Source organism: Anomaloglossus baeobatrachus, chromosome 2 (assembly GCF_048569485.1).
Source record: "Anomaloglossus baeobatrachus isolate aAnoBae1 chromosome 2, aAnoBae1.hap1, whole genome shotgun sequence".
NCBI lineage: Eukaryota > Metazoa > Chordata > Amphibia > Anura > Aromobatidae > Anomaloglossus > Anomaloglossus baeobatrachus.
In genome coordinates, this window is record NC_134354.1 from 301,557,969 (window position 1) to 301,846,326 (window position 288,358).

Below are 288,358 nucleotides of genomic sequence, written 5' to 3' on the forward strand. Positions count from 1 at the left end.
TCGGAGGTAATGTCGGGTTGTGTGCAGGGATGTCGGAGGTAATGTCGGGATGTGTGCGGGGATGTCGGGATGTGTGCGGGGACGTTGGCAGTAATGTCGGGATGTGTGCTGGGATGGCGGTAATGTTGGGATGTGTGCGGGGATGTCGGGATGTGTGCGGGGACGTCGGCGGTAATGTCGGGATGTGTGCGGGGACGTCTCTCAGGTTACCCGGGCCACAGGTCTTGGGTGGAGGACTCGAGCTGGCCGTGGGTAACCTGAGTGACGGCAACGGTGATCGCGTGGCTCACTGCAGTCACTCAGTTTTGCGGTCACAGGTGAGTCCTTCACCTGTGACCGCAAATCAAGCCGCGGCACACGCACAGAGCCGCGCGATCACAATGAAGTCGGGTGAAGTTCACCCGAGTTCATTCTGATCGCGTGGCTGTCTTCCGCAGCCAGCCATGTGCTCTTTTTGACATTCCAGTCCCAGTCGGCTCTGCTACATCCCCATAGACTTGCAGTGGGACCGCACTGTCAAAAATGTGCGCTCTGGATGCTTTTCCCATGGCAGAGCAAGCATCCAGAACGCATGAATTCTGCAGGAATGTGCGCATGTTGCGTTCTGCCGAATGCATCTCAGAACGTAGCTTTTTGGCTGCGTTCTGAGACGCACATGTGGCACTCCAGGGTTCAGTTGCCACAAATATACCTGTACCTGGGCAGGGAAGGATCTCCACATTAGGTAATCCCACATACAACATTTCCACTCCAAGCCTGGAGGGGGAGCTCTGCAAGTCGAGTTCAGGTGAGGTCCCCTTTAAATCCAGGTTTGGAGGCGGAGTCAGAGAGACAGTTGACAGTTGGAAAAAAGGAGACTGTGTGAGCAGAGAGTGAGGGAAGACATCAAAATGGAGAGGGCAGTGCTTAGCCCGCACAAGTAACTGTGTGACCGCCTGAGGGATCAAGAGTGAGGCAAAAGAGGAGTGACCGGGGAGGTGGAGCCTGACCGGTTCATCCCCAAGGAACAGCGCTGATTATCGGACACCGGCGTCCGAGATTGTGAGGGATCTAATCTGCCCAGCAATAAAGAATGGGGGCCAGGGAGACTGCAGATCTCCTGGCCGCAGTAGCACCTGAAGGCAAAGTCGCTACACAGAGCTTAGGTGCCGCAGTGAGTACAGCAGTGCCCCTTAGAGAAGCTCCCGCCGCCTGCCATACAGGTGAAGACAGTGAGAGAGGGACAAGGTATAGCTACAGGCAGCCTAGTACGAAGGAGAGACACAGCGCAGCAGGGAGGCCACACAACTAACCTGGTGCAGAGATCCTGAACTGTTCCCAGATTACCCAAAAAAACTGTAACATCAGAAACTGAACCCCTTTTTAACACCTGCAAGTAAAATCTGGTCAGAGTTAATGAATTGGTGTGACGCACTTTATTTCTTCATCTGAGGAGCTATAGGCTGCTAAAGTGACAGTTGAAAAGGCTGTGAGGAAAAACGGCCGCCATATCTGTGTACTACTAAAACTGCCCTGGGGACCCCGCTTCACCTACGGGAAGCGTAAACAACTGGCTGCCTAACCATCACCCCAGAGGTCTGACCTGCAGCCCCAGTAACCATACTGGAACCGTAGGTGGCGTCACGAGATACTTTTATTTATTTATTTATTTTTTTTTTTTCTTTATTATTTTTTATTTTATTTTATTTTTTTAATTTTTATTATTTATTGACTTTCAGCGACCACCAGGGCCACGGAACCGGGCACAGGCCCCCGTGACATAATCCCATTAACCAACACCCGGAACCGAGTACCCCACGGCCCTGGGGCGGGTCAGCTTTTGGCGTCACGAACAGGATCTGGATAAGGCCCAGTAACCCTGGGTAACGTGTGCCTTGAAAACTGTTTAATAATAACTGAACTTTGCCGCCATTTTGAGCATTTGAAAAACTAACTGCGCTACAGTGAGGATGGAGATGCAAGGTGATACTGATGCCGCTGGAGCAGCTGCAGCACCTGAAGCTGTAGCCCCGATCATGCCGCTTGCTCTGCCGTATGTCCCAGGGACGGCATGGTTACCGCAATATGCTGGGGAGCCCAATACCCTAGCTGAATTTAGAGAAAAGATGTGCAATTTCCTGGATATATACTCTATGACTGACAAGCAAAAAGTGTCTGTTTTGCTGGGGCAACTGACAGATGCAGCAGAGCGAGAGGTTAAATCCTGGCTGAATACAGATAAAAGAACAATAACCCAGATATTTGCTAATTTAAAAGCTGCTTTTGAAACTTGTACTGTAGCTGAGCTAAAGCTGGGTTCACACTAAGCGACAGCGACAACAACGTCGCTGTTACGTCACCATTTTCTGTGACGTAACAGCGACCTTGTAAGTCGCTGTTATGATCGCTGCTTAGCTGTCAAACACAGCAGAAGCAGCGATCATAACGTCGCTGTGCTACATGTGCAGAGAGCAGGGAGCCGCGCTTAGCGCTGGCTCCTTGCTCTCCTAGGTACAGTACACATCGGGTTAATTAACCCGATGTGTACTGCAGCTACATGTCACAGTGCAGAGAGCAGGGAGCCGCGCACACTGCTTAGCGCTGGCTCCTTGCTCTCCTTGCTACAGTATACATCGGGTTAATTACCCGATGTGTACTGCAGCCACATGTGCACAGAGCAGGAGCCGGCACTAGCAGCAAGGGTGGAGGCTGGTAACGAAGGTAAATATCGGGTAACCAGGGAAAGGCCTTCCCTTGGTTACCCGATGTTTACGCTGGTTACAGCTTACCGCAGCTGCCAGACGCCGGCTCCTGCTCCCTGCTCGCTTCATTTCGTCGCTCTCTCGCTGTCACACACAGCAATGTGTGTGTCACAGCGGGAGAGTGACGACCAAAAATGAAGCTGGACATTCAGCAACGACCGGCGACCTCACAGCAGGGGCCAGGTCGTTGCTGGATGTCACACACAGCGACAGCGACGGGACGTAGCTGCAACGTCACAGAAAATGGTGACGTAGCAGCGACGTCGTTGTCGTTGTCACTGTGTGTGACACCAGCTTAAGAATGAGGTTTTACAACTGCAAACAAAGGCCGCAGGATAGCATACGGGATTATGCATTGAACCTTCAGGAGGCGCTGAGGGCTGTAAAGCAGGTAGACCCTGAAAGTGCACGAGAGGAAGATAAAATGTTAATTGAACAGTTTCTTGAGGGGCTACATTCACCAATTCATCAAACACAGCTGCGTCTATGGGTCATGGAGCATCCGAGTCTAGACTTTGTAACTCTGAAGAACCGGGCCATTAGAGCACTGCGAGTCCCTGTGACTACAGACCCCGCACCTCAGCCGCGGCAAGCCATCTCCTCTCCCTCAGACGTGGCGTCCCTTTCCTTAACTCCAGCAGAAATCAATGGACAGACTGTAATACTTGGTGCCTCTGATGACTTGCGTTCCCAGGTACAGCAGCTGACAAAAGATGTGGCCATACTCCTAAAGGCCATGCAACTCCAGCAGAAACCACAGTCGTCGGAGAGGATCCAGTTGGCTGACAGGCCTGAGGACATCCCGTGGATGCGAGGAAGGAGGAACCCACCGCCCAGAGGAAGACCCAACGACCACTACGACTCGTCAGGACAACCTATCTGCCGCCGTTGTAACGAGGCGGGCCACTTTGCCATGTCATGTCCTTTAAACCAGCGACTCCTGGGGCAGCAGGCCGGCCACCAGGAATAAAACAACCAGGCCCATCGAACTGGCGCGATAGATATGTGGGAGCACGACCATTCCTATCTATCATGCTAGATGGCATTCCCACACTTGCTCTATTGGACACTGGCTCACAGGTGACGACAATCCCGCATATCCTTTACAAAAGATTTTGGGCCGATTCTGAGCTCACCAGACCCAGACCTTACTATATATGCTGCTAATGGACAGCCGGTATCACAAGTAGGGTACCAGGAGGTGACGATAATGGTGGGGAGGGGGGAGCTAAAGGGCCAAGGACTTATTGTGGTGGATACTGATTGTCGTGAAAGAAATCCAACAATGATATTAGGTACTAATGTTGTTGAAAATTGTCTAGGAGAAGTTCTTTTCTTGCTCCAGCAGGTTGCAGAAACTGCCAGCATCGGGCAGCAGAGGGTCCTACAGAAAGAAATCAAAGCCCTTCTGCAGAGACAACAGGTAGAGTTGTCTGGTGGAGAAATCGGCAGTGTACGGGTAAGCGACCAATTCCCCATTGTGTTACCCCCAAAAAGTGAAGTGATGATTTGGTGTCGGGCAGCTATAGGCCTCAGAGGGCAGGATTACCAGGCAATGGTAGAGCCCATGTACTCAGATAGTAGGCCCACAGTCCTGACAGCCAGGGGGATAGTTGATGTACGCAAAGCGAGGGTACCTGTACGAGTTTTAAACTGTGGAGAGGAAGAGGTCAAGCTACCCAGATATGCTACTGTTGCCAAGTTGTTCACTGTCAACAACAACTCAATTCATTCAGTGGAACCCTTGACCCCGTCCGAACAGGCGGAGGACAACAGCTCCAAGGGACAGCTGGAGGACTGGTGTCAGAAGCTGCATGTCGGCACTGATTCCACCCCTTCTTACCAAAGGCACGGAGTTTATCGGGTGGTGAAGGAATATGAACGGGTCTTTAGTAAGCATCCATTAGACTTTGGGCGGATATAAGGGGTACACCATCGCATACCCACGGGAGACCATCCAACTATAAAAGAGAGATACAGGCCTATACCACCAGCTCACTATCAGTGTGCTAAAGATATGTTACGGGAAATGAAGGAAGCTGGGGATATTAGAGATAGTTGTAGCCCCTGGTCAGCCCCACCTGTCCTGGTAAGAAAGAAAGATGGCACAATGAGGATATGCGTTGACTATAGGCAGATAAACCGCATAACACACAAGGATGCTTACCCATTGCCCTGCATTGAGGAATCACTTGGTGCACTGAAAGCTGCTAATTTCTTTTCCACCTTAGATCTTACCAGTGGGTATTGGCAGGTTTCCATGGCAGAAGAAGATCGAGAGAAGACCGCATTCACGACGCCGATGGGTCTGTGTGAGTTCAACAGCATGCCGTTTGGACTCTGCAATGCACCCGGCACGTTCCAAAAGCTGATGGAGTGTTGCCTGGGGCACCGAAACTTCGAGACTGTACTGATATATCTTGATGACGTCATCGTGTATTCCAAGACGTATGAGGAACATCTGGAGCACCTGGCCGAGGTGTTTGAAGCATTGTCAAAGTTTGGTATGAAACTAAAGCCTTCAAAATGCCATTTGCTGAAGCCGAAGGTTCAGTATCTTGGGCATATGGTCAGTGCGGATGGTGTGGCACCAGACCCTGAAAAGGTCACTGCTAGGAGGTTCATAAAGAACTTCACAAAAATAGTGGCGCCTTTGCAAGATCTCCTGGTAGGCCAGACTAAAAAGGGCAAGACTTCCGGCCCTCAGTTTGAATGGAGTGAAAAAGAAGAAGACTCCTTCAAGCACATGAAGTGGGCCCTGACCGGTGAGGAAATCCTGGCCTACCCTGATTATAATCTGCCATTCGTGCTGTACACAGATGCCAGTAATGTGGGATTGGGAGCTGTGCTGTCGCAGGTGCAGAATGGCAAAGAACGTGTAATTGCCTTTGCAAGCAGGAAGCTCCGTCCTACTGAGAGAAACCCGGAAAACTACAGTTCGTTCAAGCTGGAATTCCTGGCCTTAGTCTGGGCCGTCACTGAACGGTTCAAGCACTACCTGGCGGCTGCGAAGTTTACCATATTTACGGATAACAACCCGCTTACTCACTTGGACTCCGCAAAGCTAGGTGCACTAGAGCAGCGATGGATGGCCCGGTTGTCAAACTATGACTTCACCATCAAATATCGGGCAGGCCGCAAAAACGCTAACGCTGATGCATTGTCGAGAATGCCCCATTTATCAGATGCAGGAGAAGACTCGGATGAGCTAGAAGAGATAGAGCTGCCGGCTTTTCACCGCAACAGTGCATCCCAGTGTAACCAAGGTGTTAAAGGTAAACGTCAAGAGGCCACGCTGAACCCGTTACCTTACCACGGGTGGCAGGAAACGCAAGACAACGATTCGGCTGTTCGCCTAGTTAAAGAGCTAATAATCCAACCAGACTCAAGTCTTAGCCCAGATGCCCCACCGGAAGCGCAGCACCTGTGGAAGGAAAAGAGCAGATTGTTCATCTACAAGGGTAGGCTATGCAGACATTATATCAACCCCCGAACCTATGAGAGGGTGTGGCAAATAGTGGTACCGAAGAGAGATGTTCAGATGGTGCTGGAGGTGTACCATGACGGAGCAGGACACTTCGGGTGGAAGAAGTTTGAGGTACTGTTACGCAACAGATTCTATTGGGTTGGCATGAGAACTACCATTGAGAACTGGTGCCAAAACTGTGGCCCATGCAACCTGAGAAGAAAGGATCGTGACAGTCAAAGAGCTCCACTACAACCAATTGTCACCAAGCAGCCGCTGGAACTTGTAGCCTTGGACCATGTGAAATTGACACCCAGTAGATCCGGTTATACGTATGCCCTCACTATGGTGGACCACTATTCCCGGATTCTGGTGGTAGTACCTGTAAAGGACTTGACAGCAAGAACCGCAGCGAGAACCTTTCAAGCCTACTTCTGCAGACCACATGGCTACCCGGAACAGGTGTTGACGGATCAAGGTTCTGCGTTCGAAGCTGAAGTGTTCCAGGAGTTTTGCAACCTGTATGGATGTAAGAAAATCCCAACCACACCGAATCACCCACAGACAAACGGCATGTGTGAGAAAATGAACCAGGTGGTTATAGACCTGTTGAAAACCTTGCCCTTGGAAGAAAGAAGCATGTGGCCAGAGAAGTTGCCTGATTTAGTGGACATGTACAACAACATCCCTGTGAGTTCCACCAATTGCACGCCAGCATACTTGATGAGAGCAAGACCCGGGAAGTTACCAGTTGACTTAGCAATGGGAATTGTTGTTCCTGAAAAAAGTTCACCTCAAGCTGATTAGGACACTAAGCGCCAAGAGCAGTACAAAAAGGTACAGGAGTGCGTAGAAAGAAGCCTAGACCAAATTAGAGAAAGGCAAGAGAAAGATTATAACAAGAATGCACCAGCTGCTCCTTTAATACCTGGAGAGATGGTTCTAAAAAGAAAAAGAAAGACCCATAAGCTTGATGACCAGTGGGAAGCAGAACCATACACAGTATTGCCCTCTAAATTTGACAACAAGAAAATCTGCTTAATCAGCAAGGATAAGGGAAAAACGTCAGTGGCAGTTTCTAGAGACCACCTTAAAAAATGTCCTGAACAGTTGAAGCAAAAAGAAGTAATCCCCTGTATACCTCAACCTAAAGAGGGAAAGAAAAAGAAGATGATAAGAACAGTACTTGGTGATTTTCCTGAAAGTTGGCCTCAGTACAATGGAGCCATAATTATACCATTATTGACTGGCGCTCAACCAGTAGAAGTCCCAGAAAGACTGGAAGAACCGGTCAACGTTTCAGAAGAACTACCTGTCGCAGTAGAACCAGAGAGCCCTGCTATTGGGGATCCTGCCAGTCCTATGGTAAGACTAAGACAACCTTCACGCATACCAATATTGCGTAGATCCTCATGCAGACTAGTAGATAGTGCACGCATAGCACCAGCACTAGGTACCAGTACACTGCACCGACCAGTTGTGACACAGGCATTACGTAGGTCTAGCCGTAGCAACTTTGGTCAGCCCCCGTCTCGTTATATAGAAGAATTTTAAATAGAAAGTGTAGTAGTTAGTAAAATGTAAAAATATTTTATTTATTTGTTTATTGCAACTAAGTAAATCCGTCACCGTCAAGCGTGTTGAGCCTGCAGGACTTTTTGCATGAACTTTTGCATCTTCTTGAACTTTTATGGACCAATGGACCACAGAACTGGTAGTGGTCAAAAACTTTCTTATATATACCATACTCACATCTTGCAGCGGAAGGACTGCATTTTTCTGTTTTATTGGTTTTTGTAATTTTTATTTTTTTTAAGACTGTACTACTCTTTATTGTTGCTAATGTTTTATAAGTTTGTGTTTCCAGTCCAGGAGTACTGAATTTAACTAAGGGGGAATGTGGCACCCCAGGGTTCAGTTGCCACAAATATACCTGTACCTGGGCAGGGAATGATCTCCACATTAGGTAATCCCACATACAACATTTCCACTCCAAGCCTGGAGGGGGAGCTCTACAAGTCGAGTTCAGGTGAGGTCCCCTTTAAATCCAGGTTTGGAGGCGGAGTCAGAGAGACAGTTGACAGTTGGAAAAAGGAGACTGTGCGAGCAGAGAGTGAGGGAAGACATCAAAATGGAGAGGGCAGTGCTTAGCCCACACAAGTAACTGTGTGATCGCCTGAGGGATCAAGAGTGAGACAAAAGAGGAGTGACCGGGAAGGTGGAGCCTGACTGGTTCATCCCCAAAGAACAGCGCTGATTATCGGACACCGGCGTCCGAGATTGTGAGGGATCTAATCTGCCCAGCAATAAAGACCGGGGGCCAGGGAGACTGCAGATCTCCTGGCCGCAGCAGCACCTGAAGGCAAAGCCGCTACACAGAGCTTAAGGACCGCAGTGAGTACAGCAGTGCCCCTTAGAGAAGCTCCCGCCGCCTGCCATACAGGTGAAGACAGTGAGAGAGGGACAAGGTATAGCTACAGGCAGCCTAGTACAAAGGAGAGACACAGCGCAGCAGGGAGGCCACACAACTAACCTGGTGCAGAGATCCTGAACTGTTCCTAGATTACCCAAAAAAACTGTAACATCAGAAACTGAACCCCTTTTTAACACCTGCAAGTAAAATCTGGTCAGAGTTAATGAATTGGTGTGACGCACTTTATTTCTTCATCTGAGGAGCCATAGGCTGCTGCACTAAAGTGACAGTTGAAAAGGCTGTGAGGAAAAACGGCCGCCATATCTGTGTACTACTAAAACTGCCCTGGGGACCCCGCTTCACCTACGGGAAGCGTAAACAATTGGCTGCCTAACCATCACCCCAGAGGTCTGACCTGCAGCCCCAGTAACCATACTGGAACCGTAGGTGGCGTCACGAAATACTTTTCTTTATTTATTTATTTTTTTTCTTTATTATTTTTTTTTTTATCATTTTATTTTTTTTATTTTTATTATTTATTGACTTTCAGCGACCACCAGGGCCACGGAACCAGGCACAGGCCCCCGTGACATAATTCCATTAACCAACACCAGGAACCGAGTACCCCACGGACCTGGGGCGGGTCACACATGCAGGGACTATTTTACGCTGCTTAATAGAACGCAACGTGCGCACATAGCCTTATTAAGTCACATAATTTGAAAGTTTACATTTACTGAAATTATGGTTTTGTTAAAATTTTTAAGCCAAATTGCTTTCCTCATACAAATCTAATAATTTGATGTATCTCCAACTCTAATACATCTCCAAAAATACGCCCACACTAATGTCTACAGTCTACAACATATAAATGTTTCATGCATATTGCCTTGGCAGTATATTTATTTTCTTAGTTTTGTTTTTTTTTTTATGAAATTGTTTTTGTTCTTTAAATTTTCAAATTTTTACTAAATATTAAACCAACACAAAACTAAGTCAAAAAATGTTTTAGGAATTTTAATAATTTTGTAAAGCAAAAAACAAATTCGCAAAAAAACGCATATGTGTCACATAACAGTATTTGGTATACAATGTGCGCCGTGACGATAATACGCAAGGACTCATGGCCTTGTTTGCCATGGGCAGACTAGATTAGTTGATTTCCGAAATAATCAAACTGAACATGGCAGCTAACCTGCGTGCAGCTGTTTGGGGTGCGGCTGAGATCATTTACCTCATCAAGCACATTGATGCACTTGATTATATGTGCAGCAGGAGCTATGATTGCCCTATGGCGCATAAAAGGGCGGTGCCGCATCGAATACGCAGGGGCCTGGCAAGAAATTTTGCAATTGTATGGACCATCAAACAGATACGTAAAAAATGGGCTGATCTACAATACAGGTCTGCTGGACGTGCCACAGCCATACGTTCTGTGATTCGCAGAATGCGTGGTAAGTTTGCCTTTTATTTACTTTAGAAGAGTGAGAGTAGAAGAATGTACAATATGTAAAATTGTAAACCTTTTTTTTGCAAACTAAGCTATAAACACGTTGAACAGAAAAATGCAAGGGACCTATTTTTATGAAATTTGAAGAAACCAATAAAACTCTCACTACCCTCAGAGAAGAGGCTCTGAAATTTAACACGGACTCTGACTTCCAGATCAAAGAATTGGCACTACAAGGTGCAGTAGAAAAATATCAACAAAATCTTAAAAATCGCAAACATAAACATTTTGTCAGAGATCTGGAAGACTTCAAACAGAGAAGGACCTATAATCTTACGGAAGGAGGAGGTGATATATCATCCTCAGACTTCTCAGACTCTGAGAGTAGATCTAGAGAGAGAAATCAGAACAGATTTAGGGGGAATACCCAGTCTGCTGGAGGTGGTGGAAACAGAGGATGTGGAACCCTGGGGGAAAACAAAACCCACCACGGAAATCAGGACCAACGAGGGGCACAAGCCTCGGGTTCAGATTCCTCCTCTTCTTTTGGGTCCTCAGCCTCATTTGTACATCAGAACAATTTTTTAGGGATGAGGGACCCGTATCCCGTACGAAAGAGATACAGCAGAAGGGCCAAAAAATGGTAAATGAAGGCCAAACAGACGGGCAACAGATTGTCAATCTGTCTAACTATAGACTATCTGCAATAGAAGAGAAGGTTCTTGGGTATGGCTTATCATTCGTTCCCACTACACGTTTTGATTCCTTCATCTGGGTAAAAGACCTTGAGTTATTTTTAAGAAAGCTCAGATGGAGGAAACACTTTAGGCATAATGACGTGAATGAGTGCCAGAGACTAGGGATTTCTCCCAGCATGCTCTCAGATGTTAGACTTCTGGCGAGTTTGTCAGAGACTGACAGAACAAATGAGGGTTTTGGCCCATTCACGGATCTTAAGCCTAAGAATAGGAAGATGCCTCCCCCTACTGACTGTACAAGTATCGACATATTTTCGACACTAGTAACAAAGGAGATACGTAAGATAAAACCTGGTCTAACGAGTAGTAAAAATAACCTTACACAAGGAGAAAGAGAGGCTCTATTGACCCTTGATCGAAATAAAACCATAACAATAAAGCCCTCCGACAAGGGGGGTAATATTGTAATCATGAATACGGACCAATATTGCTCCATGTGCCTCCAACTACTTTCGGATAAAACTACATATGCCATTCTACCTGCTGACCCCACCTCTGAGTTTAAAATGGCCCTCAATGAAATTATACAGGAAGGCTTTAGTCTAAGACTCATCTCGAAAGAGGAAATGGACTTCCTGCTTCCGAAGGATGTGACAATTGCAACCTTCTACTCTACACCCAAGATCCACAAGGGGTTAAATCCCCTGAGGGGACGACCTATAGTATCAGGTATTGATGCGATGGGCCAAAACCCCAGTATTTATCTGGACAAAGTCTTGATAGAATTTGTGAACATACAGCCCTCCTATATTAGAGACACATCAGATCTGCTGAGCAAACTAGATGGTATACAGATTGAAGAGGATACCATCCTTACATCAATTGATGTTGAACAATTGTACAGTTGTATACCACATGACAATGGCATTCGAGCAGTTAAACACGTTTTGGAAACAAGAGGAGTACAATATAGAGAACACAACTGGTTTATAATCAGACTTCTCACCTTTGTACTTACCCACAATTATTTCACTTTCCATAATAAGTTCTACCACCAGCTCAGGGGTACTGCAATGGGGAGCCCCTGTGCTCCCACTTTTGCAAACATATACCTGGGCTGGTGGGAGGACGTTGTGGTTTTCGGGGACGAGGATGTCACATGGAACCCCCAGATTATCTTCTGGGGTCGTTACATAGATGACATCCTCGTCCTCTGGAGAGGGGGAGCAGCATCTTTCTTGGATTTTGTGGCACATCTAAATGTAAATACCTTTGGGTTAAAATTTACATGTGAAGTGGGAGGTGATAGATTGCCGTTCCTGGATATCCTCTTAACCAAAAACACTGATGGTACCCTAGGGACGACAGTCTACCGCAAACCAACGGCAACAAATAGTTTGCTTAGATGGCAGAGCCATCATCCTGAAACTTTACGTAAGGGGATACCGAAGGGGCAGTTTCTTCGTTTTAGGAGAAACTGCTCCTCCCTATATGATTTTCAACAGAAGGCAAACTGCCTGAGTGACAACTTTAGAAAAAGGGGATACCCGGAACATGTAATAAAGACAGCCTTTGAGTCCGCTTGGGGCCAAAAGAGGGCTACATTATTGACTCCCAAACCTAAACCCAAACCTGAACAAGAACAGATTACTAGACTCATTGGGTCATATGATGATGAAAATACCAAGATCATGCATATACTGAGACGACATTGGGGGATATTAAGATCAGACCCCGATTTATGTGAATACATCACGCCATATCCGAGTGTTACATATAGAAGAGGCAAGACCATCAAAGATCATGTAGTACACAGCCACTATGTGGCAGAGAAAGCACCAGGGACATGGCTGGAAAGAAAGCCGCATGGGACCTTTAAATGTGGGTCCTGCAAGTTTTGTCCCTTTATTGATCAAAGTAAAACCTTCAACAATCATCAATCAGGCAGAGCCTTCTATATCAGAGACTTTGTAAACTGTCGGACGGAAGGCGTAGTATATAGATGTACATGTACATGCCCGCTCAGCTATATTGGCAAGACAAGACGCCAATTACGTGTGTGCATAGGAGAACATATAGGTGATATCACCCACAAACGTGATACACCTATAGCGAGACACGTGAATATGTGCCACCAGGGAAATCCAAGGAGCATACGGTTCCAAGGGATCGAAGTCGTCCCTATACCAGCCAGGAAAGGCAATTGGGATATTAAAATTCTTCAGAGAGAGGCACGGTGGACATTTTTACTTGATACAGTCAGTCCAAAAGGACTCAATGAGGTTCTTAGTTACACCAGTTTCATCTAGATGTGTCAGATGGCCTTCCTCCCCCCTTTCCCCCCCCCCCTCTATATGTTGCTATACCTGAGAGGAATTTTAATAAATATAGCTAGCTTTTTTTGATGATTTGATCATATTTTGTTGACTGGCAAGAAATATCTCTTGTCAGGGCTCTAACTGTTTTGCTGTGCATTTAGGATTTAGGTTCTCATTTAGATTTAGGTCCCCCATCTCCAAAATGAATACACTATCCTGGTCCTACATAAAATTAAAATTTATAGGGTAAACATTATCTGTAAGGCCCTGGGAGAGATATATATATCGTGTATGTACAGGAGATACTAGGAGACTTGTGTTTCATAGTGGATATAGGTAGGAAGATATACTATTTAATCATTTTCTAGTTTCCACTGTGGAACATTTAGGTGGGGGAAAAAATAGAATAGAATAGACGTACTCCGGAAATGACGTCATCAGACGCATCCGGCTAGATACTATGGAACGCAGTATAATGGGGAGGAATATAACGGAAGTAACGTTACTTGGCGACTTCCGGTTTAGCATGGTGGAACGCACCATGGCGTGCATGAGTGGAGGTGACCGCTGGATCATTTCCGGCTGGTCGCCATGGTGCGCCGCGATGCAGGCCCAGGGAACGGATATGGAAGTGACGTTACCTGGCGACTTCCGGTTCAGCATTGTGAAACGCACCATGGCACGCATGAGCGGAAGTGACCGCTGGATTATTTCCGGCTGGTCGCCATGGTGCGCCGCGATGCAGGCCCAGGGAACGGATGCGGAAGTGACGTGTTTGGCACTTCCGGAATGACACGTGGAAGCCGGGAACGCTCAAAATTTCATTTAAGATGCGGCGATAGGTAAGAGAAGCTGCATTACATGACAGCTGGTATCCTGTAACCTACGGAACCTTGAATACAGCCATCCGCCGCATCTGGGATGGTTGACCCTATTATGGGTTACTGATGTCATACTAATTCTTTCCGGCATTTAAAAGATATAAGGTATGTCCCCATTATAAAACTATTACTATAGGTTCCACCTCTGCATTTGAGAACCTTTCAATGATTTGGCACAAAATAAGATATTATATCATGGATATGTTGTGTTTTCTCTAGAAATAATCCTCGGATCATTTATTCCCCTGATGAACCCCTAAAGAAAAAATAGGGGGGAAACGCGTCGGGATTACGGGATGTTTTTGCTGGATGACCTCAGCAGATAAGTTTCCCTGCTGGGAGTTTTTTACATCCAGATATATGTATATAAATATTTTTCTCTATGATCTGAGATTTATATAATATCTATGAGGGGCTGTAACATACTTATATACGCCTGAATTATTATCTGTAACTATTTGCACTAACTATTAATCTTTTGGTGGTGGGTCTCCCGGTTGCAACTGACGAGCTGCAGGGAGATATTAGGGAGAGACGACGTGGAGCGGGGGGCACCCAATAACTTATGGTGCACCTCCGCTGGTAGGTAGGTGAAAGGGAGGGATAGATATCTCACCCCCAATCTCCGTTAAAAAACTATTGGAGTACGAAATGCAGCAATTATAGTTGCCCCTATCTTGAGAATAGTAAGCAAGCAGCACTGTCCTCACCAATCGGATCTATCACCCCTCCTTCACCCACTTTAAATGTACTATTTGACTCTAATGAACATGTATAAGCATTGTTTTTATACTGACGGATTTTAATGAGTAATTAGAATTAAAATATACCTTTTAGGAGTTTTTCTTTTTGGTTTTCTGCATATCTAACTCCTACTATATACTAGCTTTGGTTATAAAATAATTTTATGATATAAAGATTATTTAAATGTAAAAAAATATATATATTTTTTTTTTAATTTTAAAATTAAAAAAAAAAATAAAAAGAAAAAAAGAAAAAAAAATATTGATTCATTAAAGAATTCATTAAATTGACAAAAATGTGCCCAATGTTATATTTAATAAAAATTAAAAAGCATAAATAGAGTGACAGATTAGATAGAAATTGTTTTTTAATTTCATAAATATAAAAATATTAAAAAAATGTTTTTTCAATTTAGATGATAATCTAAATGAAAGTCAACGTGCTGCAGCCACCCCATCACTGGTACCATCAGTAGACCCTGTAGAAAGTGCTTCCTCAAATGTGGATGCTTCAACACCATCTACTCCACCTATATCACCCACACCAACTTCCACAAGCATCCCATCTCCAAAAATGACACCACCACCAGCAGTGTCACCTCCATTGTCATTAACTTACTCGGTGGAACACAATGATCTTGTACATCCAGGGGAGATGTCACCAACAGGATCAGATGGGTCTATTGCGGATATAGGAGCGGGATCCCCACATGGTAAGGATATGAGATTATGGGTTTTTTTTTGTTTTTTTTATTTTTAAATTGGTGTTTGATTGTTTTCACATGTTAGGTTTGACATATTTTTATATCAATTTTAATTTATTTCACTAGCTTTTGGAGCACAGGCTGCTGGGTGGGAAATAAGCTCTTCGTCCAATGATGAGGATGAACTGGCCCCACAAAATCATGGTGAGTGTGTAATGGGGTTTAATGATGTACAGAATACAGTTTAAATTTGTTGAATCATTTTTGGCTTAATAATATTCCAATCTTTTATTCATACAGAATACCCCACCATGAGAAATTTAAGGGCCTCAGGAAGGAGGGTAAGGTCGGCTGCAATGGCACATGAAGCATTGGTCCAAAAATATCTGGAGGGTGTCATTGCAGGCCGCCAGATGGTTTCGATTTAAATTTTTATTATATTTGTTATTAGAAATGCCTTTATTTTATTTTTCATTTAAGTTAAAATGAAAAAACAGTTATTTTCTTCAAATTTTAAAATTGTGTTTGAATACTGATTGTTTTATTATATATATATGTTAACAAACAACATATTAAAACTAAGTTAGTAAATTTTAAATATTATTCTTGTGTGCAACATTATTTTCATATTATATAAGATGTTTTTTTTTAAAAAAATATGTATGCTTGAAAAATGTTTTTTTAATACACATAAAAACACTAAAGAAACATGTTAGTTATGTGCTATAATACCATCTCGGTTAGAATGTTAACAACAAAAACTAGGCTATTTTTATATTTTGAAAACAATCAATCAGAGTGATTAGTAAATTATTGTCACAAGTTTATATGATTATGTTTTTTCTAAGAGAATTAAAGTAAATTTGCGTCAAAATATTTATTCCATTTTTAACATCCAAAAAATGAACATGAAAATTTTGTAATTTTTAAACCAAAAATTAAAAAAAAAAAAATTAGTAACATATCACCAAAAAACATACTTACATCCTCCAATAATGTCTCAGTAGGAGTGGCTCCTAGGTTCGTCTCCTGTGGCGGCATCATGCTGGTAGAGGCATGGGGTAGTTATTGGTCTCTTGTGAACATTAGGAGATCTTAGTGCCAGAGCTTTGGCACATAAACATCCCCCGTGCCAGCCCCAGACCTCTTTGACAGCTCAACTTTGTTCAACTCCTTTTTGAACACCGTGCGCAAGGCCTGCAGCTCTTTAGCATTAATAATTTGGTGCCTTTTTCAGATGGGTGATGTCGGTCATATACAGCAATAAGCTTCTTATAGGCCTCTTTTTTGAGTAGCTTGTTACTTTATTCCATTGATTTTACCACCCACAAACAGAGACTTTCCTGATATTCTTCAAAAAGTTCCCTTACAAAGCCTTCACTTTGATTTGTCATCTGTATTTAAAAAGGTAAGAAAAAAAAAAAGAAAAAAAGAAAATATTAAAAAAAAATGTTTTTTGTTCAAATATATCCCCAAATTAACATAAAAATATGAGACAGATTTCATGCACAGTATGTGTGACTGTTAAGTAAATTAATAAACATGGCTTAAGAACATTCCACCCTATAAGCCCATGATTGTACAGGCACAATGAATATATATACACTATGAAAAAGGTGTTATGCCTTGATGTGATTCAGTACTTACTGCATCAAAAACATAGGCATTTTTTTACACAAAAGAGTGACCCAGATCTAGACAAAACATTATAACATATGTGATGCAATAAATACACAAAGCATGCCTAGCACAATTCCTATCTTGTGATGCAAAAATCCAAACCGAACGCTCGTGCGCAGGAGTCATGATGGGTTTTATCACATCAGCAGTACTACACGCATCTGCACCTTTTCAATTCAGTGATGACCAATCACGTTTGTGGATTGTGCTGCTGTGTACAATAATAAGGAAGTAGAGGCGGTAGGAGGGCGAGGCTCAAAGACGCCAGGGTGTTTGCTTTAGCCGCAGACAACGCCTCTGTCGTTGCCAATCTCATTTATGACTGTCTGGTGTGATGGCGTACAAATGACCGGCTAAGGCACACATCATTTCGCTGCACGATGATGCGTTGCTTGTGCGGTCGTTACAGTCGCTTGTGCTGTAGTTTCGTGTGACAGCTAATGAACGTTCAAGGAGCGATCCTGGATAATCGCTCCTGCGACGTGGGCGTGTCTGATTGCTTCTGCTAGCTAACGAGATTGCTAGCAGCATGTAAAGCACTCTTTAGATTGAGGGGGACATTTGAATCTAGGAGTGAAGATTTCACTGGGTTTTTGTTCTACCAGTTACATGACAACCCCCTATATTTCCAGTGACAGATGACAGACCTGAGTAGGGGCTGGTTTTGTGCAGGATACGTTTTATTGGTTAAATTTTCGGGTTCATAACATTTTTTGATTGCTTTCAGTATAAATTTGGGATCACATTCTTGTGTTATACACTGATCACTTCTGTTGCAGTTTCCATGTGAAACCCCAAAAAATGCAATTCAGAAAAGAAAAACCTATGGAACCACTTATTCTAATGTGGCAGATGGAGACACTATGGACTTCATTTTGCATCTGTTCTGCTGGTATTCATCTTTGTAGGTGTGCACAAGACTGGTCATCCACAATTGTGCACAAAAAGATGCCGAAAATAATGGAAAATTGTTGGAACAGAGAGCAGATGCAGTCCAAAGTGTCTCCATCTGCCCCATTATAGTGAGTGATTCTGTCAGGGTCTTTGTCTGATTTATGATTTTTGGGATTTACAGCAATACCCCAACATAAGTGCTCAGAGGGAAGGAACAGAACAAATATTAACATAACCTTATTTTGTTTTTTGTAGGTAGAATGAACAAATAGACAGCAATACAAGAATAGTTCTTATTTTTATTTTTGTGCAGTTCACAATACAGTATTAGTGATAAGACGGTTTTATTTTTTGGGTCATTACGATTACAGTGATAACACATTTTTACAGTTTTTTTCTGTTTTGCTACTATCACATGCTAAAAATGTTTGTTTTTTAAATATTTTTTTTGTCAAACTTTTTGATAGCTTTTTATTACATTTTTATATTCGTATATTCGTTCTGAATAGCGAGTACAATGCAAGAAGTCAATGAGAAATAAGAGTAATTTTCTGCTGGACCTAACAAAGAGGTCTAGGGTCTTGAGGAAAAGGCTGTAATGGATGGGAAAGTGATGAAACTGAATGGGGAGAGTCTGAAGAATAGGCCTGCATGCATTTCTGATTCACATATGGTTATTGGAAATGAGAGTGTCACAGTATTACGCCACTTTTACAGATGCACAAGAACACCTACCAAATCTAACCTAAAAAGCATTTTACAAGCCAAAAAAGGTAACAAACAGTTTTTCCTGCATAATAACTTGTATATAAGTCTAAATAAACCGGAGAAAATATCCTTTTTAGTTTTGGTCACACGTAGTGTTTTGGCTTTTTTTTTACTTTTACAATTGGGAGGGCCCTGACATATATTTTGTAGGTCTCTCTGTCATACATAATTTCTAGTTAGCTATTCCCTAGGACTTTACAAGACCAGTTAAAACGTGCCCGTTGGTATGTTTATCTTTGACCTGAGGGTCCTCAAGTGGTCCTGTAACATATGTTTTGGAGGAACTGCTGTTATTTATACATTTGGGTGGTCCCTCCCTCATTGAGACTCAGATAGTGGAATACATATTTCATAGCAGTTTACAATGGCCTTTACCCTCCTCCTCTTCCTCCACCACTATGGGTAGCTGAAAACTGTGGAAAAGAAGCGCACATAGGGTTTTAGCCGATATAGGGTTAACGCAGGGAATTGGACAGGTACTCACTTGCTGCAGTTGTGACAGGCACAACTCCTTAAAGGCACAATGTAAATAGAATGGTGGTAAGCAGCAGCCCCGATGCAAGCGATAAATTTATAAAAAATGGTTTAGGGAAAACGGGTTAAATGCTGCGGTAAAAACCACAGATCCAGGACATATGACAGTCTTCTATTATGCTCAGACAGAGCACACCTTCATGTGTTGAACCCATTGTGGCTTTAGGACAGAGAAGACGGAGATGTCTTTGAAATGCGTTGACCTGTAAAAATTAAGAAAAAGGAATTCATCATATGTCCTGGATCTGTGGTTTTTAGCGCAGCATTTAACCCGTTTTCTCTACACCATTTTTTATAATCCTCCACCACTATGTCATTCTGTGGCCCTCAATTCAATTTTTCAGAGGGCCATTAGGTGTTCATCAACAATCATTGTAAATTGCTATTAAATATGTATCCCCTATCTCAGTCAGAGTGTTAGACAACCCTTGACAAGGGTCTCCAATGACAAATATTAGTTTGGTAGGACTACTGTCCTGGTTTGTCCAGTGCACAATGTGCCTAGTGTTTAAAAAAAATTTTGCCCTAGGGCCTGATTCATGGTTGACATAGGGAGTCATCATCACAAGGGCCTCCAATAACAAATAGTATTTAGGGTAGATTAGGAGTACTGTCCTGGCTTGTACACAATTGCACAATGTGACCAGTGTTTATGAAAATTAGCCCAATGGCCTGAGTCATGGTTCATACAGGGAGTCACCATCACAAGGGCCTGCAATGACAAATAGTAGTTAGGCTGGAGTAGGAGTACTGTCCTGGTTTGTCTGTCACTGCGCAGTGTGCATAGTGTTTACAAAAATGGCTGATGCAGGAAAGATACAGCTTTATATGGAAAGGTGTGGACAAACCAGGACAGTACTCCTACTCCAGCCTAACTACTGTTTGTAGTATTAACATTTTGGGTGAATTTACTTTGGATTGCTCTCATCTGGCGGGATTACAAACTGTGGAGAAATCCAATCCATGTTGAATTTAATCAGAGTAAGTCTGTCTGCATTTTCTGTGGAGAGGTGTGTGCACCTATCAGTGATAATCGCCAGAGCAAAACTGAAAACACACTCTGATATCACACTAGCAGCCGGGCAGGCCAGCACCTACAAGGCGTAGAAGGAGAGGTCAGGCCAAGTGTTCAGCTTGGTCACCCAATAATTAAAGGGAACTGAAGCATAGTTAGATAAAGTTAGATAAAATGCGCATCACGCAAGGGTCTTTCTACAGACACTTACACATGTAGTGACTCGCCTCCTCCTCGTTTCCAGCCCATCCATGCTGAATAGACATGAAGCTGAAGTTGAGAGTCCCCTGTGTAGCATTTGGAGTCCCCGCGGTAGCACAGAAAAACAAGTCCTCTCCCTCTTCATCCTCGCCATCATCACCCAATGTTGCCTCAGAATATTGGCTGGGTTGGGTAGTATCATCACCCATTGGGAAATCTGGGTCCATATCCACATGCTGGGCATTCAAAGCTTCCTCTTTGAGATTATGTAGTGATTGTTTCAACGGACACAGCAGTGGGATAGTTAAGCTGGTAACAGCCTGATGACTGCTCTCGAGCTTGGTGCAGTACTTAAAGTTCTCAAGAACCTCACAAATGTCAGTGATCCCCACCCACTCAACAGTTGTTATGTGTGGTGGCTGACTCTCAGTCTGAAGGGCATGTTGAAGCTGGTCTTCAGCTATTGCCCTCTGCTGCTCACTAATCCTCACCAGCATATGATATGTAGAGTTTCTCCATGTGGAAAGGTTGCACATGAGTGGGTGTCTTGGCAAATTCTAGTGCTTTTGCAGTGCTGTAAGACAAACAAAAGTGGTAGAGGAATTGCAGAAATGGGCGCTAATACGGCGCACCTTCTCAATTGGTACGGCAAGTTAGGGTATGTTTTCAGAAATTTCTGTAACGCCTGCCTGGATCAACAGACTCAGGTGGGATGTAATGGACAGACTAGAGGGAAGCCACTCACTAAGCATGACCCCCAGAACCCTGAAACCCTTTAACCCCTATACAGGGTTTTGGAATTACACAGGGCCCTGGAGATCACTACCTGTGGAAGGCTGCAGTTCGATGAGAGTAGTCACCAGGCAGGGTCAAACCAGGAATAGTAGAACAGGGACAGAATCGGCAGACAATGATGTAATCAGAAAACGTAGCAGAGGTCAAATCCGGATGAGGCCGTATGGCACATTTTATAAAAATATTTTAGTGTAGGACTGCCTCAAATGAGATTTGCCGTGACGTGGCGAGGTAGCTCAAGAAATTGCAATTTTTTTGCCAAAAATCTCAAAATTTTTATAATAAGTACAGTTTGGAATTTTTAGTGCTGAAGTGCACATTTAGTGCTGGCTTTTTGTTTTTTCTTCATTGAATTGGTCGGTGGCTGACCCCCACCCTGCTATGCACCCCAATTTGGGATGTATTCCACCTGTCTAGATTTTGGCGGTTGGTGACTGTTCACATTCAGTCATCAGGTCTTGTCCACAGGCTATTTACTTCATGCAGCATTTGCTCGGACCAGTCCCGCCCACAGCCATGACTCAGTCATGGGTACGGGATTGAAATAGACCAGGTGAGTGCTGCTAAGAGCAGTTCTACTATTCATATGTGAGGCCGTATGGCACATTTTATAAAAATATTTTAGTGTAGGACTGCCTCAAATGAGATTTGCCGTGATGTGGCGAGGTAGCTTAAGAAATTGCAATTTTTTGCCAAAAATCTCAAAATTTTTATAATAAGTACAGTTTGGATTTTTTAGTGCTGAAGTGCACATTTAGTGCTGGCTTTTTGTTTTTTCTTCATTGAATTGGTCGGTGGCTGACCCCCACCCTGCTATGCACCCCAATTTAGGATGTATTCTACCTGTCTAGATTTTGGCGGTTGGTGACTGTTCACATTCAGTCATCAGGCCTTGTCCACAGGCTATTTACTTCATACAGCATTTGCTCGGACCTGTCCCGCCCACAGCCATGACTCAGTCATGGGTACAGGATTGAAATAGACCAGGTGAGTGCTGCTAAGAGCAGTTCTACTATTCATATGTGAGGCCGTATGGCACATTTTATAAAAATATTTTAGTGTAGGACTGCCTCAAATGAGATTTGCCGTGACATGGCGAGGTAGCTCAAGAAATTGCAATTTTTTGCCAAAAATCTCAAAATTTTTATAATAAGTACAGTTTGGAATTTTTAGTGCTGAAGTGCACATTTAGTGCTGGCTTTTTGTTTTTTCTTCATATTCTAAAAGCTGTAGCTTTAAATTTTTTGGCAAACAGAGTATGAGAGCTTAATTTCTGATCGACGAGTTGATTTAGATTGCTTTTTATTCAGAGCTTTCAGATGCAAAATGAACAAAAAGAAGCAATTCACTTAATATTTTGATATATATATATATATATATATATATATATATATATATATATATATATATACATATATATATATATTTGCACCGTGCAGTAAAAGTGGCAAGACCGATTTGTTTGGGTCGCATGATTACAGCAATACCACATTTTTATATTTTTTTACAAAACAAATTGGTTTTGCATTGCTAATTTATAAGGGCTGTTTCCTTTTCATTTTATTTTTCAAATGAGCCATATTAGGGGTTGTTTTTATTGCAGTATAGTTTGGCATTTTCATTTATACAATTTCTTTTTACATTTGACTTTTTGATAGCTTTTTATTACATTTTTATATTCGTATATTCGTTCTGAATAGTGAGTACAATGCAAGAAGTCAATGAGAAATAAGAGTAATTTTCTGCTGGACCTAACAAAGAGGTCTAGGGGCCTGAGGAAAAGGCTGTAATGGATGGGAAAGTGATGAAACTGAATGGGGAGAGTCTGAAGAATAGGCCTGCATGCATTTCTGATTCACATATGGTTATTGGAAATGAGAGTGTCACAGTATTACACCACTTTTACAGATGCACAAGAACACCTACCAAATCTAACCTAAATAGCATTTTACAAGCCAAAAAAGTTAACAAACAGTTTTTCCTGCATAATAACTTGTATATAAGTCTAAATAAACCGGCGAAAATATCCTTTTTAGTTTTGGTCACACGTAGTGTTTTGGCTTTTTTTTTACTTTTACAATTGGGAGGGCCCTGACATACATTTTGTAGGTCTCTCTGTCATACATAATTTCTAGTTAGCTATTCCCTAGCACTTTACAAGACCAGTTAGAACGTGCCTGTTAGTATGTTTATCTTTGACCTGAGGGTCCTCAACTGGTCCTGTAACATATGTTTTGGAGGGACTGCTGTTATTTATACATTTGGGTGGTCCCTCCCTCATTGAGACTCAGATAGTGGAATACATATTTCATAGCAGTTTACAATGGCCTTTACCCTCCTCCTCTTCCTCCACCACTATGGGTAGCTGAAAACTGTGGAAAGAAGCGCACATAGGGTTTTACCCGATATAGGGTTAACGCAGGGAATTGGACAGGTACTCACCTGCTGCAGTTGTGACAGGCACAACTCCTTAAAGGCACAATGTAAATAGAATGGTGGTAAGCAGCAGCCCCGATGCAAGCGATAAATTTATAAAAAATGGTTTAGAGAAAACGGGTTAAATGCTGCAGTAAAACCCACAGATCCAGGATATATGACAGTCTTCTATTATGCTCAGACAGAGCACACTTTCATGTGTTGAACCCATTGTGGCTTTAGGACAGAGAAGACGGAGATGTCTTTGAAATGCGTTGACCTGTGAAAATTAAGAAAAAGGAATTCATCATATGTCCTGGATCTGTGGTTTTTAGCGCAGCATTTAACAAGTTTTCTCTACACCATTTTTTATAATCCTCCACCACTATGTCATTCTGCGGCCCTCAATTCAATTTTTCAGAGGGCCATTAGGTGTTCATCAACAATCATTGTAAATTGCTATTGAATATGTATCCCCTATCTCAGTCAGAATGTTAGACAACCCTTGACAAGGGTCTCCAATGACAAATATTAGTTTGGTAGGACTACTGTCCTGGTTTGTCCAGTGCACAATATGCCTAGCGTTTAAAAAAAATTAGCCTTAGGGCCTGATTCATGGTTGACATAGGAAGTCATCATCACAAGGGCCTCCAATAACAAATAGTATTTAGGCTAGATTAGGAGTACTGTCCTGGCTTGTACACGATTGCACAATGTGACCAGTGTTTATGAAAATTAGCCCAATGGCCTGAGTCATGGTTGACACAGGGAGTCACCATCACAAGGGCCTGCAATGACAAATAGTAGTTAGGCTGGAGTAGGAGTACTGTCCTGGTTTGTCTGTCACTGCGCAGTGTGCATAGTGTTTACAAAAATGGCTGATGCAGGAAAGATACGGCTTTATATGGAAAGGGGTGGACAAACCAGCACAGTACTCCTACTCCAGCCTAACTACTGTTTATAGTATTAACATTTTGGGTGAATTTACTTTGGATTGCTCTCATCTGGAGGGATTACAAACTGTGGAGAAATCCATTCCATGTTGAATTTAATTAGAGTAAGTCTGTCTGCATTTTCTGTGGAGAGGTGTGTGCACCTATCAGTGATAATCGCCAGAGCAGAACTGAAAACACACTCTGATATCACACTAGCAGCCGGGCAGGCCAGCACTTACAAGGCGTAGAAGGAGAGGTCAGGCCAAGTGTTCAACTTGGTCACCCAATAATTAAAGGGAACTGAAGCATAGTTAGATAAAGTTAGATAAAATGCGCATCACATGAGGGTATTTCTACAGACACTTACACATGTAGTGATTCGCCTCCTCCTCGTCTCCAGCCCATCCATGCTGGATAGACATGAAGCTGAAGTTGAGAGTCCCCTGTGTAGCATTGGGAGTCCCCTCGGTAGCACAGAAAAACAAGTCCTCTTCCTCTTTATCCTCGCCATCATCACCCAATGTTGCCTCAGAATATTGGCTGGGTTGGGTAGTATCATCACCCATTGGGAAATCTGGGTCCATATCCACATGCTGGGCATTCAAGGCTTCCTCTTTGAGATTATGTAGTGATTGTTTCAATGGACACAGCAGTGGGATAGTTAAGCTGGTAACAGCCTGATGACTGCTCTCGAGCTTGGTGCAGTACTCAAAGTTCTCAAGAACCTCACAAATGTCAGTGATCCCCACCCACTCAACAGTTGTTATGTGTGGTGGCTGACTCTCAGTCTGAAGGGTATATTGAAGCTGGTCTTCAGCTATTGCCCTCTGCTGCTCACTAATCCTCACCAGCATATGATATGTAGAGTTTCTCCATGTGGAAAGGTTGCACATGAGTGGGTGTCTTGGCAAATTCTAGTGCTTTTGCAGCGCTGTAAGATGAACAAAAGTAGTAGAGGAATTGCAGAAATGGGCGCTAATACGGCGCACCTTCTCAATTGGTACGGCAAGTTAAGGTATGTTTTCAGAAATTTCTGTAACGCCTGCCTGGATCAACAGACTCAGGTGGGATGTAATGGACAGACTAGAGGGAAGCCACTCACCAAGCAGGACCCCCAGAACCCTGAAACCCTTTAACCCCTATACAGGGTTTTGGAATTACACAGGGCCCTGGAGATCACTATCTGTGGAAGGCTGCAGTCCGATGAGAGTAGTCACCAGGCAGGGTCAAACCAGGAATAGCAGAACAGGGACAGAATCGGCAGACAATGATGTAATCAGAAAACGTAGCAGAGGTCAAATCCGGATAGGGCAGCGAGGTACAAAAACAGCAGGCAGAAGGGTAGTCAGAAAACACGCAGAAGTCAGCACACAGGAATCACAAAACAGAATAGGGCAGACCAGGAGCCAGGAAATCAGAACTATCTCTGGCAGATGTGAGCAGACAGGAGGGGAGCTAAGAAGGGTGTGGTGTCTTCCCATTGGCTGTAGCTGAACGCTGGCAACTTCAGCTGAAAGACGCACGCCACGCACAGTCAGCCAGTGGTACTGCAGATCCCAAGATAACCCAGCCCAGTGGATGATCGGAGCCTGCACCCACTGGTGCCGCTGGAATCGACTCCTCTCCCATCACCAGCACCATCCACGGCAGGAACACGGCGTCGCCTGGCGATTGGAGCAGAAGTCGCTGGAGTAGACTCCGATGGTGACGTAAGAATTTCTTAACAACTAGGTTCAGCACGTAAGCCATGAATGGCACGTATAACACCTTGCTGACCTTTAAAGCCACCACCAGGTTACACCTATTGTCGAAAATGACCAGACTAGATTGGAGGTGCAGCGGTGTGAGCCACTCATTGGTTTGCTTCTTTATATATTGCCACAGCTCTGCTGCAGTGTGTGGTTTGTGACCTAAACAGATCAGCTCCAAGCTAGGCAGTAATGGGAAGGGTAAATCAGCATTGGATGAGGAGCAGGAGGAGGAAGGGAGACAGGAAGTGGCATATGATGATGTGGAAACACTGGTAGACGTTGGGATTGCTATTCTTGGCTTGGGTAAGATGTGTGTTGTTACAATTTGCGACTTTGTCCCAGCCTCCACCAGTGTGCCATGACAGATATATGTATCGTCCCTGTCCACAACAACTTGACCACGTGTCTATTGTTAGCGGGACCTTCCCAGTTACGGCGTTGGTCAGAACATGGTTGAAATTGTTTAACACGTGCTTATGTAACATGGGTACAGCATAACGGGCAAAATAGTGGTGGCTGGGAACACTGTATCGTGAGGCAGCCACAGTCAAGAGATCAAGGAAACAATGTGTTCCCACAAGCCTAAACAGTAACATCTCCACAACTAGTAATTTTGCAATGTGCAAGTTTAGGGTTTGTGCCTGTGGATTTGTGGCTGGGTATTTACGCTTCCTTTGCAAGATTTCAGGGACGGAGAGCTGGACGCTTCACTGGAACAAGGAAGTGGATATGGTTGATGTTTACTGTATCTCTGCAATCACACCTTGTGGACAGGATGTATGAGCGCCTGTTTCCTGGACAGCATACTGAGAAGGACATAGCACAGGTGACATGTCATTGGTTTGAACAGCACACACATTTGGTACCCTGGTATTTGGCCCAAAAAAAGGAGTGCTTCACTGCCATGTGGCTCCGCATACTGGTGGTGCTCAGGTTCCTTTTTCCCTTGCCTCTATTCAACTTAGTATGACAGATGCTAAAGATTACAATGTTTTTCTCTGAAGGACTTTCAGAAAAAAAAAATTCCAGACAGTGGCTGAATGCCCCCTTGCCCTGACTTAGGCCACAGTGGGGGCGCTCTTGGGAACAGTTGACCCAGTTCTCACGATGGACAAACCACTACCCCTTGGTGTCTGTGTTGGTGCTATATATCCATCTTCCTCTGTGATGCTGTCCTGCTATGCATATCAACGGTTCAGGTCGGATCAGTGGACTCATCATCGACCACCTCGTCTTACATCTCATCCTCCTTCCCAGTTGAGATTGTATGCTGACCTGATGGCAACTGTGACTCATCATCATCAGCCTTCACCTCTGGAGACAGTAAATCAGGTTCCTGAAACTGGCTTTCTTCTGGCCTTAGGTCCTCAAATACTTGTGCATCAACACACGGCACCTCCTCACATCCCTCTTCAATGCTGCACGGTGAGAGGCCAGAGCCAACCAAGGGATACGTACAAAAAACATCCTCAGAGTGGCCAAGCTTGGGGTTATATGTGTCCTGTGACTGATGATAGAGGGATGAAGGAGGACCAGGCTGAGGATTGGATGGGCCAGCCTTCTGTGTGTCCACAGTAGACTGTGTGATCATGGAAGATGGGTTGCTGCATGACAAATGCAAAGAGGCCTTCTCTGCCATCCAAGACAGAATCTGCTCTCGCTCTTCTGGCTTATGCACACATTTACGTTCCAGACCGATAACTTAGATAAATGGGAAATATTCAGCTCACCCCTCTTCACTCCTGGTCACACCTCCGACGCACGGAAACACCTTGACCCGGGTGGGAAATCACATGAAGAGTTAAGAAACAATATCCAGCGTCTCCAGAAGGATTAGATGTAAAAAGAAGTCTTTATTCGATATTAAAAATATTATCCATCAACACACAGCCTGTCGCCCACCATGGATAACACCATGCCCACGTCCACGTCCCTATCCCTTAACAACTGGATTTTTTGTTATTTTGGGTTTTGGTGACATATTTGCAGATGTTGATAGCCCAAGCCAAGCAAACGTTGAGCCCAAAAATATTGTGGAGAAAGTACAAGTGAGTACTTTGTACCAGGCAGCACAAAATGGTAGAGTCCTGCTTTTTATTTGCAAGGGCCACTAGCAGCAAATTAATGTGGCTGATGTGGATGGATGGCACAAGTCAGTCTGTGAACTTCTAAATATTTTGGAAACAGGAACTGTGCGTTTATTGTTTCAGGCAGCAGTAAATGTTAGAATACTGCTTTGTAACTATTTGCAAAGGCCACTAGCAACATATTTATGTAGCTGATGTAAACGCCACAAGCCAGGCTGTGAACCCCTAAATATTGTGGAAACAGGACCAGTGCATTTAGTGTATCAAACAGCAGTAAATACTAGAGCACTGTTTTGAAACTATTTGGAAAGGCCACTAGCAACATATTAATGTGGCTAACGCAGATGGATGGAACAAGTCAGACTGTGAACCCCTAAATATTGTGGAAACAGGACCGCTGTGGTTAGTGTATCAGGCAACACAAAATGGTAGAGTCGGGGTTTGTATTTACAAAGGCCACAAGCAAAGGCTGATGTGGACACCATAAGCCACGCTGTGAACCCCTAAATATTGTGGAAACAGGCCCTGATTCCCCACCTAATCCACAATCTCTCCCTCCCTGTTGTGACCCTCTTCAGTGGTTTCAGCTCTTAAAAGAGCTATTGTATTCTGGACAGTACTATGGAGGTAGTGAGACGCTGCTTTAATTTCTGTCCCTGCTCCAAAATCTGTTCCCCTGTACCGCTAAACTGACCTATACACTGCAGGCAGCCCTGAAAAGGGTTTTTTGTGTTATTAATAGGCCTACGCTCTCCCATGCAGCTGCTCGCTCTACCTCTATACTCATACAATGCTGGCTCTGGATGCAATGTGCACATAATGGCGGCGGAAGACTTTTAGAGACCCTATGATGCTGCATGGCCAGCCAATCACAGTAATCCCACATCCAAGATGGCTGCAGCATTACTATGATTGGTTGAGAAGCCCAGCATGTTTAGTGGCTGCAAATCAGGTGCCAGAAAGGCTGGGTGGTACATCCGAATATAGCGAGGTGAATACACAAAAATTTACAATATAACGAATACCCCGAATACTGTACTATTTGTGCGAGTAGCGAATAGTAATAATTACACTCGATCATCACTAGTGTCAAACATATAACGTAAATGCTGCTTTATTTATTGGTGAAACCAATTTTTGAGATTCATGTGCACTTTTATTTTACTTTCTTTACATATTTTTGTTTTACTTTTTCCAGTTAGTCCTATTGTGGGGCATGAATATTTTTTACTTTGATTGTTGGTCTCATGCATTGTAATACTATTGTACTGCAGAGCATAAAACCAGTCAGTGACTCACTGACACAGCCTGTTAGACCCTGAGCATAGCAGGGTCTAACAGGCTACCTTACCATGGTATCATCAGATCACCTTCGTGTACGATGAGCATCTATGATTTACCAATAGTGTCAAAGGGAGTCTTATAACCCCCTTTTAACCAATTAGATGTCACGATAGATAATGTTATATAAGCAGTTAATTGTCCCCAATCGTTTCCAAAAGCAGCTGAGGTTGATGACGCAGGGTGTCAGTCCTTTTTCGTCCAGCAGCACGGGTATCATACAGCACACTGATGTGATCTGTGTGGCATCAGTGTCACACGTACCGGAGTAAACAGCTGTCACTTAAAAAAAATATATATAAACTTACCTGTCTCTGGTGCTGCTGTCTCCATCACTGATGTTGCTTCCGGGTCCCACTCATTATGCTCATTCATATTTACTGCATTGACTGTAAACCCGGAAGCAGCAGCAGCAACAGAGACAGGTAAGTATACAAGTTCATGCTGTCTGTGTGCTCTCTAGATGTCACACGGGTAGTACATGAACAGCACACAGAGAACATACACATAGACAAACATACTGACCTGAACCATGGACTGTAACACACGTGCATTAAATGTAGTGACATCTTATTTTTGTGGCAGGGCACGGCGGGGCTGCTGGAGACATTCATGCTAGGTCTCAACCAGAATACGTTCAATATCAAACTCACCCATAAGTATATTTCGAAAAAAAAATCAGTTTTCTTGACATCAAATATTCTAATTAATGATTACTAGGGATGAGCGAAGATATTCGCCACTATTCGGTATCCGGCGGATAATGGGGTATTCGAGGTATTCGGTATCCAGCGGCTAATATGGTATTCCCTCCAATACTTTCATTTTCATTTCTAGACTTCCTGGTGCCTTTTTCCAGCCAATAAACACATCTGACATTGCTTGCCCTCACAGTAACGCCGCAGCCATCTTTGTTGTGGTGTTACTGTGATTGGCTTGGCCGCACAGCGTCATAGGGGCTATATAAGGCTGCCGCCATTTTGTGTGCACGCATTCATTCCTGAGCTGCCAGTGTAGCTGGACTGTACTGTGTGCGGTATAGCGTTTTTCCAGCCAACTAAAAATAGTCCTTCTAAGGGCTGAAGATATTTAGCATTAGCTGCTAGCAACTGTGTAAATCATAGAAATAGGTATAGGGACAGTGCAGTGAGTTCTATGAGATAGTGTTCCTGCTGCAGAATCCAAAATAGTCCTTGTAAGGTCTGAAGTTATTTAGCATTAGCTGATAGCGGCTGTGTAAATCATAGAAACAGGTAAAGGGACAGTGTTACTGAATTGTTTAGCCTGGTGACAGCCGTTCCTGTTTTAAACCTGCAAAAAAAAAGAATCCTCTTATTAGTGGTTCATATGGTCTGGTACTGCAGTGTGTGATATAGGGAGAGCTTATTCACAGGCAGGGAGAGATTTAAAGCTGTCCTGACATCTGCTACTAATAATCAACAATCTCAGCACTGCTACATCCCATGTGTCTGTTATACTAGCAATAGATATTACAACTTGCAAAAAAGGTCCCAAAATTGTAAAAACAACGGGTTCAGGTGTAGTGTAGTGCCTGTCAGACACCATCTCAATTCAGTCTGAGTGTTACCCAATTTTTATTAAAACTAGATGTCAGTGGCACAACTTGTGCCTGAAGCAAAATACCTTCATAGCACCAAACTAGCCTAATTTTGAGGGCTTCCTATCTTGCAGAACCTACATAGTGGCTTGCTCTTATTAAAACAGTCTCAGTGTTACCCAATTTTCATTAACACTTGGTGTCAGTGGCACTACTTGTGCTTCAAGGACAGTACCTTCCTAGCAGCAACCTAGTGTAATTTTGGGGGCTTCATATCTTACAGAATCTACATAGTGGCTTGCTCTTATTAAAACAGTCTCAGTGTTACCCAATTTTTATTAATACTTGGTGTCAGTGGCAGTACTTGTGCCTCAAGGCCAGGGCCGGATTATAGGCGGGGCAGGCGGGGCTCCAGCCCAGGGGCCCCCACCAAAAGAGCTTCTAAGGGGGCTTCCACCATACTTGGCACTAGGCACCAGTCAGCATTTTTTTTTTCTTCACACCCTCTCCCCCTCCGTAAAGACAGTCTGATAAATCAGCTGTGTTTTCGGGGGGGTGCGGGGTGTTGGAGCACCGCTATTTATTTGTATCTGCGTCTTTAAGACGCAAAAACAAACTGTGGGCACAGGATGCTGATTGACCCAGGAAGTGCCAGCGGCCGCTTGCACTTCCGGGGTCAGAGGTGTGCTAATGCTCCCTGCTATGTGCTGCGGACGTACCCAGCGAGGGGCGGGAGGGGCAGCTGCTCGCCCCCCTAGAAGCAGGGGCACGGTGTGGTGGGCCGCTGTATCTCATGTCCCTGCTGCGCTCCTCTACACTGTGTACATGCTAGGCAGGAGGCAGCGCGCTGTGCCGGCTCTGCTGTGTGCTGTGCTCGGCATGCACCTGTGGCGCCCCAGGACCTGGTCGCCACAACAGCATTGCCCTCCCAAAGGGTTAATGCTGAGCCTGGAGGTAATTGGGAGATCTATTGGCCAGTAAGTTAACACCCAACACAGTTCTCCCTCCGGCCAGCAGAGGGAGCTCTGAACCTGGAACTTCAGGGAGCATTCCTTAAGTCTGGCTGAAGGGAGGAAGTAGTAGTTAGTCTGGACACAGGAGTGAAAGAGTGCAGACGCAGAGTAGTGCTGCCTTGTGAAACTGGGGCCTAGAGCTGGGATAGCTTGGCCCAGTGAAGCAAGGGGAGCAGTGAGGCACAGCAGAGACTCGGACATCGGAGTCTGTAGTTGCCAGGGCATAAAATCCATCCCTGGTAGCTGAATCCGGAGGGCAGGAGAGCTGCAAGCCCCTGGCCCAGAAGTAATCTGAAGGTACAGCTGCATTCCAAGGGCCTGGTGTGGACTTCAGCAGAGAAGCACCAGAGAGGGCCTGCGCAGTCTACCACACAGAAAAGGGGACGAACAACAAGTCCCAGCAGCAAGAGGGCAATTGCAAACCCAAAGTGCAGTGTCCTAAAACAGCAGAGAAAGATTAAGGAGTAGGCCTCATACTCAACTGGCCAAAGATCACCCCAGGCACTTCCAGGCTGGCCGGACCATCTTTACCATCTGTGACGGTCTCCCTGGACTAAGTTTCTGCCGAGTAAAAGAGGAGAAGGTAAAGAGACTACTGTTTGTGCCTGTTTCTTTCATTGCTTGTCGGCCCTGCACCGTGTTAGTCACGCAGCACCATAGACTTCCACAAGCACCAACTGTGCCCCGGGCATTGCTCCACCTGTGGGGAGCAGTACCACCATTGCTGCTATAACATCATCCCGGTGGCCTCACACAGCAGCGGCGGCTTAATAGCCGCAGACCACAGGTGGCGTCACGAATACAAACTTAAAGTCATCAGCCACATATTCAACTGACACCCACCAGGGCCACGGAGCCGGGCCCAGCCACCACTGACTACCACCGGACTAGTCCAGCCCGGCACCGGGTGTCCCATAGCCCTGGGGTGGGCGAGTCAACTTTGGCGTCACGAACAGGATTTCGTGCCCGGTCACACCGGGTACTGTGCGCCTGCAGGAATTGTGCTTAAAAGACTGTGTACTGTCTGTAAACCGCCGCCATTAGCCTCGCCGAGCGCAGGAAGAAGGGGGGCGTGCCTGACAAAGAGTGCGAAGGGAGCGCGCCATCAGAGCAGAGCGCTGTTAACCCCGCGCGACCCAGAAGAAAATTTGAAAAGTGAACGGAGCCTGGTAAGGTTCACTAAGGGGGAGGAAGATGTCCGACTCAGAGGGAGAGCAGGTGGCTGCCATCGCCCAAGGCGCCGCAGCCCCGGCCGAAGCAGTCCCAGTCGCCGTCGCCCCAGCCCCCACTGTAGCGCCGGTAATGCCGATCACCATGCCGTACATACCGGGAGCAGAATGGCTGCCGCAGTACTCCGGGGAGTCCCATACCTTGAGTGACTTCAGAGAAAGCCTGCACAGCTTGTTCCGGGTGTATCCGCTGACTGAGAGCCAGAAGGTGGGCATAGTAATTGGACAGCTAGCCGGCGCAGCCCAGCGTGAAGCGAAGTCCTGGCCTGATACAGATAAAGGGACAGCAGCCCAGATACTGGCCAAGCTCAAGAGTACTTTTGACACCCGCACCGCAGCAGAGATAAAGATGAGATTCTTTGGGTGCAAGCAGCGGGCCACAGACAGCATAAGGGACTATGCCTTAAACCTGCAGGAGGCCCTGAAAGCAGTTAAACAGGTGGACCCAGAGAGTGTACGTGAAGAAGACAAACTCCTAACTGAGCAGTTCATAGAGGGGCTCCTGTCAGATGCCCACAGGACCCAGCTGCGTATCATGGTCCTGCAGAACCCTGCTCTGGACTTTGCAAAGTTTAAGGACCAGGCCATCCGGGTACTGAGAGAATCTACACCGAATGACCCAGTACCCCTCCGGCCTCTTGCTATCACGTACCCTGGGGTGGTGCCTGCAACACGAGCCACTGCAGGGGCTGAGGCGCAGTCCCTGGATAAGGATCCCACTGCAGAGCTCAGACAGCAGGTCCAGGAGCTGACCAAGACTGTGGCTGCCCTTGCCAAGACCGTGCAGTCTCTACAAATGACCCCCTCGCCTGCAAAAATCGAGTTGGCCTCCAGCCCAGATGACGTCCCATGGATGCGACAGAGGAGGATTCCGCCGACCCGAGGCAGAGACACAGACCGGTATGATTCAACAGGACAACCGATCTGCCGTCGCTGCTGCCAGGCGGGCCACATTGCACGACGCTGTCCTTTAAATGGGCTGAGCCTGGGGCCAGGAGCCAACCCCCAGGTGTAAGGAAGCCCGGCTCAAACCCCAGCCGCAGCAAGTATGTGGGAGGACGACCGGTCCTTCCCATTGTGCTGGATGGGATCCCTTTGAATGCCCTCCTGGATACGGGGTCCCAGGTAACAACCATCCCCCACAAACTGTACAAAAGATATTGGGCTGATTCAGACATTGACCATGGCCCAGATGATGATTTAACAATTGTGGCCAGTAATGGTCAGCCCTTACCTCAAATTGGGTACAAAGAAGTAACCATTAAAGTGGGGCGGGTAGAATTGCCATGTCAGGGGATGATAATTGTAGATATTGATCGCAAAGAATCTGACCCACTGCTAACCATTGGTACAAATCTGATAGAAAATTGTATTGCCGAAGTGATAATTTTGTTGCAACAGGCGTCTGAAACTGCCAGCTCCGGGCAGCAGCGTGCCCTACAGAGGGAGATCAGAGCCCTGATGAGGAGGCAGCAGGTAGAGCTGGCCGGAGGAGAAATTGGCAGTGTGAGGGTAAGTGACCCCCTCCCCATTGCAATACCCCCAAGAAGTGAAATGTTGATATGGTGTCGGGCAGCAATAGGCCTCAAGGGTCAGGATTACCATGCCTTGGTAGAACCGGTGTATTCAGACAGTAGGCCTGGAGTCCTGATAGCCAGAGGGGTAGCGGACGTCCGCAAGGGGAGAGTGCCCGTCCGTGTCTTGAATTGTGGGGAGGAGGAGGCCAAATTGCCCCGGTACGCCACTGTAGCAAAACTGTACACTGTCAGCAACAATACCATCAAAGCAGTGGAACCCTTGATCCCGTCCGACCAGGCGGAAGACAATGGCTCCAAGGGGCAGCTGGAAGACTGGTGCCAAAAATTACATGTAGGCACCGACTCCACCCCCTCGCACCAAAAGCATGGGGTTTACCGGGTGGTACAGGAGTACGAGCGGGTCTTCAGCAAACACCCCCTAGATTTTGGGCAGGTGAAAGGGGTTAAACATCAAATCCCCACGGGTGATCATCATCCCATTAAAGAGAGATACCGCCCTGTACCCCCCGCACAGTATCAGTGTGCCAAGGAAATGTTACGAGAAATGAAGGAGGCTGGGGTTATCAGAGATAGTTGTAGCCCCTGGGCAGCTCCACTAGTGCTCGTAAAGAAAAAAGATGGTACAATGAGAATGTGCGTAGATTACAGACAAATTAACCGCATTACACATAAAGATGCTTATCCACTGCCCAGAATAGAGGAGTCACTAACAGCCTTAAAGTCAACTGTATAAGGGAAAAAGAAGGAGTATTTATTAGAATGTACATAGTTATGCAAAATGTCTGTAAGGTTGTGTACAAAATGTTTTTCTTTTTCTTTGATTGCGAAAATGGACAATTGGGCCACTGGACTATGGGTGGCCAACACCTAAATTGTTCATAGTTAGCACCAGTGTGCTCAACACCCCTGAAGGAAAACCCGTCCGGCGTGCATAGAGTGGGGTCATCAATGCTCTGACGCACGCCCAGAGCCTACGTTGGGGGTTTGATCGCGGCGGGTCCCCCATGGAGCAGTGTAATGGACACCCGGCAGGGAGCCACACTGGACTCTTATAGTAATGTTTAAGGTTGTAACGTTAAAGTATTTGCGCCTCCCATAATGGGATGAAATGTTCTAACATGTCATGTTTGTTTCTACAGTCCGGGAGTACTGAATTTAACTAAGGGGGAGTGTGGCGCCCCAGGACCTGGTCGCCACAACAGCATTGCCCTCCCAAAGGGTTAATGCTGAGCCTGGAGGTAATTGGGAGATCTATTGGCCAGTAAGTTAACACCCAACACAGTTCTCCCTCCGGCCAGCAGAGGGAGCTCTGAACCTGGAACTTCAGGGAGCATTCCTTAAGTCTGGCTGAAGGGAGGAAGTAGTAGTTAGTCTGGACACAGGAGTGAAAGAGTGCAGACGCAGAGTAGTGCTGCCTTGTGAAACTGGGGCCTAGAGCTGGGATAGCTTGGCCCAGTGAAGCAAGGAAAGCAGTGAGGCACAGCAGAGACTCGGACATCGGAGTCTGTAGTTGCCAGGGCATAAAATCCATCCCTGGTAGCTGAATCCGGAGGGCAGGAGAGCTGCAAGCCCCTGGCCCAGAAGTAATCTGAAGGTACAGCTGCATTCCAAGGGCCTGGTGTGGACTTCAGCAGAGAAGCACCAGAGAGGGCCTGCGCAGTCTACCACACAGAAAAGGGGACGAACAACAAGTCCCAGCAGCAAGAGGGCAATTGCAAACCCAAAGTGCAGTGTCCTAAAACAGCAGAGAAAGATTAAGGAGTAGGCCTCATACTCAACTGGCCAAAGATCACCCCAGGCACTTCCAGGCCGGCCGGACCATCTTTACCATCTGTGACGGTCTCCCTGGACTAAGTTTCTGCCGAGTAAAAGAGGAGAAGGTAAAGAGACTACTGTTTGTGCCTGTTTCTTTCATTGCTTGTCGGCCCTGCACCGTGTTAGTCACGCAGCACCATAGACTTCCACAAGCACCAACTGTGCCCCGGGCATTGCTCCACCTGTGGGGAGCAGTACCACCATTGCTGCTATAACATCATCCCGGTGGCCTCACACAGCAGCGGCGGCTTAATAGCCGCAGACCACAGGTGGCGTCACGAATACAAACTTAAAGTCATCAGCCACATATTCAACTGACACCCACCAGGGCCACGGAGCCGGGCCCAGCCACCACTGACTACCACCGGACTAGTCCAGCCCGGCACCGGGTGTCCCATAGCCCTGGGGTGGGCGAGTCACACCCAGTGCAGAGGAGCGCAGCAGAGCCGATGACCGCAGCTTCCTCTTTCTGTTCCTATGTATTTGCGTCTTTCAGACGTAAATACATTTGAACAGCTTGCCGGGACGGGGCTCCGCCCCTGACGTGCAGCAACGTGATGAGATCAGCACCTTGCTGACGTCATCACAGTGCTGCGGGCGCGCGCCACACAGGGGACATGAGGAAGCCAGCGAGCCATGAAGGAGACGAAGAGACAGGTTTAATTAATGGAGATGAGTGAGGAGGGGCTGAGGACACAAAACGGGGAACATTTGTGAAGGAACACTGCTCTGTGACAGGCAGAGGAGGAGTACTGTATTCCGAGGGAAGGAGGGGGGGAGGCAGGAGTGTGTAGGGATGGGGCAGTGTAATTTGTGTGTGTAGGGGGTGATGAGGGTTGCATTGTATTGTGTGTGGGGGGAGGGGTAATGGAGGGTGCATTGTATTGTGTGTGGGGGGAGGGGTAATGGAGGGTGCATTGTATTGTGTGTGGGGGGAGGGGTAATGGAGGGTGCATTGTATTGTGTGTGGGGGGAGGGGTAATGGAGGGTGCATTGTATAGTGTTTGGGGGGAGGGGTAATGGAGGGTGCATTGTATTGTGTGTGGGGGGAGGGGTAATGGAGGGTGCATTGTATTGTGTGTGGGGGGAGGGGTAATGGGGATGCATTGTATTGTGTGTGTGTGTGTGTGTGTGTAGGAGGTGATGTGGGGTGCATTGTGTGTGTGTGTAGGAGGTGATGTGGGGTGCATTGTGTGTGTGTAGGAGGTGATGTGGGGTGCATTTTGTGTGTGTGTAGGAGGTGATGTGGTGTGCATTGTGTGTGTGTGTGTGTGTGTAGGAGGTGATGTGGGGTGCATTGTGTGTGTGTGTAGGAGGTGATGTGGGGTGCATTGTGTGTGTGTGTAGGAGGTGATGTGGGGTGCATTGTGTGTGTGTGTAGGAGGTGATGTGGGGTGCATTGTGTGTGTAGGAGGTGATGTGGGGTGCATTGTGTGTGTGTGTGTGTGTGTGTGTGTAGGAGGTGATGTGGGGTGCATTGTGTGTGTTTGTGTGTGTGTGTAGGGGGTGATGGGGGTGCATTGTATTGTGTGTGTGTGTGTGTGTGTGTGTGTGTGTCAGAGCTGTGTGTGTAAGAAGCAGTACTGTGTGTGTATATATGAATTAGAGCAGTCTGTGCGCCCCCCCAGAACTATATGGGTCCCCCAGAGCGCTATGTCACCCATCCTAGTAATGAGTACACCACCAGAGCTGGTTGCCACTCCAGTAACGTTTATGCCCCCTGCCCCTCCTGTAATGTACTGTATATATTGTAGCCCCCAGCACCTCCTGTGATGTATATACAGCAGTGCAGTCATGTCTGTTAGTGACAGCCATCGTGAAACACAGCCACATGTCCTGAAGGAGCTGGACGGAAACAAGCGGGAGAGGTGAGTGAGGCTGCTGGCGACTTCCCCATATTAATACCTGTAAGGGCTCACGTAACTGCTGAATATTCTGCAGCGATTTGACAGCACATGTGCGCGTCAAATCGCTGCAGAAACACTGCATAATGGATGCAGTTTTTCTGTACAAAAAAAGCCGATATCCTGCGCTCTGGCTGCTTCCCCCACCATAGACAGAGTGGGAGCTGCATCCATAGCGCACGGAATAATTGACATGCTCCTTTTATGAAGGCACAGATTTGGGTCAACATTTTAGCACCCAAATCGCTGCGTTCATAAAAGCAACGTGCGCACGTCTCATGCACAATCTTCATAGACTGTGCAGGGGACGCAGGACGCATGCATTTACACTGCAGTGCTATACATAGCGTAAATGCATGTAAGTACGCAACGTGCGCATGAGCCCTAATGCGTCTGTGTCTGCATGTATGTCAGTGTATATGACTGTGCATATATTTGTCTGTTTCTATGTATTTTTCTGAATTTGTCTTCAAATATGTATATGTACGTATGCCGCTGTGGGACATCGCTGTGACGCCGAACGTCCCTCCCACTTCAGGAAGTGGATGTTCGCCGCCCACAGCGAGGTCATTTGGAAGGTAAGTGCGTGTGACGGGGGTTAATCGTTTGTGCGACACTGGCAACAAATTGCCTGTTCCGCACATACGATGGGGGCGTGTGTGATCGCATATGAGATCGCATATGTACAGTTAGGTCCAGAAATATTTGGACAGTGACACAATTTTCGCGAGTTGGGCTCTGCATGCCACCACATTGGATTTGAAATGAAACCTCTACAACAGAATTCAAGTGCAGATTGTAACGTTTAATTTGAAGGTTTGAAAAAAAATATCTGATAGAAATTGTAGGAATTGTACACATTTCTTTACAAACACTCCACATTTTAGGAGGTCAAAAGTAATTGGACAAATAAACCAAACCCAAACAAAATATTTTTATTTTCAATATTTTGTTGCGAATCCTTTGGAGGCAATCACTGCCTTAAGTCTGGAACCCATGGACATCACCATACGCTGGGTTTCCTCCTTCTTAATGCTTTGCCAGGCCTTTACAGCCGCAGCCTTCAGGTCTTGCTTGTTTGTGGGTCTTTCCGTCTTAAGTCTGGATTTGAGCAAGTCAAATGCATGCTCAATTGGGTTAAGATCTGGTGATTGACTTGGCCATTGCAGAATGTTCCACTTTTTTGCACTCATGAACTCCTGGGTAGCTTTGGCTGTATTCTTGGGTTAATTGTCCATCTGTACTATGAAGCGCCGTCCGTTCAACTTTGCGGCATTTGGCTGAATCTGGGCTGAAAGTATATCCCGGTACACTTCAGAATTCATCCGGCTACTCTTGTCTGCTGTTATGTCATCAATAAACACAAGTGACCCAGTGCCATTGAAAGCCATGCATGCCCATGCCATCACGTTGCCTACACCATGTTTTACAGAGGATGTGGTGTGCCTTGGATCATGTGCCGTTCCCTTTCTTCTCCAAACTTTTTTCTTCCCATCATTCTGGTACAGGTTGATTTTTGTCTCATCTGTCCATAGAATACTTTTCCAGAACTGAGCTGGCATCATGAGGTGTTTTTCAGCAAATTTAACTCTGGCCTGTCTATTTTTGGAATTGATGAATGGTTTGCACCTAGATGTGAACCCTTTGTATTTACTTTCATGGAGTCTTCTCTTTACTGTTGACTTAGAGACAGATACACCTACTTCACTGAGAGTGTTCTGGACTTCAGTTGATGTTGTGAACGGGTTCTTCTTCACCAAAGAAAGTATGCGGCGATCATCCACCACTGTTGTCATCCGTGGACGCCCAGGCCTTTTTGAGTTCCCAAGCTCACCAGTCAATTCCTTTTTTCTCAGAATGTTCCCGACTGTTGATTTTGCTACTCCAAGCATGTCTGCTATCTCTCTGATGGATTTTTTTCTTTTTTTTCAGCCTCAGGATGTTCTGCTTCACCTCAATTGAGAGTTCCTTAGACCGCATGCTGTCTTGTCACAGCAACAGCTTCCAAATGCAAAACCACACACCTGTAATCAACCCCAGACCTTTTAACTACTTCATTGATTACAGGTTAATGAGGGAGACGCCTTCAGAGTTAATTGCAGCCCTTAGAGTCCCTTGTCCAATTACTTTTGGTCCCTTTAAAAAGAGGAGGCTATGCATTACAGAGCTATGATTCCTAAACCCTTTCTCCGATTTGGATGTGAAAACTCTCATATTGCAGCTGGGAGTGTGCACTTTCAGCCCATATTATATATATAATTGTATTTCTGAACATGTTTTTGCAAACAGCTAAAATAACAAAACTTGTGTCACTGTCCAAATATTTCTGGACCTAACTGTAATTGAAATGTGTAAAGCAACCTTAACTCTACTTTCTGTGTATAAGTGACTGCTGTGAGTGATCCTGGACTGTATCTGTATTGTAGTACTGTAAATCTGAATGTGGCAGAACAGGAGAAGATAAATGTTCATTGGATTTATATCTAAATGCTACAGTTCGTGCTCTACTGTTATGGCTAAAAATGTTAACGTTATGGGGCCCCCACCAGATTTTCGGCCCAGGGGCCCCCACCAACCTTAATCTGGCCCTGCTCAAGGCCAGTACCTTCCTATCAGCAACCTAGACTTTTGGGGGCTTCATATCTTACAGAACTTACATAGTGGCTTGCTCTTATTAAAACACAGTCTGAGTGCAAAAAATCAATACTAAAATAAAAGTGTTGTCAAACCCTGTTTTCTTTTGGGGCTAAAAGACATTCACAACATCTTTGTCAACTCCTCCAAGTGGTAGTTTGTCCAATAAAGGTTAATTTTGCTTTTTAGACTTACAAAAACAGCTATCGTGAGAAACTCTTAACACAAGTTTAACAACCCGGCATAAGTGTTGTTCCACTGCCTGTAGAAAAGGGTCAAGTTTAGAGTTGAGCGCGGTTCGCTGTTCGCGGTTCTCCAGTTCGCGGTTCAAGTGATTTTGGGGGGTGTTCTAGATCGAACTAGAACTCGAGCTTTTTGCTAAAAGCTCGACAGTTCGAGATACATTCGAGAACGGATCTATCAGCAAAAGCAGGGCTTTTTACAGCTACAGTGTGCAGGGAGCCATCGCTGGCAGCCTGCAGTAAGCTGGTAACCAAGATAAACATCGGGTATCCAAGCAAAGCGCCTTGGTTAGTAACGCGATATTTATCGTAGTTACGTGTGCAGGGAGCCGACACTTTCCCGCTCAGCTCACTTCGTCCCCTCCTGCACGTGGCATGTACATGTACACACACACACTCACACTCACCTGTCCCCAGCCATGCAATCCACGACACTGACGTCCTCAGCGCCACATGGCCCCGCTAGGCTCCACCCACTTCGCACTCCGCCGCCCCCGCACACATGGCCCCGCTAGGCTCCGCCCACCTGGCACTCTGCACACATAACCCGATAGACTCCGCCCACCTGGCACTCTGCACACATTACCCCGCTGGGCTCCGCCTACCTGTAGTATGCACACATGGTCCCGCTAGGTTCCGCCCACTTGGCACTCTGCACACATGGCCCCACTAGGCTCCGCCCACCTGGCACTCTGCACACATGGCCCCACTAGGCTCCGCCCACCTGGCACTCTGCACACATGGGCCCGCTATGCTCCGCCCACCTGGCACTCTGCACACATGGCTCCGCCCACCTGGCACTGCACACATGGCCCTGCTAGGCTCCGCCCACCTGGCACTCTGCACACATTACCCCTCTAGGCTCCGCCCACCTGGCACTCTGCACACATTGCCCCGCTAGGCTCCGCCCACCTGGCACTCTGCACACATTACCCCTCTAGGCTCCGCCCACCTGGCACTCTGCACACATTACCCCGCTAGGCTTTGCCCACCTGGCACTCTGCACACATGGTCCCGCTAGGCTCCGCCCACCTGGCACTCTGCACACATGGCCCCGTTAGGCTCCGCCCACCTGGCACTCTGCACACATGGCCCCACTAGGCTCCGCCCACCTGGAACTCTGCACACATTACCCCGCTAGGCTCTGCCCACCTCGCACTCGGCACACATGGCCCCGCTCGGCTTACCTGCGGTGATGAAGTCCCGCCCTCCCGACCTCAGCGCTGTCACTGCCCTCCATGGCCGCCGCTTGTCACATCACCTTCTCTCTCTTCCGACCCGAGACTGACTAGCGGTGACGTCACGGGCCGCTCGCGATACTTGGCTGTGAAGGTCATTGAAGTCAGTGACAGGTGCTGTCAGCAGTGCAGGAGATGAGCGCAGGTAATGTACCTCGCTGACAGCAGCACTTGTCATCCCCTGCAGTGACCTGGGCTGACCTATAGATGTTAGCTCAGGTCACTGCATTGCTCTCCCAGCCAATGGGGAACATCCTGCTCTTCATTGACTGGGACAGTGTGGATCGTCATGGGAACCCCTTGGATTACAGCAGACCTGGATTTGTTTGTCTTTCTAATAAATTGGTGAAAGAGGGAATGTGTTGGGGAGTGTTATTTCAAATCAAAATGTGTTTGTCGTCTATTTTTTTTTTATTACTGACTGGGTTGCTGATGTCGGGTATCTGATAGACGCGTGACATCACTAACCCCAGGGCTTGATGCCAGGTGACATTACACATCTGGTATTAACCCCATATATTACCCCGTTTGTCAAAGCACCAGGGCACAGGATGAGCTGGGGCGAAGCACCAGGATTGGCGCATCTAATGGATGCGCCACTTCTGGGGCGGCTGCGGCCTGCTATTTTTAGGCTGGGGAGAGTCCAATAACCATGGACCTCCCTAGTCTGAGAATATCAGACCCCAGCTGTCTGCTTTACCTTGGCTGGTGATCCAATTTTGGGGGGACCCCCACGTGTTTTTTTTTTAAATTATTTATTTAATTTAAAATAACAGCGTGGGGTGCCCACAGTTTTGGATTACCAGCCAAGGTGAAGCTGCCAGCTGTGGTCTGCAGGCTGCAGCCATCTGCTTTACCCTAGCTGGCTACAAAAATAGGGGGAACGCCACGTCATTTTTTTTCATTCTTTTGGCTAAATACAAGGCTAAGCACCCCTTAGTGCCACATGAAAGGCACCAAAGGGTGCAAAATTACAAAATGCAGGAGAGTGGGACATTATGTGTCTTTCTGCCTTTATAATGACAGAAAAGCCTGAAATGAAGTGTACAAGCACAAGAAAATCACCAGAGCGCTCTACGCTGTGAAAAGCAGTAGAAAATGGCACTGGAGTGAACATGTGACCGCCTCATGTAGGTTGAAGATTTGGATCTGTACCCCCCTGGGGGCTCGGCTGCTCTCCGCCGAGCCGCTCGGATCTGGGCTCGGGTTGTCGGTGGCTCGAGCGCTTCTGGAATGTGGGCCACGTCGCTCTGGAAAGGGGGGGTTTGGTTGTTTGGTTTGGGGTGGACCGGTTTCACGGCCAGAGCTGCGGTGACCAGTAACAGTTCGTGACACCACCCATGGGTCGTGGTGAGGTGATGGGCACCACCGCTGCGGTGAGGGTGCGGGGGCTCGTCCGGGATCGGTGGTAGGTCGCAGCTAGGTGTTGACCCCTCCGTGGGTAGGGGGTTTGTTGGTCCCGGGGCCAGGTGGCATTTGCGGGGGGTTGCAGGACGCAGGGGCTCGCTTGCAGCGCGGTGCCTGATGGCACTGGTGTACTCACGATTAAACAACACAGAGTCAATGGTAAACCAAGTTCGGTGTAGATCGGTGCCCGCAACCGGAGGCGTGTGTCCCCAGTGAGGTTGGTGATGTCGCCTTTCTCCTGCACCTTTAAATTTGCTATAGTGACTCCTATGCTTCAGCAACGGTAGTCCGCTCCCCGGCTTTTGGGTACCGGAGGAGCCCTTTTGCCCGCAGGCGCTGGCCCTTTGGATCTCTGGCCCTTGGCGGTGGCTCTTATCCGGAATCGGTGGGCTGTTGCCGTCTATCGGGACTTTGGGTGGGAATGAACCCCTGAGGTCCAGACCGCAATCAGTAGATTTGTCTGAGCCCGGTTGCTTCTGGGCTAGAACGGGGTCTGAGTACCCTGTCTGGTGCTCCGGTTGACTTGTTAGCTCCCCGGTTCTGGTTCGAAGGATCACCACCCTCTTCTCGATCCCTACGGTTCCGCAGTTCAGTCCCTGACCGGACTCCTGCAGATGGCCACCACCGTCTGCCTGCCTGACCGTTTCAAGGGGTCCTAGGCTCCGTCCTAGGCCCCTGACTCTCAGCTCGCCACTTTTACTCCTCTCACTACTCCTCTCCCCACTTGACTCACTTGTCCTTTCCCTGCCTCAGGCCAGCAGACTCCTCGGAGGGCGTGTCTATCCGCCTGGCTCCGCCCACCTGGTGTGCCTTGCTAGACCTGAGGGAGGCAGTCAGGACTTGTTGGCTGCTGGTGCCTCACTGGGGTGGGGGTGTGTGTGGTGTTGTGTGTTGTTACCAGTGACCCCTGGGGGTCCAGGGCATCACAGATCCTGGGTAAATTTATGTATTTTCCCTTGGAAGGCACACGGATGACATACGGACCATATATGGAACAGATACGGATGCCACACGGATGCACCCGTAAAAAAAACGAACCGTTTTTTGCGGACCGCAAAAACGGATCGATCGTGTGAATGTAGCCTTATTCTGATCTGCCGTTTATAAACAGCAGGCAGAAATAAGTGAATAGCGCCCCCCAGCGTCAGAAAATCTCCGGGGTTTCAGGGGGTAGCTGAGACCCTGGAGATCATAATTTAGGCCGTTTTTTTCGGTCCCCGCTCACGTGATCACCGGTATACGCCGTATATTGATGATCACGTTACAGTAAATGAGAGCGCCGGTAAAAAAATATTTATCTCCCATCTGGCATGAACAAACATGATAAATCTCCTCCCCGGTCCCCTCCGGTCCCCCGGAGTCGCCAAAGTGCCCCCCCTGACCCTCTCCCGGAAATCCAAGATGGCCGCGCGCACAGCAGCGCGCCGGCCGCATTCACCCTACTCCTCTGTTTTCTGTTGCATGTGCCATGACACATGCGACAGAAAACTCCTCCTCAGGCCCTGCCAGGTCACCCCCTATAACCCCACTGGTGTTCCCCGGTGTCCCACGGTACCTGTGCAGCGTTGATCCCCCGCGGCCCTCTCCTTCACAATAGACGCTGCCGCATGCACAGAGCGGCTGTCAGCTCAGCTTCCTGTGTTCAGACACAGTGAGTGGTGGTTATGCATCTGTAAGCTAAATGGGCGGCACGGTAGGTCAGTGGTTAGCACTGTAGACTTGCAGCGCTGAGGTCGTGGGTTCAATTCACACCAAGGACACCATCTGCAAAGAGTTTGTATGTTCTCCGTGTGCTTGCATGGGTTTCCTCCCACACTCCAAAGACATACAGATAGGGAATTTAGATTGTGAGCCTCAATGGGGACAGTGTTCCCAATGTATGCAAAGCACTATGGAATTAATAGCGCTATATAAATGAATAAATTATTATTATTACTGCAATGCCCTGCTCATGAGGTAAGGAACATAGTTGATCAGGAGAGCTATATACTACATTTCCAAATGGAGGTATTTGATTTTATAGTTGCCCTGCTGAACGACTACCAAACATGAGAGTCCGTTATACGCCACAAGAAAACACATCTAAATAGCGAGCTCTGTTGTTTAGTATTCATTCAGCTGGATAACTGGACTTAAAGGGGTATTCCATCTCCAAGATCCTATCCCCAATATATAGTAGGTGGAATAGCAATAATATCAGCAAATACCAATATTTGGAAATGTAGAATAGTTCTCCTGATTAGGCATGCCCTTACCTCATGAGCAGGGCATTACAGCTTTGGTAGCAACACTTACGACATGGACTCTGCTGCTGTGGACCCGGGGAGAGTGGGTGCAGATTCATTGCACCCACTCTCCTCACATGGAGGGTCTGCACTCCTAGAAAATGGGGGATACGTTCCCTGAGTGTCTGCCCCCATATTCTAGACGGTCCAGAGTCGTCGTGGGACCCCCTTATTTTTTTTCTTACAATAAATTGATGAAAGAGGGAATGTTTTGGGGAGTGTTTTTTCAAATAAATTTTTTTTGTCGATTTTTTTGTTAGTACTGACAGTTTATGATGTCGGGTATCTGATAGACGCCATGACATCACAAACTGCTGGGCTTGATGTCATGTGACTTTACAGCTAGTATCAACCCCATTTATTACCCCCGTTTGCCACTGCACCAGGGCACGGGATGAGCTGGGGTGAAGCGCCAGGATTGGCGCATCTAGTGGATGCGCCACATCTGGGGTGCCTGCGGCCTGCTATTTTTAGGCTGTGAAGGCCCAATAACTATGGACCTTCCCACCCTGAGAATACCAGACCACAGCTGTCCGCTTTACCTTGGCTGGTGATCCAATTTGGGGGGGACCCTACTTTTTTTTTTGTAATTATTAATATTTATAAAATAATTATAAAAAAAGAGCCTGGGGTGACCTCCACATTGGATCCCAATCCACGGTAAAGCTGCTAGCTGTGGTTTTCAGGCTATAGCCGTCTGCTTTACCCTAGCTGGCTATCGAAAATGGGGGGACCCGTCATTTTTTTTTTAACTATTTTTTAAATAGAAAAAATTAATGGGTTTCCCTGTATTTTGATTGCCAGCCAAGGTAACGCCAGGCAGATAGGGGTGGCAACCCATAGCTGTCTGCTTTATCTGCACTGAGAATCAAAAATACCGCGGAGCGCTACGTCATTTTTTTTAAAGATTTATTTTTACAGCACTGTCATGTCAGGCAATCAAAATACAGGGAAGCCCTTTTTTTTTTTAGTTATTTAAATAAATAATTAAAAAAATATATATGGGCTCCCGCTGTATTTTTTGTATTGCTAGCTAAGGATAATCCAAGCAGCTACTGGCTGCTAACCCCCCCTGCTTGGTGTTACCTTCACTGGCAATGGAAAATTCAGGGAAGCATTTTTTATTTTTTTTGCCAAAAAACTACAAAAAAATGACGTGCGCTTCGCCATATTTTTGTATGCTAGCCAGGTACAGCAGGCAGGTATAGCTGCCCCCAACCCCCAGCTGCCTATTTGTACCCGGCTGGGAACTAAAAATATAGGGAAGCCCTTTTTTTTACTTAATTCATGAATTTTATGAAATAATTAAAAAAAAAAAATGACGTGAGCTTCGCCTCATTTTTGTGTCCAGCTGTCCGCTGCTGTGTACAATAAAGTAATAAAAAAATGACGTGAGCTTCTGCCTATTTTTGATGACCATTGCTTTTAAAGCAGCAGCTGGATCTGTTAGCTGTCAGCTTTACCTTAGCTGGTTATCAAAAATAGAGTAGGTCATTCGCTCTTTTAAATTTGTTTAAAATAAATTATTGAAAAAAATGACATGGGCTCCCCCTTATTTTAGATAACCAGTCAAGGTAAAGCAGACAGCTCGTGGCTGGTATTATCAAGGTGAGAGGACCCATGGTTATTTGGCCCCTGCCAGCCAGAAAATGCAGCATGCAGCCGCCCCAGTAGGGGAGCATCCATTAGATGCTTTAATTCTGGTGCTTTGCCCGACTTTTCCCAATTGCTTTGGTATGGTAGCAATCAGGGTAATACTTTTCGGGTTGATATCAGCTGTGAATTGACAGCTGACACCAAACCCAGGGGTTACTAATGGATAGGGGTCTGTAGCGCCCCTTAAGCCATCAGGGAGCTACAAGGTAATGCATCCACACCAGGATGCATGGCCTACCCCCCAGGGACCCAGAAGACCAGTGCCGGTAACAACAAAAGCATTCCAGTTAATCCCTAGTTTTATCCAAATTCCCCCGTCAGAGAGCAAGAGCGAGTGGAAGGACTGACGGGAGTGTAACAGTGACCTGAGGGCCCAGGCGGCTGGTTGCCGGTGGAGTACTCCCAGAACCACAGCACCAACGGGGTACAGAATCCTAGGTCAGGTAAACGCTCCAGGCAGACCTGATAAAATCTGCACAGTGAGGGGACAATCAAGGGCTTCACTGACTTAGAAGTTCGGGATTCAGTAGCAACGGGAGAATCGGGGAACAGGATCAGAGACTCCAACCCCACAGAATTCATGCTACCGTCATATGGACTACCGTTGAGAGACTACGAGGAGGGGTCCCCCAGACGCTCTATGCCACGGGGAGCCACCAATCAAAGACAAGTGCAGGGGAAAGAAGCCACCCGGTCACTAAACCGGCACTGGGGCTAAGGGGACAGCGGTTAAAACCAGCCTTTCTCGGGTGATCAGTTTACATGTGACTGTGAGTAAAGGAAGCAGTTACACTGCAACCCCTTGTGTGGCCTACCTTCTTTCTGAACCCTTCCACATCACCTTTCCTCTGGGGTCCAGCCCTGCTTGCAGAGGGCCTAACATCCAGGCTGCCACCAACACCAGCCCCAGTAGTTATAACTGTGCAGCGGCGGCTCCATCTACATAGCTGCAATCCGCAAGTGGCATCACATATAAACTATCATTTAAATTCCCCTGTAAATATACCCCTTTTAAAAATCATCCCCAGGACAAAGAACCGGGCACCAAGTGATATCTCCCAGCAATACACGGCCTGGGACCGAGTACCCCATAGCCCTGGGTGTCACAGCTGTTTCCTGGCATCACGAGCAGGATTGAACTGGACCCGGTTATACTGGGTGACATGTGCCTTATAGACTGTGTTTATGGACTGTGTTTTATTATTGGTGAAACCGCTGCCCTTTTTGGTGTAAAAAGTGACTGCGCCACAGTAGTGAAAAAGGCGCGACAGGGGATCCCGCCCACAGCTCCTGTAAGCGCGGGCGGAAGGGGGCAGTAACCTGACCCCGGAAGTGCCTGAGTCCTGCGAGAGAGTGGTGAAAAACACCAAGATGGATGGGAAGATGCAGGCACCTGGTGACGGGAACACAGCGAGGACTGTTACAGTAGAACAAGCGGCAGTGCCCGGAGCCGGAGCAATGGCACCGATCATGCTGATCCCCCTGCCGTATGTCCCAGGAACGGCGTGGCTGCCCCAGTATGATGACAAACTGGATGCCTTACCCGGGTTTAAAAAGAAAATAATCACCGCATTGGACATATATACAATGACTGGCAAGCAACGAGTGTCTGTTGTTCTTGGACAGTTAACGGGTGCAGCAGAGCTGGAATTAGAGACTTGGTCAGATGTGGATCTGGAATCAGTGGCTACCATCTTTGAAAAGTTAAAAATTGCTTTTGAAACCCGTACGGAGGCAGAACTGAGGATGGGTTTTTACAACTGCAGGCAGAGCCCGCAGGATAGCCATCAGAGGCTATGCATTGCGATTACAATCAGCGCTGCGGACCTTGAAACATGTAGACTCCATCAGTAATCCAGACGGGAGTAAAATGATGGTTGAACAGTTCCTGCAGGGGTTACAATCAGTGGAGGACCGTAAGCAGCTGCGCCTGTGGGCCCTGGAACACCCAGATTTGGACTTTGTTGTTTTAAAAGACCGGGCCATAAAAGCCATGTAATCCCTTACAACCACAGACTCTGTTTCCCAGTCCTGGTAATCCAGCACCTGACCTATGAGAGTGGAGCCCCCTTCCTTAACTGTGGTGGCAGCTGATGAGCAGGCTGCACCCCCTTGTGCTCCAACTGACTTGTGTTCCCTGGTGCAACAGCTGAGCAAGGATATAGTTATGATCGTAAATGTAATGCAGATCAAGCCAGAACCCAAGCCAGTTTAGAGAATTTAGCTAGCCGACTGCCCTGAGGATGTCCCATTGATGCGAGGAAGGAGAATCCCATCGAACAGAGGGAGGAGCAGCGACCGCTATGACTCATCTAGACAACCCATCTGCCGTCACTGCAACAAGGCCAGCCATTTTGCATGCAGGTGTCCTTTAAGCCTGCAAACCCTGGGGCCAAGGGCCAACCCCCAGGAATAAGACCACAAGGCCCATTTGACTGGCATGACCGGTATGTAGGAGGACGACCAGTTCTGTCCATCACCCTGGACGGAATTCCTACTTCTGCATTGCTGGACAGCGGTTCCCAGGTAACAACCATACCATATGTACTTTACAAGAGGTTTTGGTCAGATACTGAACTTACCCGTCCGGACTCAGGCCTCACTATTTATGCTGTGAATGGACTACCAGCAACACAGATTGGGTTTAAGGAAGTAACCATAAAAGTGGCGGAGGGTAGCATTAAAGGGTCAAGGCTTAATTGTAGTCGAATCTGATGTAAATGATAGGAATCCGCAGATGATTTTGGGTACCAATGTGATTGGGGGAAGTGTTGTTCTTACTCCAACAGATTGCTGAAACTGCGGGTGCTAGGCACCAGAGGGTCCTGCAAAGAGAAATCCGAGCCTTGCTGCAGAAACAACAGGTAAACCTGGAGGAATTGATAATGTACGGGTGATAGACTCCGTTCCCATTGTGATACCTCCCAGAAGTGAAATGATGATATGGTGTCGGGCGGCCACAGGCTTAAAAGGGCAGGACTACCAGGCATCTACTCAGAAAATTGGGCTACAGTCCTGACAGCCACGGGAGTGGTTGATGTTCGCAGGGGGAGAGTACCCGAGTGAGTGTTGAATTGTGGGGAGGAGGAAACCAAATTGCCCAGGTACACCACCATTGCCAAACTGTTCACAGTAACAGATGACTCCATTCAGGCAGTGGAATCCAGGACCCTAACTGAACATGCAGAGGTTGACAACCCCGAAAAGCAGCTAGATGATTGGTGCCAGGCATTCCATGTAGGTACTGATTCCACCCCTACACACCAGAAACATGGGATCTACAGGGTAGTAAAGGAATATGAGCAGGTTTACAGTAAACACCCACTAGTGTTGTGAACACATTTGGACTGGGTTCGGGTTTGGGACTCCCTCTTGTGGCCAGTGCTGGTAGTGGAGTTGGTCTGCTTAACAGAAACCAGACAGCTGATGATGAATGGAAATCAGGTTCTTGAGACTGGGCCCATATAACTGAGTAGTTTTCTCTTGGTCTGGGACGGTGATCAATGTTGCTTCCTGTGGGCTCTGGACATTCTGAAGCGTGCCCTATCTTCTGTCTCTACCTGAACTCCTAACAGATAAGTTTGGTGTTTGTACCTCTGCTGGTTTTGTTTTCATTTTTCTGTTGTTAATATTGGAGATATTAAGGCTGGTCTCCGGATTTTGCTTGGGTAATCCTGGGTGGAGTTGGATCATTCCCTGCTGGGAATGTCTGTGTACCTTGCTCCACATTCTGCAATGTATTTGTGTTTTGTCATGCTTGGTATTAATGTTAATCCTTCCTTTCTCTGATGCCTCATTGGGGGACACAGGACCATGGGTGTTATGCTGCCTATCCATAGGAGGACACTAAGTAGATGCAAAAGCATAGCTCCTCCTGCAGTATACACCCCCTGGCCGGGCCAGGCAAGCTCAGTTTTAGCTTAGTGTCTGTAGGAGGCACTTCCTTTCAAGGTTTGTTATTTTTTGAGGGCAACGGTTTCCTTTTGGGACCGATCTCCCACTACCATCAACGGGCGGGAACGTGAAGCGTTGCCTACACGTACCCCCTCCCGCGACGCTGGATCCTAAGCTGGACGACGGGTTCCACAGACACCAATTTTCCAAAGCCCAGGGTAGAGGCCTGTGCCCTATAGCCCAATTACTCAGCCCCTCTCTGCAGGCTCTGAGATGAAGATGGCACTAATTCCTCAGCCCGTCTCCGCAGGCTCTGAGATGAAGATGGCACTGATTCCTCAGCCCCTCTCTGCAGGCTCTGAGTTGAATATGACACCGACACAGCAAGCTGGCTCTGCTATTTTCACTGCCTGGAAAGCAGTGTTTTAAGGTGAGATCCCCACTGACTGGTTTCCCAGACAAAGGGAGAAAGGACGCTGCAGGGAAGGCTCCCAGGCCATTTACAGTATTTATTATGTGCAAGGAGCAAGGATCCTGCACACACAGTGTTAACTTTCTATAGCTTGCTGGCTGGAGGAGGGGGAAGTTCTGCTGTTTGCAGAAAGTCTTGCAGATAATTTCCCGGAGGCAGGGGGAGGACCCAGGGCTCAGGGACTCACGCCATGTATTATCTGCTCTGTTTATTTGCTCTAGCAAAGCCGGCTGATAACAACCGCTGACAAGCTGTGTGCTGATTGTAGGGAGAGGGAGGAAAACTCAGAAGCTCCCTTCCCGCCGTTTTTTACTACCCACAGAAGGGGGGGCACACGGACTCATCTTCCCGCTCTTTTAGCGCTAAGCCGCAACCCCCGCGGCCGCGATAAGCCCCGCCCCCCCAGGGAAGCGTGCGAGATCTTCATAGAGCTTAAGCCTTCCTGAGGACAGGGTCATCGGCTGATTCTGGTGAGGTGCTTGCTATCAATTGTAGCTCTGCTGAGCACTGCTCCCCCTCCTGGCATACTCCTATTAGGAACATGCAGAAATCTAAGGGCACTTAGAGTACTAAGGCCCACATAGTCTATTACTCAGCCTGCCACGCTGAGCTACCACGTAAACAAACCTCTTCTCTCTGTGAGTCCTGTGCCCCTATAGCCCCCCAAGACCCCCTTGCCACCACCGGCCTAGAGCCTAGGGCCCCCAGCCCACCGGGATGGGCACAGTTTCTGTCCCAATCCATGGAAAAACTGTCACAGAATCTGGTTCTGGCTAAGCAATGTCGTCCTCCACACCCTTCTGGGTCCCTGGACGGAACGCAGCCTGAGGATACCCCTATGGAGGATCCTTCTGAGGTAATCCGGGCACATGCTTCACCGGTTGCAGGTGTCGCGGGCGGAGGAGGGGACGCTGTGCTCTCCCACTGCTCGGGTACGGCCGTTGCTGCTGCGGCTGCCGCTGCTGCTCGGTGGTGGCTCGAGCGGTGGGCCGGATCCCGGGGACTCGAGCGGCGTTCCTCGCCCGTGAGTGAAAAGGGGATTTGATTGTGGGGATTTATTGTCCGTGACGCCACCCACGGTTGTGGTGATAATGGTGACACCACCGCTGCTCTGGACGGGGATCCCGGGAGCGGTGACAGGGAGCAGCTTGGTTGTTATTTCTCCCCTCCGTGGGTAAGGGGTTGGTTGTCCCGGGGCCCGGTGGTGGGGTAGGGATGGATGGCAGGCGGGTTACGGGGCCTGGCGAGGTGCAGGGTCGCAGGGGCAGCGCTGTGCCGCACGGCACGGTGGTACTCACTCAGCCCAATGATGAAGACACAGTTCTCAGTAAAACACTCGGCTGGATGGACGGGTCCCACAGACGGCTGCGGTGTTGTTTCTCCCGGCAGGTTGATGGTGACTGCCTTTCCCTGCACCTAAGTACGGTTGATGGTTCCGATGGGTTCCCACCGGTAACCCGCTCCCCAGCTTGGATATGGGCTGGAGGAGCCCCTCTTTGCCCGCAGGCGCTGGCCCTGAGAAACGGTTGCCTTGGCGGTGGCGGTGTCTCCCTCTGTTGGTTGGACTGTTGCCTTCTGTCGGGACTTGACTGTTTGGAAACCCAGGAGGTCCCCTTCACTAACGGATTCGGCAATTTCACGGCGACTCCTAGCCTTGCCGGGGTCCGAAAAGCCCCTGCCAGATGGTGCTGGCTTCTCTTTGTGTACCGGTCCGGTACCGCCGGGCCGCCGCCCGTCCACGGTCCTTACGGTAACTCCGATAGGCCACTCCTGCAGACAGTCACCACCGTCTGCCAACCTTGCTGATCTGTCCGGGCCACACACCCGGACCAACTTCATGCTGCTCAACTACTACTTCCTTCTGCTCACTTTCACTACCAAACTCAATCTGCCTGGTTTTCCCGCCTCCAGGACTGTGAACTCCTTGGTGGGCGGGACCAACCGCCTGGCCCAAACCCTGGTGTGATCATCAGCCCCTGGAGGAAGGCAACAAGGGTTTTGTGTCTGACTTCGGTGTGCCTGCTGGGAGTGTGGGGTGAGTGGGTGTTGTGCTCTGTGGCCACTGGCTTGTCCAGGGCGCCACATTCCCACTTAGTTAAATGCAGACCGTCTGCGGGCTGCCCGTCCATCACCGGTTTTATTTTCACCAACTGAAAAAGATAGAAAAACGGTAACATATATACAATTATAATAACTTCTTCCCACATCGGGAGGTACTCTTACTTAAACATTACGGTTGCAAATGGTCACGGCTTCCGCTCTCTCCCACCCAAGCAACCTGGCCCTGATGCTGCCCCTAAGCAAACAGGCAGCACCCCTTGACCCCAGTCCTGCACAAATTGCCCGAGCGGGTTCTGTCCTTTTCAGGGGACCCACGTCCATGGGGAACCCCTGAAACCCCCAGAGGATTGCCACCGGTTCCGGTGGTGGCTGGGCCCCAGCCTGCTCCACTGCGGGCCCTTCCTCCAATCGGCCTCTCCGGAGGCGGTAACGTAGAAGCCACAACAAACATATTTATTTACATGCCACTAGTTTGTGGTTGCCCTGCAAGTTCTCGGGCCTGTTCATAAGGAGTTCCTTATGTAAAATGGTGAAGGGGGTCCCAACGGGGACCAGTTGCCGCCAACGACCGGTTTAAATCAGCAGCGAATCAGGTGAACAACAGTGCTTCGTAGCCAACGGGCTACCATAAACAAAACTGTAGGATCCCAACGGAGACTTGCCGTAGGGTCCCGACGGGGACCGTCAGCTGGGTCCCAGGGGCCATCCTGATGCGGTAACGGTGGAAGCTACAACAAACATTATTTACATGCCACTAAGTTTGTGGTTGCCCTGCAAGTTCTCAGGCCTGTTCATAAAGAGTTCTTTATGCAACTTTTTGAACGGTCCCCACGGGGACAACGGTGCCGGCAACAACCGGTTTCAATCAGCAGTAAATCAGATGGCAATCAGGTGACTTCATCGGTATCTTATTTTCTTATCATTCTTGCAAAACTTTCAAAACTTTAAACAGTCCTTTCTTAACACACACGCACTTTTTCCCCCCCTTTTAAAGAACAGTTTCCTTGTACCTAAGTGGGGGTCTACCTAGGTTGGGACGAGTGGACCTCCAGGGTCCCATGTCAGTGGGGACAGGCAGTCGGGGAAGAGGAACAATCAGTCCCTCTTCCCTGCTATCGTGTGGGGCAGGCGGAGGCATAGGGGAGCTGGGTACAGGTTCATCCCTGGGCACTGGCTCCGGGTCGACCACTTCCATCACTTCTTCATCCACGGGTTGTGAGAACAGTATCACTGGAAGAATCACTGCGCCATTCTGTGTGGGCCAGTCCGCTGGGAAGTCACCCATCATGGTGTGGATTACCTCTTTTGCCTTTTCCGCCGGTTCAGGAACCGGAACTTCAGCCGCTGCCCTCAACACTGGTGGGCACCTCTTTAGATGATCCCGGGAAACCGTGACCAGAGTGCCCCTTGGTCACGACTGATCTTGTAAGCCTTCCCATCCTCCCATCCTGTGGGCTGTATGACATATGGGGTTTGCTCCCACTGATCATCCAGCTTGTGGGTCCTCCTTTTTCGCTTCAGCACCACATCTCCAGGCTGGAAAGGGCCAGCAGACGCCTTCTGGTTGAAGCGCTGCTCCTGTTGCTCCCGACTCCGACTCAAGTTCTTCTCAACATATTCTTGAATCTGTCGATACTGCACCCTCCGCCGAGCGTCCCATTCAGCTGTCGAAGGGAGTGTTTCTGGGGCTTCCAATCCCATGTCCAGATCCACCAGTAACCGGCCGGGACGAGCTCTCATCAGGTATGCTGGGGTGCACTTTGTGGAGCTGGTAGGGATATTGTTGTACATATCAACCAAGTCAGGTAGCTTCTCCGGCCACAGGTTCCGCTCTTCTAGCGGCAACGTCTTGAGGAGACCCAGGACCAGGTGGTTCATCTTTTCACACATGCCGTTAGTTTGGGCATGGTAAGGCGTGGTCCGGATCTTCTTGCAGCCGTACAACTGACAGAATTCATGGAACACCTCCGCTTCAAAGGCTGGGCCTTGGTCAGTAAGCACCTTCTCAGGGTATCCAGCGGTTGATGTGTGACAATCGGGTGTAGGGGCGCCTTCTGGCTGGCCTCGTCCTTCCTTCTCAGCGTGCAAGAGCCACACTCTCGGCACCAGGCCTCTACAGATTCCCGCATTCCACTCCAATAGAACCGCTCTCTCAGCAGCATTTCCAGCTTCTTCCATCCGAAGTGTCCAGCACCATCATGGTATGCTTGTAGGACGGTGGGCACGTTAGCCTGGGGAATCACCAACTGGCGGATTTTCTCATGAGTCTTCGGGTTAATCAGCTCATGGTACAACTTCCCCTGGTCTAGATAAAGCCGGGTCCGTTCCCGCCACAGGCGTTGGGCTTCAGCTGGGGCAGCAGGGTCTATTCCAGCAGCGCTCCGTTCCACCAAGATCTTGACTAAGTGAACAGCGGGTGCCTGGTCCTGAGCTTCTTGCCACTCCTGGCTGGGCAGCGGGTCCAGGTTTACCCGTTGTTGATAGACATGGACCTTCTCAGTCGGTGGCTGATGAAATGCAGGCAGCTCAATCTCTTCGAGGTCGTCATCCTCAGGCCCTTTGTCCAACAAGTGGGGCATCCGAGAGAGCGCATCGGCATTAACATTGGCACGGCCGGCCCGGAACTTGATGGTGAAATCGTAGTTGGCTAGCCTAGCCACCCACCGCTGTTCCAACGCGCCCAGCTTGGCGGTTTCCAGGTGGGTCAGCGTGTTGTTATCTGTGAAGGCGGTGAACTTAGCAGGCCAGGTAATGGCGGAACCGCTCGGTGATAGCCCACACCAGCGCCAGGAGTTCAAGCTTGAAAGAGCTGTAGTTCTCGGGGTTCCTCTCAGTTGGTCGAAGCCTTCGGCTAGCATAAGCAATCACCTTTTCTTTCCCGTCTTGGACCTGGGATAGGACTGCCCCCAAGCCCACATTGCTGGCATCGGTGTAAAGGATGAAGGGATGGTTCTAATCAGGGTAGGCTAGGATTTCTTCTCCGGTCAGGGCCGCTCTCAGCTGACGGAAGGATTCCTCATGCCTTTCTTCCCACACCAATGGGGCCCCTTGGGGTCTACCACTTTTGGTCTGTCCCACGAGGAGGTCTTGCATGGGGGCAGCCATCTTCGTGTACCCCTTAATGAAGCGACGGTAATACCCTACCAGGCCCAGGAACTGCCTCACCTCCTTCACCGTAGTCGGCCTCGGCCAGTCCTGAATGGCGGTGATTTTCTCAGGGTCAGGGGCGACACCCTCTGCACCGACCACGTGCCCTAGGTACTGCACTTTGGGTTTCAGCAGATGACACTTGGAGGGCTTCAACTTCATCCCATATTTGGCAAGGGACGCGAACACCTCGGCTAGGTGCTCCAGGTGGGCTTCATATGTTTGGGAGTACACGATCACATCATCCAAGTACAGCAGGACGGTCTCAAAGTTTAGATGCCCCAGACAGCATTCCATCAGCCGTTGGAAGGTGGAAGGTTCCAGGGGCATTGCACAGCCCAAACGGCATGCTATTAAATTCACAGAGTCCCATAGGGGTAGCAAATGCAGTCTTCTCCCGGTCTTCTGGTGCCACAGCTACCTGCCAGTATCCACTGGTGAGGTCGAGGGTGGAAAAGTAATTAGCGGTTCTCCGCGCCGCTAGAGATTCTTCAATGCGGGGCAGAGGGTAATTTTCCGGTAATCCACACACATCTGCATGGTGCCATCCTTCTTCCTAACCAGTACCAACGGGGCGGCCCAGGGACTACAGTTGTCCCTAATAACCCCTGCCTCCTTCATGTTTTTCAACATGTCCTTGGCACATTGGTAGTGTGCTGGAGGAATAGGCCTGTACCTCTCTTTGATAGGAGGATGCTCACCGGTGGGGATATGGTGTTGGACCCCTTTTATCTGCCCGAAGTCTGGGGGATGTTTGCTAAAAACCCGCTCATACTCCCGTACCACCCTGTATACCCCCTCTTTGTGATGTGTGGGGGTATTGTCCGTGCCTACGTGTAGTTGTCAACACCACTCATCTAACTCCCCTTGGGATGGGTGAGTGCTGGCAGTAGGTGGTGAGGTTGGGAGAATGGCCTCGTGGATGGTATGGGGATCCACGGTGAACAGCTTGGCAAGGGTAGCGTACCGGGAAAGCCTGACTTCTTCCTCCCCGCAGTTCAGCACCCTCACGGGCACTCTCCCCTTCTTTACATCCACCACCCCTCGAGCGGCCATTACTGTGGGCCAGTGTTCAGAGGGCATGGGCTCTATCATGGCAGGGTAGTCACGCCCCTGGGGCCCTACCGCTGCCCTACACCAAATCATCATCTCGCTCCTGGGAGGCACAATCAAAGGGGCAACATCCATCACTCTCACCCCATCAATCTCTCCTCCTGTCGAGTTCACATGTTGGCGGTACATTAAGGCTCGGATCTCACGCTGCACAGCTCTCTGTCAGCTCCCCGCCGCCGTGGTGGCCAGCTGCTGCAGTAGGGTCAGCACATCACTCATACAGTGCTCCATCACGTTGGTCCCTAGCACCACCTTCGGGTTATGATCACTGGGTTCATTCATTATCACAGTCATACCCTGGTGTTGCAGTTCAGCTCGCCCCACAGTCATGGCCACTTGTTTGTATCCCACTTGGGTCAATGGGAGTCCATCAGCAGCAATCAGTGTCATACTGGCATCTGAGGGAGCCAGCTTGTCTTTTTCCCAATACCGTTGATACAGTGTGTATGGTATGGTGGTTACCTGTGATCCAGTGTCCAGGAGAGCCATCCCCGGTATGTCATCCACAGCCACGGGGATGATGGACCGGGCCCCAATATACCGATCCCGCCAGTCTGGGGGGCCATGGGGTTCTAGTCCTGAGGATTGGCCCGTGGCCCCAGTGGTTGCTCGTTTAACGGGCACTGTCGGAAGTAATGGCCGGCTTTGCTGCACTTGTAACAGATCGGGGGTCTATTCCGCGAATCATTAGCCCTTCTCCGCTGCATCCAGGGAACGTCCTCAGGGCTGTCGGCGAGCTGCATCTTCACCGGGGCCTGGGATCTGGTCGGAGGCTGGAGTGCGGCGAGGATCTTAGCGAGGTCTCCATCCATGCAGCGAACCTGAGCAGCAAGCTCTTCCGTCGTTCCGCTTGGGGCGGCCGGCACTGGAGGTGCTGATGGGGTAGGGGCCACCACAACGGGAGCAGTCTCCACCGGCCACGGGGCTGGCTCAGGAGCTTCAAATGCGGGGGGTTGCAACGCTTTGATGGCCCGTTCCTTTAATACGGCAAAGTCCACATCCGGGTGTTCTAGGGCCCACAGCCGAAGCTGTTTGCGGTCCTCGGAGGACCTCATCCCCTGCACAAACTGCTCGCTTAACATTTTGTTACTGTCCACACTGTTGATGGTGTCCACCCGCTTCAGTGTGCGGAGTGCGGTTTGCAGGTGCAGGGCATAGTCCCGAATGCTATCTGCGGGCCGTTGCCGGCATTGATAGAACTGCATCCGCAACTCCGCCTCGGTACGGGTCTCAAACGCAGTCTGCAGCTTCTCAAAGATGGTGGCTACAGAGGACCGGTCCCCCTCGGCCCAGGTCTCCGCCCCCTGCTCAGCCGCGCCGGTTAGCTGCCCCAGCACTAGCGCTGCACGTTGCTTATCAGTCAGGGGGTACAATTCTAGTAGCGGACTAAGCTTCTTCCGGAAAACCTGCAAGGCATCAGGTTTCCCATCGTACTGCGGCAGCCAGGCAGCTCTGGGCACATAGGGCAAGGAGAACGGCATCACCTGAACGAGAGCTGGGGCTGCGGCGCCCCCCGCCAGTGCGGCCGGGACTTGAGCAGGCCCGTTCCCATCTGCGGGTGCTTCCGCGGCTGCGTCCGCCGCTCTTCCAGCGGCTCCGTTGGGCGCAGACATCTTGTTTCCGTCCCCCTTAGTTTCTTTCCGGCTCCTCCTCTATTGGGGCGGGGTTTTGGCCTTCGCGCCTCTACTACTCGAGGAGACGCTCGAGCGGGAACTCTTCGCGCCCAAGATGGCGGCTTCGGCAAATTTTCAGCCGGACACCTCCGGCAATAACAAGGCGCACCTCTACTCAATGGCAGAGCGGTAAGATCCTGTTCGTGACGCCAAGTTGTCGTGGGCGGAGGAGGGGACGCTGCGCTCTCCCACTGCTCGGGTCCGGCCGCTGCTGCTGCGGCTGCCGCTGCTGCTCGGTGGTTGCTCGAGCGGTGGGCCGGATCCCGGGGACTCGAGCGGCGTTCCTCGCCCGTGAGTGAAAAGGGGATTTGATTGTGGGGATTTATTGTCCGTGACGCCACCCACGGTTGTGGTGATAATAGTGACACCACCGCTGCTCTGGACGGGGATCCCGGGAGCGGTGACAGGGAGCAGCTTGGTTGTTATTTTTCCCCTCCGTGGCTAGTGGGTTGGTTGTCCCGGGGCCGGTGATGGGGTAGGGATGGATGGCAGGCGGGTTACGGGGCCTGGCGAGGTGCAGGGTCGCAGGGGCAGCGCTGTGCCGCACGGCACGGTGGTACTCACTCAGCCCAATGATGAAGACACAGTTCTCGGTAAAACACTCGGCTGGATGGACGGGTCCCACAGACGGCTGCGGTGTTGTTTCTCCCGGCAGGTTGATGGTGACTGACTTTCCCTGCACCTAAGTACGGTTGATGGTTCCGATGGGTTCCCACCGGTAACCCGCTCCCCAGCTTGGATATGGGCTGGAGGAGCCCCTCTTTGCCCGCAGGCGCTGGCCCTGAGAAACAGTTGCCTTGGCGGTGGTGGTGTCTCCCTCTGTTGGTTGGACTGTTGCCTTCTGTCGGGACTTGACTGTTTGGAAACCCAGGAGGTCCCCTTCACTAACGGATTCGGCAATTTCACGGCGACTCCTAGCCTTGCCGGGGTCCGAAAAGCCCCTGCCAGATGGTGCTGGCTTCTCTTTGTGTACCGGTCCGGTACCGCTGGGCCGCCGCCCATCCACGGTCCTTACGGTAACTCCGATAGGCCACTCCTGCAGACGGTCACCACCGTCTGCCAACCTTGCTGATCTGTCCGGGCCACACACCCGGACCAACTTCAGGCTGCTCAACTACTACTTCCTTCTGCTCACTTTCACTACCAAACTCAATCTGCCTGATTTTCCCGCCTCCAGGACTGTGAACTCCTCGGTGGGCGGGACCAACCGCCTGGCCCACCCCCTGGTGTGATCATCAGCCCCTGGAGGAAGGCAACAAGGGTTTTGTGTCTGACTTCGGTGTGCCTGCTGTGAGTGTGGGGTGAGTGGGTGTTGTGCTCTGTGGCCCCTGGCTTGTCCAGGGCGCCACACAGGGATCAGGAAAAGGGCACACGTCTGGGTGTCTCCAGCGGGCTCTGCCTCAGAAGCACACAGGGCAGGCTCTCCCACACGCTCCACGGCTTCGGAACTGCTGGAGGAGGGAGAATGCTGTTTGTACCAGGAGGATTCCTTGGTTTCATCACCCCCAGATGATCAAACTGCAATAGACTCCCTTATAGCAGCAATCAACCAAACTCTGCATGTGGAGGATCCCCCATCCACAACCACTGACCATGCGGTCTCCTTTAAGAGGGCAAGGAAACCTCAAAAGGTTTTCGCTGATCACCCAGAGTTTCAGGATATCCTCACAAAGCAAAGGGAGAAGCCTGACAGGCGCTTCGGTAACCGAAAACTCATGGAGTCCCGGTACCCTTTTGCCTCACCTGCCTCAAAGGGCTGGGCCGATCCGCCCTCGGTCGACCACCCAGTCTCCCGCCTTACCACAAAGACACTCCTGTCTTTACCCGATGGTTCTTCCATTAAGGACCCGACAGACAGGTCGAGCACCTTGCCCGCTCTGCTTTTGAGGCTGCGGGTTCCTCCCTCTCGCCCTCCTTTGCCTCTGTGTGGGTTGCAAAGGCGATCTCGGTCTGGACAGAATCCCTTAACACTTCGCTTGAGGAATCCCAGTTCACTCAGACCTTCACAGAGGTAACAGCTCAAATTGCCGCTGCGGCGGAGTACCTAATCCAGGCCTCCATGGACGCTGCTACCTGCGCAGCGTTTGCCGCCTCAAATACCATAGCCATCCGTAGAGCTCTCTGGCTCCGACAATGGCGAGCGGACTTTGCCTCCAAGAAGTCTCTCACGGGCCTTCCTTTTTTTCCAGGCCGACTGTTTGGCGAACGTCTGGACAAGCTCATTTCTGACGCCACGGAAGGAAAGAGTAACTCCCTCCCCCAGCTGAAGTCCAGGACATCCTTCACCAGACATCCACAGTCCTCGTTCCGCTCCTTTCGGAACTCATTTGGTAGGTCGACATCCCGTGCTGTCCCCGCCACCAGCCGCAGACTACGCAGGGACCGACCTTCTCAGCTCTCCCCGAAACCCACTTCATCATGGCAGCCTAGACCGAAACAGTGCAGGACTAGGGAGACTCGGCCACGACGTTTTCCCCCCTCATGACTCCTTCAGCCGACTGCGGCTCTTTCAACACATCTGGGCTGCCGCCTCAGACGACAAATGGGTGCTAGACCTTGTGTCTTCCGGTTACCACATAGAATTTCGGACCTGACCCCCGAGTCGGTTCTTTCTCTCAAACCCCCCAAAGACTCGAAAACGACGCAAAGCTTTTTTCTCAGCAATCCACTCGCTCCAAACAGCAGGAGTGATAATACCTGTCCCAGACGACAAGAAGTTCGGGGGTTTTTATTCCAACCTCTTTGTGGTCCCCAAAAAAGATGGGTCAGTTAGACCCATCCTGGACCTCAAACACCTAAACAAACATGTGCATGTACGGAGATTCAGAATGGAGTCCCTAAGGTCCATTATTGCATCCATGGTCGAAGGGGAATTCCTCGCCTCCATAGACATCAAGGACGCGTACCTGCATATACCCATCGCCCAATTTCAATTCGTAGCTCTACCCTTCGGCATAGCCACCGCACCAAGGGTCTTCACCAAAGTCATGGCGGCCGCCATGAGCGTCCTTCACGCCAGGGGAGTAGTCGTTCTCCCTTACTTGGACGACCTCCTCATCAAGGCCCCCTCCTTCCGCGACTGCTCAACCAGCGTACAAATCACTGTGGACACCCTATGTTGCTTAGGGTGGCTAGTGAATCTGGACAAATCATCCCCGATCCCATCACGATCCATCACCTTCCTGGGCATGTCCCTGGACACCCATCGGGGCTTGATCCTTCTCCCTCAGGACAAGGCGTTTGCACTTCAACGAGCGGTACGCTGCCTTCTACGTCCTCCGTCTCGCTCCATTCGATTCAGCATGACAGTGCTCAGCAGGATGGTGGCGGCTATGGAAGCAGTACCCTTTGCTCAACTGCACCTCCGCCCACTGCAGCTAGCCCTTCTAGCGGCCTGGGACAAGAGCCCCTTCTCCCTGGACAGACATCTTCACCTGACGCCTTCAGTCAGGTACGCACTCCGCTGGCGGCTTCGGTCCTCATCCCTATCGAAGGTAGATCTTTTCTCCCGGTGAACTGGCTGGTCCTGACCACGGACGCCAGCCTCCTAGGCTGGGGAGCAGTGTACCGGCACCACACTGCTCAAGGACGTTGGACGCCCCAGGAGTCTTTCCTCCCCATCAACATCCTAGAACTCCGCGCGATCTTCCTTGCGCTCAGAGCGTTCAACCCTCTGCTAGCGGGTCGTAAAATTCGAGTCCAATCGGACAATGCGACAGCTGTAGCCTATATCAATCGGCAAGGGGGCACCCGCAGCAAAGCGGCTTATCTCGAGACCCACAAGATCCTCAGCTGGGCCGAATCGACGGGATCAGTGATATCAGCGGTACACATACCGGGGGTAGAGAACTGGGCAGCAGACTTTCTGAGTCGCCAAGGCCTGGCTGCCGGAGAATGGTCCCTCCACCCAGATGTGTTTCTACACATCTGCACTCGCTGGGGCACACCAGACGTGGACCTAATGGCTAGAGTTGAGCGCAGTTCGTGGTTCTCCAGTTCCCGGCTCGAGTTATTTTGGGGGCTGTTCTAGATCGAACTAGAACTCGAGCTTTTTTGCAAAAGCTCGATAGTTCTAGATACGTTCGAGAACGGTTCTAGCAGCACAAAAACCAGCTAATTCCTAGCTGGCTTTCCGCTGTAATAGTGTAAGTCACTCTGTGACTCACACTATTATGACATTTCAGTGTATAGTGTGCGGGAACAGCGCATTCAGATCACTGCTGTATGTATAATGGCGATCGCCATTTTTTTTTTTTTTCCTTGTCTTCCTTCCCTAAGCGCGCGCGTGTAGTGGGGAGGGCCAGCATGTCAGCCAATCCCAGACACACACACAGCTAAGTGGACTTTTAGCCAGAGAAGCAACGGCATGTGTGATAGGATGTCCATGTCAAATGTCCCTGCATTATAAAAACGAGTATCTGCCCGTCCAGACGCCATTATCTCTTCTGCGTCCTTGGTGTCAGACATCACTGGCGCAGCTCCTATCGCCGATACAGCTGTATTACGCTCCATACACAGCGCTGGACAGCTTAGGGATGGCACTTTCTATCAGTCCTTTTAAGGGCTCATACCGGCAGGGTCAGAGCCATAGGTGACAGGTCCTGAAAACAGAGATTAACAGCTAGACAAGATGACAGCGTCTGTGTAGCTAAGGTCAGGGATTTCCTCGCTGCATTTCCCCATTAGGAGGGATAGAAAGGCAGGCTTCCTTTCCTCTACCCAGAGACCCACAACCCTGCCACTGTACCCTCCTGCCCTTTGCACACTCCAACTCATTGTTACTAAGCCATTATACTAGCAAACACTGAGTGAACTTAGTGGCATCCTAAACGTGGCTATTGGACTTCTGTATAGTCCCAGTAGTGCACAGATATTTGCAGAACCTCTGCCTGCATTGCACACGCCAACTCATTATAACTAAGCCATTATATTAGCAAACACTGAGTGAACTTAGTGGCATCCTAAACGTGGCTATTGGACTTCTGATTAGTCCCAGTAGTGCAAAGATATTTGCAGCACATCTGCCTGCATTGCACACTCAAACTCATTATAACTAAGCCATTATACTAGCAAACACTAAGTGAACTTAGTGGCATCCTAAACGTGGCTATTGGACTTGTGTATAGTCCCAGTAGTGCACAGATATTTGCAGCACGTCTGGCTGCATTGCACACTCAAACTCATTATAACTAAGCCATTATACTAGCAAACACTGAGTGAACCTAGTGGCATCCTAAACGTGGCTATTGGACTTCTGTATAGTCCCACTAGTGCACAGATATTTGCAGCACGTCTGCCTGCATTGCACACTCAAACTCATTATAACTAAGCCATTATACTAGCAAACACAGAGTGAACTTAGTAGCATCCTAAACGTGGCTGTTGGACTTCTGTATTGTCCCAGTAGTGCAAAGATATTTGCAGCACGTCTGCCTGCATTGCACACTCAAACTCATTATAACTAAGCCATTATACTAGCAAACACTGAGTGAACCTAGTGGCATCCTAAACGTGGCTATTGGACTTCTGTATAGTCCCAGTAGTGCACAGATATTTGCAGCACGTCTGCCTGCATTGCATACTCAAACTCATTATAACTAAGCCATTATACTAGCAAACACTCAGTGAACTTAGTGGCTTCCTAAACGTGGCTATTGGACTTCTGTATAGTCCCAGTAGTGCAAAGATATTTGCAGCACGTCTGGCTGCATTGCACACTCAAACTCATTATAACTAAGCCATTATACTAGCAAACACTGAGTGAACCTAGTGGCATCCTAAACGTGGCTTTTGGACTTCTGTATAGTCCCACTAGTGCACAGATATTTGCAGCACGTCTGCCTGCATTGCACACTCAAACTCATTATAACTAAGCCCTTATACTAGCAAACACTGAGTGAACTTAGTGGCATCCTAAACATGGCTGTTGGACTTCTGTATTGTCCCAGTATTGCAAAGATATTTGCAGCACGTCTGCCTGCATTGCACACTCAAACTCATTATAACTAAGCCATTATAATAGCAAACACTGAGTGAACCTAGTGGCATCCTAAACGTGGCTATTGGACTTCTGTATAGTCCCACTAGTGCACAGATATTTGCAGCACGTCTGCCTGCATTGCACACTCAAACTCATTATAACTAAGCCATTATACTAGCAAACACTCAGTGAACTTAGTGGCATCCTAAACATGGCTATTGGACTTCTGTATAGTCCCAGTAGTGCAAAGATATTTGCAGCACGTCTGCCTGCATTGCACACTCAAACTCATTATAACTAAGCCATTATACTAGCAAACACTCAGTGAACTTAGTGGCATCCTAAACGTGGCTATTGGACTTCTGTATAGTCCCAGTAGTGCAAAGATATTTGCAGCACGTCTGCCTGCATTGCACACTCAAACTCATTATAACTAAGCCATTATACTAGCAAACACTGAGTGAACCTAGTGGCATCCTAAACGTGGCTATTGGACTTTTGTATAGTCCCAGTAGTGCAAAGATATTTGCAGCACGTCTGCCTGCATTGCACACTCAAACTCATTATAACTAAGCCATTATACTAGCAAACACTGAGTGAACTTAGTGGCATCCTAAACGTGGCTGTTGGACTTCTATATTGTCCCAGTAGTGCAAAGATATTTGCAGCACGTCTGCCTGCATTGCACACTCAAACTCATTATAACTAAGCCATTATACTAGCAAACACTGAGTGAACTTAGTGGCATCCTAAACGTGGCTATTGGACTTCTGTATAGTCCCAGTAGTGCAAAGATATTTGCAGCACGTCTGCCTGTATTGCACACTCAAACTCATTATAACTAATCCATTATAAACTAGAAAGAATTGTTATTAGAGGCAGTATATCAAAAACATTTTTACTAGCAATTCTTCCTTCATTAAATATTTAAAACATCAATTTTAATTAGATACGTTTAAAAATACAAAATAATTCCACACCATGAGTGAATACACACAACCAACATAAACAAAACAAAAAATTAGACACAATGAGGCCACAGTTGGGGACCTCCTTAAATGCGGAGTTATTGTGGAATTCTCGGTACTATATATCCAGATTAGGGCAAAAGAAATCTAAATACACCTTACATCAATCTGTCCGCTACCTGTCAATGGAGATATAACTTACGTTACACGCACCCTAAAGTTAAAAAGGTGCCCCCATTCCACGGTGACTAGCCCTTGGAAGCTGCCCCTAAACTCCCTTACTCGTACAGATATAGGCAGTTTAGGTATATAAATAATTATTCAAAATGGTCACTTACCATTCTCAGTATTGTCTAGAAAGATCAGGGTTAAAAGAATCTAAATACACCCTACAACAGTCTGTCCGCTACCTATCAATGGAGATATAACTTTCGTTACACGCACCCTAAAGTTAAATAGGTGCCCCCATTCCGCGGCGGCTAGCCCTTAGAAGCTGCCCCTAAACTCCCTCACTAGTTCAGATGAAGGCAGTTCAGATAAAAATAATTATTCAAGACGATCACTTATCTCAAAAGTTCTCACGGCAGCTTTTCCACATAAATATAGTCCGCAATGAGTCCAAAAAGAAAACTCGACGCGTTTCCCCCCATTAGTGTGTATTGGGGTTCATCAGGAGTTTAAAGGCTCAATCGCCGTTCTGATGTTCAGCTGCACATGTGGCAGCAAGAGTCCCTCAAAGACGGTGCTTGTGGCAGACCCCTGAGTGAACCTAGTGGCATCCTAAACGTGGCTATTGGACTTCTGTATAGTCCCACTAGTGCACAGATATTTGCAGCACGTCTGCCTGCATTGCACACTTAAACTCATTATAACTAAGCCATTATACTAGCAATTGGGCCGTAGTTGCATTGTCAGGGATATTTATTCTTTATTATTCTGCTGTTAATAAAGCTAGACCACCGCTGCAATCTACACCACCTCTCAATTTTTACTACCACATTTTCAGTGCACAATCTTGTCGCAATCAACATGAGTGGCAAAATGACAGATGCTGGTAGAAAGGGGAAGAGGCGTGGTGGAAAAGGAAAAAAAGGGTTTGTCCGTGGGGAAGGTGGCAAAGCTCCATTATCATCTGCTGAAGATAGACCATCTACCAGCAAAAGTAAGATGTCTCCTACTTACCGTGGACAATCCGATGTGCTCCCTTTTTTACGGACACGAACAACAGGAACAAAGGTAGGTGATGGCCAAAAAAGGAAAATGCTTGAATGGATCTCAAGTGGTCCAACAAGTGCCCTCTCAGCCACTTCAAGTACCGCATCCAAAAAACACCAGTCCTCTGAGTTGTCATACCAATCAAACTTGCTTTCTCCCAGCTCTGAAGTCTCCATCAGCCCTGCACAGTATGGTGGAACTGAGATGGCTGAGTCTGCAGAGCTGTTCAGTCACACTATAGCCTGGGAATCAGAGGTCTGCTCCCAAGCTACAGTGAGTACAGACGAGGAAATGGTCTGCAGTGATGCCCAGAACCTTTGTGACTCTGATTCAGGCCGTGAGGACCAAGTTTCTGAGCATAATGTTGACCCTTTGTCACAAACTGTAACACCTGTGGTTATAGACAATGAGGAACATACTGATGACGATGAGACGCAGATACCAGATTGGGATGACAACTTAAATATTCGGCCAGGGCAAGAGGAGGCTCAGTCTGAGGGGGAGGGGAGTGCAAACACAACAATTGATGATGAAGTTCTAGATCCCACCTACAGTCAACCCACAGTCAGGCACTCGAGGAGGTCAACAGAGGTGGTGGAGGAGGATGCAACTGATGACGAAGTTACCTTGCGCCTTCCTGGACACAGTCGGAGTACTGGTAGCACGTCTACAACTGCATCCTCAGCCACCACTCTGCCTCTGAGCATTATTCGGGGTGGATCAACAGGTCGCATGCCCTCTAAGCCTTGCCTAGCCTGGTCCTTTTTTGACATAGAAAAAGATCGCCCAAATTATGTGATCTGTAAAATTTGTCATGGTTCTCTTAGTAGAGGTCAAAACCTCAGCAGTTTGACAACTTCTTCCATGAATCGTCACATGAATAAATATCATATGGCCCGGTGGGAAGCTTACCGTGCTGCAATGCGGCCTAGCGGAGCAAACCATCCACCGCCTGCCCCTTCCAGTGCATCCGTGCGCTCTTCATCTTCTAGGACTGTGGGGACAGCTGTCACACCTGGTTTTCCACGCACAACTTCCACCACTGTAACCGCAACAGGCAGTTTGCTTGGTAGGTCGTCAGTTGGTTTGGAAGGGGAAACAAGTGAGTGTGTACAGCTCTCTCAGACATCGATAGCACCAACGTTGGATGAAGGCAACATCATATCTCCGCCTGCACTTTCCTCACAAACCTGCATTTTTCCGGGGACACCCTACTCAACACCGTCTACACACAGCAGCCAGATCTCTGTCCCTCAGATGTGGTCAAATAAAAGGCCATTTCCTGCGACCCATGACAAAGCTAAGAGGTTGACTCTATCCCTCTGTAAGCTCTTGGCTACCGAAATGCTGCCTTTCCGCCTAGTGGACACACAGGATTTTAGAGACCTTATGTCTGTCGCTGTGCCCCAGTACCAGATGCCCAGTCGCCACTACTTCTCTAAGAAAGGTGTGCCCGCGCTACACCAGCATGTCGCACACAACATCACCGCTTCCTTGAGAAACTCTGTGTGTGAACGGGTGCATTTCACCACCGATACTTGGACCAGTAAGCATGGACAGGGACGTTACATGTCGCTGACTGGGCACTGGGTAACTATGGTGATAGATGGTGAAGGGTCTGCTGCACAAGTCTTGCCGTCCCCACGACTTGTGTGTCAATCCTCTGTCTGTCCAAGTTCCGCCACTGCTTCTGCCTCCTCCACATCATCTGGGTCCTCCACCTCCGCCCCAAGCCTGCCTAGTCAGGCCATCAGCGTTCTCACTGCGCAGAATGAATCACGCACCCCTCATTACTATGCTGGCAGCAGAGCACAACGGCATCAGGCGGTCTTTAGCTTGACATGTCTTGGGAATAGGAGTCACACAGCTGAGGAGTTGTGGTCAGTTCTGCGGTCCGAGTTTAATAAATGGTTGTCTCCACTCAACCTGCAGCCTGGTAAGGACGTGTGCGACAATGCTGCAAACCTGGGTGCGGCCCTTCGCCTGGGCAAGGTGACACACGTGCCTTGTATGGCTCACGTGTTGAACCTTGTTGTCCAGCAATTTTTAACACACTATCCCGGCCTAGATGGCCTTCTGACCAGGGCACGAAAACGGTCTGCTCACTTCCGCCGTTCAACTGCCGCAGCTGAGCGACTTGCATCGCTCCAGAAGTCTTTCGGCCTGCCGATTCATCACCTGAAATGCGATGTGGCGACACGCTGGAATTCGACTCTCCTCATGTTACAGCGACTGTGGCAGCACCGCTGAGCCCTGGTGCAATACGTCATGACGTATAGCCTGGGCCAACGAGATGCAGAGGTGGGGCAGATCACCCTGATGGAGTGGTCTCAGATCATGGACCTATGCACCCTTCTGCACAGTTTCGACATGGCGACGAATATGTTTAGCGCTGACAATGCCATTATCAGCATGACAATTCCAGTCATTTACATGCTGGAGCACACGCTAAACACTATTCGGAGTCAGGGGGTGGGACAACAGGAAGGGGAGGAACTACAGGAGAATTCATATGCGCAAGGGACAACAACATCACCCAGATCCAGACGTTCATCATCACCAACGCAGCAGGCATGGGACCATGGGGGACAGGAATCAACAAGGGCGCATAGTAGCAGGCGAAATGTTGAGGAAGGTGCAGGAGAACATGAAGAAATGGAGGACGAACTGTCCATGGACATGGAAGACTCAGCGGATGAGGGAGACCTTGGTCAAATTTCAGTTGAAAGAGGTTGGGGGGAGATGTCAGAGGAAGAAAGAATGATTAGCACCTCTATGCCACAAACACAGCGTGGACTTGGTCCGCATGGCTGCGTAAGACACATGAGTGCCTTCTTGTTGCACTACCTCCAACATGACCCTCGTATTGTCAAAATTAGAAGTGATGATGACTACTGGATTGCCACACTATTAGATCCCCGGTACAAGTCCAAATTTTGTGACATAAATCCAGCCATAGAAAGGGACGCATGTATGCAGGAGTATCAGCAGAAGCTGTTACTCGATCTTAGCTCGGCTTTTCCACCAAACAACCGTGCAGGTGCAGGGAGTGAATCTCCCAGTTGTAACTTGACAAACATGATACGGTCTCGTCATCTTCAACAGTCTACCCGTACCAGTAGGACTGTATCTGGTGCTGGTAACAGCAATTTTATGGAATCTTTTCATAATTTTTTTAGACCCTCCTTTGCAAGGCCACCAGAGACAACAAGTCTGACACATAGTCAATGGCTGGAGAGGATGATACAGGAGTATCTCCAAATGAACATCGATGCCATGACTTTGCAAATGGAGCCTTGCTCATTTTGGGCTTCAAATCTAGAAAAATGGCCAGAGCTCTCCAGTTACGCCTTGGAGATTTTGTTGTGTCCAGCTGCCAGCGTTGTCTCTGAACGTGTCTTCAGTGCTGCTGGGTGTGTGCTGACAGATAAGCGCACGCGTCTGTCCAGTGACAATGTGGACAGACTAACGTTCATCAAAATGAACAAGTCATGGATCCACCAGGAATTTACTACCCCTGTGTCATCCTGGGGAGAGTAAATGCTTGTGGATTTGGAATGTGCTTGATGCAAATCTAGCTGTGAAGTGTACAACTAGGGCACAAGTGCTGCCACTGAATGGGTGGGTGTGTGTGGGGCCCAATTTTTGGAAAAAAGGGAGACTCCGCTTGGAGTAACCCTTGCTTACATTGTTTTTAATAGAAGCCAAGATAAACAGAGCTGGGATCAGGAAAGACTTTGCTACCTACCCCGGTGTCATCCTGGGGACGGTTAAGTATGGCGTATTTTTGAATGTGCTTGATGCAAATCTAGCTGTGAAGTGTACAACTAGGGCACAAGTGCTGCCACTGAATGGGTGGGTGTGTGTGGGTCCCAATTTTTGGAAAAAAGGGAGACTCCGCTTGGAGTAACCCTTGCTTACATTGTTTTTAATAGAAGCCAAGATAAACAGAGCTGGGATCAGGAAAGACTTTGCTACCTACCCCGGTGTCATCCTGGGGACGGTTAAGTATGGCGTATTTTTGAATGTGCTTGACGCAAATCTAGCTGTGAAGTGTACAACTGGGGCACAACTGCTGCCACTGAAGGGGTGGGTGTGTGTGGGGCCCAATTTTTGGAAAAAAGGGAGACTCCGCTTGGAGTAACCCTTGCTTACATTGTTTTTAAAAGAAGCCAAGATGAACAAGTCATGGTTCAGCAAAGACTTTGCTACCTACCCCAGTGTCATCCTGGGGACGGTTAAGTATGGCGTATTTTTGAATGTGCTTGATGCAAATCTAGCTGTGAAGTGTACAACTAGGGCACAAGTGCTGCCACTGAATGGGTGGGTGGGTGTGGGGCATAATTTTTGGAAAAAAAGGGAGACTCCGCTTGGAGTAACCCTTGCTTACATTGTTTTTAAAAGAAGCCAAGATGAACAGAGCTGGGATCAGGAAAGACTTTGCTACCTACCCCGGTGTCATCCTGGGGACGGTTAAGTATGGCGTATTTTTGAATGTGCTTGATGCAAATCTAGCTGTGAAGTGTACAACTAGGGCACAAGTGCTGCCACTGAATGGGTGGGTGTGTGTGGGGCACAATTTTTGGAAAAAAAGGGAGACTCCGCTTGGAGTAATCCTTGCTTGCTGTGTTTTTTAAAAATGATCCAAGATGAATAGAGCTGGGATCAGGAAAGACTTTGCTACCTACCCCGGTGTCATCCTGGGTACGGTTAAGTATGGCGTATTTTGGAATGTGCTTGATGCAAATCTAGCTGTGAAGTGTACAACTGGGGCACAAGTGCTGCCACTGAAGGGGTGGGTGTGTGTGGAGCCCAATTTTTGGAAAAAAGGGAAACTCCGCTTGGAGTAACCCTTGCTTACATTGTTTTTAAAAGAAACCAAGATGAACAAGTCATGGTTCAGCAAAGACTTTGCTACCTACCCCGGTGTCAACCTGGGGACGGTTAAGTATGGCGTATTTTTGATTGTGCTTGATGCAAATCTAGCTGTGAAGTGTACAACTAGGGCACAAGTGCTGCCACTGAATGGGTGGGTGTGTGTGGGGCACAATTTTTGGAAAAAAGGGAGACTCCGCTTGGAGTAACCCTTGCTTACATGTTCAGCAAAGACTTTGCTACCTACCCCGGTGTCATCCAGGGGACGGTTAAGTATGGCGTATTTTTGAATGTGCTTGATGCAAATCTAGCTGTGAAGTGTACAACTAGGGCACAAGTGGTGCCACTGAATGGGTGGGTGTGTGTGGGGCACAATTTTTGGAAAAAAAGGGAGACTCCGCTTGGAGTAACCCTTGCTTGCTGTGTTTTTTAAAAATGATCCAAGATGAACAGAGCTGGGATGAGGAAAGACTTTGCTACCTACCCCGGTGTCATCCTGGGGACGGTTAAGTATGGCGTATTTTTGAATGTGCTTGATGCAAATCTAGCTGTGAAGTGTACAACTAGGGCACAAGTGCTGCCACTGAATGGGTGGGTGTGTGTGGGGCCCAATTTTTGGAAAAAAGGGAGACTCCGCTTGGAGTAACCCTTGCTTATATTGTTTTTAAAAGAAGCCAAGATGAACAAGTCATGGATCAGCAAAGACTTTGCTACCTACCCCGGTGTCATCCTGGGGACGGTTAAGTATGGCGTATTTTTGAATGTGCTTGATGCAAATCTAGCTGTGAAGTGTACAACTAGGGCACAAGTGCTGCCACTGAATGGGTGGGTGTGTGTGGGGCACAATTTTTGGAAAAAAAGGGAGACTCCGCTTGGAGTAACCCTTGCTTACATTGTTTTTAAAAGAAGCCAAGATGAACAGAGCTGGGATCAGGAAAGACTTTGCTACCTACCCCGGTGTCATCCTGGGGACGGTTAAGTATGGCGTATTTTGGAATATACTTGATGCAAATCTAGCTGTGAAGTGTACAACTGGGGCACAAGTGCTGCCACTGAAGGGGTGGGTGTGTGTGGAGCCCAATTTTTGGAAAAAAGGGAGACTCCGCTTGGAGTAACCCTTGCTTACATTGTTTTTAAAAGAAGCCAAAATGAACAAGTCATGGTTCAGCAAAGACTTTGCTACCTACCCCGGTGTCATCCTGGGGACGGTTAAGTAAGGCGTATTTTTGATTGTGCTTGATGCAAATCTAGCTGTGAAGTTTACAACTAGGGCACAAGTGCTGCCACTGAATGGGTGGGTGTGTGTGGGGCACAATTTTTGAAAAAAAGGGAGACTCCGCTTGGAGTAACCCTTGCTTACATTGTTTTTAAAAGAAGCCAAGATGAACAGAGCTGGGATCAGGAAAGACTTTGCTACCTACCCCGGTGTCATCCTGGGGACGGTTAAGTATGGCGTATTTTTGAATGTGCTTGATGCAAATCTAGCTGTGAAGTGTACAACTAGGGCACAAGTGCTGCCACTGAATGGGTGGGTGTGTGTGGGTCCCAATTTTTGGAAAAAAGGGAGACTCCGCTTGGAGTAACCCTTGCTTACATTGTTTTTAATAGAAGCCAAGATAAACAGAGCTGGGATCAGGAAAGACTTTGCTACCTACCCCGGTGTCATCCTGGGGACGGTTAAGTATGGCGTATTTTTGAATGTGCTTGACGCAAATCTAGCTGTGAAGTGTACAACTGGGGCACAACTGCTGCCACTGAAGGGGTGGGTGTGTGTGGGGCCCAATTTTTGGAAAAAAGGAGACTCCGCTTGGAGTAACCCTTGCTTACATTGTTTTTAAAAGAAGCCAAGATGAACAAGTCATGGTTCAGCAAAGACTTTGCTACCTACCCCAGTGTCATCCTGGGGACGGTTAAGTATGGCGTATTTTTGAATGTGCTTGATGCAAATCTAGCTGTGAAGTGTACAACTAGGGCACAAGTGCTGCCACTGAATGGGTGGGTGGGTGTGGGGCATAATTTTTGGAAAAAAAGGGAGACTCCGCTTGGAGTAACCCTTGCTTACATTGTTTTTAAAAGAAGCCAAGATGAACAGAGCTGGGATCAGGAAAGACTTTGCTACCTACCCCGGTGTCATCCTGGGGACGGTTAAGTATGGCGTATTTTTGAATGTGCTTGATGCAAATTTAGTTGTGAAGTGTACAACTAGGGCACAAGTGCTGCCACTGAATGGGTGGGTGTGTGTGGGGCACAATTTTTGGAAAAAAAGGGAGACTCCGCTTGGAGTAATCCTTGCTTGCTGTGTTTTTTAAAAATGATCCAAGATGAATAGAGCTGGGATCAGGAAAGACTTTGCTACCTACCCCGGTGTCATCCTGGGTACGGTTAAGTATGGCGTATTTTGGAATGTGCTTGATGCAAATCTAGCTGTGAAGTGTACAACTGGGGCACAAGTGCTGCCACTGAAGGGGTGGGTGTGTGTGGAGCCCAATTTTTGGAAAAAAGGGAAACTCCGCTTGGAGTAACCCTTGCTTACATTGTTTTTAAAAGAAACCAAGATGAACAAGTCATGGTTCAGCAAAGACTTTGCTACCTACCCCGGTGTCAACCTGGGGACGGTTAAGTATGGCGTATTTTTGATTGTGCTTGATGCAAATCTAGCTGTGAAGTGTACAACTAGGGCACAAGTGCTGCCACTGAATGGGTGGGTGTGTGTGGGGCACAATTTTTGGAAAAAAGGGAGACTCCGCTTGGAGTAACCCTTGCTTACATGTTCAGCAAAGACTTTGCTACCTACCCCGGTGTCATCCAGGGGACGGTTAAGTATGGCGTATTTTTGAATGTGCTTGATGCAAATCTAGCTGTGAAGTGTACAACTAGGGCACAAGTGGTGCCACTGAATGGGTGGGTGTGTGTGGGGCACAATTTTTGGAAAAAAAGGGAGACTCCGCTTGGAGTAACCCTTGCTTGCTGTGTTTTTTAAAAATGATCCAAGATGAACAGAGCTGGGATGAGGAAAGACTTTGCTACCTACCCCGGTGTCATCCTGGGGACGGTTAAGTATGGCGTATTTTTGAATGTGCTTGATGCAAATCTAGCTGTGAAGTGTACAACTAGGGCACAAGTGCTGCCACTGAATGGGTGGGTGTGTGTGGGGCCCAATTTTTGGAAAAAAGGGAGACTCCGCTTGGAGTAACCCTTGCTTATATTGTTTTTAAAAGAAGCCAAGATGAACAAGTCATGGATCAGCAAAGACTTTGCTACCTACCCCGGTGTCATCCTGGGGACGGTTAAGTATGGCGTATTTTTGAATGTGCTTGATGCAAATCTAGCTGTGAAGTGTACAACTAGGGCACAAGTGCTGCCACTGAATGGGTGGGTGTGTGTGGGGCACAATTTTTGGAAAAAAAGGGAGACTCCGCTTGGAGTAACCCTTGCTTACATTGTTTTTAAAAGAAGCCAAGATGAACAGAGCTGGGATCAGGAAAGACTTTGCTACCTACCCCGGTGTCATCCTGGGGACGGTTAAGTATGGCGTATTTTGGAATATACTTGATGCAAATCTAGCTGTGAAGTGTACAACTGGGGCACAAGTGCTGCCACTGAAGGGGTGGGTGTGTGTGGAGCCCAATTTTTGGAAAAAAGGGAGACTCCGCTTGGAGTAACCCTTGCTTACATTGTTTTTAAAAGAAGCCAAAATGAACAAGTCATGGTTCAGCAAAGACTTTGCTACCTACCCCGGTGTCATCCTGGGGACGGTTAAGTAAGGCGTATTTTTGATTGTGCTTGATGCAAATCTAGCTGTGAAGTTTACAACTAGGGCACAAGTGCTGCCACTGAATGGGTGGGTGTGTGTGGGGCACAATTTTTGAAAAAAAGGGAGACTCCGCTTGGAGTAACCCTTGCTTACATTGTTTTTAAAAGAAGCCAAGATGAACAGAGCTGGGATCAGGAAAGACTTTGCTACCTACCCCGGTGTCATCCTGGGAACTGTTAAGAATGGCGTATTTTTGAATGTGCTTGATGCAAATCTAGCTGTGAAGTGTAACAACTAGGGCACAAGTGCTGCCACTGAATGGGTGGGTGTGTGTGGGGCCCAATTTTTGGAAAAAAAGGGAGACTCCGCTTGGAGTAACCCTTGCTTACATTGTTTTTAAAAGAAGCCAAGATGAACAGAGCTGGGATCAGGAAAGACTTTGCTATCTACCCCGGTGTCATCCTGACGACGGTTAAGTATGGCGTATTTTGGAATGTGCTTGATGCAAATCTAGCTGTGAAGTGTACAACTAGGGCACAAGTGCTGCCACAGAATGGGTGGGCGTGTGTGGGGCCCAATTTTTGAAAAAAAGGGAGACTCTGCTTGGAGTAACCCTTGCTTACATTGTTTTTAAAAGAAGCCAAGATGAACAAGTCATGGTTCAGCAAAGACTTTGCTACCTACCCCGGTGTCATCCTGGGGACGGTTAAGTATGGCGTATTTTTGAATGTGCTTGATGCAAATCTAGCTGTGAAGTGTACAACTAGGGCACAAGTGCTGCCACTGAATGGGTGGGTGTGTGTGGGTCCCAATTTTTGGAAAAAAGGGAGACTCCGCTTGGAGTAACCCTTGCTTACATTGTTTTTAAAAGAAGCCAAGATGAACAGAGCTGGGATCAGGAAAGACTTTGCTACCTACCCCGGTGTCATCCTGGGGACGGTTAAGTATGGCGTATTTTTGAATGTGCTTGATGCAAATTTAGCTGTGAAGTATACAACTGGGGCACAACTGCTGCCACTGAAGGGGTGGGTGTGTGTGGGGCCCAATTTTTGGAAAAAAGGGAGACTCCGCTTGGAGTAACCCTTGCTTACATTGTTTTTAAAAGAAGCCAAGATGAACAAGTCATGGTTCAGCAAAGACTTTGCTACCTACCCCGGTGTCATCCTGGGGACGGTTAAGTATGGCGTATTTTTAAATGTGCTTGATGCAAATATAGCTGTGAGGTGTACAACTAGGGCACAAGTGCTGCCACTGAATGGGTGGGTGTGTGTGGGGCACAATTTTTGGAAAAAAAGGGAGACTCCGCTTGGAGTAATCCTTGCTTGCTGTGTTTTTTAAAAATGATCCAAGATGAACAGAGCTGGGATCAGCAAAGACTTTGCTACCTACCCCGGTGTCATCCTGGGGACGGTTAAGTATGGCGTATTTTTGAATCTGCTTGATGCAAATCTAGCTGTGAAGTGTACAACTAGGGCACAAGTGCTGCCACTGAATGGATGGGTGTGTGTGGGGCACAATTTTTAGAAAAAAGGGAGACTCCACTTGGAGTAACCCTTGCTTACATTGTTTTTAAAAGAAGCCAAGATGAACAGAGCTGGGATCAGGAAAGACTTTGCTACCTAAACCGGTGTCATCCTGGGGACGGTTAAGTATGGCGTATTTTTGAATGTGCTTGATGCAAATCTAGCTGTGAAGTGTACAACTAGGGCACAAGTGCTGCCACTGAATGGGTGGGTGTGTGTGGGGCCCAATTTTTGGAAAAAAGGTAGACTCCGCTTGGAGTAACCCTTGCTTACATTGTTTTTAATAGTAGCCAAGATGAACAGAGCTGGGATCAGCAAAGACTTTGCTACCTACCCCGGTGTCATCCTGGGGATGGTTAAGTATGGCGTATTTTTGAATGTGCTTGATGCAAATCTAGCTGTGAAGTGTACAACTAGGGCACAAGTGCTGCCACTGAATGGGTGGGTGTGTGTGGGGCACAATTTTTGGAAAAAAAGGGAGACTCCGCTTGGAGTAACCTTTGCTTGCTGTGTTTTTTAAAAATGATCTAAGATGAATAGAGCTGGGATGGGGAAAGACTTTGCTACCTACCCCGGTGTCATCCTGGGGACGGTTAAGTATGGCGTATTTTTGAATGTGCTTGATGCAAATCTAGCTGTGAAGTGTACAACTGGGGCACAACTGCTGCCACTGAAGGGGTGGGTGTGTGTGGGGCCCAATTTTTGGAAAAAAGGGAGACTCCGCTTGGAGTAACCCTTGCTTACATTGTTTTTAAAAGAAGCCAAGATGAACAAGTCATGGTTCAGCAAAGACTTTGCTACCTACCCCGGTGTCATCCTGGGGACGGTTAAGTATGGCGTATTTTGGAATGTGCTTGATGCAAATCTAGCTGTGAAGTGTACAACTGGGGCACAAGTGTTGCCACTGAAGGGGTGGGTGTGTGTATAGCCCAATTTTTGGAAAAAAGGGAGACTCTGCTTGGAGAAACCCTTGCTTACATTGTTTTTAAAAGAAGCCAAGATGAACAAGTCATGGTTCAGCAACGACTTTGCTACCTACCCCGGTGTCATCCTGGGGACGGTTATGTATGGCGTATTTTTGATTGTGCTTGATGCAAATCTAGCTGTGAAGTGTACAACTAGGGCACAAGTGCTGCCACTGAATGGATGGGTGTGTGTGGGGCCCAATTTTTGGAAAAAAAGGGAGACTCCGCTTGGAGTAACCCTTGCTTACATTGTTTTTAAAAGAAGCCAAGATGAACAAAGCTGGGATCAGGAAAGATTTTGCTACCTACCCCGGTGTCATCCTGGGGACGGTTAAGTATGGCGTATTTTTGAATGTGCTTGATGCAAATCTAGCTGTGAAGTGTACAACTAGGGCACAAGTGCTGCTGTGTCGCCCTGGGCAAGCCAGGGGACACAGGTCGCACACCACCACACCCCACACTCCAGGTAGGCACATCAATGCTAACCAGAAATCCTTGTTGCCTTCCTCCTGGAGTCTGTTGATGCACACCAGGGGGTGGGCCAGGCGGTTGGCTCCGCCCACCGAGGAGCTCACAACTCTGGAGGCGGGAGAAACCAGGCAGTTAGCTCAGGGAGGAGCAGGAGTGAGGAGCTAAGTGAGAGAGCAAACAAGAAGTGAAAGTAGAAAAAGTGGTAAAGGAGGAAAGCAAGTGAAGTGGCAGTAGAGAAAGAAAGCCTGAAGGGTCCAGCTTTGTGGAGGGCCACATCAGCAAGGTCAGCGACGGCGGTGACTTTCTGGAGGGGAACCGTTTGGAAGTTCCTGGAAGGACCCCGTTGGCTGTGTGCCCGGTGGTCTGGAGCAGTGTTCCGAAGGACAGTCAGCACCAGGGCAGGGGCCTCTCGGACCCCGGCAAGGCTAGGAGTCGCCAAATTTGCCGAATCCGTCAGTGAAGGGGACGTAGATCCCCCAACAACCAAGTCCCGATTGAAGGCAACAGCCCAACCTGAAGCAGAGAGACACCGCCACCGCCACGGCACCAGTTTCTCAGGGCCAGCGCCTGCGGGCAAAGTGTAGAGCTCCTCCGGCCCAGATTGCAGTCGGGGAGCAGGTAACCGGAGGGAATCCACCGCTACCACAAGTCAAACATAGGTGCAAAGAAGAGGGACATCACCGTCACCTACCGGGAGTGCAGGTGCAGCCGTCTGTGGGACCGTCCTACCAGCCGTTTGGTTTACCGTACAAACTGTGTCCATGTCTCAGGCTGAGTGAGTACCACAGTGCCGCAAGGCACAGCGCTGCCCCCGCGTCCCTGCGCCCACCAGGCCCCGCACCTCCTTCTCCACCACCGGGCCCCGGGATCACCAGCCCCTACCCACAGAGGGACAACAAAACACCTGGCTGCTCCGCATCACCATCCCCGGGACCCCCGAATTGAGCAGCGGTGGTGAAATCACCACAACCGTGGGTGGCGTCACGAACTATAACAAATCCCCACACCCAACCACAAACCCCCTTTCACTCACGGGTGAGGAGTGTCGCTCGAGAAGCCCCGGGATCCGGCCCAGAGCTCGAGCCACCACTGAGCAGCTGCCGGACCCGAGCAGAAGGGGTGAGCGTAGTGTGCCGACACCCTCCTCCCCGCCCGCGACACTGCCACTGAATGGGTGGGTGTGTGTGGGGCCCAATTTTTGGAAAAAAGGGAGACTCCGCTTGGAGTAACCCTTGCTTACATTGTTTTTAAAAGAAGCCAAGATGAACAGAGCTGGGATCAGGAAAGACTTTGCTACCTACCCCGGTGTCATCCTGGGGACGGTTAAGTATGGTGTATTTTTGAATGTGCTTGATGCAAATCTAGCTGTGAATTGTACAACTGGGGCACAACTGCTGCCACTGAAGGGGTGGGTGTGTGTGGGGCCCAATTTTTGGAAAAAAGGGAGACTCCGCTTGGAGTAACCCTTGCTTACATTGTTTTTAAAAGAAGCCAAGATGAACAAGTCATGGTACAGCAAAGACTTTGCTACCTACCCCGGTGTCATCCTGGGGACGGTTAAGTATGGCGTATTTTTGAATGTGCTTGATGCAAATCTAGCTGTGAAGTGTACAACTATGGCACAAGTGCTGCCACTGAATGGGTGGGTGTGTGTGGGGCACAATTTTTGGAAAAAAGGGAGACTCCGCTTGGAGTAACCCTTGCTTACATTGTTTTTAAAAGAAGCCAAGATGAACAGAGCTGGGATCAGGAAAGACTTTGCTACCTACCCCGGTGTCATCCTGGGGACGGTTAAGTATGGCGTATTTTTGAATGTGCTTGATGCAAATCTAGCTGTGAAGTGTACAACTAGGGCACAAGTGCTGCCACTGAATGGGTGGGTGTGTGTGGGGCCCAATTTTTGGAAAAAGGGAGACTCCGCTTGGAGTAACCCTTGCTTACATTGTTTTTAAAAGAAGCCAAGATGAACAGAGCTGGGATCAGGAAACACTTTGCTACCTACCCCGGTGTCATCCTGGGGACGGTTAAGTATGGCGTATTTTTGAAAGTGCTTGATGCAAATCTAGCTGTGAAGTGTACAACTAGGGCACAAGTGCTGCCACAGAATGGGTGGGCGTGTGTGGGGCCCAATTTTTGGAAAAAAGGGAGACTCTGCTTGGAGTAACCATTGCTTACATTGTTTTTAAAAGAAGCCAAGATGAACAAGTCATGGTACAGCAAAGACTTTGCTACCTACCCCGGTGTCATCCTGGGGACGGTTAAGTATGGCGTATTTTTGAATGTGCTTGATGCAAATCTAGCTGTGAAGTGTACAACTATGGCACAAGTGCTGCCACTGAATGGGTGGGTGTGTGTGGGGCACAATTTTTGGAAAAAAGGGAGACTCCGCTTGGAGTAACCCTTGCTTACATTGTTTTTAAAAGAAGCCAAGATGAACAGAGCTGGGATCAGGAAAGACTTTGCTACCTACCCCGGTGTCATCCTGGGGACGGTTAAGTATGGCGTATTTTTGAATGTGCTTGATGCAAATCTAGCTGTGAAGTGTACAACTAGGGCACAAGTGCTGCCACTGAATGGGTGGGTGTGTGTGGGGCCCAATTTTTGGAAAAAAGGTAGACTCCGCTTGGAGTAACCCTTGCTTACATTGTTTTTAATAGTAGCCAAGATGAACAGAGCTGGGATCAGCAAAGACTTTGCTACCTACCCCGGTGTCATCCTAGGGACTGTTAAGTATGGCGTATTTTTTAATGTGCTTGATGCAAATCTAGCTGTGAAGTGTACAACTAGGGCACAAGTGCTGCCACTGAATGGGTGGGTGTGTGTGGGGCACAATTTTTGGAAAAAAAGGGAGACTCCGCTTGGAGTAACCTTTGCTTGCTGTGTTTTTTAAAAATGATCTAAGATGAATAGAGCTGGGATGAGGAAAGACTTTGCTACATACCCCGGTGTCATCCTGGGGACGGTTAAGTATGGCGTATTTTTGAATGTACTTGATGCAAATCTAGCTGTGAAGTGTACAACTGGGGCACAACTGCTGCCACTGAAGGGGTGGGTGTGTGTGGGGCCCAATTTTTGGAAAAAAGGGAGACTCCGCTTGGAGTAACCTTTGCTTACATTGTTTTTAAAAGAAGCCAAGATGAACAAGTCATGGTTCAGCAAAGACTTTGCTACCTACCCCGGTGTCATCCTGGGGACGGTTAAGTATGGCGTATTTTTGAATGTGCTTGATGCAAATCTAGCTGTGAAGTGTACAACTAGGGCACAAGTGCTGCCACTGAATGGGTGGGTGTGTGTGGGGCACAATTTTTGGAAAAAAAGGGAGACTCCGCTTGGAGTAATCCTTGCTTGCTGTGTTTTTTAAAAATGATCCAAGATGAATAGAGCTGGGATCAGGAAAGACTTTGCTACCTACCCCGGTGTCATCCTGGGGACGGTTAAGTATGGCGTATTTTGGAATGTGCTTGATGCAAATCTAGCTGTGAAGTGTACAACTGGGGCACAAGTGCTGCCACTGAAGGGGTGGGTGTGTGTGGAGCCCAATTTTTGGAAAAAAGGGAGACTCCGCTTGGAGTAACCCTTGCTTACATTGTTTTTAAAAGAAGCCAAGATGAACAAGTCATGGTTCAGCAACGACTTTGCTACCTACCCCGGTGTCATCCTGGGGACGGTTATGTATGGCGTATTTTTGATTGTGCTTGATGCAAATCTAGCTGTGAAGTTTACAACTAGGGCACAAGTGCTGCCACTGAATGGGTGGGTGTGTGTGGGGCACAATTTTTGGAAAAAAGGGAGACTCCGTTTGGCGTAACCCTTGCTTACATTGTTTTTAAAAGAAGCCAAGATGAACAGAGCTGGGATCAGGAAAGACTTTGCTACCTACCCCGGTGTCATCCTGGGGACGGTTAAGTATGGCGTATTTTTGAATGTCCTTGATGCAAATCTAGCTGTGAAGTGTACAACTAGGGCACAAGTGCTGCCACTGAATGGATGGGTGTGTGTGGGGCCCAATTTTTGGAAAAAAGGGAGACTCCGCTTGGAGTAACCCTTGCTTACATTGTTTTTAAAAGAAGCCAAGATGAACAGAGCTGGGATCAGGAAAGATTTTGCTACCTACCCCGGTGTCATCCTGGGGACGGTTAAGTATGGTGTATTTTTGAATGTGCTTGATGCAAATATAGCTGTGAAGTGTACAACTAGGGCACAACTGCTGCTGTGTCGCCCTGGGCAAGCCAGGGGACACAGGTCGCACACCACCACACCCCACACTCCAGGTAGGCACATCAATGCTAACCAGAAATTCTTGTTGCCTTCCTCCTGGAGTCTGTTGATGCACACCAGGGGGTGGGCCAGGCGGTTGGCTCCGCCCACTGAGGAGCTCACAACTCTGGAGGCGGGAGAAACCAGGCAGTTAGCTCAGGGAGGAGCAGGAGTGAGGAGCTAAGTGAGAGAGCAAACAAGAAGTGAAAGTAGAAAAAGTGGTAAAGGAGGAAAGCAAGTGAAGTGGCAGTAGAGAAAGAAAGCCTGAAGGGTCCAGCTTTGTGGAGGGCCACATCAGCAAGGTCAGCGACGGCGGTGACTGTCTGGAGGGGGACCGTTTGGAAGTTCCTGGAAGGACCCCGTTGGCTGTGTGCCCAGTGGTCTGGAGCAGTGTTCCGAAGGACAGTCAGCACCAGGGCAGGGGCCTCTCGGACCCCGGCAAGGCTAGGAGTCGCCAAATTTGCCGAATCCGTCAGTGAAGGGGACGTAGATCCCCCAACAACCAAGTCCCGATTGAAGGCAACAGCCCAACCTGAAGCAGAGAGACACCGCCACCGCCACGGCACCAGTTTCTCAGGGCCAGCGCCTGCGGGCAAAATGTAGAGCTCCTCCGGCCCAGATTGCAGTCGGGGAGCGGGTAACCGGAGGGAATCCACCGCTACCACAAGTCAAACATAGGTGCAAAGAAGAGGGACATCACCGTCACCTACCGGGAGTGCAGGTGCAGCCGTCTGTGGGACCGTCCTACCAGCCGTTTGGTTTACCGTACAAACTGTGTCCATGTCTCAGGCTGAGTGAGTACCACAGTGCCGCAAGGCACAGCGCTGCCCCCGCATCCCTGCGCCCACCAGGCCCCGCACCTCCTTCTCCACCACCGGGCCCCGGGATCACCAGCCCCTACCCACGGAGGGACAACACAACACCTGGCTGCTCCGCATCACCATCCCCGGGACCCCAGAATTGAGCAGCGGTGGTGAAATCACCACAACCGTGGGTGGCGTCACGAACTATAACAAATCCCCACACCCAACCACAAACCCCCTTTCACTCACGGGCGAGGAGTGTCGCTCGAGAAGCCCCAGGATCCGGCCCACAGCTCGAGCCACCACTGAGCAGCTGCCGGACCCGAGCAGAAGGGGTGAGCATAGTGTGCCGACACCCTCCTCCCCGCCCGCGACACTGCCACTGAATGGGTGGGTGTGTGTGGGGCCCAATTTTTGGAAAAAAGGGAGACTCCGCTTTGAGTAACCCTTGCTTACATTGTTTTTAAAAGAAGCCAAGATGAACAGAGCTGGGATCAGGAAAGACTTTGCTACCTACCCCGGTGTCATCCTGGGGACGGTTAAGTATGGTGTATTTTTGAATGTGCTTGATGCAAATCTAGCTGTGAATTGTACAACTGGGGCACAACTGCTGCCACTGAAGGGGTGGGTGTGTGTGGGGCCCAATTTTTGGAAAAAAGGGAGACTCCGCTTGGAGTAACCCTTGCTTACATTGTTTTTAAAAGAAGCCAAGATGAACAAGTCATGGTTCAGCAAAGACTTTGCTACCTACCCCGGTGTCATCCTGGGGACGGTTAAGTATGGCGTATTTTTGAATGTGCTTGATGCAAATCTAGCTGTTAAGTGTACAACTAGGGCACAAGTGCTGCCACTGAATGTGTGGGTGTGTGTGGGGCACAATTTTTGGAAAAAAGGGAGACTCCGCTTGGATTAACCCTTGCTTACATTGTTTTTAAAAGAAGCCAAGATGAACAGAGCTGGGATCAGGAAAGACTTTGCTACCTACCCCGATGTCATCCTGGGGACGGTTAAGTATGGCGTATTTTTGAATGTTCTTGATGCAAATCTAGCTGTGAAGTGTACAACTAGGGCACAAGTGCTGCCACAGAATGGGTGGGCGTGTGTGGGGCCCAATTTTTGGAAAAAAGGGAGACTCTGCTTGGAGTAACCCTTGCTTACATTGTTTTTAAAAGAAGCCAAGATGAACAAGTCATGGTACAGCAAAGACTTTGCTACCTACCCCGGTGTCATCCTGGGGACGGTTAAGTATGGCGTATTTTTGAATGTGCTTGATGCAAATCTAGCTGTGAAGTGTACAACTATGGCACAAGTGCTGCCACTGAATGGGTGGGTGTGTGTGGGGCACAATTTTTGGAAAAAAGGGAGACTCCGCTTGGAGTAACCCTTGCTTACATTGTTTTTAAAAGAAGCCAAGATGAACAGAGCTGGGATCAGGAAAGACTTTGCTACCTACCCCGGTGTCATCCTGGGGACGGTTAAGTATGGCGTATTTTTGAATGTGCTTGATGCAAATCTAGCTGTGAAGTGTACAACTAGGGCACAAGTGCTGCCACTGAATGGGTGGGTGTGTGTGGGGCCCAATTTTTGGAAAAAAGGGAGACTCCGCTTGGAGTAACCCTTGCTTACATTGTTTTTAAAAGAAGCCAAGATGAACAGAGCTGGGATCAGGAAACACTTTGCTACCTACCCCGGTGTCATCCTGGGGACGGTTAAGTATGGCGTATTTTTGAAAGTGCTTGATGCAAATCTAGCTGTGAAGTGTACAACTAGGGCACAAGTGCTGCCACAGAATGGGTGGGCGTGTGTGGGGCCCAATTTTTGGAAAAAAGGGAGACTCTGCTTGGAGTAACCCTTGCTTACATTGTTTTTAAAAGAAGCCAAGATGAACAAGTCATGGTACAGCAATGACTTTGCTACCTACCCCGGTGTCATCCTGGGGACGGTTAAGTATGGCGTATTTTTGAATGTGCTTGATGCAAATCTAGCTGTGAAGTGTACAACTATGGCACAAGTGCTGCCACTGAATGGGTGGGTGTGTGTGGGGCACAATTTTTGGAAAAAAGGGAGACTCCGCTTGGAGTAACCCTTGCTTACATTGTTTTTAAAAGAAGCCAAGATGAACAGAGCTGGGATCAGGAAAGACTTTGCTACCTACCCCGGTGTCATCCTGGGGACGGTTAAGTATGGCGTATTTTTGAATGTGCTTGATGCAAATCTAGCTGTGAAGTGTACAACTAGGGCACAAGTGCTGCCACTGAATGGGTAGGTGTGTGTGGGGCCCAATTTTTGGAAAAAAGGGAGACTCCGCTTGGAGTAACCCTTGCTTACATTGTTTTTAAAAGAAGCCAAGATGAACAGAGCTGGGATCAGGAAACACTTTGCTACCTACCCCGGTGTCATCCTGGGGACGGTTAAGTAAGGCGTATTTTTAAAAGTGCTTGATGCAAATCTAGCTGTGAAGTGTACAACTGGGGCACAAGTGCTGCAACTTAAGGGGTGGGTGTGTGTGGGGCCCAATTTTTGGAAAAAAGGGAGACTCCGCTTGGAGTAACCCTTGCTTACATTGTTTTTAAAAGAAGCCAAGATGAACAAGTCATGGTTCAGCAAAGACTTTGCTACCTACCCCGGTGTCATCCTGGGGACGGTTAAGTATGGCGTATTTTTGAATGTGCTTGATGCAAATCTAGCTGTGAAGTGTACAACTAGGGCACAAGTGCTGCCACTGAATGGGTGGGTGTGTGTGGGGCACAATTTTTGGAAAAAAAGGGAGACTCCGCTAGGATTAACCCTTGCTTACATTGTTTTTAAAAGAAGCCAAGATGAACAGAGCTGGGATCAGGAAAGACTTTGCTACCTACCCCGATGTCATCCTGGGGACGGTTAAGTATGGCGTATTTTTGAATGTTCTTAATGCAAATCTAGCTGTGAAGTGTACAACTAGGGCACAAGTGCTGCCACAGAATGGGTGGGCGTGTGTGGGGCCCAATTTTTGGAAAAAAGGGAGACTCTGCTTGGAGTAACCCTTGCTTACATTGTTTTTAAAAGAAGCCAAGATGAACAAGTCATGGTTCAGCAAAGACTTTGCTACCTACCCCGGTGTCATCCTGGGGACGGTTAAGTATGGCGTATTTTTGAATGTGCTTGATGCAAATCTAGCTGTGAAGTGTACAACTAGGGCACGAGTGCTGCCACTGAATGGGTGGGTGTGTGTGGGGCACAATTTTTGGAAAAAAAGGGAGACTCTGCTTGGAGTAACCCTTGTCGCGGGCGGGGAGGAGGGTGTCAGCACACTACGCTCGCCCCCTTCTGCTCGGGTCCGGCGGCCGCTGCTCAGTGGTGGCTCGAGCCGTAGGCCGGATCCCGGGGGTTTCTCGAGCGGCACTCCTCGCCCGTGAGTGAAAGGGGTTGTTGGGTGTGGGGATGATTATTGTCCGTGACGCCACCCACGGTTGTGGTGATTTCACCACCGCTGCTCTATACGGGGCTCCCGGGATGGTGATGCGGAGCAGCCAGGTGTTGTGTTGCCCCTCCGTGGGTAGGGGTTGGTGCTCCCGGGGCCCGGTGATGGTTTTGGGAGGTGCAGGGCCTAGTGGGCGCAGGGACGCGGGGGCAGCGCTGTGCCTTGCGGCACTGTGGTACTCACTCAGCCTGAGACGTGGACACAGTTTTACGGTAAACCAAACGGCTGGTAGGACGGTCCCACGGACGGCTGCACCTGCACTCCCGGTAGGTGACGGTGATGTCCCTCTTCCTTGCACCTTTGGTTGACTTGTGGTAGCGGTGGATTCCCTCCGGTTACCCGCTCCCCGGCTTCAATCTGGGCCGGAGGAGCCCTACGCTTTGCCCGCAGGCGCTGGCCCTGGGGAAACTGGTGCCCTGGCGGTGGCGGTGTCTCCCCTATCCTGGTTGGGCTGTTGCCTTCAATCGGGACTTGGTTGTTGGGGGATCTACGTCCCCTTCACTGACGGATTTGGCAATTTTCGGCGACTCCTAGCCTTGCCGGGGTCCGAGAGGCCCCTGCCCTGGTGCTGACTGTCCTTCGGAACACTGCTCCAGACCGCCGGGCACACAGCCAACGGGGTCCTTCCAGGAACTTCCAAACGGTCCCCCTCCAGACAGTCACCGCCGTTGCTGACCTTGCTGACCTGCCCTGCACTTTGCTGGACTCTTCAGGCTTTCTCTCTTCACTGTCACCTCACTTGCTTTCCTCCTTTACCACTTTTCTACTTTCACTACTTGTTTACTCCTTCACTTAGCTCCTCACTCCTGCTCCTCCCTGAGCGTTCTGCCTGGTTTCTCCCGCCTCCAGAGCTGTGATCTCCTCGGTGGGCGGAGCCAACCGCCTGGCCCACCTCCTGGTGTGAATCATCAGCCTCTGGAGGAAGGCAACAAGGATTTGTAGTTTAGCTGTGATGTGCCTACCTGGGGTGTGGGGTGTGGTGGTGTTGTGACCTGTGACCCCTGGCTTGCCCAGGGCGTCACATTCCCCCTTAGCAAAATGCAGACCGTCCGCGGGCTGCCGTCCTACACCGGTTTTATTTTTCTGAAAAAGATAACATTTGGGAATTAACATATATACATTTGTAATAATAACTCTTCCCAAGACGGGAGGCACATTTCTTAAACGTTGCATAACGGTTTACGGTTACGGTTTCCGCTCTCTCCCACCCAAGCAACCTGGCCCTGATGCTGCCCCTAAAGCCCAGGCAGCACCCCTTGACCCACAGTCCAGCACAAGTTACCCGAGCGGGATCTGTCCTTCCCTCCAGAGGGTAGCCACCGGTTCCTTTGGTGGCTGGGCCCCAGCCTGCTCTGCTCAGGGCCCTCCCTCCAACCTGCCTCTCCGGAGGCGGCATTGCGGAAAACGGTAACGGTAAACAACATATTTACAAGCCACTAACGTTTGTGGTTGCCCTGCAAGTTCACGGGCTTGTCCATGGATAGTTCCCATGCAAAACTTTTAAACGGTCCCCACTGGGATAACGGTGCCGGCTCCGGCCGGTTCAATCACTACAGACAATCAGGTAACTTCTTCTTGGATCAATCATTTTTCATTTTCAACTTTTAAACAAACAAACTCTAAACTCACATAACTGCCTTCCCGATCCCCTCTCTACAGGACGGTTTCTCTGTACCTAAGTGGGGGTCTACCCAAGTTGGAACGGGTGGACCTCCGGGGACCGGTATCAGTGGGGCTAGGCAGTGGGGCAGAGGGAACAACTGGTTCCACCTCCCGGCTATCGTGTGGGACAGGTGGAGGCATAGGGGAGCTGGGCATAGGTTCATCCCTGGGCACTGGCATCGGTTCTGGCTCACAGTTGACCGCTTCCACCACTTCTTCATCCACAGGTTGTGGGAACAGTATCACTGGAAGAATCACCGCGCCGTTCTGCATAGGCCAGTCTGCTGGGAAGTCACCCATCACCGTGTGGATCACCTCTTTTTCCTTTTCCGCTGGTGGAGGAGCTGGCACCTCCGGCATTGTTCTCAAGGCTGATGGGCACCTTTTCAGATGGTCCCGAGAAACCGTGGCCAAAGTGCCCCCTTGGTCACGACTGATCTGGTAAGCCTTTCCATTTTCCCATCCGGTGGGCTGAATGACGTAGGGGGTTTGTTCCCACTGATCATCCAGCTTGTGGGTTTTTCTCTTCCGCTTCAACACCACATCTCCAGGCTGGAAAGGCCCGGCAGCCGCTCTCTGATTGAAGTGCCGCTCCTGCTGTTTTCGACTCTGACCCAGGTTCTTCTCCACATACTCCTGAATCTGTCGGTACTGCACCCTCCGCCGGGCATCCCATTCAGCCGTTGCGGGGAGCGTCTCTGGGGCTTCCAATCCCATTTCCAAATCCACTGGCAGCCGGCCAGGCCGAGCTCTCATCAGATACGCTGGGGTGCACTTCGTTGAGCTGGACGGGATATTATTGTACATATCGACCAAGTCAGGCAGCTTCTCCGGCCACAGGTTCCGTTCCTCTAATGGCAACGTCTTGAGGAGACCCAGGACCAGATGGTTCATCTTCTCACACATACCGTTGGTCTGGGCATGGTAAGGGGTGGTCCGGATCTTCTTGCAACCATACAGCTGACAAAACTCGTGGAATACCTCCGCCTCAAAGGCTGGACCTTGGTCGGTGAGCACCCTCTCAGGATATCCATGGGGCCGACAGAAGTACGCCTGGAACGCTCTCGCAGCGGTACGGCCGGTTAAGTCCTTGACCGGGACAACCACCATGAACCGAGAATAATGGTCTACTATGGTCAGAGCGTAGGTATACCCACTTCGGCTGGGGGTGAGCTTTACATGGTCCAAGGCGACCAGCTCCAACGGTTGGTGTGTAACGATGGGATGCAGGGGGGCCTTCTGGCTAGCTTCATCCTTCCTCCTCAACGTACAAGGACCACATTCCCGACACCAGGCTTCCACCGATTCCCGCATCCCACTCCAGTAGAACCGCTCCCTTAACAGCATCTCCAGCTTCTTCCATCCGAAGTGGCCGGCACCATCATGGTACGCCTGCAGAACGGTGGGTACATCAGCCTGGGGAATAACCAACTGGCGGGTCTTCTCGTGGGTCTTCGGGTTAATCAGCTCCCGGTACAGCCTCCCCTGATGCAGGCACAGCCGGGCCCGTTCTTTCCACAAGCGTTGGGCTTCCGCTGGGGCGGCAGGGTCCATCCTGGCGGCGCCTTGCTCCACCAGGTTCTTGACCAGGCGGACCGCAGGCGCCTGATTTTGAGCTTCTTGCCACTTCTGACTGGGTAGCGGATCCAGATTCACCCGTTGTTGATGGACATGGATCTTCTGAACCGATGGCCGGTGGAAGGCAGGCAACTCGATCTCCTCGAGGTCATCATCTTCGCACTCGCCTTCTGACAAGTGGGGCATTCGAGAGAGGGCATCAGCATTGATGTTGAGTTGACACGACCGGCCCTATACTTGATGGTGAAGTCGTAGTTGGCTAGTCTGGCTACCCACCGTTGTTCTAATGCACCCAGTTTAGCCGTGTCCAGGTGAGTCAACGGATTGTTATCCGTAAAAGCGGTGAACTTTGCGGCGGCCAGGTAGTGGCGGAACCGCTCGGTGATAGCCCACACCAGTGCCAGGAGCTCAAGCTTGAAAGAGCTATAGTTCTCAGGGTTCCTTTCGGTCGGCCGGAGTTTTCGACTAGCATAGGCAATCACTTTCTCCTTGCCTTCCTGGACCTGGGACAGGACTGCCCCCAAACCCACATTGCTGGCATCAGTGTGGAGAATGAATGGGCAGCCGTAGTCCAAATACGCCAGGACCTCTTCTCCGGTCAAAGCCGCCTTCAGCTGACGGAAGGACTCCTCGTGCCTGTCTTCCCACACCAGTGGGGCTGGTCTTCCCCCTTTGGTCTGTCCCACGAGGAGGTCTTGCATGGAGGCAGCCATCTTCGTGTACCCCTTGATGAAGCGCCGGTAGTACCCCACCAGACCCAGAAACTGCCTTACTTCCCTTACTGTAGTTGGCCTCGGCCAGCTCTGGATGGCAGTGATCTTCTCAGGGTCGGGGGCGACACCATCCGCACTCACCACATGCCCTAGATACTGCACCCTGGGTTTCAGCAGGTGGCATTTAGAGGGCTTCAATTTCATCCTGTATTTGGCAAGGGACGCGAACACCTCGGCCAGGTGCTCCAGATGGGCTTCATACGTCTGGGAATAAACAATCACATCATCCAAGTACAGCAGGACGGTCTCGAAGTTTAAATGTCCCAAACAGCACTCCATCAGCCGTTGGAAGGTTCCAGGGGCATTGCACAGCCCAAACGGCATGCTATTGAATTCGCAAAGCCCCATCGGGGTGGTGAAGGCGGTCTTCTCCCGGTCTTCCGGGGCCACAGCCACTTGCCAGTACCCACTGGTGAGGTCCAGGGTAGAGAAATAATTTGCCGTCCACAGTGCGGCCAACGATTCTTCAATACGGGGCAGCGGGTAGGCATCTTTGTGGGTTATCTGATTAATCTTCCGGTAGTCCACACACATCCGCATGGTACCATCCTTCTTCTTGACCAGTACCAACGGAGCGGCCCAGGGACTACAGCTATCCCGAATGACCCCTGCCTCCTTCATATTCCTCAACATATCTTTGGCACACTGGTAATGCGCAGGGGGAATAGGCCGGTACCTCTCTTTGATAGGGGGGTGTGCACTAGTGGGGATGTGATGTTGGACCCCTTTGATCTGCCCGAAGTCTAGTGGGTGCTTACTGAATACCTGTTCATACTCCTGCACCACCCTGTATACCCCCGCTTTGTGATGTGTAGGGGTGTCGTCAGTGCCCACATGTAGCTGTTGGTGCCACTCTTTCACCTCCCCCTGCGGTGGGGAAGTGCTGGTAGCAGGTGGGGAGACCGAGGGACTGGTTTCGTGGATGGTGTGAGGGTCTAGGGTGAGCAGTTTGGCGATGGTAGCATACCGGGGAAGCCTGACTTCTTCCTCCCCACAATTCAACACCCTCACGGGCACCCTCCCCTTCTTCACGTCTACCACCCCTCGGGCGGCCATTACGGTGGGCCAGTGCTCGGAGGGTATGGGCTCCATCATGGCAGGGTAGTCACGCCCCTGAGGTCCTACTGTTGCCCTACACCAAATCATCATCTCACTTCTAGGGGGCACAAGCAACGGGGCCACATCCATCACTCTCACCCCACCAATCTCTCCTCCTGTTGAATTTACATGCTGGCGGTACATCAAGGCTCGAATCTCATGCTGTACAGCTCTCTGTCGGCTCCCCGCCGCCGTGGCGGCCAGCTGTTGCAATAGGGACAACACATCACCCATACAGTGCTCCATCACATTGGTTCCTAGCACTATCTTCGGGTTATGATCACTGGGCTCATTCATGATCACAATCATACCCTGGTGTTGCAGTTCAGCTTGCCCCACTGTCATGGCCACCTGTTTATACCCCACTTGGGTCAAGGGGAGTCCATTGGCAGCAATCAGCGTTATACTAGTATCTGGGGGTGCCAGCTCGTCCGCCCCCCAATACCGCTGGTACAATGTGTATGGTATGGTGGTTACCTGAGATCCAGTGTCCAAGAGAGCCATCACCGGTATACCGTCCACAACCACGGGAATGATGGGTCGAGCTCCGATATACCGATCCCGCCAGTCCGAGGGGCCACGGGGTTCTACTCCTGAGGATTGGCCCGGGGCCCCAGGGGTTGCTCGTTTAACGGGCACTCTCGAACGTAATGCCCCGGCTTGCGGCACTTGTAGCAGATTGGAGGCCTGCTCCGCGGTGGATTAGCACCTCTCCGCTGCATCCAGGGGACATCTTCGGGGCTGTCAGCAAGCTGTATCGGTGCTGCAGGCGAAGATTTGGTCAACGGTTGAAGTGCAGCAAGGATCTTGGCGAGGTCTCCGTCCATGCGACGGACCTGGGCTGCCAGCTCCTCCATAGTGCTGCTTGAGGTGGTGGACGTTGAAGAGGTTGGTAGAGCAGGGGCCACCACCACAGGAGCTGTCTCGATGGGCCACGGGGCTGGCTCTAGGGCTTCTGAAGCTGGGGGTTGTAGTGCTTTAATGGCCCGCTCCTTTAACACAGCAAAGTCCACATCAGGGTGTTCCAGGGCCCACAGCCGGAGTTGTTTACGATCCTCAGGGGACCTCATCCCCTGCACAAATTGCTCAGTTAACATCTTGTTGCTGTCCGCTTCCTTAATAGGATTCACTCGTTTTAGCGTGCGGAGGGCGGTTTGCAACCGCAAAGCATAGTCCCGAATTCTATCCGTAGCCCGTTGTCGGCACTGGTAAAACTGCATCCTCAGCTCAGCTTCAGTCCGGGTCTCAAAGGCAGTCTGTAGCTTCTCAAAGATGGTGGCTACAGAGAGCCGGTCCCCCTCGGCCCAGGTCTCCGCCTCCTGCTCAGCCGCACCGGTTTACTGGCCCAGCACTATCGCTGCACGTTGCTTATCGGTCAGGGGGTACAGCTCCAGCAACGGGCCGAGCTTCTTCCGGAAGGCCTGTAAGGCATCCGGTTTCCCGTCATACTGCGGTAGCCAGGCAGCTCCGGGCACATAGGGCAAGGAGAACGGCATGACCTGAACGAGCGTGGGGGCCACGGCACCTCCCGCCGGTACAGCCGGGACCTGGGCAGGCCCATTCCCATCCGCGGGTGCCGCGGCGGCTGCGACCACCGCTCCTCCAGCGGCTCCGTCGGGCGCAGACATCTTGTTTCCGTCCCCCTTAGCTCTTTCCGGCCCCTCCTCTCTCCGGGCGGGGCCTTGGCCTTCGCGCCTCTACTGCTCGAGAAGACGCTCGAGCGGGAACTTTTCGCGCCAAAGATGGCGGCTTCTGAAATTTTTCTGCCGGATACCTCCGGCGGTAACAAGGCGCACCTCTACCAGACGGCAGAGCGGTAAGATCCTGTTCGTGACGCCAAGTTGTCGCGGGCGGGGAGGAGGGTGTCAGCACACTACGCTCGCCCCCTTCTGCTCGGGTCCGGCGGCCGCTGCTCAGTGGTGGCTCGAGCCGTAGGCCGGATCCCGGGGGTTTCTCGAGCGGCACTCCTCGCCCGTGAGTGAAAGGGGTTGTTGGGTGTGGGGATGATTATTGTCCGTGACGCCACCCACGGTTGTGGTGATTTCACCACCGCTGCTCTATATGGGGCTCCCGGGGATGGTGATGCGGAGCAGCCAGGTGTTGTGTTGCCCCTCCGTGGATAGGGGTTGGTGCTCCCGGGGCCCGGTGATGGTTTTGGGAGGTGCAGGGCCTGGTGGGCGCAGGGACGCGGGGGCAGCGCTGTGCCTTGCGGCACTGTGGTACTCACTCAGCCTGAGACGTGGACACAGTTTTACGGTAAACCAAACGGCTGGTAGGACGGTCCCACGGACGGCTGCACCTGCACTCCCGGTAGGTGACGGTGATGTCCCTCTTCCTTGCACCTTTGGTTGACTTGTGGTAGCGGTGGATTCCCTCCGGTTACCCGCTCCCCGGCTTCAATCTGGGCCGGAGGAGCCCTACGCTTTGCCCGCAGGCGCTGGCCCTGGGGAAACTGGTGCCCTGGCGGTGGCGGTGTCTCCCCTATCCTGGTTGGGCTGTTGCCTTCAATCGGGACTTGGTTGTTGGGGGATCTACGTCCCCTTCACTGACGGATTTGGCAATTTTCGGCGACTTCTAGCCTTGCCGGGGTCCGAGAGGCCCCTGCCCTGGTGCTGACTGTCCTTCGGAACACTGCTCCAGACCGCCGGGCACACAGCCAACGGGGTCCTTCCAGGAACTTCCAAACGGTCCCCCTCCAGACAGTCACCGCCGTCGCTGACCTTGCTGACCTGCCCTGCACTTAGCTGGACTCTTCAGGCTTTCTCTCTTCACTGTCACCTCACTTGCTTTCCTCCTTTACCACTTTTCTACTTTCACTACTTGTTTACTCCTTCACTTAGCTCCTCACTCCTGCTCCTCCCTGAGCGTTCTGCCTGGTTTCTCCCGCCTCCAGAGCTGTGATCTCCTCGGTGGGCGGAGCCAACCGCCTGGCCCACCCCCTGGTGTGAATCATCAGCCTCTGGAGGAAGGCAACAAGGATTTGTAATTTAGCTGTGATGTGCCTACCTGGGGTGTGGGGTGTGGTGGTGTTGTGACCTGTGACCCCTGGCTTGCCCAGGGCGTCACAACCCTTGCTTGCTGTGTTTTTTAAAAATGATCCAAGATGAAAAGAGCTGGGATGAGGAAAGACTTTGCTACCTACCCCGGTGTCATCCTGGGGACGGTTAAGTATGGCGTATTTTTGAATGTGCTTGATACAAATCTAGCTTTGAAGTGTACAACTGGGGCACAACTGCTGCCACTGAAGGGGTGGGTGTGTGTGGGGCACAATTTTTGGAAAAAAGGGAGACTCCGCTTGGAGTAACCTTTGCTTACATTGTTTTTAAAAGAAGCCAAGATGAACAGAGCTGGGATCAGGAAAGACTTTGCTACCTACCCCGGTGTCATCCTGGGGACGGTTAAGTATGGCGTATTTTTGAATGTGCTTGATGAAAATCTAGCTGTGAAGTGTACAACTAGGGCACAAGTGCTGCCACTGAATGGGTGGGTGTGTGTGGGGCACAATTTTTTGAAAAAAAGGGAGACTCCGCTTGGAGTAACCCTTGCTTACATTGTTTTTAAAAGAAGCCAAGATGAACAGAGCTGGGATCAGGAAAGACTTTGCTACCTACCCCGATGTCATCCTGGGGACGGTTAGGTAAGGCGTATTTTTGAATGTGCTTGATGCAAATCTAGCTGTAAAGTGTACAACTAGGGCACAAGTGTTGCCACTGAATGGGTGGGTGTGTGTGGGGCCCAATTTTTGGAAAAAAGGGATACTCCGCTTGGAGTAACCCTTGCTTACATTGTTTTTAAAAGAAGCCAAGATGAACAAGTCATGGTTCAGCAAAGACTTTGCTACCTACCCCGGTGTCATCCTGGGGACGGTTAAGTATGGCGTATATTTGAATGTGCTTGATGCAAATCTAGCTGTGAAGTGTACAACTAGGGCACAAGTGGTGCCACTGAATGGGTGGGTGTGTGTGGGGCACAATTTTTGGAAAAAAGGGAGACTCCGCTTGGAGTAACCCTTGCTTACATTGTTTTTAAAAGAAGCCAAGATGAACAGAGCTGGGATCAGGAAAGACTTTGCTACCTACCCCGGTGTCATCATGGGGACGGTTAAGTATGGCGTATTTTTGAATGTGCTTGATGCAAATCTAGCTGTGAAGTGTACAACTAGGGCACAAGTGCTGCCACAGAATGGGTGGGTGTGTGTGGGGCACAAGTTTTGGAAAAAAGGGAGACTCCGCTTGGAGTAACCCTTGCTTACATTGTTTTTAAAAGAAGCCTAGATGAACAGAGCTGGGATCAGGAAAGACTTTGCTACCTACCCCGCTGTCATCCTGGGGACGGTTAAGTATGGCGTATTTTTGAATGTGCTTGATGCAAATCTTGCTGGGAAGTGTACAACTGGGGCACAAATGCTGCCACTGAAGGGGTGGGTGTGTGTGGGGCCCAATTTTTGGAAAAAAGGGAGACTCCGCTTTGAGTAACCCTTGCTTACATTGTTTTTAAAAGAAGCCAAGATGAACAAGTCATGGTTCAGCAAAGACTTTGCTACCTACCCCGGTGTGATCCTAGGGACGGTTAAGTATGGCGTATTTTTGAATGTGCTAGATGCAAATCTAGCTGTGAAGTGTACAACTAGGGCACAAGTGCCGCCACTGAATGTGTGGGTGTGTGTGGGGCACAATTTTTGGAAAAAAGGGAGACTCCGCTTGAATTAACCCTTGCTTACATTGTTTTTAAAAGAAGCCAAGATGAACAGAGCTGGGATCAGGAAAGACTTTGCTACCTACCCCGATGTCATCCTGGGGACGGTTAAGTATGGCGTATTTTTGAATGTGCTTGATGCAAATGTGACGCCCTGGCACAGCCAGGTTGTCACAGAAAGAGTTAATCCTCCTTGGTAATCTGATCTCACACCGGTGCAGCCAGACAAACCACAGCCCCCAGTGTAAGAGAAAAGCAGAGGAGAGGGGAGGGGCTGGAGCAGAGAGTGTGTGGAGAGCAGACAGGACAGAAGTCTGGGGTTGTAGCTCCCAGGCAGGGAGTGAAGCGTGCTCTGAAAGGGCCGGGACAGGCCGTAGTGAGGAAGGGGCCAGAACAGGTAGCCGGAGCAGGGCGGTGGCCCCTCGGTACCTGGGTACCCGGATCACTACAGGGGAGTGGATTCCCCGTTCCCGGCTGAGGAGAAAGAGGAAGAGAGTGGAGAGAAAGACACTTGGCTGCAGGGGAAGAACAACAAGGGCTGCTGCACCGTGTGTGGGACACTAACACCCCCGTACTAAAGACTGCGGACACCGGCAATTCCTAGTTTACCAGTGACTCCGTGTGACTTTCTTGTGAGTACACCCGTGCCCTCGGGCACCGCACTGCAGCACTGCGCCCTGCTCCCTGCTTACCTTATCCCGGGCCCCGGGACTACCAACCCCTTACCCACGGAGGGGAGAAATAACATCTAGCTGCTCCATACCATCGCTCCCGGGATCCCCGTCCAAAGCAGCGGTGGTGTTCCAACTTCACCACAACCGTGGGTGGCGTCACGGACAATCTCCCTTACCCAAATCCCCTTTTACTGTGGAGCCTGGGATCACAGACCGGGTCACGCCACCGTGATACCCACAGAAGTGACTCTGTGGCCCGGATCTGAGTACCCCCTGGTCCCCGGGCGACACATTTTGGAGTCACGAACAGGATCGAACCCATCCAGTTACCTGGAGGAAGTGTGCCTTATTCTGGACTGTCAGCGGTGATCCGCTGCAAAAATTTTGAAAGTCGCCATCTTTGCCGCCATTTTGGGCGCGAAAATCTCCCGCCCAGCGCCTTCTTCCCCAAGCAGTGGGCGCGAAAAAGAGGCTCCGCCCCCTGAGAACGCGGGCGGAAGTGAAGCTCTGGAGGACCAGAAGCGAAAGAGAAACTTTAAAAGTTGCTAGAAGGACTGCTCCCGAGTACCAAGGGGGAGCAGAAAGAAGGAACTGCAGTTTATGTGACTAGGACTGTAAAGGCAGGGACGCCAGGACTCTGCCAGCATTTGGTTCCTGGAAGAGGCCGCCGCAGCGATGCACCGACCCGTTACCCCTGTTACCGGTAGCGGAGCCCGCAGCGTCTGTGGGGGAGGACCCAGTCCTGGGGTCCCCAGGCCTCACCTTTGTCACCACCCTGCCACCGGCCCTGGCGCTCCGCCCGGCCGCGACGGAGATGACGACGGCTCCGGCAGTCCGCCCGGCCGCAACGGCAGCGAAGTACCGGTCCCGTTGACCAATCTGGAGCCGTTCCTGGACTGGGGTCAAGGGGTGCTGCCTGGGTTTTAGGGGCAGCACCAAGGCTAGGTTGTTTGGGTGGGTGACTAAAGGACCCGTTACGTTGACATTATTAAAAGTGTTGTTTGTTGTTGCAACGTTGAAGCAATGTGCATCCCGCTGTGGGAAGATTGGAAATGCATGTGTGAAAATGTTTAAAATGTTTTATCCTTTTTCCAGTTTTAACAAATGTTGGTGCCTAGACGGCCCGAGGACGGGCCGTGTTTTACCAAGGGGGTGTGTGACGCCCTGGCACAGCCAGGTTGTCACAGAAAGAGTTAATCCTCCTTGGTAATCTGATCTCACACCGGTGCAGCCAGACAAACCACAGCCCCCAGTGTAAGAGAAAAGCAGAGGGGAGGGGCTGGAGCAGAGAGTGTGTGGAGAGCAGACAGGACAGAAGTCTGGGGTTGTAGCTCCCAGGCAGGGAGTGAAGCGTGCTCTGAAAGGGCCGGGACAGGCCGTAGTGAGGAAGGGGCCAGAACAGGTAGCCGGAGCAGGGCGGTGGCCCCTCGGTACCTGGGTACCCGGATCACTACAGGGGAGTGGATTCCCCGTTCCCGGCTGAGGAGAAAGAGGAAGAGAGTGGAGAGAAAGACACTTGGCTGCAGGGGAAGAACAACAAGGGCTGCTGCACCGTGTGTGAGACACTAACACCCCCGTACCAAAGGCTGCGGACACCGGCAATTCCTAGTTTACCAGTGACTCCGTGTGACTTTCTTGTGAGTACACCCGTGCCCTCGGGCACCGCACTGCAGCACTGCGCCCTGCTCCCTGCTTACCTTATCCCCGGGCCCCGGGACTACCAACCCCTTACCCACGGAGGGGAGAAATAACATCTAGCTGCTCCATACCATCGCTCCCGGGATCCCCGTCCAAAGCAGCGGTGGTGTTCCAACTTCACCACAACCGTGGGTGGCGTCACGGACAATCTCCCTTACCCAAATCCCCTTTTACTGTGGAGCCTGGGATCACAGACCGGGTCACGCCACCGTGATACCCACAGAAGTGACTCTGTGGCCCGGATCTGAGTACCCCCTGGTCCCCGGGCGACACACAAATCTAGCTGTAAAGTGTACAACTAGGGCACAAGTGCTGCCACTGAATGGGTGGGTGTGTGTGGGGCCCAATTTTTGGAAAAAAGGGAGACTCCGCTTGGAGTAACCCTTGCTTACATTGTTTTTAAAAGAAGCCAAGATGAACAAGTCATGGTTCAGCAAAGACTTTGCTACCTACCCCGGTGTCATCCTGGGGACGGTTAAGTATGGCGTATTTTTGAATGTGCTTGATGCAAATGTAGCTGTGAAGTGTACAACTAGGGCGCAAGTGTTGCCACTGAATGGGTGGGTGTGTGTGGGGCACAATTTTTGGAAAAGAAGGGAGACTCCGCTTGGAGTAACCCTTGCTTACATTGTTTTTAAAAGAAGCCAAGATGAACAGAGCTGGGATCAGGAAAGACTTTGCTACCTACCCCGGTGTCATCCTGACGACGGTTAAGTAAGGCGTATTTTTGAATGTGCTTGATGCAAATCTAGCTGTGAAGTGTACAACTAGGGCACAAGTGCTGCCACAGAATGGGTGGGCGTGTGTGGGGCCCAATTTTTGGAAAAAAGGGAGACTCTGCTTGGAGTAACCCTTGCTTACATTGTTTTTAAAAGAAGCCAAGATGAACAAGTCATGGTTCAGCAAAGACTTTGCTACCTACCCCGGTGTCATCCTGGGGACGGTTAAGTATGGCGTATTTTTGAATGTGCTTGATGCAAATCTAGCTGTGAAGTGTACAACTAGGGCACAAGTGCTGCCACTGAATGGGTGGGTGTGTGTGGGGCACAATTTTTGGAAAAAAAGGGAGACTCCGCTTGGAGTAACCCTTGCTTACATTGTTTTTAAATGAAGCCAAGATGAACAGAGCTGGGATCAGGAAAGACTTTGCTACCTACCCCGGTGTCATCCTGGGGACGGTTAAGTATGGCGTATATTTGAATGTGCTTGATGGAAATCTAGCTGTGAAGTGTACAACTAGGGCACAAGTGCTGCCACTGAATGGGTGGGTGTGTGTGGGGCACAATTTTTGGAAAAAAAGGGAGACTCCGCTTGGAGTAACCCTTGCCTACATTGTTTTTAAAAGAAGCCAAGATGAACAGAGCTGGGATCAGGAAAGACTTTGCTACCTACCCCGGTGTCATCCTGGGGACGGTTAAGTATGGCGTATTTTTGAATGTGCTTGATGCAAATCTAGCTGTGAAGTGTACAACTAGGGCACAAGTGCTGCCACTGAATGGGTGGGTGTGTGTGGGGCACCATTTTTGGAAAAAAGGGAGACTCCGCTTGGAGTAACCCTTGCTTACATTGTTTTTAAAAGAAGCCAAGATGAACAGATCTGGGATCAGGAAAGACTTTGCTACCTACCCCGGTGTCATCCTGGGGACGGTTAAGTATGGCGTATTTTTGAATGTGCTTGATGCAAATCTAGCTGTGAAGTGTACAACTGGGGCACAAGTGCTGCCACTGAAGGGGTGGGTGTGTGTGGGGCCCAATTTTTGGAAAAAGGGAGACTCCGCTTGGAGTAACCCTTGCTTACATTGTTTTTAAAAGAAGCCAAGATGAACAAGTCATGGTTCAGCAAAGGCTTTGCTACCTACCCCGGTGTCATCCTGGGGACGGTTAAGTATGGCGTATTTTTGAATGTGCTTGATGCAAATCTAGCTGTGAAGTGTACAACTGGGGCACAAGTGCTGCCACTGAAGGGGTGTCTGTGTGGCCCAATTTTTGGAAAAAGGGAGACTCGGCTTGGAGTCACCTTGCGGTGTTTTACATGATTTTAGAAGGGCATGCCATGCCTATATCTGTGTCTCGTCCTCTTTTTCCTCGTAACGCTGTTTTGTTTTCACATGAGAATTTGTCCTTGTCACTTTCCCATGTGTTTGTGTTGTGTTGTGAGTTGTTTGTCACCTTTTGCACACCTTTGAGGGTGTTTTCTAGGTGTTTTTATGTGTTTGTGATTGCCTGCCATTGTTTCCTATGCAGTTTGAGTTCGGTTCGTTGAACGTTCGACGAACCGAACTCGAACGGGAGCTCTGTTCGGCGAACCGACCTCAAGCCGAACCGCGACCGGTTCGCTCATCTCTACTAATGGCCTCAAGGTTGAAAGCAAAGGTACCCGCATTCATAGCCAGGTCACCCGACCCGCAGTCTATCGGCGCGGATGCTCTAGTCTGCTCCTGGCACCACTTCTGCCTGCCTTACATATTTCCACCTCTACCCCTGCTGCCGCGGGTAATCAGGAAGATCAAGGCAGAGGGAGTCCGGGTGATACTGATAGCACCGGACTGGCCCAGGCGCGCCTGGTACGCCGAATTAGTACAAATGCTCACAGGCGCACCATGGCGCCTTCCAGAAATCCCAGACTTGCTGACCCAAGGGCCCATTTCCCATCAGAACTCCAGAGCCCTGAAGCTGACGGCATGGCCATTGAGACCTGGATGTTAACAAGAGCGGGATTCTCCCCCGCGGTTATTGCCACCATGATCAGCGCCCGAAAGCCTGCTTCATCCCGCATTTACCACCGTACGTGGAAAATCTTCCTTTCATGGTGCAGGGAAACTAACGTCCAGCCTATGCCTCTGGCCATCCCCAGAATTCTCGATTTTCTACAGTCTGGCTTGCAAGCGGGGATGGCTCTCAGTTCCCTTAAAGGGCAGGTCTCAGCGCTCTCAATCTTCTACCAATGCCACCTGGCTCAAAAATCGCAAGTCAAGACCTTCCTCCAGGGCGTTTTTCATCTAGTTCCCCCGTACAAATGGCCGCTGGAACCATGGGACCTCAACCTCGTTCTGGATGGTGTCCAGAGGTCTCCCTTTGAACCTCTCAAGGAATCCTCCCTTGCTCTTCTGTCCTGGAAGGTAACATTCTTAGTGGCAATTACGTCCATCAGATGGGTTTCGGAGCTGGCAGCACTCTCTTGCCGCGAGCCTTTTCTGATCTTTCACCAGGACAAGGTGGTTCTGCGCCCTCTCCTGGATTTCCTTCCAAAGGTTCTTACCCCGTTTCATTTGAACGAGGACATTGTCCTGCCTTCCTTTTGTCCACACCTAGTTCATAGGGTGGAAAGGTCTCTGCATTCGTTAGACCTCGTCAGAGCTCTCAGATATTACATATCCAGGACAGCCCCCTTTAGGAAAACGGACTCTTTGTTCGTCATTCCTGAGGGGCCTAAAAAGGGACAGGCAGCTTCAAAGGCGACGCTGGCTCGGTGGATTCGCTCTGCGATCCAGGAAGTCTACCGCTTGCAACTCAAGCACATTCCTAGTGGGCTGCGGGCTCATTCCACGCGAGCAGTTGGCGCTTCGTGGGCCATTCGGCATCAGGCTTCAGTGGAACAGGTGTGTAAGGCTGCGACCTGGTCTAGCCTACATACGTTTTCAAAGCATTACAGAGTCCATACCCAGGCTTCAACTGAGGCAAATCTGGGTAGGATAATTCTGCAAACGGCAGTAGAGCACCTCTCTCAGTAGGTGCTCCAGGCTGTCCAGGACTTGTTCCTAGTCCTTGGGTTGTGTTGTCTTTTTTTATGTTTCACACCCATGGACTGCTTTAGGACGTCCCATGGTCCTGTGTCCCCCAATGAGGCGTCAGAGAAAAACGGATTTTTGTGTACTCACCGTAAAATTGTTTTCTCTTAGCCATCATTGGGGGACACAGCACCCACCCTGTTGCCCTGTTGGGCCTTGGTTCTCTCAGTACCTTATTTGGTTATGACTCTTTTTTCTCATGTTCCTCTGTTGAGAAGTTTTTACTGTTTTTTTCTCCTACTGCTTGTGTACTAAAACTGAGCTTGCCTGGCCCGGCCAGGGGGTGTATACTGCAGAGGAGGAGCTATGCTTTTGCATCTACTTATTGTCCTCCTATGGATAGGCAGCATAACACCCATGGTCCTGTGTCCCCCAATGATGGCTAAGAGAAAACAATTTTACGGTGAGTACACAAAAATCCGTTTTTGTATTAGTGTTTTGGTTGGATCCCAGTAACACCAGAGTACTGATATAGTGGGGGAGAGGCTGTGTTCTCAGCTTTTTTCCTATCAGCTGTGTTGATTTTTTCTAGGGTATTACGCAGCTGCAGACAGTGCTCTTTTCTGTCCTTTCCTATATAGATAGTTTGAGCCTCATCTTTGCTGAATCTGTTTTCTACCCGTGTACTGTGTTTCATCTTGTCTCCTCAGTTTTAAATGTTTGGGGGCTATCTATATCTTTGGGAACTGCTCTGAGGCAGATTAAATTTTCGTGTTTTTCTCCTTTTAGGAACAAATAGTTCTCCGGCTGTGTCGAGGCGACTAGGTCATTGTAGGCTCGTATCACGGCTACTTCTAGTTGTGTTGTCAGTGTGAGGTCTGCAGTCAGCGGAGTTTCCAACCACTCTGGTGACACTCTGGATTTCATAGTTTTTGCCTTTTTTGACCCTTCTCGGTCACTGAATCATAACCGTATCAAATTTAAGATTCAAGGGCACTCAATAGAAGGAAAAAGAAGAAAAAAATAAAAATGTGTAAAAAAATTTTTTTTGTATTTTTCCTCTTTTCTCTGGGTGTCGTGGAGGATCTTGTGCTGCAATGGATGTAACACAATTAGCTGATTGAGTTGATCATCTTGCTTCTCAGGTTAAGGATGTATCCGATTATCTTGCTCAGACACCTACTGTAGAACCTAAGATCCCTGTCCCTGATTTATTTTTTGGAGATCGGTCTAAATTTTTGAACTTTAAGAACAATTTTAAGTTATTTTTTGCCTTGAAACCAAAGTCCTCAGGGTCTTCCATGTGTGACGGCCCTGACCTGGTCAGGCACCACTGAGTATTGCACCCACGCCTGGGTCAGTACAACACAGGTAATCCCAGAGGCTGACTAGGGTGTGGACACACAGACACTTAAGGGGGCTTTACACGGTAGCGATATCGCTAGCAATTTGTAGCGATAGTGAGCGTGTAAGTACCCGCCCCCGTCGCGCATGCGATTGTTTGTGATCGCTGCCGTAGCGAACATTATCGCTACGGCAGCGTCACACATACTTACCTGGTCGGCGTCGTCGCTGTGACTGCCGAACAATCCCTCCTTCAAGGGGGAGGGACGTTCGGCATCACAGCGACGTCACCGCAACGTCACTAAGCGGCCGGCCAATCAAAGCGGAGGGGCGGAGATGAGCAGGACGTAACATCCCGCCCACCTCCTTCCTTTCGCTTTGTGGCCGGCGGCAGGTAAGGAGACGTTCCTCGCTCCTGCGGTGTCACACATAGCGATGTGTGCTGCCACATGAGCATGAACCACCTGGATAAACAACCCTTACCTGATTTTTGAGTTTGGGACGACATCTCCATGGTGAACGATTTTCACCATTTTTTAGGTCGCTTAAGGTCGCTGGCCAGTGCCACACGCTGCGATATCGTTAATGACGCCGGATGTGCGTCACTAACAACTTGACCCCGACGACAAAACATTAACGATATCGTAGCGTGTAAAGCCCCCCTTTAGAACCAGGAACACACACAGCTTACAGGGGGCGTGGCCCTCACATCCCAGCTAGTGGTGGGTGTGGGACTGGAGACAGGGAGTTGTGCAGAGGCAGCCGAAGGAGTAGGAGTGGAGGAGCCGCGTCTGGAGGGCAGAGCAGAGGAGCAGGGCCCTGCCAGATACTGCACCAGTCAGTGGCTGCTGGCGGGGGAGAAAGGCTACTCAGCAGCGCCGCCTGAAAACCACATAGGGCAGTAGCAAGAGGTGGCTAAGTAAGGGGACTGCCAGTAGACCCAGCCTGCACGGGGAAACAGGTCCTCAGAGCAGGGGCCCATTCAGTCGGCCTGCAAAACCTGCTGGTGAGGGCACTTTATGCGCCTCACCAACCTACACAGAGTTCGCAGCTACAGCAGCAACAAGGGGGCCCATAAGGAGGATCGAGCCAGAAGCCATCTTACCTTGGTCCACGCTGCCCGCAAACGGGCCAGGAAGGGGAGAACGGCAGTTACGACTTCCCTGGGTGATTCCAGTAATACTACAAGTAAGAGTTGCCTCAAAACAAGAAAAGCAAGGAAGGTGAGTCAGCAGTCACCCCTACATCATAGCATCGTCCGGGTTGACTCACAGCTACCATCTGAAAGTGAGTAAAAACCCTGAAAGACATTGCTGCTTGTGTGTGACTTCTTCTACGACCTGTGGTACTAAACACTTACACTGAGCCTCTCTCTCTGGAGGCTACAACATCTGACTGCATTTACCATCAGCCACAGGCGCTCCCTAAACTGCAGTGGCGGTCACCCCCTGACCGCAATTACCGAGAGTGGCGTCACTATCCCCATAGAAGTTAACCTTACCTACCCGTGGCCAGAAGATTCCCTGCACTGTGGCATCCCCGAAGAGGAACAGCGCTCCTGGGGTGGCACACATGTAGTGAGTTCAGATTGTTATTTCCTGTTGCGTTGTGACCCCCAGGATTGGGACTTTTCCCTGGTGCCTGAAGATCCTATTCTTACTGATGTGGATTTTTTTTCAGGCTCTGGGATTGTTGTATGATGAACCTAATGCTACTGATCAAGCTGAGAAGACGTTATTGGCTTTGATCAAGGGTCAGGAACCCGCAGAGATATATTGTCAGAAATTCTGGAAGTGGGCGGTCCATACTGAATGGAATGATGCGGCTCTTGCGGCTCTTTTTCGGAAGGGTTTGGCAGAGCCTGTAAAGGATGTTATGGTGGGCTTTCCTGTCCTCTCTGGTCTGAATGACTCTATGTCATTGGCCATTCAGATTGACAGACGTTTACGTGAACGTAAAACAATGCGAGCAGATGTGTCGCTTTCAGAGCAGTCTCCGGAGCCTTTGCAGTGTGATAGGGTCCTTTCTAGGGCTGACCGGCAGGGTTTTAAACAGCGTAATAAGCTATGTTTCTTCTGTGGAGATGCCTCTCATACTATTTCCGTCTGCCCTAAGCGCGAAAAATGATTTGCCCGTTTATTTACTTTGGGCAATATACAGCCTAAGTTTCTTTTGTCAGTTTCGTTGCTCTGTTCCCTGTCATCATTTTCGGCTGTGGCTTTTATTGATTCAGAAGCTGCCCTGATATTGATGGATTTTGGGTTTGCTGAGTGTTGTGGTTTCCCTATGGTACCTTTGCAAACTCCTATTCCTTTGAGGGGTATTGATGGTACCCCTTTAGCTGAAAATAAGCCCCAGTTTTGGACTCAGGTGATGATGCGGGTCGCACCAGACCACCAGGAGGATTGCACGTTTTTGGTATTGCATAATTTGCATGACAGTTTCGTACTGGGATTCCTTTGGTTGCAAACCCATAATCCAGTTCTGGATTGGACATCTTTGTCTGTGACTAGTTGGGGCTGTCAATGTGTGCATAGCGATACTCCTGCTTTTGTCTATTTCATCTCAGGCACAGGAGGTCCCTGACTACTTGCCGGATTTCATGGATCTGTTTAATGAGACTAAAGGGTACTTTACATGCTGCGATATCGGTATCGATATTGTTAGTAGAGATGAGCGAACCGGTCGCGGTTCGGCTCGAGGTCGGTTCACCGAACGGAGCTCCCGTTCGAGTTCGGTTCGTCGAACGTTCGAGGAACCGAACTCGAACTGCATAGGAAACAATGGCAGGCAATCACAAACACATAAAAACACCTAGAAAACACCCTCAAAGGTGTCCAAAAGGTGACAAACAACTCACAGCACAACACAAACACATGGGAAAGTGACAAGAACAAATTCTCATGCGAAAACAAAAGAGCGTAACGAGGAAAAAGAGGACGAGACACAGATATAGGCATGGCACGTCCTTGTAAAATCATGTAAAATACCGCAAGGTGACTCCAAGCGAAGTCTCCCTTTTTTCCTAAAATTGGGCCACACACACACACACCCACCCCTTCAATGGCAGCAGTTGTGCCCCAGTTGTACACTTCACAGCTAGATTTGCATCAAGCACATTCAAAAATACGCCATACTTAACCGTCCCCAGGATGACACCGGGGTAGGTAGCAAAGTCTTTCCTGATCCCAGATCTGTTCATCTTGGCTTCTTTTAAAAACAATGTAAGCAAGGGTTACTCCAAGCGGAGTCTCCCTTTTTTCAAAAAATTGGGCCACACAGACACCCCATCAGTGGCAGCACTTGTGCCCCAGTTGTACACTTCACAGCTAGATTTGCATCAAGCACATTCAAAAATACGCCATACTTAACCGTCCCCAGGATGACACCGGGGTAGGTAGAAAAGTCTTTCCTGATCCCAGATCTGTTCATCTTGGCTTCTTTTAAAAACAATGTAAGCAAGGGTTACTCCAAGCGGAGTCTCCCTTTTTTCAAAAAATTGGGCCACACAGACACCCCATCAGTGGCAGCACTTGTGCCCCAGTTGTACACTTCACAGCTAGATTTGCATCAAGCACATTCAAAAATACGCCATACTTAACCGTCCCCAGGATGACACCGGGGTAGGTAGCAAAGCCTTTCCTGATGCCAGTTCTGTTCATCTTGGCTTCTTTTAAAAACAATGTAAGCAAGGGTTACTCCAAGCGGAGTCTCCCTTTTTTTCTAAAAATTGTGCCCCCCACACACCCACCCATTCAGTGGCAGCACTTGTGCCCTAGTTGTACACTTCACAGCTAGATTTGCATCAAGCACATTCAAAAATACGCCATACTTAACCGTCCCCAGGATGACACCGGGGTAGGTAGCAAAGTCTTTCCTGATCCCAGCTCTGTTCATCTTGGATCATTTTTAAAAAACACAGCAAGCAAGGGTTACTCCAAGCGGAGTCTCCCTTTTTTCAAAAAATTGGGCCACACAGACACCCCATCAGTGGCAGCACTTGTGCCCCAGTTGTACACTTCACAGCTAGATTTGCATCAAGCACATTCAAAAATACGCCATACTTAAACGTCCCCAGGATGACACCGGGGTAGGTAGCAAAGTCTTTGCTGAACCCAGCTCTGTTCATCTTGGCTTCTTTTAAAAACACTGTAAGCAAGGGTTACTCCAAGCGGAGACTCCCTTTTTTCAAAAAATTGGGCCACACAGACACCCCATCAGTGGCAGCACTTGTGCCCCAGTTGTACACTTCACAGCTAGATTTGCATCAAGCACATACAAAAATACGCCATACTTAACCGTCCCCAGGATGACACCGGGGTAGGTAGCAAAGTCTTTCCTGATCCCAGCTCTGTTCATCTTGGCTTCTTTTAAAAACAATGTAAGCAAGGGTTACTCCAAGCGGAGTCTCCCTTTTTTCCAAAAATTGGGCCCCACACACACCCACCCCTTCAGTGGCAGCAGTTGTGCCCCAGTTGTACACTTCACAGCTAGATTTGCATCAAGCACATTCAAAAATACGCCATACTTAACCGTCCTCAGGATGACACCGTGGTATGTAGCAAAGTCTTTCCTGATCCCAGCTCTGTTCATCTTGGCTTCTTTTAAAAACAATGTAAGCAAGGGTTACTCCAAGCGATGTCTCCCTTTTTTTCAAAAAAATGTGCCCCACACACACCCACCCATTCAGTGGCAGCACTTGTGCCCTTGTTGTACACTTCACAGCTAGATTTGCATCAAGCACATTCAAAAATACGCCATACTTAACCGTCCCCAGGATGACACCGGGGTAGGTAGCAAAGTCTTTCCTGATCCCAGCTCTGTTCATCTTGGCTTCTTTTAAAAACAATGTAAGCAAGGGTTACTCCAAGCGGAGTCTCCCTTTTTTTCCAAAAATTGTGCCCTACACACACCCACCCATTCAGTGGCAGCACTTGTGCCCTAGTTGTACACTTCACAGCTAGATTTGCATCAAGCACATTCAAAAATACGCCATACTTAACCGTCCCCAGGATGACACCGGGGTAGGTAGCAAAGTCTTTCCTGATTCCAGCTCTGTTCATCTTGGATCATTTTTAAAAAACACAGCAAGCAAGGGTTACTCCAAGCGGAGTCTCCCCTTTTTCCAAAAATTGGGCCCCACACACACCCACCCCTTCAGTGGCAGGAGTTGTGCCCCAGTTGTACACTTCACAGCTAGATTTGCATCAAGCACATTCAAAAATACGCCATACCTAACCGTCCCCAGGATGACACTGGGGTAGGTAGCAAAGTCTTTCCTGATTCCAGCTCTGTTCATCTTGGATCATTTTTAAAAAACACAGCAAGCAAGGGTTACTCCAAGCGGAGTCTCCCCTTTTTCCAAAAATTGGGCTCCACACACACCCACCCCTTCAGTGGCAGCAGTTGTGCCCCAGTTGTACACTTCACAGCTAGATTTGCATCAAGCACATTCAAAAATACGCCATACTTAACCGTCCCCAGGATGACACCGGGGTAGGTAGCAAAGTCTTTCCTGATCCCAGCTCTGTTCATCTTGGCTTCTTTTAAAAACAATGTAAGCAAGGGTTACTCCAAGCGGAGTCTCCCTTTTTTTCCAAAAATTGTGAACCACACACACCCACCCATTCAGTGGCAGCACTTGTGCCCTAGTTGTACACTTCACAGCTAGATTAGCATCAAGCACATTCAAAAATACGCCATACTTAACCGTCCCCAGGATGACAGCGGGGTAGGTAGCAAAGTCTTTCCTGATCCCAGCTCTGTTTATCTTGGCTTCTTTTAAAAACAATGTAAGCAAGGGTTACTCCAAGCGGAGTCTCCCTTTTTTCCAAAAATTGTGCCCCACCCACCCACCCTCACCCATTCAGTGGCAGCACTTGTGCCCTAGTTGTACACTTCACAGCTAGATTAGCATCAAGCACATTCAAAAATACGCCATACTTAACCGTCCCCAGGATGACACCGGGGTAGGTAGCAAAGTCTTTCCTGATCCCAGCTCTGTTCATCTTGGCTTCTTTTAAAAACACTGTAAGCAAGGGTTACTCCAAGCGGAGTCTCCCTTTTTTCAAAAAATTGGGCCACACAGACACCCCATCAGTGGCAGCACTTGTGCCCCAGTTGTACACTTCACAGCTAGATTTGCATCAAGCACATACAAAAATACGCCATACTTAACCATCCCCAGGATGACACCGGGGTAGGTAGCAAAGTCTTTCCTGATCCCAGCTCTGTTCATCTTGGCTTCTTTTAAAAACAATGTAAGCAAGGGTTACTCCAAGCGGAGTCTCCCTTTTTTCCAAAAATTGGGCCCCACACACACCCACCCCTTCAGTGGCAGCAGTTGTGCCCCAGTTGTACACTTCACAGCTAGATTTGCATCAAGCACATTCAAAAATATGCCATACTTAACCGTCCCCAGGATGACACCGGGGTAGGTAGCAAAGTCTTTGCTGAACCATGACTTGTTCATCTTGGCTCCTTTTAAAAACAATGTAAGCAAGGGTTACTCCAAGCGGAGTCTCCCTTTTTTTTCCAAAAATTGTGCCCCACACACACCCACCCATTCAGTGGCAGCACTTGTGCCCTAGTTGTACACTTCACAGCTAGATTTGCATCAAGCACATTCAAAAATACGCCATACTTAACCGTCCCCAGGATGACACCGGGGTAGGTAGCAAAGTCTTTCCTGATCCCAGTGTAAGGGGTAGTCGGACCCCTGGTAGTGAAGGAGCTGTTTTTCCCCCCCTGAAGACGCCACAGTAGTAGGGTGGCAAATTGTAAATGTTACTTGATATAAACGGTTTCTCCACTAGGTGCCAGTGTAGAGCAGTGGTTCCCCTGGTAACAGTGGCAGGGAAGGAGGGGAGGGCAGCCTAGGTGGGGAAGGAAGGTCTCTGAATGCAGAGTCCAGTGTGCAGTGAGATGTGACTGGAGAAAGAAGTCTGAGGTGACGGGGCAGAGTGTGGAAGTGCTGCAGTGGCAGAAGAAGTGGAAGAGTCAAGACTAGTCCCAAAGCCGGTAGTGTGTACTACAGTGCAGTGCAGCTATCAGGGGGATAACAAGTGGCCTCTGCAGGTGAAGGGTAGAGCCCTGACAAAGAAGTGAAGGTAAATGGGAACGCCCGTAGAAAACAAGTGAAGCAGTTCCCCGCAAAGAAGTGGAGAGGTGAGAACTTATCCGGAGCCGGTAGTCTGTGCTAGATCTGCCCTACAGTGAAACAGGGTTCAGTGTGCAGCTACTAGGGGGTTAACGCATGTCCCCTGCAGGCAAGGGAAAGTTACCGGGGAAAGAGGAAACCGTCAGCAAGAAGTTTAACCTGTAAACCAAAGTGACTTGATGCTGAAAGGAGTAAAGAAGAGTGGAAGTTGTGTTCAATAATGTTTCTTGGTTCATCAACTGCCTGTCTGTGGCTCTTTACTGGGAGTGGTGAAGAGGCCTGTGAGCCGAGAGAAAAAGGTGCTACCGATAAGCAAATTGCCCACATGGAGGCGTCCCTGCCACCCACACTCTGCTCCACAAACAACACCTCTGATCTAACAGAGACGGCCGGGCCGGGGGTCAGCCTGCCGCCCCTTGGGCGGGAGACCGCGACTACAACCCCTGAGGTGCCCCCTGCCCCCGTTACAAACTGGCGTAGTCGGCAGGATCAAGCCTGCATGCAAGAAACCCCGACCAGAGACTGTGAGGAAGATCAAATGGTGCCTGACGTGCTGAACAGGCCACAAGATGGCGGCAAGATAGCGGCCGTCCTCATGGACTCAGCGGAGGCGCGAAAAGTTGGCACCAAACGAAAAGCGCTGGGCTGGCCTGGGAGGAAGAAGCCCGGAGTGCACCGCCCAAAGAGGGGAGGTACCTGCCCCAAGAAGCTGCAGAGGTCTAGAGACGTGGGCGCCGCCGCAAGAAAGAAAAGGCGTCGCCAACGCTGTGCCGACCTGGTGGGTGAAGCCGGGGGCGGAGTGTGTGCTAAAGCGGGAAAAGAAGAACCGCCTCCACCTTCCCCGGCACCATTGCAATCCCAGAAGCAGAAGCAACTGTTCCAGTTACCTGCGCTAAACAGAATGAAGGCCAGGACAGACAAGCAAGCCGTAGCGGGCACGCTGGTGCCCGTAGGATGCAGAAGAGAACGTCCGATGGAGAGCTCGTTGGGAGAGTTACCCACCATCACGTTGCCGGCAAGCATGATACCGGCCGTGACTGGAGTCTCCTAGAAACCAGCGAGGGTCACGTGGTTTACCTCATGGGATGCCGTTACCGGGGAAACGACGAAGGAAGTCCGGGCCACCTACAAGTCCCGACTGACTCTGGGGAGCGGGCCACCAGGAGCATCCGTACAGATTCCGGAGGCGCCCGCGTCTGTTAAGGTAGGCCCTCCGTCCCCTTCAGGAGTTAAGGCCCCGTGCTGGAAAGATATCCCAGAACCAGAGGTAGATGAGTTGGGGTTCGTCTGGGAACCCGTGAAGCCGGCGCCCCCGACTCAAAGACAGTCCCCACCGCCCGAAGTAGATCCAGTGCAGGAGAGACACCTGGCTGAGACGGTAGCCAGAGAAATGATGGCCGGGCCCCGCAGTGAGGAGGTAATCGTCCAGAAGAGAGTGATTTGTTTGCCGTTGAAAACCGGTACTGTTGAAAGCCGGTGAATGTTTCCAGTTACAGTAACGTTAAAAGTACTGAACCCAGGAGGAGCTTAATGCAGAACTGTGCGTGGACTCCTTCCGTGACTGTTAAGAAGGAATCTTGTTGTCTTGTTGTTTTCTGCCCACCCAAAGACCGGGAGCGCTTGGAAATAGCCTCCGGGCAGAAGGTCAGCTAAGACCGGGAGCGCCTGAGGAGGGCCTCCGGGCAGATGTGCGACTAAGACCGGGAGCTTCCCTGGAGGGACTCCGGGCACCAAAATTGTGTGCCAGTCTGTGTGTTTTCCTACATGTGTTGTTTTGCAGGTACGAACCTCGCCAGGAGGCTGAGGTTAAAGAGGGGAGGAATGTAAGGGGTAGTCGGACCCCTGGTAGTGAAGGAGCTGTTTTTCCCCCCCCCGAAGACGCCACAGTAGTATGTTGGCCAATTGTAAATGTTACTTGATATAAACGGTTTCTCCACTAGGTGCCAGTGTAGAGCAGTGGTTCCCCTGGTAACAGTAGCAGGGAAGGAGGGGAGGGCAGCCTAGGTGGGGAAGGAAGGTCTCTGAATGCAGAGTCCAGTGTGCAGTGAGATGTGACTGGAGAAAGAAGTCTGAGGTGACGGGGCAGAGTGTGGAAGTGCTGCAGTGGCAGAAGAAGTGGAAGAGTCAAGACTAGTCCCAAAGCCGGTAGTGTGTACTACAGTGCAGTGCAGCTATCAGGGGGATAACAAGTGGCCCCTGCAGGTGAAGGGTAGAGCCCTGACAAAGAAGTGAAGGTAAATGGGAACGCCCGTAGAAAACAAGTGAAGCAGTTCCCCGCAAAGAAGTGGAGAGGTGAGAACTTATCCGGAGCCGGTAGTCTGTGCTAGATCTGCCCTACAGTGAAACAGGGTTCAGTGTGCAGCTACTAGGGGGTTAACGCATGTCCCCTGCAGGCAAGGGAACGTTACCGGGGAAAGAGGAAACCGTCAGCAAGAAGTTTAACCTGTAAACCAAAGTGACTTGATGCTGAAAGGTGTAAAGAAGAGTGGAAGTTGTGTTCAATAAAATGTTTCTTGGTTCATCAACTGCCTGTCTGTGGCTCTTTACTGGGAGTGGTGAAGAGGCCTGTGAGCCGAGAGAAAAAGGTGTTACCGATAAGCAAATTGCCCACATGGAGGCGTCCCTGCCACCCACACTCTGCCCCACAAACAACACCTCTGATCTAACAGTGACGGCCGGGCCAGGGGTGAGCCTGCCGCCCCTTGGGCGGGAGACCGCGACTACAACCCCTGAGGCGCCCCCTGCCCCCGTTACACCAGCTCTGTTCATTTTGGCTTCTTTTAAAAACAATGTAAGCAAAGGTTACTCCAAGCGGAGTCTCCCTTTTTTCCAAAAATTGTGCCCTCCACACACACCCACCCATTCAGTGGCACCCACCCATTCAATGGCTGGATGAGAGCTATGACTGGGCTGTTACTTTACAGGGTTATAGCCTATTCAGGAATGACCGTACAAATAAGCGAGGGGGAGGTGTGTGTCTATATGTAAAATCATCCTTAAAACCCATCCTGCGTGACAACATATGTGAGGGTACTGAGAATGTAGAGTCCCTATGGGTGGAGATAAGGGGGGGGAGAATGAATAATAAAATACTGATAGGGGTGTGTTATAAGACGCCGAATATTATGGAAGAGGTAGAGAATCTCCTCATAAAGCAAATTGATAAAGCAGCGAGTCTCGGAGAGGTAATTATTATGGGGGACTTTAACTATCCTGATATAAATTGGGGAACAGAAACTTGCAGTTCCAGCAAAGGAAATAGATTTTTGATAACAATGAAAGATAATTACCTTTCACAAATGGTACAGGACCCCACAAGAGGGGGAGCACTACTAGACCTTGTACTAACCAATAGGCCAGACCGCATATCAAATATACAAGTTGGGGGTTACTTGGGGAATAGTGATCACAAAATAATAAGTTTTCATGTATTCTTTAGTAAGATGTATAGTAGAGGGGCTACAAGGACACTAAACTTCAGGAAAGCAAATTTTAAACGGTTGAGAGATTATCTTAGTGCAATAAACTGGGATGATGTACTAAGTAATAAAAGTACACAAAGCAAATGGGAGACTTTTATGAGCATCCTGAATAGGGCTTGTGCAGAAAATATACCCTATGGGAACAAACATGCTAGAAATAGGAGGAAACCCCTATGGCTAAATAGAGCTGTAAGGGAAGCAATAAAAGAAAAACAGAAAGCCTTAAAAGAATTAAAGAGGGTAGGTAGTGATGAGGCATTATATAATTATAGAAAATTAAATAAAATATGTAAAAAGCAAATTAAGTTAGCTAAGTTTGAGACAGAGAGACTCATTGCGAGAGAAAGTAAAAATAATCCTAAAATATTCTTTAACTACATAAACAGTAAAAAACTGAAAAGCGATAGTGTTGGCCCCCTTAAAAATAGTCTTGGTGAAATGGTGGAAGGGGATGAGGGTAAAGCTAACCTGCTGAATGACTTTTTTTCTACGGTTTTTATACAAGAAAATGCCATGGCAGATGACATGACCAGTGATGCCATAAATTCACCCTTGAATATTACCTGCTTAACCCAGCAGGAAGTACGCCACCGCCTCGAAATCACTAAGGTTGACAAATCTCCGGGCCCGGATGGCATACACCCCAGAGTACTACAGGAATTGAGTTCTGTGATAGATAGACCATTATTTTTAATCTTCTCAGATTCCTTAATAACAGGGTCGGTACCGCAGGACTGGCGCATAGCAAATGTGGTGCCAATATTCAAAAAGGGGACAAAAACTGAGCCGGGAAATTATAGGCCGGTAAGTTTAACCTCTACGGTTGGTAAAATCCTTGAGGGTTTCTTGAGAGATGCTATACTGGAGTATCTCAAGAAAAATAACCTTATGACAGAGTCATGGGTTTATGAGGGATCGATCCTGTCAAACTAATTTGATCAGCTTCTATGAAGAGGTAAGTTCAAGCCTGGACCAGGGAAATGCAGTGGATGTTGTGTATATGGACTTTTCAAAAGCTTTTGATACGGTGCCACACAAAAGGTTGGTACATAAAATGAGAATAATGGGGATAGGGGAAAATATGTGTAACTGGGTTAAAAACTGGCTCAGTGATAGGAAACAAAGGGTGGTTATTAATGGTACGTACTCGGACTGGGTCTCAGTTCATAGTGGGGTACCACAGGGGTCAGTATTGGGCCCGCTTCTTTTCAACATATTTATAAATGACCTTGTTGGGGGCATGCGGAGTAGAATTTCAATATTTGCAGATGATACTAAACTCTGCAGGGTAATCAATACAGAGGAGGATAATTTTATATTACAGGGAGATTTATGTAAATTGGAGGATTGGGCTGAGAAGTGGCAATTGAAGTTTAATGTAGATAAATGTAAGGTCATGCACTTGGGTAGAGGGAATAACATTTATGATTATGTACTTAATTGTAGAACACTGGGTAAAACAGACACAGAAAAAGACTTGGGTGTATGGGTGGATGGTAAACTTCACTTTAGTGGACAGTGTCAGGCAGCTGCTGCCAGGGCTAATAAAATAATGGGATGTATTAAAAGAGGTATAAGTGTTCATGAAAAAAATATAGTTCTACCTCTGTACAAGTCACTAGTGCGACCGCACTTAGAATACTGTGTACAATTCTGGTCACCGATATATAAGAAGGACATAGCTGAACTGGAGAGGGTGCAGAGAAGAGCGACCAAGATTATTAGAGGAATGGGGGGGCTGCAATACGAAGACAGGTTATTAAACTTGGGGTTATTTAGTCTGGAAAAACAAAGGCTTAGGGGAGATCTAATCACAATGTATAAATATATGAGGGGACAGTACAGAGACCTTTCCAAAGATCTATTTACACCTAGGCCTGCGACTGGAACACGGGGGCATCTGCTACGTCTTGAGGAAAGAAGGTTTAATCATAATCACAGACGAGGATTCTTTACTGTACGAGCAGTGAGACTATGGAACTCTCTGCCGCATGATGTTGTAATGAGTGATTCACTACTAACATTTAAGCAGAGACTGGACGCCTTTCTTGAAAAATTTAATATAACCAGTTATGTATATTAGATTTTATGACAGGGTATTGATCCAGGGAACTAGTCTGATTGCCGGATGTGGAGTCAGGAAGGAAATTTTTTCCCCATTGGAACTTGTTTGCCACATTGGGGTTTTTTTGCCTTCCTCTGGATCAACATGTTAGGCTACGGGTTGAACTAGATGGACTTAGAGTCTCCCTTCAACCTTAAAAACTATGATACTATGATACTATGATACTTGTGCCCTAGTTGTACACTTCACAGCTAGATTTGCATCAAGCACATTCAAAAATACGCCATACTTAACCGTCCCCAGGATGACACTGGGGTAGGTAGCAAAGTCTTTCCTGATCCCAGTTCTGTTCATCTTGGATCATTTTTAAAAAACACAGCAAGCAAGGGTTACTCCAAGCGGAGTCTCCCTTTTTTCAAAAAATTGGGCCACACAGACACCCCATCAGTGGCAGCACTTGTGCCCCAGTTGTACACGTCACAGCTAGATTTGCATCAAGCACATTAAAAAATACGCCATACTTAACCGTCCCCAGGATGACACCGGGGTAGGTAGCAAAGTCTTTCCTGATCCCAGCTCTGTTCATCTTGGCTTCTTTTAAAAACAATGTCAGCAAGGGTTACTCCAAGCAGAGTCTCTCTTTTTTCCAAAAATTGTGCCCCACACACACCCACCCATTCAGTGGCAGCACTTGTGCCCTAGTTGTACACTTCACAGCTAGATTTGCATCAAGCACATTCCAAATCCACAAGCATTTACTCTCCCCAGGATGACACAGGGGTAGTAAATTCCTGGTTGATCCATGACTTGTTCATTTTGATGAACGTTAGTCTGTCCACATTGTCACTGGACAGACGCGTGCGCTTATCTGTCAGCACACACCCAGCAGCACTGAAGACACGTTCAGAGAAAACGCTGGCAGCTGGACACGACAAAATCTCCAAGGCGTAACTGGAGAGCTCTGGCCATTTTTCTAGATTTGAAGCCCAAAATGAGCAAGGCTCCATTTGCAAAGTCATGGCATCGATGTTCATTTGGAGATACTCCTGTATCATCCTCTCCAGTCGTTGACTATGTGTCAGACTTGTTGTCTCTGGTGGCCTTGCAAAGGAGGGTCTAAAAAAATTATGAAAAGATTCCATAAAATTGCTGTTACCAGCACCAGATACAGTCCTACTGGTACGGGTAGACTGTTGAAGATAACGAGACCGTCCCATGTTTGCCAAGTTACAACTGGGAGATTCACTCCCTGCACCTGCACGGTTGTTTGGTGGAAAAGCCGAGCTAAGATCGAGTAACAGCTTTTGCTATACTCCTGCATACGTGTGTCCCTTTCTATGGCTGGAATTATGTCACAAAATTTGGACTTGTACCGGGGATCTAATAGTGTGGCAATCCAGTAGTCATCATCACTTCTAATTTTGACAATACAAGGGTCATGTTGGAGGTAGTGCAACAAGAAGGCACTCATGTGTCTTACGCAGCCAAGCGGACCAAGTCCACGCTGTGTTTGTGGCATAGAGGTGCTACCCGTTCTTTCTTCCTCTTACATCTCCCCCCAACCTCTTTCAACTGAAATTTGACCAAGGTCTCCCTCATCCGCTGAGTCTTCCATGTCCATGGACAGTTCGTCCTCCATTTCTTCATGTTCTCCTGCACCTTCCTCAACATTTCGCCTGCTACTATGCGCCCTTGTTGATCCCTGTCCCCCATGGTCCCATGCCTGCTGCGTTGGTGATGATGAACGTCTGGACCTTGGTGATGTTGTTGTCCCTTGCGCATATGAATCCTCCTGTAGTTCCTCCCCTTCCTGTTGTCCCACCCCCTGACTCCGAATAGTGTTTAGCGTGTGCTCCAGCATGTAAATGACTGGAATTGTCATGCTGATAATGGCATTGTCAGCGCTAAACATATTCGTCGCCATGTCAAAACTGTGCAGAAGGGTGCATAGGTCCTTGATCTGAGACCACTCCATCAGGGTGATCTGCCCCACCTCTGCATCTCGTTGGCCCAGGCTATACGTCATGACGTATTGCACCAGGGCTCGGCGGTGCTGCCACAGTCGCTGTAACATGTGGAGAGTCGAATTCCAGCGTGTCGCCACATCGAATTTCAGGCGATGAACCGGCAGGCCGAAAGACTTCTGGAGCGATGCAAGTCGCTCAGCTGCGGCGGTTGAACGGCGGAAGTGAGCAGACAGTTTTCGTGCCCTGGTCAGAAGGCCATCTAGGCTGGGATAGTGTGTTAAAAATTGCTGGACAACAAGGTTCAACATGTCAGCCATACAAGGCACGTGTGTCACTTTGCCCAGGCGAAGGGACGCACCCAGGTTTGCAGCATTGTCGCACACGGCCTTACCAGGCTGCAGGTTGAGTGGAGACAACCATTTATTAAACTCGGACCGCAGAGCTGACCACAACTCCTCAGCTGTGTGACTCCTATTCCCAAGACATGTCAAGCTAAAGACTGCCTGATGCCGTTGCGCTCTGCTGCCAGCATAGTAATGAGGGGTGCGTGATTCATTCTGCGCAGTGAGAATGCTGGTGGCCTGACCAGGCAGGCTTGGGGCAGAGTTGGAGGACCCAGATGAGGTGGAGGAGGCAGAAGCAGTGGCGGAACTTGGACAGACAGAGGATTGACACACAAGTCGTGGGGACGGCAAGACTTGTGCAGCAGACCCTTCACCATCTATCACCATAGTTACCCAGTGCCCAGTCAGCGACATGTAACGTCCCTGTCCATGCTTACTGGTCCAAGTATCGGTGGTGAAATGCACCTGTTCACACACAGAGTTTCTCAAGGAAGCGGTGATGTTGTGTGCGACATGCTGGTGTAGCGCGGGCACACCTTTCTTAGAGAAGTAGTGGCGACTAGGCATCTGGTACTGGGGCACAGCGACAGACATAAGGTCTCTAAAATCCTGTGTGTCCACTAGGCGGAAAGGCAGCATTTTGGTAGCCAAGAGCTTACAGAGGGATAGAGTCAACCTCTTAGCTTTGTCATGGGTCGCAGGAAATGGCCTTTTATTTGACCACATCTGAGGGACAGAGATCTGGCTGTTGTGTGTAGACGGTGTTGGGTAGGGTGTCCCTGGAAAAATGCAGGTTTGTGAGGAAAGTGCAGGCGGAGACATGATGTTGCCTTCATCCAACGTTGGTGCTATCGATGTCTGAGAGAGCTGTACACACTCACTTGTTTCCCCTTCCAAACCAACTGACGACCTTCCAAGCAAACTGCCTGTTGCGGTTACAGTGGTGGAAGTTGTGCTGTCCCCACAGTCCTAGAAGATGAAGAGCGCGTGGATGCACTGGAAGGGGCAGGCCGTGGATGGTTCGCTCCGCTAGGCCGCATTGCAGCACGGTGAGCTTCCCACCGGGACCTATGATATTTATTCATGTGACGATTCATGGAAGAAGTTGTCAAACTGCTGAGGTTTTGACCTCTACTAAAAGAATCACGACAAAATTTACACATCACATAATTTGGGCGATCTTTTCTATGTCAAAAAAGGACCAGGCTAGGCAAGGCTTAGAGGGCATGCGACCTGCTGAGCCCCCACGACTAGTGCTCAGAGGCAGAGTGGTGGCTGATGATGCAGTTGTAGACGTGCTACCAGTGCTCCGACTCTGTCCAGGAAGGCGCAAGGTAACTTCGTCGTCGGTTGCATCCTCCTCCACCGCCTCTGTTGACCTCCTCGAGTGCCTGACTGGGGGTTGACAGTAGGTGGGATCTAGAACTTCATCATCAATTGTTGTGTTTGCACTCCCCTCCCCCTCAGACCGAGCCTCTTCTTGCCCTGACCGAATATTTAAGTTGTCATCCCAATCTGGTATCTGCGTCTCATCGTCATCAGTATGTTCCTCATTGTCTATAACCACAGGTGTTACAGTTTGTGACAAAGGGTCAACATTATGCTCAGAAACTTGGTCCTCACGGCCTGAATCAGAGTCACAAAGGGTCTGGGCATCACTGCAGACCATTTCCTGGTCTGTACTCACTGTAGCTTGGGAGCAGACCTCTGATTCCCAGGCTATAGTGTGACTGAACAGCTCTGCAGACTCAGCCATCTCAGTTCCACCATAATGTGCAGGGCTGATGGAGACTTCAGAGCTGGGAGAAAGCAAGTTTGATTGGGATGACAACTCAGAGGACTGGTGTTTTTTGGATGCGGTACTTGAGGTGGCTGAGAGGGCACTTGTTGGACAACTTGAGATCCATTCAAGCATTTTCCTTTTTTGGCCATCATCTACCTTTGTTCCTGTTGTTTGTGTCCGTAAAAAAGGGAGCACATCGGATTGTCCACGGTAAGTAGTAGACATCTTAATTTTGCTGGTAGATGGTCTATCTTAAGCAGATGATAATGGAGCTTTGCCACCTTCCCCACTGACAAACCCTTTTTTTCCTTTTCCACCACGCCTCTTCCCCTTTCCACCAGCATCTGTCATTTTGCCACTCATGTTGATTGCGACAAGATTGTGCACTGAAAATGTGGCAGTAAAAATTGAGACATGGTGTAGATTGCAGCGGTGGTCTAGCTTTATTAACAGCAGAATAATAAAGAATAAATATCCCTGACAATGGAACTACGGCCCTTAAACTGGCAGCATAAATTGCTAGTATAATGGCTTAGTAACAATGAGTTGGAGTGTGCAATGCAGGCAGACGTGCTGCAAATATCTTTGCACTACTGGGACTATACAGAAGTCCAATAGCCACGTTTAGGATGCCACTAAGTTCACTCAGTGTTTGCTAGTATAATGGCTTAGTTATAATGAGTTGGAGTGTGCAATGCAGGCAGACGTGCTGCAAATATCTTTGCACTACTGGGACTATACAGAAGTCCAATAGCCACGTTTAGGATGCCACTAAGTTCACTCAGTGTTTGCTAGTATAATGGCTTAGTTATAATCAGTTGGAGTGTGCAATGCAGGCAGACGTGCTGCAAATATCTTTGCACTACTGGGACTATACAGAAGTCCAATAGCCACGTTTAGGATGCCACTAAGTTCACTCAGTGTTTGCTAGTATAATGGCTTAGTTATAATGAGTTGGAGTGTGCAATGCAGGCAGACGTGCTGCAAATATCTTTGCACTACTGGGACTATACAGAAGTCCAATAGCCACGTTTAGGATGCCACTAAGTTCACTCAGTGTTTGCTAGTATAATGGCTTAGTTATAATGAGTTGGAGTGTGCAATGCAGGCAGACATGCTGCAAATATCTTTGCACTACTGGGACTATACAGAAGTCCAATAGCCACGTTTAGGATGCCACTAAGTTCACTCAGTGTTTGCTAGTATAATGGTTTAGTTATAATGAGTTGGAGTGTGCAATGCAGGCAGACGTGCTGCAAATATCTTTGCACTACTGGGACTATACAGAAGTCCAATAGCCACGTTTTGGATGCCACTAAGTTCACTCAGTGTTTTCTAGTATAATGGCTTAGTTATAATGAGTTGGGGTGTGCAATGCAGGCAGACGTGCTGCAAATATCTTTGCACTACTGGGACTATACAGAAGTTCAATAGCCACGTTTAGGATGCCACTAAGTTCACTCAGTGTTTGCTAGTATAATGGCTTAGTTATAATGAGTTGGAGTGTGCAATGCAGGCAGACGTGCTGCAAATATCTGTGCACTACTGGGACTATACAGAAGTCCAATAGCCACGTTTAGGATGCCACTAAGTTCACTCAGTGTTTGCTAGTATAATGGCTTAGTAACAATGAGTTGGAGTATGCAGAGGGCAGGAGGGTACAGTGGCAGGGTTGTGGGTCTCTGCGTAGAGGAAAGGAAGCCTGCCTTTCTATCCCTCCTAATGGGGAAATGCAGCGAGGAAATCCCTGACCTTAGCTACACAGACGCTGTCATCTTGTGTAGCTGTTAAACTCTGTTTTCAGGACCTGTCACCTATGGCTCTGACCCTGCCGGTATGAGCCCTTAAAAGGACTGATAGAAAGTGCTATCCCTAAGCTGTCCAGCGCTGTGTATGAAGCGTAATACAGCTGTATCGGCGATAGGAGCTACGCCAGTGATGTCTGACACCAAGGACGCAGAAGAGATAATGGCGTGTGGACGGGCAGATACTCTTTTTTATAATGCAGGGACATGTGACATGGACATCCTATCACACATGTCGTTGCTTCTCTGGCTAAAAGTCCACTTAGCTGTGTGTGTGTCTGGGATTGGCTGACATGCTGGCCCTCCCCACTACACGCGCGCGCTTAGGGAAGGAAGACAAGGGAAAAAAAAAATGGCGATCGCCATTATACATACAGCAGTGATCTGAATGCGCTGTTCCCACACACTATACACTGAAATGTCATAATAGTGTGAGTCACAGAGTGACTTACACTATTACAGCGGAAAGCCAGCTAGGAATTAGCTGTTTTTTTTGCTGCTAGAACCGTTCTCGAACGTATCTAGAACTTTCGAGCTTTTGCAAAAGCTCGAGTTCTAGTTCGATCTAGAACAGCCCCCAAAATCACTCGAGCCGCGAACTGGAGAACCACGAACCACGAACCGCGCTCAACTCTAATTGCTAGCGAGCGTACCCGCCCCTGTCGGTTGTGCGACACGGGCAAATCGCTGCCCGTGGTGCACAACATCGCTTACACCCATCACACGGACTTACCTGCCTAGCGACGTCATTGTTGCCGGCAAACCGCCTCCTTTCTAAGGGGGCGGTCCGTGCGGCGTCACAGCGACGTCACACGGCAGCCGTCCAATAGAAGCGGAGGGGTGGAGATGAGTGGCCGGAACATGCTGGCCACCTCCTTCCTTCATCATTGCCGGTTTACGCAGGTAAGGAGATGTTCATCATTCCTGCGGTGTCACACGTAGCGATATGTGATGCCGCAGGAATGACGAACAACATCGTACCTGCAGCAGCAATGATATTATAAAAAGGAGCGACGTGTCAATGATCAACAATTTTTGACGCTTTTGCCATCGTTGATCGTCGCTCCTTGGTTTCACACCACGCTGCGATGTCACTAACTACGTGACCCTGACGATATATTGTTAGCGATGTCACAGCGTGTAAAGCACCCTTAAGGCTGCGTCCTTGCCTCCGCATAGGGACTATGATTGCGCTATTGAATTATTGCCTGGATGTTAATTTCCCAAGGGACGGCTTTTCAATTTATCTGTACCTGAACTTGTTGCTATGTGGACTAAGGGGTACTTTGCACGCTGCGACATCGCAGGCCGATGCTGCGATGCCGAGCGCGATAGTCCCCGCCCCCGTCGCAGCAGCGATTTCCTTGTGATAGCTGCCGTAGCGAACATTATCGCTACGGCAGCTTCACATGGACTCACCTGTCCTGCGACCGTCGCTCTGGCCGGCGAACCGCCTCCTTGTTAAGGGGGCGGGTCGTGCGGCGTCATAGCGATGTCACACGCCAGGCGGCCAATCGGAGCGGAGGGGCGGAGATGAGTGGGATGTAAACATCCCGCCCATCTCCTTCCTTCCGCATATCCTACGGAAGCCGCAGTGATGCCGGTAGGAGATGTTCCTCGCTCCTGCGGCTTCACATACAGCGATGTGTGCTGCCGCAGGAACGAGGAACAACATCGGACTTTCGCGTCAGCGTAATCATGGATTACGCCGACTCTGCACCAATGATATGATTACGACGCTTTTGCGCTCGTTAATCGTATCATCGGGCCTTTACACACTACGATGTCGCATGCGATGCCGGATGTACGTCATTTTCAATTTGACCCCACCGACATCGCACCTGCGATGTCGTAGTGTGCAAAGCCCGCCTTATACTTATACATGGACTTGTCCATGACTTATACAGTCATGGACAAAAGTTTTGAGAATGACACCAAAATTATATTTTCACATAATCTGTTGCCCTCTTGTTTTTAATTGTGTTTGTCTGATGTTTACATCACATACAGAAATATAATTGCAATCATATTATGAGTACCAAAAGGTTATATTGACAGAATGAGTTAATGCAGCAAGTCAATATTTGCAGTGTTGACCCTTCTTCTTCAGGACCTCTGCAATTCTCTCTGGCATGCTCTCAATCAACTTCTGGACCAAATCCTGACTGATAGCTGTCCATTCTTGCATAAGCAATGCTTGCATTTTGCCAGAATTTGTTGGTTTTTGTTTGTCCACCCGTCTCTTGATGATTGCCCACAAGTTCTCAATGGGATTAAGATCTGGGGAGTTTCCAGGCCATGGACCCAAAATCTCTATGTTTTGTTTCATGAGCCATTTAGTGATCACCTTTGCTTTATGGCAAGGTGCTCTATCATGCTGGAAAAGGCATTGTTGGGCACCAAACTGCTCTTGGAGAGTTGGGAGAAGTTGCTCTTGAAGGACATTCTAGTACCATTCTTTATTCATGGCTGTGTTTTTAGGCAAGACTGTGAGTGAGCCGATTCCCTTGGCTGAGAAGCAACCCCACACATGAATCGTTTCAGGATGCTTAACAGTTGGCATGAGACAAGACTGGTGGTAGCGCTCACCTCTTCTTCTCCTAATAAGCTGTTTTCCAGATGTCCCAAACAATCGAAAAGGGGATTCATCTGAGAAAATGACTTTACCCCAGTCCTCAGCAGTCCACTCCCTGTACCTTTTGCAGTATATCAGTCGGTCCCTGATGTTTTTTCTGGAGAGAAGTGGCTTCTTTGCTGCCCTCCTTGAAACCAGGCCTTGCTCAAAGAGTCTCCGCCTCACAGTGCGTGCAGAAGCACTCACACCAGCCTGCTGCCATTGCTGAGCTAGCTCGGCACTGCTGGTAGCCCGATCCCGCAGCTGAAACAGTTTTAAGATATGGTCCTGGCGTTTGCTGGTCCTTCTTGGGCGCCCAGGAGCCTTTTTGGCAACAATGGAAGCTCTCTCCTTGAAGTTCTTGATGATGCGATAGATTGCTGACTGAGGTGCAATCTTTGTAGCTGCGAAACTCTTCCCTGTTAGGCCATTTTTGTGCAGAGCAATGATTGCTGCACGTGTTTCTTTAGAGATAACCATGGTTAACTGAAGAGAAACAATGATACCAAGCACCAGCCTCCTTTTAAAGTGTCCAGTGGTGTCATTCTTACTTAATCATGACTGATTGATCGCCAGCCCTTTCCTCATCAACACCCACACCTCTGTTAATGGAACAATCACTAAAACAATGTTAGCTGCTTCTTTTAAGGCAGGATTGCAATGATGTTGAAATGTGTTTTGGGGGTTAAAGTTCATTTTCTTAGCCAATATTGACTTTGCAAGTAATTGCTGTTAAGCTGATCACTCTTTATGACATTCTGGAGTATATGCAAATTGCCATTAGAAAAACAAGCAGTAGACTTTGTAAAAATTAATATTTGTAGCATTCTCAAAACTTTTGGCCATGACTGTATTAAGGAGTCATTGGAGAAGGGTCACATTAGACTGTCATCTTCACCTTTGGGTGCCGACTTTTTCTTTGTGGCCAAGAAGGATGGCTCTTTGTAACCCTGTATTGACTATCGTCTTCTTAATAAACTTACGGTTAAATATCAGTATCCATTGCCTCTGATTTCCGACCTTTTCTAGAGTGAAGGGTGCTAGTTGGTTTACTAGGCTCGATCTTCGAGGGGCGTATAATGTCATTAGCATTAAGCAGGGTGATGAGTGGAAGAGGCGTTTGTTACGGGGGGCTGTCTGATAATAAAACCTAAAGGACTGTCAGACAGTCAGGGTCCACCGTGCAAAGACTCTGCTGCAGACTATGGCAGAGGATAAGGGGTATATAAGTGTGCCACTGTAAAAAATAATAGCACAAGTGCAGAGTGCAATACCTCTGTTAAACTCACAGAGGAATATAATTAGAAAATAAAGCAATTCCTCCCTTACTTGGAGGGTGTGTGGAATGGTCTCTGTTAAAGATCACAGAGACAAAAGCAGTGAGTGTGAAATGGCACCTACCTAGGTCCGTTCCTCTAGTGGTGCCAGGAGAAGGACAGCAGCGTAAGCCGCACAAAGCTCCTACTTGCGTTCGCTCCACTAGTGTGCGAGGACACGAACCACTAGATATGGCAACTGCCTAGGTCCGCTCTTCTAGTGGTGCAAAAGAGACGGACAGCAGCATAAGGCTAAGTTCACACTTCAGTGGTTTTGTATCAGTCACAATACGTCGCCTTGAGGAATTACGGTATCCTGCAAAATATTTTGCAGGAATCCTGTTTTTCCCCATAGGCTTCTATTAGTGACGGATTGTGACTGATTATGCTGTGTTGCATCCGCTGCGTCGCGGTCAGTTGTTTTTTAACTGACCGCCGGGCGGGAGCAACGCAGCATGTAACGTTTTTTGAGCAGCGAGATCCGTAGGATTTCGCTGCGCATGCGCTCTCTGGCTCCCAGCCCCCGTAACCAGGATAAACATCGGGTAACCAAGCAATGCGCTTTGGTTAGTTACCCGATATTTACAGTGGTTACGGGTGTAGGGAGCCCGCGCTAAGCTGGTATCCAAGATAAATATCGGGTAACCAAGCAAAAAGTGCTTTGCCTATACCCGATATTTACCCTAAATACAGTGTGCAAGGAGGCTGACACTTCACCACTCGGCTCCGCCCCCTCCCGCACTCCGCATGTGTACACTCAGACACACACTCACACTCACTTGTCCCCAGCCCTGCAGTCCCCGCGGCACTGACGTCCTCAGCTCCACGGCTCCGCCCCCTCGCGCTCCGCCCCCTCCCACACTCTCCGCATGTACACACGCATGTAGACACACACACACACACACACCTGTCCCCAGCCATGCAGACCGCGGCACTGACGTCCTCAGCTCCGCCCCCCGAACTCCACCCCCAGCACACAACGGAGTCCGACAAAGAAATTCTTTTCTTTGTCACCGTTGTCATCCATTGTACAACGCATCAGTCACATGCATCAAGCAACGCATGTGACTGATGCAAAACTGAAGTGTGAACTTAGCCTAAGCAGCACAAAGCTCCTACCTCTGTTCACTCCCCTAGTGTGCGAGGATACGAACAACTGCCAGACACAGTATAAGGAACGTTACCCTAGCGGCAACGTCCACCTACGAGTAGAATCACAAGGCCCAGCCGGACCATGTGCCTCAGGCACCTGCCTATGTCCGCTCCACTAAGAGGTAAGGATACGGACTGCAGCCGAAGCTGTAAGGTATAAGAACGCTACCCTGCCGGTAGCGCTCACCTAACATAGACAGAGAGATGCCTAGAGGGACGTGCACAGGGCATCTACCCTCATGCATGAACCAAGAGGACTGAGCGTCGGGCGGCATGCATCAGGGTCTTATATAGACTCTGTGCCTCATCCAAGATGGAGGACACCAGAGCCAATCCGCTGCCAGAATGACAGCAATGACGTCACGCTGGCCTATCACAGAGCAAAGCGTCACAAGCACATGACCAGCGACCAATCGGCATAGAAGGTGTCAGAGACATGTGACCACGTGTCACAAGCACATGACCAGTGGCCAATCAGCTTAGAAGGTGTCAGAGACATGTGACCTCGTGTCAGCGATGATGTCACCCGCACATGTGCAATGGCTCCAAGATAGGACTTAGTCTCCAGCACTTGCACATGTGCAGTAGCAAGAAATCCGGACATAGTCTCCAGAGCCACAGCAACCGTAACAGTACCTCCCCCTCAAGGGCCCCCCTCCCGGCGACGCAGGTAATCGGCAACTAAGTCGGGAGCATGGACAGCCTCCTCAGGCTCCCAAGAGCGATGTTCCAGGCCATAGCCCTCCCAATCTATCAAGAAGAACCTGCGCCCTCTAACCATCTTAGAACCAACTATGGCTCATACCTCATAGCTAGAGCGAGAGGAATCAGAGGCAGGAGAGTGCACTTCACGAGCGTGAGGTAAAATAGCCGGCTTTAGCAGTGAAACATGGAATTTGTCATGGATCCTAAGATGGACGGGTAACTTCAATTGGTAGACTACAGGATTTACCTGTCGAAGAACCTCATAAGGACCCAGGAAGCGAGGAGCAAATTTGACAGAGCTCACTCTAAGTTTCACGTGTTTTGCAGAGAGCCACACAAAATCCCCTGGAGAAAAGACAGGAGCCGGGCGACGAAACCGATCGGACACCGTCTTCATACGGTCCTAAGCTGCTTGGATCGACTCTTGAGTCCGATCCCAAACCTCTCTGGCATTAGTTGCCCAGTCGGCCACAAGAGGAGAAGGTGCAGCAGCGGGAAACGGTACCGGTACCCTAGGGTGTTGCCCATTATTGAGTACGAATGGTGTCTGCCCAGTGGCCTCAGCCAGCGAATTGTTAAGGGCAAATTCTGCCCAGGGTAGGAGGGAGGACCAGTTATCGTGGTTCTCAGCAACAAAGTGTCGAAGGTATATAATCATGGATTGATTGGTACGCTCAACCAAACCATTGGTCTCCGGATGGTATGCCGAAGAGAGATTCAACTCAATTTGCAGAAGGCTACAAAGATCTCGCCAGAAACAGGAAGCAAATTGTGGACCTCTATCACAAATGATACGATCTGGCATCCCGTGAAGCCTAAAGACATACTTGAGGAATAGTTTGGCTAGTACCCTGGAAGATGGGATTCTCGATAACGGTACGAGATGAACCATCCGGGAGAAATGGTCCGTAATGACCCACACAAATCTATGTCCCTGTGAACACAACACGGAAGATCACCCACAAAGTCCATGCCTACCACCTCCCATGGTCTATCTGGCACTGGTAAAGGATGCAAGAGCCCAGTCGGTCTCTGCCGTAATGGACGGTTGCGAGCACACGAGTAGCAGGAACCGACATATCTCTTGACGTGGCTGGCTAAGTGTGGCCACCAATACCACCTCTCCAGTAACTCTCGTGTCCGCCTAATACCAAAATGCCCACCCACCTTTGAGGTGTGGGCCCACGACAGTATATCATTCTGTCGATCAGGCGGCACAAAGGTCTTGCCTGGTGGGATTTGGTCTAACGTCACAGGGGAGAGCGTATGAAAAACCCTGGAGGGAAGGATAAGACGAGGTTCGTCAATCTCTTCCTGGGTTGAAACCATAGAGCGAGACAGAGCGTCTGCCTTGTTATACTTACTCCCAGACAGATAGTTGATGGAGAAGTGAAAGCGGGAGAAAAACAAGGACCAGCGGGCTTGGCGAGGATTCAGACGCTGAGCGGTTTGTAAGTACGTCAGATTCTTATGGTCTGTATAGACCTGGAAAGGATGTTTCGCTCCTTCCAGCAAGTGATGCCACTCCTCCAAGGCTAATCTCAGGGCGAGCAGTTCCCTATCCCCAATGGTATAGTTTCTCTCTGCCGGTGACAAGGTTTTAGCAAAGAAGAAACACGGCCTTTTTCTACCTGCACCGTTCTTTTGGTACAAGACCGCACCAGCACCCACTGAAGAGGCATCAACCTCCAAGAGGAAGGGCTTATTCTCATCGGGTCTTTGAAGAACGGGAGCAGTTGAAAAGTGTCTTTTTACTGCCTCAAAAGCCTGAAATGTCTCAGTAAACCAGACTTTTGGATTAGCACCTTTCTTAGTCAAGGCCACCAAAGGGCCCACCAAAGTAGAGAAATGGGGTATGAACTGCCTTTAATAATTTATGAATCCTAAGAAGCGTTGCACCGCCTTCAAGGAATGAGGTTCGGACCATTCCAGGACAGCAGAGAGTTTCGCAGGATCCATAGCCAGACCCTCTTGTGAGATAATGTAGCCCAAAAAAGGCAAGGATGACTGCTCGAATACACATTTTTCGAGTTTAGCAAACAAAGAGTGCTCCCTTAAACGGGAAAGGACACGAACGACATCCTGACGATGAGTCTCCAGATCAGGAGAAAAAATCAGGATGTCATCCAGATACACCACGACAGAGGATAACCGTAAATCCCTGAAAACATCGTTTACGAAGTCCTGAAACACTGCGAGTGCATTACATAAACCAAAAGGCATGACGAGGTATTCATAGTGACCGTCTCGGGTGTTAAAAGCGGTCTTCCATTCGTCACCCTCTCGAATTCGTACCAAGGTATACGCACCCCGAAGATCCAAGTTCGTAAAAACCTGAGCTCCCCTCAGTCTGTCAAAGAGCTCCGAAATTAAAGGTAACGAGTATTTGTTCTTTATTGTGATTGCGTTGAGACCCCTGTAATCTATGCAGGGACGCAAATCACCCTCTTTCTTCCGAACAAAGAAAAACCCAGCTCCCGCGGGACAGACAGACTTACGAATGAACCCCTTCTCTAAACTCTCTCTTATATAGGTCGACATGGCCTCCGACTCAGGTATCGACAGGGGATAAAACCCTGCCCTTAGGTGGAACCGAACCTGGGATAACGTCTATGGCACAGTCATACGGCCTATGGGGTGGAAGAACCTCAGCACCCTGTTTGGAGAACACGTCAGCGAAATCCAAATAGGGTGTAGGTATGGGAGAAAAATCAGTTGATGCAACCGCAACGACCTTAGGTGGTAAGGGAAGACATCGGGACTGACATTTCGAACCCCAACTAATAATGCTGTCAGACTCCCAGTCAATGTGAGGAGCAGGAGTCCGAAGCCATGGGAGACCCAGAAGGACGTCGTCTATACCCTCAGGCAAAACAAGAAAAGAAATCTCCTCTATGTGACCCTGAGGCAGGGAAAGGCGCAAGGGAACTGTCCTCAATGTAATGGAGTCAGACAACATAGTCCCATTAACAACACGGACAGGAATAGGTGCCTGTAACATGATAGAGGGAATATTGTGTCTCTTTACAAATCCTGAGGACACAGAAGTCCCGTCAGCTCCGGAATCCACAAAAGCCATAGTAGGCCATGTATTCTCAGAGAATGAGAGCTGACCTGGGATACTACACTTAGAGGGTGCAGAAGACGTCTCTAGTAACCCCCCTCTAATGGTTACTAGGCCTGGGAGTTTCCCTGACGACTAGAACACTTGTTGGCATAGTGCCCAGCCTGACGACATACGTAACATATAGGAGGACCAGACTTGCATAGTCTGGAGGACGTATGACCTAACTCCATAGGAGTGGGAGATGTTTCAGATGCTGAGGAAGATGGTAGTGGACCCTCAACAACTAGAATAGCCCGATGCTTAGGGCGTGAGGAAAAGACCTCAAGTCTACGTTCCCTATGGCGTACGTCGATCCTCGTTGCTACTGTGATCAAGTCCTCCAGAGAAGCAGGGACCTCACGAGTAGCAAGGGCATCCTTGACATAGCCTGCCAACCCTCTCCAGAAGATAGGAATCAACACCTTCTCTGGCCAATCTAGTTTTGCCACCAGAGTTCTAAAAGCAATGACATAAGAACTAGTGGATAAGGAACCCTGAGATTGATCTAAGAGTCTCAGGGCCGCATCATGGGTAACCTGCGGACCCATGAATACCGCTTTAAGAGCATCAAGAAAGTCTTGATGTCTCAGAGTAACCACATCAGAGCGCTCCCATAAGGGAGTCGCCCATTCTAAGGCTTTGTCCTGAAGTAAGGAGATGATAAAGCCTACTCTGGACCTCTCCGTAGAGAAGCGAGAAGAGTTGACCTCTAGGTGTATCTGACACTGACTAATGAAACCACGACATGATCTGGCATCGCCAGAATATCTGTTTGGCAGAGCAAGTCGAGGATCATGTGCAGATGTCACCATGGTCTGAGGTTTATCCTCTATACTCTTGAGCCGCGACTCAAGTACTTGTATGTAACGGTGTAACTGCTGATATTCTGCCATAACTGCCAGACCCTTGGCTCAGTCCTAATGTTACGGGGGACTGTCTGATAATAAAACCTAAAGGACTGTCAGACAGTCAGGGTCCACCGTGCAAAGACTCTGCTGCAGACTATGGCAGAGGATAAGGGGTATATAAGTGTAACACTGTAAAAAATAATAGCACAAGTGCAGAGTGCAATACCTCTGTTAAGCTCACAGAGGAATATAATTAGAAAATAAAGCAATTCCTCCCTTACTTGGAGGGTGTGTGGAATGGTCTCTGTTAAAGATCACAGAGACAAAAGCAGTGAGTGGGAAATGGCACCTACCTAGGTCCGTTCCTCTAGTGGTGCCAGGAGACGGACAGCAGCGTTACCCGCACAAAGCTCCTACCTGCGTTCGCTCCACTAGTGTGCGAGGACACGAACCACTATATATGGCACCTGCCTAAGTCCGCTCTTCTAGTGGTGCAAAAGAGACGGACAGCAGCGTAAGCCGCACAAAGCTCCTACCTGCGTTCGCACCACTAGTGTGCGAGGACACGAACCACTATATATGGCACCTGCCTAGGTCCGCTCTTCTAGTGGTGCAAAAGAGACGGACAGCAGCATAAGCCGCACAAAGCTCCTACCTCTGTTTGCTCCCTAGTGTGCGAGGATACAAACAACTGCCAGACGCAGTATAAGGAACGTTACCCTAGCGGCAACGTCCACCTACGAGTAGAATCACAAGGCCCAGCCGGACCATGTGCCTCAGGCACCTGCCTATGTCCGCTCCACTAAGAGGTAAGGATACGGACTGCAGCCGAAGCTGTAAGGTATAAGAACGCTACCCTGCCGGTAGCGCTCACCTAAAATAGACAGAGAGATGCCTAGAGGGACGTGCACAAGGCGTCTACCCTCATGCATGAACCAAGAGGACTGAGCGCCGAGCGGCGTGCGTCAGGGTCTTATATAGACTCTGTGCCTCATCCAAGATGGAGGACACCAGAGCCAATCCGCTGCCAGAATGACAGCAATGACGTCACGCTGGCCTATCACCGAGCAAAGCGTCACAAGCACATGACCAGCGACCAATCGGCATAGAAGGTGTCAGAGACATGTGATCACGTGTCACAAGCACATGACCAGTAGCCAATCAGCTTAGAAGGTGTCAGAGACATGTGACCTCATGTCAGCGATGATGTCACCCGCACATGTGCAATGGCTCCAAGATAGGACTTAGGGGCACTTTGCACACTGCGACATCGCAGGTGCGATGTCGGTGGGGTCAAATTGAAAATGACGCACTTCCGGCATCGCATGCGACATCGCAGTGTGTAAAGGCTGGATGATACGATTAACGAGCGCAAAAGCGTCGTAATCGTATCATCGGTGCAGCGTCGGCGTAATCCATGATTACGCTGACGCGACGGTCCGATGTTGTTCCTCGCTCCTGCGGCAGCACACATCGCTGTGTGTGAAGTCGCAGGAGCGAGGAACGTCTCCTACCGGCCTCACTGCGGCTTCCGTAGGATATGCGGAAGGAAGGAGGTGGGCAGGATGTTTACATCCTGCTCATCTCCGCCCCTCCGCTCTGATTGGCCGCCTGCCGTGTGACGTCGCAGTGACGCCGCATGACCCGCCCCCTTAACAAGGAGGCGGGTCGCCGGCCACAGGGACGTCGCACGGCAGGTGAGTGTGTGTGTGAAGCTGGCGTAGCGATAACTTTCGCTACGCCAGCTATCACCACATATCGCTGCTGCGACGGGGGCGGGCACTATCGCACTCGGCATCGCAGCATCGGGCTGCGATGTCGTTGTGTGCAAAGCCCGCCTTAGTCTCCAGCGCTTGCACATCTGCAGTAGCAAGAAATCCGGACATAGTCTCCAGAGCCACAGCAACCTTATTAGCGTTTAATACCCCTGAGAGGCATTTTGAGTACCTAGTGATGCCCTTTGGGCTCACTAATGCCCCTTCCGTCTTTCAGTCTTTGATGAATGATATTTTCCGGGACTTTGTTGACAAGTTTTTGATCGTCTATTTGGACAACATCTTGATTTTTTCTGACTGGGATTCTCATGTTGAACAGGTTTGGACAGTGTTTCAGGTTCTCAGGAACAATGCGCTGTACGTTCACGGATCGAAATGTCTTTTTGGCATACAAAACATCTCTTTTTTAGGGTTCATTTTGTCCCTATTTTCTATTGAAATGGATCCGGTCAAGATCCAGGCTATTCATGGTTGGGTTCAGCCTACTTCTTTGAAAGCGCTTCAGACGTTTTTGGATTTTGCTAATTTCTATTGTAAATTCATAGGTAATTTTTCCAGTATTGTCAAGCCATTGACTGATTTGACCAAAAAGGGAGCTGATGTTGTAGATTGGTCTCCAGAGGCAGTCTTGGCTTTTTAGGAGCTTAAAAGGAGGTTTAGTTCTGCTCCAGTCTTGCGGCAGCCTGATGTGTCTCTTCCATTTCAGGTGGAGATTGATGTATCAGAGATCGGAGCAGGGGCTGTCTTGTCTCAAAAAGATCCTGTGACTTCTAAAATGAAACCTTGTGCCTTCTTTTCCCGAAAATGTTCACCACCGGAATGAAATTAAGATGTGGGAAATCGGGAACTATTGGCTATGAAGTGGGTCTTTGAAGAATGGAGACATTGGCTGGAGGGGGCAAGACATCAAATTGTTATACTCCTCCTTGTTATCCTATAGAATGTAAGCCCGCAAGGGCAGGGCCCTCTTCCCTCTGTACTAGTCTGTCTACTGTAACTTGTACATGTATTTTGTATGTAACCCCCTTCTCATGTACAGCACCATGGAATCAATGGTGCTCTATAAATAAATAATAATAATAATAATAATAATAATACTCACCGATCATAAGAATTTGATCTATCTCGAATAAGCCAGGAGATTGAATCCAAGGCAGGCTATATGGGCCTTCGTTTTTCACGTGTTTTAATTTGTGGTCTCTTATAGTCCGGGCACTAAGAATATTAAGACGGATGCCCTCTCTCTGAGTTTCTTTGCTGATTCTCTTCATGTGACTGAGCCTGCTACCATCCTGCATGAGGGAGTGGTTCTCTCTGCTAGTTCACCCGATTTGAGACTAGCTCTTGAGAAATTTCAGGAGGACAAACTTGAAAGATGTCATGTGGGGAAATTGTACATTCCTGATCAGTGTAGGAGTAAAGTGATGTCTGAAATTCATTGTTCTGCGTTGGCTGATCATCCTGGGATTTATGGAACCAGGGATTTGGTGAGTAGGTCCTTTTGTGGCCTTCTTTATCTCGTAATGTGAGGAGTTTTGTGCAATCCTGTGGGATTTGTTCTAGATCCAAGCCTTGTTGTGCTCGTTCTTGTGGAATGTTATTGCCATTGCCGGGGCCTAAGAGGCCATAGACTCACATCTCAATGGATTTTATTTCCGATCTCTCTGTTTCTCAGAGGATGACGGTTATTTGGGTAATCTGTGATAGATTTTCCAAAATGGTCCATTTGGTGCCACTGCCTAAGTTACCATCATCTTCGGAGTTGGTGCCCTTATTTCTCCGTCAGGTGGTTCGTTTGCATGGTATCTTTTAAAACATTGTGTCCAACAGGGGAGTCCAGTTTGTGTCTAGATTTTGGAGAGCTTTTTGTTCAAGGCTGGGTATTGAGTTATCTTTCTCCTCTGCGTTTCATCCTCAGACCAATGGACAGACTAAGAGGGCAAAACAGACTTTGGAAGCCTATTTGAGATGTTTTGTGTCTGCTGATCAGGATGACTGAGTTTCTTTTTTGTCTTTGGCCGAGTTTGCTCTTAATAATAGGGCTAGTTTGGCCACTTTGATGTCTCCTTTTTTTTGCATTTTCGGGTTTCATCCTCGGTTTTCTTCAGGACAGATGGAGGCTTCAACCTGTCTGGGCGTTGATTCGATGGTAGAGAAAATGCAGCAAATTTGGGATCAAGTGGTGGATAAATTGTCTAACTCCCAGGAAAATGCCCAATGGTTTGCCTACTGGCGTAGGACTGTGGGTCCCTGGTTTAAAGTGGGGGACTTGGTCTGGTTGTCCTCCAGACATGTTCCTATGAAAGTTTCTTCTCCGAAATTTAAGCCAAGGTTTATTGGGCCTTATAAGATTTTGGAGATGATTAATCCTGTTTACTTCCATTTGGCTCTTCCAGAGACTTCCAAGATCAACAATTCACACCCGGGGCTCTGCTGAGGGTTCGGTGATCACTTCTCAAGGAGGGGGTACTGTTTTGAACACATTTGGACTGGGTTCTGGTTTGGAACGCCCTCTTGTAGCCAGTGCTGGTAGTGGAGTTGGTCTGCTTAACAGAAGCCAGACAGCTGATGATTGGAAATCAGTTTCTTCAGACTGGGCCTATATAGCTGAGTAGTTTTCTCTTGGTCTGGGCGGTGATAAATGTTGCTTCCTGTGATGCTGTGGACATTCTGAAGCCTGCCCTATCTTCTGTCTCTACCTGAACTCCTAACAGATAAGTTTGGTCTTTGTACCTCTGCTGGTTTTGTTTTAATTTTTCTGTTGTTAATATTGGAGGTATTAAGGCTGGTCTCCTGATTTTGCTTGTGGAGTCCTGGGTGGAGTTGGATCATTCCCTGCTGGGAATGTCTGTGTACATTGCTCCATATTCTACAATGTATTTGTGTTTTGTCATGCTTGGTATTAATGTTAATCCTTCCTCTATATTAGTGTTTTGCTTGGATCCCAGTAACACCAGAGTACTGATGTAGTGATATATCACTATATCAGTACTATATACTGATATACTGATATAGTGAGGGAGATGCCGCGTGGTCTTAGCTTGTTTTCCTATCAGGTGTGTTGTTTTTTTTCTAGGGTATTGCGCGTCTGCAGACAGTGCTCTTTTCTGATCTTTCCTATATAGATAGTTTGAGCCTCATCTTTGCTGAATCTGTTTCCTACCTGTGTACTGTGTTTCATCTTGTCTCCCTGGTGTTATATGATTGGGGATTATCTATATCTTTGGGATCTGCTCAGAGGCAGATTAGCTTTTCGTGTTTTTCTCCCTTTACGAAGAATTAGTTTTCCGGCTGTGTTGAGGCGACTAGTTGTGTTGTCAGTGTGAGGTCTGCAGTCAGCTGAGTTTCCAATCACTTTGGTGACACTCTGGATTTCCTAATTTTTGCCTTTTTTGATCCTCCTCGGGCAATGAATCATAACACACTAGATTTCGGGAGCATAAAAGGGGTGCACCACCACATATTCACAGGGAATCATCCTCCTATTAAAGAAAGATACAGACCTATACCATCTAAGCATTACCAGTGTGCCAAGGAGATGTTGAGGAACTTGAAGGAGGTTGGGGTTATCAGAGACAGTTGTAGCACCTGGGAAGCTTCATTGGTTCTAGTAAAAAAAAAAAGGATGGCACCATGAGGATGTGTGTGGAATATAGGCAGATCAACCAGATAACACACAAAGATGCCTATCCACTACCCCGCATAGAAGAATCCCTGGCTGCATTGAAGGCTGCTAACTACTTCTTTCACCCTAGATCTCACCAATGGCTATTGGCAAGTCTCTGTCGCAGAAGAGGATCGAGAGAAGACTGCATTTACAACCCCAATGGGACTGTGTGAAATCAACAGCACGCCGTTTGTACTCTGTAACGCACCTGGAACACAAAGGTTGATGATATGTTGTCTAGGACATCACAACTTCGAGACAGTACTGCCTAGATGATGTGATCGTATACTTGAAAACCTACGAGGAACATCTGGAACATCTACGTATTTGAGGCATTGTCCAAGTATGGAATGAAGTTGAAACCATCAAAGTGCCACCTGTTGAAACCCAGGGTCCAGTATCTCGGACACGTTGTCAGCGCAGAAGGATGGCACCAGACCCAGAAAAGATTACTGTCATCAAGAACTGGCCAAACCGACCACGACCACCGTCAAAGAAGTATGCCAGTTCCTGTTCCTCATAGGATATTACATGAGATTCATCAAGGGCTACACGAAGATGGCTGCACCGTTACAAGAACTCCTGGTAGGCCAGGCCAAAAAGGGTAAGACTTCTGGTCCTCCATTCGAATGGGGTGAGGGAGAAGAAAACTCCTTCAGACAGATCAAGTTAGCCCTGACTGGTGACGAGATTCTGGCGTATCCTGACTACAATTTACCCTTTGTGCTGTACACCAATGCCAGCAACGTGGGATTGGGAGCTGTGCTATCCCAAGTGCAGAGTGGCATAGAAATAGTGATTGTCTTCACAAGCAGGAAGCTACGTCCTACAGAGAGGAACCCTGAAAATTACAGCTCCTTCAAGCTGGAGTTCCTGGCATTGGTCTGGGCTGTCACAGAGCGGTTCAAACACTATCTGGCAGCCGCGAAGTTTACCATCTTCACGGATAACAACCCTCTGACCCACCTGGATATGTCAAAATTGGGTGCACTGGAGCAACGTTGAGTGGCTTGGCTATCGAACTATGATTTCACCATCAAGTATTGGGCTGGTCACAAGAACGCCAACACAGATGTTTTATCCAGGATGCTTCACCTACAAGAGAAGGGAGAAGATGTGGATGAACTGGAAGAAATCGAATTGCCAGCTTTGCACCGCCCTAGTGCCTCCCAGTACCAGCAATTCTGTAATAAGCATGAACAGGCTAATTTAAATCTGTTACCTCATTACGGTTGGAAGGAAACCCAGGATGGTGACCCTGCAGTGAAGGTGGTCAAAGAACCGATCACCCAACCAGGTTCATGCCTAGGACCTGATGCTCTATCTGAAGCGCAACAATTGTGGAAAGAAAGAAGCAGGCTGTGCATCCACTGAGGTAAACTATGCAGAAGTGTTACCAACCCTAAAACCCATGAAAGAGTATGTCAAGTGGTAATACACTGTAAAACTGTAGGGGGGAAAAAAGCGCAATAGGGTCTTACTTGGTATGAGGGTAGACAGACAAGACAAAGAAGCACTCACCTGGTGAGGTTGTGCCAGTCACAACCCCTTATGATAGCCTGTGAGTGCCCGGTGGTTTAGCTGCAGCTGCGGGAGAGGAATTTTGTATCACACAGGTAGAAGAGAAGACCGGGTTTATGCCGCACTAAAAACCACTGATGCGTGTAAATTAAAAGATTTCCTTCCTTTTTATGTGACAGTTCCTACATGTTTCAGAGACATCCGTCTCCTTCCTCAGGAAAAGAAATCAAATGATGATTTATTTTCCTGAGGAAGGAGACGGATGCCTCTGAAACGTGTAGGAATTGTCAAATAAAAAGGAAATCTTTTTTTTAATTTGTACGCATCAGTGGTTTTTAGCGCGTCATAAACCCGGTCTTCTCTTCTACCTGTGGTAATACAAAAGTGGTAATACACAAAAGCCACATCCAGATGGTGTTGGAAGCCTACCATGATCGAGCAGGACACTTTGGGTGGAAGAAGTTGGAAGCATTACTGGCGTGACCGGTTCTATTGGATTAGAATGAGAACCTCCATAGAAAACTGGTGCAGAAACTGTGGTCCCTGTGCCCTGAGAAGGAAGGATCGCGACAGTCAAACAGCACCATTGCAACCCATTGTTACCAAACAGCCATTGGAGCTTGTAGTTCTGGATCATGTGAAATTAATACCTAGTCGAACAGGTTATACCTATGCACTCACAATGGTGGATCATTACTCCAGATTCTTAGTGGTCATCCCAGTAAAGGATTTAACTGCAAAGACTGCAGCAAAAACCTTTCAGGCTTACTTTTGTAGACCACATGGATACCCAGAGCAGATATTGACAGATCAAGGTCCTGCATTTGAAGCTGAAATATTCCAAGAATTCTGTAACTTATATGGGTGTAAGAAGATTCGTAACACCCCTTACCATGCGCAAACCAATGGCATGTGATAAAGAATGAATCAAATCATCATTGACTTGTTGAAGACTCTACCACTGGAGGAAAGAAACTTGTGGCCAAAGAAGCTACCTGACTTAGTGGATATATACAATAACATCCCAGTAAGCTCAACAAACTGTACGCCAGCATATCTCATGAGAGCAAGACCTGGAAGATTTCCAGTTGATCTTGAAATGGGAGTTGGCATGCCAGAATTAGATTAATCAGAAAATGATTGGAATTCTAATTGTCAAGCGCAGTACAAAAGAATACAAGAATGCATTGAAAAAAGAGCTTTAACCAGAGTCAAGAAAAACAAGAAAAGACTATAATAAGAACGCAAAAGCTGTTCCTTTAACACCTGGAGAAATGGTTCTGAAAAGGAAGAGAAGATTCCACAAACTCGATGATCAGTGGGAAGCAGAACCCTACACTGTGCTACTTTCCAATATACCATCCAATACAAACAACAAGAAAGCTTGTGTAATTACCAAAGATAAAGGAAAAACTATGTTCACAGTATCAAGGGATCATTTGAAGAAATGCCCAGAACAGTTAAGACCTCAAGAAGAGATTTCCAGTATGCCTGAAATACTAGAACAAAAAGAAAAGATGATACACAATACTTGGAGACTTTTCTGAGAATTGGCCTCAGTACATCGGAGCCATAATTGTACCAGTGATCACTCTCCCACAACCAATGGAAGAAGTCATTCAAGCTCCAGAAGAACTACCTACTGTAGTAGCACCAGAGGAGCCTACAAACAGTACCTCTGTCAATCAAACCAGAAGATTGAGAAGTTACAGACAATCACTTAGTTCACTTACAGACACTAGAGTGACACTTAGGGTATGTGCGCACGTTGCTTTTTACCTGCTTTTTACCTGCTTTTTTGCTGCTTTTTCTTCTGCGCTGTTTAATGCCAAAATGGATGTGTTCTTCTATTCAAGCAAAGTCTAGTCTATGGGAATTTGGGTTTCTTGTTCACACTATGTTGTTCAAAATGCTGCCTTTTTGTGGCACAACTTTGGTCAAAAACTCAGCTTTTCAAAGAAGCAACATGTCAATTGTTTTTGCCATTTGGGTTTTGCACTGCAAAGCTGAGTTTTTGACCAAAGTTCTGCCACAAAAAGGCAGCATTTTGAACAACATAGTGTGAACAAGAAACCCAAATTCCCATAGACTTTGCTTGAATAGAAGAACACATCCATTTTGGCATTAAACAGCGCAGAAGAAAAAGCAGCAAAAAAGCAGGTAAAAAGCAGGTAAAAAGCAACGTGCGCACATACCCTTACACCAGACACCAGAACACCACAAAGACCAGCTGACACACCAGGGTTACGTAGGTCCAGTCGTAGCCACCTAGGTCATCTTCCGCTCAGGTACAGAAAATAAGGTGTTCAAAACAGAATGTATATAAATTAAGTGTTAAAATGTAAATAGTAGTGTAATTATAGAAAGCAAAAGTTTAACCATGTTGCATTAACCAATTTGCATATTTGATAAAAATGGAACCAGACTGCAGGACTGGCAGCAGTCAAAAACTCTAACCTGTAAATAGTTGCACCAGTTGTGCAAAACATGAGTACAACTTTACCAGTGGACCCTAATTTACACCACCACCAAGGAGGGGATGGTTGCAGGAAAGGTCTGCGGGAGAGGCAGCTGAGATCTGGTCACCAGAGAAGCAGGTGACCTGCCCCCTAGAGGGTTTTGGGACCAGGACGTTTGGGTGGCGGTGGAAGGGAAAGAGGTACTCCAGTTGAAACGTTAAAGCCAGAGCCTCCCCTGCGCGGGAAGATTGTTGATGTTTACCATGTAAAATAAAATCTTTAACCTGTGTCACATTGCAGCCCGAGGACGTGCGGGAATTAACCAAAGGGGAATGTAGCGCCTTTGAAGCCATCAGGGAGCTACAAGGTACTGCATCCCCACCAAAATGCAGGGCCTACCCCTAGGGACCCAGAAGACCAGTGCCAGTAACAACAAATTGTCTTTCAGGAAAGGAGACAAACTCTAGCGCAGCGCCACCTATTGGAAGTAGCGATCCTAAAAGTCAAGAGTGGATTTTTAACATCCCTTTGCATATGACTTAGGATTTTATGCCAAATCAGAATCCCAATTTGCAGACACAGTGTTTCGGGGTGCTTGCCCCTCGTCAGTGCAAAGTATGGGGTGTCTGATCTGGCTCATGAGAAGCTGTGTGGGGGGACCACGGGGGAACCCTATTCTCCTTAAGGAGACTTTGCAAGCCAGTCTGGCTGCCAGTAAGGGGACTTATAACTGCCATGCCCCTCTGCGAAATATTCAAATTGTCTCTCCAGGAAAGGAGACAAACTGTAGCGCAGCGCCACCTATTGGAAGTAGCGATCTAAAAACATTCCAGTTAATCTCTGTTTTTCCCCAAATTCCCCCATAGACTGGTGCCAGACTAGGGTTGGACCTAATGGATGGCCACTTAGAGGTGGAGCCGATCCAGTCCACTAGACTAGACGACCTTGTGGGAGGGGCAGACAGTGGACAGTCAGAGTCAGAGAGTGAGAGCGAGTGGAAGGACTGACGGGAGTGTAACGGTAACCTGAGGGTCCAGGCGGTTGGTTGCCGGTGAAGTACAGTTGAGCATTCCTGGAACCACAGCACCAATGGGGTGCAGAATCCTAGATCAGGGCAAACGCTCCAGGCAGACCTGATAAAATCTGCACAGTGAGATGACTATCAAGGACCTCATTGACCTAGAAGTTCGGGACTAAGTAGCAACGGAAAAAATGGGGAACAGGACCAGAGACTCCAACCCCACAGGGTTCACGCTACCGTCATATGGACTACCGTTGAGAGACTACCAGGAGGGGACCCCCAGATGCTCCAAACCACGTGGACCCACCAACCAAAGACAGGTGCAGGGGAAAGAAGCCACCAGGTCACTAAACCGGCACTGGGACTAAGGGGACAGTGGTCAAGACCAGCCTTTCTCGGGTGACAAGTTTACATCTGACTGTGAGTAAAGGAAGCAGTTATACTGCAACCCCTTGTGTGACCTACCTTCTTTCTGCACCCATCTATATCACCTATCCTCTGGGGTCCAGCCCTGCTTGGGGGGGTCTAACATCCAGGCTGCCACCAACAACAGCCCCAGTAGTGAGAACTGTGCAGCGGCGGCTCCATCTACATAGCCGCAACACGCAAGTGGCATCACGTATAAACTTTCATTTAAATTCCCCTGTAAATATACCCCTTTTAAAAAGCGTCCCCAGGACATATAACCGGGCAACGGCCACCAAGTGACATCTCCCAGCAATACACCGCTCGGGACCGAGTACCCATAGCCCTGGGCGACACAGGTCTATAAGACACTTCTGTTAGTATCACGGCAAGCATATAGTTAAACATACACACACGGTAAAAAAGTTTATTTGAATAAACACTCACCCAATGCCCTCATTCACCAATATATTAATGAAAAACAAATCATATAACTTCCAATGTATTCCAAAGAGTAATGTCCCACAACGTCCATTGATTCCTATTGAGTTGTGTTCTGAAAACTTTCACAAAATACCTCGCCATAGGTCACTGCCGGTTAGCAGCAGCCTAGAATTTCTCACAAGTGGTGACGTTAGTGAGTTGCTGATGTCACCGCTAGTGAGAAATGCAGAGCAGAGACTGATGATCTCTGACCATCTCTGCTCTGCTACATCTGACCATCTAACTCAGCTGTAGGAAAGCTGAGATAATCAAGGAGAGGAAGAGGATGGAGAGGGAAAGGATGGGGAGGAGAGATGGTCAGGGACAGGAGAGATGGTCAGGGAGAGGAAGTTAAGAGGGAGAGGAGACAGTCAGTGAGAGAAAAGGAAATATAGAGGAGAGGGAGAGGAGAGGTAGTCAGGGAGAGGAGAGGACTGGGAGAAGAGATGGGAGAGGAGATGAGAGAAGAGACGGTGAGGGAGAGGAGATTAGAGGAGACGAGAATTGATCAGAGAGGAGGAGAGGAAAGGACAGGAGAGAGAGGGAAAAAGAGAAGAAGAGGAGAGATGGTCAGTGAGTGGAGAGGCAGAGGAGTTGAGACAGAGAGGAGAAGAGAGGAGAGAAGTGACGGTCAAGGAAAGAAGAAGAGAGGGATAAGAGAGGAAAGAAGAGGGAAAGCAGAAATAGTCAGGGATAAGAGAGGACAGAAAAAAAAGACAGTGAGGGAGAGGAAATAGAGTGGAGAGAAGACAGTCAGGGGTAGTGAGAGAAGAGGGAAAAGAGAGGAGAAAAGAAGAACAGGAGAGAGAGGGAGAAGAGAGATTGTAAGGGAGAGGAGAGAGAGATGAGAGCAGAGACGTTCAGTGAGTGGACAGGTAGAGGAGAGAAAGAGGAGAGACAGTAAGGGAGAGGAGAAAGAGAAGATAGATGGTCAGAGAGAAGAGCGAAAGATGAGAGGAGAGAGGGAGAGGGAGAGGGAGAGGAAGAGGAGAGGGAGAGAAGAAGTGGAGGTAGGGGAGAGGAGAGATGGTCAGAGAGAGTAGATGAGAGATGGTCAGAGAGTGGGATAGAGAGTGATTACTGCTGGGCAGCACAGGAGTGTCCCATGAGTCCGGCAGCCACTGTTAGTTATGTCACTGCTCATGAGAATTTCTGGCCTGCCAGAATGAGGCTGCATAGGGGTTACTGTCGGTCAACAATAGGTATGGAATTTTTTACGAGCGATGACATCACTAACATCACTAACTAATCATCACGATATGAAAAATTCCAAGCTGCTGCTCACCACTAGTGATTAATGGAGCTGAGCTCTGTGAAACTTCTTCATAGGATTCGATGGACATCATGGGATTATCTTGGATTAGGTCAGAACTTCCTTTTTTTTCATTAATAAATTGCGATGAGGGTATGTGGGAAAGTGATTATTTAAATAAACCTTTTTTCTGGTGTGTTTAACTCTATGCTTACCGTGTTTGTAATGGGGGGTGTCTGATAGACCCTTATCCATTACTAAATTCTGGGCTTGATGTCAGCTGTCAATTCACAGCTGACATCAACCCCAAATGTATTTCCCCGATTGCCACCGCACTAGGGAAGTTGGAAAGATGCTGGCAAAGTGCCAGAATTAAAGCATCTAACTGTTGCACCACTTCTGGGGTGGCTGCATGCTGCTATTTTCAGGCTAGGAGGGGCCAAATAACTATGTGCCTTCTCAGTCTTATAATATGAGCCCCCAGCTGTCTGATTACCTTGGCTGGTTATCAAAAACAGGTAGGAGCCCATGTCATTTTTTTTTAATAATGTATATAAATAAGTTTTAAAACAACATGTGATCTCCTCTATTTTTGATAACCAGCCAAGGTACCAGCTGCAGCTCTAAAAGCACTGGTTATGAAAAATAAGGCAGAACTCACATCGGTTTTTTTTAATTCCCCCCATTTTACTTCCTTTTGCAGCCCCCTAGCACTTACTATGACCATTTTACAGCAATTTTACAACACACAAGTTCGAGTGTCCATTGACTTATATGGGTTTTGGCGTCCAGGGTAGAATTCAGGTCCCAAACAGAACTTTTTTTTAAAGTGCGTTAGAACCCAGCGAACCTGAACATCCATAGGTCAGCTCATCCCTACCGTATTTACCTTGCGTCAGTGTCATCAGTGTGAATAAGGGCAGAGTACGATGAGGCCCCAAATACTGAAACCTGTGCAAGGGAAGCTATATAATAAATGCAATGTTTAGCTCAAACAGAGGGACGACACCCCCATTTGTAAGAGTATGAAAAAAAATGGGTTGTAGTCTTTACCTTTTGCGCTAGTGCACCTTATCGTGGTAAAATGGCTTTTAGATCAAGCAGTGTTAACAAGATACGCTATGTTATTTAAATTTTCTACTACTATTTACTTATTTACTTTGCTATAGTCATTTGTGTTTTTCTCTTGGGTTTTATCTTCTATGTTTCATAATGCTAGACCATTCTGCTGCTGCTGTGGTTGCCATTGCTGGCCCTAAACTGTCAAGTATCTCCCTGCCTGTCCTGTCTTAAAAGGAACCTGTCCCCACTTTTTTAGCCTATAAGCTGCGGCCACCACTACCGGGCTCTTATATATAGCATTCTAACATACTGTATATAAGAGCCCAAGCCAGGGGTATAACATGAAAAACACTTTATAATACCTACCTAACGGTTGCCTTATGGGCGTGTCCGTTGTGCGGTGTCGGCACCGCCTCTTTTGGCCATCTTCGTCCTCTTTATGAAGCCTGGGTGCATGACGCGGCTGCGTCATATACACTAGCAGGTCTTGCGCAGACGCACTACAATACTTTGATCTGCCCTGCTCAGGGCAGATCAAAGTGCGCCTGCTCAGGACCTGAATGTCGGCGAGTGTGTATGACGTCGGACCCGTCATGCACCGCGGCTAGAGAAGAAGGAGCACAAAGCTGGACAAAAGAGGCGGCGCCGTCACCGGACAACGGAGACGCCCATAAGGCCCACCACAGTGACCATTTAGGTAAGTATTATAAAGTGTTTTTTATGTTATACCCCCGGCCTGGGCTCTTATATACAGCATGTTAGAATGTTGTATATAAGAGCCCGGTGGTTGCCGCAGTTTATAGGCCAAAAAAGTGGTGACAGGTTCCCTTTAACACGTTGCTTTGTGAGTCTTGCCACAGGCATGGCCACCATGCCGGCCACACACCTTGTGGCTGCCCACTGTGTTTTATAGTGCTAGATAGAACTACTGATGCTGAGAAACATACATTCATGTTATTCTACCCTCAATAAACAGCTCTTAAAATAGGGATCATTTCTTTAAAAGGCTGGTGACAACGAACTGTAATTTCTTCACATTCACATAAATGTAACTGCTGTTTTTCTTCTACTCAGATAGGTTGAAGTCATTTGGACATTAAATAAGATGTGTTTACATTGCAAAGCTCAAAATGTGTTTAATTGACTGCAAGAGGATCTCACAGCGTTCTGTACATATTTTCTAGGCAATAAGAGGATTTTTAATTACGGTATGTGATTTATTTGCCAATTTTTTTTTTTTTGTTTTAGGAAATTTGGCAGAACTGTCAAATTCGAAATTCAAAAGTTCAGCTCATCTCTTCTTGCCATTACATACATGTGTATCTCGGATGTTATTAACTAAAAACATATTCCGTTCAGCAGTGGATATGTATTCATATTTTCCAGTGTATTATCATGGTGGCCAGTCACAGATTGCTGTTGCCCTAACTGATGGAAAAATAGTTGTCATTAGAAAAATTGAAAACCTGTGAATCTCTAATCCGAGATTGCTCATCTTCACTCAGAAAAAAATATTGACACTGACTGAGGAATGGTAAATATCCCAAGTGACCTTCCAGCAGGTGCATGCTACTAGGGTATTAAGAGGAATCTGTATAACAGAATGGCCTGACGAACTTGCTTGGCACTAAATGAAAAATTCCCATGTAACTGGGAAAGTATCCAATTTTTACTTATTTATTGGCCTTTTAACAGTTATCATTCTGTCCATAAAGACATAGTTAGGGTCATATGGCTTCTAAATTGCTCATTTCTATAGCCATTACTCTTATACTTACATCATTAATACTGACATATGAAATATTATTCCTAATTATGTGTGAAAGGCCAGTGCATAACTTTTCTGCTGTGAAAATCTGTGTACCTGTTCTGCTAATGTGCAATAATACTTCCTCAGTGTTCTCTAAAAGGAATTTTCTGGGATTTTCTACATTATTTTCAGTCACTAAGAAATAAAAATACTTAGAAGGGATCTCCTACAATACAAATAATACATAATCAAAATGTAATTATAACTGAATTCTTAGATATACCGTACTTATTTTTTTATCTGGGGAGGGAATCACTACAGTTTATTAAAATGACTTCCGTTTTGTTACACTGAAAAAAATCCTGTCCAGCAAGGTTAATAGTACAGGTGCTTGTAAGCAGGGCCTACTCCAGGTTTTTGTGGGCCCTGGGAGAAAGAGTCTCAGTGGGCCCCAAGCACACGCATACACGCACATACACAAATATATACAAAGAAATGCACACATACAGGCATACTTAAACATATATATTTCAAGACAAATTCACAAAAATACATATAAACATAAACAGACATAAATATATACACAGTCATATACACTGACATAATACACATTACTGGGGCCAATGGGGGGCATACACATTACTGGGAGGCATATACATGCTGAAGACGCTGGGGAGGCATACACACTTGGTGCATACTCATACTAGAGACAGTGGGGGGCATACACAATACTGGGGCCAATGGGGGCACATACACATGATGAGCACATGCAAGCAGCCCTAGGAACCTCTGGGAGGTGAGCACATACAGAGAGTGCTGGAGACAGCTGGGAGGTGAGCACATGCAGACAGCCCTAAGGACCTCTGGGAGGTGAGCACATGCAAATGTGGCACCCTGGGCAAGCCAGGACGTCACCAGCACTACACCAACACACCCCACACTCCCGGTCAGGCCCACCAAAGTCAGACAAAAACCCTTGTTGCCTTCCTCCAGGGACTGATGTCCACACCAGGGGGTGGGCCAGGCGGTTGGTCCCGCCCACCGAGGAGGGCACAGTCCTGGAGGCGGGAAAAGGAAGGAGTTGAGTTTTAGAGTTTGGAAGTGGAAGTGAGAGGAGAGGGAAGTGGTAAAGGAGCAGACAGAAAGCGGTCCGGGTGTGTGGCCCGGACGGAACAGCAAGGTTGGCAGACGGTGGTGACCGTCTGCAGGAGAGGCCGATTGGAGCTAGCCGTAAGGACCGTGGACGGGCGGTGGCCCGGCGGTACCGGACCGGTACGCAAAGAGAAGCCAGCACCATCTGGCAGGGGCTTACGGACCCCGACAAGGCTATGAGTCGCCGTGCAATTTGTCAAATCCGTTAGCGAAGGGAACCTCCTGGGTTTCCCAGCAGCCAAGTCCCGACAGAAGGCAACAGTCCAACCGTTAGAGGGAAACACAGTCACCGCCAAGGCTAAAGTTCCCAGGGCCAGAGCCTGCGGGCAAAAGGGGCTCCTTCAGCATCCTTCAAGCTGGGGAGCGGGTTACCGGTGGGAACCCATCGGAACCGTACACACTACCCAGGTGCAGGGAAAGGCAGTCACCATCAACCTGCCGGGAGGAGAAATACCGCAGCCGTCTGTGGGACCCGTCCATCCAGCCGAATGTTTTACCGGAGACTTTGTGTACATCATTGGCTGAGTGAGTACCACCGTGCCGTGTGGCACAACGCTGCCCCCGCGACCCTGCACCTCGCCAGGCCCCGTAACCCGCCTGCCATCCATCCCTACCCCATCACCGGGCCCCGGGACAACCAACCCCCTACCCACGGAGGGGAGAACTAACATCCAGGCTGCTCCCTGCCATCGCTCCCGGGATCCCCGTCCAGAGCAGTGGTGGTGTCACCAACCTCACCACAACCGTGGGTGGCGTCACGGACAATATCAAATCCCCACAATCCAACCCCCCTTTTCACTCACGGGCGAGGAACGCCGCTCGAGTCCCCGGGATCGGCCCACCGCTCGAGCCACCACCGAGCAGCAGCAGCAGCCGGACCCGAGCAGTGGGAGAGCGCAGCGTCCCCTCCTCCGCCCGCGACAACTTGGCGTTACAAACAGGATCTTACCGCTCTGCCGTCTGGTAGAGGTGTGCCTTGTGACCGCCGGAGGTGTCTGGCCCAAAAATTTGAGAAGCTGCCATCTTTGGCGCAAAAAAATTAGCCCTCGAGCAGTGGAGGCGCAAAGGCCAAAACCCGGCCCCTGTAGAGGAGGAGCCGGAAAGAGACTAAGGGGGACACGGATGGAGAGTTGGCGGCGTCCTCGAATTGGAGCGCGGGAGTACCCGCTACCAGAGCATCCAAGCTCTGGGGGAACCGAGGAGGAGTAGCCTTTGAAGACTGTGGCCCGGGTGAGCTCCCCGCCGGGACCGCTGAGTGGCTGGAACGGGAGCTGGACTGGTTCTGCTTGAAGGTGAGGGCGCAGAGCCTGCAGCAGCTGCTGGACTGGAAGGCGGAGATGCGCAGGATGGTTGCCGTAGTGGGGGCCCATGAGCAAGGGGCCGCTGCGGCCGTGCCGCGTCGCGACCAGTCCACCCAAACCCCAGAACCAGCCCTTATTGCATGGGAGCCGGGGGCCGGCACCGCAGCCGGAGGTCCAGAGAGAATGTCGTTGATGGAGGAGGGGGTTCCGACCACGCTGCCCCCGCCACCGTTCTTAACGGCCGTCAGTGGTTCTGGACTGAACTGCCTGTGGAAGGAGAACCCGATGTACCAACCGGTCCCCAAGTGGGCCGACCCCCTGCGGTGGTAGCTGCTCCAAAGTCAGCGGAGCCCCGTTGCAAGTTGTCCCCGTTGGGACCACCAAAGTACCGTTTAAAAGTTTTAAAAGAATGATAAGTGAATGATTACCGAGATGTTACCTGATTTTCAGCCTGATTGGAACCGGTCGTAGCCGGCAACTGTTGTCCCTGTGGGGACTGTTTGCAAGATATGCGTAGAAACTACTATGGACAAGCCCGAGAACTGGCAGGGCAACCACGAACTTGTGGTATGTAAATAAAATGTTGGCTTTACCGTTACCGCCTCCGGAGAGGCTGATTTGGAGGATGGGCTTGGAGGGAAGTGATGGCCCAGGCCCGCCACTACCGCAACCGGTGGCGATCCTCCGGGGGTTTCAGGGGTTTCCCATGTTCGTGGGGCCCCTGAAAAGGACAGAACCCGCTCGGGTAACTTGTTCTGGACTGGGGTTAAGGGGTGTTGCCCATTTGCTTAGGGGCAGCATCAGGGCCAGGTTGCTTGGGTGGGAGAGAGCGGAAGCCGTTACCGTTAGCAACGTTTAAGAAATGTGCCTCCCAATGTGGGAAGAGTTAATATACTTGTATTATATGTTTTACCGTTTAACTTTTTCAGTTGTGAAAATAAAACCGGTGATGGACAGGCAGCCCGCGGGCGGTCTGCATTTTACTAAGGGGGAATGTGGCACCCTGGGCAAGCCAGGACGTCACCAGCACTACACCAACACACCCCACACTCCCGGTCAGGCACACCAAAGTCAAACAAAAACCCTTGTTGCCTTCCTCCAGGGGTTGATGTCCACACCAGGGGGTGGGCCAGGCGGTTGGTCCCACCCACCGAGGACGGCACAGTCCTGGAGGCGGGAAAAGGAAGGAGTTGAGTTTTAGAGTTTGGAAGTGAAAGTGAGAGGAGAGGGAAGTGGTAAAGGAGCAGACAGAAAGCGGTCCGGGTGTGTGGCCCGGACGGAATAGCAAGGTTGGCAGACGGTGGTGACCGTCTGCAGGAGAGGCCGATTGGAGCTAGCCGTAAGGACCGTGGACGGGCGGTAGCCCGGCGGTACCGGACCGGTACGCAAAGAGAAGCCAGCACCATCCGGCAGGGGCTTACAGACCCCGACAAGGCTAGAAGTCGCCGTGCAATTTGTCAAATCCGTTAGTGAAGGGAACCTCCTGGATTTCCCAGCAGCCAAGTCCCGACAAGGCAACAGTCCAACCGTTAGAGGGAAACACAGTCACCGCCAAGGCTAAAGTTCCCAGGGCCAGAGCCTGCGGGCAAAAGGGGCTCCTTCAGCATCCTTCAAGCTGGGGAGCGGGTTACCGGTGGGAACCCATCGGAACCGTACACACTACACAGGTGCAGGGAAAGGCAGTCACCATCAACCTGCCGGGAGGAGAAACACCGCAGCCGTCTGTGGGACCAGTCCATCCAGCCGTTTGTTTTACTGGAGACTTTGTGTACATCATTGGCTGAGTGAGTACCACCGTGCCGTGCGGCACAGTACTGCCCCCGCGACCCTGCACCTCGCCAGGCCCCGTAACCCGCCTGCCATCCATCCCTACCCCATCACCGGGCCCCGGGACAACCAACCCCCCACCCACGGAGGGGAGAACTAACATCCGGGCTGCTCCCTGCCATCGCTCCCGGGATCCCCGTCCAGAGCAGCGGTGGTGTCACCAACCTCACCACAACTGTGGGTGGCGTCACGGACAATGTCAAATCTCCACAATCCAACCCCCCTTTTCACTCACGGGCGAGGAACGCCGCTCGAGTCCCTGGGATCCGGCCCACCGCTCGAGCCACCACCGATCAGCAGCGGCAGCCGGACCCGAGCAGTGGGAGAGCGCAGCGTCCCCTCCTCCGCCCGCGACACAGACATTGCTGGGGACAATTGGGGGGTAAGCCCATGCAGGCAGCACTGGGGTACACCAATGCTAGAGTGGCACCCTTGCAGAGGTGCAGTATTCATCCCAGGTAAGGAGGAGGTTGGTGCCAGTCATTCACAATCCACAAACACACATAAGCCAATTGCCCTCTCACCAGGACGGGGTTTGGGTAGGGTCATTTAGAATGGTCACCACATCATCTAGGGCATCCCACCCACTAGCTCAGGTGGGCGAGGCGACTGATCAGGGGAGAAGGGAGCCACACACACACTCAGATAGTTGAAAAACCACCGGGAACCAAGTGTGATGCCCTGACAAAATCAGGGTGTCACAGATGACTGCAACCCTCTTCCAGGTGCAGGAGTCCCTCCTCTTTGTTTCTCCATCACAACCTCCATCCTGGTGCACAACATCAGCCAGCAAAGCCTAGTCACCCCCCATGACAATAGGGACACACCAGTGGGCGGGGCCAAGCGGATAGCGACGCCCACCTAGGGGTTCTGAGGTGTTTTCGGAGGGGCCAAGTCAGTCAGACAGACAGTCAGAGAGTGAGAAAGTGACAGGAGTGAAGAGAGGAGTGTGAAGTGACAGGGTAGTCAAAAGTTAGAGCTCCTAGACTACCGGACTACTGACAAATTGACTAGGTGGCAGTCAGCAAACAGGGCTACAGGTGACGGAGACCCGGTCGTGGGAGACCTTAAGTGGACCGGGGCAGGGTTGTAGGCCGCCGGTAACGACAGCGGGAATCCGGTCCGGAGGCAGTGCACGACAGGGTACCTGGACCCTAGAGCAAGGACAGCTTCACGCACCTTACTAATTGACCAGCTGGGGACAAGATTTCAGGTCTTGTCCCACAGGAGGCCCAGATAGAACGAGACGGAAACCCAACGAGTGGGATAGGGATCCAATTGCCTGCTAAGATCCCACGGGTCAGTTCTCATGGGCCGCAGCTCCCAACACACAGTATCACCGGGAGTGGACTTCCCCGTTTCACGCGGAGTAGTTGACACAAAAAGGACACAAACACTAAGTGCAGGAGGAAGGGACCCCTGCCTGCTGTACCAGGGTGCGGAATCCGAACACACCCGCCGGAGGTCACCGGTCACTGGCAATTTGGTTTACTATCTGGACTGTGTGAATTTATTCAGGAACTGTGAGTACACCAGCACCATCCGGTCAAACCCTGCAGACTGCACCCCGTCACACCATCCCACCTGCACCCGGGTCCCGGGACTACACCTCCCCTACCCGTGGAGGGGATAATTCAGCTGCCCCACTCCATCAGTCCCGGCAACTACCTCCAGCAGCAGCGGCGGTGCCACCAAAACCACCGCACCTCCACTATATAATAACCCCCCTTTTCACTTTTGGGATGAGTGCTTAGGCCCGGGTCTGGCTTCCCCTCGAGCCACTGCCACGACCCCGGATCAGAGCGTCTCGAGCAGCCCCCCTGCCATGGTCTGTCCCCATCCCGCAACAACTTGGCATCACGAACAGGATACTGTTAGGACCAGGAGGATGGGTAGGCCCACCTAGGCCCACCGAGGTCAAGATGCCCGGTAGCTGGAGCATTATGGTTAGCTCGACAGTCCGTTCAGAGGAGTGGAGTGAAGAAGTCCCTGGGACCACGGAGTCTCTGAAGGTAGTCCGGGTGACGGAGCTCAGGTTCGGAGGCCGGGATGATGTCAGGCAGAGTCCGGAACCAGCTGAGCGAGGAGGTCGGTCACCACACGGATCCAGGGATCGGAGACGGTAGGGACTGACGAGATGGCGGACAGTCACCGTTCGGAGTTCTGGAACCGTCAGGACCGGTTGGCGAGCCAGGAGCGGCTCTACAAGAGAGATAGGTGAGTACGGGACAAGGCACAGGGGGAATTGACTCCTAGCTTATCAAACACGAAGAACAGGCCCCACCCACTTGGAAAGGAACCCCCTATATACCCTGTACCTGAGTCTTCAATATCCTGTTGGAGGACGCTGGCCCTTTAAGAGAGGGTCAATGACCGCACGCGCGCCCTAACGCGCATGCGCGAGGCCCGTGTGCCAGAAGCCAGAGCAGGAAGCGGTGCACAGGAGGCAGGAGTGCCGGGCTGGCTCTGCGTTGCAGATGGGCGCCGGTAGCGGGGACCGGGTCGCCTGGAGGACGCAGGTGAGGAAGCATGGAGGCTGTGGAGCGGGGGACCGGGGAGCGTGGCACGGGAGCGGGGAAGCGTGGCAGGGGAGCCGGGGAGCGTGGCACGGGAGCTGGGGAGCGTGACAACACCCCCTCCCCCACGCCCCCCTCCCCGCAACCGGGACAGGAAGGCACGTATCAGAGGAGTACCTACATTCTCCCGGGGTTCCCAGGACCTATCCTCAGGACCATACCCTGCCCAGTCCACCAGGAAGAACTGTCGGCCCCGCACAGTCTTCATGGCCACGATATCCCTTACCACATAAATGTCATTGTCAGCAAAAGGAGGAGGAGCAGCACTGGCACCAGCGGAGAAGGGGCCAAGGACAACCGGCTTGAGCAGGGAGACGTGGAAGGAGTTGGGTATCCTCATCGTGGCCGGGAGCTGCAGCTTGTAGGAGACCTCATTGATCTTGCCGATGACTTTAAACCGCCCGATGTATCGAGGGCCCAGCTTGTACGATGGTAGCTTCAATCGGACTTATTTGGAAGCAAGCCAGACCAGATCTCCTGGAGAGAAATACGGAGGATCCAGACGCCTCTTGTCCGAGTGTCTCTTCATCCGCAGGATAGCGCGTCCAAGGGACGTCTTGACAGAGTCCCAAATTGTTGAAAAGTCACGGACTACGGTATCAGCAGCAGGGACATCCAAGGAAGAAGATACAGGTAATGGGACGGAAGGCTGAAGTCCGTAAACGACATGGAAGGGAGAGCTGGAGGAGGACTCACTGACGTGATGGTTATGGGAGAATTCAGCCCAAGGAAGGAGCGTGGACCAATCGTCGTGATGGGTGTTTACGTAGTGACGCAAGAAGGAGGTCATGATCTGATTGACTCGTTCCACTTGGCCATTCGACTGAGGGTGGTAGGCCGAAGAAAAGTCCAGAGCCACTCCCAGATGTTTGCAGAGAGCCCTCCAGAAGCGCGAGGTAAACTGAGTTCCTCTGTCGGACACAATGTGTGAGGGAAAGCCATGCAACCGGAAGATGTGCTGTATGTAGGCGTCAGCGAGCTCCTGGGCAGAGGGCAGTCCAGCCATAGGGACGAAATGAGCCATCTTGGAGAAACGGTGGACCACGACCCATATGACCGTGTGTCCGGAGGACAAGGGCAAGTCTGTAATAAAGTCCATTGCAATGTGTTGCCACAGAATGCATGGAATTGGCAGCGGCAGAAAACGACCATATGGGAGGTGTTTGGGCATTTTGTTCCGGGCACAGGAGGAGCAGGCTGAGACAAAAGACGCGACGTCCGTGCGAAGGGATGGCCACCAATAGTGATGTACAATTGTACTCTATGTTCTCTTCTGACCAGCATGGCCGGCTATTTTCGAGGCATGGCCCCAGTGCAAGACTTTTTGTCTGTCGGTTTCAGAGACATAGGTCTTCCCGGGCGGTATCTGGGCCAGAGTGACAGGAGCCACCGGAATGACTTTACTTGGGCAGATGAGGGGCTGGGATGTCTCCTCCTCCTGTTCCATGGTCACGAATGACCTGGACAAGGCATCTGCTCGCACATTCTTTTCCGCGGGCCGAAAATGGAGTTGAAAATCGAACCTGGCAAAGAACAAGGACCACCTGGCTTGTCGTGTGTTCAGTCGCTGAGCAAACCGCAGGTATTTCAGGTTCTTGTGGTCCGTGTAAATGATCACGGGGTACACTGCTCCCTCCAGAAGGTAGCGCCATTCCTCCAGAGCCAGTTTGACTGCTAATAGCTCTCGGTCACCGATGGTGTAGGTGCGTTCAGGCGCCGAGAAGCTCTTGGAGAAGAATCTGCAAGTGACCATCTTCCCGGTGGAGGACTTCTGCATGAGCACTGCCCCGGCCCCAGAGGAGGAGGCATCCACCTCCAAGGTGAACTGTCGGTTTAAAGGGAAGGTATCGTCAAAAAAAAAAAATAATAATAACTGAAAAAATGTAAAGTAATAATGTTTAAATGTTTTGTTTAAATATTATTTTTTTTTTTTTTAATTGTGCACAATATAAAAAAAATATAGATATTTTCCACTGTTAAACACTAGGGGGAGCCGCTTCTGAAATCCTACTGAATTTCCACTGTATAAAAAGCTCAGATTACAGCCTGCCGTAAAGTGGGCGGAGTCTGCTCTCCTGTGTGTGATGTCAACCCCCCCCTCCTAATCTGAGTGTTTACAACAGATAACAGAGAATGACATGTAAGGACACAATGCACAGCCATTTTCCTGGTGACCAGAAATGTCTAAAGTGTCACCAAGGACAGCAGGAGTATCACACAGGATAGGATTAGATACACAGCTCAGCAGACAGTATCACACAGGAGATGATTAGATACACAGCTCAGCAGACAGTATCACACAGGAGAAGATTAGATACATGGCTCAGCAGACAGTATCACACAGGAGAGGATTAGATACACAGCTCAGCAGATAGTATCACACAGGAGAGGATTAGATACACAGCTCAGCAGACAGTATCACACAGGATAGGATTAGATACACAGCTCAGCAGACAGAATCACAAAGGATAGGATTAGATACACAGCTCAGCAGACAGTATCACACGATAGGATTAGATACACAGCCCTGCAGACAGTATCTCACAGGATAGGATTAGATACACAGCTGTGCAGACAGTATCACAGGATAGGATTAGATACACGGCTCAGCAGATAGTATCACACCGGACATGATTAGATACACAGCTCAGCAGACAGTATGACACGATAGCATTGGATACACGGCTCAGCAGACAGTATGACACGATAGGATTGGATACACGGCTCTGCAGACAGTATCACACAGGATAGGATTAGATACACAGCCGTGCAGACCATATCACACAGCAGAGGATTAGATACACAGCTTTTCAGACATCACACAGGATAGGATTAGATACACAGCTGAGCACACAGTATCACACGATAGGATTAGATACACAGCCCTGCAGACAGTATTACATGATAGGATTAGATACACAGCCCTGCAGACAGTATTACACGATAGGATTAGATACACAGCCCTGCAGACAGTATTACACGATAGGATTAGATACACAGCTCAGCAGACAGTATCACACAGAAGAGGATTAGATACACAGCCCTGCAGACAGTATCACACAGGAGAGGATTAGATAAACAGCCGTGCAGACAGTATCAGACAACATAGGATTAGATACACGGCTCAGCAGACAGTATCACATGACAGGATTAGATACACAGCTCAGCAGACAGTATCACACGACAGGATTAGATACACAGCCGTACAGACAGTATCACCGGTACACACACAGGTATAAATAAAATGGATACATTCAACACCATCCTCGATGTTAACAACTTTGTTAGAAGAATAGCACTGAGACGGCATTTTTTTCTTGCGGATAGAGTTGATGATACCCACGCAAATGAGCATTTGTCTTTTTCTCTGAATCCAGAGGAATTTATTCTTGCAACCTTTCAGGAGCAGGTTTCATTAAAATTCTTGAGAGACTTGTCTGAAACTGCGTCTAAAATCCCGCATCTGACTGACAAAAACTTTTCTACAAGATTCCGAACCCCAAATTCTATCCTGAACAATCCAGGTTACAAATAATGGACGATTTCCAGTATTTAGTGGAAGAGGATTTAATGAAAATAAGTGAAGAGAACACAAGGAAAAAACATACTAACATCACGCCCCTTGAAAAAGAAGCATTATGGACATTAGCTGAAAATGACCGCATTGTAATTAAAAACTCCGATAAGGGGGGGTCAGTTACCATCTTAGATACAGGTCTTTATGAAAAGGAATTAAAAAACATGCTACAAAATAGTAGTGTTTATAAAAAGATCAATCAGGACCCTACTAGTAACATCAGAATAGAATTAGAGGGATTGTTACAGCATGGCTTGGATGAAGGAAAAATTAATCAAAAACAAAGTGAGTTTTTTAATCCATCATTTCCAAGGATTCCTTTACTCCATGCCTTGCCAAAAACTCACAAACAACAGTTCCCCCCACCCTTCAGACCCATTATATCGGGCATCGGGTCCATTACAGAAAACCTGTCAGATTGGCTTGATAGTAGACTTAACCCTTTGGCGAAGGTTTCACCTAGTTACCTGCATGACACTAAGCATGTATTAAATGTAATGCAGGGTGTAAAGTGGCAAAACTCGTTTTGCTGGCTTACGTGTGATGTACAAAATTTGTATACTTCCATACCACATGATCTGGCCATTTTAGCACTCAAAATTTACCTCCAAAAATATAGCAATTATTCTGCGGAATTGCAACCCTATATTTTGGATGTGACATTTTTTCTGCTGAAAAACAATTATTTTTCTTTCCTTGATGAGTTTTTCTTACAAACGCAAGGCTGCTCAATGGGCTCTAAATTTTCTCCTTCTCTCGCCAACATTTTTATGTCTTGGTGGGAGGAGGAGTATTTTTTTTCTGAAAAAAAACCCTTCATACCTAATGTTTTTCTTTTCTTGAGATATATAGATGACGTGATAGTGATCTGGGATGGAACTACTGGTGACATACAAAATTTCGTGGAATATCTAAACAACAATCCCTGCAATATAAAATTCACCTTTCAATTTAATAAAATAACCATTCCGTTTCTGGATGTAAGTCTCAGTGCAGACTTAGAGAATGAAGCAGTGGAATGTGATATCTACAGAAAACCTACAGCGGGGAATGCTCTGCTTTATGCGACCAGTTGCCATCCCCGACACGTCACCAATAATATCCCGACGGGAGAATTCATAAGGGCTATACGCACGTGCACATCATCTAATGCATATGAAAATCAATGTAAAATCATAGAAGGACATTTTAAAAGGAGAGGTTATTCATCTAAAATCGTCAGTGCAGCCAAGAAAAAATCAGATGGAAAAACCAGGGAACAGTATTTGCAAACGAAAAAAATATCTTCTTCAAGTTCAAAGGACTGTTCACCTGTGGTATTTTCCACTGATTATAGCAGTGATTTTTATAGCATTGTTAGTGTCATAAAGAAATATTTGCCAATTCTGTATGTGGATGATACTTTAAGGACCATCCTAAAAGACGGTGTAAAATTCGTTTCTAAACGCAATAAAACTATTGCAAATATGGTTGCCCCTAGCAACCACCAAAATAAAAATGCTAAAAACAGAAATAAAAATGCCCAGCAAAGTTGGTTGCCCACTGTTGGCTCTTACAAGTGCGGACAAAAAAATTGTGGACTGTGCAAGTTCATGACAGGCACTACTAAAGTAGTTTCAAGTGTGTCTGAACAGGAATTTAAAATCCACACATTGATAAATTGTGGCACAAGTGGTGTGATATATGTTGTAACTTGCACACAGTGCCATATCCAGTATGTGGGATCCACAACACGTGCACTAAGAAGACGCATATGCGAGCATGTTTATGATGTCAGTCACACTACCACCCGCATTTTATCTGCGGTATCTAGACATTTTCAGAGCCAGCTTGCGGGCAACCTGGATTCTTTAAAAGTTGTTGCAGCTGAAAACATTGTTTTACCAAAGAGAGGTGGTGACATGGGGAAAACTTTATTGCGTAGAGAGGCAAAATGGATGTTCTTACTTAAAACAAGAATGCCGCATGGCATGAATGTGAAAAATGAGATTGCTAATGTCCTCTAAATTATTTCACTCTCCCCCCCCCCCCCTTTTTTTTTTTTTTTTTTTCTTGTGGTAAATCTGTGAAACATGTGTATCTCACTTGACTTGATTGTTCCACAACTTCCTGTTCTTACCCTTATAGTAACATGTCATTTTGCATAGTGTTATCTAGACTAAGGACACATATGTCCGAAACGCGTATCCATTTTTACACCTGCTATGATGCGCTTTTAATGCAACTATGGAACATGGAATTTTAACTTTTTTCTGAATAAAATTGATGTTTTAAATTTCTGGAACTGGATGCTGGATTATCTTCCTCTCCCTGAACAGCCAAACAGACAGTATCACACATGAGAGGATTAGATACACGGCTCAGCAGACAGTATCACACAGGAGAGGATTAGATACTCGACTCAGCAGACAGTATCACACAGGATAGGATTAGATACACAACCCTGCAGACAGTATCACCAGTACACACACAGGTACTCGCATGCAGTGGCGTGCGCATGCGCACACACACACACACACACACACACACAAAATCACCCCTGATGGGGACCTTGTGCTATACACACACACACACACACACGCACACAATCACCCCTGATGGGGACCTTGTGCCACACACACAATCACCCCTGATGGGGACCTTGTGCCACACACACACACACACACAATCACCCCTGATGGGGACCCTGTGCCACACACACACACACACACACACACCTTTCACATCATTCCTCCCTGTGACCTCCGGTGGGCGCTCCAGGCAGCTGTGCTGCATGCCATCCTCCCTGCGTCCGGCCGACATTTCACACATCCGATCGCATACACTCACACATCCGATCGCATACACTCACACATCCGATCGGATACACTCACACATCCGATCGGATACACTCACACATCCGATCGCATACACTCACACACACTAACGATATCGCTCATACCTGTACAATCGCGCGCACACACTCACAACATCCGGAGATATCACATGCTTCCCATGTGATCCTCTCGCAGGTCCTGGAAGCTCACTGCACAGCATCGCAAGCGCCGACACACACTCACAATCACCCCTGATGGGGCAGCGGGCAGAGCGGGGACTTGGGAGAACGGAGGGAGGGGGTTGTCATTGGAGACGGTAACGGCGGGGGGGGGGGGAGCGGCGTCAGTAGCTGGGGCAGAGCAGGGGCTGGGGAGAACGGAGGGATGGGATGTCATCGGAGAGAGTAACGAGGGGAGGGGAGGCGGCCCGTACTCACACATCCCAGCGGGTGACAGGGGTACAGTGGAGCAAACAGCACACGCTGTGAGCTCCACAATAATGGCGCTAAACTCCTCCCTCTGTTGTGTTCTGGACAGCCCAGGGGGCGCATCCAGGTCACAGAAGACGGCCACTGTAACGTATGGCATGGGGTCGGAGGCCGACTATCAGAGTCTTTGCACAGGGTTTGTCATAAAGGAAGAAGTTACTGTCGTTACACACACGGCAAATCCAGCATGGCAACCCCCAGTGCCTCCAGTAAAATAAGAATTACATAAAAACTAAATAAGCTGCGATTTTCATTTTGTATTAGAAATACTTGCTTTCATAATCACTATTTTAATACAAAAATAAAAAACCGCAATACCTTCCCTTTAACTCAGGACGGTGGAGCACAGGAGAGGAAGCAAATGCTCGCTTCAGGGAGCCAAACGCGGCGTCGGCCGCAGGTGACCAGTCCTTCGGATTAGCCCCCTTGTTGGTCAAGGCAGAGAGAGGCGCAGTCAGGGCAGAGAAGTGAGGGAAGAACTGACGGTAATAGTTCGCAAAGCCAAGGAAACGTTGAATCGCCTTCAGTCCGGCAGGAGGGGGCCAGTTGAGAATGGAAGAGACCTTCTCCGGGTCCATCTGCAGGCCGGTATCGGAGATTACATAACCCAGGAAGGGAAGAGAAGACTGCTCGAACACACACTTCTCGTATTTGGTGTACAGGCGATTCTCTCTAAGCCTTTGTAGTACCAGCTGCACGTTCTCTCTGTGGGTCTGGAGGCCGGAGAGAAGACCAGGATGTCATCCAAATATACCACCACACAGACGTAGAGAAGGTCCCGGAAGATGTCGTTCACTAGTTCTTGAAAGACTGCCGGTGCGTTACACAGGCCGAAGGGCATCACACAATACTCATAGTGCCCATCGCGAGTGTTAAATGCGGTCTTCCATTCGTCCCCAGAGCGGATGCGGACCAGGTTGTAGGCACCACGAAGATCCAACTTGGTAAACACACGAGCTCCTCTAAGCCGATCAAACAATTCGGGGATGAGCGGCAGGTGGTATTTATTCTTTACGGTGATTTGGTTCAATCCCCGGTAGTCAATGCAGGGGCGCAGGTCGCCCTCTTTCTTCTTAACGAAGAAGAAGCCTGCTCCAGCAGGAGAGGAGGATCTCCGGATGAATCCCCTTGCCAGGTTCTCAGTGATGTAAGTGTGGCGCCCCAGGACCTGGTCGCCACAGCAGCATTGCCCTCCCAAAGGGTTAATGCTGAGCCTGGAGGTAATTGGGAGGTCTATTGGCCAGTAAGTTTAACATCCAACGCAGTTCTCCCTCCGGCCAGCAGGGGGAGCTCTGAACCTGGAATTCCAGGGAGTATTCCTTAAGTCTGACCTGAGGGAGGAAGTAGCGTTCAGTCTGTAGAGAGAAGTGATAGCAAGCAGACGCAGAGTATGCTGTCCTGTGGATCTGGGGCCTAGAGCTGGAGCAGCTTGGCCCAGGGAAGCAGGAGTAGCAGAGAGGCACAGAAGAGACTCGGACATCGGAGTCTGTGGCCACCAGGGCCTAAAATACTTCCTGGTAGCCGAATCCTGAAGGGCAGGAGAGCTGCAAGCACCTGGCCCATAAACAGCCCGAAGGTACAGCTGCATCATCAGGGCCCGGTGTGGACTCCAGCAGAGAAGCACCAGAGAGGGCCTGCGCAGCCTACCACAGAGGGAAAGGGACATACCACCGGTCCCAGCAGCAAGAGGGCCATTGCTAAATCCAGAGAGCAGGGTCCTATAATAGTAAAGAAAAGAACAGGAGTAGGCCTCATACTCAGCTGGCCAAAAAGATCACCCCAAGTACTTCCAGGCCGACCGGATCCCCTTCACCACCTGTGACGGTCTCCGAGGACTGGACTGTTCTTAAAGTAAAAGAGGAGAAGGTAAAGAGACTGTTGTTTGTGCCTGTTTCTTTCATTGCCTGTCGGCCCTGCACCGTGTTATCCACACAACACCATAGACTTTCACGAGCACCAACAGTGTCCCCGGGGCACCGCTCCACCTGTGGGGAGCAGTACCACCATTGCTGCCATATCATCACCCCGGAGGCCTCCCACAGCAGCGGCGGCTTAATAGCCGCAAACCACAGGTGGCGTCACGAAACAAATACTTTAATTGCTCCCAAGTCACCAGCCATATTTAAACTGACACCCACCAGGGCCACGGAGTCGGGCCCCGCCACCACTGACAAGCCCCGGACTGGTCCGGCACGGCACCGGGTGTCCCATAGCCCTGGGGTGGGCGAGTCATAAGCAGACATGGCCCTTGTTTCAGCAGGGGACAGAGGATATATCCGTCCTCGAGGTGGTGTGGTTCCCGGGAGTAGGTCGATGGCAAAGTCGTAAGGACGAGTACCTCTGACTCTTTTTTATCAAAAACGTCCGCGAAGGACCAATAGGCCGAAGGCAGTCCTGGTAGGGACTCCGGGACCGGAGGTTGTCGGATGGGCTGTATGGACTTCAGGCAGTTCTCGTGGCAAGAGGAGCCCCATCGTGTGTCCATAACCAGGGGAGTCCCAGCAGGATTTGATGAGACATGTGCGGGAGGACGTAGAGAGTGATTTTGTCGGTGTGCAGGGCACCGATACGTAGTACTACAGGCTTGGTGATCCACGAGATGGTGTCAGAGAGGAGTCTCCCGTCTACAGAGGCAATCACGAGGGGTTTGTCGAGTGGAGTAACAGGCACCTGGTACTTGTCCACCGTAGCCTGCTGGATGAAATTGCCTGCTGCCCCGGAATCGAGGTACGCCTCTGCTGTGAACCGCGTCTCTCCCGCTGTCACTTGAACAGTCCACGTAACCGGGTCTGAGAGAGTCCCAGTACCTAGGGTGGCCTCTCCTACCAACCCTAGGCTTTGGAGTTTCCCGGCCTCTCTGGACAGAAACGTAGCAGGTGTGTGCCCTCTCCGCAGTAGAAGCAGAGGCCCTTGGCGAGCCGTTCTGCTCGGCGTTGTTCAGACTGCCGCAAACAGTCAATCTGCATGGGCTCGTGGACAGAGACGCCAGACGCCGCCGACTGAGGTACGGCGGGCTTCTGCGGAGGAGAGGAATGCCGTATCGGACGTCTCTCGTGGGACACCTCTTTGGATCGTTCCTGAAAACGGAGGTCCACGCGGGTGGCTAGTGCGATCCAGGGTGGAAGGAACATCGCGGCTGGCCAGCTCGTCCTTAATATGACCGGAGAGTCCTTCCCAGAAGGCGGTGGTTAGGGCCTCATTGTTCCACCCTAATTCTGAGGCCAAGGTGCGGAAGCGGATGGCATATTGACTCACCGTCAAGGTTCCCTAACGTAGCCTGAGGAGTGATGAGGCGGACGCGGCGGCACGTCCGGGTTCGTCAAAGGTAGTTCGAAACGCCTGCAGGAATTCCTGGATGTTAGTAGTTACAGGGTCATCCTTCTCCCACAAGGGGTTCATCCAGGCCAGTGCCTCACCCTCTAGATGGGACATCACAAACGCCACCTTGACTTGGTCGGAGGCAAACAGATGCGGAAGCAGCTTAAAGTGGAGGGAGCACTGATTCAAGAATCCTCTGCAGGTCTTAGGGTCTCCGGCATACCGGGGTGGAGAGGCCAAGCGGAGTTTAGAGGCTTCCAAGGAAGCTGCCACGGGAGCTGTGGACGTGGACTGTGATGCCAGGGACGTGGCTGTAGCTTGCAGCGTATTCAGGCGGGTGTCCACTGAGGTCATAAAGGCTAGCATATGGGATTGGGTCTCGCGTTGTCGTCCGAGTTCCTGCTGCAATCCGGCCAGCTGGGACGCTAGTGCTTCAGCGAGATCCATAGCCTGTTCTTGCTGTTAGGACCAGGAGGACGGGTAGGCCCAAGAGGTGGATCCACTGGACTGAGCACCCCACCGAGGGCAAGGTGCCCAGTAGCCGGAGCACTACGGTTAGCAGGACAGTCCGTTCAGAGGAGTGGAGTGAAGAAGTCCCTGGGACCACGGAGTCTCTGAAGGTAGTCCGGGTGACGGAGCTCAGGTTCGGAGGCCGGGATGATGTCAGGCAGAGTCCGGAACCAGCTGAGCGAGGAGGTCGGTCACCACACGGATCCAGGGATCGGAGATGGTAGGGACTGACGAGATGGCGGACAGTCACCGTTCGGAGTTCTGGAACCGTCAGGACCGGTTGGCGAGACAGGAGCGGCTCTACAAGAGAGATAGGTGAGTACGGGACAAGGCACAGGGGGACCTGACTCCTAGCTTATCAAACATGAAGAACAGGCCCCGCCCCCTTGGAAAGGAACCCCCTATATATCCTGTACCTGAGTCTTCAATATCCTGTTGGAGGACGCTTAAGAGAGGGTCAATGACCACGCGCGCCCTAACGCGCATGCGCGAGGCCCGGGTGCCAGAAGCCAGAGCAGGAAGCGGTGCACAGGAGGCAGGAGTGCCGGGCTGGCTCAGCGTCGCAGATGGGCGCCGGGAGCGGGGACCGGGTCGCCTGGAGGACGCAGGTGAGGGAGCATGGAGGCTGTGGAGCGGGGAATCGAGGAGCGTGGCACGGGAGCGGGGAAGCGTGGCAGGGGAGCCAGGGAGCGTGGCACGAGAGCTGGGGAGCGTGGCAGCGGAGCCGGGGAGCATGGCACGGGAGCTGGGGAGCGTGACAGATACTTACCCCATCAACTAACCTGGGTGAAGTGCACCTTTCCTGGACTGTTGACCCTTGAAACTCTGCAATTTTTTGGACTGCCGCCATCTTGCCCGTCATTTTTGCGCCAAAAACAACAACCTCGCCATCTTCATCCCCGTAATGAGCACGAGTCTGAAGCTCCGCCCACCTTCCTGTGAAGGCAGCCGGAACCCGGTGACCTCCGGAGCAGGAAACAGCAAAGTACACTGGGTCCCGCGAAACTGCTGTTGAAACCAAGGGGGAAACACCGGAAGGATGTCGGCACCTGATGGTGATCATGGAGCTGCGACTCCCCCGGCAGTGCAGGATGACGGAAAAGCAGCAGGCCCCGCTCCGGTCCCAAGAGCGGCGGAACCTGCAGTCCCGGCGGTCACGCAGGTCATGCCGATTACCTTAACTTACGTGCCCGGTGTTGCCTGGCTGCCCCAGTATTCTGGCCGACATGATGCCCTGCAGGTATTTAAGAAAAAAATATGTACTGTTCTCGATATGTATGCAATGACCGACCGGCAGCCCGCATCCGTGGTGCTCAGACAGATGACAGGTGCAGCCGAGTAGGAGGTAGAGGCAGGGACTGACGAGGATCGGGCCTCGGTACCCGCCATATTTGATAAACTACAAGTAGCCTTTGAAACCCGCACGAAGGCGGAGCTGAGGATGCAATTTTACAACTGCAGGCAGCGTCCCCAGGACAGCATTAGAGACTATGCCCTGAGACTACAAATCGCACTGCGCACTCTAAAGCTAATGGACTCTATCAATGAAGCAGAGAGCAATGAAATACTTGTGGAGCAGTTCCTGGGGTCAACAGAGGATCGCAAGCATCCGAACTTAAACTTTGCAGTTCTAAAGGACTGGGCCATAAAGGCTCTACACAGGAGCATAACTAGCGCGGTCGCAGAGGTCGCGAGCGCGCCTGGGCCTGGCAGCTTTTAGGGGCCCGCTCTGCAGATCAGCAAGCAGCTCCTTTCTGTGAGAGGAGCTTCGTTGACCTAGCGCAGACCACGCGGCCGCTGTATGACCCAGTGCCTCCGCCACTGACAGCGGGCCCCCCTGCTCATTGTCAGCGGTGGCAGCAAAGGGGCCCCCCTTCCCCGTCATCACGCAGAGCAACAATGAAGGAGCGTGGAGTTGCCCGTTCAGCTCCACGCTCCTTCATTCTCCCTCTGTGCCTGCGCGGTGACGTCACTCCTGTGCGTCCGCTGTGCTCAGAGCACAGAGCGCAGGGTGGGAGGATGCCGACCTTAGCTGCAGGGCAGCGGAGGAGAGATGAGGTTAGAGCAGCGGGGAACGAGGACACGTGAGGACAGCAGTGGGGGAACGAGGAGAGAGGTAAAAACGTGTTTGGTTTTTTTTTTTTTTTTTTTTTAAATCATTGCATGGTCGGGGAAGCATGGGGGAGGCTGCCAGCAGTATATGCTGATCCGTCCAGGCCACACACCCGGACTAACTTCAAGCTTCTCTACTGCTACTTCACTCCTCTCACTTTCACTTCAACTCTAATCTGCCTTACTTTTCCCGCCTCCAGGACTGTGAACTCCTCGGTGGGCGAGGCCAACCGCCTGGCCCACCCCCTGGTGTGAACATCAGCCCCTGGAGGAAGGCAACAAGGGTTTGTGTCTGACTTTGATGTGCCTGACCGGGAGTGTGGGGTGTGTGGGTGTTGTTCTCTGTGGCCCCTGGCTTTTCCAGGGCGCCACATTAGCATTAGGGAGGCTGCCAGCAGTATATAGGGAGCATGGGGGGGGGGGGGGCTGCCAGCAGTATATAGGGAGCATGGAGGAGGCTGCCAGCAGTATATAGGGAGCATGGGGAGGCTGCCAGCAGTATATAGGGAGCATGGGGAGGCTGTCAGCAGTATATAGCGAGCATGGGGGAACTGCCAGCAGTATATAGGGAGCATGGGGGAGCTGCAAGCAGTATATAGGGAGCATGGGGAGGCTGCCAGCAGTATATAGGGAGCATGAGGGAGCTGCCAGCAGTATATAGGGAGCATGGGAGGGTTGCCAGCAGTATATAGGGAGCATGGGGGAGCTGCCAGTAGTATATAGGGAGCATGGAGGAACTGCCAGCAGTATATAGGGAGCATGGGGGGCTACCAACAGTATTCAGGGAGCATGGGGGAGCTGCCAGCATTATATAGGGAGCATGTGGGAGCTGCCAGCAGTGTACAGGGAGCATGGGGGGCTGCCAGCAGTATTCAGGGAGCATGGGGGAGCTGCCAGCAGTATACAGGGAGCATGGGGGGAGCTGCCAGCAGTATACAGGGAGCATGGGGGAGCTGTCAGTGTGGCGCCCTGGACAAGCCAGGGGCCACAGAGCACAACACCCACACACCCCACACTCCCAGCAGGCACACCAAAGCCAGAACACAAAACCCTTGTTGCCTTTCTCCAGGGGCTGATGATCACACCAGGGGGTGGGCCAGGCGGTTGGTCCCGCCCACCGAGGAGTTCACAGTCCTGGAGGTGGGAAAACCAGGCAGTCTAGTTTTGACAGCAAAAGTGGAAGGAGGAAAAGTGTTGAGAGAGGAGAAAAGTGACAGCTAAGCAGCCTGAAGTTGGTCCGGGTGTGTGGCCCGGACAGATCAGCAGGGTTGGCAGACGGTGGTGACCGTCTGCAGGAGTGGCCAATTAGAGTGTACCGTAAGGACCGTGGACGGGCGGTGGCCCGGCGGTACCGGACCGGTACACAAAGAGGAGCCAGCACCATCTGGCAGGGGCTTTTCGGACCCCGGCAAGGCTAGCAGTCGCCGTGAATTTGCCAAATCCGTTAGTGAAGGGGACCTCCTGGGTTTCCAAACAGTCAAGTCCCAACAGAAGGCAACCGTCCAACCGAGTGAGAGAGACACCGCCACCGCCAAGGCAACCGTTTCTCAGGGCCAGAGCCTGCGGGCAAAAGGGGCTCCTCCGGCCCATATCCAAGCCGGGGAGCGGGTTACCGGTGGGAACCCATTGGAACCGTACAGACATCTTAGGTGCAGGGAAAGGCAGTTGCCACCAACCCGCTGGGAGCAACAACACCGCAGCCGTCTGTGAGACCTGTCCATCCAGCCGTGTGTTTTATCGAGAACTGTGTCTTCATCATTGGGCTGAGTGAGTACCACAGTGCCGTGCGGCACAGCACTGCCCCCGCGACCCTGCACCTTCCCAGGCCCCGTAACCTGCCTGCCATCCATCCCTACCCCATCACCGGGCCCCGGGACAACCAAACCCCCTACCCACGGAGGGGAGATATAACAACAAAGCTGCTCCCAGTCACCGCTCCCAGGATCCCCGTCTAGAGCAGCGGTGGTGTCACCAAAATCACCAAAACCATGGGTGGCGTCACGGACAATATCCGTAATCAAAACCCCCACAACCAATCAACCCCCCTTTTCACTCACGGGCGAGGAGCGCCGCTCGAGTCCCCGGGATCCGGCCCACCGCTCGAGCCACCACCGAGCAGCAGCAGCATCCGCAGCAGCAGCGGCGGCCGGACCCGAGCAGTGGGAGAGCGCAGCATCCCCTCCTCCGCCCGCGACAACTTGGCATCACAAACAGGATCCTACCACTCTGCCGTCTGGTAGAGGTGCGCCTTGTTACCGCCGGAGGTGTCCGGCCGGAAAATTTGAAAAGCCGCCATCTTGGGCGCGAAACGTTCCCGCTTGAGCGTCTCCTCGAGTAGTGGAGGCGCGAAGGCCTAAACCCCGCCCCGATAGAGGAGGAGCCGGAAAGAGGCTAAGGGGGACGAAATGGCATCTGGCCGCATGTAGCTCGTGGCTGTACAGATAAGGACGCCGGAACCCCACGATCCGCTGACCCTTGCAAAGAATGTCCGCTCCACCTAGCTATGCGGAGGCTACCGAGCCGGTGCCCGGGAGAGCGGCATGGCTGAGGGCCCGAACGGCAGGGATCTGCCGACACTACCGGAGCCAGATCTGTAGGCTGATGAAGCAGTGGACCGCGGAAGTGGAGGAGGTAGCTGCAGTCGCACGGGTGTATGGAATGGAGGCCATGATGGAGGACCTGGTGAGTGACCCACGCCCCTGTGTCCCCGAGGGACCGGCCGTTGCGGCTGAGGGACCCGGTCTGCCCCTGGCCCCCATGCCGCCTCCGTCCTCCTTGCCCGTGCACCGCGCTACGTCTGGCCCGTCGGGCGTACACCCCTTCGTAACAGTGGCCGAGAGAGTGGCGAGCCTAGAAGCTGTGGCAGCTGGTGGCAACCCGCCTGGCGCAGGGACGGACGATAGTGATTCCGGGCCTGACACCGAGCTCGTTTCGGAAGAAGATGAAGGAGTCGTCGCTCTGCATGATATGGAGGCCACTTACATCCCCCGGAGTGGAAATAACGGGTATCGGGCGGCCCTTCCTCGCCGCGCCTGCTATGCGCTGGAGGGGCTGGTGCCCGTGTTCTTCCACCCAGAGACGGGTGGGGAGGATGAGGGTGCACCATAAGGGCAGCGGGATGCCTTTGTCACCGTCCCCGTTGGGACCACGGTGTGTGTTTTAAAGTTTGAAAAGTTTGAAAATGATAAGTAAATGATTAACAGAAGAAAGTTACCTGATTGTCAACTGTGATTTGGAACCGGTCGTAGCCAGCAGCTGGTCCCCGTTGGGACCCCCTTCACCACTTTACATAAGAAACTACTTATGAACAGGCCTGAGAAATTGCAGGGCAACCACAAACTTAGTGGCATGTAAATAAAAAATGTTTGTTACAGCTCCCACCGTTACCGCCTCCGGAGAGGCAGATTGGAGGAAGGACCCACAGTGGAGCAGGCTGGGGCCCAGCCACCACCGGAACCGGTGGCAATCCTCTGGGGGTTTCAGGGGTTCCCCATGGACGTGGGTCCCCTGAAAAGGACAGAACCCGCTCGGGCAACTTGTGCAGAACTGGGGTCAAGGGGTGCTGCCTGTTTGCTTAGGGGCAGCATCAGGGCCAGGTTGCTTGGGTGGGAGAGAGCGGAAGCCGTAACCGTTTGCAACCGTTAGTAACGTTTAAGTAAGAGTACCTCCCGATGTGGGAAGATGTTATTATAATTGTATGTCTGTTACCGTTTTTTATCTTTTTCAGTTGGTGAAAATAAAACCGGTGATGGACGGGCAGCCCGCGGACGGTCTGCATTTAACTAAGGGGGAATGTGGCGCCCTGGACAAGCCAGGGGCCACAGAGCACAACACCCACACACCCCACACTCCCAGCAGGCATACCAAAGCCAGAACACAAAACCCTTGTTGCCTTTCTCCAGGGGCTGATGATCACACCAGGGGGTGGGCCAGATGGTTGGTCCCGCCCACCGAGAAGTTCACAGTCCTGGAGGCGGGAAAACCAGGCAGTCTAGTTTTGACAGCAAAGTGGAAGGAGGAAAAGTGTTGAGAGAGGAGAAAAGTGACAGCTAAGCAGCCTGAAGTTGGTCCGGGTGTGTGGCCCGGACAGATCAGCAAGGTTGGCAGACGGTGGTGACCGTCTGCAGGAGTGGCCGATTGGAGTCTACCGTAAGGACCGTGGACGGGCGGTGGTCCGGCGGTACCGGACCGGTACACAAAGAGGAGCCAGCACCATCTGGCAGGGGCTTTTCGGACCCCGGCAAGGCTAGGAGTCGCCGTGAATTTGCCAAATCCGTTAGTGAAGGGGACTTCCTGGGTTTCCAAACAGTCAAGTCCCGACAGAAGGCAACCGTCCAACCGAGTGAGAGAGACACCGCCACCGCCAAGGCAACCGTTTCTCAGGGCCAGCGCCTGCAGGCAAAAGGGGCTCCTCCGGCCCATATCCAAGCCGGGGAGCGGGTTACCGGTGGGAACCCATTGGAACCGTACAGACATCTTAGGTGCAGGGAAAGGCAGTTGCCACCAACCCGCTGGGAGCAACAACACCGCAGCCGTCTGTGGGACCCGTCCATCCAGCCGTGTGTTTTACCGAGAACTGTGTCTTCATCATTGGGCTGAGTGAGTACCACAGTGCCGTGCGGCACAGCGCTGCCCCCGTGACCCTGCACCTTCCCAGGCCCCGTAACCTGCCTGCCATCCATCCCTACCCCATCACCGGGCCCCGGGACAACCAAACCCCCTACCCACGGAGGGGAGAAATAACAACAAAGCTGCTCCCAGTCACCGCTCCCGGGATCCCCGTCTAGAGCAGCTGTGGTGTCACCAAAATCACCACAACCGTGGGTGGCGTCACGGACAATATCCATAATCAAAACCCCCACAACCAATCAACCCCCCTTTTCACTCACGGGCGAGGAGCGCCGCTCGAGTCCCCGGGATCCGGCCCACCACTCGAGCCACCACCGAGCAGCAGCAGCAGCCGCAGCAGCAGCGGCGGCCGGACCCGAGCAGTGGGAGAGCGCAGCGTCCCCTGCTCCGCCCGCGACACCAGCAGTATACATGGAGTATGGGGGAGCTGCCAGCAGTATATAGGGAGCATGGGGGAGGCTGCCAGTAGTATACAGGGAGCATGGGGGCTGCCAGCAGTATACATGGAGTATGGGGGAGCTGCCAGCAGTATATAGGGAGCATGGGGGAGTTGCCAGCAGTATACAGGGAGCATGGAGGAGCTGCCAGCAGTATACAGGGAGCATGGGGGGCTGCCAGCAGTATACATGGAGTATGGGGGGCTGCCAGAAGTATACAGGGAGTATGGAGAGGCTGCCAGCAGTATACATGGAGCGTGGGGAGGCTTGCATTATACATGGAGCATGGGCGGCTGGCTGCATTATACATGGAACATGGGGGGCTGGCTGCATTATACATGGAGGCCTGGGGTGAATTATAATATATATAGAGGACTATGGGGCGCAGTATAATATATGGAGTATTATGGGGTGAATTATAATACATCTAGAACTATGGGAAATGCATTATAATACATGGAGGACTGGGGTGCACTATTATATATTGAGGACTATGTGGTGCAGTATAGTATATGTAGATTTATGGGAAATGCATTATAACACATGGAGGACTATGGAGCTGCATTCTAATATATGAAGGATTATGTGGGACCCTTTATACTATATGGAAGGCTATGTGGGTCCATTATAGTATTTGGAGAACTTTATACAACAGGGGACAAAGATACAAGCATGGGATGGGAATGTTTTGTGCTGAGGGAAAAGGGCTCTTTACCTCAGCACCCAGCCTTCCCATGCTCTGCTATACATCTCTCAGCACCCAGCTTTCCCATGCTCTGATGTGCATATAGCAGAGCATGGGGAAGCTGGGTGCCGAGGACAAGATGGATATCAGAACATAGGGAAGCTGGGTGCTGAGGGAAAGAGCCAAGTGTCAGCATCATTATCCCATACCCTAAGTGACGGTGTACGTAGAGGGGGGGGGAGCCCAGGTCCGAACTTTGCACCGGGGCCCATCAAACTCTAGTTACGCCACTGGCTCTACAGAACCCTGAGGTCAATGAATCCATACCAATATCTTGGACAGCTGAGACCTCTCACCTGCTGGTGAAGCCTCCTCCATTAGCATTATCAGGACCGCCAGTGCCAGCAGCGCCTCCTGGAGCCCCCGGTGACCTGTCATCCCAAGTTCAAAAGCTGAGCAAGGACGTCGCCAGGATTCTCGAGGCCATGCTGCTCCAGCCAGAGACCAAGCCGGCCGAGAAGATCCAGCTCGCCGACAGCTCTGAGTACGTCCCCTGGATGCAGAGAAAGAGCAGTAACCGGTATGGACAACCCGTTTGTTACAGGTGCAACAAGACCGGCCATTACACCCGTCGATGTCCTTTAAACGAGCAACCCCTGAGGCCAAGGGCCAATTCTCAGAAATAGACGAACAAGGCCCAGCTGATTGGTATGAGCGGTATGTTGGAGGCTGCCCCATCATCTCCCTCACCGTAGACGGGATTCCAACGTTTGCACTCCTGGATACTGGCTCACAGGTAACGACTATACCCTATGTACTGTATAGGCGTTACTGGTCTGATGATGACCTTACCCCACCAGATTCTGGCCCTACCAAGGTGGGGCGAGTGGAGTTAGAGCATCAAGGACTTATAGTGGTGCAGAATGACCCTAGTGATCGTAACCCAAAAATGGTCCTAGGAACCAATGTTATTGAAAATTGTATGGGGGAAGTATTGTACTTACTTCAGCAGCTGTCTGCAATGGTAGTAGTGGGGTGGCAGAGGGTCCTGCAACGTGAGATCCGAGCCCTCCTGCAGCGCAACAGGTGAATATGTCTGGTGGAGAGATTGGTGGTGTGCGAGTGATGGATGTAGCTCCCCTTGTAGTGCCTCCGCGAAGTGAGATGATGATTTGGTGTAGGGCAGCAGTAGGTTCCCGTGGACAAGATTATCAGGCAGTGGTAGAACCCCTGCCTTCAGAACACTGGCCCACAGTCTTGATCGCCAGAGGAGTGATTGATGACCGGAAGGGAAGAGTGCCCGTGAGAGTGTTGAACTGCGGAGAGGAAGAGGTTAAGCTACCCAGATATGACACCATTGCCAAGCTGTTCACCCCAACCAGTCAGTGACAGCACACCAAGTCAGTCAGAGGAGTGGTGTCAGAAGTTACACGTAGGCACTGACTCCACACCTTAACACCAACAGAAGGGGGTCTACAGGGTAGTACAAGAATACGAGCAAGTCTTCAGTTAACACCCGCTAGACTTTGGGAGAATGAAAGGGGTCCAACACTACATTCCCACATTTGCACACCCACCCATTAAAGAGAGGTATAGGCCAAACCACCTGCACATTATCAGTGTGCCAAGGACATCTTGAGAAACATGAAGGAGGCTGGGGTCATCCGTGACAGTTGTAGCCCCTGGGCAGCTCCATTAGTCCTGGTAAAGAAGAAGGACAGCACCATGAGAATGTGTGTGGACTACCGAAAAATTATTCAGATCACCCACAAGGATGCGTATCCACTCCCCCATATTCAGGAATCGTTAGCTGCATTGAGAACTGCAAATTACTTCTCTACCCTTGATCTCACTAGTGGCTATTGGCAAGTGTCCATTGCTGAGGAAGACCGTGAGAAGACCACCTTCGCCACCCCGATGGGTCTCTGCGAGTTTAACAGCATACCCTTTGGGTTGTGTAATGCACCAGGAACCTTCCAAAGACTGATGGAATGCTGCTTGGGACACCGCAACATCATTGTCTATTCAAAGACGTACAAAGATCATCTGGAACATCTTGCAGAAGTCTTTGAAGCCCTCTCCAAGTACGGGATGAAGTTAAAACCATCCAAATGCCACTTGCTGAAGCCTAAAGTCCAATACCTCAGACATGTGGTTAGTGCAGAAGGTGTGGCTCCGGATCCGGAGAAGATAACAGCTATCCAGAACTGACCAAGACCCTCTATCATCAAGGAGGTACGACAGTTCCTGGGCCTGATGGGCTATTACCGCCGCCTCATTAAGGGCTATACCAAGATGGCAGCTACTATGCAAGATCTCCTAGTCGGACAAACTAAGCATGGCAAGACTCCTGGTCCTCCATTCACATGGGGTGAGGAGCAAGAAAGTTCCTTCCAACAGATGAAGTCAGCCCTGACTGGAGAAGAGATCCTGGCATAACCCGACTACGGTCTTCCGTTTATACTGTATACGGATGCCAGCAACGTGGGATTGGGAGCTGTGCTATCCCAAATGCAGAATGGCAAGGAGAAGGTGAAAGCTTACGCAAGTAGGAAGCTCCGTCCAACAGAAAGGAACCCTGAGAATTATAGTTCTTTCAAGTTGGAGTTCCTAGCGCTCGTCTGGGCTGTGACAGAGAGATTTAAGCATACCTGGCTTCTGCAAAGTTCACTGCACATACGGACAACAATCCTTTAACCCACCTAGACACCGCAAAACTTGGAGCCCTAGAACAATGCTGGGTAGCCCGACTGGCGAATTATGACTTCACCATAAAGTACAGGGTCGGTCGTAAAAACACCAATGCTGATGCGTTGTCTAGAATGCCACACCTGCCTGATGATGGAGTAGTTGGAAGAGATTGAACTACCCGCATTCCATCGACCTGACAGTTTGTAAAACACCAAACATTACAGCGGTCAGCAGGAGGCAGCATTCAACCCATTACCTCATCACGGTTGGCAAGAAGCGCAAGATAGAGATCCTGCAGTCGGACTGATCAAGACACTGATTTACCAAACTGATTCCAGGTTGGAGCTCACTGCCTGGGCAGAAGCACAGAGGCTGTGGAAAGAGAGGAGCCGGTTGTATTTGCAGCGAGGCAAGTTGTGCAGAGGACTGATCAATCCTAAGATGCATGAGAGGGTCTGCCAGATATATATACCTCAAGCATATGTGCCAGTGGTCCTGGAAGCCTATCATGATGGAGCTGGACACTTCGGCTGGAAGAAGCTAGAAATGCTACTGAGAGAGCGCTTTTACTGGGCTGGGATGAGAGAATCCATTGAAGCATGGTGCAGGGATTGTGGTCCCTGTGTGCTAAGAAGAAAGGATGGCACCAGCCAGAGAGCCCCATTACAGCAGATCATCACCCGCCAGCCGGTGGAACTCGTCGCTCTAGATCATGTCAAACTCACACCAATCAGGAGCGGATACACGTACGCACTCACGATGGTAGACCACTACTCAAGATTTATGGTTGTGGTACCCGTCAAAGATCTAACGGCCCATACTGCAGCGAAGGTCTTCCAAGCACACTTCTGCAGACCTCATGGCTACCCAGAGAGAGTCCTCACAGATCAAGGCCCTGCCTTTGAAGCGGAAATCTTCAAGGAGTTCTGCAGCCTGTATGGATGCAGGAAGATACGTACTACACCCTACCATGCCCAAACCAATGGGATGTGTGAGAAGATGAGCCATTTAGTCATCAACCTTCTCAAGACTCTACCCCTCGAGGAATGGAACCAGTGGCCTGAGAGATTGCCCGATCTCGTAGATATGTATAACAACATTCCTGTCAGTTCCACTAAGTGTATGCCTGCTTATCTTATGAGGGCGAGGCCTGGAAGATTGCCGGTGGACTTGGACATGGACGTTGAAGTACCTGAAACCATCTCCCCAACCACTGATTGGGACTCCAAATGTCAGATGCAGTGCAAGCAAATCCAGGATTATGTGGAAAGAAATCTGAACCAGAGCAGAGAAAAGCAAGAGCAGCACTTCAACAAACAGGCACAAGCTGCCCCCTTTGCACCAGGGGAAGTGGTGCTAAAGAGTAAAAGGAAGCTGCATAAATTGGACGACCAGTGGGAAAAAATCCCCTATGTCATACAACCCTCTGATTTTGATAATCAGAAGACCTGTCTTATTAGCAAAGACCAAGGAAGAACTACAGCTACAGTCTCCAGGGACCGCTTGAAAAAGTGCCCGAAACCTCTGAAGATCCCGGAAGAAGTTCCCACTCCAGCCCTGGGTGTTGAGAAACTGAAGGAGGTTATCCACACCATCCTAGGTGACTTCCAGCAGATTGGCCTATGCAAAATGGAGAAGAGATTGTTCCCGTTCTAACATTCCCAAAAACCCGTGAAAGAGCCAGAACCAGAGAGGCCTGCTGACATTGCACCAGTACACACACCTAGATTTGCACCTGTACCCATGCCACGCATCCGTAGGTTTCCACCGACAGTACCCATCACGGAGAGTGAGGAACCTGTAGATAGTACAACACCACAGGGCCTAGGAGAGAACTTAGGGCTGAGGAGGTCTACACGCCCTAACCTAGGTCAGCCACCACTCAGATTCAGGGAGTGAGAGATGTCTATATGTATTTGTATATATTAATGTATGAATATATACAAACTGTAAATGTTGATTAATTGTTAATGTCAAAATGCCAATTAATCATGTACCTCCCCTGATTCACCTTCATGAAAATGAGAAGAAGGAGTAATGTGGTAGAGGAACCCAGCTACCTCCTTTCCCCTGTTTAACCCTTACTTTCCCTTGTTGTTTTTATAGACCATGGCCTCAGGCCTGGCAGAGGCCACCCAAAAACTTTCTTGGGTTCTTGTAAATACCCCCCATTTGCTTTCTTATTCTTCTGCCCACCAGGACTGTGACACCCACTGGAGAGGACTGGTTGGAGGAAGGGCCTGCGGTAGAGTCGGCCGAGGCTCAGTCACTACGTAAACCGGTGGCTAACCTCCAGGCCAGAGGGTTCTGGGACACTGGGACTCTTTGGAGTGGACTGGTGGAAAAGAAGTGTTTGCAACGTTTAAGTGATGTACCTCTATGTGAGGGAATGAAATATATATAATGTTTTATGTTATACCTTTTTACATTTGCAGAAGCAGTTTAATAAATGTCAGTAGCTGGAAGCCTGAGGATGGGCTGTGTTCTACCAAGGGAAGTGTGACGCCCTGAGAAAATCAGGGTGTCACAGATGACTGCACCCCTCTTCCAGGTGCAGGAGTCCCTCCTGTTTGGTTCTCCATCACAACCCCCATCCTGGTGCACAACATCAGCCAGCAAACCCTAGTCACCCCCCATGACAATAGGGACACACCAGTGGACGGGGCCAAGTGGATGGCGACGCCCACCTAGGGGTTCTGAGGTGTTTTGGGAGGGGCCAATTCAGTCAGATAGTGTGAAAGTGACAGAAGTGAAGAGAGGAGTGTGAAGTGACAGGGTAGTCAGGGGTTGGAGCTCCTGGACTACCGGACTACTGACAAACTGACTAGGTGGCATTTGGTAGACAGGGCCACAGGCGACGGAGATCCGGTCACGGGAGACCTTAAGTGGACCGGGGCAGGGTTGTAGCCCGCCAGTACCGACAGCGGGAATTCGGTCCGGAGGCAGTGCACGACAGGGTACCTGGACCCTAGAGCAAGGACAGCTTCACGCACCTTACTAATTGACCAGCTGCGGATAAGATTTCAGGTCTTGTCCCACAGGAGGCCCAGATAGACGAGACGGAAGCCCAATGAGGGGGATAGGGCTCCAATTGCCTGCTAAGATCCCACGGGTCAGTTCTCGTGGGTCACAGCTCCCAACACACAGTGTCACCGGGAGTGGACTTCCCCGTTTCATGCGGAGTAGTTAATAAAAAGGACACAAACACTAAGTGCAGGAGGAAGGGACCCCTGCCTGCTGTACCAGGTTGTGGGTTCCGAATACACCCGCCGGAGGTCACCGGTCACTGGCAATTTGGTTTACCATCTGGACTCTGTGTGAATTTATTCAGTAACTGTGAGTACACCAGCACCATCCGGTCCAACCCTGCAGACTGCACCCCGTCACATCATCCCACCTGCACTCGGGTCCTGGGACTACACCTCCCCTACCCGTGGAGGGGATAACAATCCAGCTGCCCCCACTCCATCAGCCCCGGGAACTACCTCCAGCGGCAGCGGCGGTGCCACTAAAATCACCGCACCCCACGGGTGGCGTCAGTGACAAAGCCTCCCCTATATAATAACCCCCCTTTTCACTTGTGGGTAACGGACAGGGGCTCAAGCCTGGGTTCGGCTTCCCCTCGAGCCACCGCCATGACCCCGGATCCGAGCGTCTCGAGCAGCCTCCCTGCCCGCAACACAAGTAATACACAGGAGAACACGGTCACTGAGGGGAGAGCTCATAGCTCCCTCAGGACCAGCGCACATCTCAGGGTGCGGAGCATTAGGCTGGTGGCCACTTCACGGCCTGCCAGCTGCCGGGCAGAGGATTTCAAGTCTTCTGGCATACAACAGTGGCCGGGGCAAAGCAGCACATAGAGCCAGGAGTCGTGACCATTGGGCGACACCATCAACAGACTCTGCTATATGGGACCGGGAACATAACCACCCCCAGGACTAGGGTCCCCGCATAGCTTCAAGCTGCAGGGACTCACACAACACAGAGCAGGGAGGAAGGACTCACGGAGCATCCCACCGGTTCTGGCCTCCGAAATATCTGGGATCAGCTGGAGCCCATCACAGTGGAATCTGGCAGTCCAACGGCAGGAGCAACTCAGTGAGTAAACAACTTAAACTGCAACTGCTGTGTCATCTAATCCTTCCCGTGCCCCGCGCTCTCACACTGGGGTGGAGAACTACTCCCAACCTCCTCCCTGGGGCCTAGCTCTACCTGAAGAGAGCTGCAAAACCCAAGCTGCGTTACCATTGGCCCCAGCAGACATCATCCCTGCAGCGGTGGCTCCCATACCTGGCCGCATATCACAGGTGGCGTCACGAATAACTACTACTCCTATCATCCCCATCCCCCATCTTTATTGACACTGCCGGGGTCATAAAACTGGGCCAGGCCGCTGTGACATCCCAAACCGAAATTGGCTTGGTCACAAATAACCTCAGGGACCCCGTGGGTGCTTCACTAGCCCTGCGTTCCGTCTTCATTTGTGAGATCGGAGCACATCTCGCATTAACTCCACTCACAGAGGATCTCTGGATTGCAATGCATTCAACAGTGAGCACTACGTGTGCGTGCTCAGCAGATCTACAGGGCCAGCAGCCAGCAAAGTGTGGCTACCGGCCAAGCACTCTGCCCAGGGGCACAGAAAATGTAGTGATCTGCCAACGGAAAGTGGCCCCCACGGGATTTCCAGGGCCTTAGTGCTTGCCTGGGTATGCCAGGTGTTGTCGCTGGCCCTGCATGTAAGCACTAACAGACACACACAGAAAAGGGCCCCTGTGCAAAAACAATATATGGGCCCTTTGCAGCCACAAAGCTCATCATAATGCACAATTCCATCTAACTTGGAGGTAAAAATGGACTCCTTACTTCTTGGGCCCCTGTGCGGCAGCACAGGCTGCACCAATGATGTGTCCACCCCTGCATGTGAGCATCTGCAGTAAAGTAAAACATTTTGCTTCTTTGTCATCAAGATAACCTATACTACAAACTGTCAAGCTATCATTGGGGCACAGCAGTGAAACTTTTTATTGTACATGTTTACTAACAGCTGTATTGGCATAATGTGGCGCCCTGGGCAAGCCAGGACGTCACAAGCACTACACCAACACACCCCACACCCCCGGTCAGGCACTCCTAAGTCAGACAAAAACCCTTGTTGCCTCCCTCCAGGGGCTGATGTCCACACCAGGGGGTGGGCCAGGCGGTTGGTCCCGCCCATCGAGGAGTTCACAGTCCTGGAGGCGGGAAAAAGAGTCAGTTTCAGTTTGGAAGGAAAAGTGAGAGGAGAGTGAAGTGGTAAAGGAGCGGACAGAAAGTGGTCCGGGTGTGTGGCCCGGACGGAACAGCAAGGTTGGCAGACGGTGGTGACCGTCTGCAGGAGAGGCCGATTGGAGTGAGCCGTAAGGACCGTGGACGGGCAGTGGCCCGGCGGTACCGGACCGGTACGCAAAGAGAAGCCAGCACCATCCGGCAGGGGCTTACGGACCCCGACAAGGCTAGGAGTCGCCGTGCAATTTGTCAAATCCGTTAACCGAAGGGAACCTCCTGGGTTTCCCAGCAGCCAAGTCTCGACAGAAGGCAAAAGTCCAACCGTTAGAGGGAAACACAGTCACCGCCAAGGCTAAAGTTCCCAGGGCCAGAGCCTGCAGGCAAAAGGGGCTCCTTCAGCAACCTTCAAGCTGGGGAGCGGGTTACCGGTGGGAACCCATTGGAACCGTTTACACTACACAGGTGCAGGGAAAGGCAGTCACCATCAACCTGCCGGGAGGAGAAACACCGCAGCCGTCTGTGGGACCCGTCCATTCAGCCGTTTGTTTTACCGGAGACTTTGTGTACATCATTGGCTGAGTGAGTACCACCGTGCCGTGCGGCACAGCGCTGCCCCTGCGACCCTGCACCTCGCCAGGCCCCGTAACCCGCCTTCCATCCATCCCTACCCCATCACCAGGCCCCGGGACAACCAACCCCCTACCCACGGAGGGGAGAACTAACATCCAGGCTGCTCCCTGCCATCGCTCCTGGGATCCCCGTCCAGAGCAGCGGTGGTGTCACCAACCTCACCACAACCGTGGGTGGCGTCACGGACAATATCAAATCCCCACAATCAATTCCTTCCCCCCCTTTTCACTCACGGGCGAGGAAAGCCGCTTGAGTCCCCGGGATCCGGCCCACCGCTCGAGCCACCACCGAGCAGCAGCAGCCGGAACCGAGCAGTGGGAGAGCGCAGCATCGTCTCCTCTGCCCGCGACAACTTGGCGTCACGAACAGGATCTTACCGCTCTGCCGTCTGGTAGAGGTGGGCCTTGTGACCGCCGGAGGTGTCCGGCCGAAAAATTTGAGAAGCCGCCATCTTGGCCGCGAAAAATTCCTGCTCGAGCGTCTCCTCGAGCAGTGGAGGCGCGAAGGCCAAAACCCCGCCCCTGTAGAGGAGGAGCCGGAAAGAGACTAAGGGGGACGGAAACAAGATGTCTGCGCCCGACGAAGCCGCTGGAGGAGCGGCGGTCGCAGTCGCGAGGGCACCCGTAGATGGGAATGGGCCCGCCCAGGTCCCGGCCGCACTGGCGAGAGGCGCCGCGGCCCCAGCTCTCGCTCAGGTGATGCCGTTCTCCTTGCCCTATGTGCCCGGAGCTGCCTGGCTGCCACAGTACGATGGGAAACCTGATGCCTTGCAGGTTTTCCGGAAGAAGCTTAGTCCGCTACTGGAACTGTACCCCCTGACTGATAAGCAACGTGCAGCGCTAGTGCTGGGGCAGCTAACTGGCGCGGCTGAGCAGGAGGCGGAGACCTGGGCCGAGGGGGACCGGTCCTCTGTAGCCACCATCTTTGAGAAGCAGCAGACTGCCTTTGAGACTCGTACCGAGACAGAGTTGCGGATGCAGTTCTATCAATGCCGGCAACGGCCCGCAGATAGCATTCGGGACTATGCCTTGCGCCTGCAAACCGCACTCCGCACACTGAAGCGGGTGGACACCATTAACAGTGCGGACAGTAACAAAATGTTAAGTGAGCAGTTTGTGCAGGGGATGAGGTCCTCAGAGGACCGCAAACAACTTCGGCTGTGGGCCCGAGAACACCCTGATGTGGACTTTGCCAGGTTAAAGGAACGGGCCATCAAAGCCCTGCAACCCCCCGCATCGGAAGCCCCTGAGCCAGCCCCCTGGCCGGTTGAGACTGCTCCCGTCGTGGTGGTCCCTACCCCACCAGCACCTCCAGTACCTGCAGCCCCAAGCGGAACGATGGAAGAACTCGCTGCTCAGGTCCGCCGCATGGATGGGGACCTCGCTAAGATCCTCGCCGCACTCCAGCCTCCGACCAGATCCCAGGCCCCGGTGAAGATGCAGCTCGCCGACAGCCCTGAGGACGTTCCCTGGATGCAGCGGAGAAGGGCTAATGACTCACCGTATGGACCCCCGATCTGTTACAGGTGCAGCAAACCCGGCCACTACTCCCGACGGTGTCCGTTAAACGAGCAACCCCTGGGGCCACGGGCCAATCCTCAGGAGTAGAACCCCATGGCCCCCCAGACTGGCGGGACCGGTACATCGGGGCCCGGCCCATCATCCCCGTGGCCGTGGACGGCATACCGGTGATGGCTCTCCTGGACACTGGATCACAGGTAACCACTATACCATACACACTATATCAACGGTACTGGGGAAAAGATGAACTGGCTCCCCCAGACGCCAGTATGACACTGAGTGCTGCTGATGGACTCCCATTGACCCAAGTGGGGTACAGACAAGTGGCCATGACTGTGGGATGAGCTGAACTGCAACACCAGGGTATGATTGTGATAATGAATGAACCCAGTGATCATAACCCGAAGGTAGTGCTAGGGACTAACAAGATGGAGCACTGTATGAGTGACGTGCTGACCCTACTGCAGCAGCTGGCCGCCACGGTGGCGGGGAGCCGACAGAGAGCTGTGCAGCGTGAGATCCGAGCCTTGATGTACCGCCAACATGTGAATTTGACAGGAGGAGAGATTGGTGGGGTGAGGGTGATGGATGTTGCCCCTTTGATTGTACCTCCCAGGAGCGAGATGATGATTTGGTGTAGGGCAGCGGTAGGGCCCCAAGGGTGTGACTACCCCGCCATGATAGAACCCATGCCCTCTGAACACTGGCCCACAGTAATGGCCGCCCGAGGGGTGGTAGACGTAAAGAAGGGGAGAGTGCCCGTGAGGGTGCTGAACTGCGGAGAGGAAGAAGTCAGGCTTCCCCGGTACGCTACCCTTGCCAAGTTGCTCACTCTGGATCCCCACACCATCCACGAGGCCATTCCCCCAACCTCACCACCTACTGCCAGCACTCCCATCCCAAGGGGCGTTAGACGAGTGGTGCCGACAGCTACATGTAGGCACTGACGATACCCCTACACATCACAAAGAAGGGGTATACCGGGTGGTACGGGAGTATCACCTAGACTTTGGGAAGATTAAAGGGGTCCAACACCATATCCCCACCGGTGAGCACCCCCCTATCAAAGAGAGGTACAGGCCTATTCCCCCTGCACACTACCAATGTGCCAAGGACATGTTGAGGAACATGAAGGAGGCAGGGGTTATTAGGGACAGCTGTAGTCCCTGGGCCGCCCCGTTGGTACTGGTTAAGAAGAAGGATGGCACCATGCGGATGTGTGTGGATTACCGAAAAATTAACCAGATAACGCATAAGGACACTTACCCTCTGCCCCGCATTGAGTAATCCCTGGCTGCGCTGAGAACCGCTAACTACTTCTCCACCCTTGAACTCACCAGTGGGTACTGGCAGGTGGCTGTGGCGGCAGAAGACCGAGAGAAGACTGCATTTGCCACCCCTATGGGACTCTGTGAGTTTAATAGCATGCCGTTCGGGCTGTGCAATGCCCCTGGAACCTTCCAACGGCTGATGGAATGCTGTCTGGGGCATCTAAATTTCGAGACCCGCCTTGCTGTACCTGGATGATGTGATTGTGTACTCCCAGACATATGAAGCCCACCTGGAGCACCTAGCCGAGGTGTTCGCGTCCTTTGCTAAATATGGGATGAAGTTAAAGCCCTCAAAGTGTCATCTGCTGAAACCCAGAGTGCAGAACCTAGGGCATGTGGTTGGTGCAGAAGGTGTCGCCCCTGACCCCGAGAAAATCACCGCCATCCAGGACTGGCCGAGGCCGACCACGGTGAGGGATGTGAGGCAGTTCTTGGGCCTGGCTGGTGGGGTATTACCGTCGCTTCATCAAGGGGTACACGAAGATGGCTGCCCCCATGCAAGACCTCCTCGTGGGACAGACCAAAGGTGGTAGACCCCTAGGAGCCCCACTGGTGTGGGAAGAAAGGCATGAGGAATCCTTCCGCCAGCTGTGAGTGGCCCTGACCGGAGAAGAAATCCTAGCGTAGCCTGATTACAGCCACCCCTTCATCCTCTACACCGATGCCAGCAATGTAGGCTTGGGGGCAGTCCTATCCCAGGTCCAAAGCTCCGACCGACTGAGAGGAACCCTGAGAACTACAGCTCTTTCAAACTTGAGCTCCTGGCACTGGTGTGGGCTATCACCGAGCGGTTCCGCCATTACCTGGCAGCAGCTAAGTTCACCGCTTTCACGGATAATAACCCGCTGACCCACCTGGACACAGCCAAGCTGGGCGCGTTGGAACAGCGGTGGGTGGCTAGGCTAGCCAACTACGATTTCACCATCAAGTACAGGGCCGGCCGTGCCAACGTTAATGCCGATGCACTCTCTCAGATGCCCCACCTGTCGGAAGAAGGGCCTGAGGATGACAACCTCGAAGAGATTGAGTTGCCCGCATTTCATCTGCCGCCAACCGAGAAGGTGCATGTCCATCAACAACGGGTGAACCTGGACCCGCTGCCCAGCCAGGAGTGGCAAGAAGCTCAGAACCAGGCACCCGCTGTCCGCCTAGTCAAGATCCTGGTAGAACAAGGCGATGCTGGGATAGACCCTGCCGCCCCAGCCGAAGCCCAGCGCCTGTGGCGAGAACCGACCCGGCTGTATCTACACCAGGGGAAGTTGTACCATGAGCTGATTAACCCAAAAACCCATGAGAAGATCCGCCAGTTGGTGATTCCCCAGGCTAACGTGCCCACCGTCCTGCAAGCATACCATGATGGTGCTGGACACTTCGGATGGAAGAAACTAGAGATGCTGTTGAGAGAGCGGTTCTATTGGAGTGGAATGCGGGAATCTGTAGAGGCCGGGTGCCGAGAATGTGGCCCTTGCACGCTGAGAAGGAAAGACGAGGCCAGCCAGAAGGTGCCCCTACACCCGATTGTTACACATCAACCGCTGGAGCTGGTTGCCCTGGACCATGTAAAGCTCACCCCCAGCCGAAGTGGGTACACCTACGCTCTAACCATTGTAGACCACTATTCAAGGTTCATGGTGGTTTTCCCAGTCAAAGACCTAACCGGCCGTACCGCCGCTAGAGCGTTCCAGGCTTATTTCTGCCGACCACATGGATACCCTGAGAAGGTGCTTACTGACCAAGGCCCGGCCTTTGAAGCGGAGGTATTCCAAGAATTTTGTCAGTTGTACGGCTGCAAGAAAATCCGGACCACGCCTTACCATGCCCAAACCAACGGCATGTGTGAAAAGATGAACCACCTGGTCCTGGGCCTCCTTAAGACGCTGCCGCTAGAAGAGCGGAACCTGTGGCCGGAGAAGCTACCTGACCTGGTCGATATGTACAACAATATCCCTTCCAGCTCAACGAAATGCACCCCAGCATACCTGATGAGGGCTCGCCCCGGCCGGCTACCGGTGGATCTGGACATGGGATTGTTAGCCACGGAAGCACTCCCTTCAACAGCTGAATGGGACACTCAGCAGAGGGTGCAGTACCGACAAATCCAGGAGTATGTTGAAAAGAACTTGAGTCGTAGTCGGGAACAACAGGAGCAGCGCTTCAACCAGAAGGCGTCTTCTGGCCCTTTCCAGCCTGGAGATGTAGTGCTGAAGCGAAAAAGGAGGACCCACAAGCTGGATGACCAATGGGAGCAAACCCCGTATGTCATACAGCCCACAGGATGGGAGAATGGGAAGGCCTACCAGATTAGTCGTGACCAGGGGGGAACTTTGGCCACGGTTTCCCGGGACCATCTAAAGAGGTGCCCACCAGCATTGAGGGTAGCGGCTGAAGCTCCGGTTCCCAGACCGGCGGAGAAGGCAAAAGAGGTAATTCACACCATGATGGGTGATTTTCCAGCAGACTGGCCTACACAGAACGGCACAGTGATTCTTCCAGTGATACTGTTCCCACAACCCGTGGATGAGGAAATGATGGAAGTAGCCAACCATGAGCCAGTGCCCAGGGATGAACCTGTACCCAGCTCCCCTATGCCTCGGCCTGCCCCACACGATAGCAGGGAAGAGGAACTGATGGTTCCCTCTGCCCCACTGCCTGTCACCACTGACACCGGACCTCGGAGGTCCACTCGTCCCAACCTAGATAGACCCCCACTTAGGTACAGGGAAACTACTCTTTAGAGGGGGGACTTTGTGTGTTGAAAGAACCGTTGTGAAAGTTTTGAAAATGATAAGTGAATGATTCCGAAGAAGTTACCTGATTTTCAACCCTGATTTGAACCGGTCGTTGCCGGCAACTGTTGTCCCCGTGGGGACTGTTTGCAATCAATGCGTAGAAACTGCTACGGACAAGCCCGAGAACTGGCAGGGCAACCACGAACTTGTGGTATGTAAATAAAAATGTTTTATGGCTAAACTGTTACCGCCTCCGTAGAGGCTGATTTGGAGGATGGGCCTGATGGGAAGTGATGGCCCAGGCCCGCCACTACCGCAACCGGTGGCGATCCTCCGGGGGTTTCAGGGGTTCCCCATGGACGTGGGTCCCCTGAAAAGGACAGAACCCGCTCGGGTAACTTGTGCTGGACTGGGGTCAAGGGGTGCTGCCCGTTTGCTTAGGGGCAGCATCAGGGCCAGGTTGCTTGGGTGGGAGAGAGCGGAAGCCGTTACCGTTAGCAACGTTTAAGTATGTGCCTCCCGATGTGGGAAGATTGAAAAATGTTTTTATATGTTTTACCGTTTATCTTTTTCAGTTGTGAAAATAAAACCGGTGATGGACGGGCAGCCGGCGGACGGTCTGCATTTTACTAAGGGGGAATGTGGCGCCCTGGGCAAGCCAGGACGTCACAAGCACTACACCAACACACCCCACACCCCCGGTCAGGCACACCTAAGTCAGACAAAAACCCTTGTTGCCTCCCTCCAGGGGCTGATGTCCACACCAGGGGGTGGGCCAGGCGGTTGAAGTGGTAAATGAGCAGACAGAAAGTGGTCCTGGTGTGTGGCCCAGACGGAACAGCAAGCTTGGCAGACGGTGGTGACCGTCTGCAGGAGAGGCCGATTGGAGTGAGCCGTAAGGACCGTGGACGGGCGGTGGCCCGGCGGTACCGGACCGGTACGCAAAGAGAAGCCAGCACCATCCGGCAGGGGCTTACGGACCCCGACAAGGCTAGGAGTCGCCGTGCAATTTGTCAAATCCGTTAGCGAAGGGAACCTCCTGGGTTTCCCAGCAGCCAAGTCCCGACAGAAGGCAACAGTCCAACCGTTAGTGGGAAACACAGTCACCGCCAAGGCTAAAGTTCCCAGGGCCAGAGCCTGCGGGCAAAAGGGGCTCCTTCAGCAACCTTCAAGCTGGGGAGCGGGTTACCGGTGGTAACCCATTGGAACCGTTTACACTACACAGGTGCAGGAAAGGCAGTCACTATCAACCTGCTGGAAGGAGAAACACCGCAGCCGTCTGTGGGACCCGTCCATCCAGCCGTTTGTTTTACCGGAGACTTTGTGTACATCATTGGCTGAGTGAGTACCACCGTGCCGTGCGGCACAGCGCTGCCCCCGCGACCCTGCACCTCGCCAGGCCCCATAACCCGCCTGCCATCCATCCCTACCCCATCACCGGGCCCCGGGACAACCAACCCCCTACCCACGGAGGGGAGAACTAACATCCAGGCTGCTCCCTGCCATCGCTACCAGGATCCCCGTCCAGAGCAGCGGTGGTGTCACCAACCTCACCACAACCGTGGGTGGCGTCACGGACAATATCAAATCCCCACAATCAATCCACCCCCCCTTTTCACTCACGGGCGAGGAACGCCGCTCGAGTCCCCGGGATCCGGCCCACCGCTCGAGCCACCACCAAGCAGCAGCAGCAGCCGGACCCGAGCAGTGGGAGAGTGCAGCGTCCCCTCCTCTGCCCGCGACAACTACAGGGCACATTACCATCCGTGTGTGAAGATGTAATTTACCCTCTCACTGTATATGCTGTGATACTATGTCATGATTATGTAAATAGCCTGTAGTCTTCTATCCAGAGTTGTGTATCTAGTCTGTAATTGCATTGGCCAGTGAAGGAATAGTCATTGTGCTGCACAGCAGGGGATCCCTTCATCTACTGTGGCTGGCAGACATATCGGAGCCCTGTGATGGACCAAACCATTGATGATAGGATGTGTGACCCCTACCCCCTGAACATGGTGGGCTGGTCAAAGAGCACAGACAATGCATTTCCCTTTTTGTAACTTCAGAGTGAGCTGAAAGTTGGAAAGAGAAGGAGCTCCCAGCCTGGGTGGCTGTGGACACGGACGGAGCTAGGCCTGTGTGGCGGCCCGAGGGATTGTGTGGAACTCTTTGGACTACTGTAAGGACGATTGCTTTGTTATCCGGTCCGAGGATTGTCGGGAAGGGCCCCCGAATCTGTTTTACGTGGACTTATCGTGTGCTGTTCCAGTGTTCTTGTGAATAAACCTGTTGGATCGTCCCTCGGCCTCGTCCATCCTTTGCTCTGTTGTACACTCCCGTCACACCGTGTAACAGGAAAATGGCCATTTCTATGTTCTATAGTAATTACCTCACATAGACAAAACAAATTTGATTTGTTTAGTAAAAGTGTTTTGGAAATGATTATTATTATTCATTTTTAGAGCACCATTGATTTTATACATACATGTACATGAGAAAGGGTTACATACAAAATATAAATTACTGTGAACAAACTAACAGTGGTACAACAGGCTGGTACAGAAAGGAGAGGGCCCTTCCCTTGTGGGCTTAAATTCTACAGGATAATAGACAGTTAGGGGAGTTGCAGCAGCTTCGGTGGTGGTTGCAGACTGTAAGCTTTCTTGAAGAGATGTTATTTTAGGTTTTGTCTGAAAGTTCCAAATGTCATAGAATAGGATGTGTTAGGGCACAGAATTCAACAATCTGTCTTCCCACACCGACTACAGCTTTTCTGTGTTGGTCAGTGTGCTATTGTGTCCCAGTCCTGCTGGTGATTAAATTCATCACTTTTAAGGCCATGTCTCACTAAGCAACATCGCTAGCAACATCGCTGCTGAGGCATGACTTTTGTGACGCAACAGCGATGTTGCTAGCGATGTTGCTGTGTGTGACATCCAGCAACGATCTGGCCCCTGCTGTGAGGTCGCTGGTTGTTGCTGAATGTTCTGGACCATTTTTTAGTTGTTGCTCTCCCGCTGTGAAGCACACATCGCTGTGTGAGGCAGCGAGAGAGCAACAACTGAATGTGCAGTGAGCAGGGAGCCGGCTTCTGCGGACGCTGGTAACCAATGTAAATATCGGGTAACCAAGAAGCCCTTTCCTTGGTTACCCGATATTTACCTTGGTTACCAGCGTCCGCCGCTCTCACGCTGTCAGTGCCGGCTCCCTGCACACATAGCCAGAATACACATCGGGTAATTAACCCGATGTGTTCTCTGGCTAGGAGTGCAGTGAGCCAGCGCTAAGCGGTGTGCGCTGGTAACCAAGGTAAATATCGGGTTGGTTACCCGATATTTACCTTAGTTACCAAGCGTAGCATCGCTTCCACGCGTCGCTGCTAGCTGGTGGCTGGTCACTGGTTGCTGTGAGATCTGCCTGTTTGACAGCTCACCAGCAACCCATGTAGCGACGCTCCAGCGATCCCTGCCAGGTCAGGTTGCTGGTGGGATCGCTGGAGCGTCGCTTAGTGTGACGGTACCTTTAGTTGTAGAATCCTCTGGTCATCTTATTGTTTAATCCCTACTCCTATTTTACTTCTTATCTTTTATGGTCTTATACCTTTGTGTGAGTGTGCTGTGAGATAGAGTTTTGGCTTTCCCTGAATGTCTATCTCTGTTGGTTTTATCACTATCCTGCCCTGGCCCTCCACCGGGGTAGGAAGGAATGGAGTTTCAGTTTGAGGTCCAGTCTATGAACCCCAGTCCCCTGCTGTCCCTATTTACCATAACATTATAGTTGGCTTAAATTTACATTTTTGCCACTTTACTATCTAGGCAGTTGCAGTCCTTGTCCCTCCAGGTGGCGTAATTAAAGGGGGCAGTACAGCAACAGCGCAGTTCGCCACTACAGCGCATTCCACGTTAGTGACCAAACCCAAACTGCCCCTTTCGGAAAGATTTTCTAGGGAGCTCAGCAGGTTTGTTTCCTTCAGTTAAGCATGCAAATCATATTTCTGTTTTTATCTCTACTCCTCTAGTAGTGAGGCATAGCGGGTGGGAATTATGGTCTTGCTCTTGAGTGGGGACCCAAAAGCATGGGTTTTTTCCTTGCCCCTTGAGTCACCTGTGTTTCTGTCGGTAGACATATTTTTCTCTGCACCTGGACTTATCTATCAGGACCCTGTGGCGCCCTGGACTAGCCAGGTCGTCACAAGTACTACAACACCCACCCCCACCCTGAGACAGGCACATCAGCCAGACACAAAATCCTTGTTGCCTCCCTCCAGGGGCTGATGTCCACACCAGGTGGGGTGGAGCCAGGCGGTTAGCCCCACCCACTGAGGATTTCACAGTCCTGGAAACAGGAAACAGTAGTGAGTTAAGCTCGGGCAGAGCTCGAGTGCAGTGGCAGTTTAGGAGTGAAGTAGTAGGAGAGGAGCAAACTGACCGTGTCCGGGTGTGTGGTCCAGGCACCAAGAGCAAGGTTGGCAGACGGTGGTGGCCGTCTGCAGGAGAGGCAGATCAACGCGGAACCGTAGGACCGGGGATGGGCGGTGGCCCGCCGGTACCGAACCGGGGAGTGAAGTGAAGCCAGCACACACAGGCAGGGCCTACGGACCCCGACCAGGCTTGGAGTCGCCATTAGAGGTTAAATCCGTCAGTGACCAGAACCCCAGGGGTTTCTTAACAGCCAAGACCCGATTGAAGGCAACCGTCCAACCAACAGAAGGAAATACAGCTACCGCCACAGCTAGAGTTCCAAGGGCCAGAGCCTGCGGGCAAAAGGGCTCCTCCGGCACATACACACGCTGGGGAGCGGGTTACCAGTGGGAATCCATCTGGACCAAACAAACACAATGGTGCAGGGAAAGGCTGCCACCACTAACCGTCCAGGAGAAGCCACAGCAGCCAGCTGCGGGACCCGTCCATCCAGCCGTTTGGTTTACCAGAGACTTTGTGTACCTTTGTGGCTGAGTGAGTACTACCGTGCCGTCTGGCACCGCGCTGCGCAGTCCAAGCGACCCTGCACACATCCAACCCTGCCTCCCCGTCACCTCACCGGGCCCCGGGACCACCAACCCCTACCCACGGAGGGGACGACATCCTAGCTGCACCCTACCATTGCTCCCGGGATCCCCGTCACCAGCAGCGGTGGTGCCCAACTTCACCACAACCCGTGGGTGGCATCACGGACCAAATCCCCAAACTAAACTACCCCCCTTTCACTCAGCGAGGAGCGCTGCTCGAGCCACCGAGCAGCCATCGCATCAGCGCCGGACCCGAGCGTTAGCGAGCGCAGCGTAGCGGCGTCCTTCCCCGCCTGCAACAACCCTGATAAGGTATATTTAGCTGAGTTTAAAATCCGCTCACTGCCCCATGGAAATAAGCCGACAGAGGATTATTGCCCTGAAATTTGGCGCTGGCCCGTGGAACGACCTTGTACTTAATGACTATTTTTTTCAGGGTGCATTCAAGAGTTTAAAGGAGGCATTGGTGATTTATGAAACTACACCCTCTCTTGAGTTTGCCATGTCTCTTGTAATCCATATTAATCACCATTTCAGACAGAGGTCTCATAATACCAACACTCTCTGAGAGGGGATTATTGTACGTACTTTACTTCCTGAGGCTTCATTCGAGCCCATGCAGTTTAGAGGGATGTCTCAGGAGAGGAAAAATTCCTTTACTCTTAAAAGAGGAAGAGATTGTTTTTGACACGCCCGCACCGGGGCCGTGGGGCACTCGTTACCGAGCCGGTCCTTGTCTTGGGTGGGATGTCATGGCGGCAAGGTGTCGTTATAAAGAGGGGATTATTTACAAAGTATGATGATAATTATTCGTGACACCACCTGTAGTACTCAGCCAGATATAGCCAACGCTGCAAGATGGGACCTCTGGGGCAGGTGGTGACGCAGCTGAGTTTGTATAGCTCTCCACAGGTAGAGCTGGGCCCCAGGGCCGATGGGAGTAGTAGTCGTTCATAGCGGGGGTGCAGGGCCGGAGGTGCTGGAAAAAAAATGGAGCGACACAGGGATGCAGTCTCAAGGTTTTTACTCACTGTAGCAGGTTCTAAGGTAACACGACTAGTCAGTGACCGCCTTTGGAGTGCTGGGTTCCACTGTGATGGGCTCCAGGCAGGTGTGTGAAGTCAGTGCAGGAAGACAACCAGGGAAGGGACATTAGAAGGGTTCACCAGTCTTGACCTCCGAACCACCCGGGATCGACTGGAGCCCATCACAGTGGCACCCATCACTCCAAAGGCTGTCACTGACTATTCGTGTTACCTTGGAACGTGCTACAGTGAATAAAAACCTTGAGACTGCATCCCTGTGTCGCTTTGTTATTCGCCTGCGGCCTTGCACCCGCGCCATCACTGACTACTACTCCCATCGGCCATAGGGCCCAGTTCTACCTGTGGAGGTCACAGAAACGGGCCTTGTCACCGCATCATTCCAGAGACAGAACCGCGGCCCGGTAACGAGTAACCCCAGGCCCCAGTATGGGCATGTCACATCTTGTAGCCAGTTCCTATCATTCTCAGACCATTGGCCTATATGAACATTTTAGTAGGATTCCAAAACAAATGTTTAAGATTCTAGTGGAGGCTGAAGGAAAGGACTTGAAAATTGACCTACCTCATTTTGTTTTGGGTATAGAGAAGTACCCCACACCTCACAGGATTTTCCTCATTTAAACTCGTTTAAGGCAGAAAGATAAGGGGACCACTGGATTTGTTTAAGGACTTTTTGAGAGGGTAACCTAGAAACTCCATGAGTCTTTGTGGTAGAATCTATACTAAAAACTCAGGGTGAGAATGCAGACATTGAGTGACCTGGCTCATGAGAATGTGGCCCAGTCCCAAACCAAAAACTCTTGTATGACCAGACTGAGGGACTATGAATAGGCGCAGAAGTTTTGGGTGTTGATTACTTTGTTGCAGATCAAGTTACAGGCTGCATGTGAGGGTCTCTACACTGTATATAAACAATTTAAAGATCTTACTTTGTGACCCTAGATGAACATGCATAGTGTTCGTAAACTGTTCATGTCAATGTGATGAAAGTTCATAACGACAGGGAGGCTTGAGTCTTGACTGTCTGCAAGATGCCTTAGGAGAGGCTGGGTGACCTGTTGTTGGATTTGGTGGCTGGTACTCAGTGTATTGAGAGCATCGAGACAGCAAAGTTTAACACTGAGCTTATACAGTTAGGTGCCGGAGATAGAGATATGCTTGGGAAACTCAAGTAAACCAATCTCCACTGCACCATCGAAAAAAGGGGAAGGTGTACGGGAAATTATAACATAAGTAAAATAACATGAAATTTAGCCAGTCTCATGAATGACACTTCACCAAGTATAAAACATCCATATACTAATATTATAGGAACTTTTATCCAAGTGGGGTATCCCTGAGACTATAAAGAGTGTTATCCCGACACTTTAGCCTTATGAGCTTGAGCTTCAAAGCTTGGGCAGATAGTTCTTTCTGGCCAGGCTGTGCATTTCCCAGGGGGGAGTTGAAGAAACAAGCTTTTTAACATGCAATGTGCTCTCAGCTCCGGTGATAGATCTGTAGACCTGCAATTTTAATAATACAATCTAGGCTATCCTGCAAACCTGAAACCAGGACCAGGCATATGAAATAAGAGCTACACAATGGAAAAGAGTTTGCATGTGGGGGTCATCCTGAGATGAAAGTGATCCATAAACATTTTCTCACCCTCAAGTAAACAAAAGAAAAACTTAAGATGCTTAGGAATTTCTGTTGTTTCTTAATTTTTTATAACTGTTTTTCTTATCTGTGCAAAATATATGAGGGAGTTGAAAAAAGTCATCAGATGCCTGGGTACAGACTTCACAAACCTTCTGGACCTAATACCTGAGAATCCAAGGATAGGAGTTTTCTATATGCTACCCAAGATTCATAAACCAGGTAACACAGGGAGGCCAATCATCTCAAAGGTGGGAACGCTCACTGAGAAACTCTCTGGGTGGGTAGAAAATGTCCTTAAGCCACTGGTGAGAAACACAGCCAGCTATATACAGGACACCACTGACCTTTTGAAAAAGCTATCTACAATAGGTCCCCTACCCGAGAGTACCATCTTAGCCACCATGGATGTGGAATCCTTATACTCTAACATCCCACATGAAGATGGACTAACCTCCTGCCAAATGTTTCTTGTAGTTAATGGGATCCCTCCTGAATCTGTATTAAGACTCACCAAATTCATCCTCACACACAACTTTTTCTCTTTTGGCGAAGAGCTATACTTACAACGCACAGGAACTGCTATGGGAAGCAAAATGGCACCACAGTATGCCAACCTTTTCATGGCTAAACTGGAAAATGACTTTTTAGCATTCTGCAACCTCAAACCATTGGCCTATTTCCGTTTCATCGATGACATCTTAATAATCTGGACCGAATCTGAACAGGAGCTTCTAAAATTTCATGAAAAATTCAATGCATTTCATCCTACCATAAACTTGACATTGGAACACTCAAAAACAGAAATCAACTTCCTGGGTACAACCATAAAAATTCAAAATGATTCAATCCAGACATCGGTGTATCTTAAGCCTATTAACCGTCCCACATACCTCAGATGGGACAGCTTTCACCCTAAACACATTAAAAAGTCCATTGTCTACAGCCAGGCCCTCAGATATAATCATATCTGTTCCAGCCCTGCAGACAGGGATGAACACTTGACCCATCTTAAAAAGACATTTCTAAACCAAGGCTACCACCCCGCCTCCATAGATGATCAGATCATTAGAGCAACAAGGACCCCTAAAAGTGAACTGCTTCAATACAAACAAAAAGAGGAAAATAGTCGAGTACCTCTGGTGGTGACCTACAACCCACAGCTTGAGGTACTGAGAAGAACGGCCAAGAAACTTCACCACATTCTACACAAGGATAACCGGTTAAAAACAATATTCAAAGATCCTCCATTGCTATGCTACAGGCAACCTCCTAATTTAAGGAGCATCATGATCCGAAGTTCTATGCCCTCAGACACATCAAGAGGAACTTATCCTTGCAATGTAAAGAGCTGCAAAACCTGCACTCATGTAGAGACCAAAGACCGGATAAAGATCCCTAACACACAGGAGGACTATAAAATTCCTGGGACATTCACATGTTCCTCTTCCAACGTGGTGTACTTAATCCTGTGCACTATATGTCCTATTGGGGGCCTCTATGTTGGAGAAACAGGATAGAGACTGAGAGCAAGGATGAGATCTCACCGCCACATAATTACAGACAAAAAAATCCATTTACCTGTGGCCAAACATTTCTCTGCTTCAGGACACAACATAAACCACATGAAAGTTGTCATATTAAAAGGCAACTTCAGATCACAGAGCCATCGCAGGGTCTGGGAATACAAATTCATCACAATGTTTAACTCTGTGGACACAGGACTCAACCTGTCATAAGGATTTATGACTCATTACAAAATCTGAGAGGTCAGCTCCAGAGACTCACCAGACCTCTGATCCTACATGGATATTGGGACAATAAAACTCACACCACTAATCAAAGCTAACTAAGGATTCACTTTCTAAGCTCAGTGTTTGTTTGTTTATTTAAATGTTTTTTCTTATGCCATCCCTCTGCTCTGTTTGTGCATATATTTGTGTTTCTTCAGATATTTTGTCATACCATGCCTGAGGAAGAGACCTGAGATGTCTCGAAAGCTTGCTTTATAACATCATCATATATTTTATTTTAGTTAGCCATTAAAAGGTATCACAACTACAAAATTTTAATTTTGTTTCTCTCACTGAGAGCAATCAATAATCTTATCTGTGCGTCACTTTATTTTTTCATTTTTATATCTTTTTAGTGTAAGCACTAGTTTTAATATTAAAGCTTAAACCTTTAATTAGTTTGGTTCTTGTATACTCCAAAGAATCCATAGCCTTTCAGAAAGTGTGTGGCCTTTTGACTGTTGGACAGTGGTATATATTTTGATGACTCATTTGTATTTGATGAATGGTGGCAGGGTGTTGGGTATCCAGGTTGTATAGATTTTGTTGGGGTGTGATTTATGCTCACTTTGCAGCCTACAACACAAGTTGAGTGTTAGATTAAGAGGAGATAACTAAACCCTCATAGTCTCAACCCACATCACTTGCCGAAAAGCGTGTACATGACAGTTTATGTGCCATTCTATAAAAAGATGATAGCTTTGTGATAGTATAAAGGTCTAAGAATTACTTCTAGAATTTGAATACTTTAATCTTATCAGCATAAAATTTAATTTTAACACAATGACTCCTAAAATTACAAACATAGGCATCCATTAAGATGCAGATGATTTATACACCAATATCTAGGCCCTACACACTGAAACAATGAAATAAGAAGATTAAATCTTCATACTGAAAATTGATTTGTATGTCTATATGTGTGTGCTTGGCAGGCGAAAAGGCAGAATGATCAGAAAAAGGAATGTTCAAGGTAATATGGCAGCGCTAGTCTACGTGTGTGATAAGATGTAGGCTTCAGTCTAGGAATAACAGAGTGATGGATAGCCAGCAGGAGTTATAACCTCTCTCACTTCAGTGACAAAGTGTTTCTACTTTCCTGAGAGATTAAAAAGCGTGGGAGGAGGCGGACATGGGTGGATAGGGGTGTAAATTACAGCTAGCTCGGAATATCAATCCCTAATGTCATATACACTCTTTCAGGGTTGTGCTTTAGACAGTTTCAGTTTCTGTTACGCCGCATCCAAGTAGTTTTGGAAAAGCTTACACTGGTGAAATGAAATGGGTGAGGGCACAACTATTTAGATGCAATTGGAAATTGGGCTACACTGTGACAGTTACGTGATACATACACTTTCATAGAGAGGCTGGCAGTGAGTAATAGATCTTAATAGGACTCATTATTTAATCTTTACTACAGACTATTTATTGACCTAATAAATCTTTCTTTGAATTACAGTATTTTTTAAAGGAAACCAAGGACATTTTTTACAGATAAATCAATTCAAGCATTAAGTGTCAGCAGATCTGCGATGAGAATATGCATTGCATTTACACCTATATTATAGGTGTGTGACTTATCACAATGAATGCTTATTTACAGGCGAACTCATAAATTTCCAGCAAAGATGGACATTTATTACATTTAATTTATTTCAAAGAAACAGGAAAGGGCCCCTGTGAAATAACAATATATGTGGTCCCTTTGCAGCCCAAGAGCTCATCATAATACACAATTTCATCTGCTTTGGAGGTAGAATTTTGTCACTTTACCATTTGGGCCTCTGTGCGGCCACACGTTACAATAATGATTTGTCCTCTCCTGTAAAGCACCAAGTTAATGATGTACAGAAATAGATTATGATTCTCTCATATTCAAAGGCATAACTACCGTGGTCGAAGAGATTGACAATGTGACCGGGCCTGGTGGTGCAGTGGGTCCTCTCCCCCCAGCCCTTGATTCAGATGGATGTGTGTCCCCTGGGCCTCAGATATGGCGTTACACTTCTGCATCCCAGGGCAGGTGAGGCTAATATGTCCAGGTAGGTTGGAGGCATAGCATCGGTGGGAATCAGATGCAGGCTGGGAGCTGGAAGATGGAGCAAAATCCTCGAGGATCGGCTGGCATGGGCATTGGTCGTGGGTGTCTGCTACCCAGGGCCGGATTATAGGCGGGGAAGGTGGGGCTTCAGAACCGGGGCCCCCACCAAAAGAGCTTCCAAGGGGGCCCCCACCACAAGGGCCATACTTTCCACTAGGCACCTGTCAGCATTTTTTTTTTTTCTTCACACCCTCTCCCCCCACCCCCGTAAAGACAGTCTACTAAATCAGCTGTGTTTTCGGGGAAGGGTAAGGGAGTTGGCGCACCGTCATTTATTTGTATCTGCGTCTTTAAGACGCAAAAACAAACTGCGGGCATAGGACACTGATTGACCCCGGAAGTACCAGCGCTTGCACTTCCGGGGTCAGAGGTGTGCACTGCCAATGAGCTCCCTGCTATGTGCTGCGGCCGTACCCAGCAAGGGGCGGGGCACGGTGTAGTGGGCCGCTGTATCTGCTGTCCCCGCTGAGCTCCTCTGCACTGTGTACATGCCGGGCATACTAGCAGGAGCAGGAGACAGCGCTGTGCCGGCTCTGCTGTGTGCCCGCCATGCACACAGTGCAGAGGAGCGCGTCAGTGCCGGTGACTGCAGCTTTGTCCTTCCAATGCAAATGTATTTGCGTCTTTCAGACGTAAATACATTTGAACAGCGCGCCGGGACTGGGCCCCGCCCCCGACGTGCAGCAACATGATGAGATCAGCACCTTGCTGACGTCATCACAGTGCTGCGGGCGCCGGGACACAGGAGACATCAGGAAGCGAGCGCTCCATGAAGGAGCTGAAGAGACAAGTGTAATTAATGGGGATGTGTGGGGAGGGGCTGAGGACACATAACGGGGAACATTTGTGAAGGAGACATAGCTTTGTTACAGGCAGAGGAGGAGTACTGTATTCCAAGGGAGGGGGGGGAGGAGTGTGTAGGGATGGGGCAGTGTAATTTGTGTGTGTAGGGGGTGATGAGGGTTGCATTGTATTGTGTGTGGGGGGAGGGGTAATGGGGGGTGCATTGTATTGTGTGTGGAGGGAGGGGTAATGGAGGGTGCATTGTATTGTGTGAGGGGGGAGGGATAATGCGGGGTGCATTATATTGTGTGTGGGGGAGGGGTAATGGGGGGTGCACTGTATTGTGTGTGTGGGGGGAGGGGTAATGGGGGGTGCATTGTATTGTGTGGGGGGGAGGGGTAATGGAGGGTGCATTGTATTGTGTGGGGGGAGGGGTAATGGAGGGTGCATTGTATTGTGTGGGGGAGGGGTAATAGAGGGTGCATTGTATTGTGTGGGGGGAGGGGTAATGGAGGGTGCATTGTATTGTGTGGGGGGAGGGGTAATGGAGGGTGCATTGTATTGTGTGTGGGGGAGGGGTAATGGAGGGTGCATTGTATTGTGTGGGGGGAGGGGTAATGGAGGGTGCATTGTATTGTGTGTGGGGGAGGGGTAATGGAGGGTGCATTGTATTGTGTGGGGGGGAGGGGTAATGGAGGGTGCATTGTATTGTGTGGGGGGGAGGGGTAATGGAGGGTGCATTGTATTGTGTGAGGGGGACGGGTAATGGAGGGTGCATTGTATTGTGTGGGGGGGAGGGGTAATGGAGGGTGCATTGTATTGTGTGGGGGGATGGGTAATGGAGGGTGCATTGTTTTGTGTGGGGGGGAGGGGTAATGGAGGGTGCATTGTATTGTGTGGGGGGGAGGGGTAATGGAGGGTGCATTGTATTGTGTGGGGGGATGGGTAATGGAGGGTGCATTGTATTGTGTGGGGGGATGGGTAATGGAGGGTGCATTGTATTGTGTGGGGGGAGGGGTAATGGAGGGTGCATTGTATTGTGTGGGGGGGAGGGGTAATGGAAGGTGCATTGTATTGTGTGGGGGGGGAGGGGTAATGGAGGGTGCATTGTGTGGGGGGGTAATGGGGGGTGCATTGTGTAGGGGGAGGGGTAATGGGGGGTGCATTGTGTGTGTATGGGGAGGGGTAATGGGGGGTGCATTGTGTGTGTGGAGGGAGTGGTAATGGGTGGGCATTGTATTTGTGTGTGTGTGTGTGTCAGAGCTGTGTGTGTAAGAAGCAGTACTGTGTGTGTGTGTGTGTGTGTGTGTGTATGAATTAGAGCAGTCTGTGCGGCCCCCTCAGAACTATATGGGTCCCAGTAATGAGTACACCACCAGAGCTGGTTGCCACTCCAGTAACGTCTATGCCCCCTGCCCCTCCTGTAGTGTATATATTGTAGCCCCCAGCCCCTCCTGTGATGTATATACAGCAGTGCTGTCAGTCTGCAGTCATGTCTGTTAGTGACAGCCATCGTGAAACACAGCCACAAGTCCTAAAGAAGCTGGACGGAAGCAAGCGGGAGAGGTGAGTGAGGCTGCTGGCGACTTCCCCATATTAATACCTGTAAGGGCTCATGCGCACATAACTGCTGAATATTCTGCAGCGATTTGACAGCACATGTGCGCGTCAAATCGCTGCAGAAACACTGCATAATGGATGCAGTTTTTCTGTACAAAAAAAGCCGATTTCATGCGCTATGGCTGCTGCCCCCACCATAGACAGAGCGGGAGCTGCATCCATAGCGCACGGAATAATTGACATGCTCGTTTTATGAATGCACGGATTTGGGTCAACATTTTAGCACCCAAATCGCTGCGTTCATAAAAGCAACGTGCGCACGTATCATGCACAATCTTCATAGATTGTGCTGGGGACGCAGGACGCATGCATTTACACTGCAGTGCTATACGCAGCGTAAATGCATGGAATTATGCAATGTGCGCACAAGCACAAATGCGTGTGTCTGCATGTATGTCAGTGTATATGACTGTGCTGTGCATATATTTGTCTGTTTATATGTATTTTTCTGAATTTGTCTTCAAATATGTATATGTACGTATGCCTGTATGTGTATGTGTGTGGATGGGGTCCACTGAGACTTTCACCCGGAGGCCAAAAATACCCGGAGCCGGCCCTGGCTGCCTTAACATTGGGATCAATAAAAAATGTGGGTAAAGCGGGCTTTACACGCTACAATATATCTAACGAGATGTCGGCGGGGTCACGTCGTAAGTGACGCACATCCAGCATCGTTAGTGATATTGCAGTGTGTGACAGCTACGTGCGACCCTGATTCTGCGTTAAAACGTTGATCGCATACACATCGTTCAATTTCTAAAGATTGAACGTCCGGTTGTTCAATGTTCCTGAGGCAGGACACATCGCAGTGTGTGACACCCCGGGAACGATGAACACAGCTTACCTGCATCCCACCGGCAATGCGGAAGGAAGGAGGTGGGCGGGATGTTTACGTCCCGCTCATCTCCACCCCTCCGCTTCTATTGGCCGGCCGCTGTGTGACGTCGCTGTGACGCCGAACGTCCCCCCCACTTCAGGAAGTGGATGTTCGCCGCCCACAGCGAGGTCGTTTGGAAGGTAAGTACATGTGACGGGGGTTAATCGTTTGTGTGACACGGGCAACAAATTGCCCGTTCCGCACATACGATGGGGCCGTGTGCGATCGCATACGAGATCGCATATGTAATTGAAACGTGTAAAGCAGCCTTAACTCTACTTTCTGTGTATAAGTGATGGCTGTGAGTTATCCTGGACTGTATCTGTATTGTAGTACTGTAGATCTGAATGTGGCAGAACAGGATAAGATAACTGTTCATTGGATTTATATCTAAATGCTACAGTTCGCGCTCTACTGTTATGGCTAAAAATGTTAACATTATGGGGCCCCCACCAACCTTAATCTGGCCCTGCTGCTACCTACATTCCAGCTAGCAATGGTTGGCTTCTGCACCTCAGGCATACGATGGCCACATAGTTATCAGCGATCTGTGCTACTTTGGTTGCCTCCTTTGGCTCTTGGTCCATCACACCTCCACAGGACAAAGTTTGAGAAATTGGTCCTTCACCATATCAGATCCTTTAATTCCTATCAATATCAATCAATATTGACAGTCCTTGGATCCACTTTTCAAAGTTGATTCTAAGTTTGTCCACCATGACTAATGCCCCCCCTCCAACCTAAAAATACCTGCCTGCAATTCTTGCCCAAAATTGTTGCATACATTAGATGCAACAATTCCAGCACTTTACCCAGCTCATCTCAATTGCCCTGGTGCGGTGGGTAATTTATGGAGTTAATGACAGCTGGGATTTGTCAGCTGCCATAAAGCCCCGCATTAGAAATGGGTACAGGCCTATAAGACCCCCCCCCCCATTACTAATACTGTAAGTGAAAAGAAATAAAACACAAACACTGAATAAATCCTTTATTTGAAAGATAAAACGCACACCCTCTTTCACCCCTTTGTTAAGCACCAAAACACCCTTGCAGAATCGATTTAGTGCCTACGAAGTCCCTCAATGAACTCAGCTCTGCTACATACTGAAGTTGCAAGGCAAAACAATCACTGATCTCGGGGAGACCAGCCTCAAAAAACACTGCTGGCAGCCAGCGAAGGTGCTCAACACAGTGAAATCCTAGGTGCATTGCCCCCTGAGAAGTATGCAAATCAAAAAAGGAGTCAGTGGAGCCTTTGTTAGCAGTCTCGACACGGAAAATAGCCAGATATCCCTCCGGGAAGGACCTAGCCAAGGAGTGGCTCTTTTAAGGAGACCACCATAACCACCATATCAAGTGGCTCTTTTAGTCAATATCCAGCTCTTGACGAGTTTAAAGATATGACAAGGGAAATACCAAGGCCAGGTATCCACCCACAGACAGCTGTTTTTGGGTATTGCCCCTCATCAGTGTAGAGTAGGAGTCTGGCCAGGTGGGAGCAATGCCTAGTAGACCAGCAAGACAAAGCAATCACTGATCTTGGGGATACCAACCTGAGAAAACACTGCCGGCAGCCAGTGACGGTGCTCAACACAGTGAAATCCTAGGTGCATTGCCCCCTGGGAAGTATGCAAATAAAAAAAAAAATACTAGGCTTTGCTCCCCCATGGCCAGAATTTTACTCCACACTACCCCAAATCAGCTGTCTGAGGATGGATACCTGGCCTTAGTATTTCCCTTGTCATATATTTAAACTCATCAAGAGCTGGATATTGACTAAAAGGGCCACTTAATACGGTGGTTATGGTGATCTCCTAAAAAGAGCCACTCATTGGCTAGGTCCTTCCCGCAGGACTATCTGGTTAATTTCCATGCCGAGACTCCTAACCAGTGGCGTACCATCAATAGAGGCAGGCCACACCACTGCTATGGGGCCCGTGACCTGACGGGGCCTCGTAATGGCTGCCCACTTTGTCTGCAATTTCACTTTCCTCATTCCTGCATGGGCTGCCCGGTCACCAAGCAGCTGGTTAAGGCTGCAGGGGGTCCGCACTGTTTGTACAGCTGCAGTCGACCGCAACACAGAGGAGCAGACACGCCCACACTGCACACCAGGCGGCCTCTGCTGAAGAGGAGGAAGTGGCCAGGCAGCATCTTCTTCCAATCAGAGAGGTGTAAGAGATGCCAGGAGGAGAACAGCCAATCAGGAGAGGGGGTGGAGCTTGTTCAGTACAGTGCACGAGATTGAAAATAGGAAAAGCTAAACAGGGCAGAAGGAGCAGAGACTTGAGCATTGCAAGCAAAGAAAAGAGGGAGAAGGAGCAGAAAAAACGAAGAGAAGCGAGAACAGAAAGAATAGAAAGAAAAAGCAAAGGACATGATTTGAACACAGCCAGGATGACTGACAGGAAGTGCATGCAACAGGAAGGCCGGAGGCTGCCACTAACATGATCTCTCATAGCACAGGAGCAGGTAAGTATTATAATGTGCAAATGTCTGCCTGTAACACTACAGAAAGAAAGAGTCTTGACTGCTGAGTAGAGATGAGTGAACCAGTCGCGGTTCGGCTCGAGTTCGGTTCACCGAACGGGCGTCTCGTTCGAGTTCGGTTCGGCAAACGTTCGACGAACCGAACTCGAACCGCATAGGAAACAATAGGAGGCAATCACAAACACATAAAAACACATTATAAATGTACACATACAGTTAATAAACATTGCCATAACACTTACCGGTCCCCGCGATCCCTCCTGCACTCTGTCTCCTGCCGCTATTCCATCCGATGATCGCTGAATCCTCCCGGTAACCAGCACTGCCAGCAGTGATGCAGGACCTATCGTGACGTGAAAAATAGCCATGTTACCAGTCACGTGCCTGTTATCTCATTGGCTACAGACTGGTCACATGACTATGACGCGTCCTGTAGGACCTGTCATTGCATCTCTCTGTTACACGGTACACGTTTGTGTATCGCCGTGTACCGGCGACATGCTCTAGCTCGACTCCCCGCTCTGCTTCCCCGTTCACTTAAGGTGACCTGACCTGGCAGGGATCGCTGGAGCGTCGCTGCATGGGTTGCTGGTGAGCTGTCACACAGGCAGATCTCACCAGCAACCAGTGACCACAGCCCCCAGCCAGCAGCACATGTGGAAGCGATGCTGCGCTTGGTAACTAAGGTAAATATCGGGTAACCAACCCGATATTTACCTTGGTTACCAGCGCACACCGCTTAGCGCTGGCTCCCTGCACTCCAAGTTAGAGTACACAGCGGGTTAATTTAACCCGATGTGTAGTCTGGCTATGTGTGCAGGGGGCTGGCACTTGCAGTGTGAGAGTGTCAGTACTAACAAAAAAAATCGACAAAAAAAATGTATTTGAAAGAAAACTCCCCAAAACATTCCCTCTTTCACAAATTTATTGTAAGGAAAAAACAGGAACGTATCCCCCATTTTCTAGGAGTGCAGACCCTCCATGTGAGGAGTGTGGGTGCAATGAATCTGCACCCACTCTCCCCGGGTCCACAGCAGCAGAGTCCATGTTGTAACGGTTGCTACCAAAGCTGCAATGCCCTGCTCATGAGGTAAGGGCAAGCCTAATCAGGAGAAGTATTCAACATTTCCAAATATTGCTATTTGCTGATATTATTGCTATTCCACCTACTATATATTGGGGATAGGATCTTGGAGATGGAATACCCCTTTAAGGTCAGTTATCAAGCTGAATGAATACTAAACAACAGAGCTCGCTATTTAGATGTGTTTTCTTGTGGCGTATAACGGACTCTCTTGTTTGGTAGTCATTCAGCAGGGCAAATATAAAATCAAATGCCTCCATTTGGAAATGTAGTATATAGCTCTCCTGATCAACTATGTTCCTTACCTCATGAGCAGGGTATTGCAGTAATAACAATAATTTATTCATTTATTTAGCGCTATTAATTCCAAAGCGCTTTGCATACATTGTCCCCATTGGGGCTCACAATCTAAATTCCCTATCTGTATGTCTTTGGAGTGTGGGAGGAAACCAGAGGAAACCCACGCAAACACAGGGAGAACATACAAACTCCTTGCAGATGGTGTCCTTGGTGGGAATTGAACCCAGGATTTCAGCGCTGCAAGATTGCAGTGCTAACCACTGAGCCACCATGCCGCCCATTTAGCTTACAGATGCATAACCACCACTCACTGTGTCTGAACACAGGAACTTGAGCTGACAGCCGCTCTGTGCATGCGGCAGCGTCTATTGTGAAGGAGAGGGCGCGGGGGATCAACGCTGCACAGGTACCGTGGGACACCGGGGAACACCGGTGGGGTTATAGGGGGTGACCTGGCAGGGCCTGTGGAGGAGTTTTCTGTCGCATGTGTCATGGCACATGCAACGGAAATCAGAGGAGTAGGGTGAATGAGGCCGGCGCGCTGCTGTGTGTGTGGACATCTTGGATTTCTGGGAGGGCATCAGGGGGGGCACTTTGGCGACACCGGGGGACCGGAGGGGACCGGGTAGGAGATTTATCATGTTTGTTCATGCCAGATGGGAGATAAATAATTTTTTACCGACACTGTCATTTACTGTAACGTGATCATCGGTGTACGGTGTATACCTGTGATCACGTGAGCGGGGACCGGAAAAAACGTCCTGAATCAGGATCTCCAGGGTCTCAGCTAGGCCTGAAACCCCGGAGATTTTCTGACGCTGGCGGGCGCTATTCACTTATTTCTGCCTGCTGTTTATAAACGGCAGATCAGAATAAGGCTACATTAACACGACCGATCCATTTTTGCAGTCTGCAAAAAACAGTCCGTTTTTTTTCACGGGTGCATCCGTGTGGCATCCGTTTCCGTTCCGTAGACGGTCCGTATGTCATCTGTTTGTCATCCGTGTGCCTTCCGTTTTTTTTTGCGTACTGCAAAAAAACTGAAGGAGGGAAAATACATAAATTTACCCAGGATCTATAGCTTCAACCTACATGAGGCGGTCACATGTTCGCTCCAGTGCCATTTTCTACTGCTTTTCACAGCGTAGAGCGCTCTGGTGATTTTCTTGTGCTTGTACACTTCATATCAGTCTTTTCTGTCATTATAATGGCAGAAAGGCACATAATGTCCCACTCTCCTGCATTTTGTAATTTTGCACCCTTTGGTGCCTTTCATGTGGCACTAAGGGGTGCTTAGCTTTGTATTTAGCCAAAAAAATGACGTAGGGTTCCCCTTATTTTTGTAGCCAGCTAGGGTAAAGCAGATGGCTGCAGCCTGCAGACCACAGCTGGCAGCTTCACCTTGGCTGGTAATCCAAAACTGAGGCACCCCACGCTGTTATTTTAAATTAAATAAATAATTAAAAAAAACAAAACACGTAGGGGTCCCCCCAAAATTGGATCACCAGCCAAGGTAAAGCAGACAGCTGGGGTCTGATATTCTCAGACTAGGGAGGTCCATGGTTATTGGACTCTCCCCAGCCTAAAAATAGCAGGCTGCAGCCGCCCCAGAAGTGGCGCATCCATGAGATGCGCCAATCCTAGTGCTTCGCCCCAGCTCATCCCGTGCCCTGGTGCGGTGGCAAACGAGGTAATATATGGGGTTAATACCAGATGTGTAATGTCACCTGGCACCAAGCCCTGGGGTTGGTGAGGTCAGGCGTCTATCAGATACCCGACATCACCAATACACTCAGTAATAAAAAAAACTAGACGACAAACACATTTTTATTTGAAAAAACACTCCCCAATACATTCCCTCTTTAACCAATTTATTAGAAAGAAAAACAAATCCAGGTCTGGTGTAATCCAAGGGGTTGCCATGACGATCCACACTGTCCCAGTCAATGAAGAGCAGGATGTTCCCCATTGGCTGGGAGAGCAGTGCAGTGACCTGAGCTAACATCAAAGGGTCAGCCCAGGTCACTGCAGGGGATGACAAGTGCTGCTGTCAGCGAGGTACATTACCTGCGCTGATCTCCTGCACTGCCGACAGCACCTGTCACTGAGTTCAATGACCTTCACAGCCAAGTATTGCGAGAGGCCCGTGACGTCACCGCTAGTCAGTCTCGGGTTGGAAGCGAGAGAAGGTGATGTGACAAGCGGCGGCCATGGAGGACAGTGACAGCGCTGAGGTCGGGACTTAATCACCGCAGGTAAGCCGAGCGGGACCATGTGTGCAGAGTGCCAGGTGGGCGGAGCCTACCGGGGTAATGTGTGCAGAGTGCCAGGTGGGCGGAGCCTAGCAGTGCCATGTGTGCAGAGTGCCAGGTGGGCGGAGCCTAGCGGGGTAATGTGTGCAGAGTGCCAGGTGGGCGGAGCCTAGCGGGACCATGTGTGCAGAGTGTCACGTGGGCGGAGCCTAGCGGGATCATGTGTGCAGAGTGTCAGGTGGGCGGAGCCTAGCGGGACCATGTGTGCAGAGTGTCAGGTGGGCGGTGCCTAGCGGGACCATGTGTGCAGAGTGTCAGGTGGGCGGAGCCTAGCGGGACCATGTGTGCAGAGGGCCAGGTGGGCGAAGCCTAGCATGGTAATGTGTGCAGAGTGCCAGGTGGGCGGAGCCTAGCAGTGCCATGTGTGCAGAGTGCCAGGTGGGCGGAGCCTAGCGGGGTAATGTGTGCAGAGTGTCAGGTGGGCGGAGCCTAGCGGGACCATGTGTGCAGAGTGTCAGGTGGGCGGAGTTTAGTGGGACCATATGTGCAGAGTGTGAGGTGGGCGGAGCCTAGCGGGGTAATGTGTGCAGAGTGCCAGGTGGGCGGAGCCTAGCGGTGCCATGTGTGCAGAGTGCCAGGTGGGCGGAGCCTAGCGGGGTAATGTGTGCAGAGTGCCAGGTGGGCGGAGCCTTGCGGGACCATGTGTGCAGAGTGTCAGGTGGGCGGAGCCTAGCTGGACCATGTGTGCAGAGTGTCAGGTGGGCGGAGCCTAGCGGGACAATGTGAGCAGAGTGTCAGGTGGGCGGTGCCTAGCGGGACCATGTGTGCAGAGTGTCAGGTGCGCGAAGCCTAGCGGGACCATGTGTGCAGAGTGCCAGGTGGGCGGAGCCTAACAGGGTAATGTGTGCAGAGTGCCAGGTGGGCAGAGCCTAGCAGTGCCATGTGTGCAGAGTGTCAGGTGGGCGAAGCCTAGCGGGGTAATGTGTGCAAAGTGCCAGCTGGGCGGAGCCTAGCGGGACCATGTGTGCAGAGTGTCAGGTGGGCGGAGCCTAGCGGGACCATGTGTGCAGAGTGTCAGGTGGGCGGAGCCTAGCGGGACCATGTGTGTAGAGTGTCTGGTGGGCGGAGCCTAGCGGGACCATGTGTGCAGAGTTTCAGGTGGGCGGAGCCTAGCGGGACCATGTGTGCAGAGTGTCAGGTGGGCGGAGTCTAGCGGGACCATGTGTGCAGAGTGCCAGGTGGGCGGAGCCTAGCGTGGTAATGTGTGCAGAGTGCCAGGTGAGCGGAGCCTAGCAGTGCCATGTGTGCAGAGTCCCAGGTGGGCGGAGCCTAGCGGGGTAATGTGTGCAGAGTGCCAGGTGGGCGGAGCCTAGCAGCGCCATGTGTGCAGAGTGCCAGGTGGGCAGAGCCATGTGTGCTGGCGGCGGAGTGCGAAGTGGGTGGAGCCTAGCGGGGTCATGTGGCGCTGAGGACGTCAATGTCGTGGACTGCATGGCTGGGGACAGGTGAGTGTGAGTGAGTGTGTGTGTATGTATATGTATGTGTACATGCCGCGTGCAGGAGGGAGCGGAGCGAGCTGAGCGGGGAAGTGTCGGCTTCCTGCACACGTAACTAGGATAAATATCGGGTTACTAACCAAAGCGCTTTGCTTGGATACCCGATGTTTATCTTGGTTACCAGCTTCTGGCAGGCTGTCAGCAATGGCTCCTGCACACTGTAGCTGTAAAAAGCCCTGCTTTTTGCTGCTAGAACCGTTCTCGAACGTAACTAGAACTATCAAACTTTAGCAAAAAGCTCGAGTTCTAGTTCGATCTAGAACACCCCCCAAAATCACTCGAACCGCGAACTGGAGAACCTCAAACCGCGCTCAACTCTAATGCTGAGACCCCACCACTGCACCAATCTCCATGCCCGAACAAAACACACAATTGTAGTAAACCAAATCAACTTTATTGGAGAGATAACCAAATATTTATACAAATTCTCTACTTTTGTTGGGTTGGGGTCGGTCACAGCTTAAAATTGACCATTGTAATTATCCAACCGGATATAGCATTTCAAATGAGGCGTAATGCTAGGCCGGACTCCCGGCGCAATCAGCCTTCTGTTACGCTCACCGAGGAGTGGCGAGCGTCCGGAGGTGGACCCACTGGACCGTGCACTGGACTCCCCTGAGAAGGCAACCAGCAGCGAACCCCTATACAGGGACTGTGCGGCGCCTCCCCAGAAGGCCTAAATGCACGGCAGCCAGGAACCGGTAGTAGGAATCTCTGTAGGGCCAGGTGTAGCAAGGTTGTGACGTCCACAGCCGGCAGGACACGGAAACTGCACCGGAGATGTTCACAGCAGGTGACGTCCACAGCAGGTACGGCACAGATAATGTCCACAGCAGGTAGGGCACGGTGACGCCCACTGTCGGTATGAGCGGTGACGTCCACAGCAGGTACGGCACAGATAATGTCCACGGTAGGTAGGGCACGGTGATGTCCACTGTCGGTATGAGCGGTGACGTCCACAGCCGGAATGGTATGGATGGCACTACGGTGAGACAAGGGATTAGAACCCGGTATCAATGCACAGAAAACAGATAACAGCACAAGGGGTCTGGACACTGGCAAGGCTCTAATGGAAGCGTTGCTCGGGCGCCTGCTGCTGGGGGAGGTGAACCTAAATACCCATTAGGTAACAGGTGACCTCTGAGGTCACTTCCAGAAAACTGGGCATACCGCTTTAAGAAAGGGGGCGTGGCCTCGCGCACAGCCTAGAGTCACTTACTGCAGCTCTGTGTAAGGAAGGGAGACAGGAAGAGGCTGCAGCATGCCTGGGAGCAGGACGTACAGCAGGACCCGGAGCAGGGGCAGCGCCTGCAGAGCCATGGGACCGGTAAGAGGAAGGCCGTCGCTGCCTGGGGCTATGACTGGGAGTGCTAGTGGGAGCCATGCTGGGACTGGGCACATGTGAGGGAGTGCGCCCCCCACGGGGTCTGGTGGGACCAGGCGCTACAGTACCCCCCCGAAGACACCCCCTCCTCAGGAAGCTCCGGAGGAGACGAGGAGCATCCACGTCCTCCGCAGGTACCCACGTCCTCTCCTCAGGACCGAAGCCCTTCCAGTCTACCAGATAGTAGGTTCTACCTCGGACCTCCTTAGCCGCAAGGATGGCTTTTACCTCATAAACGTTGTCATCACCAACAGGAGGAGGCGTATTACCTGGATCACTGTGGAAACGGCTCAGGACCACCGGCTTGAGGAGGGACACATGGAAGGAGTTCGGGATGCGAAGTGTAAACGGCAGCTTCAACTTGTAGGACACCTCATTGATCCGTCGGAGCACTTCAAAGGGACCAATAAAGCGGGGACCCAGTTTGTAGGACGGCATCTTCAGGCGGACATACTTGGATGAGAGCCAGACTTTATCTCCGGGTTGAAAGAAAGGAACATCCAGACGTTTCTTGTCAGCGTGTTTCTTCATGTGGACAGAGGAATGTTCCAGAGCCGACTTGGTCTCAGCCCAGACGGCGGAGAAGGACCTCACAAGGTCATCAGCTGCAGGGTTGCCGGAAGAACATGTCACAGGGCACGGCACTTTGGGTCGCTGTCCATACACCAGCTGGAATGGGGATTTAGCAGAGGACTCACTGTCATGATTGTTGTAGGAGAACTCGGCCCATGGAAGCAGGTTGACCCAGTTGCAATGGTGTTCGTCCACGAAGTGGCGGATATAATTAGTCAAGACTTGGTTAATGCGCTCCACTTGCCCATTGGACTGAGGGTGGTAGCCAGAAGAAAAGTCCAATTGTACCTCCATCATTTTGCAGACTGCTCTCCAAAACCGAGCGATGAACTGGACCCCTCTGTCGGACACGATATGGAGAGGCAAGCCGTGAAGCCGGAAGATATGTTGAATGAATACATCAGCAAGAACCGGAGCGGACGGTAGCCCGGAGAGTGGTGTGAAGTGGGCCATCTTGGAGAACCGGTCCACCACCACCCAGATGACTGTGCAGCCAGACGATTTTGGCAGGTCCGTGATGAAATCCATGCCGATATGTTGCCATGGAGCGGATGGTACGGGTAAAGGAAGCAAAGGGCCCGCCGGAAGAGTCTTCGGGACCTTGTTCCGGACACAGGAGGAACAGGATGAAACAAAGTCCTGGACGTCTTGACGTAGCCCTGGCCACCAATAATATCGGGATATCAATTGCAGAGATTTCTTTTGACCCACATGACCTGCTATTCGGGAAGAGTGTCCCCAACGGAGTACACGTTCCCTATCGACCTCAGCAACAAACGTCTTACCGGGAGGAAGGTGGTGCATGTCAACTGGTGCCGCCATTAGCTTGGAAGGTTCAATGATGTGCCGAGGTTCATCTTCCTGATCCTCTAACAGGAATGATCGAGACAGCGCATCGGCCTTCAGGTTCTTCTCGGCTGGACGGAAATGCAGAACAAAATCAAAGCGGGCGAAGAATAATGACCATCGGGCCTGTCGGGGGTTTAGCCTGTGGGCTGTCTGGAGATATGCCAGATTCTTGTGGTCAGTATAGATGGTAACTGGATGTAATGACCCTTCCAGCAGGTATCGCCACTCTTCCAGAGCCAGCTTGATTGCCAGCAACTCACGGTCTCCGATTGAGTAGTTTCGTTCTGCTGGGGAGAAAGCCTTAGAAAAGAAGCCACAGGTTACTGTCTTACCCTCTGATGTTTTCTGTGTAAGAACCGCACCGGCTCCGGATGAGGAGGCATCTACCTCAAGGATAAACGGCTTGTTAGTGTCGGGTCTGTGTAAGGCTGGAGCAGAAGCGAAGGCTCGTTTAAGGGACATGAACGATTCTTCAGCTTCCAGGGTCCATTTCTTAGGGTTCTCCCCTTTGCGAGTGAGAGAGGATATGGGACGCACCAGAGACGAGAAGTGTGGAATGAATTGCCGGTAATAGTTGGCGAATCCCAGTAATCGCTGGATAGCCTTCAACCCTTCCGGACGGGACCAATTCAGTATGGCTGATACCTTATCGGGGTCCATCTTCAGGCCAGTATCAGAAACTATGTGGCCAAGGAAGGGTAGCGAGGTCTACTCAAACAGGCATTTCTCGAGTTTGGCGTAAAGGCGATTCTCTCTCAATCTCCGCAGAACAAGACGGACATGTCTTCGGTGGGTATGCAAGTCCGGAGAGAAGATAAGGATGTAGTCTAAATACACAACCACACAGGTGTATAGAAGGTCACGGAAGACGTCTTTCACGAACTCCTGGAAGACCGCTGGAGCGTTACTGAGCCTGAAGGGGTTTCACTCGATATTCATAGTGCCCATCCCGAGTGTTGAACGCAGTCTTCCATTCGTCTCCCGACCGAATGCGGACCAGATTGTACGCACCCCGGAGATCTAATTTGGAGAAGATCTTGGCACCTTGAAAGCGGTCAAACAGTTCCGGTATCAGGGGTAGCGGGTATCTGTTCTTCACCGTGATCTTATTCAATCCACGGTAGTCAATGCAAGGCCGTAGACCCCCGTCCTTTTTCCCCACAAAGAAGAAGCCCGCTCCGGCAGGAGAGGAGGATTTTTGGATGAAGCCTCATGCTAGATTTTCCTTTATGTAATCAGACATGCCTTGGGTCTCTTCTCGGGACAGAGGGTAGATGCGCCCACGCGGAGGGGTTGCCCCGGGGAGCAGGTCGATGGGACAATCGTAGGGTCTGTGTGGCGGCAACGTCTCAGCCTCCTTCTTGTCAAAGACATCGGCATAGGCCCAATAGGCAGGGGGTAACCCAGGAAGGGTGACCGGTTCAACGGGTCGGTGCGGAGGATGCACTGGTTTCAGGCAGTTGCTGTGGCAAGACGCACCCCATTGCAGGATGTCTCCAGAATCCCAGTCCTGTACTGGCTTGTGCGACCGAAGCCAGGGTATTCCCAGTAGTAGGGCATGCGTCATGCCAGGGAGTACATGGTAGGCGATGGTCTCAGAGTGTAGCAACCCCACTTGCATAGCACAGTTCTCCGTGATGTACCGGATGGGTTCAGATAGCGGTTTTCCATCCACGGAAGAAAGACTAATGGGGGTAGCAAGACATCGGACGGGAATCTGGTGTAGGTCCACCACGGATTGTTGGATAAAGTTCCCGGCAGAGCCTGAATCCAGGAATGCATGCTCTGACAACCGGATGGAACCACAGGACAGGGATACAGGTACATGGAGAAAAGGAGAGGACTTGGCATGACCTAGGGTGGCCTCTCCGATGGACCCTAGGCTCTGTAGTTTCCCGGCTTTACTGGACAGTCCTGAATCAGATGTTTGGCACTTCCGCAGTAGAAGCACTCTCCTGCCATTCTCCGATTCCTCTGTCGCAGTCTGGACTCACTGATGCGATCGACCTCCATGGGCTCGTGCGGAGCAGTAGGCCGGGTGGAGAGAGGTGACATCGGCCTTTGGAAGGTGGGTGCAAGGCGCGGGGTTCTTCTCGCCCGGGTGACTTCTCTGGCACGCTATTGGAAACGGAGATCAATACGGGTAGCCAGAGAGATCAGCTCTTCCAGGGTGGTAGGTACATCCCGGCCGGCCAGTTCATCCTTGATTTTACCGGATAACCCTTCCCAGAAGGCAGCTACCAAGGCGTCATTGTTCCACTTGAGTTCGGAGGACAGAGTGCGGAATTCGATTGCATACTGTCCCACGGTGAGATTCCCCTGGTGGATTCTCATGAGCGAAGAGGCAGTAGACGAGAGACGGTCTGGCTCATCGAACACCTTACGGAAGGTGGTCAGAAAGACGGACAGGACTTGAACGATCGGGTCATTCCTCTCCCAGAGCGGATTCATCCAAGCCAGAGCCTGACCAGTTAGATGAGACATGATAAATGCGATTTTTGAGCGATCAGTCGCTCGCTGCAGCGGCGACAGCTCAAAGTGCAGGGAGCACTGGTTTAAGAAACCGCGACACAAACGGGGATCCCCTCCATACATGGGTGGGGAGGCCAGGCGGGAAGGAGACATGCATGTCGATAATCCCGCAGAGTCGGGGGTTGTTGAGGAGGCCGGATTCTGCAGGGCGTATAGACGGGAATCCACGGACGCCATATATTCGGCCATGCGTCTCTGGGCCTCATGCTGGCGGGACAGTTCCTTCTGTAGTTCACTTAACTGGGAACCGTCGGAGGATCCGGAGGTTTGCATGGATGCCAGACGGGATTCCACAGACTTCATGTGAGCCACTAATCTTGCTTGGGTCTCGCGTTGGCGGGAGAGCTCCTGTTGCAGGTCAGTCAGCGGGTTAACCTTGATCCCGGCGGAGTCCATGGCCCGAGCAAACTGTTACGCTCACCGAGGAGTGGTGAGCGTCCGGAGGTGGACCCACTGGACCGTGCACCAGACTCCCCTGAGAAGGCGACCAGCAGCGAACCCCTATACAGGGACTGTGCGGCGCCTCCCCAGAAGGCCTAAATGCACGGCAGCCAGGAACTGGTAGTAGGAGTCTCTGTAGGGCCAGGTGTAGCAAGGTTGTGACGTCCACAGCCGGCAGGACACGGAAACTGCACCGGAGATGTTCACAGCAGGTGACGTCCACAGCAGGTACGGCACAGATAATGTCCACGGTAGGTAGGGCACGGTGACGTCCACTGTCGGTATGAGCGGTGACGTCCACAGCCGGAATAGTACGGATGGCACTACGGTGAGACAAGGGATTAGAACCAGGTATCAATGCACAGAAAACAGATAACAGCACGAGGGGTCTGGACACTGGCAAGGCTCTAATGGAAGCGTTGCTCGGGCGCCTGCTGCTGGGGGAGGTGAACCTAAATACCCATTAGGTAACAGGTGACCTCTGAGGCATACCGCTTTAAGAAAAGGGGCGTGGCCTCGCGCGCAGCCTAGAGTCACTTACTGCAGCTCTGTGTAAGGAAGGGAGACAGGAAGAGGCTGCAGCATGCCTGGGAGCAGGACGCACAGCAGGACCCGAAGCAGGGGCAGCGCCTGCAGAGCCATGGGACTGGTAAGAGGAAGGCCGTCGCTGCCTGGGGCTATGACTGGGAGTGCTAGTGGGAGCCATGCTGGGACTGGGTACATGTGAGGGAGTGCGCCCCCTACGGGGTCTGGTGGGACCAGGCGCTACACCTTCGCTTAACATCCACCACTGACCGCTGTGACTTAAAACAATATAACATACAACAAAGGGGAGGGAGGGTGGGACAGCAGCAGACTGCATTTGGGTGGCCAGCAGCACAGCAGCGTCCGGGCCTCAAGATGAGGAGAGGCCGAATGCAGGAAGCAACGGGAATTATATAGGGGCATCAATAGTAAGGAAAACAGTGGGATTGGACACTTTAAAAAAAGGGCAGGGTTCGGGCATGGGAGAGGGATTTTATCCCCTTACATACTGGGCTCAGCAGTCAGGGTGCATTCAGTGCAGCCCCACTGACATGCCCTGCAGTCACATCCCTGTGTGTATTATCCTTTACTGTGACATCCATGTGTGTGTTATCTTGTACTGTGACATCACTGTGTGTATGTTAACCCTGTACTGTGCGTTAACCCTGTACTGTGACATTACTGTGTGTATATTATCTATGTACTGTGACATCACTGTGTGTGTGTGTGTTAACCCTGTTCTGTGACATCACTGTGTGTATTAACCCTGTACTGTGACATCACTGTGTATTATCCTGTACTGTGACATCACTTTGTGTGTTAACCCTGTACTGTGACATCACTGTGTGTGTGTTAACCCTGTACTGTGACATCACTGTGTGTGTGTTAACCCTGTACTGTGACTTCACTGTTTGTATTATCCCTGTGCTGTGCAGTGATTTATTATGATACCTAAGGCTATAAAGAGGGTCATAATCATTACTATTATATGGAGGAGACATCTGAATATGCATATTGTGTGTGGTGAGGGGCACGAAGGAGGACATCGCTACTTTAGGCCAAGTTCACATACTGTTGATTTTTTGGGGATTTGTGGTGTGAACCCACTGGTCTTTGTGCAGTGGCCTTTGCTCAGTAACAGGACAGTGGTTATATTCAGACTCCATGTGTTGATAATATTTGGTCATGGTGTAGCGGCATTATTTTGCAACGTATAGTAGTGTTATTGGTCTTGGTATGGTTGGTGCTGTTCAGTAACACTATATAATGTGTTATTTGGTAATTGTATGACTATTTTGTTGCAGCATTACTCAGCGAGCGTCAGGCTCTGCGGTGCTCAGCGAGCGTCAGGCCCTGCGGCGCCCAGCGAGCGTCAGGCCCTGCGGCGCCCAGCGAGCGTCAGGCCCTGTGGCGCCCAGCGAGCGTCAGGCCCTGTGGCGCCCAGCGAGCGTCAGGCCCTGCGGCGCCCAGCGAGCGTCAGGCCCTGTGGCGCCCAGCGAACGTGAGAGCGTCAGGCACTTCACTGCTCAATGCATCGCACACAGTCACAAGACAGGAACACAGGCACACAGCACTGCCTAGACTAGTCCTCTGCAGGTGAAGCCGCACCTGGTAATAGTCTACTTATCTACTTATTGGACTGGTAGATGAAGAGCCTGGCTAGGATAAAGATTAATTCATAATGTGTATATGTGTCCCCAGTCACATTTATGCCCCCCACTGGCTCCCCAGTAACTTGTATGGCCCCCCCAGAAACATATATGCTGTTTATTATGTTAATACTTTATTGTATTTTTTTTTTATTGGGGGGCATTCAGACTTTTGCTATGGGGCCCCATGATTTCTATGTACGCCCCTGCTCCTAACAAAGGCTCCACGGACCCTTTTTTTGATTTACATACTGAAATTGAAGTGCACTAGCACATTAAAGAATATGACCGTCCGCTGAGGCTTCAGGAAGACACTGATTGAGCCGCAGCTGTGATCGGTGACTTCCCTGAGTTTACTTGCAGTCACAGCGGCAGTCTCCTATGGTTCCCAACTTGTGACTAGAGATGAGCCAGCCCCCTAGCATTCAAGTTCGGTTCAGTTCGTCGAACGGAGGCTCCGTTCGACGAACCACTCGAGCCCCATTGAAAACAATGGGAGGCAAACACAAACACATAAAAACACATTGTACATGTACACATACAGTTCATAAACATTGCCATAATACTTACAGGTCCCCGCGATGTGTCCTGCACTCTTTCTCCCGCCGCTTTTCCTTCCGATAATCACTGTGTCCTCCCGGTAACCAGCACTGATGATAGGACCTATCGTGACGTCAAAATAGCATGTGACCAGTCAAGTGTCTATTATCTCATTGGCTACAGATTGGTCACATGGCTAGACGTCATGCTAGAGCCTGTCAGTGCATCTCTCCGGTACGCGGTGATCGTTCCAGCATCTCCGTGTACCGGCGAAATGCTCTAGCACATGGTCGGCTTCCCCGTTCCTGCATGTATGCGCTCTTTACAGAGTCAGCCCACATGCAAGGACTGGTTGCCACAGCCGGTGAATAACAGAGATCACCGTTGCTATAGCAACCCGCCTGTCAGCAGTGACGTCACCGCTTACAGCCCGCAGCTCATGCTCACTCATTGAGTGAATAGACTGCACGGGAGCAGCAGCGTTCTTCCTCCCATGCTGTGCTGTCTGATGTAGCAGAGCTGCATGGGTTGAAGGAGAAATCGTGGAGGGATGACGGAGTAAAAACATGGAGTCTCTAATTGTGTCTGTGAATTTATTTCTATTAAAGTATTTTTTCTCTGTGTGGTGTCTTTTTTTTAATCCTTTATTGGAGATTCTTAATGGCTGTGTCAAACTTGCCTGACATTAAGAATCTCTGGCTTAATACTAGCTAGTAAAACAAAGCTAGCATTAACTCATCATTACCCAGCAAGCCACCCGGCTTCAGGGCTGCTGGAAGAGTTGGCTACAGCGCCAGATGATGGCGCTTCTATGAAAGCGCCATTTACTGGGGCAGCTGCGGACTGCAATTCGCAGCAGGGGTGCCGAGATATCTTGGGAACCCTGAGCTGCGGATTCCATCTTTATTGAAATAAAGAACCCCCATCCGCAGTAATCCTGGGTCAGGGGTCCCGAGCCATCCAATCCGGATCCAAAATCATCTGATCGGTTTGCTGGAAGGGAAAGCGATCAGATGATGAGTCAGGTTCAAGGGCCTGAATCACATGACACAGCAGCTGATTGTATAAACGGCTTTTATACAATCAGCTGATGCATCAGTGCAAAAAAAAAAACTGCACACTTCAGTGCAGACTCTTGTCCGACAGCAACAGCTGATAGTTTAGCCGGCCTGGCGGTAAAAAGCCAGCCTCACCGCTCGACTTATAGTGTCAGCTGATTCCGTCAGGTGACCGCATCAGCTGATCATCGCCAGGTCTGAGAGAGAGAGAAAAAAGAGAGAGAAGCTAGAGAAAAGAGAGAGAGAAAAAGAGAGAGAGAAGCTAGAGAAAAAGAGAGAAAGAAGCTAGAGAAAGAGAGAGAGAGGCTAGAGAAAAAAAGAGAGAGAAGTTAGAGAAAAAGAGAGAGAGAAGCTAGAGAGCGGAGAGAGAAGCTAGAGAGAGGAGAGAGAAGCAAGAGAGAGGAGAGAGAAGCAAGAGAGAGGAGAGAGAAGTGAGAGAGATGAGAGGGAGGAGAGAGAGGAGAGAAGAGAAAGACAGAGAAGAGAGGGAGAGAAGAGAGGGAGAGAGAGAAAGAGAGAGAAGAGAGAGAAGAGGAGAGAAGAGGAGAGATGAAGAGAGAAGAGATAGAGAGAGGAGAGAGAGGAGAGAGGAGAGAGAGGAGAGAGAGAAATAAAAGAGAAAAAGAGAGACTGGGAAAAAGAGAGAGAAAAAGAGAGTGAGAAAAAGAGAGAGAGAGAAAGAGGGAAAATGAAAGGGGAGAAATAGAGAGAAAAAAAGAAAGAGAGAGAAAGAGAAACAAAGAGAGAGAAAGAGAGAGAGAAAGAGAGAGCAAAAAAGAGAAAGAGAGAGAGGGGGAGAGAGAGAGAAGAAGAGACAGAAGGAGAGAGAGAGAGAGAGAGAAGAGAGAGCAATGCAGCCTCATTCCGTGAACTGCTCCGATTTTAGAGGTGTGTCCCGCGGCTCACCTGATGTCTGGCTCCTCCCCTCAGCGCATAATTAAATTAAATTATAATTATAATTAAATAATTATAATTTAAAATTAAAAATAAATTAAATTCTTTACCGGGGCGGCCGGGACTTGAGCTAATGCTTTTTAGGTGAGAGCTCTAACCATTGAGCCACTGGCTCTAATAAGAAACATAGGCAGATTTGGTAATCTTTACCTCTATACTGCAGTAGAGAATCTAGAAGCAGATTGTTCAGCTGCAGGGATGGATGGATGGACGGATGGGCGGATGGATGGATGGATGGATGAATGGGCGGGGGGGCGGATGGGCAGGCAAACACTGGCAGTACCGCACTCGTCACCGCACACACGCATGCACTACAAACACCATCATCACCGCAGGCACTACAACCCCCATCATCCTCCCCTCAGTGCATAATTAAATTAAATTAAATTATAAATAAATTCTAGTTTAAAATTTAAACTAAATTACATTTTTTACCGGGACAGCCGGGACTCAAAATCATGAACTAATGCATCTTAGGCGAGAGCTCTAAGCATTCAGCCACTGGCTCTAATGAAAAACATAGGCAAATTTGGTAATCTTGACGTCTGCATGGCAGACTGAAGTCTCCGCTGACAGCGTGATTCACTTCAGGTGCTACGTGGAGAGGACACAGCGATCATGTTCTACGGTGCTCCCTGTCATCTTCATGTAGCAGAGCTGGATGCGTCACGACCTCGTGGATTACGCCGGACTTGGAGGGGTATTTGGGGATTTTAATAAAATGGTGAAAGAGGGTGTGTTTTTTGTCTTTTATTCCAAATAAAGGATTTTTTGTTGTGTGTGTTTATTTACTTTCACTTACAGTTTAATCATGGAAGGTATCTCGGGGAAACGCCAGCCCTGATTAACTCCTTATTACCCCGATTGCCACCGCACCAGGGCAATTCGGGATGAACTAGGTAGAGTCCCGGGACTGCCGCATCTAATGGATGCGGCAATTCTGGGCGGCTGCTGGGTGATATTGTTAGGGTGGTGTGCTCCCCATGACGTGGCGCTCTCCATTCTGACAATACCAGCCTCCAGCCATGTGGCTTTATCCTGGCTGGTATCAAATATGGGGGAAAAAGCATTTTTTTTATTATTATTTATACTGCACGATATAAAGCCGCCTGCCGGCGGCTGTGATTGGTTGCAGTGAGACAGCTGTCACTCATCGTGGGGGCGTGTCTGACTGCACCCAATCATGGGCGCTGGTGGGTGAGGAAAGCACGGAATAACTAATTGAATAATGAAGCAGCAGCCATTTTCAAAAGAGGAAATGCCGCTGGAGATTTGTGACAGCCGTACAGCGAGACGCCCATGATCGGTGAGTAGGAAAGAGAGAGGGATTGTGCTGGGATGCAGGACGCATGCAGATACGAAAGGTGCATACATACTTATTGTGAAAAGCCACGCTTTTGGTGCTCAAACCATTCTCAAACGTAACTCGAACTGCCGAACTTTTAGCAAATCATTCGAGTTTGTCGAACGACTCGAACAACCCCCAAAATCACTCAAACAAGAAATTGGCGAACCTCGAACATCGCTCATCTCTACTTGTGACCGCAGCTAAGCTTACCTAAGATGTTCTCATTGAACTCTGTGACCTCTCCTCAGGTGTACTCATGGAGTTTAATGAGATACAGAAAACTACATTTTTTTTGCCAACAAATGCAGTTTTGGTGCTGGAATTTATACACCAACCTGCTGCACCAAATTTTCATCTTCTGGCAAAAAAATGCATGTAACCACTATGCAGTTTTGATGCTTTTTTGCCAGGAGATGCAGATTTGGTGCATAAATTTGGTGTATAAATTCCAGCACCAAATCTGCATCTCCTAGCAGAAAATTGCACAAAAACTCCAGTTCTTACACAGTTTTAGTGCGGTTTTCTGTCATGAGATGCAAATTTGATGCTTAAATCTGGTTCCGACATTTCTGCACCAAATCTGCATCTTCTAGCAAAAAAACACATCTAAACGTGATGCAGTTTTGATGCGTTTTTTTGCTAGGAGATGTAGACTAAAGGGTACTTTACATGCTGCGATATCGGTATCGATATCGCTAGCGAGCGTACCCGCCCACGTCGATTGTGCAACACGAAGATCACACCCACCTCCTTCCTTCTTTTCCGGTGGACGCAAGTAGGAGATGTTCGTCGTATCGGCGGTGTCACACGTAGCGATGTGTGGTGCCGCAGGAACGACGAACAACATTGTACCTGCAGCAGCAACGATATTATGAAAAGGAGCGACGTGTCAATGATCAACAAATTTTGACGTTTTTGCAATCGTTGATCGACGCTCCTTGGTGTCACACGCTGCGATGTCGCTAACAGCGCCGGATGTGCGTCACTAACGACGTGACCCTGATGATGAATCGTTAGCGATGTCGCAGTGTGTAAAGCACCCTTTAGTGTAGAAATTTGGTGTCTAAATTCCAGCACCAAATCTGCATCTCCCTAAAGAAAATCACACAAAACCGCAATTTCGACGCCATTTTGGTGCAGTTTTCTGCCAGGAGATACAAATTTGATGCAGAAATCAGGTGCAGACATTTCTGCACCAAATCTGGATCTCTTGGCAGGAAACCACACCTAAATGGCAATTTTTTTTTTGCCAGGAGATGTAGATTTGGTCAGAAATTTATACACCAAATTCTTGCACCAAATCTGCATCTTCTGGCAAAAATACGCATCAAAATGCAATGCGTTTTTTTGTCAGGAGATAGAGATTTGGTTCAGCAATATCTGCAACCAAACACTCAATGTTCACACATTACCTAATCCATCATCGAGTCCTACTACCTCACCTGAGGGGAGGTCACTAAGTTAAATGAGTTCACCTCAGGTTAGTTCACCTGAGGTCACATCTGATGTGTCCCTGACAGTGGTCACGTTTTCTAATGTGACCGCACGCTTCGACCTCAGATGTAGCAGAGCTGAGATCGTCGTGGATTACATCGGACCTGCAGGAGTGTTTTTGGGGTTAATAAAATGATGAAAGACTTTGTTTTAGATAAAGGATTTTTCTCTTGGTGTTTGTGACTATTTATTATGACTTACAGGATTATTAATAGGGGGGGGGGTCATAGACTCCAACCCATTACTAATCCAGGGCTTGATGACAGCTGACAAATCACAGCTGTCATTAATCCCTTATATTACACCAGGGAAAATGGTATGAGTTTTGTGTAAAGCACCTGAATTGTTGCATCTAATAGATGTGACAATTCTGATAGGCTGCAGGCTGCTATTGTTAGGCTGGGGAGGGCCCAGACTGAGAATACTATGCCCCAGCTGTCAGCTTTATTTTGGTTGGTTATTAAAATTTGGGGGTATGCATGCCAGATTTTTAAATTATTTATTTAAATAATTAAAAAAAGCCATGTGGGGTCCCTCTTATTTTGACAAACAGTCAAGATATTGTGCACAGCTGAGGGCTGCAGCCTGTAGTTGTATGCTTTATCTGCACTGGATATCTATATACGGGGCATGCTACATCATATTATTTATTTATTTATTTATTTTCACACTTTACTCGGGCCAACAGACAGCCTCTGGGAGGGCAACTAATTTGTGATGCCGGCAGTCTGAATACAGCCAATCACAGACCCTGTCATAGTTGGTGGGTGGGGGAAGTAGTGCATATGCATGTGATGTAATAAGCGGACCCAGAAGCAGTGTTAAAGCGGCGCAGCGAAGACTGGAAAGTATGTCCTTATTTAACCATTTTGCTTTCTTTCTTTTTTTTACAATGATTTTCCTGACGAATCACAGCCATGCTAATATGTGACATGACAGTGGTGGGGCCAGAAGTGCCCATACTGATTGCTCTGCAACCTTTCAACAAGCTTTTTTTGGATGAAAAACCCGAACAGGAACCAGACGTACAGTCAAAAGTGTGTGTTCAAAGTTCAGCACTGGACACAAGGTGTCCGGTATGCACTCTTAACTTTCCAGTTCAGGTTCGGTAATCCACCACATGACTGTAGCTGTGCTGGAACCTTTAACAGTACACTTCAGAGGTCAGCTGATATTTCCTTATCAAGGCCTGTTTGATGGCCTCATAGTCTCCATATTGGTCTTGAGAGAAAGCGGTGAACATCTCCAGAGCTTTGCCTCATAGCTCTGGGTTAAGTATTGGGACCATAGATTAACAGGCAACTAGCACGGTCTGCAGGTCTTTTCCAATCTCCTCAGAAGTAAATTTGTAATCTCCTCAGAAGTAAAGGTACTGTCACACATAACGAGATCGCTAGCGAGATCGCAGCTGAGTCACCATTTTGGTGACGCAGTAGCGATCACGTTAGCGATCTCGTTATGTGTGAGACTTACCAGCGATCAGGCCCCTGCTGTGAGATCGCTAATCGTTGCTGAATGGTCCAGGTCATTTTCTTCAAAGGCGACGTCCTGCTGGGCAGGACACATCGCTGTGTTTGACGCTGTGTGACAGGGTCACAGTGACTGCTGAGATCGTTATACAGGTTGCTACTGCGACCTGTATTGTTCCTGCATCGCTGGTAAGATCTGACTGTGTGACATCTCACCTGCGACCTTCCAGCGACTTACCTGCGATCCCTATCAGGTCGCATCGTTTTCGGGATCGCTGGTAAGTCGTTGTGTGTGACTGGGCCTTAAATTCCTGTTGTGATGATTCAGTGTCAATGAGAAATATCTGGCCACTTGTTTGAGGGTGAACCATTCTTAACTATGCCAGACATATTATTCCTTTGTTCAGTAAATCAAGGGACATGAACCATTGTTTTACGTGAACCTGTCATGTGCCTTATTTGTATGCTAATTTTTGGAATGCCTGCTGATTACAGGTTGCATTAGGGGTACTTCTCACATAGCGAGATCGCTAGCGAGATTGCTGCTGAGTCACATGTTTTGTCAAGTACCAGTGACCTCATCAGCGATCTCGCTGTGTGTGACACTAAGCAGCGACCTGGCCCCTGCTGTGAAATCGCTGATCGTTACATACAGTGCTGGTTAATTTTTTGCTTGTTGCTCTCCCGCTGTGAAGCCCACATCACTGTGTTTGACAGCGAGAGAGCAACGATCTGAATGTGCAGGGAGCAGGGAGCCGGCGTCTGGCAGCTGCAGACGCTAGTAACCAAGGTACACATTGGTTAACTAAGCGAAGCGCTTTGCCTGGTTACCCGATATTTAACTTGGTTACCAGCGTACGCTGCTCTCAGGCTACCAGTGCTGGCTCCCTGCACACATAGCCAGAGTACACATCAGGTTACTAAGCAAACCTGGCTACGAGTGCAGGGAGCCATCGCTAAGCTTTTTGCTTAGTTACCTGATATTTACCTTGATTACCAAGCGCAGCATCGTTTCCACGAGTCGCTGCGGGCTGGTGGCTGGTCACTGGTGAGATCTGCCTGATTGAGAGTTCACCAGCGACCATGTAGCGACGCACCAGCGATCCTGACCAGGTCATATCGTGGTCGGAATCGCTGGTACGTTGTTTAGTGAGACGGTACCCTTAGCCCTATCTCGTGCACTAGTTTAAATCATTTGGAGGACAATTATGCAGGGTAATTGAACTACAGACAATGAGGCAATTTTTATCTTCCCCATAATCCTGTGAGACACAATGCCCTGAAATGGGAGCTGAGGTGTAATGACCAGAGGTCCTATTAAGATCCAGTGAGTCACAGACCGAGACTGAGGCAGAAATGAACAACAGTATTTTACTGAAATGGGGATCAAATTACGGTGAAATGTAGAATATAATAAGCTCAAAATCCCCTTAAAAACATTACCATTAATAATTTCACACACTAAGCGCTAGCCGAAAATCAATGCACTGATCTCAGAGATCCCAGTATATGTAAATCACATTTGGGACCCGGAACAAATTTACCTACACGTTAAACTTATCAAACTGGAAAGACGATGTAAATTAGGTGAGGGTGATCTGATGGAAACCTCGGCTCTAATTGTGGACAAGGTGTATGTCCATATGTTACTTTTTATATGGGTCAGGATGTGCGGTTGATCCGGATGATTCTCCCTCTCTTCTATATAGTATTCCTACTAGCTTCCTTTCCCAATGCGGGTACCATGGTGGTATTGTGATTAACATATTTGCATCCTCCCTCCTATTTTTACCTGACTGTGACGTGACTTATCTCTCCTCCCCCCCCCCCGTCTGTAACTTTGGACATGTGCCGATTTTTATACTGGGATGTTACCAGCATCCTAAGGGTGGCCGCCCTGACTTGATACGTCCTGACGATGACGCTATATCTCCCCCCACTCCGGGCAAATAACATCGGTATTCATAAAAGGGCTCTTACCCTCACTCAAGATGGCCGCGCGCGCTTCGCATGCCCTGTGCTGCCTTGCATGCGCGCGCGCACTGAGGAGCTCCGATCGGCAGGAAGTGACGTTCCCCTTGTGAACGTCACTTCCGCCGGGAGACCCGGAAGTGACGCGCGCGTGGCAGGCACAGTCACGGCGCATGCGGCAATCAGACGGCGGCGGTCTGCAAACAATCATGATGAATATAAATAGATGGGATACACCAGATAGGGTCACACCGCCCCCCGAGGAAGCAACTAAGCGAAACGCGTCGGGGCGTTTCTCCCCCTCTTTACTGGACCCTGGACACGGCTACTGCATAGGAACCTGATATGGGTAAGCTGTTGCTCTAACCCCTGCACATCCCATGGGCTTTTCCCTGTGCCTCTAGACATAATTGGTAGGCCATACAATGTGACTTTTCCCTTTGGGGTGTGCGGTACATTCACTTATGCAGAATACTTGATTAACGCTGTCCGGGCCCTTGGAAGGGTGATCTCTGATTGTTCTTTGACCCTTCACCTTCTTATATTTGATAACTTGTTTTTTATTAACAGTACCCCTGCTTTGTATGTGGAATTTTGTAATAAATACTTGTTTATCTATATGGGTGTACTAGTTATTAATTTTCCTTCTGGAATTATGCTTGGCCATATAAAACTCAGTTCTCTATATTTATTCATTGTTATTTTGAGTGGCCCTCTATCTTGCATTGATTTTCCATCTGTCACCTTATCTTTTTGTTCATTAATTCATACACTGTGTGTATCCACAGCAACCTCTAAGGGACAGATGGACATAGCGCGTGAAAGCACGTGGCAAAATAAATTGGAACAAGTGTTCGGTGAAGAACCAGAGATTGTTGATATAGAAAATTCCAGAGAGACTGAGAGCTCCATTGAAAAGTTAAAATTTTCATTGAATCACAAAACCAGAGTTTGGTGGAATAGGGCGTTCATGGAGCGCTACCTAGCTAAAGGACTCATTCCAAGAGGGCTGCGAGTCCAGGTGTTTCCCTCCTTCAGTGTGGAGGATGAGGATATTAAGGGGGAGTGGGAGGATCTGGCCACTAAATGTTCTAGGGGCTTCATGGGGTTGTTGATAAAAATGAATGATAGAACCCTATCTAAACTAGAGGGTGATATTGAGGATCTTAAAAAGGACCTCTCTGTGAAACTATCTGAGGACTCCCTTAAGAAATTAAACACTGATTTGGAGAAATCATTTACCAAATGGGAGAAGGATATAATTGAAGCTAAAACTAAAAAATACAAACGTGACATGGGAGATTATCGGAGTAACTTTGTATACAAATGGAAACACTCCCAAAAGAGGAGGAAACCCTCTCAATTCTCCAATCAAATTAGATCTTCTTCAGTGTCCTCTCTTTCATCAATGGATGAGGATGGATCTGACAAGAGAGGCTTTATGACCCCCTTTGTGAGTAAATGGAATTCTAACAAAATGAAGCAATCTGTAGTGGCCGCTACAAAAAGAAAGATTACTCCTCCTGAACCCATTGATAAGAAGAGTAGGAACAAAACTAATAACTTGGAGGTAATTAATCTCTCAGGCATTACACTCACTGGGCCCCAAATTGAGGTTTTGGAATTGGGGCTGTCTTTTGTTCCTAACTGTTCCTTCAATTACTTTACAGCACTGAAGGATCTGAACCTTTTTTCGCGCAAGTTGGTGTTACAAAAATTACACGCAAATAAGGATGTACAAGGAGCCAACAGTGATACAGTGGAGAGTGAGGCATTGGCCATCTTGGAGGAGTTGGATGATCCCTCCCCCTCTGTCAGTAAGGGCAGTTTCCCAAAATCCATCTACCCGAGGTCGACCACTTTTCCACCTTTTTCCCTGTGCCCAGCCGTTGAGATTTTCCACAAACTGGTGGCTAAGGATCTCAAAAGCCTGGATGGTAGTGGTAGAGGGAAGGATAATCTGACGGCTGGACAGAGGAGAGCCCTTAAGGAATTAAGTAATCTGCCTGATGTGGTTATTAAACCAGCAGATAAAGGTGGGAATGTGGTGCTCTGGCCCGTTAAGATGTACGAACGGGAAGCCTTTAGGCAGTTGAGGGATAGATCATCCTATTCCTCCTTAGCCTCCAATCCAACGAATAATTACATGGCGGATCTTTTTGTCATTGTTGATCTGGCCTTTCAGAAGGGGATTATCCCCAAAAAAATCATGGATGGACTACTAGTAAGGAACCCCAAGATCCCTACTTTCTATCTATTACCCAAAGTACACAAAGACCCCCTGGTCCCCCCGGGGCGTCCCATTGTCTCTGGCATTGGGGGGCTGTCTGAGCCGGTTTGCAGGTTTATTGAATATTACCTGCATCCCTTGGTTCAGACTTTGCCCTCCTATGTCAGGGACACCATGGACATCCTGCGGCAGATCGATGGGATCTTTGTGGACCCTGACGTCATTTTGGCCACAGTGGACGTGGAGTCACTCTACTCCTCGATAAAACACGAACATGGACTGCGGGCGGTGAGATTCTTTTTGGAGATGAGCAGTCTGGATGCACCATTGGTCGAACTAATTTTGGAGTTACTTTCATTCATTTTAACTCACAATTATTTTTTATTTAAAGATCGTTTTTTTCTACAGGAGCGGGGCACTGCGATGGGCGCGGCGTGCGCGCCCTCGTACGCAAACCTCTTTCTGGGGTATTGGGAGAGGGAGGTTTTCGGCGAGGGCGTGTCCGCCGTGTCCCAGGCGCAGTGCTGGCTCCGTTATATTGATGATATTTTGATTTTTTGGAAGGGCACTTTTTCTGATTTTTCATCATTTATCCATGCTTTAAATTCTAATGATTTTAACATTAAACTTACTTATAATTGTGATAAACAAATTATAGATTTTTTGGATATTCGTATCATGGTGCATCCTGACTGCTCAATCCAGACAACCATATGTCGTAAGGAAACATCTGTTAATAGCCTCCTGCATGCGTCCTCGGCGCACACTCCCTCCACGATCTCTGCAATCCCGGTTGGGCAATATTTGAGGGCAAAAAGGGTTTGCTCAACTGATGCCCTTTTTAAGGAGCAGGCCCAGGACCTCCGGGAGAGATTTACATCTAGAGGTTATAGTGGGAGGAGTGTGCGCCGTGGTTTTGGACGTGCACGACAGGCAATACGCACCGACCTTCTGGTGCCTAAACTTAAACAAAGGGAAGAGTCTTTTCCGCCCGTACGTTTCATTTCTACTTTTAATGATCGTTGGCAGGAGATGTGTACAATACTTAGACGTCATTGGGGTGTCCTGAGAATGGATCCATCCATTGGGGATTATTTACCACCTACTCCCTTGGTGACTTCCAGACGTGCACCCAACTTGCGCGATAAGTTGGTTCAGAGCCACTATGTGGCCAGTATACCTCGTATTTTTGGTGGGGGGGAACCTGTGAAGGGATTCTTCCCATGTGGCTCTTGCATTGCTTGTCGTAATATGGTGAGGGCATTTTCTTTTTCTTCAGCCGACGGCAATACTGAATTTACAATACAACATCATATTACTTGCCGGACAAGCAATGTTATATATTATGCCACATGTGGTTGCGGCAAGATCTATGTGGGTCTCACCACACGTGAACTGAGGTTCCGTACACGTGAGCATGTGAGGGGCATCTTGGCTGCGGTGGACATCAGTCTCGAGGATCCCCAGATGAAGACTCTGCCCCGACACCATAAATTGGAACATGGGTGCAATCCCAAAGAGTTCAGAGTCAGGGGCATTGATGTCGTTCATCTGGGGACCAGAGGCGGTGACTACACCAAGATGTTGTCCCAACGGGAATGTAGCTGGATAGTGCGTTTGGGCACCCTATCACCATCCGGTTTGAATGAGAAAATGAGTTTTTCCTCATTTTTGTAGAATTGCAACAGGTCTCTCTGGTGGCGGTTCACTCTTTTTCTGTGTCCCGCTGTTTTTAATTTATTGTGATTTTAATTCCCTTCTTTTTTCCTTTCTTCTCTTTTTTCCGAGATGTGACCCATAAAGCTATTTCCCATGTATCCATATGCGCTGATTGCCCTGCCACATTGGATCATATGACGTGGAGATATTAAGCTTCATCCTCTTCATACCTTCTGCGGCCAAGTTCATGGATTTTCACCTTTGGCAATGAACACCCATGCCTGGACCATCTTATATGTATATTTGCAGTGATTCATAATTGTATTTGTTGAAAATGATAGTACTAATAAGCAAATAACTAACTCTTTATTATTTTTTGTTCTGTGGATATTACATTGGGGATATCTGTCATGTTTTATGTCAATTATTGATTGTGTGGAGTATGCGGTATGATATATTTACCACATGGAGTGTATGGTCTAGTTGACCCCCTTTTTTGTATGACGATAAAATATTCTTTCTATGAATGTCTATTGATCTGGTGGTCTCTTTCGGGTCTGCTCTCATGTCCCTGATCCATGTGTGTGTTTTTTTCTGCTGCGGTACCGGCACATGAGGGTGGATGTGCTTTGTGACCTGGGATCAGTAATGATTATTATATTTACATGTGATTCACATGATCCCGGACCACTTGGTATGATACCCTAGATTTTGTGCTCGTGCCTCGGCTCTAATTGTGGACAAGGTGTATGTCCATATGTTACTTTTTATATGGGTCAGGATGTGCGGTTGATCCGGATGATTCTCCCTCTCTTCTATATAGTATTCCTACTAGCTTCCTTTCCCAATGCGGGTACCATGGTGGTATTGTGATTAACATATTTGCATCCTCCCTCCTATTTTTACCTGACTGTGACGTGACTTATCTCTCCTCCCCCCCCCGTCTGTAACTTTGGACATGTGCCGATTTTTATACTGGGATGTTACCAGCATCCTAAGGGTGGCCGCCCTGACTTGATACGTCCTGACGATGACGCTATATCTCCCCCCACTCCGGGCAAATAACATCGGTATTCATAAAAGGGCTCTTACCCTCACTCAAGATGGCCGCGCGCGCTTCGCATGCCCTGTGCTGCCTTGCATGCGCGCGCGCACTGAGGAGCTCCGATCGGCAGGAAGTGACGTTCCCCTTGTGAACGTCACTTCCGCCGGGAGACCCGGAAGTGACGCGCGCGTGGCAGGCACAGTCACGGCGCATGCGGCAATCAGACGGCGGCGGTCTGCAAACAATCATGATGAATATAAATAGATGGGATACACCAGATAGGGTCACACCGCCCCCCGAGGAAGCAACTAAGCGAAACGCGTCGGGGCGTTTCTCCCCCTCTTTACTGGACCCTGGACACGGCTACTGCATAGGAACCTGATATGGGTAAGCTGTTGCTCTAACCCCTGCACATCCCATGGGCTTTTCCCTGTGCCTCTAGACATAATTGGTAGGCCATACAATGTGACTTTTCCCTTTGGGGTGTGCGGTACATTCACTTATGCAGAATACTTGATTAACGCTGTCCGGGCCCTTGGAAGGGTGATCTCTGATTGTTCTTTGACCCTTCACCTTCTTATATTTGATAACTTGTTTTTTATTAACAGTACCCCTGCTTTGTATGTGGAATTTTGTAATAAATACTTGTTTATCTATATGGGTGTACTAGTTATTAATTTTCCTTCTGGAATTATGCTTGGCCATATAAAACTCAGTTCTCTATATTTATTCATTGTTATTTTGAGTGGCCCTCTATCTTGCATTGATTTTCCATCTGTCACCTTATCTTTTTGTTCATAAATTTACCTACACGTTAAACTTATCAAACTGGAAAGACAATGTAAATTAGGTGAGGGTGATCTGATGGAAACTCTGAGATGGCGCACTGAGTATAACTTATCACAGATAATAATACAATACACTAAATTAATGATGACTATACACTTATCACAGGGATACCCGGGTATCTCACAAACTATGGTACCATTAATCTCCAATGTAACTTTACACCGGTATGTTTACGCGTGGGCTGCAGCAAGTCCAGAAAAATAAAAATAAAACTTTGGCGCCAAAAATAAGTACTTATTGCAAAAAAAAAACAAAGTTTGGCAGCTATCAGCCAATGCCAGAGTCACCTGTCAAGCACTTTAATTCTGTAGCCTCAGGGTGCAGTCTGGGGATCACTCCTTTCCAGGGCTTGTCAGAATCCTTCCAATGGGGATGACACCGGACGCCGTCTCTCTTATCGCAGTCACTCACGGCCTTACTGGACATCAATCACTTGCGCTGTCAGGGAGGGAAACATCTCCTCAGCTTCTCCTCAGATGCTCTTTCAGTTGGACCCAGGTCCGCACAACTGGATCGCTTATCACACAGTGATGTGGTATTGTCTTCGCAATTTCTGTTTCCCTTCACTCTCCTCAGATGCTGTCACTGGCTCTGTTCACCAACAAGTCTCTTGGTCACCAACCGGGGCTTACAACCAACTTTTTAAGGCCCATATTGCTTCACCTACTCGTTTTCAAAACCCGTAGCCATGGACACCCAACTCCCTCCTCGCACTTCCTGGATCTCCACAACTTCTTCCTGTTTATCGCTCAGACAGACAGGCAGACTCTGCAGGGTCCTAATGCTCGCCCTGTATTGTCATAGTTCACTCTCTTACATGCCACCCCACTAGAGGTTGGCGTCCTCGACATACCTCCCCACTCAAAATCATCCTGTGCGTAGCGCTGAGGGGGTATTCCTGCCGTAGGTCGAGAGGTTCTCCGAAGGTCCTTCCCAACGGATTCTGCCCCCGAAGGGGCAGGAGTCCCTTCAGAAGTGTCATCAGAGGAAAGGCGTGACGCTGCCCCCTCTTGAAGTGCGACACCCCGTGACCCATTATTCATGTCAGGTGGCTGACTCAAGCCCTCACCCTCGGAAGGACATTCCACTGGCTCAACACTCTTTCCACACAGGTGCAGATCATTCACAGGGGGCAGATAAACAGGCGCAGAGGAGGGCTCATCATCAAACTCAAAAACATCAGGAGTACCTGACCCTTGGGACACAGCCTCTGGTTCCGTAGAAATGGGAGTCACGTCCTCAAACCAGCACCGTTGTAGCATGTTACGGTGAAGATTACGAGTGAGCCCCCCTGCACCCACGGGCTCGACCTCATAAACTGGAATCTCAGGGTTCACTCGTCTCTTTATCAGGTATGGGGTCGCCTCCCATCGATCGGCCAGTTTCCCTGTCGGTCGTTTGACCCTCACCAACACTCTATCCCCTGGGGAGAAAGGTTCCGTCTGCACAGGCCTCGTGTCCCTATGAGACACCTGATTGAGTCTATTACCCACCACCTGATGCACCACTCTCAGTCGCCGCTGGTGTTCCCGAACCCATTCAGATGCAGTCCGAGGGGAATCAGAGGAGGGATCTGGCATGTTCAAATCTTCAATATCCCTCCCGGGTCTCCCAAACATCAACATGTGTGGCGAATAGCCCGTAGTGCTGTGCAATCGATTGTTGTAGGCCCACATTAGTTCAGGGAGGTACTCAGGCCAGTGGCCCTGCTGCCCTTCCTCTAATGTTCTCATCATCTGTATCAAGGTACGATTGAAATGCTCACAGGCCCCATTTCCTTGGGGATGGTAAGGTGCCGTTCTTGAATGTGCTATGTCATACAGCCGGCGCAGCTCTTCCATTAGTGTCCCCTGGAAACATGCCCCCTGGTCTGAGTGTATCCTTTGCGGACACCCAAACACTTGGAGAAAATGACGATACACAGCCTTAGCCGCCGACTCCGCTGTCTGATCTCTTGTCAGCACTGCCACAGCATATTTAGTGAAGTGGTCTGTCATTACCAAGCAATAGGAGCACCCAGACGTCGAGTATCCTATCAGGACATAATCAATCATGAGCAATTCCAAGGGGGCAGACGTTTTAATGGTTTGAGTAGGGGCCCGCTGCTCAGGACTCTTACTGAGCCCACAGACCCGACATTGCCGACATGCCTCCGCTACCATCCCTCCCAAGTCAGGGCAATAGAGGATTCGCTGTAACCACTGGAGTGTCTTTTCACTACCAAAGTGGGCTCCTTTCTCATGTGCCTCGCGGGCAACCATCGGACCCATCCCTACAGGGATTACCAGTTGGTACCGGTGTTGCAGCTCAGATGGCAGATACACCTTACGATACAAAAGATCCTGTTCCACACACAACTTATCCCACTGTCGCAATAGTGTAATTCCTTCTGCGGATAGTTGGGCCTTGTCCTCTGCACTCGGCCAAATCCCATTTTGTACCCAGGTGCGCACTTGCGAGATGTCTGGACACTCGTTCTGATCTTTTGCCCAATCTGATGGCGTTTTTTCCCAGGACACACGGCATCCCTGATGCCACCCCACTTGAATGTACCACACTGCGGAAGATAGGTACCTGCCCCAAGTCAGGGGTCTCTGTGTCCTCGAGCTGGTCATCAATGCTTTCTCCCCTAAATCCAAGGGGTACCCTCGACAATGCGTCCGCATTACCGTTTTCTCGCCCCGAGCGAAACTTAATCTGATAATTAAACTTAGCAAGGCGAGCGACCCATCGCTGCTCCAACGCTCCCAGTTTCGCATTCTCTAAGTGATCAAGAGGGTTATTATCATGTCATGACCAACACCTCAGCTCCCGTTAGATACTCAGCAAAGCGCTCCGTCATTGCCCACACCAGGGCTAACAGCTCTAGGCGAAACGAACTATAATTAGCTGGATTGCGCTCAGTGTCCCTTAAAGACCTGCTGCCATAGGCAATGACCCGCTCCCGGCCATCCTGAATTTGGGCCAGTACCGCCCCCAACCCGTGAAGACTACCGTCAGTGTACAACAGGAAAGGGGTATCAAACCTGGCATATGCCAACAAAGGGGCACTCGTTAGGGCGGCTTTCACCTCGTCAAATGCCTTTTGCTGCTGAGGCCCCCATTGGATAGGGCGGTTGCGAGGACCCAGCGCCGTCCCTCTTAAAAGTTCATTCAGGGGACCCACTATTTGTGAAAACCTGGGCACAAATCGTCGATAGTACCCTGCCAATCCCAAGAAAGCCCGCACCTCCCGTAGAGTCTGAGGAGGTGCCCACCCCTGTACCGCTAAGATCTTACTGACTGAGGGTAACACCCCGTCGGGAGTCACCACATGGCCTAGATACTCTATGCGACTCTTGAACAGTTGACATTTCTTTGGTTTTATCTTTAAGCCATGGCTACTGAGACGTTGGAGCACTTGGCGCAACTTCTCAAGATGGTCTTCAAATGACGTTCCGAACACCACGATGTCATCTAGATATATCAATACCGATTCAAAATTCAGGTCACCTAAACAGTGTTCCATAAGGCGTTGAAAGGTCCCCGGGGCATTACTGAGTCCGAACGGCATCCGGTTGAATTCATAGAGCCCCATTGGCATAACAAATGCTGTCTTTGCCCGATCTTTCTCAGCCATTGGTACCTGCCAATATCCACTCGCCAAGTCCAACGTTGAAAAGTATTTGGCCCGTCCTAATGCAGACAGGGACTCCTCTATCCGAGGCAACGGGTATGCGTCTCGCACAGTGTGCGCGTTTACTTTCCGATAATCCACACAAAATCGGAGGGTCCCATCCTTCTTTCGGACAAGGACAACGGGAGCAGCCCAAGGACTTTGGCTCTCTCGTATTACTTGATTGTCGAGCATACTGGCGACCATGCCCTTCACCTCTTGATAAAGTGTCGGGGGAATCTGACGATAACGTTCTCTAATGGGAGGGGTGTCCCCCGTGGGAATCTCATGCTTAATCGTCGGTGAGCACCCGAAGTCTTCTGCATGTCGCGAGAAGGCCTCTTCATGTTCCCACACGACCCTCTCCAACTGTTCTAGTTGCACGGAAGTCAGTTCCTCCCGATCTACTCCCATCTGATCCATGATCACACGACCATTCCATTCTTTGGTAGGAGATTCAGGCCCTGCTACTTCGACCGCATATGTCCAGGATGACTGTGGGTCTGGCCGCAATTCAAACACCGCTTTGTCAGGCATCTTCCCCTCTGGCACGAACAGTTCAGCTAGGATGGTCCCAGCAGGAATGGTAATAGCCTCCTCCAACACGTTAATGCATCTGACTGGCACCCGTCCATTCTTCACAATCGTCAGAGACCGGGCCACATGCACCTTGGCACAAGAGGACTTCTCTGGGGCTGGCTCAAGTAATACCTCAAGTCCATTCAGCCTCTGCGCCGCCCCCACTGGCAACATCAAGAGTTCCTCCTGTCGGGGCGCCAGTGAAATCGTGGTCCGTGATGGCACTCGGACAAGGCCCACCCGGCCCCCAGGGACTGCACTTTTCAGCAGATCACAGTTCAGCACTAGGCGGTGTAACATTCTCTGTGTCGGTCGGTGACCTGTAGCACGAGTCCAGTAACGGGGTCCCTCACGGGCATACATCTGATGATTTAGATCTCGCAGAATGTTCATTCCCAGTGTCACTTCCATCCCTCTTCTAGGGGGGTGGTCCACCAGCACTACCCCTTTCTGACCCAGCTCTTGACCAAACATTTTCAGTCTCATCCACACGATCCCTTTCACCGTCAGCTGGCCATTGTTAGCGGCAGTAAGTCTTATCATTCGACCATCTTCGGGAACCACTAGTTGACTGAAGTATTTCTCGAAAACTTCTAGAGGCATAATGGTACATTCAGATCCCGTATCAACCAAGCAATTCATCTTCCGTCCTTCAAATTCTGCTTCTAAGACTGGACTCCATGCAAACAAATCTTGCTCATTCCGTTGGGGGCTTTGTGAGGGGGGGGGCCGCTGCGAATTGCCCCCTCAAGGCAGCGGCTGGGAGTTTAACGTCGGCGGAGGAGTCTCGGGGACTGTGGACATCCGGCAGTATCGTGAGATGTGTCCCCGGCGCCCGCACCTCCAGCAGGTGACTGCTCCCCGGGGACGGGGGCTTGAGTCATTCAAAGAGGGCGGTCCGGCTGTCAGTGGAATCACCATCCCAGAGGGTGTAGCTGGTGGCCTCTCCAGGGGAGTAGGGGATGACCCAGCTCTGATTTTAGACACTTCCAGCTTTAGCTCCTTCAACTCAGCACGCAGAGCTTGTACAACATCTACCAGTCCTTCCGCTCCTGACAATTGCATTCCGCCTCCCTCCAGCCGTGTACTGTCCACAGCCCCTTGAACTACCAGAATGGACTCTGCCTCCCTTTCCACCGCGGCCTGGTAAATCTGCCAGAAAGATATTTCTGGGGTAGCCCGGGCCACCTCATACAGTTTATCCCGAAGGAGCCTGTTAGCTAACCCTGTGATGAATTGGTCCCGGAGCAAGTGGTCTACCTCCCGGAACGCTCCCATGGCCCCTGGGTCTAGTCGCTGCACTTCATTCAATGTTTCCTGTAGCGTATTAGAGTACTGCATCAGATACTCACTTTCCTTTTGAGGGCGGTTAAAGAAAAATGATCGAAGTTGGGTCACACGGGCCCGGCCTCCAGAACTCCCCTCTAACAGTACCAAAATTTTCTCTAACGTACTTCTCTCAGCCTCAGGTCGTACCATCACCGTCCGCCTAGCGTCGCCTTCTAGTGCGTTCAATGCCAGTTCTGCTCGTAATGCGGGAGTCAGATTACACATCCGCAGAATACTCTGGACCCTCTCTGCCCAATCCTGCAACGCCATATTACGCCCGTCGTATTTCGGCATGTGCTGGAGTAAAGCTCCTACCGGTACATGCCCTCCCACATTCGCCGCGGCTGCCAAAAGACCCGCACCCAGCAGCGGGGCTGCTGATGCGGTGGGATCATTTCTTCCCTCGCCGCCTCCGTCCATGACAAACACTGAATCCTGCCGACTACGCCAAAAATGTAATGACCAGAGGTCCTATTAAGATCCAGTGAGTCACAGACCGAGACTGAGGCAGAAATGAACAACAGTATTTTACTGAAATGGGGATCAAATTACGGTGAAATGTAGAATATAATAAGCTCAAAATCCCCTTAAAAACATTACCATTAATAATTTCACACACTAAGCGCTAGCCGAAAATCAATGCACCGATCTCAGAGATCCCAGTATATGTAAATCACATTTGGGACCCGGAACAAATTTACCTACACGTTAAACTTATCAAACTGGAAAGACAATGTAAATTAGGTGAGGGTGATCTGATGGAAACTCTGAGATGGCGCACTGAGTATAACTTATCACAGATAATAATACAATACACTAAATTAATGATGACTATACACTTATCACAGGGATACCCGGGTATCTCACAAACTATGGTACCATTAAACTCCAATGTAACTTTACACCGGTATGTTTACGCGTGGGCTGCAGCAAGTCCAGAAAAATAAAAATAAAACTTTGGCGCCAAAAATAAGTACTTATTGCAAAAAAAAACAAAGTTTGGCAGCTATCAGCCAATGCCAGAGTCACCTGTCAAGCACTTTAATTCTGTAGCCTCAGGGTGCAGTCTGGGGATCACTCCTTTCCAGGACTTGTCAGAATCCTTCCAATGGGGATGACACCGGATGCCGTCTCTCTTATCGCAGTCACACACGGCCTTACTGGACATCAATCACTTGCTCTGTCAGGGAGGGAAACATCTCCTCAGCTTCTCCTCAGATGCTCTTTCAGTTGGACCCAGGTCCGCACAACTGGATCGCTTATCACACAGTGATGTGGTATTGTCTTCGCAATTTCTGTTTCCCTTCACTCTCCTCAGATGCTGTCACTGGCTCTGTTCACCAACAAGTCTCTTGGTCACCAACCGGGGCTTACAACCAACTTTTTAAGGCCCATATTGCTTCACCTACTCGTTTTCAAAACCCGTTGCCATGGACACCCAACTCCCTCCTCGCACTTCCTGGATCTCCACAACTACTTCCTGTTTATCGCTCAGACAGACAGGCAGACTCTGCAGGGTCCTAATGCTCGCCCTGTATTGTCATAGTTCACTCTCTTACAGAGGGATACAAAAAGTAGCCTGCTTCTGTCACGGGTGTGACTCTACAGGACTTATGTGTCGCCCAGGGTTATGGGGTACTAAATCCCGGGCGGTGTATAACTGGGGAATGTCACTTTGGTGGCCGTTGCCTGGTCCCGTGCCCTGGGTGCTTTTTAAAAGGGGAAATATTTACATGGGATTTGAATAATATTCACACGTGACGCCACTTGCAGTGTTGTGGCTATAAGGATGGAGCCGCCGCTACACAGTTTTCACTACTGGGGCTGGTGTTAATGGCAGCCTGGAGGTTAGACCCTCTGCAAGCAGATCCAGGCCCCAGAGGATAGGTAAGGTAGGCGGGTGTGGAAAGAAGGTAGGCCACAACGGGAGTTTCAATGTAACTGGTTCTTTTACCCACTGCACCTTCACCCGAGGCTGGCTGCTCTTAACCGCAGGTCCCCATAGTCCCAGTCCCGGTTTAGTGACCTGGTGGCTTCTTTCCCCTGCACCTGTCTTTGATTGGTGGGTCCCCGTGGTGTAGAGCGGCTGGGGGTCCCCTCCTGGTTGTCTTCTTCAGCAGTCCCTATGACGGTAGCGTGAACCCAGTGGGGATGGAGTCTCTGGTCCTGTCCCCGATTCTCCTTTTGCTACTGAGTCACTGAGCACTGAGTCAGTGAACTTCAAGGTCAGTGAGGTCCTTGATGGTCCCCTCATTATGCATATTCTATCAGGTCTACCTGGAGCTTTTGCCTGACCTAGGATTCTGAACCCCGTTGGTGTGAAGTTCCGGGAGTACTCCACCGTGTTACGGTTGCTGTGGCTCTGGAGACTATGTCCGGATTTCTTGCTACTGCACATGTGCAAGCGCTGGAGACTAAGTCCTATCTTGGAGCCATTGCACATGTGCGGGTGACATCATCGCTGACATGAGGTCACATGTCTCTGACACCCTCTAAGCTGATTGGCCACTGGTCATGTGCTTGTGACACGTGGTCACATGTCTCTGACACCTTCTATGCCGATTGGTCGCTGGTCATGTGCTTGTGACGCTTTGCTCGGTGATAGGCCAGCGTGACATCATTGCTGTCATTCTTGAAGCGAATTGGCTCTGGTGTCCTCCATCTTGGATGAGGCACAGAGTCTATATAAGACCCTGATGCACGCCGCCCGGCGCTCAGTCCTCTTGGTTCATGCATGAGGGTAGACGCCCTGTGCACGTCCCTCTAGGCATCTCTCTGTCTATGTTAGGTGAGCTCTACCGGCAGGGTAGCGTTCTTATACCTTACAGCTTCGGCTGCAGTCAGTATCCTTACCTCTTAGTGGAGCGGACATAGGCAGGTGCCTGAGGCACATGGTCCGGCTGGGCCTTGTGATTCTACTCGTAGGTGGACGTTGCTGCTGAGGGAACGTTCCTTATACTGCGTCTGGCAGTTGTTCGTATCCTCGCACACTAGGGGAGCGAACAGAGATAGGAGCTTTGTGCGGCTTATGCTGCTGTCCGTCTCTTTTGCACCACTAGAAGAGCGGACCTAGGCAGGTGCCATATCTAGTGGTTCGTGTCCTCGCACACTAGTGGAGCGAACGCAGGTAGGAGCTTTGTGCGGCTTACGCTGCTGTCCATCTCCTGGCACCACTAGAGGAACGGACCTAGGTAGGTGCCATTTCACACTCACTGCTTTTGTCTCTGTGATCTTTAACAGAGACCATTCCACACACCCTCCAAGTAAGGGAGGAATTGCTTTATTTTCTAATTATATTCCTCTGTGAGTTTAACAGAGGTATTGCACTCTGCACTTGTGCTATTATTTTTTACAGTGGCACACTTATATACCCCGTATCCTCTGCCATAGTCTGCAGCAGAGTCTTTGCACAGTGAACCCTGACTGTCTGACATTCCTTTAGGTTTTATTATCAGACAGTCCCCCGTAACATTAGGACTGAGCCAAGGGTCTGGCAGTTATGGCAGAATATCAGCAGTTACACCGTTACATACAAGTACTTGAGTCGCGGCTCAAGCGTATAGAGGATAAACCTCAGACCATGGTGACATCTGCACATGATCCTCGACTTGCTCTGCCAAACAGATATTCTGGCGATGCCAGATCATGTCGTGGTTTCATTAGTCAGTGTCAGATACACCTAAAGGTCAACTCTTCTCGCTTCTCTACGGAGAGGTCCAGAGTAGGCTTTATCATCTCCTTACTTCAGGACAAAGCCTTAGAATGGGTGACTCCCTTATGGGAGCGCTCTGATGTGGTTACTCTGAGACATCAAGACTTTCTTGATGCTCTTAAAGCGGTATTCATGGGTCCGCAGGTTACCCATTATGCGGCCCTGAGACTCTTAGATCTATCTCAGGGTTCGTTATCCACTAGTTCTTATGCCATTGCTTTTAGAACTCTGGTAGCAGAACTAGATTGGCCAGAGAAGGTGTTGATTCCTATCTTCTGGAGAGGGTTGGTAGGCTATGTCAAGGATGCCCTTGCTACTCGTGAGGTCCCTGCTGTTCTGGAGGACTTGATCACAGTAGCAACGAGGATCGACGTACGCCATAGGGAACGTAGACTCGAGGTCTCTTCCTCACGCCCTAAGCATCGGGCTATTCCAGTTGTTGAGGGTCCACTACCATCTTCCTCAGCATCTGAAACATCTCCCACTCCTATGGAGTTAGGTCATACGTCCTCCAGACTACGCAAGTCTGGTCCTCCTATATATTACGTATGTCGTCAGGCTGGGCACTATGCCAACAAGTGTTCTAGTCATCAGGGAAACTCCCAGGCCTAGTAACCATTAGAGGGGGGTTACTAGAGACGTCTTCTGCACCCTCTAAGTGTAGTATCCCAGGTCAGCTCTCATTCTCTGAGAATACATGGTCTATTATGGCTTTTGTGGATTCCAGAGCTGACGGGACTTTTGTGTCCTCAGGATTTGTAAAGAGACACAATATTCCATCTATCATGTTAGAGGCGCCTATTCCTGTCCATGTTGTTAATGGGACTATGTTGTCTGACTCCATTACATTGAGGACAGTTCCCTTGCGCCTTTCCCTGCCTCAGGGTCACATAGAGGAGATTTCTTTTCTTGTTTTGCCTGAGGGTATAGACGACGTCCTTCTGGGTCTCCCATGGCTTCGGACTCATGCTCCTCACATTGACTGGGAGTCCGACAGCATTATTAGTTGGGGTTCGAAATGTCAGTCCCGATGTCTTCCCTTACCACCTAAGGTCATTGCGGTTGCATCAACTGATCTCTCTCCCATACCTACACCCTATTTGGATTTCGCTGACATGTTCTCCAAACAGGGTGCTGAGGTTCTTCCACCCCATAGGCCGTATGACTGTGCCATAGACCTTATCCCAGGTTCGGTTCCACCTAAGGGCAGGGTTTACCCCCTGTCGATACCTGAGTCGGAGGCCATGTCGACCTATATAAGAGAGAGTTGAGTGAAGGGGTTCATTTGTAAGTCTGTCTCTCCCGCGGGAGCTGGGTTTTTCTTTGTTCGGAAGAAAGAGGGTGGTTTGCGTCCCTGCATAGATTACAGGGGTCTCAACGCAATCACAATAAAGAACAAATACCCGTTACCTTTAATTTCGGAGCTCTTTGACAGACTGAGGGGAGCTCAGGTTTTTACGAAGTTGGATCTGCGGGGTGCGTATAACTTGGTACGAATTCGAGAGGATGACGAATGGAAGACCGCTTTTAACACCCGAGACGGTCACTATGAATACCTCGTCATGCCTTTTGGTTTATGTAATGCACCCGCAGTATTTCAGGACTTCGTAAACGATGTGTTCAGGGATTTACTGTTATCCTCCGTCGTGGTGTATCTGGACGACATCCTGATTTTTTCTCCTGATCTGGAGACTCATTGTCAGGATGTCGTTCGTGTCCTTTCCCGTTTAAGGGAGCACTCTTTGTTTGCTAAACTCGAAAAATGTGTATTCGGGCAGTCATCCTTGCCTTTTTTGGGCTACATTATCTCACAAGAGGGTCTGGCTATGGATCCTGCGAAGCTCTCTGCTGTCCTGGAATGGTCCGAACCTCATTCCTTGAAGGCGGTGCAACGCTTCTTAGGATTCATAAATTATTACAGGCAGTTCATACCCCATTTCTCTACTTTGGTGGCCCCTTTGGTGGCCTTGACTAAGAAAGGTGCTAATCCAAAAGTCTGGTCTACTGAGACATCCCAGGCTTTTGAGGCAGTAAAAAGACACTTTTCAACTGCTCCCGTTCTTCAAAGACCCGATGAGAATAAGCCCTTCCTCTTGGAGGTTGATGCCTCTTCAGTGGGTGCTGGTGCGGTCTTGTATCAAAAGAACGGTGCAGGTAGAAAAAGGCCGTGTTTCTTCTTTGCTAAAACCTTTTCACCGGCAGAGAGAAACTATACCATTGGGGATAGGGAACTGCTCGCCCTGAGATTAGCCTTGGAGGAGTGGCGTCACTTGCTGGAAGGAGCGAAACATCCTTTCCAGGTCTATACAGACCATAAGAATCTGACGTACTTACAAACCGCTCAGCGTCTGAATCCTCGCCAAGCCCGCTGGTCCTTGTTTTTCTCCCGCTTTCACTTCTCCATCAACTATCTGTCTGGGAGTAAGAATAACAAGGCAGACGCTCTGTCTCGCTCTATGGTTTCTACCAAGGAAGAGATTGACGAACCTCGTCTTATCCTTCCCTCCAGGGTTTTTCATACGCTCTCCCCTGTGACGTTAGACCAAATCCCACCAGGCAAGACCTTTGTGCCGCCTGATCGACAGAATGATATACTGTCGTGGGCCCACACCTCAAAGGTGGGTGGGCATTTTGGTATTAGGCAGACACGAGAGTTACTGGAGAGGTGGTATTGGTGGCCACACTTAGCCAGCCAAGTCAAGAGATATGTCGGTTCCTGCTACTCGTGTGCTCGCAACCGTCCATTACGGCAGAGACCGGCTGGGCTCTTGCATCCTTTACCAGTGCCAGATAGACCATGGGAGGTGGTAGGCATGGACTTTGTGGATGATCTTCCGTGTTCACAGGGACATAGATTTGTGTGGGTCATTACGGACCATTTCTCCCGGATGGTTCATCTCGTACCGTTATCGAGAATCCCGTCTTCCAGGGTACTAGCCAAACTATTCCTCAAGCATGTCTTTAGGCTTCACGGGATGCCAGATCATATCATTTGTGATAGAGGCCCGCAATTTGCTTCCCGTTTCTGGCGAGATCTTTGTAGCCTTCTGCAAATTGAGTTGAATCTCTCTTCGGCATACCATCCGGAGACCAATGGTTTGGTTGAGCGTACCAATCAATCCATGATTATATACCTTCGACACTTTGTTGCTGAGAACCACGATAACTGGTCCTCCCTCCTACCCTGGGCAGAATTTGCCCTTAACAATTCGCTGGCTGAGGCCACTGGGCAGACACCATTCGTACTCAATAATGGGCAACACCCTAGGGTACCGGTACCGTTTCCCGCTGCTGCACCTTCTCCTCTTGTGGCCGACTGGGCAACTAATGCCAGAGAGGTTTGGGATCGGACTCAAGAGTCGTTCCAAGCAGCTAAGGACCGTATGAAGACGGTGTCCGATCGGTTTCGTCGCCCTTCTCCTGTCTTTTTTCCAGGGGATTTTGTGTGACTCTCTGCAAAACACGTGAAACTTAGAGTGAGCTCTGTCAAATTTGCTCCTCGCTTCCTGGGTCCTTATGAGGTGCTTCGACAGGTAAATCCTGTAGTCTACCAATTGAAGTTACCCGTCCATCTTAGGATCCATGACAAATTCCATGTTTCACTGCTAAAGCCGGCTATTTTACCTCACGCTCGTGAAGTGCACTCTCCTGCCTCTGATTCCTCTCGCTCTAGCTATGAGGTATGAGCCATAGTTGGTTCTAAGATGGTTAGAGGGCGCAGGTTCTTCTTGATAGATTGGGAGGGCTATGGCACGGAACATTGCTCTTGGGAGCCTGAGGAGGCTGTCCATGCTCCCGACTTAGTTGCCGATTACCTGCGTCGCCGGGAGGGGGGCCCTTGAGGGGGAGGTACTGTTACGGTTGCTGTGGCTCTGGAGACTATGTCCGGATTTCTTGCTACTGCACATGTGCAAGCGCTGGAGACTAAGTCCTATCTTGGAGCCATTGCACATGTGCGGGTGACATCATCGCTGACACGAGGTCACATGTCTCTGACACCTTCTAAGCTGATTGGCCACTGGTCATGTGCTTGTGACACGTGGTCACATGTCTCTGACACCTTCTATGCCGATTGGTCGCTGGTCATGTGCTTGTGACGCTTTGCTCGGTGAAAGGCCAGCGTGACATCATTGCTGTCATTCTGGAAGCGGATTGGCTCTGGTGTCCTCCATCTTGGATGAGGCACAGAGTCTATATAAGACCCTGACGCATGCCGCCCGGCACTCAGTCCTCTTGGTTCATGCATGAGGGTAGACACCCTGTGCACGTCCCTCTAGGCATCTCTCTGTCTATGTTAGGTGAGCTCTACCGGCAGGGTAGCGTTCTTATACCTTACAGCTTCAGCTGCAGTCAGTATCCTTACCTCTTAGTGGAGCGGACATAGGCAGGTGCCTGAGGCACATGGTCCGGCTGGGCCTTGTGATTCTACTCGTAGGTGGACATTGCCGCTAGGGTAACGTTCCTTATACTGCGTCTGGCAGTTGTTCGTATCCTCGCACACTAGGGGAGCAAACAGAGGTAGGAGCTTTGTGCGGCTTATGCTGCTGTCCGCCTCTTTTGCACCACTAGAAGAGCGGACCTAGGCGGGTGTCATATCTAGTGGTTCGTGTCCTCGCACACTAGTGGAGCGAACGCAGGTAGGAGCTTTGTGCGGCTTACGCTGCTGTCCGTCTCCTGGCACCACTAGAGGAACGGACCTAGGTAGGTGCCATTTCACACTCACTGCTTTTGTCTTTGTGATCTTTAACAGAGACCATTCCACACACCCTCCAAGTAAGGGAGGAATTGCTTTATTTTCTAATTATATTCCTCTGTGAGTTTAACAGAGGTATTGCACTCTGCACTTGTGCTATTATTTTTTACAGTGGCACACTTATATACCCCTTATCCTCTGCCATAATCTGCAGCAGAGTCTTTGCACGGTGGACCCTTACTGTCTGACATTCCTTTAGGTTTTATTATCAGACAGCCCCCCGTAACACACCGGCAACTAACCGCCTGGGCACTCAGGTCATTGTTCACTCTTGTCAGTCCGTCTGCTCACTTTCACTGTCACTGTTCAACTCTCTGACTGTCCACTATCTGTCCCTCCCACCTGGTTGTCTAGTGGACTGGATTGGCTCCACCTCTAAGCGGCCATCCATTGGTCCGACCCTATGGTACCATTCTAAGGGGGAATTGGGGAAAACAGGGATTATCTGGAGTGTTTGTGTGTTACCGGCACTGGTCTTCTGGATCCCTAGGGGGTAGGCCTTGCATCCTGGGGAGGGATGCAGTACCTTGTAGCTCCCTGATGGCTTCAGGGGCGCTACACTTAGACCTAGGGACCATGATTCCAACTGGTGGATTACAGAACTGCTCTACTGCTGAACACTGAGTTCACAAATTCAATTGGAGAACCCAGGCTGTGACTATCCGGTTACCTGTCCACATACCTCACTGTGCTCATTAAGCTTCCTTAGCTTGCCTTTATCTCTCAGTGGCTACACGCCAAAAGCTGAGTACTGCTGGCTGGGGTAGTGGCCATGGTTGCCCCAATTTAATCCCTGGCGAGCAAGTGGAAGGGTGAAGCTCTGTCTCTTGTACCATCTCGTGTCTTTGACTAGAAATGAACTATGTGCTGTTGACTGTTGGGTATGCAATAAAGTCTTACTGGAGTATATAAATATTACTCTTTTTTGTCTGAGTAGTGTTCTGCCAACAGGAAAGGAGTACGGACATTCAGTGGGATGAGCCCTGGTACGTGCAGTCTTTCTAAAGCCAGCCAGGCCAGCGAACAACACCGCCCCTGACCCTCATATATCCATACCCGTCCCATTCCATTATGAGAAAATGCTCAGATCGGGGTTTGAAGCTGTTATTGTGCCGCCCCTGCAACGGATCCAACTGCTCGGATCCGTGGGTGGTGATCGTTCGTGGCTCGAGGGTCTTCGGACCCGGGGGCTTAGGGTGCCACACTCAAATGGAAAGGGAGTATTTACAGGGGATTTGGGATAGTTTGTGACACCACCCGCAGTGTACAGTAATTGGGAGTACCACCGCTGCCGTTGGGAGTACCCGGGGTGATGGAGTGGGGCAGCTAGGTGACGTTGCCTCACGGGTAATGGTAGGCCCCGGGACTCTAGTAGGTGATGCGGGGACGCAGTGCAGGAGTCAGTTGGGTACTCACTCAGCAATGAAGCAGACGCTGACAACAGGGTAAACCAAGTCTCTGAACGCCGTTGCCTCTCCAGGGGAGCTCGTCCGGGTCCCGTCCCCTACAGTTCTGCCTGTGGTCCGTAACTTGCCTCCTGGCATTAAGTTTTAGATTGTCCGTTATGGCCCGGTAGCATGGAGCTGTCCGCGCCCCGCTGCCCACTGTGGCTTAGTGGAGGAGCCTGCTCTCAGGGGCTCATGCTTGGGATTTCAGTGGGCTGCTTGCTAGGAAAGCCCTATACCCTCGTTGCGCTAGTGCCCCCAATCTCTGAGATGGTGGGAACAGTCCATAAAGGCCCCGTTCTCCGTAGGTTAATTGCCGGGTCGCCTGAAGCTTCTCCCCGACACCTAGGGTCTGTGTACCCCATCGTGCCTTCGGTCCCAGACCGGTGATAGGACCAGGTTGCTTAACGTCCTCTTTGACGGGTCCTAGGCACCTAGCCTCAATCCCCTGCGACCGGGGGTCCGACCCCTCTAGGTCCAGACCACCGTCTGCGACCTAGTTTACTTCTCCCCTGGGAGCTCCAACACCCAGCTTCCTCAGAGCTCCTCACAGCTCGAGGGCTACCACTCGACTAACTTGACACCTCCCACCTCCCTGGTTGACCCCTAGGTGAGCGGCCCTATTATTGCTTATGTCTCGGGCGGGGGTACAGACCATGGCAGGGAGGCTGCTTGAGGCACTCGGATCCGGGATCGTGGCTGTGGCTCAAGTGGCAGCCAGACCCGGGGCTCTTGCAGCAGCCCGCCTCCCACAACTGAATAAAGGGGTTATTTACAGGGGAGAGTTTGTCAGTGATGCCACCCGTGGGTTGCGGTGATTGTTGTTAACACCGCCGCTGCCTTTGTATGGGATGCCCGGGGCTGATGGAGCGGGGCAGCTGGATGGTATCCCCTCCACGGGTAGGGGAGATGTTGTCCTGGGGCCCAGGTGAAGGGGAATGTTGGGACGCAGTCTGTGGGGATGGACCGGGTGTACTCACTATTTGAATAAAGTCACACAGAATCCAGGTAGTAAACCAAGTGCTGGATACCGGTAGCTTCCGGAGGGGTGTGCTCGGGTCCCGCACACCGGTGAACAGAACAGGGGCCCTTCCTCTTGCACTCTAGTTTTTTATCTTGTGTGTTGACTAGTCTGCATTAAATGGGAAAAGTCCACTCCTGGTGTCTTTGCTGTGGGAGCTGTGGCCAACGAGATCTGACCTTTGGATTTTTGCAGGCACTTGCAGACGCCCTATCCCCCGGGTTGGGCTTCCGTCTCGCTCTATCTGGGCTGCTAGTGAGACAAGACTTGGAATCTTGTCCCCTGCTGGTTAATTGGAAAGGTGCTTGAAGCTGTCCTCGCCTTGGGGTCCAGGCACTCCGACTGTGCATGGCTTCCGGACGGGATTCCTGCTGTCGGCACCGGTGGGCTACAACCGTGCTCCAGTCCACTTAAGGTCTCCCGCGACCGGATCTCTGTCACCTGTGGCCCTGCTCTGCTGACTGCCACCTAGTCAGCTCAGGTAGTCTGGTAGTCCGGGAGCTACAACCCCCGACTACCACTTCGCTCCTTTCACTTCCACTGCTCAACTCTTTCTCCACGTTCCCTCCCCTTAACACCTCAGGACCCCTAGGTGGGCGTCATCATCTGCCTGGCCCCACCCACTGGTGTGTCCCTATTATCCTGGGGGGGTGACTAGGCTTTTGTGGCTGGTGTTTGTACCTGTGTGTGGGGTTGTGTTGGCAGGCCAAGGAGGAGGGAATCCTGCATCTGGAAGATGGATGCAGTCTTCTGTGACAACCTGATTTTGTCAGGGCGTCACACTTAAGCAGCCCACTGGTGTGCCTGACAGGTGTGGTACTAGGTGTATCTAGGATTTGTGAATGCTGATGGTGGCAGTACTGTAGGATACAGACCCAGAACCATGGGGGGGTTGAATACTGCACGGGGAGGGCAATTTGTGCAGTACCCTGTGACGACCTGAATAGTCCAAGAGCGTCACATTAGCATTGCTTGACTCACTGTTCAGAGGGGAAAAGGTCTGCATCTTGAGTTGGATCAATTGCTGCTTGTGCGTTCGCTCAAGTTTTCATTCTGCAGCCTCTCTTTCTTTCTTTTCAATGTTTTATTTATACATACATAACAATGTAATCAAACATGAGTTACATATATTCTGCAGCCTCTCATTTGGCTTGTCATTTGGCAGCCTCTCGCTCGGCTTGTCATTCGGTCAGACATTCTGCAAACTCACAATCTGTTTGGCATTCTCATAACACCAGCTGCTGCGCGTTTGAGGGTCACATTTTCCCACTTGCTGCAGAATGAGTGGCATGCAAGAGTTTATTCTACTCTTAGACGGTACTGTGCAAGGTTTTAGTGAAAGGGATGATTGCTTAAACCAGATCACTAATGCTATTTAATCCCAACACTTGCTACCAATATGTCACGGTGCAGCCTAGGAAATCACTCAGTTATTCAACCACTGCCAATAATATGTCTCGAAGAGCACTCTACTGCCTTCAATCGCCAGGACAATTATGCAATTGACTGGCAAGTGATGGACAAGCCCACAGCTGTTTCCACCACTAGGTCAGTTATTTTGGAACAAACCCTGATCATTTGGTATATACATCTCCCATTCCAGCTCATGGAATATATATATATATATATATATATATACTCTGGTACAGTTACTGCCAGTTCTATCGTAACAAAAGGAACAACTAAAGGCTGCTTTACACGCAGCGACATCGCTAGCGATGTCGTTCATGAAAGCACCCGCCCCCATCGTTTGTGCGTCATGGGCAAATCGCTGCCCATGGCGCACAATATCGCTAGGACCCATCACACATACTTACCTTCCTAGCAACGTTGTTGTAGCCGGCGAACAGCCTCTTTTCTAAGAGGGCGGTTCATGCAGCGTCACAGCGATGTCACACTGCAGGTGTCCAATAGAAGCAGAGGGGTGGGGGCGTGGCCTGAGCAGCATGTGAGGAAGACTTGTGTAGCCAGAGCTCCTGCAAAAAACTCCTGTATAATCCTGTCCAGCTGGGGTTAAAGTTTGTTTTACTGCTTTCCTGGAGTGGTGACCTCTCCTAGACTGAGGGGGCTTCAAAGACCTGAGTGATATGACCAGAACTCGGGCTGATAAGAAGCGCGGGACACAGGCCACACTCATGGACGCTGGAGCTTCAGGTGGGGGCAGGGCGTCTGATGCAATAGCTCGCCTCAGCAAGTTTGCACGAGATCAGCCTGAGATACCTGGAGCTGTTAAGCAGTGTGACCTCAGCGTGCAGGAGCTACAGATCCCAGGACAAGAACTGATGGAGGAGGAAGAGCAGCAGGGAGCTGTGAGTATGTTGGCTGCTGCCAGTAATGTGGAGAAGGGGGACAACCTTAGAGCTGCAGATGAAAACACAGATCCTGGGAGAGCAGAGCCCACCCTCAGTGATGTGCTTGCAGCAGTAAACACCTGCAACAATATGCTAGCCACTTTGAACATACAGATGGGAGGAATTAAAATGGACATTTCATCTATCAGGCACGAGTTGCAGGGGGTCAATGTACGGGTGGGGGCCCTGGAAGACCGGGTCAGTGCCACAGAGGATAAGCTTCCCCCTCTGACTCGGGACCTTGGCAGAGCAATCCACAATATCTCATTGCTTAGGGCTAAGGTGGACGATCTAGAAAACAGATCCCGCAGAAGCAATCTCCGACTGGTCGGGGTCCCAGAAAAGGCAGAAGGCAATAATCCAGTAGCTTTTTTTGAAATGTGGCTCCCCAAGACTTTGGGTATGGATCTGTTTTCTCCTTTCTTCACTATTGAGCGGGCACATAGGGTTCCCACTAGACCCCCACCACCAGGGGCACCCCCTCGTCCTATCCTCCTCAAGCTACTGCACTTCAGGGACAGGGACACTGCGCTCCGCAGAGCTCGGGAGATTAAGGATCTGGCTATTGACGGCCATAAGGTCTCACTGTACCCGGATTTTTCCACTGAAATCCAGCAGAGGAGAGCGCAATTTATTGATGTCAAAAAACGCCTGAGGCAGCTGCAGATCTCTTACTCAATGCTATACCCTACCAGGCTGCGAGTGGTGGTGGATGGTGGGACAAAGTTTTTTGACACTCCAAAGGATGCAGCCGCATGGCTCGATACCAATGAAAAAGGACTGCGCAGAAATCACCGCTGAGGATTATTGCGGATTCCTTGCTGTTGGACTTGCTGAGGTGACCTTGCTATGTTTCCCGGCTGGAACACTTATGGACGGTTGGCAGGAGCCACCCAGATAGGTTACTATGCAGTTGATGACTGTTCAGGAATTTAAACCGTTATGTGCTCTTACGGTTATGTTTAGCCCCACTTCCCTCTGTTTGAGAGGAATGTCCTGGTTTACTGTGTATGTTTTTATGTTGTTTGACCTTTTTGTTTTATGCACCTGTTTGGTCTATGCTCATCTATGGGAACTGCTGCAGATGGGTCCGGGGGTCCCCGCTTGCTGCCCCCTGCTGTTACATATGTGCACTCACCCTTATGGCGAAGGAGGTTAATATAGTGGCCTGGAATGTGCGAGGATTGGGTGAAGCCACTAAAAGATGTGCAGTTTTTCTGTTTCTACAGCAGCTTAAGCCAGACATAATATTCTTATCAGAAACGCACTTGGTGAAGGAGCGGCTCCACTTGCTCCACAAAAAATGGATAGCCCATGAGTACCACTCTGTATATACCACACATTCCAGGGGGGTGAGTGTCCTGATACACAGGACAGTGCCGTTTGAGTGTCTTAAAGCTTCTGTGGATCAGGAGGGTAGATTTGTATGTCTTTACTGTGTCCTTCATAATGTGCGCTGTGTTCTAGTTGCAATTTATATTCCGCCGCCATACACAGGGGAACCATTGAAACGTATCCTCAATTTTGTTGCTTCCCTCCCTGAGGTCCCCACCCTATTAGTAGGAGACTATAATAATTACTTGCACCCGTATTGGGATAAGTTACATACAGGGAATATCTCAGTGGGGGCGGCAGCTACATCCCTTGCCAGACTGATGGAGGAGGTGGGATATGTAGATATTTGGCGTATTAGAAACCCGCAGGTCCGGCAGTATTCATGCTATTCTAGTTCTCATCATTCACTGTCCCGGATTGACCTGGCCATTGGAAATGCTCAGCTGCTGCCTTGTGTAGCTTCAGTCACGTACCTGGCCAGGGGGGTGTCTGACCACTCCCCACTACAGGTCCGTCTAAGGCTTGGGGACCCAGACCGGCTGGCGGGGATACCTTGGCGGCTCAACCCTTTTTGGATACAACTGATAGGGGGCACTCTGACTGACACTATACGGGAATATTTTGTGACAAATGACGGTACGGCATCTAAACATATAGTGTGGGACGCAATGAAGGCGTATGTTCGTGGGACATATATTAGGGAAATTTGCACCCGAAAGGCGAAAACAAGAGAGCGCACTAAGTATCTGACGGACACTTTAGGTGATGCAGAACGACTTCTTATATCTAACCCTACAGATGATGCCAAGCGGGACTTAGAGAGGGCACAGAGAGCTCTGAGAGACCATATGACTTCCTTGGCCACTAACAAACGCTTTTTCCTTAAGCAGCGGTACTTTACGGAGGGGGAGAGTGTGGGACATCTCTTGGCTACAATTGCTAGGGCGCAGGAGGGATTGACCTATATCACCAAATTGAAACTTGACACTGGAGAGGAGGTGAGGGACAGCGGGAGGATTGTGGAGGTCATGCAACAGTATTACACCCAATTATACTCCTCTAAATCGCATTATGGGGATGAGGAACTGCGGGACTTTGTGGAGGAGATCACTCTCCCCAGTCTGTCAGATAGTGAGAGAGAATCCCTGAATAGAGATATAGACCTGGAGGAGCTGGAGGAGGCGCTCGGTCAAATCCAAAATGAAAAGGCCCCAGGTGCGGACGGACTCCCGGGTGAATTCTACAAATTATATACCCATCTGCTGCTGCCAAGACTCTTGGATGTGTTCAGAGATGCTGAGGAGAAGGGGTCCCTCCCTGCATCCATGAGGGAGGCTATTATTGTTCTGATTTTAAAACCCGGGAAAGATCCGACCGCGCCTGACTCCTATCGCCCAATCTCGCTGCTTACATTAGATATTAAATTAATTGCTAAAATTCTAGCTAACAGATTGTCCCGGGTGATCACGTCAGTGATCCACGAGGATCAGACTGGATTCATCCCCAATAAATCTACTTCCATTAATTTGCGACGTTTATTCCTGGGGATACAGCTAAGTTCTGAGGGGAGAAACAAGGAGAGAGCAGTCCTGTCATTAGATGCAGCCAAAGCCTTTGACAGTATTGAATGGAATTTCCTATGGGTAGTTTTGGAGAAATTGGGTCTTGGCTCCAGATTTATTGGCTGGGTCAAATTGTTATATGCCTCTCCGCGGGCCAGGATTCGAGTTAATCGTTGTACCTCCTCGTCTTTTAATTTGGCCAGGGGCACGAGACAGGGCTGTCCTCTCTCTCCATTACTATTTGCAGCGGCAATTGAGCCATTGGCGGCTATGCTTCGTGCATCCGCTGGCGTAAAGGGGTTTGAGATAGGCGGTCTGGAGCATAAGGTTTCCCTCTATGCGGACGATTTGTTGCTGTATCTCAGGGAGGTGGGGACATCGGTGGGCCCAGCAATAAATATTATTATAGAATTTGGTAGGCGCTCGGGACTCCTAATAAACTGGAAGAAATCGGCCCTGCTCCCTATAGATCCACTCCCATCTAATTTTAGTACTCTGGGGCTGCCAATTCCGACGGTGGATAAATTTAAATACCTGGGGATTGTGGTTAGTGCCCGACCGCGTGATTACTACTCTCAAAATCTGGAACCAGTGTTGGCTCAGTTTAGGAACAAGATAGATGCCTGGTGTCGACTCCCACTGTCCCTTATTGGCCGTGCTAATCTACTAAAAATGGTACTGATGCCCAAACTTCTGTATCTTCTCCACAACGCCCCAATATGGATCCACTGGAAATTTTTCCGTAAAATCAACACTTTGTTTCGGGAACTCTTGTGGCAAAAGCAGCAGGCTAGAATCCGCCTTGAGACCCTGCAGAGAGGGAAGGAGGATGGGGGTCTGGCAGTCCCCAACCCGTGGGTTTATTATGTTGCGGCACAGATGCAGCACTTCAGGGGGTGGGGAAAGGATGAGGCATATGACGCTGGGGGCAAATTGGTGAGGGGCCTTGCAGAATGGGGACACCCAGTGGCTTTTTTGGATGCAGGATACTCACCCAGAGGAGAAACATTATATCCAACATTATCATTGATGTACAAGGTGTGGGATAGAGGGAAGCAGTTGCTGGGAATATCAGGAATGACTGAGTACTGGCCCTTATGGCATAATCGTGGACTGGCGGAGCTGCAGAGACTCCCAGGTTGGAGAATGTGGGTGAGCAGGGGGGTGCATCAGGTGTCTCAGATTCTTCAGAATAATATACTTAAAAGATTTGACCAGCTTCAAGCTGAGTTTGGGATACCGCACAGTTCCTTTTACCAATACCTGCAGCTCCGTCATGCCTATGAGACACAGACACGTCGTATGGACATTAGGATAGAGCGGAATCACACTCTTACTGAATTGTTGACATCTGATCGCTCCTATGGTATTATTTCTAGGTTGTATACAGTGATGCTATCTAGACACCTCGACAAATTCCCTTTGCAGGCTAGAGAGAAGTGGGAGAGGGACCTAGGCCCTATGACAGAGGAACAGTGGGGTGAGGTCCTGTCTCAGACTCCAAGCCTTGCTGTATCTGAAGGCCAACGACTGTCACAGCTATTCCTGTTACATAGAGTATATAGGACACCTAGTCTATTGCATAAGATGGGAGTTAGGATGGATGATCTGTGTCCTAGGTGCGGACAGGAAGGTGCGAATCTGATGCATATGATGTGGTCCTGTGGGAACATTGAAGATTACTGGAGGGCAGTACTAGATTTGGTTAGACAAGTTTTCAATATCCGTCTACAGCCAAGACCTATTATATGTATCCTGGGTCTACTGGAGGGGGGGGTGGACTTGAGTTCGCCGGTAATGGTCGGTATTACACGTCTCTTGTACCAGGCTAGGAAACTGTTGGCCTACCACTGGTTGGACCCAGCGCCTCCGGTCATCGGGGATTTTAGGGAAAGAGTAAACGCTATACTTCGACTGGAGAGAGGAGTATACCTTAAAAGAAATGCATTGAAAAAGTTCTATAAGATCTGGGGGGCATGGTTGGATACCCCAGGCCTTCCCTCCTCGGCGTTACTGCAGGACAGTGCGAGCGACCAGGTCCTTCTCCTTCTGACCGGTTAACAAATTTCCTCAAATAGGGTGATATGCGTACTGCTGGAATGTGTGTGTATGTATATGTGTGTGCATGTATATGTGTGTGCATGTATATGTGTGTGCATGTATATGTGTGTGCGTGCGTGCGTGCGTGTATGTATATGTGTATATATATATATATAATGTCATAATGATGCTGGGTAAGCTATACTATGGAGAATATATTGGGAAATAATATGCACTTTGAGACCCATATTGAAATGAGACGTGGACTGCGGGTGCATTGTTTATTATGTTATTTGTGTGGTTTTTCTTATTGACTAAAGGTTTTTTCCCTTTCTGTGATATTTCTATGGAGGGAATTATTTTATGTGTTGTATAATTTTGATGTTAAATAAAAATGAACCTGATTTAAAAAAAAAGAAGCAGAGGGGTGGAGAGCAGCCGCATGGAAGTTACGCCCACCACGTTACCGGAGGACGCAGGTACGGTGTTGTTCGTCGTTCCTGGGGTGTCACACGTAGCGATGTGTGCTGCCTCAGGAACAACGAGCAACCTGCGTCCAGAACAAGGAACGACATTTGGGAAATGGACGACGTGTCAACAATAAACGATTTGGTGAGTATTTTGCATCGTTAGCGGTCGCTCGTACGTGTCACACGCAACGACGTCGCTAACGAAGCTGGATGTGCGTCACAAATTCTGTGACCCCAACGACATCTCGTTAGCGATGTCGTTGCGTGTAAAGCCACCTTTACTGTCACCAACAATCATTTATACAGGCTGAATGGACACCTGTTACAGGCAGCGTATGGCTTTCAAGTTGCGGTTTCTGGCGCAAGAGGAACAAAGCTATTAAATTATATTTTATGTTTAATCTGAAAACTTGGCAGTGTTTATAAAAATATACAAAAGGTATTACAAAGGGGACAGAACAATACAGTATGTACACCAACATAAAACAAAAGGGAAAACAAAAGTAAGTATTAAACCTGTGTCATGGAAATGGCTCAGGGCTTAGCAGAGGGAAAAACTCCATTTTGAAAATATGGAACGAGACCCATATCTTGCATAACTGAACACATTTCTGTATCTATTAAAGAGCAGTCACTCCCGCATACCTACCCCTGGTGACCTCAAATGGGGCTGATTATAGGATGTGGCTCTGGTTTCTAGAAAATGATGAGATCTCCAAATTTCAGAATGTCTTCACTTCTGGAGGTCCCAAGGTCCCAGATGGAATATATCATGGTCATGTTTCTTATCACATTTATACCTTTCTATAGAGATGAAACATGGCATGGATAGCATCATCCATTTGACGATATTAACCCCTTCAGCCCCAAGCCTATTTTGACCCTAAAGACCAGGCCATTTTTTGCAATTCTGACCAGTGTCACTTTATGAGGTTATAACTCTGGAACGCTTCAGCGGATCCCGGTGATTCTGAGATTGTTTTTTCGTGACATATTGGGCTTCATGTTAGTGGTATATTTAGGCCGATATTTTTTGCATTTCTTTGTGAAAAAAACGGAAATTTCGCGAAAATTTTGAAAATTTTGTAATTTTCAAACTTTGAATTTTTATGCTCTAAAACCAATGAGACATATGACACAAAATAATTAATAAATAACATTTACCACATGTCTACTTTACATCAGAACAATTTTGGGAAAAAAAAAAATTTAAGGAAGTTATAGGGGTTCAAAGTTTATGAGCAATTTCTCATTTTTACAACAAAATTTACAAAGCCACTTTTTTTAGGGACCACATCACATTTGAAGCGATTTTGAAAGGTCTACATGACACAGAACACCCAAAAGTGACATTATTCCAAAAACGGCACCCCTCAGGCTACTCAAAACCACATTCAAGAAAGTTATTAACCCTTCAGGTGATTCACAGTAACTAAAGCAATGTGGAAGGAAAAAATGAACATTTTACTTTTTGCAACAAAAATGTTAATTTAGCCTCAAATATTGCATATTCACAAGAGTAGCAGGATTAAATGAACCCACAAAATTTGTTGGGCAATTTCTACTGAACACGCAGATACCTCATATGTGGCGAAAAACCACTGTTTGGGGCGCACGGCAGGACTCGGAAGGGAAGGAGCGCCATTTGACTTTTTTTAACAGAAAATTAGCTGGAATCGTTAGCGGCACCATGTTGCGATTGGAGAGCCCCTTAGCTGCCGAAACCTTGGAGCTCCCCCACATGTGACCCCATTTTGGAAACTAGACCCCTCATGGAATTTATCTAGATGTTTATTGGGCACTTTGAGCCTCTGGGGGCTTCAGAAAAGTTAATAGAGATGAGCTGTGAAAATAAAAAAAAATGTTTTTACCACAAAATTGTTACTTCAACCAGGTAGCTTTTTTTTCACAAGGGTATCAGGAAAAATTGCACCATAAAATGTATTGTGCAAATTCTCCTGAGTACACAGACACCTCATATGTGGTGGAAATAAGATGTTTGGGCGCACAGCAGGGCTCGGAAGGCAAGGAGCGTCATTTGACGTTTCAAACGCAAAATTGTCTGGGATAATTAGCGTATTCCATGTTGCGTTTGGAGACCCCCTGAGGTGCCGAAACAGTAGAGCTCCCCCACATGTGACCCCATTTTGGAAACTAGACCCCTCATGGAATTTATCTAGATGTTTATTGAGCACTTTGAGCCTCTGGGGGCTTCACAAAAGTTAATAGAGTTGAGCCGTGAAAATAAAAAAAAAATTTTTTACCACAAAATTGTTATTTCAACCAGGTAGCTTTTTTTTCACAAGGGTATCAGGAAAAATTGCACCATAAAATGTATTGTGCAATTTCTCCTGAGTACACAGACACCTCATATGTGGTGGAACTCAAATGTTTGGGCGCACAGCAGGGCTCGGAAGGCAAGGAGCGTCATTTGATGTTTCAAACGCAAAATTGTCTGGGATAATTAGCGCATTCCATGCTGTTTGGAGACCCCCTGAGATGCCGAAACAGTGGAGCTCCCCCACATGTGACCCCATTTAGGAAACTAGACCCCCATGGCATAGAAAAAAAAAACAGCGGCAGATGGGGGGGGGGCGGCAGATGGGGTGGCAGCAGATAGGGGGCAGCGGCATATAAAGGGAGCATCTGTGATTGTGAGACGGCGGCTGGGATAGGGTGGGGGCAGATGGGAGAGGGCGCAGTGGATGCAGGAGCGGCAGAGGATGGGGGGAGGGGGGGATGGGGGGGATGGGTGGGAAGGGGTTGTGGGAGGTGAGATTGGGGATAGTTACCCTACAGGATGGATCTAGGCAGCTGGATCACAGGAGATGAAGGAGGCAGCAGATCGGGGAGGGTGAGAGGTGGAGGAGGGAGCGCAGCGCAGATCACGGAGGAGATAGGTGAGCAGAGCACAGATCACGGGGGTGAGAGGTGAGGGAGAGCGGACAGCAGATCACGGGGGTGACAGGTGAGGGAGCACAGATCACGGGGTGACAGGTGAGGGAGCACAGATCACGGGGTGACAGGTGAGGGAGCACAGATCACGGGGTGACAGATGAGGGAGCACAGATCACGGGGTGACAGGTGAGGGAGCACAGATCACGGGGTGACAGGTGAGGGAGCACAGATCACGGGGTGACAGGGGAGGGAGCGCACATCACGGGGTGATAGGGGAGGGAGCGCACATCACGGGGGTGACAGGGGAGGGAGCGCACATCACGGGGGTGACAGGGGAGGGAGCACACATCACGGGGTGACAGGGGAGGGAGCGCACATCACGGCAGTGACAGGGAGGGAGCGCACATCACGGCGGTGACAGGGGAGGGAGCGCACATCACGGCGGTGACAGGGGAGGGAGCGCACATCACGGCGGTGACAGGGGAGGGAGCGCACATCACGGCGGTGACAGGGGAGGGAGCGCACATCACGACGGTGACAGGGGAGGGAGCGCACATCACGGCGGTGACAGGGGAGGGAGCGCACATCACGGCGGTGACAGGGGAGGGAGCGCACATCACGGCGGTGACAGGGGAGGGAGCGCACATCACGGCGGTGACAGGGGAGGGAGCGCACATCACGGCGGTGACAGGGGAGGGAGCGCACATCACGGCGGTGACAGGGGAGGGAGCGCACATCACGGCGGTGACAGGGGAGGGAGCGCACATCACGGCGGTGACAGGGGAGGGAGCGCACATCCCGGCGGTGACAGGGGAGTGAGCGCACATCACGGTGGTGACAGGGGAGGGAGCGCACATCACGGCGGTGACAGGGGAGGGAGCGCACATCACGGCGGTGACAGGGGAGGGAGCGCACATCACGACGGTGACAGGGGAGGGAGCGCACATCACGGCGGTGAGGGGAGGGAGCGCACATCACGGCGGTGACAGGGGAGGGAGCGCACATCACGGTGGTGAGGGGACGAGCAGCCGATCACGAGGGAAAGGGGCCAGGCAGCAGATCGGGGGGATCGGTGGCACTGTGGCAGATGGAGGGCGGCGGCGGATCGGGAGGTGTGGGGGTGAGTGTGCGGGCAGCAGATACGAGGGGTGGGGGTGCAGGTGGCAGATCGCGGCGGAGGGCAGCAGCGGCGGCGGATCGGGAGGTGTGGGGGTGAGGGTGCGGGCAGCAGATACGAGGGGTGGGGGTGCGGGTGGCAGATCGCGGCAGCAGATCGGGAGGCCGGTTTCATACAGTGCAAAGGCAGCGCGGCAACTTCCGGGTCCCATGCTCCGGTCTCATAACAGCATGGGACCGGAGCTTGTCGCCCTGCCATTGCACTGTGTACACTCACTGTGCTGGCGTGCTGCAGGGACAATGACGGGGGCGGTCACCGGCAACAGGTCCACTGTGATTGGAGAAATCGGTCACAAGGCCTATCTCTCTAATCAGAGCTACTAAAGCTGGGGGAGGGTGATCCAGTGAGGTCACCCAGCTCCAGCCAATGGCCAGTGCTATAGCTGCACTGGCCAGGGCTGGATTTCAATGTTTCAGTCACTTTAAGTGGCTGGAACATTACAGTGGCTGTGATTGGTTGAGCGACGTTCGTCAGCCAATCACAGCCTCCGTAGGTCCGGGGAGGAGGCACCACCCCTCCTGAGGTCAGGTACAGGTCCCCTCCTCCCTGAATCTGCGGTTTATCCTAACTTTTCGCAGTCACCGGAGGCTCCGGTGCCGCGATTACGCCATGACGGAAAGATCCGTCCTTGGTCGTTAAGGCCCAGGGCACCATGACGGATCTTTCCGTCCATGGTCGTGAAGGGGTTAATTTGGAGCTCATGCTCAGGTCGTACACAACATGATGACTATGAGATAGCAGGAAAGGGGGCTCCTAAGCTGTCCCTCATGTTACAGAGCCCTATACTATCCATAATCTCAGGGATACTCCTGATGAGGGAGATGCCTAAGTCTCCTTCCTGGCCCTGCTTCTGACCAGTCCTGATCTGATTCCACCTCTTCATAGAGAGGGAGGGGGCAGGAGTGAGATGAAACCAACAGATAAAGACAGACAAGGGAAAAAAAAACTCTGTCACACAATACCCTCAGAAAGATTAAGACAATTAAGAGATTCAGAAGGAAAAATGAGAGCAGGAAGAAAGCTATAAAACAACAGGAGTAAACTCCACAACCGAACCAAGCAATAAGCATAGCTTTCACCAGAAATTCCAAGAAACCATTTCTCACAGAACACCAAAGACAAACTATAGCTGGTATGTGTGTCAGGATTCAGCTAGCATAAATAGGAGAGGAGCAGATATGATAGGCCTCCCTACAACATGTGATCAAAGGAACAATTAGACCATCAGAGATGAACTCTTGCTAGTCTGTCTATGAATTAGCACACAGCAGGTCAATGCCTGAGTCTACCTGTGTTGATCCCAGACACCAGAGAAACCATCAGGCGGTGTGTCAGACTCTGCAATCTGAACAGAGCCCAATGACACCATGACTGTAGGTGAAGTTTGTGCAAAACACTGTGTGACAGCACAATAATGTAAAAATATTTATGTAATTTCCCAAGGGATCACGATGCTAAAAATGTGTCTATCATAATTATATTTGCTACATGAATCCAAATATTCATACAAGTATGTTAGCTTTGAAGAGGCAGGTTGCTGTCCTTTACAATTCAGCAGAGCTACTCTAGATCAATTATCAGTCCACACATAAATTTAGGTTTGTCACCTAGCATTGATTCTGGAGTGCCAGATACTCTTTCATTCTCTTCATTTTACAGACATGGTAAAGGCATGAATTTATGAAAGATTATGCTGTAGTTTTATAAGAAAGAAGTATATTGGATCAATGAAACCTAATAACATATAGCTTACTGAGTAAAATACATTTATATATTTGCATATACAGGTTAAATTGCTAACTGCTTATGGGCAGTCTTTGGATAATGTTTGATCCTTGAATCACATCGTTTCATGTGTGGCTGAATGAGCAACATTTTTGCAGTCATGCTATTGCAGGTTTGCAATGTTATTTAAGTTTTGGTCTTAAACACATTATGTTGAGTGAAAAACCTTAGTCTGACCAAACTTCTTTCTTTATTCTTCAGTTAGTTAAATATTGAGCTCTGGTTTATTGATTTATTGATTCAGGTACTTTGTTCTAAGGCTGTAGAAACATTTAACTGACAGCCAGACTCAATGTTGACCACGATGAAGTTGCTATTGCAGTTAGTCCTGATAGTTACAGAGTATTTAATGCCTGACTTCTCAACTAACTTATTAACAGCTGCACTGTTGCAGACAACTGGCCCCATAGACTTAGGTGAAAAAGAGCAAGTAATGGTAGGAGATTGATCATGTGGCATAACCACGAGACAACAGGAACTGACTGGGAAAAGAAAAATTTGTTCAGCTCACCTTACCCCCATGAAGATCTATTGCTTGGATGCTGCAATGCCAGGCAGAGGTTAATAATGGAATAGAAGGATTTCCAGCAACTGATCTTCTAAAACTTAAATTTTTTATTTGCAAAATTAAAAATTCACAGGAATGGTAGTACAAAAAAATACCAGACAGCCATAGTGTCACAAAACAGACGCATTTCGGAAGATTCTAGTCCTTAATCATTGTTTCTGACAAGAGACTCGTGCTACATGGCGTTTTACGTCATTTCCTCAAGGTCATGTGAAATGGAACCACCAATACCAATTCATCTAGTAATTGCCATGAAGCACCTGAGCAAAAAGGTATATATATATATATATATATATATATATATATATATATATATATATATATATATATATATAAAAAAACAAGGGTTAATAAAAAACATAATACACAAATGACAGGAGAAGGACACCATCTTATAAAAACATAAGAATGATAAATGAGAAAGGTTCTTAACAAAAAGTTATTCATTATAGTGAAATAACAAGTCTTGTTTAATATTTAAACCCTGTGGACTTCTACTTTGCAAGATAAATATCCACCAAGTCTCTCGATTGAATATTTTTCTTTTGTGGTGTCCACCACGTGGAGATGGAAAAACCTTCTTGATACCCTGTATTGAAAAAGAGCTTACATCTCCTTGGTGAACAGTAGAAAAATGTTTTGAAGCTGCAGAGCATTTAATTGTAAATTTATTTCGTGCATCTGAGAGGTGTCTTCGTATGCGATTTTTTTAGAGGGCACCTTGTGCAGCCTGTGTATTGAAGATTGCAACTAGTGCATGTAATTAAACTACGAAAGTAGTATTACAATTTATGTAGTGTTTGATCTGGAAATTTTTGTGAGTTACTGAAGAAGGAAAGATTTTACCAGGTGCCGCATAATTGCAGCACATGCAAACCTTGTGACCACATTTAAATAAAAAAATAGCTACATTAAACCACGCCTTTTCTTTTGAAAAATTAGTGCAAAAAAGGTTTGGAGAAAGAGAATCGCTCAATGTTGGGGCTTTTTTAGCTATGAACCTGGCATCCTGAGAGAGAATAGTTTTCAATTTGGGGTCTTGACATAAAATCGGTAGATTTCTTTTTATGAGATTAGTAATCAATGTGAATTGCTCTATACGCTCTGGAGAAAAATACCCCACTATTACCAGTGTTATATATTTTTGGTTTAATAGTTTTCTCCCTCAGAATGCCAGATCTGGTCATATTTTCCACTCTACCAGCAGCTCTTTTATTCATCCATTTGGGGTAATGTCTGTCTTTTAATCTGGATTCCAGTAATTTTTTTTCCTTCAAAAAAGTGGTGGATGAAGACGAATTTCTTTTTAGTCTGATCATTTCTCCTAGGGGGGTATTTTCAATAACCTGTTTTTTTATGGCATGAATTCGCCAATTATAAAGTATTACCTGAAAGTTCCTTTCGAAATGGGGAAAATTGAATAATATTGTCTTCATTAATATGAACTATAACTTCTAAAAATTCTATAGAATGTTTTTGAGCCTTATATGGAAAATGTAAGTTCATATCATTGTTGTTAATATAGTTGACAAAATCAGAAATAGAATCATAGTCCTCGTCCAATATCAAGAGCAGGTCGTCAATGTAATGACCTAGCCACTTGATATGGGACGAGAAGGGATTCAAATCTGAAAAAAGTTACGGTATTTTTCTTCCCATGCTCCCATGAAAATATTTGTGATGGAGGGCGAGAATCCCGCCCCCATTGAAGCTCCCCTTTTTTGAAGGAAAAAATTGTTATTAAAACTAAAATAGTTTCTGGTCAAAAGAAAATCAACGGCCTTGCACAAGAAATTCTGTACTGATATGTCATATTTGCTATATTTGGCCAAAAATACGAATAATTCCTATAAGGCCAAATGATGGGGAATGGAGGGGTAGAGACTGTCCACGTCGCAAGTTAGTAGAACACAATTTTTAGACATTTCTTTACCATCTAGTGACTGTATGACGTGTTTCGTGTCTCAAATATATCCCGGTAAATCTTTGACTAGGGGCTGGAAGTGTAAATCCACCCAGGGACTGACTGGGACTTAAAAACAGCCCTTACATACAAAGGAGGACACACCCAAACCCAGAGAAGCAGCATTTGGTACCTTTTTAGATTGATGCATTAATATTAGAGATAATCAATCCTTTAGAAATTGAAAATCGTCGGATTCACCAAATAAATTTCCTGAAAATCTTAATTCTACAAAGCCGCTAATTGAACTGAAAATAGGTGTTCAACATTTGCAGGTTTCCTAGGAATGTATTAAATTATTTTTGAGCTCTTTAATGCAAACACAACCTTATTATTGTCCAAATTCCAACTGGTGTTAAATAAAAAGCTTACTAATAAGGATACTTAAATTGTATAAACGGTCCAAAATGTATCCCTATTCAGAGACCAATGCCTTCCCTGGTGGTACTTAAGGAAGTTAACATAAGAAACCCAGCTAAAAACATTACTTGTTAATAAATATGCATGAAAACAGGACAGTAACACAAAGCTAGATATAGAAATACACATGTAAATAGTACCAGGAAATAGGGAGGAAAACACCTTATAGCATATTCTCCCTCCTGTGCCCCACCTGACTGAGGAGGTTGGCACCCTATAGCGATAGTTGTGCTCCCGTTCCCCATCGTCTATCCCATAACTGCCCTAAACCGCCCTGTCAAAACACAACAAGAATAAAGTATAATTAGTGCCTAAATCAAACAACATAATACAAAGTGCAAAAACACATCAGGGACTCTCAGTCCAATGAAGCAAGTTACATATAGGGCAGATATTGATATAAGGAATACCAAGAGGTACTCAGCACTCTATCATAAGCCTCAATGCGTTTCCCCAAGTTTTTCCTCGGGAGGACGAGTTAAATTCATAATACCATGATGGCAAAATGTCCAAGCTAATATATTGATAGAAGACTGCATTCAACAATGTCTGCAGTTAAATACTGTGCCAAGATCTAAAGATCCGCCCATAATGACCTGTTAAGATTATCACTTAACTGACAGTATCAAAAACTCCTTACAATAAAGGTAATTACATTTCCTAAGCATAACCCTTATCATATAATAAAATATATATGCCTAATATTAATTCATTACTACTTACATATATGGTCAAGGCATTTAATAAAGATTAACCTGCATTACGTGCTGAGGTGCATATAGTATGAGCATCACGTCTTGTGGTCAAAGAGCACAGCAATGTTAATTGCACATGACTGTATGTATGCCTCTCACTTTGGAACACTTGAATCACCTGCATCACTTGTTCGGTCAGTGAGCGTAGCAATGTTAATTGCATATAACCGTAAGTGTGCATCTTCTTCTGGAGCGTATACCGGGAGATGACAGGTACCCTGCACTCCAGACTGGAATGCACTAAATGCCTCAATCACACCAATAGAAGGAGGCTGTGGACAAAAAAGCGCAAATAGGGTCTTACCCCGATATATGTGGGGTGGGGAAGGGGGAGTAAACTCACTCACCTGATGTAGTTGTGACAGTCACAACTACTATAAGTGCATGTAAAACAAGATCCACGGCTGCAGCCACCCAGTGGCAGACATCAGAGAGCAATAGAGAAGTACACCCTTCTCTATTGCTCTCAATCACACCAATGGCAGCACATGATTGAAAGTGTGCAATGTGTTCCAACTCATGACCCACCATATTTATATATAGGCAATGCAAAGAGAAAAAGATGTGGCCTTTTTACATGGGTTGGTGCAGAAATATCCCTGTTTGGGGAGTTTAATCCCGTCATGACACGAGTCTAGAGACACTGGAGACAATGGAGCCTAAAGAATAGATGATAGGCTCCCTTAAACACCCTGAACCTATCCCACCCTACCAAAAACCTGTCCGTGAGGGTCAGCTTAGATTCAGGCAGAGATTGGGTCACCACCAATAGGCCCACAACCTGCTGCAACGTCTGCACCCTCTCGGAGTGCAGACCCTTAACCTCAATCGAGATCTTCTGCGTGAGATGGGCCAAGGCTGCACCCTGGGTTATACTGACCCTGAAAAACGGGAACAGGTAATACTGGTTAAAATGTTACGAGTAGAGATGAGCGAACCTCTAGAGGCTCGAGTTCAGTTCGCTTCGTCGAACGGACGCCGTGTTCGAGTTCGGTTTGGCGAGCTGTTCGACAAACCTCTCGAACCCCATTGAAAACAATGGGAGGCAATCACAAACACATAAAAACACATTATAAATGTACACATACAGTTAATAATCATTGCCATAACACTTACCGGTCCCTGCGATGCGTCCTGCACTCTGTCTCCTGCTGCTATTCATTCCGATGATTGCTGCGTCCTCCCGGTAACCAGCACTGATGATAGGACCTATCGTGATGTCAAAATAGCATGTGACCAGTCACGTGTCTGTTATCTCATTGGCTACAGACTGGTCACATGGCTTTCACGTCATGCTAGGACCTGTCAGTGCATCTCTCCAGTACGTGGTGATCGTTTGTGTATCTCCGTGTACCGGCGACATGCTCTGGTACACGGTTGGGTTCCCGGTCTGCTTCCCTGTTCCCTTATTCACCGGCTGCCACAGCCGGTCAATAACGAGATCACCATTGCTATAGCAACGCGCCTGTCAGTGGTGACGTCACCGCTAACAGCACGAAGCCTCTGATCACTCACGGAGTGAAAAGACTACACGGGAAGCAGCACCGTCTCTTCCAATGCATTGCTGCTGATGTAGCAGAGCTGCATGTGTTGAAGGAGAAAGAAGACAGAAGAGCAGGATTGTGGAGGGATAAGAGGGAGTAATAAACATGGAGTCTCTAATTGTGTCTGTGTATTTATTTCTATTAAAGTATTTTTTCTCTGTGTGGTGTCTTTTTTTAAACCTTTATTGGAGATTCTTAATGGCCGGGTCAAACTTGCCTGACATTAAGAATCTGGCTTAATACTAGCTAGTAAAACAAAGCTAGTATTAACTCATTATTACCCAGCAAGCCACTCGGCTCCAGGGCTGTTGGAAGAGTTGGATACAGCGCCAGATGATGGCGCTTCTATGAAAACACCATTTTCTGGGGCGGCTGCGGATTGCAATTCGCAGCAGAGGTGCCCAGAAACCTCAGGCTAACCTGTGCTGCGGATTTCAATCTCCAGCTGCCTAATTGTACCTGGGTGGACACAAAAATATGGCGAAGCCCACGTCATTTGTTGAGTATGCTGAGCCTTGTAGTTCGGCAGCTGCTGTCTGCTCCGCTGCATACACTTGTGAATGGTGCATGCTGAGCCTTGTTGTTCTGCAGCTGCTGTCTGCTCTCCTCCATACAGACAGACAGCAGCTGCAGAACTATAAAGCTCAGCATACTCCATCCAGGACTGCATGCAGGAGTTTTTTGCCCCCCAAAAAATTAAGTGGGCTTCGCCATATTTTTGTATGCTAGCCAGGTACAGCAGGCAGCTACCCGCTGCCCCAAACCCCCAGCTGCCTATTTGTACGCGGCTGGGAACCAAAAATATAGGGAAGCCCTTTTTTATTAATTATTTCATGAATTTCATGAAATAAGTCAAAAACAAATGATGTGGGCTTTGCCAAATTTTTGTATGCTAGCCAGGTACAGCAGGCACCTACGAGCTGCCCCCAACCCCCAGCTGCCTATTTGTACGCGGCTGGGAACCAAAAATATAGGGAAGCCCTTTTTTATTTCATGAATTTCATAAAATAATTAAAAAACAAATGACGTGGGCTTCGCCATATTTTTGTGTCGAGCCAGGTTCAACTAGGCAGCTGGGGATTGGAATCCACAGCACAGGTTGGCCTGAGCTTTCTGGGCCCCTCTGCTGTGAATTGCAGTCCACAGCCGCCCCAGAAAATGGCGCTTTCATAGAAGCGCCATCTTCTGGTGCTGTGTCCAACTCTTCCAGCTGCCCTCGTGATGGGTGGCTCGCTGGGTAATAATGGGGTTAGGGCTAGCTGTAAATTATCAACTGGCCCTAAGCCCAAAATTCATGGTGTCATGCCAATATTAGACATGGCCACCATGAATTTCTAGTACCGATAAAAAGAACCACAACACACAGAAAAATATTTTTATTATAAATAAAACACAACACAATTAGTGACTCCATCTTTATTAAAATAAAGAAACCCCCTCCGCAGTAATCCTGGTTCAAGGGTCCCGCACCGTCTAATCCAGATCCACTATCATCTGATCGGTTTGCTGGAAGGCAAAGCGATCAGATGATGTGTCAGGTTCAAGGGTCTGAATCACATGACACAGCAGCTGATTGTATAAACGGCTTTTATACAATCAGCTGATGCATCAGTGCAAAAAAAATAAAACAAACTACACACTTCAGTGCAGACTCCTGTCCGACAGCTGATAGTTTAGCTGGCCGGGCGGTAAAAAGCCGGCCTCAGCGCTCGACTTATAGTGTCACCTGATTCCGTCAGGTGACCACATCAGCTGATCATCGCCAGGTCTGAGAAAGAGAGAGAAGAGAAAGAGAGAAACAAGAGAGAGAGAAAGAAGAGAGAGAAAGAAGAGAGAGAAAGAGAGAAAGAAGAGAGAGAGAGAGAAAGGAGAGAGAGAGAGAGAAAGAGAAAGAAGCGAAAGAGGAGAAAGAAGAGAAAGAGAGAAGGAAGAGATAGAGAGAAAGAGAGAAGGAAGAGATAGAGAGAAAGAGAGAAAGAAGAGAGAAGAGAAAGTAGAGAACGAAGAGAAACTAGAGAAAGAAGAGAAAGAAAGGAGAGAGAGAGAAAGGAGAGAAAGGAGAGAAAGAAAGGAGAGAGAGAAAGGAGAGAGAGAAAGGAGAGAAAGAAAAGAGAGAAAGGAGAGAGAAAGGAGAGAGAGAAAGGAGAGAAAGGAGAAGACAGAAGGAGAGAAAGAAAGGAGAGAGAGAAAAGAGAGAGAGAAAGGAGAGAAAGAGAGAGAGAAAGAAAGGAGAGAGAGAGAGAGAGGAGAGAGAGAAAGAAAGGAGAGAGAGAAAGGAGAGAGAGAGAAAGAGAGAAAGGAGAGAGATAGAGAGAGAGCTTACAGCTGATGTCCGGCTCCTCCCCTCAGTGCATAATTAAATTATAATTATAAATATATTATAAATATAATTTAAAATTAAAAATAAAAAAAAATCTTTACAGGGTCTAGAACTCGCGACCTTATGCTTCTTTGGTGAGCGCTCCATCTATTCAGCTATTGCCTCAAATGTGACAGATAAGCAGTAATTTGGTAATCTTGAAGTCTGGATTGCTGAAATCTCAGCTGACCACGTGATTCCCTTGATTGCTACGTGGAGCTCATACTGAGCACTCGTGTTCTGTAGCAGAGATGACAGTGTCGTGTGGATTACGTCGAACCTGTAGGGGTATTGGAGGATTTTAATAAAATGGTGAAACTGTGTTTTTTTGTCTTTTATTCCAAATAAAGGATTTTTCGCGGTGTGTGTTTATTTACTTTCACTTTATAAATAGATAATAATTATAATTTAAAATTAAAAATAGAAAAAAATTAAATTCTTTACCAGGATCGGGACCAGAACTCCCAACATTATGCCTCTTAGGCAGGTGCTTTATCCACTAGTCTAGTACCTATAATGATATAGATAGGCAGATTTGGTAATCTTGAAGCCTGCAGTGCTGACTGAAGTCTCTGCTAACCGCGAGTCACTTCATTGCTACGGTGCCACTACATCTTGAATCTTCAGGGAGCAGAGCTGACAGTGTCGTGTGGATTACTTCGGACCTGGAGGGGTATTTTTGGGATTAATAAAGGGGTGAATGAGGGTGTTTTTTGTCTTTTATTCCAAATAAAGGATTTTTTGCGGTGTGTGTTTCTTTACTTTAACTTTCAGTTTAATCATGAAAGGTATCTCGGGGAAATGCCTGGCATGATTAAACTCATTATTACCCCTATTGCCACCGCACCAGGGCAATTCGGGATGAGCTGGGTGGAGTTCCCCGGGACTGTTGCACCTAATGGATGCAGCTATTCCGGCCGGCTGCTGGGTGATATTGTTAGGCTGGAGGGCTCCCCATACCGTGGCGCTCTCCATCCTGACAATACCAGCCTACAGCCGTGTGGCCTTATCCTGTCTGGTATCAAATATAGGGGAAACCGCATTTTTTTTTAATTTATTTATTTTACTGCACGATATAGACCCGCCCACCGGCGGCTGTGATTGGTTGCAGTGAGACAGCTGTCACTCAGCTTGGGGACGTGTCTGACTGCAACCAATCATAAGCGTCGGTGGGCGGGGAAAGCACGGAATAACTAATTGACTAATGAAGCGGCAGCCATTTTCTAAAGAGGAAAAGACACCGCAGATTTGTGACAGACGTGGAGCGAGACGCACGTGATCGGTGAGTAGGAAAGAGAGAGGGATTGTGCTGGGGACGCAGGACGCATGCAGATAGCAACGTGTGCACATAGCCTTACGGAGAAAACCCACGTTTATGGTGATTGAACCTTTCTCGAACGTAACTCGAACTGTCGAGCTTTTAGCAAAAAGCTCGAGTTCGATCTCGAGCACCCCCCAAAATCACTCGAGCATGAAATTGGCGAACCTCGCTCATCTCTAGTTACGAGGTGGCATAAGAGGAGGGGGGGAGACTGGCGAGGAGCCCCTATGCTAGCCTTCAGACTAAGCGTACCCTATGCTTTTGTGCCGCCCCGTGGCAGCAGCCGAGCTGCTCAGATCTGGGTTCTCAGTGGCTTGAGGGTCTCCGGACCCGGAGGTTCGTGCGGCCGCTCAAATGAAGGGGGGTATTTACCAGTGATATTATAGAGTTCGTGATGCCACCCATGGTGTGTGGTAATTAGGAGTACCACCGCTGCAGTTGGGAGTACCAGGGGATGATGGAAGAGGGCAGCAAGGTGTTAGAACCCTCCACGGGTAGGGGGAATGCCCCGGGACTCGGTGATTGTGGATAAAGCCATGGGATGCAGGGATCAATCTTGTACTCACTCAGTCCATTAAGCAGACACCGACAACCGAGTAAACCAAATCTCTTGACCCCGCTGCCACTGAGGGGAGCTAGTGTGGGTCCTGTCCCAAATGGTGCTGCCTGGTGATCCGTGACCTGCCTGCTGGCACTAAGTTTACTTCTCTGGTGGTCCCAGTAGTATGGAACTTGCTGGGTCCCGCTCCCCACTAAGGCTAAGTATGGGACCTTGCTCTCAAGGCTCACGCTTGGGATTTTCTGGACGTTTTTGGATGTAAAGTCCTATCCCCCTCGTTGCGCTAGTGCCCCTAATTTGGAGCGGTTGGGAACGAATCTTGAAGGCTCCGTTCTCCACGGGTAAATTATCAGGTTGCATGCAGCTACTCCCCGACCTAGGGTCCATGTACCCCGTCGTGCCTTGGTCCCAGCCCGGTGATGGTACAAGGCTGCCGGCTGTCCTGCTCGCCAGACACAAGCCCCTTGCCACGATCCCCTGCAACCGGGGGTCCAACTCCTCTAGGCCCAGACCACCGTCTACCACCTAGACAGTTTCCTTATGGGAGTCCCAGCTCCCGACCTCGTCAGAGCTCCTCACAGCTTGAGGGCCTCTCTCTACTCTCTCCACTCACAGACTCACTGACTACAATCCTCATCTCTCCTCCCTGACCCCCCAGGTGGGAGACTCTATTCCACTCAAGCCATCCACTGGTGTTTCTGGTGGGTGTGGTGCAGGGTGTATCTAGGATTTGATTAGCTGATGTAGGCAACACCATTTGGTTAGGGACCCAAAAACGCTACTCCCCGACCTCTCCTCTCTGCCAATCCCTTCACTGGCTTCCCATTGCCCAACGACTCCAGTTCAAAACCCTAACCATGACCTACAAAGCCATCCACAACCTGTCTCCTCCCTACATCTCGGACCTAGTCTCTCGGTACTTACCTGCACGTAACCTTCGATCCTCACAAGATCTCCTTCTCTACTCCCCTCTCATCTCCTCTTCCCACCATCGCATCCAAGATTTCTCCCGTGCCTCCCCCATACTCGGGAATGCTCTGCCTCAACACATCAGACTCTCGCCTACCTTGACAAGCTTCAAAAGAAACCTGAAGACCCACCTCTTCCAACAAGCCTACATCCTGCCGTAACTCTCAGTCTGATACAGCGCCGCACAATCAGCTCTACCCTAACCTACTGTATCCTCACCTATCCCTTGTAGACTGTGAGCCTTCGTGGGCAGGGACCTCTATCCTCCTTCCTATACCTGTCTGTGTCTTGTATTGTTTATGTATATTGTTCTTGTCCCTATTATGTATACCCCTTTCACATGTAAAGCGCCATAGAAATGATGGCGCTATACTAATAAATAATAATAATAATACTGCAAAGGAGGGTAGATTGTGCAATACCCTGTGACGACCTGATAGTCCAGGGGTGTCACTCTTTCTCTCAGCCTAGAGGTACATTTAAAGGTAGTGAGGTCTAGGCATCCAATGTCTCCCTAATCTCTTGTCTTTGTCCCTGATGGTAGACCCCCCCTCCACAAATTACCAAGACATAAAAAAGCTATCAGCTGTGCTATTGTTGTGGAAAAGTAGAGAAAAATATCAAACTATTCATACAGCTCCATGGGCTCCTTCTATGATCTCTGAGCCTTAGTTTCTTCCATAAATTTTTAATTGCATTCAGGTCATGTGTTTTGCTGGGCTTAGGTGTTGGCCTTTTCCAACAGTTTTATTTTCTTTCTCTGAAACAAACCAATAGCTTTTTTTGGTTTTGTGTTTGGGATCATTGTCTTGCTGAAATGCCCACCCTCAGTTGTTCTTCATCATCCTTGTAGATAGCAACAGATTTTTATCAAGGTAACTAAAGAAAAGAGAATGTAACAAAACACGCTACAAAGACACCAAAACAGCAGACAGCAGCAGCAACAGACGTGACCTCTCAGCTCCAGTACTAACTCCAGACGGATCTGAATAACCGGCACTCACTGATGGGAACAGAAGGTTTTTATCCAGCAGCTAGCAAGGAAAACTAACATTAATGCGCGCGTCACATGAAACGATATATCGGCGGGGTCAAGTCGTAAGTGACGCACATCCTACATCGTTTGATATATCGTAGCATGTGACCGCTACGAGCGACGGTGAACGAGCAAAAATACTCACCTTATCGTTGCTCGTTGACACGTCACTCATTTTCAAAAAGTCGTTTCTTCTTCTCTGTGCCGATTGTTCATCGTACCCAGGGCAGCACACATCGCTCCGTGTGACACCCCGGGAACGATGAACACAGCTTACCTGCATCCCGCCTGCTATGCGGAAGGAAGGAGGTGGGCGGGATGTTTACATCCCGCTCATCTCCGCCCCTCCGCTTCTATGGGCGGCCGCTGTGTGACGTCGCTGTGACGCCGAATGTCCCTCCCCCTTCAGGAAGAGGATGTTCGCCGCCCACAGTGACGTCGCTCTGCAGGTGTGCGTGATGGGGGTTTAATGACTTTGTGTGCCACGGGCAACTAATTGCCCATGACGCACAAATGACGGGGGCGGGTACGATCGCTCATGCGATCGCACGATAGATCGTATCGTGTGAAGCCCGCATAACCCCGCAATTGCCTGCTAGGTCACTTGTTTTCTATGGTTGCGCGTTCTAGGGTTAATTAGAGACACACCTGTGGATGTATTTTACTGCACACGTGAAACACACTGCTTCTTCATATAACATAATGGGAAAGTTAAAAGAAATCAGCCAAGATCTCAGGAAGAGAATTGTAGACTTGCACAAGTCAGGTTCATCTTTGGGTACAATTTGCAGATACCTGAAGGTGCCTTGTTCATCTGTACAAACAATTATATGCAAGTGCAAATGTACCGCCCATGTGTCAGCGGCCGAGCCGCTCGGATCCGGAGCCGCAGTGGCACGAGGGGTCTCCGGATATGGGAGGGGGGTCGCGCGGAGACATGAAGTGAAGAGGGGGGATATGTACAGGGAACTAGGAAGTTTGTGACGCCACCCACGGTGCGTGGTAATATGGAGTACCACCGCTGCTGTTGGGGAGCCCGGTGGCAGTGGTATGGCAGCAAGGTGTTTAACCCCTCCGTGGATAGGGGGTTGTGCCCCGGGACCCGGTGGTGGTAGTGAAGGGGTGTTGTTTGGAAAAGGAAGGGTTTCTGCATACTCACTCAGTCCAAGAATACTGACACCGACAGATTATAAACCAGAATTCTGAGCACTGCTGCAGCAAGGAGGGAGCATGCTTGGATCCGTGCCCTTGGTGTTGCTTGTTAGCCTGTGGCATTTTCCGTGGCACCTTCTTACTGTTTGACCCTATAGTGTGGAACTAATTGGGTCCTGCTCACCCGTATGGCTAACGGAGTGAGCTTGCTCTCAGGGTTCACGCTTGGGATTTGGTGGACTGTGTTTTGGGAAAAGTCCTATCCCCTCGGTGCGCTAGTACCCCGATTTTGGAGCGGGTGAGGGATGAATCTTGAAGTCTTCACCCGCGTTGGGTAAATTACCAGGACGCTTGAAGCTACTTCCCGACCTAGGGACTGCGTACCCCGTCGTGCCCTGGCCCCTGCCCGGAGATGGCTCAAGGCCACAAGCTGCCCTCCTCAGCAATCCATACCCCTTGACACAATCCCCTGCGACCGGGGTTCCAGCTCCTACCAGGCCCAGACCAACATCTGCCACCTAGTAGTCTAGAGGAGCCCTGCTCCAAAACGGTGACCTCTCCCTCCGAGAGTCACCACTCCATCCTCCTACTCCTTCCACTCCTTTTTCACTTCTCCTTTCACTTTCCCCTACCAACCCCCCAATTGGGCAGCCCTATTCCCTTCAGGTCCCCCAATGGTGTGTCTGGTGGGTGTGGTGCAACGTGTTCCTAGGGTTTTGACTGGCTCTGATCTTAGCAACACCAAAGAACAGGGATCCGTAACCAAGGAGGATGCGGATACTGTGCAGAGGGGCAGATTGCACAATACCCTGTGACAACCTGATAGGCCAGGGCGTCAAACAAACAAGATGGAAATGTCCAGCTATCATACCGCTCAGAAAGGAGACAGATTCTGTGTACCAAAGATGAACGTGCTTTAGTCAGACATATGCAAATCAACACAAGAACAGAATGTGATGTTTGGGATTTTATTTTAGATGTTCTACCTCTAACTGTTAAAGTTAACCTACCCTTAAAATTTTAGACTGTTCATGTCTTTGTCAGTGGGCAAACTTAAAAATCAGCAAGGGATCAAATAATTATTTCTTCACTGTATATCTTGTATATATGTGTAAAAACAAAATTAAACAACAAAGTACACACATTTGATATTGTCGCTTCCGGAACAACCCGATCTATAAAACTGTCAAACTAGTTAACCCCTTCAGAGAACACCATAAAAAAGTGCCAAAAATTATGTCTTTTCATACAGCACACTATAAAGCGGGTTATAATGCTCTTAAAACGTCATATATAATAATAATAATAATAATAATAATAATAATAATAGTAATATAATATTTATTCATTTATATAGTGCTGTTAATTCCACAGCGCTTTACATACAGTACATTTGCAACACTGCCCCCATTGGGGCTCACATATATAAATATCATCTTGTCCTGCAAAAAATAGGCTGCCAGAAAGCTCCATCATTGTAAAAAAAAAAAGTTCAGTGGATACAGAACGCAAAAACAATTTTTTTTCCTCTATTTTTTTTAAATGGTGTAAAGGTGGCAATACATAAACAAAAATATAAATGTGGTATTGCTGTAATTGTGCAGATCTGAAGAATAAAACTGTTTATCACTTCGAGGACACAGTGAACGGCGTTAAAAAAAAAAAACTAACAAAAATATCAATTTCTGAATTCCTGCTTCTTTTTGATTCTGCCTCACAAAAAGCGGAATAGAAAGTGATCAAAAATTATTATATGGCCCAAAATGGTAACAATAAAAACTCTAACTCATCCCTAAAAAAACAAGCCCTTACATGAATCTGTTGGCAGAAAAATAAAACTATAGCCTTCAAAAGCCGGTAATGCCAAAAACCTTTATTTTGTAAAAAAGCGTTTTAGTGTGATAGTAGCCAAACCTTACAAAATGGATAAAGCTGTATTCATAGTGACCTGAGGAATAAAACCACCCTCCCACTTATACTACAAGGTGAATGGTGTAAAAATAGTAATAAAGGCAATTCATCAACTGTTGATTTGTTCATTTTGCCTCCAAAACATTGCAATAAAGCCCAGCCCACATTTATCCTGCGCTTTGTGCTGAGCGCTTACCCCGGGGATTACGTGTAAATCTCTGAAAAATATGATTCAGACAAATTCTCAAAGGAAAATTTACTTTTGTGATTTAGAGCGAGTCACTTTAAGCTCCTGTTTGGGCAGTGTCCATCGTTTTAGGAGTGCAAAAGTGCAGTCAACAACAGTTTTATAGACCTTTGAAAAGAAGGACACCACTGAACAGAAGCCAAGCAGAGTCCAAATTTATTCTGCTGACTCATTAGTGAATGGATTTGTCAGGGGTTTCACCTGAATCACGTATTTCGGAGTTGTAGATGGGAATGCTAAGGTAAGTGCTCAGCATAGAGCACCGGATAAATGTGAACTGATCCAAATGACCACCAAATAGCATTCAACTCAACAAACAAAAAAACAAGACCCCACTCCAGCCCGTTATCTGTTAATGGAAATATAGGGGTCTTTCCTGTTACTGATAGCACAAAGATTCTGGAAAAGCGCTATGGCTATCCTCCAAAATAAGAAATCCAGCAAAATCTGAACTCTCAAATTTAGATGCACCCCTACCTACTTAGCACCACAACATCACAATGTGTCAAATACAAACCACAGCTAGCATCTACAGTACATATTTGGCATTGTAGTAAGGAGAGCCTGCTTAATTTATGGGGTGTATGGTTCCAGAAGAACGAGCTGGACACAATGCACAGGCACTACAATGTACTGGGCATTACAAAGGCTTATTTGCAATTTTTATTCTGCAACATTCACTACATTTGACTCATTGGGTGCTTTCCAGAGACAAAATTGTCATTACACACCATAGATGAATTCTCAGAGGGGTGTAATTTCCAATATTTAGTCACTTAAGGGGGTATCTGCTGTTCTGGAAATTAGAGGTTCTGAAAATGGAGTCTGCAAACTTTTCTAGGAAAATCTGGGCCCCAAAAGTCAAATGGCACTTTTTCCCTCCAGATCCTTGCCGTGTAACCTAACAGTACTGTACAGTCATATGTGGGGAATTGCCACATTCAGGGGAAATTGTCTAGCACATTATGAGCCTTTTTTACCTATTCTCCTTGTGAAAATTGGAAATCTAGGATTAAAACAACATTTTGCCACAAGTGTGTCATGCTTATAAGACAGTCCTGTGGTCTCCGGCTGAAGAAGGTCGCAGCATTTTGCTAGACAAAGTGCTTCCTGACATTTTCTTCTTCTCTACTTGGGGTTAATCCCTTTCCCTTTAGTACACTGTAGGCTTCCTCACCTTTCAGCTGTTAATCATAAGCACTTCCATTTGTGTGTTTAAATACTCTCATTCCTCCTTGGTCTTTGCTGATGACATAGTTAAAACCTATACAGGCCTTGGATGTGTGACGCCCTGGCCTATCAGGTCGTCACAGGGTATTGGGCAATCTGCCCTTCTGCACAGTATCCACCCTCCTTGGTTACGGGTCCTGGTCCTTTGGTGTTGCTAACAGCTGGGCCAATCAAAATCCTAGGAACACTTTACACTGTACCCACCAGACACACCATTGGGGGGCCTGAAGGGAATAGGGCCACCCACATGGGGGGTTGGTGAGGGAAAGTGAAGAAAGTGACAGTCGAGCAGTAGAAAGTGAAAGGAGAGGTGGTGGAGTGGTGACTCTATGAGAGGGAGAGGTCACCGGGAAGGAGCAGGGCTCCTGTAGTACTAGGTGGCAGACGTTCGTCTGGGCCTGGAAGGAGCTGGATCCCCGGTCACAGGGGATTGTGTCAAGGGTATAGATGAGCAACCCCCCTGGAGTTCGAATTCAGTTTGGTTCGTCAAACGGTGCCCTGTTCGACGAGCCATTTGACGAGCCGTTCGAAGAACCTCTCGAACCCCATTGAAAACAATGGGAGGCAATCACAAACACATAAAAACACATTATAAATGTACACATACAGTTAATAAACATTGCAATAACACTTACCGGTGCCCGCGATGCGTCCTGCAATCTGTCTCCCACCGCTTTTCCATCGGTAATCGCTGCGTCCTCCTGGTAACCATCAGTGATGCAGGACCTATTGTGACATCAAAATAGCCATGTGACCAGTCACATGTCTATTATCTCATTGGCTACAGACTAATCACATGGCTTTGACGTCATGCTAGGTCCTGTCATTGCACTCTCCGGTACACGGTGCAGGTTTGTGTATCGCCGTGTACCGGCGACATGCTCTGGCACACGGTCGACTCCCCGTTCTGCTTCCCCATTCCATTATTGACCGGCTGACACAGCCGGTAAATAATGGAGATCACCGTTGCCATAGCAACGCGCCTATTAGCTGTGACGTCACCGCTAACAGCCGCAGCGGCACCAGGAATCACGTGATCGGAACACCGTTGCTATGGCAACCCGTCTGTCAGCGGTGACGTTACCGCTAAAAGTCAGCAGCACTGATCACTCACGGAGTGAAAAGCCTGCATGGGGAGCAGCGTCTCTTTCCCATGCAGTGCTGCTGATGGAGCACAGCTGCATGTGTGGAGGGAGAAAGAAGACAGAAGACCATGGATCGTGGAGGGATAAGAGGGAGTAATAAACATGGAGTCTCTAAGTGTGTCTGTGTATTTATTTCTATTAAAGTATTTTTTCTCTGTGTTGTGTCTTTTTTTAACCCTTTATTGGAGATTCTTAATGGCCGGGTCAAACTTGCCTGACATTAAGAATCTGGCTTAATACTAGCTAGTAAAACAAAGCTAGTATTAACTCATTATTACCCAGCAAGCCACTCGGCTCCAGGGCTGTTGGAAGAGTTGGATACAGCGCCAGATGATGGCGCTTCTATGAAAACACCATTTTCTGGGGCGGCTGCGGATTGCAATTCGCAGCAGAGGTGCCCAGAAACCTCAGGCTAACCTGTGCTGCGGATTTCAATCTCCAGCTGCCTAATTGTACCTGGGTGGACACAAAAATATGGCGAAGCCCACGTCATTTGTTGAGTATGCTGAGCCTTGTAGTTCGGCAGCTGCTGTCTGCTCCGCTGCATAAACTTGTGAATGGTGCATGCTGAGCCTTGTCGTTCTGCAGCTGCTGTCTGCTCTCCTCCATACAGACAGACAGCAGCTGCAGAACTATAAAGCTCAGCATACTCCATCCAGGACTGCATGCAGGAGTTTTTTGCCCCCCAAAAAAATAAGTGGGCTTCACCATATTTTTGTATGCTAGCCAGGTACAGCAGGCAGCTACCCGCTGCCCCAAACCCCCAGCTGCCTATTTGTACTCGGCTGGGAACCAAAAATATAGGGAAACTTGCCTGACATTAAGAATCTGGCTTAATACTAGCTAGTAAAACAAAGCTAATATTAACTCATTATTACCCAGCAAGCCACTCGGCTTCAGGGCTGCTGGAAGAGTTGGATACAGCGCCAGATGATGGCGCTTCTATGAGAGCGCCATTTTCTGTGGCGGCTGCGGACTGCAATTCGCAGCAGAGGGGCCCAGAAATCTCGGGCTAACCTGTGCTGTGGATTCCAATGCCCAGCTGCGTAGTTGTACCCAGCTGGACACAAAAATGGGGCGAAGCCCACGTGGGTTTTTTTTTTAATCATTTCATGAAATTCATGAAATAATTAAAAAAAAGGGCTTCCCTATATTTTTAGTTCCCTGCTGGGTACAAATAGGCAGCTGGGGGTTGGGGGGCAGCCGTACCTGCCTGCTGTACCTGGCTAGTATACAAAAATATGGCGAAGCACACGTCATTTTTTTGTAGTTTTTTGGCAAAAAAAATTAAAAATGCTTCCCTGGATTTTCCATTACCAGTGAAGGTAACACCAAGCAGTTGGGGTTGGCAGCAAGTAGCTGCTTGGATTACCCTTAGCTAGCAATACAAAAAATGCAGCGGGAGCCCATATATATTTTTTTTAATTATTTATTTAAATAACTAAAAAAAAAGGGCTTCCCTGTATTTTGATTGCTGGACATCACAGTGCTGTAAAAATAAATCTTTAAAAAGAAGACGTAGCATTCTGCGGTATTTTTGATTCTCAGCGCAGATAAAGCAGACAGCTACGGGTTGCCACCCCCATCTGCCATCTGCTGGCAATCAAAATACAGGGAACCCCATTAATTTTTTTTATTTAAAAAAATAGTTAAAAAAAAAATGATGTGTGTCCCCCCATTTTTGATAGCCAGTTAGGGTAAAGCAGATGGCTGTAGCCTGAAAACCACAGCTGGCAGCTTTACCATGGTTGGGGATTCAATGTGGAGGTCACCCCAGGCTCTTTTTTTATAATTATTTTATAAATATTAATAATTGCTAAAAAAAAGTAGGGTCCCCCCCAAATTAGATCACCAGCCAAGGTAAAGCGGACAGCTATGGTCTGGTATTCTCAGGGTGGGAAGGTCCATAGTTATTGGGCCTTTTCAGCCTAAAAATAGCAGGCCGTAGGTGCCCCAGAAGTGTCGCATCCACTAGATGCGCCAATCCTGGCGCTTCACCCCAGCTCATCACGTGCCCTGGTGCAGTGGCAAACGGGGTAATAAATGGGGTTGATACTAGATGTAAGGTCACCTGACATCAGCCCAGCAGTTTGTAATGTCATGGCGTCTATCACATACCCGACATCACAAACTGTCAGTACTAACAAAACAAATAGACAAAAAAAAATGTATTTGAAAAAGCACTCCCCAAAACATTCCCTCTTTTACCAATTTATTGTAAAGAAAAAAAATAAGGGGGTCCCACGATGACTCTGGACCATCTAGAATATGGTGGCACACGCTTAGGGAACGTATCCCTCATTTTCTAGGAGTGCAGATCCTCCATGTGAGGAGTGTGGGTGCAATGAATTTGCACCCACTCTCCCCGGGTCCACAGCAGCAGAGTCCATGTCGTAAGTGTTGCTACCAAAGCTGCAATGCCCTGCTCATGAGGTAAGGGCATGCCTAATCAGGAGAACTATTCTACATTTCCAAATATTGGTATTTGCTGATATTATTGCTATTCCACCTACTATATATTGGGGATAGGATCTTGGAGATGGAATACCCCTTTAAGTCCAGTTATCCAGCTGAATGAATTCTAAACAACAGAGCTCGCTATTTAGACATGTTTTCTTGTGGCGTATAACGGACTCTCATGTTTGGTAGTCGTTCAGCAGGGCAACTATAAAATCAAATACCTCCATTTGGAAATGTAGTATATAGCTCTCCTGATCAACTATGTTCCTTACCTCATGAGTAGGGCATTGCAGTAGCTTACAGATGCATGGTTACCACCACTCACTGTGTCTGAACACAGGAAGCTGAGCTGACAGCCGCTCTGTGCATGCAGCAGCGTCTATTGTGAAGGAGGGGGCCGCGGGGGATCAACGCTGCATGGGTACTGTGGGACACCGGGGAACACCGGTGGGGTTATAGGGGGTTACCTGGCAGGGCCTGGGGAGGAGTTTTCTGTCGCATGTGTCATGGCACATGCGACAGAAATCAGAGGAGTAGGGTGAATGCGGCCGGCGTGCTGCTGTGCGCTTGGCCATCTTGGATTGGAGGGGGTCGGGGGGGGGCACTTTGGCGATACCGGGGGACCGGGGAGGAGATTTATCTCCCATCTGACATGTTGTTCATGCCAGATGGGAGATAAATAATTTTTTACCGGCGCTGACATTTACTGTAACGTGATCATCGGTATACGGTCTTTACCGGTGATCACGTGAGCGGGGACCGGAAAAACTGGCTTGAATCATGATCTCCAGGGTCTCGGCTACCCCCTGAAACCCCAGAGATTTTCTGATGCGGAGGGGCGCTATTCACTTATTTCTGCCTGCTGTTTATAAACGGCAGATCATAATAAGGCTTCATTCACACGACCGATCCGTTTTTGCGGTCCGCAAAAACGGTCCTTTTTTTTCATGGGTGCATCCGTGTGGCATCTGTTTCCGTTCCGTATACGGTCCATTTGTCATCCGTGTGCCTTCCATTGTTTTGCGTACTGGGAAAAAACTGAAGGAGGGAAAATACATAAACTTACCCAAGATCCATAGCGTCAACCTACATGAGGCGGTCACATGTTCACTTCAGTGCCATTTTCTACTGCTTTTCACAGCATAGAGTGCTCTGGTGATTTTCTTGTGCTTGTACACTTCATATCAGTCTTTTCTGTCATTATAATGGCAGAAAGACACATAATGTCCCACTCTCCTGCATTTTGTAATTTTGCATCCTTTGGTGTCTTTCATGTGGCACTAAGGGGTGCTTAGCCTTGTATTTACAAAAAAAAAAAAAAATTTAAAAAAAAAATGACGTGGGGTTCCCCCTATTTTAGATAGCCTGCTAGGGTAAAGCAGATGGCTGCAGCCTGCAGACCACAGCTGGCAGCCTCACCTTGGCTGGTAATCTAAAACTGAGGGCACCCCATGCTGTTATTTTAAATTAAATAAATAATTAAAAAAAAAAAAACACGTGGGGGTCCCCAGCTGGGGTCTGATATTCTCAGACTAGGGAGGTCCATGGTTATTGGGCTCTCCCCAGCCTAAAAATAGCAGGCCGCAGCCGCCCCAGAAGTGTCGCATCCATTAGATGCGCCAATCCTGGTGCTTCAACCCAGCTCATCCCGTTGCCCTGGTGCGGTGGCAAACGGGGTAATATATGGTGTTAATACCAGATGTGTAATGTCACCTGGCATCAAGCCCTGGGGTTCGTGAGGTCAGGCGTCTATCAGATACCCGACATCACCAACCAGGTCAGTAATAAAAAAAAAATAGACGACAAACACATTTTTATTTGAAAAAACACTCCCCAACACATTTCATTTTCATTGCATGGCTGGGGACAGGCGAGTGTGAGTGTGAGTGTGTGTGTGTGTACATGCCGCATGCAGGAGGAGGCGGAGCCCAGCGGGGAAGTGTTGGCTCCCTGCACACGTAACCAGGGTAAATATCGGGTTACCAAGCAAAGCGCTTTGCTTGGATACCCGATATTTATCTTGGTTACCAGCTTACGCAGGCTGCTAGCGATGGCTCCCTGCACACTGTAGCTGTAAAAAGCCCTGCTTTTGGTGATCGAGCCATTCTCGAACATAACTCGAACTGTCGAGCTTTTAGCAAAAAGCTCGAGTTCGAGTTCGATCTCGAGCACCCCCAAAATCACTTCAACATGAATTTGGCGAACCTTGAACATCGCTCATCTCTAGTCAAGGGGCACAGACTGCCGAGGAGGGAGGCCGGCGGCCTTGAGCTTTTACCAGGCAGGGGCCAGGGCACGACTGGGTACGTGGACTCCAGGCCGGAAAGTAGCTTCACGTGTTCCGGTAATTTACCCGACGAGGGTGAATACTTCAAGTGTCATCAGAATTCTGGTTTACAAGCTGTCGGTGTTGTTATTCCTGGACTGAGTGAGTACACTGAAAACCCTTGTTTCTACCCCCAACGGCACCCAAACACCAACCATCCAACGGGCCCTGGGACCCAAACCCCCTACCTATGGAGGGGTTAAACATCAGGCTGCCACATCATTGTCACCGGGCTCCCCAACAGCAGCAGTGGTCCCTCACATTACCACGCACCGTGGGTGGCGTCACAAACTTTCTCATGCCCCTGTACAAAGCCCCCCTTCCATCGAGTGCCCCCCCCCGGGTCCGGAGACCCCTCGAGCCACCCCAGATCCGAATCCGAGCAGCCCGGCTGCTGGCATGGGGGCGGCACAACTCGATTTCTGGCGTCACGAACAGGACTCACTTACCTGGGTGACGTGCGCTTGAAAACCGAAGACCACGAGTCAAAATTCTGTTTCCCGCCATTTTCCGCCATTTTTTCACGCCAAAATACAGTCTTCTCCAAGAAAGCGCGCAAAGCCTAAGCCCAGCCGCTCGTCTTCCCAGTGAGGCAAGAACCAGAAGTTCCCAGAGGGCCACGGTCAGCGAGAGAGTGCTGCGAAAAGACCATGGGGGCGGGCCAGAATGTGTTACTAGCGGAAATGGAGCAGGGATGCCAGAACTCTGCGACAATGTTCCTGGAAGATGCAGTGGCAAGATGGCGGAGTGAGACTGGTCCCCCGTACGTGCTGTCCCTGGGACCGCGGCATGGATAGAGGAGGAAAAGAGCAGCTGTGCAGGAGGATGCGGACGCAATTCCTCTTCATTCTGAATCACTGGAGGGAAGAAATGAGGAGCTTGGCGGTGTCGGTGCGAGCCCGTGAGATTGAAATCCCACGTGAAGAGAGGGTAAGCGGTTACCCAGTCCCTATTGATTGCGCAACCATAGTGGCTGAGGGATCCGGACCGTCCCCGCTCGAGGCAAGCGCACCACTACCGACTACCCCGTCCTCGGCGGACGCCGAGCTGCCCCCACCAACCCCGGCAGCAGAACCTTCAGTTTATGTATCAGAATCTCCGGCTGCAGAGATCCAGACCAAGGCCCTCATTCTAGCCCCGGCAGCAGTCACCCAGACTTCGGCCAGACCAGAACTGGCCCCATCACCGGGCCCGTCCTCAGAGGCGGAGCACCCGGGCCCTGCAACCCCGGCTGCGGAGCAGTCGGTTCATCAGTCTACACCAGCGGGAGCGGAACCAAGATGTCTACCTGTTCCGTTACCGCGCGGCATCACTACGGCTGTTGGGGCCGCCAGAGTTCAAGTAAAGCCAGAGCCAGATAGGGAGCGGAGACCGGACGCTGATGCCCCCTACTGGGAACGACAGCAATACCAGCTACAATCAGAAATTGCAACTCGAGACCGGCGATGACAGGAGCTTGCCACCCATGATCGAGAGAAAAAGGAGCAGATAAGGAGTGCTGCTTCCCGAGTAAGAGGGCCACGGTGCCGTGACCTTGTGGAGCGGTTTGACCTCGAGCAAAGATGGGGGTTTATCCACGAAGCAGGTCTTACAGC